Source organism: Cetorhinus maximus, chromosome 21 (genome assembly GCF_964194155.1).
Source record: "Cetorhinus maximus chromosome 21, sCetMax3.hap1.1, whole genome shotgun sequence".
In the NCBI taxonomy this organism is placed as follows: domain Eukaryota; kingdom Metazoa; phylum Chordata; class Chondrichthyes; order Lamniformes; family Cetorhinidae; genus Cetorhinus; species Cetorhinus maximus.
The window spans coordinates 93,725,274-93,982,526 of record NC_135899.1 but is presented as its reverse complement, the minus strand read 5'-3'; the positions used below and the strand labels follow the sequence as shown (position 1 = coordinate 93,982,526).

The window sequence follows — 257,253 nt, the reverse complement described above, 5'->3', positions numbered from 1 at the left end:
GAGAGAGTGGCGGGGGGGAGAGAGTGGCGGGGGGGGAGAGAGTGGGAGTGGGGAGAGAGTGGGAGTGGGGGGGGGGGAGAGTGGGGGGGGAGAGTGGGGGGGGAGAGAGTGGGAGTGGGGGGGGGAGAGGGAGAGTGGGGGTGGGGGGGGGAGAGTGGGGGGGGGGGAGAGTGGGGGTGGGGGGAGAGAGTGGGGGGGGGAGAGAGTGGGGGGGGGAGAGAGTGGGGGTGGGGGAGAGAGTGGGGGGGGGAGAGAGAGTGGGGGTGGGGGGGGAGAGTGGGGGGGGGAGAGAGAGTGGGGGAGAGGGAGAGTGGGGGGGGGAGAGTGGGGGTGGGGGGGAGAGTGGGGGGGGGGAGAGTGGGGGTGGGGGGGGAGAGTGGGGGGGGGAGAGTGGGGGGGGGGAGAGTGGGGGGGGGAGAGAAGTGGGGGGGGGGAGAGAGTGGGGGAGAGGGAGAGTGGGGGGGGGAGAGTGGGGGTGGGGGGGAGAGTGGGGGGGGAGAGTGGGGGTGGGGGGGGAGGAGGGGGGGGGAGAGTGGGGGGGGGGGAGAGTGGGGGGGGGGGAGAGAGAGTGGGGGGGGAGAGTGGGGGGGGGGGAGAGAGTGGGGGGGGGGAGAGTGGGGGGGGGGAGAGAGAGGGGGGGGGAGAGTGGGGGGGGGAGAGAGAGAGTGGGGGGAGGGGAGTGGGGGGGGGGGAGAGTGGGGGGGGGGGGGAGAGTGGGGGGGGGAGAGTGGGGGGGGGGAGAGTGGGGGGGGGGGGGGAGAGTGGGTGGGGGGGAGAGTGGGGTGGGGGGGGGGAGAGTGGGGTGGGGGGGGGGAGAGTGGGGTGGGGGGGGGAGAGTGGGGTGGGGGGGGGGGAGAGTGGGGTGGGGGGGGGAGAGTGGGGTGGGGGGGGGGGAGAGTGGGGTGGGGGGGGGGAGAGTGGGGTGGGGGGGGGAGAGTGGGGTGGGGGGGGGGAGAGTGGGTGGGGGGGGGGAGAGTGGGGTGGGGGGGGGGAGAGTGGGGTGGGGGGGGGAGAGTGGGGTGGGGGGGGGGAGAGGGGGGGGGGAGAGTGGGGTGAGGGGGGGGGGAGAGGGAGAGCGGGGCGGCGGGGGGGGGAGAGTGGGATGGGGGGGGGAGAGTGGGGTGGGGGGGGGGAGAGGAGAGTGGGGGGAGAGGGAGAGCGGGGCGGGGGGGGGGGGAGAGTGGGATGGGGGGGGGGGGGGAGAGTGGGGTGGGGGGGAGAGTGGGGGGGGGGGGGGTTACCTGGGCACCCCCAGTTCCCAGAGGGAGCCCCCGGAGCTGCTGCACTGGGTCGGGTGGATCAGACCTTCCACATTCAACCTCCATTTAACGAGGAGAGGGGGTGAACCGGGGCCCCTCACCCGGGATCCAGCTCCCCCGGGCCCAGGGCCCGGCCTCAGCCGCCCCCCCGCGGCCTCCCCTGTGCACCCCACCCCCGGGGACAATGCAGGCCCGAGCCCCGGGCATGTTGGAGGCCGGGCCTCTCAGGCAGGTGAAGCCGCCCGTGCCGCACACTCGCTGCCCCCCAGGCCCCGGCCCCGGCCTTACCGTCATAGTAATAGCAAACCTTCTTCTTGCCGCCGCCCTGGGCCAGCGCCATTTTACCCGCGGCCGCCTGCACCAGCGCAACCTAACTCGCTGCCGGGGACCGGCCGCACGTCACGGGGATTGACAGGAGGCTGGGCCAATGAAGAAGCAGGGTTCCCGGTTGACTGCGCTGAAAACTCTGTGACGTCAGCCACCATTCACCAATAGGCATTCCAGGGGGGCGGAGACCAGCGGGCCAGCAGGTTAGGTTGCGCGAGGCTTAGCTGGTGCCCCCTGGTGCCTGAGCTTTGCCATCACACCCGGAGTGGGGGAGGGGAGGGAAATGGCATGGGTTGGTGGATAATTTTACAAAGGTTTGCAACGAAACCAAAGCATTAAAATTAATTTAAGTGGTCATGGTTTGTATTCATCCAGCCCACATTTATATCTATAACTTTTCAGATTTGGTTACTTTCTAAATGAGTTGGTGCAGTCCAGAATGGGCTGCTTCCCATTGTGGGAGAATGGCTTCCCAATGCATGGCCAGGACAATAGTACAAAGGAGGAGAGAGGAATGAATGCTGGCAGTCAATACAAGGGAAATTAGCAAGAGCATAGGAAATTAAGGAAAGGCTGGGACCATCTCTTGTACTTGCAGCTGATGGGATGGGGAGCTGTTTAATAAAGCCATTTAACACATTTTTTTCATAGAATCATAGGATGGAAGGAGAGAACAGTTGACCAGTTGTATCCATGCCAGCTCTCTGTAGAAGGAACTCAACTAGTCACCTGCACCGCCCTGCAAATTCTTTCTCTTCTGTCTTTGTGCGAAGGACAGTCATATAGGACCAGAAATATCAGAGGAGGAGGTGTAAAGCTACCACTGAATATAAATGGTCAAAAGCATGTTGAATTTAAAAAGTCAATGGAACTAAATATAAAAAAGCCAAAGACTATATATAACTTAAAAGGGAGATGAATAAGTAGTTGAAAAGGAGGAATATAAAAGGATATGGGTGATGTGCAGGAAAATGGGATTAGCAGTTGGAAAATGGGAATAGCAATTGAAGCATCTGCATCAACACAGACACAATAGTCTAAATGGTGATTTTCAGTTTTTTGTTCATTCACCAGATGTGGGCGTCACTGGCTAGGCCAGCATTTATTGCCCATCCCTAATTGCCCTTGAGAAGGTGGCAGTGAGCTGCCTTCTTGAGCCGCTGCAGTCCATGTGGTGTAGGTTCTTCCTTAACCGAGGTTCCCCTCCACTGTGGTTCACAAGGCCCTCAGCCATGTCTGACCCATCTCCCGCACCTCTGCCCTCACACTTTCCCCTCCCTCTCAGAACCATGATAGGGTCCCCCTTGTCCTCACTTGTCACCCCACCAGCCTCCGCATTCAAAGGATCATCCTCTGCCATTTCTGCCAAGTCCAGCATGATGCCACCAGCAAACTTATTTTCCCCTCATTCCTCGTGTCAGCATTCCGTAGGGACCGTTCCCTCCTGGACACCCTGGTCCACTGCTCCATCACCCCCAACAACTCATCCCCTCCCTATGGCACCTTCCCATGCAATCGCAGAAGGTGCAACACCTACCCCTTTACCCCTTCCCTCCTCACTGTCCAAGGGCCCAAACACTCCTTTCAGTACTTCACATGTACCTCCTTCAATTTGGTCTACTGCATCCGCTGCTCCCAATGTGGTCTCCTCTACATCAGGGAGACCAAAGGCAGACTGGGTGACCTTCGGTCTGTCCGCAAGCATGACTCAGACTTTCCGGTTGCTTGTCATTTCCAAAGACCACCCTGCTCTCATGCCCACATGTCTGTCCTTGGCCTGCTGCAATGTTCCAGTGAAGCCCAACACAAACTGGAGAAACAGCACCTCATCTTCCGATTAGGCACTTTACAGCCTTCCGGACTGAATATTGAGTTCAACAACTTCAGACCATGAACTCTCTCCTCCATCTCCACCCCCTTTTCTTCATCCCCTTTATTCTCCATTCATTTCTATTTTTTACCCACTTGTTTTACTTTCATTTTTATTTTTATTCATTTATCTGTAGTCTTATCCCTTTTTTTATCGCATTTTCCATTCTTTTTTCCCTCCCACCACCACCCCCTCCCCCCACCCCATCCCTACAGGGCCATCTATTACTTGTTCCATGTTGTTCTTTCATACAATGCTACCCTTGTTCCACTAAAGTCACATTTTGCTTTCTTACCTTTACGCCACTATTAGCATCATTTTTAGCACAAACCACTACCATTAACACTCTCTTTGTCCTTTTGTTCATGACATCTTTGTCAATCCCTCCTTTGTCCCCACCTATCACTGGCCTTCTATCCAGCTTCACCTGCTTCACCCCCCCTTAAACAGTATAAACTTCATCATATTTCCACTTCTCTTCTGCTCTGAAGAAGGGTCATAAGGACCCGAAATGTTAACTTTGTTTTTTTCTCTCTGCACAGATGCTGTCAGGCCTGCTGAATTTTTCCAGCATTTTCTGTTTTAGTTCCCACAGTGCTGCTAGGGACAGAGTTCCAGGACTTTAATCCAGAAATAGTGAATGTACAGTGATATATTCCCAAGTCAGGTTGGTGAGTGGCTTGGAGGTGACCTTTCAGGTGGTGGTGTTCCCACATGTCAGCTGCCCTTGTCCTTCTAGATGGTAGTGGTCTTTGGTTTGGAAGGCACTGTCTAAAGAGACTTGGTGAATTCCTGCAGTGCATCTTGTAGATGGTACACACACTGCTACTGTGTGTCGGTGGTGGAGGGAGTGAATGTTTGTGGATGGGGTGCCAATCAAGTGGGCTGCTTTATCCTGAATGGTGTCAAGCTTCTTGAGTGTTGTTGGAGCTGCACTCATCCAGACAAGTGGAGGGTATTCCTTCACACTCCTGACTTTGCTTTGTAGATGGTGGATAAGCTTTGGAGAGTCAGGAGGTGAGTTATTCGCCACAGGATTCCTAGCCTCGGACCTGCTCTTGTAACCACAGTATTTATATGTTCAGTTTCTGGTCAATGGTAACCCCCAGGATGTTGATAGTGGGGGATTTCACAATGGTAATGCCATTGAATATCAAGGGGTAATGTTTAGATTCTTTCTTGTTGGAGATGGTCATTGCCTGGCATTTGTATAGTACGAATGTAATTTATATAATGAGTAATGTGGTATATGAATTTGAGTGTGAGTGTGATGCCAGGTATGTAGGCCGTATGTCCCAACAATTGGTGGATCATATGAAACGGCACATTCCTTTGGCTGTTCGCAACAGGCAAAACACAGAGTGTACCCAACCAGCCCATGTCTGCAAAACTCAAAACATAGTGTCCAGCATTAGATATGATTCCGCGATTGGACAACACCTGCTAAACAATCCTGATTGTGGCTAAGAATTACATTGAAAACCAATTTAAGGTTATCAGTCAGATTTCCAAAGTAGCTTACTTATGCAGGCTAGAAGTTACATACATTCACACATGGGGCCCTGTCCTTTGCAGACAGAAGGAGCATGTCCACGCATTTTGCCTTTTTCAGCTTGGGGCACAGCCATTCCCTGGCTCATTCCCCATGGAATTGCCTTGACCAATCGGAGTTGACCTGCCTGGTTTGAATTTCAACAAAAGGTTGGCAGTTAACTGTTTCCTGCTGCATTCTCCATGGCAACACCTCTATCAATCAGAGTCCACTTGCCAACAAATCAGTGGTCAGGGTCAGCAGGGTGTGACTGCAAGTGAGGCAGGTAGAGGGATCCTGTGTTCAGGAACAGAGGAGCCTCAGCTCTTGACCTTGTCCAACAGGTACGAGGTACTTGCTCCCTGTGTGGATGAGGAACAGGGCTGTAGGGAGGATGAGCCAGCTGACCACGGCACCGTGGCACAGGAGGCCATTCAAGAGGGGGGAGCAAAAAGACAAGTGGTAGTTGTAGGGGATTCTATAATTAGGGGAATTGATAGCATCCTTTGTAAGCAGGATCGAGAGTCCCGCATGGTATGTTGCCTGCCCAGTGCCAGGGTGAGGGACAACTCAGACCGGCTTAAAAGGATATTGGAGAGGGAGGGGGAGGATCCAGTTGTTGTGGTCCACGTCGGGACAAATAACATAGGTAAGACTAGGAAAGAGGACCTGTTTGGGGATTATCAGGAACTAGGAACTAAATTAAAGAACAGGTCCTCAAGGGTTATAATCTCCGGATTACTACCGGAGCCACGTGCAAATTGGCATAGGGACGTGAGAATAAGGGAAGTAAACACGTGGCTAAAGGAGTGGTGTGGGAAAGAGGGGTTCCATTTCATGGGTCACTGGCGTCAGTATTGGAACAGGAGGGATCTGTACCGTTGGGATGGTCTCCACCTGAACCGATCTGGGACCAATGTTCTAGCGAAAAGGGTAAATAGGGTGGTCAACAGGACTTTAAACTAGAAAATGGTGGGGTGGGGGGGGGGAAGGGTAAAACTCCAAGAAGTACGACTAATGGGAAACAAAGCAGCAGGTTAGCATGTGGGGGGGTGGATTCAACTTCATGGAAAATTATGAAAAAACTGAAAAGAAAGGAGAGCCCAGGAGAGGCTATTAAATTCTCCAGAACACAAAATAGGACAGAGTGTTTGGAAAGGGCTAGGAATCTAACTTCAAGCACATCAGATAAAGGGACGACATTGAGAAAGGGGACGGGAAATACAGGACTGAAGGTGTTGTATCTGAATGCACGCAGTATATGAAATAAGGTAAATGAGCTTGTGGCACAGATTGAAATTGGCAGGTATGATGTGGTGGGCATCACGGAGACATGGCTGCAAGGGGATCAGGACTGGGAGCTAAATATCCAAGGATATACATCCTATCGAAAAGATAGGCAGGTTGGCAGAGGGAGTGGGGTTGCTTTGTTAGTAAAAATGAAATTAAATCGATAGCAAGAAATGACATAGGGTCAGATGATGTAGAATCTGTGTGGGTAGAGTTGAGGAACCGCAAAGGTTAAAAAACCATAATGGGAGTTATGTACAGGCCTCCGAACAGTAGTCAGGATGTAGGGCACAAGATACACCAGGAGATAGAAAAGGCATGTAAGAAAGGCAAGGTTACAGTGATCATGGGGGATTTCAATATGCAGGTAGACTGGGAAAATAAGGATGGTAGTCGATCCCAAGAAAAGGAATTTGTAGAATGTCTATGAGATGGCTTTTTGGAGCAGCTTGTGGTGGAGCCCACTAAGGAACAGGCAATTCTAGATTTAGTGATGTGTAATGAGGCAAATTTGATAAGGGAGCTTAAGGTGAAGGAACCCTTAGGAGGAAGTGACCATAATATGATAGAATTTACCCTACAATTTGAGAGGAAAAAGCTGGAATCAGATGTAACGGTATTATAATTGAATAAAGGCAACTACAGAGGCATGAGGGAGGAGCTGGCCAGAATTGACTGGGAGATGAGCCTAGCAGGAAAGACAGTGGAACAGCAATGGCAGGAGTTTCTGGGAGTAATTTGGGAGACACAGCAAAAATTCATCCCTAGGAAGAAGCATACTAAAGGGAGGACGAGGCAACCATGGCTGATAAGGGAAGTCAGAGACAGCATAAAAGCTAAAGAGAAAGCGGCGAAGAGCAATGGGAAACCAGGGGATTGGGAAGCCTACAAAGACCAACAGAGGACAACTAAAAAAGAAATAAGGAGGGAGAAGTTTAAATATGAGGGTAAACTAGCCAGTAATATAAAAGAAGATTGCAAGAGTTTTTTTAGAGATATTAAGGGTAAGAGGGAAGCAAAAGTGGACATTGGGCCGCTGGAAAATGACGCTGGAGAAGTAGTAGTGGGGAACAAAGAAATGGCGGAGGAACTGAATAGGTACTTTGCGTCAGTCTTCACGTTGGAAAACATGAGTAACATCCCCAAAGTTCAAGAGAGTCGGGGGGCAGAGGTGAGTATGGTGGCCATTACCAAGGAGAAGGTGCTAGGAAAACTGAAAGGTCTGAAAGTGGATAAATCACCTGGGCCAGATGGATTACACCCCAGAGTTCTGAAGGAGATAGCTGAAGAGATAGTGGAGGCGTTAGTGGTGATCTTTCAGGAATCACTGGAGTCAGGAAGGGTCCTAGAGGACTGGAAAATCGCTAATGTAACCCCCCTGTTTAAGAAGGGAGTGAGGCAAAAGACGGGAAATTACAGGCCGATTAGCCTGACCTCGGTCGTTGGTAAGATTTCAGAGTCCATTATTAAGGATGAGATTTCAGAATACTTGGAAGTGCATGATAAAATAGGGCAAAGTCAGCATGGTTTCATCCAGGGGAGGTCATGCCTGACAAATCTGTAAGAATTCTTTGAGGAGGTAACGAGCAGGTTAGACAAAGGAGAGCCAATGAATGTTATCTACTTGGACTTCCAGAAGGCCTTTGACAAGGTGCCGCACAGGAGGCTGCTCAGTAAGATAAGAACCCATGGTGTTAGAGGGAAGGTACTAGCATGGATAGAAGATTGGCTGTCTGGCAGGAGGCAGAGAGTTGTGATAAGGGGGTCCTTCTCAGGATGGCGGCCGGTGACTAGTGGAGTTCCACAGGGGTCAGTGTTGGGACCACAACTTTTCACTTTATACATTAATGATCTAGATGAAGGAACTGAGGGCATCCTGGCTAAGTTTGCAGATGGTACAAAGATAGGTGGAGGGACAGGTAGTATTGAGGAGGCGGGGAGGCTGCAGAAGGATTTGGACAGGTTAGGAGAATGGGCAAAGAAGTGGCAGATGGAATACAACGTGGGCAAGTGTGAGGTCATGCACTTTGGTAGGAAGAATAGAGGCATAGACTATTTTCTAAATGGGGAGAGAATTCAGAAATCTGGAATGCAAAGGGACTTGGGAGTCCTAGTTCAGGATTCTCTTAAGGTTAACTTGCAGGTTGAGTCGGGAGTTAGGAAGGCAAATGCAATGTTGGCATTTATTTCAAGAGGACTAGAATATAAAAGCAGGGATGTGCCGCTGAGGTTTTATAAGGCTCTGGTCAGACCACATTTAGAATACTGTGAGCAATTTTGGGCCCTGTATCTCAGAAAGGATGTGCTGGCCCTGGAGAGGGTCCAGAGGAGGTTCACGAGAACGATCCCAGGAATGAAAGGCTTAACATATGAGGAACGTTTGAGGACTCTGGGTCTATACTCGATGGAGTTTAGAAGGATGAGGGGGGGGATCTGATTGAAACTTACAGAATACTGAAAGGCCTGGATAGAGTGGACGTGGGGAAGATGTTTCCATTAGTAGGAAAGACTAGGACCCGAGGGCACAGCCTCAGAGTAAAGGGAAGACCTTTTAGAACAGAGATGAGGAGAAACTTCTTTAGCCAGAGAGTGGTGAATCTATGGAATTCATTGCCACAGAAGGCTGTGGAGGCCAGGTCATTGAGTGTATTTAAGACCGAGATAGATAGGTTCTTGATTGGTAAGGGGATCAAAGGTTACGGGGAGAAGGCGGGAGAATGGGGTTGAGAAACTTATCAGCCATGATTGAATGGCGGAGCAGACTCGATGGCCCGAATGGCCTAATTTCTGCTCCTATGTCTTATGGTCTTATGGTCAAATCAGCACTCTCTTCTCATGCAGTATAAATTGTCATTCCCTTTACTATTGGTATTCTTGCAAATCTGTCCTGATGAATGGAAGATGGAAAGCCTCAACAACGTGTCTCTTTTTTCAGCAATACTCATGTTCAGTACTATCAAATGACTATTAATTTATATAATTTAATTAATTTCTGGAAGAATGTGCTAAGGTACAAAATACAACTGACAGGAAAAGACCATCCAGCCTTTTGCGAACAATTGTGATGCATCCTGAGATCACAATGTGTACAGCCTCCTTACCCCCACCTGAAAACCATGTAATCTTCTGGGAGATGTAAAAACCCTGGAAAGCTCTTCACTGATAGCTTGAGGTAATCAAAACTAGTCCAGGAGGCCACTCTGGTGCTGATTAATGTTATCAGGTACATATTCTTATACAAAGAGGCCTCTCCTTCAGTCAGAAATGAATTCAGCTTCCACTTGAACAAATTCAACCATCAGTGATCACACAACATGAACAACCAGTAGTTGGTTCCCCAGCTCCTCTATTCCCTAGGGAAAGAAGAATGTCCTAACATCTCACCTACTTCTGTCCTTCATTATTTAATTAACCACAATCAAATCACCTCTAACAAGAAAAGGAGGTTTATGACAAATGTCAGGAGCAAGACTCGGTTAACCAGGAAGACACAGGAATTCATCTGGAATATGGAAAATATAGAAAGAAATTGAAACAGTTAAAATGGAAAGCAAAGAGAGGCTATGAGAAAAAGTTAGCAGACAACATTAAATTGAATACTTAAACATTTTTTAAGCATATGGAGTGTAGGATTAGCTATGGGAGAAAGGAACCACAGTATTAAGGATCTAAAGGGAAGGAAGAGGCTGCGGGGCCCACAGCCGAGGGAGAGAGAGAGAGGCTGTGGGCCACGGTGGGGGAATGAGAAAAAAGCTATGGGGCCATAGGGAGGAGAGAGAGAGACTGCGGGGCCAATGGAGAGGAGAGACTGTGGGGGGCCAGCGCTGAGATGCAGGCTGCAAGGTCTGGCAGAGGGACGCCGCAGAATGTGGGGTCGGGGGTGGGGGAAAAGGCTGGTTGGTGTGTAAGTGAGAGAGTGTGTGAGAGAATGAGTGTTTAAGGGAGAGAGAGTGTGAGTGTGTGAGGGAGAGTGAGTGACTAAGTGTGAGCGAGAGAGCCAGTGGCCAGAAATTTAGGGCCCCATTGGCGTTGGGTATCATGGAGGGTGGGGGTGGGGATGATAAGGTGAGAAGGCCAAAAATCGGTTTCAGGATGATATGACAGCACACGGGATCATCCAATGGTGTCCGCCATGGCGGAACACCAATCCCACTGGAGGCCAGTGTGAACCCGCTTTGCATCCCACTCTTGGGAGGCAAAGTAAGGCCCAACCGGAATCATCCCCACACGCCAGGTTTACCGTTACATCGGCCCAGAACACGTCTGGACAAGTGTGACGTACAGAAGTTGGGACTTACTGTTCGGGCCTTGCTCAGATCGTGGACATCCGAAGAGCAGAAGATGCTGGAGCCCTACAACTACCGGACCCTGGGGGACCACGTGCATCACATGCTGGGAGGATTCTCAAGGACACGGCTCCACCACGAAGCAGCTCACAGAAGGTGAGAAGTCTCCTTTGATGCCTCAGGCCTGTTTCAGAACATCACGGTCTTGGCTATGGGCTGTTATGGATGATTGGGGTGGGGGAATGGAGGCTGTGGGGAGAGGAAGGTCTAGGTTTGACTGGGAGAGGAAGGTGTACAGGGTGGGGAGGGTGAGTTTGGGACGGGGGGACAAAGGTGTCAAGGGGCTGAGGTTGGGAGGTGGGGAGGATGGAGTATGGGGGAGGAGGATGTAACACGGGAGAATGCGGCAAGTGGGAAGGTAGGTGTAAGGAGGGAGGGAGGTGTAAGGGAAGGTGTCTGGGGGCTGGATGGAGTCTGGAGGGCGGAAGGAGTCCAGGGGGAGGAAGGGGTCTGGAGAGAGGAATATTATGATACAGCTGGTGGTAAAGGATGAGTTGTTCAAACCCCAGAGGGAAACTTGAAACAACTTTCATAATCCATTTTTGCAATTTGTAATTTTGAGATGCAGACTTTGAATTCAGTAGGAACAAGACCACCAAGTCTCGTGGTTTTTATATAAAACTAAATTAAACATTTATTAATTTAATAACAAATTAAACACATACACATGGCTACAAATTATTACTATAATAACTTTGTAACAAATCCCCAAATTAATCACCCCCGGGTAAATCTCAACAGTAACCCTTAGACTTTAAATAGACACCAGGCAAAGCACGTTTGACCTTACGAATTCCAAATGAGGTTCCATTGCAAGTTGGTTGGAGATGTATAGGCTGGTTAGGTCTTAACTGCCTCTACCTCACACACACAAACTCCTTTCTTTATATACCTAGCTTTCCCTTTGAATGTAAATTTTCCATTGTGGCACTAGGTCTATTGAGCTTCAGCGCTTCTAACAATAAAACCCCCTTTCATAGCACCAATTTTATGAGTAAACTGAAAAAATAAACACATTGTTTGGCTTCTTCTAGCTAGGTGCAAAATTTTACCAGCAGTCTTGAATGGTTTATTCAACAAATGCAAATGAACATTTTACGTTACTGTTCACCCAATTAACATCTCAAAACTACTAAACATCAAAGCACCCAGACTAGCTGGCTTTAATCCAATTAAGACACACACAGATGCACACTAGACACATTCCCCCGCTAGATTCTATTTTAAAAAATAATTTTCAATAACATTATACACATTATTATCTCTTCATGACAAGGAGGGTGTAAGGGTGGAGGAGGGAGTAAGGGGTGGAGGAGGGAGTAGGGGGTGGGGGATGTCCAGGTGAATGTGCAAGGGAGGGGTCTGTGGAGTCAATGACTGCCTCCTAGGGACCGAACTGAGGGTGGGCATGGTAGTAGGGAATGGTGAGCATGAGAGGGGGCAGAGTGAGTTGGAAGAGTGGGAGGGTGAGGGTGCGTCTGTAGCGGTAGAAGGGACAGCGAGGGTGGTTGGTGGGGACTCGGAGGCAGACACGGACCCTGGGGGTGGGAAAGAGGAGGTCGAGGAGTTCAATGTGGATGGGGGTGGGATTCTCAGGAAGGTGGGGAACATGCACATGGACATCCTGGAAAGACAAAGGTTCGAATTGGTAGGTGACGGTGGGGAGGCGGAAGGTGATGCCGGAGGGTCGAAAGTGATGAGGGAAAGGACATGGGTGACTGAGGGAGGGGAAAGGGTGGGGGAGCTTTGGAGAAATTTGTTTTTCAAACCGAAAGTGAGCGGAGCCTCGTGTTGGATGGGCACAGGTGCTACATGGGAGTGTGACCAGTGGGTGGGCAGAGATGCAGGTCAGCTCAGATGGACAACGGACAGAGAACCCCAGCAGGCAGCATTGAAAATGCTCGGGACACTGAGATGAGTGTGATGGATGAAGGCTCCATGTGTGTGGGAGAGGCTCACACGAGGCTCTGAAAGGCCCTGCCACACACACACTTCCCCCTCCAGAATCACTCATGGTCCAGCTGTGTGGAGCTGAACTGCTAGTGGGGGGAGGTGGGGTGGGGGGTGGTTGCGGGGGTACTGGGCAGGGGGAGGACTCGCAAAGCCTGTCAATGAATCTGAAAGGCAACATTACGCATTATTCAGTGCAAGTGAATATATTTTCAAATTGTAAACTGATAAAATGTGTTCACCTGTCCAACTACTTGTGATCAAAATTTCTTAACTTTTCTAGGCCTATCACATCTTCTAGGTGCTGCCCTGACATCCGCAGCAGGGGTGGAGACAGCCTGTGCAATGCTTGGCCCTGTTGCCTCTGATAACTTCAGTGTGGGTCCTCTGGAGAGCCTAGGCCTTGGGGCCCCTGGCTTGCTTTGGCTGTCCTCCTGTGGGCCAGCTGCTCCCTCTGCAGTGACAGAGGATGAGTTTGAAGGGGTCAAAGGCAAAGGGGACTTGGAGGGAGAGGACAGTCTCTGAGATTCCTGAGTGGATGACCCAGGGGTGTCCAGCTGCTGCTGGTCCTCCTTTTGGGTGCCCAAGGGTCCCGGCCTGACTCCTTGAGGGGAAGGAGCACATGGAGGGATGTCGAGGTGCCCGATTTCCCCTTTGCGTTGCCACTGCAGGAACTCACCCATGACCACTGCGAGGAGTGCAGGTCTGCACACATCTCCGCATTCTGCTGGACCAGGGTCTCCATGGCATCTGCCATCTTTCCCATGGAGACCTCCATATGCACACATGTGGGCACCACTTCATCAGAGAGCAGGCGGACGCACTCCTCCAACTCATGTGCCACTTTGTTATGGGCTTCCATAGCTCCGTGTGATGCCCCCACACCTTCTGCTGACTCTCCACGCTGAGTTGGAAGGTCAAATCGAGAGGCTGTTCATCTGACTCGGACCTCACAGATGCCTCTTCCCCAACAGTCCTCCGAGTGCCGGGGAGCTCGGCTGAACCTGCCTCCTCCTGCTGTGGACACGTGTCCGTGTGGTGACCACCAGATTGTGAACCTGAGCCTGCTCTAGATCCAGGTCCCACCGAGGTGTGTGTCTCTGCGCTGGTGCAGGGTGTGGGTAAGTGCTGTGATGGGTCTTCCAGGCTGCTTATTTCCAGCTCTTCAATGGAGGAGGTGCCTCTTGGCTGGAGGTGAGGATGTGGATGGAGCTGAGAGGCTGATTAGCTGAGGATGTTGGTTACTCAGCAGAGCTCCCTGTGAACCAAAGCAGAGATAATTAGTGCATGGCAACAGGGTCAAAAGCAGGAGAGAGAGAGAGCACGCACAGTTGCATTGAGAGAGGGATGATGTGGTGCAGGATCCTCACGTGGGTGTTCGCCACTGACCTCACCATCACCGTGGGCAGGGTCCATGTCCTCACCAGTCAGCGCGATGACACACTCCTCAAAGTGAGTGAGGGGCCTAATGTGGGCCACTCCACCCCTGGTCTGGGACCTCTCCCTGCTGTTGTGAGCCAGCTTCTCCTGCATGGAAACAGACAGACAGAGTGTGAGCAGGACACAGGGCACTGTGTGGAATGTTTGTGTGGTGAGCGGAGCCAGGGACAGGATGAGGATATAAGCTCCAGAGGGTATGAGCCTGATGGAGATGTGAGGGTGTGTGTGAGAGTTAGTGGTGTTGTCCCTTGAGGTGTGAGATCCCTGTGGATGTGTGATGGGTTTGGGAGTGTGTGAGTTGAGAGTGATGAGGTGGTTGACTTACCCTGGGGAATGGATGAGAGCATTCATCCCCTTCCTGCACTGGCTGGCTGACCTCCTCTGTGCTCCGGTGGTGCTGACCACCGCTGCCACTACCCCCCAGGCCGGATTGGTGACTCTGGTGGACCTCCTGTAGCCAGAGTGGGGGTTAGAGGACATCGCCGCAGCCTCCCACTGCACCCAGCAGGCGCCCCAGAGAGACGTCACTAAATTTGGGGGCTGTCGTCTCCTTTGCTTTCAGGGCCACCTGTCGCCTGGAGCAGCCCTGCTCTGTGGACATGAAGTCGGCTGCGCTCTGGTGCGCTTTAAATATGGTGCCTGGAGCGAGGAAGCGCTGAGGTTATGGTTGGGTGGGTAAAGCCAAGCCTGCCCACCAGTGATCCGGCGAGTTTCCCATGAATACGTTATTAATGACACGTTGTGACTGAAACGAAACGGCGCAAAAATTCACCATTGCGACTGGGGGGGAAAATGACTTAATTCCTGCCCTCCACCATAATTTGTGCAAATCTGAGACAATTCCACCCAGTGTGTGTGTGTGTGTGTGTGAGAGAGAGAGAGTGATTGTGTGTGTGAGAGAGAGTGAGCGTGTGTGAGAGTGTGAGAGAGTGTATGAGAGAGAGCGTGTGAGAGAGGGTGTGAGAGAGAGGGTATGTGTGAGAGAGAGTGTATGTGAGAGCATGAGCGTGTGAGAGAGTGTGAGAGAGAGAGTGTGTGTGATAGAGAGTGAGTGTGTGTGAGAGTGAGAGAATATGGGAGAGAGAGCGTGTGAGAGAGAGTTTGTGAGAGAGAGAGAATGTGTGTGTGTGTGAGAGAGAGTGAATGTCTGTGAGAGAGGGAGTCAGTATGTGAGAAAGTGAGAGTGAGTGTGTGAGAGAGAGTGTGTGTGTGAGAGAGAATGAGTGTGTGAGAGAGAGTGATTGTGTGAAAGAGAGAGAATGAGTGTATGTGAGAGAATGAGTATGTGTGTGAGAGAGAGAGTGAGTTAATGTGTGAGAGAGTTGGTGTGTGTGAGAGGGAGAGAGAGTCGGTGTGTGTGAGAGCGAGAGTTGGTATGTGTGAGAGAGAGTGAGTCGGTATGTGTGAGAGAGATTGAGTGTGTGTGCGAGAGAGAGTTGGTGTGTGTGAGAGGGAGAGAGAGTCGGTGTGTGTGAGAGCGAGAGTTGGTATGTGTGAGAGAGAGTGAGTGTCGGTATGTGTGAGAGAGAGTGAGTGTGTCTGAGAGAGAGTGAGTGTGTGTGCGAGAGAGAGTTGGTGTGTGTGAGAGTGCAAGAGAATGAATGCCTGTGAGAGAGGGAGAGAGTGATTGTGCGAGAGAGAGAGAGTGATTGTGTGACAGAGAGAGTGTGTGTGTGAGAGAGAGAGTGAGTGTGAGAGAGTGAGAGTGAGTGTCAGTGTGTGTGAGGAGAGAATCAGTGTGTGAGATAGAATGAGTGATTGTGCAAGAGAGAGCGATTGTGTGAGAGGGAGAGTGGCTGTGAGAGAGAGTAGTGAGTGTGTGAGAGAGAGAGGAGTGAGTGTGTATGAAAGAGAGAGTGAGTTAGTTTATGAAAGAGAGTCGGTGTGTATGAGAGAGAGAGTGAGTTGGTATGTGTGACAGAGAGAGAGCCGGTGTGTGTGAGAGAGAGTGAGTGTGTGTGAGAGCAAAAGAGTGAGTATGTGTGAGTGAGTGTGTGTGTGAGAGAGAGAGAGTGAATGTGTGAGAGGGAGAATGAGTGTGAGAGAGAGAAGTGAGTGTGTGAGAGAGGAGTGAGTGTGTGTGAAAGAGAGAGTGAGTTAGTGTATGAAAGAGAGTCGGTGTGTATGAGAGAGAGAGTTGGTTTGTGTGACAGAGAGAGAGCCGGTGTGTGTGAGAGAGAGTGAGTGTGTGTGAGAGCAAAAGAGTGAGTATGTGTGAGTGAGTGAGTGTGTGAGAGAGAGAGAGTCAGTGTGTCTGAGAATGAGTGTGTGAGAGAGAGAGAGTATGTGAGAGTGAGTGAGTGTGTGAGAGAGAGAGAGTCAGTGTGTCTGAGAATGAGTGTGTGTGAGAGAGAGTATGTGAGAGTGAGTGAGTGTGTGAGAGAGTGAGAGTGAGTGCGTGTGAGAGGGTGAGTGAGTGAGTTAGTGCATGTGAGGGAGACTGTGTGTGTGTGTGTGAGAGAGTGGGCGGTATCGTCCCAGATTTGCACAAAATGGGGTAGCGGGCGGGAAAAAGTTGGTTTTCCCGCCGGCCGCAGTGGTGGGTTTTCTCACCGTATCATCCCATTGCTGCCTCATTAATTATTCAGCCACCAGAAACACGCTGTCTCACTGGCGGTCAGCCTCTGAATTGCCCGCCATGTTGTTACCTCGCCACTTCCTCACGCAGGACGCCATATTTAAACAGCAGCCATGCGCACAGTTCTCAATACTGCAGCCCAGGACTGCTCCAGTGAAGACATGGCCCCAAAAGCCAAGAAGAGTTCAGCCCCCCGATTCAGTGATGTGCCTCTAGGACACCCTCTGGATGCCATGGAGTCCCACTGAGATGTCCTCTACCCTCACTCAGGCCCATCAGTCTCACCACTCCAGCTTGGGTGGCGGTGACAGTGGTGGTCAGTGCCAATGTTGCACACAAGAGGTTGGCCATCTAATGCATATAAAGGGTGAATGATCTCATCTGTGCAGCCAGGGTAAGGCAACCATCTCATCGCTCTAAACTCACACACTCACAAGCCCATCACACATTCACAGGCATCTCACTCACTGCCAGCTCAAGGGACATCACCACTCACTCTCTCACACACACACCCTCACATCTCCATCTGGCCTCATCTCCTCTGGAGATGCCTCTTCATTCATCACCATCTTGAGGCTACTTAAACAGATCAATGTGTGTCCCCTGGGATACCCCCCTTCCCCGATACAGCCCTCGCCTTGCAGCCCCTTCCCTGAGGCTTCTTCCCCCCCTTCCCTAAGCAAGCCCTAGCCCTGCAGCCATTGAAAAGTCGCCCCTGCCTTATGGCTGGTCTGGTAGGTAGAGACCTGCCCGTGAGCCCCCCCTAACAGTGATGTGGTGTCTGCGAAGCCTGGCGCTGAGACCGTGAGTGCTGCCCGAAGCCAGGTGGGCAAACAAACCTCGAAGTCCTGAGTGAAGTACAGGCTGCCAGGTGCCTGTTGCTTATGTACAGTTATGAAACACGTTAACGTGTAATCATGTCGATGTGCCCGGATGATCCAGAATGGAGGGGATGATTCCAGCGAGCAGGGCTCATAATGAGATGCTAAAGTATTGAAATTAGGTTCCTGACATGCGGCATTGGAAAACGTGGCCCAGCATTGATGGGTGGAGTGGGTGCTGCAAACTGGGTTCACAACAGCAAGAAACCAATTTTTGGCCTCCTCGTTATATTGTCCCCCTGCCCACCATGAGGCCCAATGCCAATGGGGCCAGAAAATTTCAGCCAGTGTCTGTGTGCGTGTGTGAGAGAGAGAGAGAGAGAGAGAGATAGAATGAGTGTGAGAGAGAGTGGGAGTCAGAAAGTGAGTGTGTGTAAAAGAGAAAGCGAGCATGTGTGAGAGAGTCTGTGTGTGAGGGAGTGTGTGAGAGAGAGAGAGAGAGAGAGAGTGAGAGAGAGAGAGAGTGTGTGTGTGTGATAGAGAGAGAGAGATAGAGTGAGTGTGTAAGAGAGTGGGAGTCAGAAAGTGAGTGTGTGTAAGAGAGAAAGTGAGTGTGTGTGAGAGAGTCTGTGTGTGAGGAAGTGTGTGAGAGAGAGAGTGTGAGTGAGAGAGTGAGTGTGTGAGAGAGTGGGAGTCAGAAAGTGAGTGTGTGTAAGAGAGAAAGTGAGTGTGTGTGAGAGAGTCTGTGTGTGAGGAAGTGTGTGAGAGAGAGAGTGAGAGAGAGAGTGAGTGTGTGAGAGAGTGGGAGTCAGAAAGTGAGTGTGTGTAAGAGAGAAAGCGAGCGTGTGTGAGAGAGTCTGTGTGTGAGGGAGTGTGTGAGAGAGAGAGAGAGAGAGAGTGTGAGAGAGAGAGAGAGAGTGTGTGTGTGTGAGAGAAAGAGAGAGATAGAGTGAGTGTGTGAGAGAGTGGGAGTCAGAAAGTGAGTGTGTGTAAGAGAGAAAGTGAGTGTGTGTGAAAGAGTCTGTGTGTGAGGAAGTGTGTGAGAGAGAGAGTGTGCATGTGCGAGAGAGTGAGTGTGAGTGAGAGAGTATGAGAGTCAGAGGGTGTGTGTGAGTGTGTGTCTGGCTCACTCCTAGTCTCAGAATTCTCACTCGCCCTCATCCCCAAACACCAACAGATATTCACACCCCTTCACACAGTGGATGAGGGTGAGTGAGCACCCTGAGACTGGGAGTGAACTGGACACACACACTCTGACCCTCTAATAGTCATCTTTATTAATTTCTCCTTTTCAATGATCAATTTATTGCTTTGAATTTGCATTACTTTTGCTTATCATGTTGTTTCTTTTCTTCATGCTCAACTTTTTTTTTTGACGTTCATGTATCTTTCTCATTTGTTCATCTGCCCCTTGAGTGAAAAAAAATGGAAACGTGCACCTCCCCCCACCCGAAAAAAAGGGTTGGATAAGCCCGATCTGGGGTGGGGGAAGATGAGGAGAATTATCTTCACTCAGCGATTGCTGGCAGCTCTTGGCAGGCGGGTCTGCCCACCCCAGGCCCTTGATTCGGGGGGAAAGCTCACAGTAAAAGGTGCCTGATTTGCACGATGTAGCCGGCCTTCCTGAAAAGAGGCAACCGGGGGTGGGGTGGGTTCTCACTAGCTCTCTAATCAGCGAGTGAGACCCCTGCTGCCTTCTATTAAATACCACCCCAACTGTTTGTAAGAAAAATATCCTGTCCACTGATTGCAACATCAGTGAAAACATTGACCAATGATTGGAGCATTTTTCAAGCTATTATAATATGAATTAATAGCCAAACACAAAACAGAATTTAAACTTTATTTCCTTAATTCATTTTAAAGAAAAATGCTCAAAACTACAACATATTTAAAGGAAGTTATTAAATCCACAAATGCCCTAAATTAACTAGCATCTATATATCTGTACAGAATGTATATATTGTGTTAAAAATCAAAAAGGAAAGTTTTGCCTTAAAAAGTTCAATGAATTTTGACTTGTATTCAGAAAGTCAATATCTTACTTCTGTTATTTTAAAAAATATCTGCACTAATACAAGAGATTAAAAAAAACAGAAAAATAGTAACCCAGTCACATCGATGAAGTTTAAAGAATCTTTTTTTTTCCATTTCTGTTAAGCTTCTGGATCCCAGGAAATATTTTTTAGTTGGAAAAAGAGGCCACTGAGGTTGCCAGTTGATGTCAATTGTACTGACATTTTGTTATCAGGTGATATAAGATACATTTTGTAGGATCAGAAGGCTGCATCAATTCCACTTCACACAACACAAGCATATACACATCAAGCAAATTGATTTTCCTGCTCCCAATGGGATTACATTTACTTATTCATTCATTTTCACTTTATTTGTAATGAAAGCAAATATACCAATATAACTATGTCACTGTCACTTCACGTTACAGCTAAAATACTTTTTGTCTTATGTGGAATAAAACATAGAAAAATTTTAATACAAAAGCAAAATACTGCAGATGCTGGCCATCTGAAATAAAAACAGAAAATGCTAGAAAAACTCAGCAGGTCTAACAGCATCTGTGGGGAGTGAAACAAAGTTAACGTTTCAAGTCCGTATGACTCTCCTTCAGAGCAACATTTTCCTGTTTTTTTAAAAAAAGATTATCAATAAAATGTTGCTGCACTATTCCTCTCAGTCCTAATATACTTTACAATGGAGGCAGCTATTATTTTTAACCATTAGTGGTGGGGTCAGTTTTTAGGAATTGTAGAGAAAGGGTTCACTTCAAGGAGCTAAAAACAAAATAATTCACTTGCCTAGATGAGTGCAGCTCCAACAACACTCAAGAAGCTCAAGCTCAAAAGCATCCAGGACAAAACAACTCAATAGGTTGGCACCTTAAACATTCACTCCCTCCACCGGCAATGCACGGTAGCAGCAGTGTGTACCACCTACAGGATGCACTGCAGGAATTCACCAAGGCTCCTTAGACAGCACCTTCCAAACCCACAACCTCTAGAACTAGAAGGACAAGAGCAGCAGACATTCTAGGAATCATCATTGACCAGGAACTGAACTGGACTAGCCAAATAATTACTGTGGCTACAAGAGTAGGTCAGAGGCTGGGAACTCTACGCAGCATAACTCACCTCCTGACTCCACAAAGCCTGTCCACCATCTACAAGGCACATGTCAGGAGTGTAAGACCATAAGACCATAAGACATAGGAGCAGAAATTAGGCCATTCGGGCCATCGAGTCTGCTCCGCCATTCAATCATGGCTGATAAGTTTCTCAACCCCATTCTCCCGCCTTCTCCCCGTAACCTTTGATCCCCTTACCAATCAAGAACCTATCTATCTCGGTCTTAAATACACTCAATGACCTGGCCTCCACAGCCTTCTGTGGCAATGAATTCCATAGATTCACCACTCTCTGGCTAAAGACGTTTCCCCTCATCTCTGTTTTAAAAGGTCTTCCCTTTACTCTGAGGCTGTGCCTTCAGGTCCTAGTCCCTCCTACTAATGGAAACATCCACTCTATCAAGGCCTTTCAGTATTCTGTAAGTTTCAATCAGATCCCCCCATATCCTTCTAAACTCCATCGATTATATACCCAGAGTCCTCAAACGTTCCTCATATGTTAAGCCTTTCATTCCTGGGATCGTTCTAATGAACCTCCTCTGGACCCTCTCCAGGGCCAGCACATCCTTCCTGAGATATGGGGCCCAAAATTGCTCACAATATTCTAAATGTGGTCTGACCAGAGCCTTATAAAGCCTCAGCAGCACATCCCTGCTTTTATATTCTAGTGTGATGGAATACTCCCCACTTGCCTGAATAAGTGCAGCTCCAACAACACTCAAAAAGCTTGATGCCATCCAGGACAAAGCAGCCTGCATGATTGGCACCCCCTCCACCACCATGCACAGTGGCATCAGTGCATACCATATACAAGATGCACTACAACAACTCACCAAGGTTTCTTCAACAGCACCTATCAAACCCACAATCTCTACCATCTAGAAGGACAAGGGCAGCAGATACATGGGAACACCACCATCTGCAAGTTCCCCTCCAAGTCACTCACCATCCTGACTTGGAAATATATCACCGTTCCTTCACTGTTGCTGGGTCAAAATCCTGTAACTCCCTCCCTAACAGCACTGTGGGTGTACCTACACCACACAAACTGCAGTGGATCAAAATGGCGGCTCACTGCCTCCTTCTCAAGGGCAATTAGGGATGGGCAATAAATGCTGGCCCAGCCAGCGAAGCCCAAATCCCATGAATGAATAAAAAAAAGAACGAATAAAAAAAAGATGGGGGTGGCATTACTTCCAATAAAGATTTTGTCCCTTCTGTCCAATCAGTTAGCTGCATCCCTGATGTGGAAGATTTTGTATGGTGTGCTATCTCATGGCCTGGTTCAGACTGTTTTAGACAGATCCCAAGTGTGGCAGACTGTTCTTGGACTCCAACATGTAACTTCTAGTTTGAAAGCCAGAGCTATAATCATTAGGCTAAAAGAGCACCAGTAAATTTCACTAATTCTAAAAGATGGACTGAATTAAAATAGAAGCTCTTTCAAAAGAAAAACATTTAAAAGAGATTAGATAATGTAGCATAAATATTTCAACTAAAGGTTGTGCATTTCTAAATTATAAATTTATGCTACGTTAAATTATAAAAATTACTCAGGGCCATCAGAAACTATTAGAATATTGTATACTTTGCTTTTTCCTTTCATTATTTACCATAATTGTATCAGATGTGCTGATTGAAAGTGAAACAATGACTCACAGCAATTGGAAAGCAAATGTAATTCTGTTGATAGAGGAATTGTTGAGCTCATAAGCTAATTGCAATAAGGCAAGTACTTTATTATGGTACATACAAGTCAGACAATTGGGTGATAATCCCCTAGAAGCACATCCTTTATCTAATCGATACTTTGCAATAGGATCTTAAATTTCACCAGGTTGTACTGTAAACCCAAGACACATTTCATGCAATTAACCAGCATCCTGATTGTGTTTGATAAGTTTGAATTTTACTCTGGTATTGTTAGATGAAAAAAAATGCAATTGAACTCTGAACAAATCTTTAAAAAGATCCAATTTGGTGCAATTCATTTCTAATAAATCCATTCAATGAGAGGATGGGCAGGGGTTTCCTCAGAGCTGCACTCTCCAGAAGTGTGACGGAAATCCCAATTACGCACATAAGCGGCATTTCCACTGCAGTTCCGTGAAGTTATCCACCTGAGTGGGAGCAGATCTGAGGAAATTTCTAACCCCTGTCTCAATGAAAAAAAATCGTTCGCACTTTTTTTTCCCTAAGTGCCTATGGTGCAGTTGGGAATAATATCGAAACCGCAGTCAATTATCATTTCCAGATAAAATGGCCACTCCAAATTCCCTTGGCCAATCAGTATTTTAGTTGGGTAACCAAGTTACAAACCGAAGTTTATCCCTCCCACTCCACCCAATTCCAGTAGCTCTCAAGAAATTATTTCAGAGTTTCTATTCCCAAACAATATTTACAGCTCCAGAGTCCATGGTACTGTTAAGGCTGTTGCTGGTATTGAGATTCAGTGGCTGTGAAGAAATCCTCCAGTATACTTTGCAGAAATTCAAATGTTGGCCGGTCTTCGGGTTTCTCTCTCCAGCAACGCATCATTACTTCATAAAGTTCTTGGGTACAATTATCAGGGGCTGGCATTCGATAACCCCGCTCCAAATTCTGAATGACTTCAGGATTGGTCATTCCTACAGATAACGGATAGAGAGAGGTGAAGATTGACCAATTCAGAGAGAAAGCAAACAAGTAATTATATGACAGGCAAATCTAGAGAAAAAGCAGTGTTTAATTTCAAATATAAGCATTGAGAGCTTATTAACTCTCCTGAGAAAGGTTCCACATTCCTAATGATCACTAAAGTACCATGGGCAGGAGACACAACAGTTATGGTTAGGTCAGAAACCCTCCACAAAAGTCAAATAACCAAAAGGTAGAAATAAACAATATTCAAATAGTTATACATTTATTCACAGATCAAGCTATATTGATAAGAATGCAGCCCACTGAACAATATACAGAAAATTCAAATCTTATGGAGTTATGAAAGTTTGTCAAGAGTATATGGAAAATTCCAAATCGATAACCTCCATCTTGATTAAATCAGTTAAATGTGTTGCATGTATTTGCTACAATGCTGTTTAAAGTTGCAGTCAAATACAGTCAATTCTCAGTGAGTCAAATCCCAGGGGAGCCCCCTTCAAATTCAGGCAAGTGGGGCTTCATGATAGGCGAGGAGGCCCAATTTGCCACATGAAAATGCTGGTGTAACCCAACATGCCTACAAATGCTTCCAACACTTACAGGGCCCCCAGCAGGCAAGTTTTTGGTGGGGGGTGTGGGTGGGCACACCACGAACTTCCAGCCCACCCTCAAGCTCACCCCCATAAAAGGAGTGGGGTGGGGCGGGGGGGGGCAGGTGCCAAAATTGGCAGCCTGCCCACTATATTTAAATAAATAACCAAGGGTCAATTGAGCTCATTAACAAGCCAAATGGCGGCTCATGCCATTATATGGTTGGCAGGGGCAGTCGGATGGGAGAGTGCAGGTGGTGTTTTTAAAAAGCTTTATAGAAGGGTGGGAAGGAAGGAGGGTGCTATCTTTGGAGGGTGCCCTTTGTTCATCAGGGGGCAGGCCCCTAAGATAGTACTCCTCCATTCTTCCTATCCACCGGCTCTATAAAGCATACCAACTCCAACCCCTGTCTCTCTGCCTAATCCTCGCCCGCCCAAGACCCGGACTTATCTTGCTCTGGTGGGGGCGGGGGGGGGGGGGAGGGGGGAGCTTCTTCTTGGGGCTGGTTGCAGTGCCCACTAATAACGTTCTTGGTGCTCCTGGGACTGTTGGAGCTGCCAGACAATCTGATTGGTCGGCAGCTTCCAAGGCGAGACTTCCTCCTCCGAGTCCCGCCAGCTGCAGGGTGGGCGAGTGTGGAGTGAGTCAGCTCCACATTGACCTTGCTCCTGGTGGGGGGTGTGGGTTGGTGAAGGGAGTGGGGGGGGTGGGTGGGGGTGGGGGTGGGGGGTGGGCACCCACTTGCCGACACGTAAGATGAGGCGGGATGACGTCAGGCGGAACTCCTGATGTCACCCCGCCTCATTTCAACTTTCAGGTCGGCGGCGGTGCAGCTGAATCAGTTGTGCAGCCGCCGACCTGTCAACGGCCAATTGAGGCCATTTATAAACTAATTGAAAACAAAAATAAAAATACCTGGAAAAACTCAGCAGGCCTGACAGCATCCGCGGAGAGCAGTTTTTTTGCTTTTATATAAACTAATCGAAGTAGTTAAGGGACCTGCCCGTCCAACCTTAGGGAGGGTGGTCAGGCCGGGAGCCCTGGCGGGCTTCAGAGAAAGCATCAAACCTCATCCACGGGCGGGATGGAGTTTCATGTAGGTTTTTAAAACTTTAATAAAAGTTTAATTAAAAGTGATGGACACGTCCAAACTCCTGTGACAGTGTCACTTGAGGGGACATGTCAGGGAAATTTTATTTTTCTATATTTCACATTTTTGAATTTGGCGCTGATCTCCCTGAGGCAACAATTATCCCCAGGGAGATGAGTGCGCTCTTTCACACGCATGCGCACACTCTCGGCTGAGGAATCCCCCTCCACCTGCACAGGGAGCGCACAGCGCTTCCGTGCGGACGTCATGCTGGGTGGGCCTTAATTGGCCCACCCACGTAAAATGGCACCCCGCCTCCAATTGGGGCACCAATCGGAGGTGCGCCTGCTCCCGAACCTCCTCCCCACTAACAGGGGGGCAAAATTCTTCCCACTGTATTACTTTCTGTCTTTCAGACTCAAATGCTGAATAAAAAGCACACAGTAAAACACAGCAAAAAGACAAAAAAATCTTTATTCCATTTGTTCATATGTAGTTTACATTGTGTTGACCTTGAGAAAGGCTGGGATTTAACACTTTAAAAACTCCATAATCTTTTCCTGCTTAGCTTGTTGTCCTTGGATGTGCGTGATACAGTCCAACATGTCGTCAGTGCATCAAACATGTTTTCGGTGTTTTTGTGCTGCAGTAATCTCTATGGCTTCTCTATGGCTTTCACGCCACTGGCTAGGGAATCGGGTGGTCGAGCGTAACAGTTCTCTCTGGGACAAAGACAATCTTCCTTTTCTTCCATTGATACTTTTTTGTCCAGCTTCTTTGCCTGGCAACTCCCCTTTCCTGCAGGATTGGGCCAGAGATGGGAACGTTCTCTGTTCGGGCTGCCTTGATCCACATTAGCAGAGCTTCTTCAACACCAGGATAGGCAGCCGATCTCATCCTCTTCCTGGCTGGAGAGAATGCCTGACTGTTGACCTGTTCCATGATGTTTTCTTTGGTTTTCAGAATGGTGGACACATTTGGATGGTGGACTGTCCCAATCTTTCACAATGCCCATTTTCTGCTTCACACCATGGCTTTCCACTTGCACTATCGACTTCACCCTCTGTCCAATCAACAACCCTTTTAGCTTTTTCACAGGTTGCACCATACTCGCATGCTTTGCAAGTTGCTTCACAGAGAAATTTGAGCGTGCTTAAGTCCAACCACTCCACTCTGATTGGTCGGCATGGTCACATGACTCCTGATTTTAGCATTATTTCTCTTGCCAACGCTGAGTCTGCACTGGAGTGCTGCTTTGGGTGCATAGAGTACAAAGTGGGTGTCCAGTGAGTGAGGGAGTTTTAAGGGTGAATTTCTATCTAAAGTTTAGTCTTTTCTTTAATTTAGCAATTAACTAAAAACTACTTAAATTAAGAGAAGTTGAGTTTTATTCCAGCCTTCAAATGGGTATACAAGCTCTCTGAGAGCAGCTGCAGCTAGTTAATTAGGTAGCTGGATTAAACTGGTTTTCAGAAGCTTAATCAGTTGTTTTTCAGGGAGCATAAAAAAGGCCTTCCTCAGTGCTGCTTTGTTTGCACTTTGCGCGCAGTTTGGGTGCATAGAGTGGGCGAGGTTTTTTTTCTACATTTTTTTCCCCCCAGCCTCCAGTAGTTGGCTCTTACTTTGGTGCAGGGGAAGGTGGCTGATTGGTGAGTAATTGGTAAACTATTCTACTTATTCTAATTATAATAAATAGCTTTTAAAGTTACGGTATGGCAGAACAGCTTGGCCGAGTGGAATGTATATCCTGCGGTATGTGGGAAGTCATGGACGTACCATGTGCCCTGGACAAACACATTTGCAGGAAGTGTCACCAGCTGCAGAAGCTTGAGCTCCTGGTTTTGGAACTCGAGCAGTGGCTGGAGTCACTATGGTGCATCCACGAGGCTGAGAGATACATGGATAACACGGTTAGAGAGGTGGTCACACTGCAGGATAGGAGAATACAGGCAGAGAGGGAATAGGTGACTGTCAGGCAGTCTGATAGAACCAGGCAGGTAGTTCAGGAGTCCTCTGAGTCGATCTTGCTTGATAATTGGTTTTCCATTTTAGATTTAGGGCGATGGTTCCTCAGGGAAGTGCAGCCAGAGCCAAGTCTGTGGCACCACGGGTGGCTCAGCTGCATAGGAGTGATGGAAGAAGAGTGGAAAAGCAATAGTGAGGGGATCAGATAAGCATTTCTGCAGCAGTAAATGTGGCTCCAGGTTATCGAGAAGCACATAGGGTAAGATAAAACAGAAAAAAAAAGCTCATGACAGTCACAAAACATTAATACGTTAGCAAGCCTAGGGGAGTATAGAAAGTACAGGGGTGAAGTTAAAAAGGAAATTAGGAAAGCAAAGAAGATATATTAAAAAAAATTGGCAGGTAAAATCAAAGAAAACCCAAAGATGTTCTACTGGTACATTAAGAGCAAGAGAATAACTAAGGAAAGGGTCGGACCTGTCAGAGATGTAGATGGTAACTTGTGCATTGATGCTGAAGATGTGGGCAGGGTTTGCAATAAGTACTTTGTCCCTGTCTTCACTAAGGAGGAGGATGATGCAGACATTCTAGTTAATGTCAAATTTATTTGAAAAAAAAATGTAATGAAACATGACAGTCACATGAGCAGGGACTTGTTATTGATGAAAAATTGAAGTTCTAAAAAATTTTTTTATTTGCTTTAGGAAACCTCATTCCACCCATGGATGAGGTTTCCAAAAAAGTGCAAAGGCCGCTTGGTGTTTTTTGCCTGCCTGCCAACTGCAAGGTTGGGCGGGCAGTGAAATATTTATTTCAATTCACTTTTTAATGGCCTTATTAGGCCTTTTAATTGTTGGCAGGTGAGCTGCCGGCTCCAGCGCATACCCGCCAAGTGAAATATTGCGCGAGTGCACGATGAGGTCGGGACACACTCCCGTCAAGTAGGTGCGCACCCTGTGGGAGGGGAATAGACACTGACAGATCATCGGTTAACATGAAGAGGCTCGAGACCCAGTTTCAAGCTGAAACCGAGCCTTCAGGTTCAGGTGCTTGTGACAGTGTCGCTAACTTTGAACCCAAAACTGATCATCGATGAATTTTTTTCCCCTGAACATATACTGTAAGAAATTAGTGAAATGAAATCACATGATGTAATTGTAAAAATACAGAGCAATTGTCATAAACAAATACACAAAAAGACCATTAAATTTATCATGGGAGAGATGCATTGAAATGGCACCAATAGTAACTGTTGTATTATACTGGAAAATGGCATCCAGCAATATACCAAAAATATCAGCCAATATTCAAACACCATACCGGGATATGGTATCCGTCCATATGTCACAATCTCTGTAAGCAGGACTCCAAAACTCCAAACATCTGATTTGATGGTGAATGTGCCATAGTTGATGGCTTCTGGCGCCGTCCATTTGATGGGGAATTTAGCTCCTAAACAACAGAGGGAGATTAAATGTTAAACATGCTTTTGGTTCCAGAAGGCAACTCACCACCACCAAGCGCAATTAGGGATGGGCAACAAAAGCCTGCATCCAATGAACAAATCAAACTAAATAAAAGAGATACTTAGGGAAGGTAGTTGATGTGGATCTGAGATAAAGGAATATCTAACTTGTAACATTGCAGGTGTAACCTGATTAAGTGGTGGTTAATTGTTGGGTCACTCTAATATGATTTGATCAATGTGAATCTTTGGTGTAATCTATAAAAAATCTTTTCTCTGAAAGTTGTTACATTTTCACATCACATTTTTCAATAGATTATTTGGACAGTGCTTGCAAGAGAATATACTGACTGTGTCATTTTTCTTGAATTTCAATGCATGTCAGCTGTGTGTTAAAATCCATGGGCTGCATCTTCCAGTCAGGGGTTGGGGCCCGCTCGCCGATGTATAAAATGACGCGGGGGTGATGCTGGACGTGTGTCCTGAGATCACCCCACGTCATTTAGATTTTAGTTCAACGCACACGCAGCCGAATCGGCAGCGTGCCCACCAAAGGCCTAATAAGGCCATTAAAAAAAGTAATTTAAATGATCAATGGATCTGCCCGTTCAACCTTAAGGTTGGCGGGCAGGCTGGGAGCCCTGGCGGGCTTCTGAAAAAACATGAAACCTCATCCACGGGCGGGATAAGGATTCATGAGGGTATTAAAATTTGTACAAAACGTTTAACTAAAAGAAATTGATACGTCCCAGCTCATATGACAGTGTCACATGAGAGGAATTTTTTTTCTGCCTTTAATGAAAGTTTGAATCTGGAGCCGATCTCCCTGAGGCAGCACTTTGCCTCGGGGAGATCTGTGTGCTCTTCCGTGTGCGTGCTCATGTACGAAAGAGTGCACTCCCGGCTCTGGGAATCCCCCCCCCGCACCCCCCCCGGCCCGCACAGGGAGCGCATGGCGCTTCCGGGCAGACGTTAAGCTGGGCGGGATCAGGAGCCTACCCGCTCCTGCTCAAAACCCCCCCGACGATGGGGAAGATGCTGGCCCATAGCTGGGAAAATACACCCGAAATATAATCAACGATGGAGCATCCACAACCCTCCAGTGTAGAGAATTTAAAAGATTCACAACCCTTAAGTGAAGAAATTTTTCCCCATCTCAGTCCTAAATGATCAGCCCCTTATCCTGAGACTGTGTCCCTGTGTTTTAGATTCCCTGACCAACAGAGAAAATCTCTCTGCCTCTGCCCTACTAAGCCCCGTTAGAATTTTTCAATGAGATCACCTCTCATTTCTCTAAACTCCTGAGAATATAGGCCCAATTTACTCAGCCTCTCATCATAGGACAGCCCCCTGATCACAGGGACCAATATAGTGAACTTTCACTTCCAATGCAAGTATATCCTTTCTTCAATGTGAAGACCAAAGCTGCACACAGTACTCCAGATGTGGTCTCACTAAAACCCTGTACAACTGTAGCAAGACTTCTTTATTCTTGTGTTCCAATACCCTTGCAATAAAGACCAACACGTCATTTGCCTTTTCTTAATTCTTTCATAGACGTGAGCGTTGCTGGCTGGGCCAGCATTTATTGCCCATCCCTAATTGCCCTTGGGAAATGGGTGATGAGCTGCCTTCTTGAATCGCTGCAGTCCATGTGGTGTAGGTACACCCACCGTGCTGTTAGGGAAGGAGATTGACAGCATTTTGGACCAGCGACAGTAAAGGAGCAGCGATATATTTCCAATTCAGGATGGTGTGTGGCTTGGAGGGGAACTTCCAGGTGGGGGTGTTCCCATGCATCTGCTGCCCTTGTCCTTCTAGATGGTAGAGGTCACAGATTTGGAAGGTGCTGTTGAAGGAACTTGTTGAGTTGCTAGTTTGTGTTCCAATTCTTGTCTTTAAGAGCAGTTATATCAAGCTTCATTTGTGGTTTGACTCTGTACCAAAGTGCCTTAGATTTTATCTTCAAAGACACAATACCCCTGACAAGCCAATAACCAGACCAGCATTCTGCACACCTAAGGGAACGGGTAGAGCCCATATCCTTAATCTCTCCGTCATATAATAATGGAACCCAATATGTGCCAGTCTTTGCATCTGGGTGTATCCATGTTGTTTTCAGTTTGTCTGCTTGCTGGAAGATTGTGTTTGGGATGGTTCAATCAAACTTGCTGCACTTAGGGAGACTGGCCGCAAAGTTTGCTCTGCCAATACCATGGTGGTCCTAGTACTCCTCTCCAGGAATCAAATGCTGGGCAGGTACAACATTGAAATAGCCACCCTAAGCAAAACAGGGCTTGCTGAAGAGTCTCAACTTGAAGAGATTGGCGTGGGGTACACATTCTACCCAATTGGCAAGTCCAAGGACCGGCCTCAACAGTCAGGCGTGGGCTTTGCCATTCAGTCTGAACTGGCACACAAGCTTGACTTCCCACAGGATCAGCGATAAACTTGTGGTCCTTCATTTAAGTCTTGCCAGTAGCCAGCATATGCCTATCCTCCAACAGTGACACATACAGACAAGGTCAAAGGAACATTCTATGATGACCTCAGCAAGAAAATTAGAGGAGTATTGCACCAGGACAAACTCATTATTCTTGGTGATTTCAATGCCTGAATGGGCACAGACTGATACCATCTAGCTTCAGGTAGAAACAACCAGTTGGACAAAAGGATCACAGGGATGCAAAACTTGTCGACTACCAAGGCACTAATTAATTTGTAATATATTATATCTTGTGATCAGATCATCACCAATGAAACAATTTGATTGGCCTGCATTTGAGTCAGCCTTGGGTCCCATTTCATGGAAATGTCTCTATGTAAACAAGCTTGGAATGGATTTGAGGTTGAGAACTCTGGAGTTCAGTTGATGAAGCTCCCCATGAGGAGGCTGACAGATTACATCAATATTTATTGACTGTACATTTAGATTCTGTAGAATCTGTTCATTCCAACAAAGCTCCCATCAATGGGAAGATTCTAAATGCTACTGTTTTAGTTGAAAGTAAGGAGTTTGGTTGGTGAGTGGAGTGTATTGTAACCAGGATTATGCTCCTTACCATAAACTATGACGTGGGGTAAAAAATTGTAAAGATGCTAGTTTTGAGATGACTTTTGACTCCTGAAGCATTACCCAGATCAGAGCATGCTATAATATAAAATATCTGTAAACTCCACCCACATTCTTTATCTTGCATTTCTACTGCTGTTAAAAAGGTTACCACACTCTGTGTTCTCTGTACCAGGATCGCATTGTGGACAAGGCAGATTTTTTAAACTGCTAAGGCACCATAAGAGCATATTGTGGGAGGATTGTTTGTAATTAGTCATGATCTCATTGAATCAGGCTCAAGGGGCTAAATGTCTGCCTCCTGTTCCTATTTTCCAAATCATCCTTTGTTTTTCTTTTAGGTTTACATTTTAAAACTTTTTTTCAAACAGTTTTTCATGAGCTACCACAAGATGGCACTCTGAACTAAATTGCTACCACATTCCTTCAATTTTCAACCTTTACCAAACAATTACTGATTTAGAAACAAATTGCACTTAATAAACTTTAACCGTTTGTTTATTTCTGATTAAACATTTCTCAAATGTATAGCCAAATAGATAAGATAAACTGTGGGGGGACCCCTCACATCAACATATCAATTGGAAAAACCCACCAGCAAACATTCAGCCCCTCGAGCCTGCTCCGCCATTTAATATCTTGGCTGATCTAATAGTAACCTGAAATCTGCATCCCACCTACCCCTGATAACCTATCACCTCCTTGTTTACCAAGAATCTAACCACCTCTGCCTTAAAAAATATTCAAAGATTCTGCTTCCACCACCTTTTCAGGAAGAAAGTTCCAAAGTCTCTCAACTCATCTGTTTAAATGTGCAACCCCTTATTTTTAAACAGTGACCCCTACTACTGGAGTCTCCCACAAGAGAAAACATCCTCTCCACATCCACTCTGTCAAAGACCCCTCAGGATGTTTTATGTTTCAATCAAGTTGCCTCTTACTCTTCTAATCTCCAGTGGATACAAGCCTAGTCCATCCAACCTTTCCTCATAAGACATCCCACCCATTCCAGGTATTAGTCTGGAAAACCTTCCAAGCTGCTTCCAACGCATTTACATCCTTCCTTAAATAAGGTGACCAATACTGTACACAGTACTCCAAATGTGGTCTCACTAGTGCCCTGTACAACTGAAGCATAACCTACCTACTTTTGTATTCAGTTCCCCTTGCAATAAATGATATTCTGTTTGCTTTCCTAATTACATGCTATACCTGCATACTCGCCTTTAGTGACTCATGCACTAGGTCACCCAAACCCCTCTGCCCTTCAGAGCTCTGCAATCCCTTGCCATTTAGATAATAAGCTTCTCTTTTATTCTTCCTGCCAAAATGGGCAATTTCACATTTTCCTACATTGTACTCCATTTCTCAGATCTTTGCCCACTCACTTAACCTATCTTTATCTTTTTGTAGCCTCCTTATGTCCTCTTCACAGCCTACTTCCTTACCGATATTTGTGTCATCAGCAAATTTGGCAACCATCCCATTCTCTCTTATTGGAGACGGTCATTGCCTGACACTTGTGTGGTGTGAATGTTACTTGCCACTTGTCAGCCCTAGCCTGGATATTGTCCAGGTCTTGCTCCATTTGGACATGGACTGCTTCAATATCCTGGAGAGTCATAAATGGTGCTGAACATTGTGCAATTATCAATGGACATCTCCACTTCTGACCTTATGATGGAAGGAAGGTCATTGATGAAGCAGCTGAAGATGGTTGGGCCTAGGACACTACGCTGAGAAACTCCTGTAGTGATGTCCTGGAGCTGAGATGACTGATTTCCAACAACCACAACCATCTTCCTTTGTACTAGATATGACTCCAATCAGTGGAGAGTTTTCTCCATGATTTCCATTGATTCCAGTTTTGCTGGGGCTCCTAGATGTCAAGGGCAGTCACTCTCACCTCACCTCAGGAGTTCAGCTCTTTCGCCCATGTTTGAACCAAGGCTGTAATGAGGTCAGACGCTGAGTGGCCCTGGCAGAGCCCAAACTGGGCATCAGTGAGCAGGTTATTGCTAAGCAAGTGCTGTTTAATAACATTGTTGATGACCCCTTCCATTATTTTACCGATGATCAAGAGTAGACTTATTGGGCGGTAATTGGCCGGGATGGATTTGTCCTGCTTTATGTATATAGGACATACCTGGGCAATTTTCCACATAGCCGGGTAGATGCCAGCGTTGTAGCTGTACTGGAACAGCTTGGCTAGAGGCACAGCGAGTTCTGGAGCACAAGTCTTCAGTATTATTGCAGGAATATTGTCAGGGCCCCATAGCCTTTGCAGTATCCAGTGTCTTCAGCCATTTCTTGACATCACGTGGAGGGAATCAAATTGGCTGAAGACTGGCATCTGTGGTGCTGGGGACCTCCGGAGCAGGTCAAAAATTGATGTCCAATTTTATAATGGCTCATTGAAATGATTTGTTATGTTTATTGTATCATTTCATCATAGAATTATACAAGACAGAAGGATATCTTGTCTGAAAGAACCTATCCAATTAGTCCCAAACCAGCTGCTCTTTCCCAATAGCCCTGCAAAGCTCTTCTTCTCCCCAATTGAGAGACAGAGAGTAATGTATCCAAGTTTGCTGTAGGTACAACGCTAGGTGGGATTGCAAGCTGTAAGGAGGACATAAAGAGGCCGCAAAGAGATGGAGACAGGTTATATGTGTGGGAAACAAGATGGGAGTGTGAGTTTATTCAGTTCAATATTTCAATTCAATACACTTTATTGTCCTTACAGAAATTTGCTGCAGTTATGCTTATAAACAGCAAAAATAAATATATAATTACGCAACAATATGTGTAGCTACAGTGCAGCACCAACATCAGAACCAAAGAGAATAAAAATAGATAAAGATGGAAAATAAGAGTCTTAGGTACATCCAATAACTATGTCTAAGTTGTTCTAACTCTGTCCTCCAAACCGTCTTCTGTACCAGGCATCAATGGTATACTGAAGGGAATGGAGATGAAGTAAATAAAGAGTTTAAGGAAGCTGTCTGATCTCAGGTAGTCACAGTCCATCGGCAGACACTTGGCCATATTTAATATCCTGCTATCTCTCAGCTACCAAAAAGCTCCAGGCCAAGTAGGCCGCCACTTTTGCTGGTCCAACCTGCTCCCATACAGAAGGATTCCAGCCCAACCCCCAGCTAAACAGCAAGGCTCCAATGCAGTGACTCTCATCTCCCAGGCCGCTCACTCTCAGATCTGGTGCTAACTGTAGAACCGACCTGGGGAAAAGTCTTCAGTATTATTGCCAGATGGCTGAGACTTTTTGCACCCGAATTGCAGTTGAGGCGGCCAAGCCAAACTGGGCCACTCCAGCATGACTGACTACTGTATCTGGGTGCCATCTCCTCGTCTCTACACAGCCTTCTTTCAAACCACTGCCAACTTGTTGATTTGAGGTAAGGATTCACTTTGGTCGTAAGAACAGAAAAGCAGAATATTTTTTAAAAGGTATGAAACTTTTAAATGTTGACATTCGAAGGGACTTGGATGTATTCATATAGAGAACACAAAAAATTAGCATGCAGATACAAGCGATTAGAAAAGCAAATGGCATGTTGGCCTTTATTGCAAGTTGATTGGAGCTTAAGAATAAAGGAATCCTGCTACAATTGTACGGGGCTTAGGTGAGACCACACCTGGAATACTGTGTGCAGTTTTGGTCTCCATATTTAAGAAAGGAGGAGGTCTTGTAGCGCAGTGGATAGAGTCCCTGCCTCTGAGTCAGAAGTTCTGTGTTCAACTCCCACTCCAGGGGCAGAATCTTCTGGCTGATGTGTGGGTGGCAGAGTTCGCACGTCAACGCTTAAAATGTCGCGTGAGCATCCCGATGTCAGCGCGCAGCATCGCGATATTTCGGTCGGCGGGCGCGCTCAGCAGTAGGACGCGCACCCGCCATTAATTAAAGGCCTCGTTAAGGCCCTTCGCTTGCCAATCGGCGATGATTTTGAGGGGCCCGTGCGAACTTCGGCTCGGCGCACGGGCCCAACGGGCAGGCGGGTAGGTGATTTTTCTTTTTAAAAACCTCATCCAGTGGCGGGATGAGGTTTGATCGCGGGTTTAAAAACGTTTAATAACGTTTTTGCTTATTTCATTAACATGTCCCATCTTGTGTGACATTTTCACATGAGGGGGACATGTTAATGAATTTTTTATTGTTCTGTTTTTTATATTTGCCAGCCTTTCAGTGATCTCCCTGAAGCAGCACTTAGCCTCAGGGAGATGTGTACCCGCCGATGAGCCAGTGGGGCCCACCCACCCACCAAGGGCAAAATTCTGCCCCAGGACTTGATGGGCAAGGAACGTTTATTCATAACGCAGCCAACCTAGTTGATTAGCAACTCATAAATCCTTCCAACACATGTCAATATCAGGCAGTAGGAGTGGGAGAGATTCATATCTTAGGAAGAAAGTCAGAGCCTCTACCATCACTATCCACAGCTCCAGGCTACAACATGCATGGAAAAGAGTATTTTCCCACAGCAACTCAGAGTCCACTGGGGCCGGTTGGCTCAGTTGGCTGGATGGCTGGTGTGGATCAGGTTGGTGCCAACAGCATGGTGTTCGATTTCCACTCCAGCTGGAGAGGATTTGGGGCCTGCCTCCTTGCCCTACCCTGGTGGAGGTCATGGCACAGTGGATCAGACCTGCTTTCAGGCAGAGAATTGAAAAGATTCCAGGCAGGATATACCTGTATTGGAGGCGGTACAGTGAAGGTTCACTAGATTGGACCCTGGGATGAGAGGGTTTTCCCATGATGAGATGCTGGGTAAATTAGGCTCTATATTCTCTGGAGCTTAGAAGAATGAGAGATGATCTCATTGCAACATTCAAGATTATGAAGAGAATTTACAGAGTAGACACAGAGGCTTGTTTCTTCTGACTAAGGAATCTAGAACACTGAGCACAGTCTCGGAATAAGGGGCCGATCATTTAGAACAGACGTGAGGGGAAATTTCTTCATCCAAAGAGTTGTGAATGTTTGGAATTCTCTATTCCAGAAGATTTAGGATGTGCCATCAAAAAATACATTTAAGGCTATGATAGACAGATGTTTGGTCTCTCAGAGAATCAGTGGATATGGGGAGCGGGTGGGAAAATGCAGTTAATGTCCAAGATCAGCCATGATCGTATTGAATGGTGGCACAGGCTGGATGGGCCACACGGTCTACTCCTGGTCCTATCTCTTGTGTAAGATATTTTGCAAGAAGCAAGACTTATATTGTTCCCTATCTAGTGCAATGCAATGGATTCTGGCAATGTATGAAGTCTGGATGATATAGGAAACTGCAGGTTATACAAGTAATGTACTGTGCTGAGCTACTGATCTGCCTATGCATATCGCATGTTTGTGCATTAGGGTAAAAAGCTGATAGTCTACACTGTATGTTCATCTTAAGACCTTTACCAGAATAATAACGTTGCAACAGACGGCAGTGTTTTGTGGCTTCCGGCATGGTGTCAGCATGCTTTCCCACACTGACTGATTTCCTGTTCATTGTCTTACACGTACATCTGTCACTGAGTACTACATTAAAACAATGAACTCTGACAATGAATCACTGAAGACTGAGGATAAAAGATGAAGTCCTCTAAGTGTTTGGGGATAAAATTCTGCAAAATACTATTTTTAGGACTCAGCCTAACATTTGTGTAAAATCTCTGCATGTTTCTGTAACAAAGTTGTCAACTTAATGTATTTTAGATGGGTTAATGACAGGTTTCAAATACTGCATGTAGTAGCGCAAGAGATAATGCAGCAGAGTTTCAATTCCTAATGGTTCGCAACTGGAAAATAGAATGGAAATTTTTTTTTGCTTATTCACGGGATGTGGGTGTCACTGGCTGGGTCAGCATTTATTGCCCATCCCTAATTGCCCTTGAGAACTGAGTGGCTCGCTAGGCCCATTTCAGAGTCAACTACATTGCTGTGGGCCTGGAGTCATGTGTAGGCCAGACCAGGTAAGGATGGCAGGTTTCCTTCCCTAAAGGGCAATAGTGAATCAGATGGGTTTTTACAGCAATGATCATCATTAGACTTTTAATTCCAGATTTTCTTTTATTGAATTCAAATTTCAGCATCTGATGTGGTGGGATTCGAACCCAGGTCCCCAAAGCATTGCCCTGGGTCTCTGGATTACTCTCCAGTGGCAATACCACTACACCACTGCCTCCCCTGACTTAGCATGGCTATGGGTTAAAAATAATAATTCAAAATTATTCAGCTATCATTTCCTTAGTTTAGTTGATATGTTGATGCTAAATTGAAAATGACAGCTGCAAACACTGGGAAAAAAAAATCACCTTTGGGATTTTCCAATTTCCCACAGTCTTACTATTAATGGAAAATGCCATGACAGTGTTTAACTGAGTTTTATAACATTCAACACTTTGTCTTTTTGATAGATGTCATTATGGAAAAACAAATGTGATGGCCATGTAAACTGCCTTAAACTCACTGGGTGGAATCTTAGCGAGGCAACAGCTAGAGAACCAGCAAGAGCACCACATCGCATCTTTTAGAGAAGACCCACTGCATCTTGTGCCAGTCAGGCACTTGGCAGGCCAGCGGCGAGCTGCCCCCCCTGGGATCAAGGACCCATGGGGGTGGAAATCCTGCTCGCCAAGATCTGCCAGCCAATCAGAAGTCTTTTACTCAGCAGTGCCACCAGTGTGGTGGTGGTTGTGTCAGTACTATACCCACCGAAGGCCCTCAGACCAAGGAGGGACCCAGACACCGATGGGTGATGGCAGGAAGGGGGTTGCGTGAGGGGTAGGGGAAAGGGGGTCGGCAGCAAGGACAGGGGGATGGCTTTCAGCAGACCCCCCCTTCCCAATGCTTGATCAGACACTAAGTGCCTTTGAATGAGAGAGACCCCTCCCCACCAAACCTCCAGAGGCCCACAAGCAAACATGCCAGGGTTTGCTCGTCATGCTCTCTGCATGGTGAGCTCCCCCACCCACTGCTAGGTCAATACCAGCAGCGGTGGTGGAATGAGGCCCCTAAGTGGGCATTAATTGGCAGCAGGTCAGAAAGGCCATCCACAGGACTTCAAGCCCCTGACTTAATCTTAAGGCAGGGAGTGGCAGGGTCATCACCTGTCACCCTCCCACCCAATAAAATGACCCCTGCCACCAAACTCATCATGGGGGAGGGCACAAGATTCCATCTACTGACTTCCAATGAGTCATTTTCTTGTGAAAAATACCCTGCTTGTTTGTCCAAAGTTCTGCTTTGTTCAACACCTTGCAATCTCTGGCACACTGCCTCTTGTAATAAAATCACTGGTTCAATGTTCTGACAGTCACAATGCTCCAGATATCACCATTATTTTTGAAATTGTAAATTGAGAAGTTATCCCGACAGTAGCTGATGGTATAGGCTAGCGTCTTGCTTGGTTTTTAAAGCATTTCTTAGGTCCCCTTATGTCTCGTGATTGCTGATCAAGGATCTGCTCCCTGATCAGCCACCAGGAGGTGCACAAGAGATACTCAGACAAATCTGCCTGAACATTTGGGTTGCTTTTACCTAAAAAAAAAGCTGATGCAAAGCAGGTGCAACTGACTGAAATGAGATGGAGGAGTGTCACATTGGTTCTTTATTTTAGGCCCAATTAATGGCACTTGTTGTTATTTATGTGTAAATGGTAGAGCAAATTCAGGCGAGGGCAGTAAATTAAGAAAATAGGAACATAATATATAGGAGCAGGAGTAGACGATTCGGCCCCTCAAGTTGACTCCTCTGTTCAACGTGTTCTGGCTGATCTCCAGCTTCAACTCCATTTTCCCTCCACTCCCTGTATCCTTTGATTCCCTGAGACACCAAAAACCTGTCTCTGTTTTAAATATATTTAACAATGGAACGTCCACAACCCTCTCGCATAGCAAATTCCAAAGATTCACAACCCTTTGAGCAAAGTAATTTCTCCACATCTCAGTCCTAAATAGCCAACCCCTTACCCTGAGACTGTACCTGTGTTCTACAGACCCCAACCAGGGGAAACAATCTCTCAATATCTACCCTATTAAGCCCCTTCAGAATCTTGTAGGTTTCAATGAGATCACCTCTCATTCTTCTAAACTCCAGAGAATATAGACCCAATTTACTCAGCCTCTCATCATAGGACAACCCTCTCATCCCAGGGACCAATATAGTGAACCATGTCCAATGGAGGTAGACTCTTCCTTAAATATGGTCAACATACGAACAAACAGATAAGGAGCAAGGATAGGCTACTTGGCTTCTCAAGCCTGCTCTGCCATTCAATAAGATCATGGCTGATCTGATTGTGACCTCCTGCCTATCCCAGAAACCTTTTCACCCCCTTATTAATCAAGAATCTATCTAGCTCTGCCTTAAACATATTATAAGACTCTGCTTCCACTGTCTTTTGAGGAAGAGAATTCCAAAGACACTTAACCCTCAGAAAAAAATTTCTCCTCATCTGTCTTAAATAAGTGACCCCTTATTTTTAAATAGTTCTAGATTCCCCCACAAGAGGAAACATCCTCTCCACATCCACCCTGTCAAGACCCCTCAGGATCTTAAAGGTTTCAATAAAGTTGCCTCTTACTCTTCTAAATTCCAGTGGATACAAATCTAGCTTGTTCAACCTTTCCTCATAAGACAACCCACCCATTCCAGGTATTAGTTTAGTAAACCTTCTCTAAGCTGCTTCCAACACATTTATATACTTCCTTAAACAAGGAGACCAATACTGTACACAGTACCCCAAATGTGGTCTCACTAGTGCCCTGTATACTGAGGCATAACCTCCCTACTTTTGTATCCAATCCCCCAGAAATAAACAATAACATTCTATTAACTTTCCTAATTACTTACTGTACCTGCATACTAGCTTTTTGTGATTCATGCACTAGGACAGCCAGATCCCTCTGAATCTCAGAACTCTGCAATATTTAAATAATGCTTTTTTCATTCTTCCTGCCAAAATGGACTATTTCACATTTGCCCACATTTTACTCCATCTGCCAGATCTTTTTCCATTCACTTAACCTATGTCCCTTTATAGCCTCCTTATGTCCCCTTCAAAACATATTTTCCTACCTGCTTTGTGTCATCAGCTAATTTAACAACCATACCTTTGGTCCCTTCACCCAAATCATTTATATAAATTGTAAAACGTTGAGGACCCAGCACTGATCCCTGTGGCACACCACTTGTTACATCCTGCAGCCAGAAAAAGACTCATTTATGCCTACTGTTTCCTGTTAGCTAGCCAATCTTCCATCCTGCCAATGTCACCCCCTACACCATGAATTTTTATTTTCCACAGTAACATTTGATGTGACACCTTATCAAATGCTGTCACCAAAATCCTGTATAATTGTAGCAAGGCTTCTTTATTCTTGTGCTCTAACCCCTTGTAATAAAGGCCAACATGTCACTTGTCTTGCCAATTGCTTGCTGTACCTGTATGCTAACTTTCTGCATTTTTTGGAGGGGAATACCCGAGTCTCTCTGAACATAAATATTTACAAGTTTCACACGCTTTAAAATGACCAAAGTAAATAACCTACACATCCCCACACTATATTCCATCTGGCACATTGTTGCCCACTTACTTAGCCTGTTTATATCTCTTTGCAACCTCCTTTGTGTACCCCTTTCTTCTTACTTTCCCAGTTAGTTTGTATCATCAGCAAACTTAGACATATTACTCTCTATCTCTTCATCTAGGTCATTAATGTAAATTCGAAGTAGCTGAAGCCCTGGCACTGATTTCTTGAGGCTCCACTTCACTGCCTGCCAACTTGAAAATGCCCCATTTATACCCACTCTTTGCCTCCTGTTCATTAACCAATCCTCTATCAATGCTAAGACATTACTAACTCCATGAGTCCTTATCTTGCTTATTAACCTGTTTGGTGGCACCTTATTGAAAGCCTTTTCAAAATTAAGGTACACCACATCTAGTGGTTCCCCTTTCCCTACTAGTTACATCCTCAAAAAAACTCCTAATGAATTTGTCATACAGGATTCCTCTTTTGTAAAATCATGTTGGCTTGTTCTAATCATACTATATATATCTAAGTGCATTGTTAAGTCTTTGTGAATAATAGATTCCAACACTTTCCCACTGGCTGATGTCTGGCTAACTGGCTTGTAGCTCCCTGTTTTCTCTCTTTCTCCTTTCTTAAATAGTGGTGTTATATTTGCTAACTTCTAATTTGAAGGGACCATTTGTGAATCTAAGGAGTTTTGGAAAAAATAGCCAGAGCAACCACTATTTCTGCAGCTATCTCTTTTAGAATCCTAGGATGTAGGCTTTCAGGTCCCAGGGAATTGTCAGGTAAGGAGCAGCTGAATGGTTAAATGTGAATATCTAGAAGTTATCCTGGTTGCCTCTCTCCTTCATTAACTTTGTGAAAACAGCCTCTCGTCCTTAGCATCCGCATTCATTTTATTTCAGAATGTGCTGTATTTTCCCATTAAACTCACCACAGAAAGTTAAGTCTTCTCATTACAGACACAAAAATCTTTAAATGATGTGATTAATTGTAAATAACTGCTAATCAAGAGAAATGAAAACACCATATTGTAATGATGACCTTCTGCAGTTTCTGTAGAGTGGCAGGAGTTTTAATCTGCAGCTATAAAAACTCCATTTAACATGAGAACGCTCAATGCAAACTCTGGCTGCCAAAATGACTGACATCCCCCAACACTGACAACCTTCACCACGATGGCCACAAAATATACCAAAGGAGCATCAGAAAATCACCCAAAGTTTTTCAGATAATGTCATCACTCTTCCTGAGTAAGAGTTCCAAATTATTATTTGTTTTCTCCATTTCTATAGGTTTACGATGAGGAGGATAGTAACAGATTTCAGGAGGCCATCGACAGGCTGGTAAAATGAGCAGACATGTGGCACATGAAAGTTAATGCAGGGTAGTGTGAAGTGATATTAAAAATGCATGAAGAATGAGGAGAGGCAGTTTAATCTAAATGATATGGTTTTAATGGGGGTGCAGGAACAGGGAGATTTGGGGCAGTACACAAATCTTTGTAGGTGGTAGAACAAGTTGAGCAGGCTTTTCAAAAAGGATATAGGGTTTGTGGCTTTATTAGAAAGGGCACAGAATACAAAAGCAAGGAAGGTAATACTAAATGGTGCTTAAATCTGGGCACCATACTTTAGGAAGGATGTCAAGGCCTTAGAGGGTACAGAGGAGATTTACTAGAATGGTACCAGGAATGAGATACTTCAGTTACATCGAGGGATTGCTCTCCTGAGAGCAGAGAAGGCCAAGGGGAAATTTGATAGAGGTGTTCAAAAGCATGGAAGCTTTTTTCTGATGGAGTAAATAAGAGAATTGTTTCCAGTGTTGGAACCAGAAGATACGGAATGAAGGGTGATTGGGAAAAGAACACAAAGCAACTTGAGGAAACATTGTTTAATGCAGCGAGTTGCTTTGATCTGGAACGCACTGCCTGAAAGTGCAGTGGAAGCAGATTCAATTGTAACTTTCAAAAGGGAATTGGATAACATGAAAGGAAAACATTTATTGGGCTATGGGGAAAGGGCAGGGAAGTGGAACTAATTAAATAGCTGTCCCAAAGAGCTGGCAAAGGCATGATGGGCAGAATGATCTCCTGTGCTGCATCATTCTATAATTCTATGATTATTTTCCTCCCTCGGAAAACACCAGGAGGCTTCTACCTAAATGAACTCACTCCTCTTATTTCCCCCTGGATCATTGCTCAGTACAGTTACTAACACAATCCCTCAGCCTCATTTTCCTGACCTCCTATGTTTCAAGCCTACTATATACAGCATGTGGCCATTCTAAGGCTTTAACCATGGCTCTGATGGTTATCAGTTGATTAGACCTTCTGTGTGTTTCCAAACAACTTAAGCATTTTGTCCTTCAAATACTTTTATAATTTGCACAAAATTAGGTAGATATTCCATTTTCAGCACCGTCTTCCTCAATTTAAATGAAGTGTCACAACTGCAAAGACACAAATTAAATGAGAAGTGTCCATGAGGTGATGTCTTACCCTCTCTTGCTGTGTATTCATTGTCTTCAATAAGACGCGCAAGGCCGAAGTCAGCGATCTTGCAGCAGAGATCATCAGAAACCAGGATATTTGCTGCACGCAGATCTCGATGGATATAGTTTTTCCTCTCGATAAAGGCCATTCCCTCGGCAATCTGTGGAAGAATGTTGTAATTCAGATGGGCACCTGATTGCTACTGTGGCACATTAAAATGACAATGCTGATTTTGTTCCTCAGTAGAAATTTAATCCTCAAGTAAAATGCGTCTAAAAGGTGGGCAGTTTTCAAATTGGCTGCAGAGGTTATGAACTTTGATGAAAGGTAAAGTAATTTTTAGGCTGGACACATTTTTTTGTTGACCATGTGTTTAAATATATCAAGATGCTTGCTCTGAGTCTTCATTTTAAGTAGCCTCTCCCTTGTTTATTCTGCGCTTGCGATGTCATGCATGCAATTTCAGCCACCTACGCTCAACCTTTGACCCCATTTTCTCCAGCTTCTGATTCCTCCTCCCATCTATATCCAACTGAACAATGGCCAACACTGACATTTCCCCCAAAACCCATCAAGAGCCAAACTAGTGCAATATTCCTCTTATTATGGATGAGATTAGGGGAGATGGTGGTGTAGTGGTAATGACACTGGTCTAGTAATCGAGAAGCCCAGGCTAATGCTCTGGGGACATGGGTTCAAATCCTACCACAACAGCTTGTGGAATTTAAATTCAATTAATGAAAGCTAAGTAATGGTGACCATGAAACTATCGGCAACTGTTGTTAAAAACCCATCTGGTTCACCAATGCCCTTTAGGGATGGAAATTTGCTATCCTTATCTGCTCTGGCCTACAGGTGACTCCAAAACCATGGTACTGTGCACTGTGGTTGACTCTTAATTGCCCTCTGAATGGCTGAGCAAGCCATTCAGTTCAAGGCTGATTTGGGATGGGCAACAAATGCTGGCCTGGCCAGCAATGCCCATATCCAATGAAAGAATAAATTTAAAAAATGTATTCAGAGCCTATTACAATCTCTGAAGATTATTGCTGGGATTTTCCAATACTGTGGGATTGAAAATTCCTGCTTGAAGTCAAATGGACCTTTGGCTGGTCCAGAAAATCCTGGCTTATGTCTTAACTATCCTCAAAAAATCTAAACAAATACCACTATTCCTGCAAATGTTTAAATTGTGTTAATAACACAACCATCAGGACTGATTTACTCTAATGTGTAAAGAGTTCATGCAGTGACCCATTTTATTGCTGTGGTTTGATGCCATCTAACATACTTGTTCATTCAGAATATATTTCATATTCTACTTATACAACATACCAGCAGAATCTAGTGGTTGATAATTGGTAATGCAGAACTTCTTCAAATGCTCTGCGACCTACTGTAATGCATTTTTCTGTTTGGCATACTGGAATTGATATTTTAAGAAAAATATTCTCAGGCTGTGGGTGTCACTAGCATTTTATTGCCCATTCCTAATTGTACTGAATCCGAGTGACTTGCTAGATCACTTCAGTGAGGAACAAAGAAATGGCTGACCAACTAAATACATACTTTGGTTCTGCCTTCACAAAGGAGGACACTAATAACATGCCAGAATTGTTGGGAAACACAGGGTTTAGTGAGAGGGAGGAACTGAAAGAAATCAGTATTAGTAGGGAAATGGTGTTGGAGAAATTGATGGGATTCAAGGCTGATAAATCTCCAGGGCCTGATAATCTACATCCCAGAGTACTTAAGGAAGTAGCCCGAGAAATAGTGGATGCATTGGTGGTCATCTTCCGAGATTCTATAGACTCTGGAACAGTTCCTACAGATTGGAGGGTAGCTAATGTAACCCTATTATTTAAAAAAGGAGGCAGAGAGAAAACAGGGAATTATAGACCAGTCAGCCTGATGTCGGTAGTGGGGAAAATTCTCGAGTCCATTATAAAAGATTTATAGCTGAGCACGTGGAAAACAGTGGCAGAATTGGACAGAGTCAGCATGGATTTATGAAAGGGAAATCATGCTTGACAAATCTACTGGAATTTTTCAAGGATGTAACTAGTAGAATTGATGAGGAGGAGCCAGTGGATGTGGTTTATTTGGACTTTCAGAAGGCTTTAGACAAAGTTCCACATAAGAGATTGGGGTGTAAAATTAAAGCACATGGGATTGGGGGTAGTGTATTGAGATGGATAGAAAATTGGTTGGCAGACAGGAAACAAAGAGTAGGAATAAACAGGTCTTTTTCCAAATGGCAGGCAGTGACTAGTGGGGTACTGCAGGGATCGGTGCTGGGACCCCAGTTATTCACAATATATATTAATTATTTAGATGAGGAAATTAAATGTAATATCTCCAAATTTGCAGATGACACAAAGCTGGGTGGGAGGGTGAGCTGTGAGGAGGATGCAGAGATGCTTCAGTGTGATTTGGACAGGCTGAGTGAGTGGGCAAATGCATGGCAGATGCAGTATAATGTGGATAAATGTGAGGTTATCCATTTTGGTAGCAAAAACAGGATTATTATCTGAATGGCTATAAATTGAGAGAGGGAAAGTGCAATGAGACCTGGGTGTTCTTGTACACCAATCGCTGAAGGTAAGCATGCAGGTGCAGCAGGTGGTAAAGAAGGCAAATGGTATGTTGGCCTTCATAGCCAGAGGATTCGAGTACAGGAACAGGATGTCTTGCTGTAATTGTACAGGGCCTTGGTGAGACCACACCTGGAATATTGTGTGCAGTTTTGGTTTCCTTATCTGAGGAAGGATGTAGTTGCTATAGAGGAAGTGCAGCGAAGGTTTACCAGACTGATTCCTGGGATGGCGGGACTGACATATGAGGAGAGATTGAGTCAATTAGGATTATATTAGCTGGAGTTCAGAAGAATGAGGGGGGATCTCATAGAAACCTATAAAATTCTAACAGGACTAGACAGGGTAGATGCAGGAAGGATGTTCCCGATGGTGGGGGAGTGCAGAACCAGGGGTCACAGTCTGAGGATATGGGGTAGACCATTTAGGACTGAGATGAGGAGAAATTTCTTCACCCAGAGAGTGGTGAGCCTGTGGAATTCGTTACCACAGAAAGTAATTGAGACCAAAACATTGTATGCTTTCAAGAAGGAGTTAGATATAGCTCTTGAGGCGAAAGGGATCAAAGGATATGGGGAGAAAGTGGGAACAGGCTATTGAGTTGGATGATCAGCCATGATCATAATGAATGGCGGAGCAGGCTTGAAGGACCGAATGGCCTACTCCTGCTTCTAGTTTCTATGTTGTCAGTATGACATGAGTCATATATGGGCTGGACAAGGTAAGCATGGCAGGTTTCTTTCCCTAAAAAAGACATCAATTATCAGTTATGCTTTTACGACAATCCAACAGCTTTACTGGTATTGGCTCTCTTTCCAGATTTTTTTAGACTGAATTCAAAATTACAAACCATGATGGGATGTTCTGACAGGGTCCATGTTCTCTAGATTATCAGAGCAGGTCTCTGGGTTCACATGGTAATAAAAGGTACCTGAATCTGTATCTGTAGTGCTGTAACCTGCTAGGCTACAGACCAGGTGCTGGAAGGTGGGATTAAAATGAACGGCCAGTTTCTTTTTACTCTTTTTGGACGGCACAGACATGTTGGGCTCTTTCTACATCGTAACTTTTCTATGGTCTGTAGTACAGTCAAGTACCACAACAACAATACTGCCACAGCCTTAACTGAGCACCAACTACTTAGAAAATAAACTTGTAGTCGAGGACTGCTTTATTGTGCTGTAAAATATTTGGAGGAGTTAAAATGCAGTTTGGATCTTACGAAGGATTGTTTATCATGCTGACAGGTGTCAATGTCATCTTGAGTTTTTAACAAAGCTAAAGTTTGTGTGTCTGCAGGAAATCTGACAAACCCACAGAGGTATTTCATGCTCCAACAGCATTTTCTGTGCTATCAGCTGGATCTAAATCTTGTTAAACATACAACTTTATTTAAGCATTGAAAATTCCAGGAACACACATCGTTACTTGATAAATTCTATGATAAATATACTTGTATATGTAAGGGAATTGCTTTATGTGCATATATGATCTTGGAAAGATTTTAACCTTTTAGTTCAATACAAGCTTTTACTGCTAAATACAGAGATTATGAGCTGAATAACTTTGATTTAGGTCATCATGTCTAATAGATCAATGTTACACACAAGCCTTTGACCAATCTTATTCTCCAACGCCCTTTCAGCTATTCTTTTGATCACAGATAACATCATCCTGATCACAACCTTGTTTTGTGCCCCTTTATACATTCCTATATGGGAATATTGATAAAACTGCTTTTTACAATGAGTACATGGTTTCAGGATTCTCTACCCTCAGCAAAACATCCTCCAAAGATTAAATAAATACAAGTGAGAAGTTTATTCATCAAAAGTTAGCTCATCATTATTTCATTTTAAATTCATTTTCACTTATCTCATATTCTTGATTCAGTTCAAAATAAACTATTTTGTAGCTTTACCGTTGCTTACTTCCCTCATCATTCAAAGATATTCTGAACAGTGCAACAGTAAAACATGTTTTAGTCAGTAATTCATGGCAGTAACAGAACATAATCATCCACTGTCAAGTTTGTTCTTTGCTTACATGAATGTGAAGTTTCTATACTGAATTTGGGGGTATGAAGCCAGCTAAATGTGAATGAATTGCCAACAGTCTTGGCTCCTGTCTCAAGACACTGATCAGAAGACATTGATCAGACATTTGTACACTAAAGTGGTTAGCTTAAAACTCTGCCCCCTTCTTTAAATGTTCCTAGGATTAGTGTCCCTATTAGAAATTAGTGTTCACTTGTCAGCAACGTAAATTATAATGCTCTATTTCAATGATTTCATATTTATCCATTGTCATACCCATCAGTCTTGAGCTATTCAAGCACCAGCAGCAGTATGTGCCTTTTTACCTACTGTCCTTTTCCTGTGCCACAGTACAAATCGAGGTGTGAGTGCACCATAACCTCAGCTGTAGCCCACACCTCTTGAATGTAAGATAAAGAGCTTTGACATCAAACATCTCGAACTCAGTTTTGAGCTCAGTCTTATGGTCTCAGATTTTTGCACTCATTTTATGCACGTGTTCTTTTGCTCATACTCTGGTAGCTCTTCGAATTCTCACATACCACAAAGATTGGATGACTTTAACATACTGTGTGCTTCTTTGCAATGTTTCTAAAAAAAATTGTGCATTATTGCGGGTGCGGTAAGTGTTGGTAAGTTTACTTAGCTTTAGTTAACAGTTAAATGTGTAACGGGATGTGGTTAAACTTCTTCGTGGTGCGCAACATGCAATTGTTTAGGTTTTCATTGGTAACATATTGTTCATTCCCAATCATTGTTAAACACAGTGACTCCTACTAGTAACAGTCAATTTAGTGTTGTGGAATCAAACCTTAGACATGCCTCGTGTTTTGTAACTTACAGCACCTGAAGTCCACTCTGCAGGAAAAAATATTGAAATATAGATGAAGTACAAACATCTCCTCTAGGTCGTTCAAAACAATTGTAAACATACATACACAGAGATAAAAGGAAAACTGAATGCTGGAAACCTGGATCCAATACTAAGTAACGTTGGAAATACAGCAGCTCAGTCAGTCAGAACCTGGAAGTGAAGAATAGGTGAATGCTTGAGCTTGGGATACCCAGCAGAACTGTTTTGGCTGTACCAGTTCTTTCCTTCTTCGGATACTGACAGAGCTGCTGTGTAGTTTCAACATTTCCCTTTTTTAATTCCATGTGTAGACACACCAAGGGTTAGCAACTCACCTGTGCTGCCATGTCAATGAGCTTAATTATGTTGAGTTTTGACCCTACAGATGTCTTCAGAAAATCCACTAAACTACCTGAAAAAGAAAATAATAGAAAGATAAATACTGTATCACAACTACCTGCAAAACATTTTGGATTTATTGAACAGTAGACTGGATGCTGTTTGAAACTGTTCCAATATTTTAATACTATTTGGTAAGGTAGAGTCTTAGAGATTCATATCCTGTCAGGAAGACATGATGCCTAACAGTCATTGACACAAGCAAAAGGAGTCCATCTTCACCATATTCGAGTGGGGACTGAGAGACCACTAGTTAAATATTTAAACTTACAGATGCTAGTAGACAGTTGTTTAGCGCTTGAGAAAATAATCCTGGTCAAACATTAATGAAATGTACATGATCCTAAATAGCTATTCCGCCCCAAAAGAAAAACCAGTTTCTTCACAGTTGAGCCCCATTTGCTCAACATTTCCATTAAAATAGCAGAGAAATTTGGTGCACGCATTAAAGAATCATTTGGTAATTGTCAACAGTAGTTTCCAGCCTTCAATGAACATCAGCAGAATTAATTTATAGAGCAAAGCACTGGCCTTTGATTGGCAGACTTCTTACTCAGCCCTGCATTAAATCTCATCATCCAGATCTTTTTTTGAAGGATCACATGCAGGGGCCAGATGAAATTTCATTCTTACGTCTTTCATCGCAGTATCACAAACAAGTTCAATTACTGCCATTTGGCTTTGCTGCCAGCATTAGTGTAAAGCATAGTTTTTCATTGTTATTCAAATGGAAATGGTAGGGTTCCCTTCTCATTCGCTATGGTATTGCTGAGAATATCACAAGGTATCTGCATAGCTCTATTGAATTAACCAATAACTATACTGTTTATGCAGCCTTATGGCACCATGCTGATACTCCAGTCATACAGTGCATGTTGACTATCTGCTTTTGTCCAACAACACTAAAACAGTGTTTCAAGAAACAGTGCATCCATCCTTCCTGTTAGCATCAATTTTCACCAATATAACCATATTTTCTTTTGCATATTGCACAAAGTTCTTCACATCTTATTCAGTTTCTGGGTGGACCCCATCTTTATGCATTCAAAATGCATTTAGGAGCTCTATTTTTTTTACTACTTATTCTGTTTTGTAACAGATGCTCTTGGTACAGGTTAGGCTACTTTTGGAGTTGGACACGTAATTTATCCACACACAAAAAAAAGATTTTGTATGTGAAAATAGAGTTAAAAATTACTCAGGACAGAGGAAAGAGGTTTCACTGAGTTTGAATGATTAATGTAGGTCGTCCATACATAGGGAGATTGCAGAGCTTAGTACATTTGATTAACATTAGGGATGGCAATATCAAGGTCGTTCCTTGATCTGGTGGGCTTGGAAAGGAGTAGAGTGAGTCGATGAGTTTACAGTCATTTGGGGAGAGCATGATTTGGGCAATGAGTAGCTCTTCAGTACTGATGTGGGCAAAGAGAAAATGATAGTCCCTAAAGTGTTTTTTTGGGTTTCCTGCCCCAGCCCCCAACCCCCAACCCCACCCCATTTCCCATATTGTCTACTTCAGTTGGGACAACCAAAAGAAAACTAGAACGTTTTCATCCAAAGGATTTTCATTTCACCACTGACCGAGGCGTTGTGTCAGTGATGTAACCGAGTGAGTGTTTCTCTTCTTCAGATACTTCAGCTTTTCCTTCCTTTTGAAGGAATCTGATCACCTTCAACTTAAATAACCACACATGGCCTGCTGGACAAGCACAATCATTGGCCCAGTGTAAGGATAAGGAAAGATGACCAGTGATTTCATAATTAACCCTTTCCTCATGGTTTTGTCTCATGTTGTCATGAAGCACATTGATATTTTTTTTCCCCTGATCATAAACTTAAAACTTTAGCAAATCAAACATTAAAAACAGCTAGAATGGAGGCTTCATCTGCAATAGAATTTGGGTCTTAAATGTCCACACAAAGATGCATAGTGCCCAATTTTTCTCTTTGTTGAACACCATTTTCTGGATTATATTTTTCAGTTTTGTAGAAGTGTTCCATCAGAAATAGAGGGTCGGGCTAATCAGAACGAGGAAATCAGGTTACTCATATCAGAACAAGTACTGGAGAAACACAAGAGATGAAAATCGGACAATTCCCCAGGACCTGATGGCCTACATACTAGGGTCCTAAAAGAGATAGCTGCAGAGATAGTGGATGCACTGGCTATGATTTTCCAAAATTCCCTAGATTCTGGAACGGTCCCACAGATTGGAAGTTAGCAAACGCAACACCACTATTCAAGAAAGAAGGGAGGGAAAGCTGGGAACCACAGACCAGTTAGCCTGACATCAATCATCAGGAAAATGATGGAATCTATTATTTAGGAAGTCTTAACAATGCACTTGGAAAAGCATTGTATGATAAGAACAAGTCAACATGGTTTTACAAAAGGGAAATCCTGTTTGACAAATTTATTAGAATTTTTTGAGGATGTAACTAGTAGGGCAGATAAAGGGGAACAAGTAGATATGGTATAATTGAATTTCCAAAAGGCATTCATAGGAACAGGAGAAGGCCATTCAGCCCATAGAGCCTGCTCCGTCATTCAATACAATCATGGCTGATCGAACACTGTAATGCCTTTTACCCACACTATCCCCATAACCCTTTGTTATTGACAGATTTCTGATTATCAATCTCTACCTTAAACATATTCAATGACTGAGCTTCCATGGCCCTCTGGGGTAGAGAGTTCCAAAGATTCACAACCTTCTGAGTAAATTCGATAAGATGTCACATCAAAGGTTAATGCACAAGATAAAAGTTGTGGTGATATATTAGCATGGATAGATGGCCTACACCTGCTCCTGCTGTGTATGTTCGTATGTTCGATTAATGGACAGGAAGCAGAGTAGGGATAAATAGAGCATTTTCAAGTTGGCAGGCAGCGACTAGTGGAGTGCTGCAAGGATCAGTGCTGGGGCCCCAGCTATTTACAATCAATATAAATGATGTAGACGAAGATACAGAGTAATGTATCTAAATTTGCTGAGGCTGAGTAAATTGGGCCTATATTCTCTGAAGTTTAGAAGAATGAGAGGTGATCTCATTGAGCCATTTAAGAATTCGGGGGGCAGAATTTTGCCCTCGGATGGTGGGGGGTAGAATTTTGCCCTCGGATGGTGCGTGGGCCCCACCGGCTCAGCGGCGGGTGGACAGCCGACACCCGCCACTGAAACGGGGCCCACCACCATTTTGAGTGGGTGGGCCAATTAAGTCCCACCCAGCGGCCTGCCCGACAGGAAGCGCCATGCACTTCCTGTGCGGGGGGGAGAGGGGGGGGAGAGAGGAATTCCCCATCTGTCAAAGTACGCTCTTTCACGCATGCGCACTGCTCTCTGAGGCAAAGTCCTGTCTCAGGGAGATTAATGACAAGTAAGAAAAGTCAAAAAATAGAGAAATATTAAAATTATTAACATGTCCCCCTCATGTGACAATGTCACATGAGATGGGACATCTTAATAAGAAACACAAAGTTTATTAAATTTTTAAAAAATGGACATGAAACTTCATCCCGCTAGTGGATGAAGTCTCATGAATAATCAAGAGCCCGCTGGGGCTCCTGGCCTGCCCGCCAGCCTTAAGCTTGGACAGGCAGGGTCTTTAACAAGGTTAATTAGCCTGTCAATGGCCTTAATTGGCTATTGACAGGTCAGCGGGCGGACAAATAATTTCACTGTCCGCCCGCCTTCCTGAAGATTTAAATGGACCGGGATGACTTTGGAGGTTCCTCCCGACATTATCCCACATCATTTTCTCCTCGGCGAGCGGGCCCCGCCCCCAAATCGCCGAGGGGAAAATCCTTCTGAAGATTATGAAGGGACTTGACAGGGTAGATACTGAGAGGTTGTTTCTCCTGACCGAGGAATCTAGGACACAGGAGCACAGTCTCAGGGTAAGGGGCTGATCAGTTAGGACTGACATGAGGAGAAATTTCTTTACCCAAAGAGTTGTGAATCCTTGGAATTCTCTACCCCAGAGGATTGTGGATGCTGCATCATTGAATATATTTAAGGCTGGGATAGACAGATTTTTGGTCTTGTGGAGAACAAGGGATATGGGGAGCACACAGGGAACATGGAGGTGAAGCCCAAAATCAGCCACAATTGTATTGAATGGCGGAGCAGGCTCGATGAGCCATGTGATCTACTCCTGCTCCTACTTCTTTTGTTTATTTTTGTACTTCATACAGGACCTGGCCTCCATCCAAACATTTCTAGGCGCTGGCCCATACCTCTAAGCACCAATTATTGGAAACGCTTCGAGATGGGAAATGGAATTTCGTAGTGAGGAAACATCAGAATGTACTACTATTGTCACAGTCCAAAATGATAAAATGAAATTTGATGAATTTAGGAAAGCACACAGGCTGTAAATACCCAAGCCAAAGCACATTACTCATCATACTTGACCTTAAAAAGGCTTTTGTCTATATCCAAAACAAATAACAGGATAAGTTTTAAAATGTTTTATGTAACCTTTGAAAACATAAAATGCCTATAGGATTGATGGTTTGTGAGATCCTGTTAACAAGAAATGGTAGAATGTTCATAATTAATCATCTACTAGTCAAATTGTGAAAATGCAAGGATTTAAAATGGTGATTTTCTGGGATTAGATTCCTAATGCTGGAGAAACACCTGCAGTGTTCCATTATTCATTATATTTCAAAAATGAGTTTATCTTTGCAAATCGAGTCAAACCATGTACAGAGTTCAAATATTTCACAGGACATGTTCAAATCATGTAAAATGAAAAAAAAAGAAAAGAACTTGCATTTATATAGTGCCCTTCATGGCCCCCAAAATACTTCACAGGCAAGAAAGTACTTTTGACATACAGTCACTATTGTGATGTAGGAAACACTGCAGCCAATTTGCAGAGAGAAAGCTCCAACAAACAGCAATGTGATAACAATCAGATCATTTTGTTTTCTTGTGATATTGACTGAGCTGGGCCAGGCCACCAGGGAGAACAGCTCTGCTCTCCTTCAAAATATTGCCATGGGATTTTTTACATCCACCTGAGAGGGCAGACAAGACCTCAGCTTAAGGTCTCATTCAAAAGACGGCAATTCCAACAACGCAGCACTTCCTCAGTACTACACCGGAGCACCAGCCAAGATTTTCATGCTCAAGTCTAGGGGCTGAATTTTCCCCCCATCATGGCGGGGAAGTTGAAGGGCGGGGGCGCTTCCCATCAGTGCCCCCGATCGGAGGCGCAGTGCCATTTTATATGGGTGAGCCAATTAAGGCCCGCCCAGCGGGATGTCCGCAGGGAAGCGCTATGCACTCCCTGTGCGGGCGTGGGAGGGAATCCCAAAATCGAGAGTGCGCTCTTTTGCACATGCGCACGGAAGAGCGCACTCATCTCCCTGAGGCTAAGTGCAGCCTCAGGGAGGTCGGCTGTAAATGTCAAAAACCTTAAAATAGAAAAATAAAATTTCCCTAACATGTCCCCTCATGTGACAATGTCACATGAGTTGAAACATGTCCATAATTTTCAAAAAAAACTTTATTAACATTTTTAAAAAACTGCATGAAACCTCATCCCGCCCTTGGATGAGGTTTCATGCTTTTTCTAGTTCGCGCCGGGGCTCTTGACCTTAAGGTTGGATGGGCAGGTCCTTGAATTACTTAATTGCCTCTGTCAATGGCCTCAATTGGCCACTGACAGGTTGGCGGGCGCGCAGCTGATTTTGCTGCGCCCCCACCTTCCTGAAAGTTTAAATGGGGCGCGATGATGTCAGGAGTTCCCCCCCCAACCCCGACGTCACCGCGCGTCATTTTACACGTTAGAGAGTGGGCCCCGACCCCACTCGCCGACACATAGAATTCTGTCCTTGGCGTGGGCTAACCTTCTACCTCAGAGGTGAGATTGCTAACCACCGAGCCACAGTTGACACCTACACATGTAACCCTAAAACAATCACAGTTTGCTCAACAGGATATTTAAATGTTTGTTCAAAATATCAATTGAGGACTCTAACAAAATTTTACTTGGAATAATCCATAGGATATTTAACACCGATTTAAAAAATACTTTGTTTCCAACTGCCTCAGGGAGCTGCAGACTTGCAAATAATGAAATGAAGCAGTAAAAAGCTGCTAAACAGTGTCATTGCATCACAATCAAGCACCTGAAAACATACCTCATAAAAATGCTGTCCCCAGATATTCCTTTTTATTTTATTTTCTAACAGAGACTTCGTTCCGCCCTTGGATGAGTTTTCATGAAAAATGTAAAGGCTGCCTGGCCGATTTGCCCATCCACCAACAATAAGGTTGGACGGGCCACGAAAAATCGCAGGCACTTGCACTGTTAGTGGACTTAATTGCCTGCTTAGTTGTCGGCAGGCGTGCTTCTGACTTTTGCGCACGTCCACCGAGCGAAATAGTGCACAATGATGTCAGGGCACTCGCCCAACATCATCTCGCGCAATTTTACAGCCAACCGGGTCAGGCGTGCACCAGCCCACGGGTGTAAAATTCTACCCGCATCCTAGTGGTGTGTTACTAAATCACACAAAGAACACTCCAGATTTCTCCTTAAAGAGACAACTTTGAGGAATAACTGCAGTTACAATTCTGCAAATATTAAATCTAAAAAAAACCAGCAAAATATAACATTGTCATAATCATTAACAGACTGAATTCAAAGAAGCAGTTTTTGTACACGAGCACACTTTCCTTGAGCTCCCCTTCTCATGAGGAGAAATATATAACTCACAGGGGGCCTTATACCGTGAACTGGACGAAGTAATCTCCTTTGCAAGATGTCTCAATGGTTAAAATACAAAAAATTACTGCATATAAAACCAGCATTGACTATTGGCTACACTACCTATGAAAAGCTGTTTAGCCCTTTTAGTAATTCAAGTTCAATAGCTTTTCATTTAACTAAATATAAATAGCTTCAAAATATCTATTCTTGACAATATAAAGGATAATAGTGGGAAATGAAACATCTTTCCAATTGAACTCCACCTTGTAACATCATCAAGCATTCTGTTGAGATAACAGAGTTCATGCAGACAGGACAATCCAAGTCCTGCCCTGCCAGTGTTTTCAAGCCTAAACCTCAGATCGACCCTTGCTTCAATAAGCATGCAATTTTCCTTAACAATGCCCTCAATTTGTCCTTTGAGAATGATGGTGCTGAATTAAAGTTGTTTAACAAATTCAAGGTCATGTTTGTGTGGAATTCGCGTCCACAGGGAACCGAATTTGCACAGCTGAAGCGCATCTAATTTTAGACCAATTTTCACCAGAGGGAGTGTAAGGCATCATGACCTCTCCCTGAACTTAGTTTGAACACTTTCCCACTATTAGATCAACATAAAGCGCCATCATTGACCAGAGGCAGATTAAAGCTAATTTGCTTCAACAACATTTCAATCAGCAATATGGCTACTTGAAGCGAGGATAGCAATTAATACAAATTAGTCTCAAAATATTGCAGTGCTGTGCTGTGGAATTGGTGCACAGTATGCACTGGCCTGAGACTGTCCAACTTAATTCCAGTTCAGATTTTTACAATTGAGAGAATACTTCTGATCTCATGTTTATCTGGAATTGGGATGCTCATATGATCGTAATTGGGATACAGTTCTAAAGGTGAAAAGGCAGCATTTAAAAGAATTGTTTCAACTAATCCTTAAGGAAGACATTTCTAACATTTAAATCACTCAGCCCCTGCCCTTTATCCAATTGACTGAAAACTGGCAAATTAATGAATTATCAGGCTGATTATATCTTTGTACACGTGTCCTATCTCGAGAACTAAATGTAAAATAATTCTGAGAAAGGGAGTGTTGAGGAGGTTGGCAAGGCAGGATTGAAATTTTGTGATATGAAATGTCAATGATTCAATCATCTTTTGAAAGCAGAGATAACATTAATCATCATATGGAATACAGTATAAGAGGTTTTACAGAGTGCAGCTGACAAACTGAGTGAAGACTTGGGATGGAATTTTACAGCAGCGGGATTTTACCCTCCCACCAAATTCGATGGACTTCTGAATTCAATGGACTCGTCACATTTTACAGCCCCGACCCCACCACGATGGGGCCTTAAAATTCCACCCCTAGAGGTTGGTGAGAGGGGAGCTTTAAGTGTTAATTTTGTTCTTAGATTTTGCTCTGTAAAATCTAATCTAGTTTGTAACTAGCAGTAACTTGGAAGTACTGTGTATGCAGGTGAAGTTCTTTCTTGCAGTTTAGACAGGGTAAACTCACACTCAGCTGTAGGAGCTGAGTAGTTAATTAGCTAACTGGTTGAATCTGGTTACTGTAGCCCCAGTTCAGTTTACTATAAATTCAGATCTTTCACCTTCAAACCAGTCAATCGGAAACTGCAGTTGTTCGGCGTTTGAGGTGTCAGCTGTGGCTCAGTTCATAGCACCCTCGCCTTTGAATCAGAAGGTTTTGGGTTCATGTCCCACTCCCGGAAAACCAAGAACTGTGAATGTACTCGAAAGAGTTACATGCGATCTGTTGATAACTCGAAAGAGTTACTATAAATTCAGGGTTCTTTAGTGCAGCCTTGGCAAACGGAGTTTGTTTCCTCTTTCTAACCCCATACAAATTGGTTTTTGCTCTATTACAGGGAAAGGAGCTGGCTGTTTGGTGAGTATCTGGTAAGTGGGTAAGTTCTATTCTAGACCTAAGGTTTAAAATAGTACACAATTTGGTGGTAAAATAAATAATAATAAGTTAATAAGTGATTAATGTAATTATTTAAAACACATTAAGGATGGCAGGACAGGTGATCTGTCAAGGCTGCAGCATGTGGGAGCTCCTGGATAACATTGTGATCCAGGGCAAACACATCTGCAGTCAGTGTTTGTAGCTCAAGGAACTTTGACTTAGAGTCATTGAGCTGGAGGCTGAGCTGCAGACACTGCAACACATCAGGGAGGGGGAAAGTTACCTTGATGCTTTATACCAGGAGGCAGTCACACCACTTAGGGTAGGGTCTTTTGATTTGGTCAGTAGCCAGGGACAGGAGGGTGTGATTGTGAGTGAGGCAGGTAAGGGGACTCAGAGGGCAGGTGTGTGAGCCTCTGCAATTGTCCAACAGGTCTGAGGTTCTCCCAGCTTGTTTGGATGAGAGTGGAGGCTGTAGAGAGGATGAAAAAACTGACCATGGCACAGGAAGGCATCCAAGTGGAGGAAGCAAAAAGGAATGTAGTGGTAGGAGGGGACAGTCTAGTAAGGGGGATTGACACTGTTCTCTGTAGCTAAGAGCAAGAGTCTAGATGGCTGTGTTGCCTGCCTGGTGCCAGGGTTCGGGACATCTGCTCAAGGCTGGAGAGGAACTTGCAGTGGGAGGAGGAGGATCCAATGGTTGTGGTCCATGTTGGTATCAACATCATAGGCAGGATGAGGAAGGAGGCTCTGCATAGTCAGGATGAGGAGCTAGGTACCAAATTAAGAAGCAGAACCTCAAAGGTAAATTCTGGGTTATTACCTGAGCCTCATGCAAATTGGCATAGGACAAATACGGTTAGAGAAATGAATATGTGGCTCAAAGACTGGTGTGGGAGAAGTGGGTTCCAGTTTGTGGGGCACTGGCACCAGTACTGGGGAAAGTGGGATCTGTACCATTGGGACAGTCTACACCTGAACCGTGCTGGGGCTGGTGTCCTCACAAGCTTCGTAGCTAGGATAGTGGAGAGAGTTTTAAACTGAATATTGGGGGCAAGGGATCAAATTTGGGAAGATGTGGTAAGCTGAAGAGTAGAGACAAGACAAGAGAGACAGGTATTAATATGGGAAATGATAAACAGACTGTGACAGAGTTCAAATCTAAGAGTAAATTAGCAGATAAGGTGAGATGCTACAAAAATAATAAAATGACAAAACTAAAGGCTCTGTATCTAAATGCACGTCGCATTTGAAACAAAACATGAACTGATAGCGTAAACAGTAATAAATAAATACGATCTGATAGCCATTACAGAGACATGGCTACAGGATGACAGATTGGGACTAGAGTATTGAAGGGTATTTGACATTTAGGAAGGACAGGAAGTTAGGAAAAGGTGGAGGGGTGGCTTTGTTAATTAATGATGGTATTAGCACATTAGAGAGGGGTGACCTAAGTTCAGGAAACCAGGATGTAGAAGCAGTTTGGGTTGAGATGAGGAATGAAAAAGGCAAGAAGTCACTTGTGGGAGTGGTGTACAGACCCCCTAACTGTGACTACACAGTAGGACAGAGTATAAAAGAAGAGATAATGGGAGTTTGCCAGAAAGGTACAGCAATAATCATGGGTACTTCAATCTACATATTGACTAGAAAAATTAGATGGGCAAAGGTAGTGTAGATGAAGAGTTCATAGAATGTTTTTGGTATAATTTCTTAGAACAGCAAGTTCTGGAGCCAGCCAGAGAGCAGGCTATACTATACCTGGTATTGAGAAACGAGATGGGGTTAATTGATAACCTCCTAGTGAAGACACCCAAAGGTAGCAGCGATCATAACATGATTGAATTTTACATTCATTTTGAGGGAGAAACCAGTGCATCCAAGACTAGTATTTTAAACTTAAACAAGGGCAATTATGAGGGCATGAAAGTGGAGCTAGCAAAAGTGAACTGGCAAGTGAGGTTAAGGAATAGGTCAATAGAAGTTCAGTGGCAGACATTTAAAGGGATATTTCAGAATACACAGAATAGATACATTCCAAATGAGAAAGAAAAAGTCCAAGGGGAGGGCCCACCATCCGTGGTTAACTGAAAAAGTTAAAGACAGTAGCAAACTTAAAGAAAAAGCATATAATTGCACAAAGACAGGTGGCAGGTTAGAGGATTGGAAAGAATGACAAAGATTAATAAGGAGGGAAAAATTATTAGAGGACGAGAGAAAGCTAGCGAGAAATATAAAGACAGATAGTAAGAGTTTCTATAGATATTTAAATGAGAAAAGAGTTAACAAAGAAAGCATTGGTCCTATAGAAAGTGCATCTGGGGAATTGATAATGAGGGCACAATTTTGCCCTTGGTGGGCGTGCGGGCCCCACCGGCTCGGCGGCAGGGTTCCCGCTGCCGAAACGGCGTCCGTCGCCATTTTGAGTGGGTGGGCCAATTAAGGCCCACCCAGCGGCCTGCCCGATGGGAAGCGCTATGCGCTATGTGCTTCCTGTGTGGGGGTGGGGGGGGTGCGGGGGGAGGGATTCCCCAGCTGTCAAAGTGCGCTCTGCTCCCTGAGACTAAGTGCTTTCTCAGGGAGATCACTGACAGCCTAAAAAACTTTAAAAATAGAAAAATTAAAAAATTATTAACATGTCCCCCTCATGTGACAATTTCACACGAGATGGGACATGTTAATAAATTTCACATGACATTTATTAAAGTTGTTAAAAACGGACATGAAACCTCATCCCGCCAGTGGATGAGGTTTGATGTATTATCAGAAGCCCCCTGGGGCTCCTGGCCTGCCCGCCAGCCTTAAGCTTGGACAGGCAGGGCCTTTAATTATCTTAATTATCCTTTCAATGGCCTCAATTGGCCATTGACAGGTTGGCGGGTGAACAGCTGATTTCGCTGTCCGCCCACCTTCCTAAAGATTTATATGGACTGGGATGACGTCGGGGGTTCCTCCCGATGCCATTTTCCCCTCGGCGAGGGGGCCCCGCCCCCAGCTCGCCAACGGGAAAATTCTGGCCGGAAAGTAGGGAAATGGCAGATGAATTAAACAGGTGTTTTGCTTTGGTCTTCACTATAGAGGACACAAGTAACATCCCAGAAATAGCTGTAAATCAGGAATTGGAAAGGAGGGAGGAGCTCGGGAAAAATTACAATGACCAGGGAAGTGGTATTAAGCAAATTGTTAGGGCTGAGGGCTGACAAATCCCCAGGACCGGATGGACTTCACCCTAACGTCTTGAAAGAAGTGGCTAGCGATGCATTGGTTTTAATTTTCCAAAATTCACCAGAATCAGGGAAGGTTCCATTAGATTGGAAAATAGCAAATGTAACTCCTTTATTCAAAAAGGGAGGGAGACAGAAAACATCTGACATAGGGAAAATGTTAAAAGCTATTATTAAAGATGTTATGGCAAGGCACTTAGAAAAGTTCAAGGCAATCAGGCAGAGTCAACATGGTTTTGCAAAAGGGAAATCATGTTTAACCAATTCACTGGAGTTCCTTGAAGGGGTCATATGTCCTGTGGATAAAGGGGAACCGGTAGATGTACTGTACTTAGATTTTCAGAAGGCATTTGATAAAGTGCCACAAAGGTTATTGCAGAAAATAAAAGCTCATGGTGTAGTGGGTAACATATTGGCATGGATAGAAGATTGGCTGGCTGGCAGGAAGCAGAGAGTTGGCATAAATGGATCTTTTTCTGGTTGGTAGGATGCGATGAGTGGTGTGCCACAGGGATCAGTGCTGGGGCCTCAGCCTTTTACAATTTATATAAATGACTTAGATGAAGGGACTGAAGGAATGGTGGCTAAATTTGCTGATGACACAAAGATAGGTAGGAAAGTAAATTGTGAAGAGGATGTAAGGAGGCTACAAAGTGAAATAGACAGGTTAAGTGAGTAGGCAAAGATCTGGCAAAGGAGTATGTGGGCAAATGTGAAACTGTTCATTTTGGCAGGAAGAATAAAAAAGAAGCTTATTACCAACCCATGAGTCTACTCTTGAGCATCAGTAAAGTGATGGAAGGGGTCATCAACAGTGCTATCAAGTGGCATTAGCTTAGCAATAACCTGCTCACTGATGCCCAGTTTGGGTTCCGCCAGGGCCAATCACCTCCTGATCTCATTACAGCCTTGGTCCAAACATGGACAAAAGAGCTGAATTCCAAAAGTGAAGTGAGAGAGTTTGTCATTGACATAAAGGCTGCATTTAACCGAGTGTGGCAAAATTGTGGAGTCAATAGGAATCGGGAGAAAACTCTCTGCTGGTTGGAGTCATACCTAGCACAAAGGAAGATGGTTGTGGTTGCTGGAGATCAATCATCTCAGTCCCAGGACATCACTGCAGGAATTTCTCAGGGTAATGTCCTCAGCCCAACCATCCTCAACTGCTTCATCAATGACCTTCCTTCCATCATAAGGTCAGAAGTGAGGATGTTCACTGATGATTGCACAATGTTCAGCACCATTTGTGTCTCCTCAGATACTGAAGCAGTCCATGTCCAAATGCAGCAAGGCCTGGATGATATCCAGCCTTGGGCTGACAAGTAGCAAATAACATTTGTGCCAGGCAATGATCAGGAGAGATTCTAACCATTGCCCTTTGACGTTCAATGGCTTTACCATCACTGAATCCCCCACTATCAATGTCCTGGGGTTACCACTGACCAGAAGCTGAACTGAACTAGCCATATGTCAGGAGAGATATTAATGTATACAATGTTATTGGGAATTATTTTTTTTTAAAAAAGAGGTTTCGTCTTTGTGTTAATTAGATTAAAGCCAGCTAGTCTGCGTGCTTTGGTGAATAGTAGTCTTGAGATGTAAACAGAGGTAGAGGGTATATTTGCATTTTGTTAATTGGAGCATTCAAGAGTGGGAGTGAAATCTTGCACCTAGCTAGGAGACACCAAGCAATGTTTATATGACTAATAAAATTGGCACTATGAAAGGGGTTCAAAGGGCCTGGTGATAAATGAGAATTTACATTCAAAGAGAAAGGCTGGGTATAACAGAAAGGAGTGTGAGTGTGCTGGTCAGAGGCATGTAAAATCTAAGCCTGTAATCCTACAACTGTCTACAAAGGAACAAAATTGAAAGGAGCCTCATTTTGAATTTATAATGTGAAAAATGCTTTTCCTGGTGTCTGGTTAAGTCTATTGGTCATTGTTGCCTCAGTGGAGATTAATTTTGGAATTCGTTAAAAGTTATGAGAGTAATAATCTGTAGACATGTGTATGTGTTTAATAACTTGTTGTAAATTAATGTGTTTCATTTAGTTTGATAAAAACCTCTGGAGGCTTGGTAGGTTCATTTCGGAATTCAGAGTTGCATCTCAAACAAACCAATTAAAAATATAGGTTGTGACAGTTGTTTAAAATTTCTCTCTGGGATTTTAAATAACTCAGCCTTTATTAACTGCTGTGTCATAACACCATATCAATACTGTGGCTACAGGAGCAGGTCAGAGGCTGGGAATCCTGCAGCATGTAACTCACCTATTGACTCTCTCCAAAGCCTGTCCACCAACTACAAGGTGCTGGTCAGGAGTGTGATGGAATACTCCCCACTTGCCTGGATGAGTGCAGGTCCAACAACACACAAGAAGCTTGACGTCATCCAGAACAAAGCAGCTGCTTGACTGGCATCCCATCCACAAACATTCACTCCCTCCACCACTGACGCACAGTAGCAGCAGTGTGTACCATCTACAAGATGCACAGCTGGAACTCACCAAGGCTCCTTAGACAGCACCTTCCAAACCCACGACCACTACCATCTAGAAGGACAAGAGCAGCAGACAGATGGGAACACCAACGACTGAAACTTCTACCCCCACCCCCAAGTCACTCACCATCCTGATTTGGAATTATGTTGCCATTCCTTCACAGTCACTAGAATGCTGGAACTCCCTAACAGCACTGTGGGTGTACCTACACCACATGGACTGCAGCGGCTCAAGGAGACAGCTCATCACCACCTTCTCAAGGGCAAGTAAGGATGGGTAATAAATGCTGGCCTAGCCAGCGACAACCACATCCCAAGAACAATTTTTTTTTTTTAAAAACGGTAGTGAGTGAAAGAGCACTGCTCTATTAGAGATATTAATAGTAATGGTATTTCAGTCAAGAAACACATTCGCAGCCCAAAGGCTAGAGTAGCAATGTAATTTGTTGCTTTTTGGGTGGGAGGTTAAATTGAAGCCCTGCCGATCCTTTCAGGTAGACGCACGGTACTATGTTGAAGAAGAGCAGGAAGTGCTCCCTGGTGCCCTGGCCAATATTTTCCCCACAACCAACATCACTCAGAAAAACAGATTATATGGTCTTGATCATATTGTTGTTTATGAGAGCTTGTTTTGTGCAAATTGGCTGCCATGTTTCCTACATTATATTAATGAGTACACTTCAAAAGTACTTCATTGATGGCCATGGAAGGCACCATATAAATGCCAGTGTTTTTATCATCATTTTTAATGCTTCAATATGAACCTCATCCTATGATGGTTGCCATTTATTAGAATAAAGAGAGGAGAAATAATAGTTGTCCCAACTTTTATATATTATTATTGGCAGGTGTTAGAACATCTCAGTTGTTTTAAATTATTTGATCCCATCTTTGTTCTTTGGCCAAAAGTGTAATACTTATGGGAAAGGCAAGTGTGGATTTGGAAGGTGACATCAGGTTCATGCATTTATAGAATCATAGAATGGTTACAGCACATAAGGAGGCCATTCAGCCCATCCTGTCAGTGATGGCTTTCTGCAAGAGCAACTCGCCGAGTACCACTTGCCCGCCTCATCTCTGTAGCCCTGGAAATGTTTTCTCTTTAGAGAAGAAATGGAGGTTGGAGATAGGGCTGTAGTTTGCAAGGACAGAGGTGGATTTTCTTTTTGGGAAGGCAGTTCCTGCTGGTTCTTTTGAAAGGGAGGGGGACAAAGTCCAAGGAAAGGGAACCATTTGCAATGTCAGCTAGCTTAAAAGCCAAGGAGTGAAGTTGGGACATCAGCAGATTAATGGGACTGGATTTGAAAGCAAGAGGTAGGTTTTAAAGGCAAGATAAGGTCAGGGAAGGCACGAAGAAAGGCAGGAGAGAAACTGAAGCAAATATTTTCTTTGAGCCAGGCAAAGCCCAGTCCATTTCTTCATTGATATCATTCTTAGACTATAGAATCAAAGATTATATTGAAGCATCGATGTAAAGTTTCTCCCTGCAGTCGTTACACTGCTAAAGAGTGGTTGTCAGAGATAATAGCAAATCTATATTTTCTTTAGTCTGGTTCAAATATTTGAAAAATGTTCCCTGCTTCAGTTCTGATTCCTATCAAATTTTAAACCCATGGATGTTTTAGATAATGACAGTGAGAAACAGGTTTAACTGAAAGTCCTTCCTACCAAACTGGCTCTAGATTATCCTCTGGCCTGTATGGGATATACACAGTACAAATCATCTAATGGCCTGTAACTTGGTTTAAATGCCACAAGCAACAAACTGAGCTGTACTGGGGACATGACACAAATTGATTGATCTGTAGAGGGTTTACATGACAGCTCACTGACCTGTACTTCGCATTCATAATACAAATAGATTGCTGACTGTACTGGGGATAAGTGATACAAATTTTACTCAAACTTGAGATTTTATAATAAGGTTGCATCAGTAAAATGAATTCAAGCTTTTTTTCAGCTAGTCAGAAAACAATGAATGGGTTTGTTTTCTTTTTCCTTTAAGTAATCTTGTATTCTGAAAATATATTTTGGATCCCAGTCAATATAGATCTTACACAATTTACATTAGTGAGGTTAATCATAAAGACATTGGATGCTGTAAGGTATTTTACAACCTTCAAATAAACTGCCTGACATTATTATTATTGTTTCTGTGGAGCTCCACCTTTGAATATTTGAAGAACTTCTGTAAATTGATTGAACCGTTAATATTTTGCACTCTCATTTTAAAATAGGTTGTAATGAGTTCAGCATTCTCGATCATTGCACAATTAATCTTAAACACAAAAGATACATCTTCTGATCTTCTCTGGCATGTCCTGTATATTCATTAAATGAAGGTTACAGCATGAGTATGAAAAACAACTGCTGAGTATAAATAACAGACTGGGTGGAACTTCCTGATATTAGGTGGCTCCTTTATTGTTCTTTTGTGCTGTTGAATACGTCTTTCATTTATTCAGAAATGAATAGGACTCAATGGTTATCTTTCCAAGGGAGTCCTACATCTTGGATGTATCATAAAACAAATAAAATCAAATTAGTTCACGGGAACAGAAGCACATTTCGGGTGTGCGTAAGAGCTGCATCATCCTAATGGATAAATGCGTTCAATATTGAACAATCATGGGAATCACACGTTAGGCAATTTACTCATGGCTACAAAAGCCTTGTCCTTCAAATCTTTAATTATATTGGCATTCGAGGCCTCACAGCACACAAGATCAGCATTCTGTCTTTTTTAAAATTGAGTTTGGATCCAGCCTAAACAAGATGATTAAAATCTCTCTCTGCTAGAGAGAAAAGAGCCAGAGCAATCTCGACCCTGTGCCACAAACTTTTGTACAGGAAATCAAATTGTCACACTGGTGCAGTTATGGGTTTTAGTTAATGCAGGTCATTAAAGGCTGTGTAATTCAGCACATGGTGTTCCTGACCTGGAAATAACTGGACTTGGAATTGCATAAACAGGAAAATCAGAATATGTTCCAATCTCAGAATTAATGTTGGTCACAAACTTTTTCCCGTTTAAAAATATCAATCTTAACATAAGTATTTGTTAATTGTTAATCTAGGTATTGGAGTACAGCAATTGGAACTAACTTTCAGAATCTTAGCTGAGCCTCTCTGTCACTCAAATTTACAAGAGTAGCTTTTCATCAAAGAAACATGACTAGCAAAGTGCTGGATGCTTTCTATATCGTATTTCTCTGTATTGTAGGTCCCCTCTTCTGAAGTGCACACAGACTATATTGTGTGCTTATTAATCATGTTTTAATGATGGTGTTTTATAAAATGAAAAGTCCCCCAGTTTGGGTTAATAAATCTAAAAGGAAAATCAAGTTTTTTTTTTTCCCCTACTGAAAATCTCTCAGCAATTGTTTATGTCCAGATGATCTAAAAAAAAAACTCTACTTTGAGCCAGGAAAATTCCAACATAAATGTTTCTCCAGGGATTTTTTATTTTTCATGGAAAAGAAATGTCAGAGCACTTTCCTGAAGAAAGTTTGAGTTCTGAGTGCTGTGTTATTATGGGGATTGTAGTATAAACATAACTTGTCCTTGATAATTTACAATCTTTCCTGCAGCACTGACTATATAGTTTTTAAATAATGAGATGACGTTCTGGAGTTTAGCAACTTGATTTGCTCATTGCTTAAAAGTTTAGTGTTAAGGTAAGGCTTCGCTCAGTGAAATAGGTTCCCAGAAATGCAGCAACTCAATAACATTTTACTGTGCCAATAAGCAACACACTCCCCAAGCCTAAGTAATGGATCATATTGCAGCTGATTTTCATTTTGCAGATATTGACCAGGGATTAGGGCACCTTTTTTCAAATGCAGCACACCTTTTGAACATGGTGGGTGGCAGGACCATGACAAACTGGCTCACTAGCCTCATCAGTATAGGACTGGCAAGTTACAGATACCAGTCACAGGTCAAAGATGAGCCTAGGGTTGGGTGGGGGGGGTGGGGGGGGGGGGGGGGAGGAGGGGGGGCGTGCAGTCAACTGCGAGAGGTTGAGCGAGTGTTGTTTGGCAGCGACCAGCAGTGGCTCCTCCTGGCTGTGCATTAAATTAAGTATTTTTAAAGAAACTTTCCTTTTAGCTGGCAGCCTCAAACCATCTAAGGATCTCTGGTAACCTCGCACGTAGACCAGGTAATCCTGAACACAGCTAGGTCAATGTCAATTGAATTTGGGACAAACCAATTTCCACTTTTGGTTGTAAAATAGCCATTGGGTCCCTAATTAGCATATTTAGATGATGTAATGCACATTTGAGGGGTTGCTAGTGATGCTTCTACAGTGCCCAAACCAAAATGGCAAGAGGTTTATGACATGTTCATGGAATATTGGCTCTCTAAATTTTAGACCTTTTTGTATCTGTTTTTCAAGTGGAAATCAGGCACAAGGAGGTCCAACCCCTCTGCCCTTAAAAAAAACAAATTAAATGATGTAAATTGAATATCTATAATGGTGGGCTCCTAAAATTACTTTTCTGACAAACATAAGAACATAATGAGAAATAGGAGCAGGAGTAGGCCATCTTGCCCATCGAGCCTGTTTAGCTGTTCAATGAGATCGCGGCTGATCTGATGTGGCCTTAACTCCTCTTTCTTGCCTGTCCCTCATAACCCTCGACTCCCCATGTAGATCAAAAGTCTGTCTAACTCGGCCTTGAACATATCCAATCTGATGGGACTATATAACCGGGTGGGAGAAGTGGGGTGGGATGGGGGGAGGTGGCTGGTTAACCTGTAGGAATGGGGGGGTGTTGGTGAGCATGCATGAAAACCAAACGTCAAAAATACGGGACAAAACGTTCCGGCAGCAAACAACATAAGTTGTGGGGCAAACACCTTTAATACGGGATGGTCCTGTACAACGGAGGCTTGTTCACCGAGTCAACAGCCTCCTCTGCTCACTGGGGGAGAGAATTCCAAACATTAACCTCAATTTTAGAATTAGTTGATGAAGCTAGAATGCTTTGTAATGATTAGCACACCCCCAAAATATCAATTACTTTGCTTATATTTTAAACCTGGTGTTAAGGCTTGTTGGTGCTTCAATATTGGCAAAGAGGAACTGGTGTTGTCAATCTTTGTAACATGAAGATTTTCTATCGATAGTGCTTCTGGCAAAATCACACATTGGCTTTGACTGTGGTTAGGATTTGTTTTTTTTAATGAATTTATGATTTTATTAGAATAATAAATTCTATTATTCAAGGGAAATGAATTTACACAGTGACCAGAATGATTCTCCCTCCACTGTGCCGGAAGGTAGTTGAAAAGAGGCTTTTTTTGTGACTTTTCATCATAGTAAGTTCCTTATCTTAACATTGGCATAAATTTTTTGCCTCTCCATCATTGCGAAAATGGCAGAAGAGGCTGAATTACGAAGTCCCACCCCTGAACAGGCCACCTACCATTTTTGCAGGGGTGCGAATGGGGTTGGATCAGGACTTGCACACGTAGAGTCTATTATAAGAGACGTAGTAACAAAACACTTGGAAAGCATTAACGGGATTAGACAAAGTCAGCATGGGTTTATGAAAGGGAAATCATGCTTAACTAATCTACTGGAGTTTTTTGAGGAAGTAACTAATAGATAAGGGAGAACCAGTGGATCTGGTGTATTTGGATTTCAAGAAGGCTTTTGATAAGGGGGTCCCACATAAGAGGCTAGTGGGCAAAATTAAAGCACATGGGATCAGGGGTAATATACTGGCATGGATTGAGAATTGGTTGAGAGACCAGAAACAGAGTGGGAATAAATGGGTCTTTTTTCGGGTGGCAGGCGGTGACTAGTGGGGTACCGCAGGGATCATATATTTCCAAGTTTGATGACGACAGAACTGACCAGGGTTGTGAGTTGTGAGGAGGATGCAAGGAGGCTTCAGGGCGATTTAGACAAGTTGTGTATATGGGCAAACACATGGCAGATGCAGTATAACGTGGATAAATGTGAAGTTATACATTTCAGTGTGAAAAACAAAGGCAGAGTATTATTTAAATGGTGATATATTGGGAAATGTGGATGTACAATGGGATCTGGATATCCTTGTACACTAGTCAATGAAAGTAAATAGGCAGGTACAGCAAGCAATTAGGAAGGCAAATGGTACCTTGGCCTTCATTGCAAGAGGATTTGAGTTCAGAAGAAGGGATGTCTTACTGCACTTATACAGGGCATTGGTGAGACCACACCTGGAGTATTGCGTGCAGTTTTGGTCTCCCTACCTAAGAAAGGATATACTTGCCGTAGAGGGAGTGCAGTGAAGGTTCATGAGGCTGATATCGGGGATGGCAGAGCTGTTGTTTGAGGAGAGATTGGTTCGATTGGGCCTATATTCACTAGAGTTTAGAAAAACGAGAGGGGGTCTGATTGAAACGTATAAAATTCTAACAGGGCTAGACAGACTAGATGCAGGGAGGATGTTTCTCCTGGTTGGGGAGTCTAGAACCAGGGGCCAGAGTCTCAGGATATGGGGCAGGCCATTTAGGACTGAGTTTCTTCACTCAAGAGGCTGGTCAACCTGTGGAATTCTCTACCACAGAAGCTGTGGAGGCCGGGTCACTGAGTATATTCAAGAAAGGAATTGATAAATTTTTTGGATATTAGGGGCATCAAGGGGTATGGAGAGAAAATAGATCAGCCATGATCATATTGAATGGTGGAGCAGGCTCGAAGGGCTGAATGGCCTACTCCTGCTTCTAGTTTCTATGTGCATTTTACAGAGGCAGCTGCCCATATAAAACAGCAGCTGTCTCCAGTCACGTCTGATTTTCATTCGACAGAAATGGGAAACACAATGGGTAGGATTTTCGGGTCATTTGTCAGGTGAGACAGGCGGGCCCAAGAGCTGGTCAGCCGCCAGCAATCGGCCCCCAACTGTGATTTCGCACTGGCTGGCCAATTAACTGGCAGCCAGCGTGAAAGGCGCACGGAAAGGCTCAGCGCTACCGGGGGGGGGTGGGGGGGGGCGGCGCGGGAGGAAGGTCGAGCGCTGAAGTCTGCGTGTGTGTTGGAGCGCGCAGTGAAAGTTCCCTGAAGGCAGGGAGCTGAACAACTTTAAAATCAAAAATAAAGATTTTTAAAATCTGAAAAATGTGTCCTGGCATGGGACTAACTCACAATAGCATAAGCAGAATAAAAATTCTTCCCAAAAATTTATATATTTTATTGTTTTTAATTGTGGAAACCTCATCCCACCCGTGGATGAGGCTTGTTAAAAAATCAAAAGGCCGCCTGACCGATTCGCCCACCCGCCAACCATAAGGCAGTGAAAAATAGATTTAAATGAATTGATTTGGGGCCTTAATAGGCCTCTTCATTGTCGGCAGGGATGCTGCCGACTCTTGTGCTAGTGCTCACCGACCGAAATATCGTGCACTATTTTGCGCTCAATTGGGTTGAGCCCACATCCACCCATGGGACAAAGTCCTGCCCAATGTGTGCAGATTAGACCCAGTAGGAGCAGGCCTAAACTTTGTGACGTCCTTTAGAGGAGGTGGGATACCCCTTTGGATATGGTCCTAGGACACATTTGGGGGAGGTAAGGTGCCCTTTGGGATTGGAAAAAGTAGATATCAATGTGCACAAAAAGTGCAAAAACTCATTGAACAAGAGAGTTGTCATAAGTGCCAAAAACAGCTTAAGAACTGTCAAGAGGAGCTGTCAAAAGCAATTGTTAAACTGCCAAGACGTTTAAAACTCCTGCCCTTTAATCTTTGAAAGGACTGCAGCAAATGTTTAAAAATGTATCATTGCTTGCAATTCATTTTGTCCGTTGACATAAGCCTGAGGATATTACTGGATTTGTGCTACATGACTGATTTCACAACCTTTCATTATCACAGCAGGATGCCTTTAACTTTAGTTTAATTGACAGCTCCAAGTGGATATAGACACTTCCAAGTGTGACTATGAATTACAATGCTTGTTTTTGTAAGGGATTAAGCATTTGAATGAAATGTTTGTTCTTATAAGGGATTATATAGCTGAAGGAATATACATGGGTCTTTATGAATGAGTTATTTTTGAAATAAAGTCTGCAATAGACACTAGGCCAGGATTTTATGGACCCTCCTGCCTGGCAGGATATTATGGTCCCGCCGAACTGAATGGAGATTTAAATAGCTCGCTGCATCCACCAGGGGGAGACATGCGCGGCAGGGCCATAAAATCCTGGGTTTAGAACTTTGTTTAATCTCAACATGGCTCCTGAGGTCTACCCATGATGGATACTGGGCTAGTTGGCATGGTGGGTGTAAGGGCAAAGGGTGGTGGGTGGGAGGCATGTGTTGGTACAGGGCTATAAAGGGCCATGGAAGGCATAGGTTGGCATGGAAAGTATGAAGGGCTATGGGGATGGGTGCAGAGGCATGAGGTGGCATGGACGGTATGAGGTGGCATGCAGGTGGGTAAGGGGCCACAGGTTGGCATTGAGGGTATGAGTGGCCATGGGGTGGGTATAGGGCATGAGGTGGCATAGATGGGGCACAGAGTTTGGTGGGGTGTGAGGGCTGGGTGGCTTTTTTTTTTGTTTTAATGCTTTTCAAAAAAACTTCAGTGCCGGTGTACCAAGACAAGCCTTCTTCCCAGCCTGCCTCCACACCTGGCAGTGTCCGCAATTGTTCCAGGGTTAGCTGGCCTGACTTCCAGAGAACCCTGCCACCCCAGAGCAAAATTCCCAACTTCCGGAGCACAATCTCCCTGGTCGGGTTTGTGGAGTTGAGAAATGTCCCAACTCCGCACTCCTGACCTGGGAGTGAAAATTTAGATAATTGTCTCTAGAGAAAAGGAACGATGGGAACAGTGCTACTCCAGGTAGGCCTCATGTTCATCTCAACTATTTTCTAAAGATTAGTGTTTTAGAAGCTTAAACTTAGTTCATACCTTCACATTTCAAAGACTCGTGTATTTTCCATTATTAGGTGATTTTGTCGATTTAGTTAGCACCAAGTTCTTCCAACAAATTCTCACATACCTTCCAAATCAATCTGAACCACTCAACTCAGCAAAATGCAGGCAATTCTCTCAAATGCCCTATGCCAAAAATATCAGCTAGTGTAATTTCCACAGGTTTTTTCCGATCTTCCACTGTAGCTCCAGTAGAAGAGTGTTAGAAACGCTAAAGAAGTGACATAAATGCCATTTATACATTTTCTCTCGGGTTTCTGCTGACCGGCTGAAGATATAGTGGAAGATCAGAAGAACACCCACCATAGTTTCGGAGTTGGACTTTACTTTGAAGAAAGGTGTAATGTAGTACGTGTTAATCTTAACTGGAGCTGAGGAAGGGATGGAAAGCCAGAGGGACAGAAAATTCACCAGTGCTCCTGTGCATCTCAAAGCTAGTTCATAACCAGTAAAGGCCAGAAAACGTCTGAGATTTTCCAACAGGGATAGGAGTATCATTTGGGGACCTTTGAATGTGGAATAGAAATAACTTGGAAGACAAGGGGCATGGAAAAGTGAAGAAAATAGTCTAAAATACTAAAGAACAAAAAGTGTGTAATTGTTTCAAATATATTATTAAACTTAAAATGCAATGTATAGGGTCTCTGAAGTCTGATGTTAAGCTGTGTTTAATGCGTGTGCTGCTACAACTCCACTAAGAGTTAATGGAATTCATTATTTGTCTGTAAGTGAAGAATTTACCGTTTGCCATATATTCTGTGATGATATAAATTGGTTCCTCAGTGACCACAGCATTGAGTTTCACCAGCTTATGATGTTGCAGAGTCTTCATTAAGTTGGCCTCTGCTAAGAAAGCCTCAGGGGACATGCTCCCAGTCTTCAAACATTTAATGGCAACTTTGGTGTAGTCATTATAGTAACCTGCCAATAAAAGGAGGAACAATAAAACATCAGTGAATATGCAGTATGCATAATCTCTTATCAAAATACCAACTCCTTATTCAGGACCAGGAATAGTATTAGAAAATCTTGTTTACCGGACAGTGCAAATTTACATCAAATTCACAGCAAAAACGGTTCAGGCATACGAAATTTTGACCTGTTTTCCTATTGTCAGAGTCAAAGGACATTTCAGTAGCCCTTGGACAGCAGCATACAATTATTTAAATCTTCAACAAATCTGGTCACTGGGGATTCTGTTTTCCTGGTAAGGAATGTGGGGAACTGTCTTCACTACTTCCAACGCATCAGTGACCAAATGCAGGGTTGTGCCTTCTACAAAAAGACGACCTGCAGCTGACATGTAGCATGGAGTTGCCATAGCAGTTAACAGTACCAGTCGATTGAGACTTTAGATCTGCCTTCACTTCATTTTAGTGTGTGGCTCTGCTGTCCAATGGATATGGAGTCCTGCTCTCCTCGCAACCAATAGGTACAACAGCACTTATACTTCAGCAGCTATTAAACAGGTGTTCAGGCATCAGACTGTTCCATTACGTGCCTGCAGACTCATGACTGCATGTTGGGTTTCCTTTCATTTTAATTTTTAGCCGTTAGTTCTTGGCCCGGTTTCCAACCCCAAGACCCACCCCCTCCAACCATTGCTTGGGTCTCTTTAAATTTCATTCATATGCAATTTGCCAATCCCACCATTTAATGTGCTCTCTGCACACATCCATATCTACACCTGGAGCTATGCTTACACATAAGTCAACCACGGAAAATTCCATGCATTGAGCAGAATGCACTTCAGGCAAGCATTGCACCCATTTCCAAACATTGTGGTAAAACTGCATCTGTATCAGACAATCCACCTTACAGAATTCACCGCAGGTGACCTTTACTGTCCGAACTATTTATCAGCACGGAAGGAAGTGAATTGGACAGAAGTCACCTCTTCAATGAAACCACCCTCTAAATTAGAATCAGATTAGAGCAATTATACTACAGGTCAAATATCAAATTGTTGTTTAAAGTGCGGTGATATTATTGGTACCAGAATGATGCCAGCACAATTGTGCAGTTTGGGGCAGTTCTGCTGCTCCAATCACATCAGGGAACTTCAAATTGTCTGGAAAGTTTCAATGATAGGGAGTGGTCCCATGAGTTCCTTTAAATTTTTGATGTAACAAAGGCAGTCCATTGAACTTTATTCAACAACACAGCATCTAACTCCGCTGGCTGAAGAGCATGATCACCGGCATATAAATGCAGTAGCCTGCTAATTCTATCCTACCTTTGAAGCTGCCATTTTAATAGGGGGCCTCGACTTCCGTTATGAATGTTAGGATATCCCATATCCAGAATTCTATCACTATTCAGCAAGGAAAGTAACAGAGAAAACTTGCAAAACCCACAGGTAGGTGGGATAGAGAGGGAAAAAGAAATATTTTGTAAATATTTAGTGTATTAGATGAAATGCCTTTGTATTCTAAACAAGCTGCAAGCATTTAAAGTAAAGATGTTATGGCCTCCATTAAAGGAATTGCGTATGCATGCCTGTTTGCAATATTCTCAGCATAATTTCAAACCTAAAGAAGCATGAACGAGAGAAAGAGGAGAGCAGAATGTATTAACACCATGTGTTTATTTCCTGAGATGGTGATGAAAGACTCTTACTGTTTTTAGCCATGTGTTTATTTTTAACACAAATGAATGCCTGAGGTACATAGCTCAAGTGAAAATCTCACCCATAATTTGCTACTGTTGGCAGCTTTGCTCGTGTGGAATCGGATTTCTGTGAGCACTTTGCTAATGTCCCTGTTATCTGTGCTGGGGTTTAGATACTTAAAGGAGCAGCTACATGTGCCAATTCTGCAATTTCATCCATAAATCGAGTGCCTCTTTTTTCCAATTTCATGAGAGGAGTGAAGAGGTTAAGCAGGATGTATATGATAAGATCAAACATCCGTTACCATGCCTATAAAGTGCATCAGTATCACAGTCGAGTGGTTTTATTTATTCGAATGCATCGTATTTCGCCACGGTAACCTGGTTTACCCATGAGCTCTGTAGGTAGAGCAGAAGCCAGCCTCCTTTTATCTGTTGTTTTATGTGGAGTCTATATTTCAATGACATCTTAGGTTTTGTTCTGTATTGAAGGCTATTTCAAATCAAAGCATAGCAATGCACTTTGATGTTGATGCAGCACCAAAGCCCCTATTCCAAAATCAGCTTGATATGTGTTAGCTTTAATCCAGTCTATACTGGGATGGTTAAATCCCCCAATATAGTTGCCCCTATTGTTCCTCTCTGCAGGTTCCCTCCACGATTTGATTTCTAATCTTTGGTAATCTATAATATAGAAAATTGAACAATTTCTCTTCCTATTCAAAATTCTATTGCTATGGACTCTGTTTTAACACAATCCACTACAGCTTATGCTGTGATGGAATTCTTTATGAATATCGCTCTCCCACTTTTCCCCTCATTATCTCTCCTGAAATCGCTATAATTAATAACATTATTCTTATCTAGACCTGAACCACTTCACCATTAGGGGTATTATATAATATCTTTATATTAATAAGGATATTATTTTGTCACATGGCGGCTATATGGAAGAGTGAAGCCCTAAATGAAAAAAAAACTGGGGAGAATGAAAACCAGCAGGAACTGTGAGACTGCTGTGGGTAACCTGGCCCATCCCTTAAAGTGAGTGACTCACAAAAAGTGTTAAATTTCCCAATGGATTTTGTACCTGTGTTGAAAAGGTAGGAAAGAAATAGGGTGCACATCAAATTGGGAGCTTATTTGTGCCCAGGATTATAATTTGGTAATTTTACTTCAGTCCATGTTATGATACATGTAGCTGTTATTATTTCCAATTTCACACAGAAACACATGGTGATTATTACAGTGAAGGCTTTCTGGCCACATCAAAAGAAAGCTGTAATTTGTATCTTCACATACCCATCCAAACTTCTCCAAACTGTCCTGAACCCAACTTCTCCACCAGTTTCAGTGACTCTCGTGAGACCTCCCATTCATCATGCCACCATGGCTTCTGTGGTTTTTGAGTCTGGCAAGGCTTCTTCAAACACTGACATAAACCATCAGTATTATCTGCAACAGAGACAATTAGCTCAGTGATTCAACAAACAACCTGTGCTTTGACAATTTCAACAATTGAATAAAATAATGGCAATGGGTCTAAATCCCTAGGTTGATTTTACTTCCATGCTGGGTGATTGCCTAAGGGAGCCTGAATGAGCAGCAGACCCGGAGGTTGTGTAGGAAGCAAGACCAGCACAATTTTACTGGCCAGGCTTCACTTATCTCCTCTGCGATGTCAGTGGGAATGAGGACATAGCCAATGGGCAGGAGTGAAAATTGAGCTGGGAGCCAGATGTCACCTGCCATCCCAAGGGAAAGGTCCCTGGGATAAGCTTTGCGCTGGGGGTGGGGGGCTTGTTGGGTTTGGGGGATGTGATCAGGGAAGGAAGAGATAAGGCCATGGCTTGGGGTGAGGTGGAACAGGGCAGAGAATTCCTGCTCCTCCCAACCCACAATGCTCCACTTAAAAGTAATTTTCCTTTGAAACTTATATGGTTCTTTTTGACCACTCCATGGACTGTCACCACGTCAGAACTGCAGGGGTTGGTTCTGTGAAGGCCTCCAATATCCCTGATGATTATAAAGCCCATCATATAATTGAGCCACAACTTTTAGATTTAAATTTGGCCCCCGCCTGACAGCAGCTGGAGCCTTAGGCTGATTCAAAGTCAGTGAAGATACAAATACTGACCGATGACAATCATAGAAACACAATAGTTACAATACAGGAGGAGGCTATTCAGCCCATTATGACTGTACTGGCTCTCTGAAGGAGCAATTCACCTAGTACCACTCCCCTGCCTTCTCCCTGTACTTTCTTCCTTTACAGATAATAATCCAATTCCCTCTTTGAAAGCCACAATTGAACCTGCCTCCACCACACACTCAGGTAGTGCATTGCAGATCCTAACAATTCAGTGTGAGAAAAAGGTTTTCCACATGCTGTCATTGCTTCTTTTGCCAATTACCTTAAATCTGTGCTCTCATTCTCGATCCTTCCACCAATGGGAACATTTTTCTCTTGTCTACTCTGTCCAGTCCCCATGTTATACTGAATGACTTTATCAGATATCCTCTCAACCTTCTCCTCTTTGGAGAAACTGGGACTGTTTTCCTTTATCTATCTATGTAACTGAAGTTCCTCATCCCAGGAACCATTTTTCATAAATCTTTTCTGCACCCAGTGCCTTCACATCTTTCCTTAAGTGTGGCACCCAGGACTGGACGCAATACTCCCATTGAGGCTGAACTAGTGTTTTATACCTGTTTAACGTAACTTCCTTGCTTTTGCACTCTATGCTCCTATTAATAAAGCTCAGGATTCTATTTGCTTTATTAACCTCAACCTACCCTGCCATCTTGAATGATTTTTGCACATATACAGCCAGGTCCCTCTGCTCCTGTACTCCCTTTAGAAATGTACCCTTTATTTTATATTGTTTTTCCATATTCTTCCTACTGAAATGAAACATTTCACATTTCTCTGCAGTAAATTTCATCTGCATTTGCCCGCCCATTCCGCTAACATGTCTATGTCCTTTTGAAGTTCTACACTATCCTCCTCACAGTTCACAATACTTCCAAATTTTATATAAGTCTGAACATTTTGAAATAGTGCCACCATCGTTCAGCCAGTGAAAGCAGACTGACCATCTCATGTACCATTTCCCACCAGACAGGGGACTGCTACGCAGTTAATTGACACATGATCTTCAATGATACTTTCACAATAGCTCGAGCTCAGTGACATAAAAACAATTGCTGGAAAACACACAGATACCTGGAAAACTTCAGATGTCATCTTTTGACCAAGCTAGTAATTTGTGGAAATTGTTCCTATGTACAGTATGTTGACAGTGTGGGTTCTCAGCCCAGCAGCAGACTTACATGAATAATGGTTCACCAGCTCATGAAGATTATTGAAGGTTATCCGGGGAGATATGTAATAGCCTCCCTTATCTAGAGAGCGAATCTTATAGTGCTTCACCACGTCTCCTTGTTGTGAATCAAAGTCCCTCACAGACAGTGAATAAGAACCTGCATTCATAAGAAATGTGTTAAAATACAATGCATGAACTTTGCTTCCTGCTGCTACATATATTCAATAAAACAGCAGAATAGGTTTGAACACTTCATTCACCTCAGAAGCTTCTTTCTGTTAGGGTCCTGTGTGAGTTTGGGTATCTTCAGTTTTTATTGGGCACAAGTCCATAACACAAAATGAAGGCAACCTTATTGAAACATAAGTCCCTGGGGAGACTTGGCAGGGTGGATGCTGAGAGGATCCCATGTGGGAGACTCTAGAGCTAGGGGACAGAGTTTAAAAATAAAGGTTTTTCCATTTAAGACAGATGAGGAGAATTTTTTTAATCTGATGTTTGTTAGTCTGTGGAATTCCCTTTCCTAGAGCGCAGTGGGGGTGGGTTCATTGAATATTTTTAAGGCTGAGTTGATAGATTCTTGATTGACGGAAGGTATAGGGGGTAGACAGGAGATGAGAAAGTAGAGTTGAGGCCACAATCAGATCAGCTGTGACCTTATCAAATGACAGACCAGGGTCAAAGGGCCGAATGGCTACTCCTGCTCCTAATTCATATGTTCATCTGTAACCTTAATTTGGCAAAAAAAAAGTTTTACTCCATCAGCTATTTTTCTCAAGAGAAAGTGAGGCTGGATACCATGGTAAGGTGAAAAGAATTCCCATCTGAGATTTGGGGCAAGACATGACTGTAGGTAGAGAAGAGCGACCTGTCCCCTGCATCTAACTTGTCCTATATCTGGTTTTAGAGGGTTTACTTTAATTCACCAAAAAGATTCTCTCTTGATTTAATTCAGATACAGGCTTCCCAACATCAAATCAACTTGTATTTATATACTGCCTTTACTGTAATAAAAGCCTCAAGACAATTCACAGGAATGTAATAAAGCAACATTAAACAGGAGCCATGAAAAGTGATATTAAAGCAGATAAGAAAAATCTTAGTCAGAAGAGTGGATTTTATGGAACATTTTAAAGGAGGAAAGAGAGCTAGAGAGGTGGAGAGATTTATAGAGGGAATTCCAGAACTTGGGGCCCAGGTAGCTGAAAGTATGGCCACCAAGCACAGCATGTTAGTTGTTACATTATTTGTTCAATTGTAATGCTATGAACATCACAATGGGGCTGATTTTCTTGGTCCCCACTTGGCACTTGACTTGCCCAGGTCTCAAGCCATACAAATCCAATCATTAGCATCTGTAGCATAGGCTCATGGATGGGAAAACTGGGTTAGAAGCTGCTGTGGACCTGAGAGGCCTGAAGGTAACTAATCTAAGGGCCTTCTGGCCCGTTCAGACCCTCTAATCTGGGAGCTTCACAGGTTCAAGGCCACCGCCGCTTCTCCAAGGTCCTTAGAAATGTGTGCCCTTTCAATAAGGTAATGGAACACCTTCTTCTGCTTCATTTATACAAAGATGTCACTGTGCCAATGCAATACAAACTCAGGTAGAAACCAGTCGCTTTGTGGGAGCCACAGAATTTCTGAGCAATGGAACAGGGCAATCATATCTTTCTAACCCTATTTCCTGTCATTACAATTTGGGAAACTTCAGGCACTAAGCACAGGAAAATTGGGTCGAATACGTTTATTCAATCCCATTTGATAAGAAATAAGCAACTCAAAGTATTGCATTAACTGTTTGGTGCAAATATAAAACCCATGTCAGCACAAGTGCCTTATTTCCATTGCTGTACTGACTGGCGCTGTGCATTTATTCATATCTAATAACATACAAAAGCAAGTTATTGAAAAACTGCATCATGATATCACTAACTATGGGACTGAAAACAGGTTAAGGTTTGGAGTCATTGAAACAAAGCAAAATGTGGTTTACGCTGCAAATCTGAGGTAAAAACAGAAAATATTCAGTAGGTCTGGCAGCATCAGTGGAGCAAACTACAGTTAACATGTTTTAGGTTGATGATCTTTTGATTTTCTATCTTTATAATAATTGATAATCCACCCTGAAGGAGTTTGGGCATGTACTGGACTCACTGTGTCTCATCTCACTGTTGCATCCTTATTGTGCACAGTAACAAAGATCGATTACAAGTTTCATTCTTTGGATATTTTAAGCATGCTCTAGAGCCTCTTTAAAAGGGATAAATGGAGCAGCAACAATGACCAATTTTAAAAGTGTATTATTTTTCAAGAAATTGAAAATTGCACAAATTGTTGATGGTGACAGGACAGGATGAGAAAGCAGGAAATAAAGCTTATCCTGGGCTTCAGAAATAGAGGCAGAGAGTTTCAAAAGCAAGACATTATGATGATAAACTTGTATAAAACAATGGTTCAGCATCAACTGAAGCAGTGTCCCCAGTTCTGAGCACCGCACTTTAGGAAGGATGTGAAGGCTTTAGAGAGGGTTCAGAAAAGATTTATGGAGAATGGTTCCTAGGGATGAGGGACTTCAGTTATGTGGATAGATCGGAGAAGCAGGGGCTGTTGCCCTTAGAGAGGAGAAGGTTGAGAGGAGATTTAATAGAGTTGTTCAAAATCATGAGGGATCTAGACAGAGCAGACAGAGGGAAGGATAGGGATAAGGTGATTGGCATAAGAAGCTATGGTGACAGGAGGAAAAACTTTTTTACACAAGTGGTTAGGATCTGGAATGCACTGCCCAAGACTTGGGTGGAGGCAGGTTCAATTGTGACTTTCATAAGAAACTTGGATCATTATCTGAAGAGGGAAAATTTGCAGGGCTACAGGGAAAAAGCGGGGGAATGGGACTAGGTGAGCTACTCTTGTGGAGAGCTGGCACAGATACAATAGGCTGAATGGCCTCTGTCTGTGCTGTAACCGTTTAATGATTCCCTGAAATTCAACTCCTATTTCTGTGTTAGTGTGACAGCTAATGGAATAAACAGCTGATTAACAATGTAGTTATCTGTAGTTGATTACAGGGATATTTTATGCCTAGTATATTATGATTAACAATAACTAAGGCTAATCCAAAACCACACTTGTAATGTTCTTCCGTCAGTACATAAAGATGTAATCCAACAATTATTACATCTCTAACAAATAAACATCACCAGAGAATGAATGACCTCAGCAGGTCATCTTTTAAAGCATACCCTTAGTGGTCTCACTCTCTCGAATTAGATAGGAGCCTTGTGTGTTGCCAGCTGTTAGCAGTTGTCGTTCAGCCTCTTTCCGGCTTAAATCTTTAAAGAACCATCTAGAAAAGGTGAAACCATTGACTGTTAGTCAAAAGCTGAAATACATCAATAATCTTGAGCTGAACTAGTATTCTTGTAGGGAGAAGTGTGCCAATGATGGGTCAACATAGTTCCAGCAAATATATTTCTGAACTCATTAGTATGATAAAGGTAGGGAATAAACTTGCAGATTATAAAGAAGGGGATAAAATATAAGCTAAAAAAAAGGTCAAAAATGTCAAGGGACTAAGGCAGGCACCACACATGCTTTAATAATTCTGTAGGTTTGGATGCAATTCTGTTATATTCTCATTGAACCCCTTGTGATCACCCTTGTGAAAGCAGGAAAAAGTAGAATCAAAATAAAGACAAAATGCTGTAAAACTCAGCAGGTCTGGCAGTATCTGTGGAGAGAGAAACAGGGTTAACGTTTGGGGTCCAATATGACTCTCCTTTGGAAGTCTGGAATATTGGAACTCCGATGAATTATTGGACTCAAAATGTTGGGTGTTTCTCTCTCCATAGATACTGCCAGACCTGCTGAGAATTTTGGGCCCTTCGTGTTTTTATTTCAGATTTCCAGCATCTGCAGTATTTTGCTTTGATAAAAGTAGAGTGACAAATCTGGACAATTTGGATCCCGATTAATGTGTTACTGGATCAATTTACATGGATTCTTTACGTTTCATTATTTGACTCAATGTGGATGGGCTGCTGGCTGAATGCTAGTTAGTAGAGTCCACAAATATGACAGAACACCAAGGAGATCGATGCATTCTCTGGGTAGTGACTGAAGTATCATTGCCACAGCTCGTCCTGGGGGTGGGAGGAAATAGAGAAGGTGGATTCTCCTTGCAGAGGGCAGAACGGGGCTGGGGTGGGTAGTGTGCTGGGCACGGAGAAGGACAATACAGCCAAACATAGGGAAATATTGCAATGCTTGTTTCAGTAAAATATTTTCCTAGAGAATCCCTTTAATATTTACTATTGAACAAGAACAGAGTCTTAGTAGGGCTCAGTGCTCAAAATGTCCAATGACCAATGCAAAGCAGCATCAAGAAAGGGAACAGAATGTTGAACTGCAAAGCGAAAACAGTAGAATGTGTGTCAGAAAGCCATGATCAAACTGAATAGTATTCTGGTCAAACCACACCTTCAGCACCATGTCCAACTCTGGTCAGATCCACCTTCAGCACTGGTCATTGAGACACGGAGATATTCAAGCACTGACCACAGGTGAGCCAGAAAACGGATCCCTCATCCTAAAGTTATGCAGAAAAACTAAAGAATTTTAGCCTTGGAATCATTGGGAATTAATTGAACGCTGCAGTGAGGGGGCTTCAGGTCTCTCAGGACAATTAAGCCAAGGTGGGTCAAATGGCTTCCTTCATCCACTATTACCCTGTGATCAAATGTTTTAAGAAGTTTAAATTTTCAGGTGTTCTATTACGACCTCTTATGTTTCATTGTCCCAGTAACAGTTTAATTGTTAAATTACATCAAAAACAGGTCTAAAATTGAGGGGATTAATTCATTTCAAGCTAAGTCCTAATGTCTTTAACAAACTATCCTTTCCATTCTAAACGATGTGTTCAAGCCTTTCCTAAGTATAACTGAATAAAGTTTCTCTTGCTCAAATTACTGTTTTGTGGTCTCAGTAAAATGAACCTGGACTGTCTAATCTCAACTCAGATGTGAGTTCACATGAAAATCTGGCACCACAGCAAAACACCTGGAAGTTTGTTTATAAATTTCATGAAGGCAGAAGATGTTGGGAAACGGGAATGTCACACTGGAGGTGCTGAGGGATTGCGCATTGGGTCCATTGAGCAGGGGAGAGGAAATCCCTCCATATCATGTGACAGGCCTATCCAGGAAATGTGTGGAAGGGTTCCAACAGTATGAGCTCATGCCCAAACACAACCAGAAAAGTATATTTGGAATATACAAGAACAAACAGAGAAAGGATCCTTACGGTTCAATCTCGAGTGTGTGTGCTCGTGCCACAAAATTGAATGGAATGTATCCTTCTTGTCCTGTCACCAGAGACTGCGCTTTCCACCAGTCCCCCTCCCTGTCAAAGAGGACAAATCACATATTATTTTGCCTTGGGCCACAATGATGAAGTTAGAACAAAGAAAGACATAACAAAAAACAGCCACTCAGCCCATCAACCTGCTCTCAATCTGCATCAATATTTTCTGACCTCCATTTAGCTCCAATCCCCACACAATCCCACCACTGGACCAGACAGCATATAGTCTCACCAGATGTATCTGGACAGACCATACATTTTTGTCCCAGCAGAAGAGAGTGAGCCGTGAGAACTCCAATCTTTGGAATCACCCCCAACCCTTTGCCCCCTAATGTCAATGGCCTTGCAGGGAGCAAGTGGAGCCTCACCCTCAGAAGGCAACCCTGGTATGAGCCCCAAAACAGTCATAACAGGATTAGTACTCATCTACAGTAAGGAACTTAGAAAAGCTCTGAATTTGGATAAAGTTTTATTTCAATTAAATAGAACAGCAATTTGGCCTATAGCAGGTAAGTATTTTGCCCTAAACTTACTGTAAAATTGTATTTTTAATGTATAATTCAGCTCAGTGTTTTCCCATAAAAAACCCAAAAGATATATCAGGTTATAAAAAATTGTCAAACAAATAACCAGTATAAATACATTCCTGGCACACCATGGATATCATTGCAACAGCAGAAAACAGAGGCCATACCTTGTACTCGTTTGCCTTCAATGTTCTGAAAATGTTTATTTTTGATCAGAAATGATTGGACTGTACAATCTATTGCAAAATTCATCTTTTAGAATAATGAAATAAATGATTGAGGTGCACGCATTTCAGGTTGTGATTATATTTTAATACTAATCTTAAATCTTGCTAGGGGCCACTTTGTGGAATAATCTCCAACATCGCATCACAATGTGACATCCAAAAATATTCTGACAAAACCAGGAAATTATTTTTTGTGTACAACTTACATTTAAAGTGAATATGATCATACAGTTTGCAATAAACTCTATTCATGATCTGACAATGAGTTAACCTGTTTATATTGGTGGGTGGATGCTGTTGCCTCACTGGACAGAGGTGAGATGTGCTGACAAAACAGAAGCAAGGTATTTGTTTGCAGGGGGCAAACAGTTTGTTAACGTTAAGGACTTCTTTCTCTTGTGTTCCAGACATTGTTGAATAGAAACAATGGCCTGATTTTTACTGCGGGCTTCAGGAACCTGACATTGGGGTGAAAAGTGGGTCCTGAGCCTGCACTGGCTGATGCCAGGACTGGCTTGGTAATTTTACTGCAGGTGGCCTCATAATAGGCTATCTATGGGCTTGCTTGCTGTCCAATAAAAGGACAGTGGGCAGCTCTTGATGGTGCTGGCAGAGGGGAAGCAGCCCTGAGACATCAACAACCCCACTGGGAGAGGTGAGTGTTGCTGTGGCAGGGAGGAGACCATGGGTCACCTCCAGGTATGTAAATTAAAAATAAAAATTCAGGGGGCTAAGGATCGAAGCAGAAACCCCTTTTGTGGGGGTCTGGGAAATCGTTAGTGCCTTCCCTGTCCATGGCCCCCCCTCTTTGGGCCAGAGAGACTCTGGCTCCGATGCCTCCCCGGGCTGCTGCAGGGAGGCCACTTCCATGAAACTGGTAGCCCTCCCAATGTGGCGGGGGCTACACTGCCATCGACAAACCATTGGCGGCCCTGAAAAAAATGACCTTAATTGGGCCCTTAGGTATGCAAATCGGCTGCTCACCTCCCTGGAACAGGCAGCCAATCCACCTCGCAGCCTGCCACCGGGAAAATCAACCAGTGGTGGAACTGTGTTGAGGGGCCATCCAACATGGCTCCCCATTATCATACTGACCCCCCCTCTCCACAGCTCCAATCCCACCACCTGGGGCCAGTAAAATTCTGCCAAATATATATCTCCGTTGCAGAGGTTGATAGAGTTTTTATGGATTCACTTCCTTCAATTTGCCAACGTGGATTTTTCCTAATTTTTCTCCGGCACCGCATGAAGCCAACCTCCCAGGTGACTTACCGCTTGAGAACTTTCATCTGGTCTCCTTCTTTGAAATCTAGGTCATCCTGATGGGTTCGTTCATAGTTGTACAAGGCGACAAATATATCATCAGCTGTAAAACAATCAGTTCAGTTGTTTTCACTCCAGTAATAAAAATTAGTTTGGATTCCAAATAAAGTTTCTTTTTCTGTGATGCACACCAGCCAAACATGGCATCTCGCTCCCATTCAGTGCAGCCTCCTCTCGAGGATTCAGAATCATGTTCTGCACTAAAAATTCTGAAAGTAAGACACTGGAGTAACAAAGCAAAGTGGGATTTGAATGCTTAAAAAATTGATTGACAGGATACCTGGGGTAAAATTGCCCCATTCTTAATTTCCATGGTCCTTCCTGGAGAACATTCTTTAACAATGTGCTTTAGGAGAACATGGGTGTAACATTGTAACAATGCAGTCAGACATTATTTACTGAAGACCACCATTCATTCAGCTCAGAGGTCAGCTTCGTATCGCAACTTACCTATAAAGGGGGAAGCTGGTGGAGAGTGAAGTTCATAGGACACCAGGGGATCACGTATTTCGGGATAGTTCTGCAATACAAGCAGATAACAGTGATACACTGTTGTACGGTGAAGAGGAACTTCAACATCAAAATAACAAGATAGAAAATCAAAACTATTATTACATCCTTGGATTGCTATCCTGCAGCCTTCAGAACATAAAGTAAATATCAATACATTTAAACAGGCTTACACGGAGATGAACTTACTTCATTTTATTCATTCATGGGATGTGGGTGTTGCTAGTTAGGCCCGTATTTATTGCCCCTTTCTAATTGCCCTTGAGAAGGTGGTGGTGAGCAATCTTCTTGAAGGAGTTCCAGGATTTTGACCCAGCTACAATAAAGGGAATGGAGGTACAGTTCCTAGTCATTTTGGTCTGTGATTTAAAAGGAACTTGCAGGTAGTGGTGTTCCCCTGCACCCCCAGCTCGGCTTTGCAAGGTGCTATCGAAGGAGCCTTGATCAGTTGCTGCAGTGCATCTTGTAGATGTGTTTTAATGCTAGGCCAGACCCCCAAGTTTTTGGTAAGACCCCATTGTGAATGGCGGCTGAGTTGGTATTATTGATAGAGTTGATCAGCAGACACTTCTTTAGGTGGAAACTTTATTTACAAAAGGTACTCAGCAGCAACTACACGTGTGCTTTCAACTCAAACTCTATCTCTGCGCTACTAACGACAGAGGGAGCCTGTGCTACTCTCCTATTGGGTACTAAAGATCATGTGATCTTCCTAAACAAGCATTATTCTTAAAGGTATATTACACATTAAAGAAAACCATAATTATCACATCCCTCACCCTTTACTTAGATAGACATTTTATATTTACAAGTACAAATTTCTCAAGACAACAAAATATTTATACTGGGCAAGTAATTTACAAGTTCAGTCTTTCAGGTGGTTTCCTGATGAGTGTAGAATGTCTCAGCTCTACAACTACAGATTCTTTGTCAGGAACACCCTTTTCCAGAGTTGCCTGAACATCAGGTGCTTCATGGGCACTTGCAGTCCTGTGTCCTCAAATCTTACAGGAACATCAGACATGTCTATACTGGGTTGAGTGTCCTCAAAAGGAAATGTAGACCCGGTCATGGTCACTGGTGGAATCAATTCTTGGTGATTTGCTTCTCCCTCCCTTAAATGATCCACATGTCCCCGTATTACCCAGCCTTCCATCTCCACGTGGTAAGATAGTGGTACAGTCCCTGCACTTATTTCACCTGGTAGCCACTTTGGTCCTTCTCTGAAGTTCTTCACGTATATCGGCTCTCCTACGGTAAATTTCCTCTCGCGACTATGCCAGTCATATCTGATTTTCCGGCTTCCCTGACTCCTTTCCACCTTCTCCTCTAAATTCGGCATTATTAAGCTCAATCTCATCCTGAGACGGTGTTTCAACAATAACTCCGCAGGTGTGACACCTGTTGTTGCACGAGGGGTGGTCCTATAATGGAAAAGAAAGTGTGCTAGCTTGGTTGCTAAGGAACCTCCAGTTAGCTTTTTCATGGCTGCCTTGAACGTTTGAACCGAACTTTTGGCCAGTCCATTTGAGGAGGGGTGGTGCGGTGAAGTTTTTTTTTTAAACGAGTGATACAGTTGAGGCTGATAAACCATTGAAACTCAGCACCTGTAAATGCCGTGCCATTATCAGGAACAACTACTTCTGGTAGCCCATGAATGGTAAAACTTTGACGTAGCTTCTCAATTGTAGCAGAAGACGTTGGTGACTTCACCTCATATGTCCATCCATTTTGAGTGGGCATCAATAATGAGCAGAAACATTGTTTCCATGAAACGTCCATAGTCAGTCAATGTGTAACCACACCCATGGTCTTCCTGGCCATTCCCAAGGGTGTAATGAAGCTGTTGAAGGCAACTTTTGCAGTTGCTGACATTGCACGCAATTCTTCACCAAACTCTATTTCGCCATCCAGCCCAAGCCATAGATAGCTGCGTGCTATGGTCTTCATTTGGGAAATTCCTGGATGAGCACTGTGTAGTTCAATTAAAAGAGGCTCCCTTCCCTTTGGGGGAACTATCACTCGTGCTCCCCACAATAAGATGCCATCCTGGCTGGTTATTTCTAGTCTTCTGTTAAAGTACAGTTTCATTTAATCAGATGCGGCCTCTTGTGACCAACCATGTAGCACTTGTTCTCGCACTTGAGATAGGACTGGGTCCCGACTCATCCAGTCTTTGATCTGTTGAGCACACACTGACGAGGAATCTAAGAAACTTAATAAGTTCCAATGGAACTGGGACGTCTTCATTATTTTCTAGTAAAGACAAACGACTAAGTGCATCGGCGTTTTGAGATTTGATTGCCAGGCCTGTGTATGAAAGTGTGTTCGTTTGGTGCCAGGATTAAAGCCTATTGTTGTATTCTTGCTGAGGGTATGGGTGGCATAGCCTTGTCCTCACTGAACAATCTCAGCAATGGTTTATGGTCTGAAACGATTGTAAAATGCGACCATGTATGTATTGGTGAAATTTCTTGACACCAAAAGGTGATGGACAGGCCTTTTTTCTCTATCTGCGAGTACCCCTTTTCCGCTGTGGTGAGTGTTCTTGAGACATAACCAATAGGCTATTCCGTGCCATCATCCATCCAATGAGAGAGCACTGCGCACACTCCATAGGAAGATGCGTCATGTGTCAGCACCAATTCTTTCGTCTAGTCATAATGCACTCATAGATTGGACGAGTGTAACAATTGCTGCACTTTTATGAAAGTTTCTTTCTGGGGTGCCTCCCAAGACCAATGTTAGTTCTTTGAGTAGAGCAGGGGGGCCAGCACTGTAGACAAATTGGATAAGAACCACCCATAATAGTTGATCGTTCCTAGGAATGATTTGAGCTCGGAGACGTTCTTTGGCGCAGGTGCCTCTCTTATAGCTCTCACTTTCTCCTCAACTGGGTGGAGGCTCTGTGAATCTACCCGGTGACCCAAATAGATTACCTCCCTCGCTTGGAATGTGCACTTTTCTTTTTTTAGACGCATTCCAGATTTCAAGAAACATTAAGATTGAGGTTTGCCAAATGCTCTTTTGTCAGTGAACCCCATCACCAAAATATCATCTAAATAGACTACAACCTGAGGCAGTGCCTGCAGTAAGCTTTCCATTGTTCTTTGGTAGATGGTGCAAGCTGAGGAGACGCTGAAAGGCAATCGAGTATATTGGTACAACACTTTGTGGGTATTAATTGTGACAAGTTCCTGGGAGGCATTATCCAACTCTAGTTGTTGATAAGCATGACTCATATCAAGTTGTGTAGGTGGTTCCACCTACCAGCTTGGCATACAGGTCTTCAATTTTTGGAATGGGATGCCTGTCTAGCTTAGCTGCTTTATTAGCAGTCAATTTGTAGTCTCCACAAATTCGGATGCTTTGGTAGGATTTAAGGACAGGGTCTCTTGGTGCTGCCCATTCTGAGAACTGCACAGGTTGTATAATGCCCAGTTTTTCTAGTCTGTCCAGTTCGGTGTTGACTTTTTCTTGCAGACTGTAAGGCACTGGTCTCGCCTTCATGAATTGGGGGTGGGGGGGCGGGGGCGGTTGCCTGTGGCTCCACATGAATTTTTGCCTGCAGCCCCGGGATCTTCTCAAGTTCATCCTTGAAGACTGTGGCGTACTTTCACAGTAACTCTGGTAACCCACTTTCTCTCAACTGGAAAATTTCAGCCCATTCTAACTTAATCCCCTTTAGCCAGTTTCGCCCCAGGAGGCTTGGCCCCTCACCTGCTACCCCATCAAGGGTAGCTTTGCTGATTGTCTTCCATAATGGGCAGTTACTCTATTTATACCTGAATGTCTTCACCTGTGTTCGTTTCTAACTGAGCAGCTGTTTCTTCTAAATTTAACTGATGTTCCCCTTTATTCAGATATCTGAAGGTATGTTCCCCAATTACCTTAGCGGAAACTCTCATGTCCACTTCCATTTTAACAGGTTTGCCATTTACTTCCACTGTTACAAGTATTGGTTCTGTCTTTCTAACTTTCAGTTTAAACAACAAGTAACTATATGAATTTGTTGATTCAGGCTCTTCTACACTGTAGATCTCACTGGGTTTTTTTCTTTTGTTTAAAAGCCTGCTTGACCCTTTCCTTGCACTGCCTCATTATATGTCAATTTCTGTGACAAAAATAACATTCGATTTTTTTTTTAAACTGCCAATGGTTAAAAGGCAGCTTGTTTCCACTTCTATTGAAATTATTCTTCGTTTTTGCTGCTAAGTCATTTTTTCTCATTTCCTGCTTCTCGTCAGAATCTTGCATTTTTGCACCCTTTTTGCCTGAGGCTTCCCGGCCGAAGTGGAGGACGGCGCCATTTTGCACACCCTGTATTGCTTTTGAATCTCTTACTGCGCTTTCCATGGCCAGCGATCTCTCTAGCACCTTCTTGAAATCCAAATTCGTTTCAGACAATAATCTCTTCTGAATCGTGTGCTCATTCATACCACACACTAAACCATCTCTGAGCATGTCGTTCAGAGTTGTACCGAACTCAAATGTTCTGTTAACAATTTCAAACTTGCCACAATGCATGCCACTGTCTCCCCGAGGGCTCTATTTCTCGAGTTAAACTTGAACATTTGCATCGTTACTGAGGGCTTCGGTTGATAATGACCATTCACGAGGTTCACCAATTCATCAAAATTTTTCAAATCTGGGGCACTGGGTGCTGTCAAACTTCAAATCAAGCTGTAGGCTTTATTCCCACATGTACCAGAGGATTGCTCGCCTCTTCTCTTCCCCCGTAATCTTGTTTGCTTGGAAAAAGAAAGTGAGGCAATTAATGTAATGAGGCCAATCATCCGTGGCTGGATCGAAAGGATCAATTCTTTGGAATTGCCGCATTGAGGGGGGATTACTTTGTTGATTCAAATGGAACCCCTACTTACAATTATTGGGCGAGGTACAGTGCGGATTTCATTTCACTTGATTTCTTTTGTTAAACCTGTTGCAAAGAATTTTCCCGGTGAGCGGGGGCGGGGCCCACTTGCCGACACTCCCGATGTCATCCCGCGTCATTTGCATTTTCAGTTCGGAGGGGGCGCCGCTGAGTCAGCTGTGCACCTGCCGATCTGTCAACGGCCTATTGAGGCCATTCAAAAAACAATTAAACCAATCAGTGGACCTGCCCATCCAAGCTTAAGGTCAGCGGGCAGGCCGAGAGTGCTGGCGGCCACCTGAAAAAGCGTGAAACCTCATCCATCGGCGGGATGAAGTTTCATGACTGAATTAAAAAATTAAGATTCACTTTTATTTAAAGTTATGTCCATGTCCCAACTCATGTGACATTGTCACATGAGGGGACGTGGATGGCAAATGAAGTTTGACAGAATAACTCTTTCACTTTGGGAACCGATCTCCCTGAGGCAGCACTTAGACTCAGGAAGATCGGAGCGTGTGCGCGTGAAGGAGCGCACATCCACAGTCGGAATTCCCCCACCGCGGCTGCACAGGGAGCGCTCAGCGCTTCCACGCGGACATCACGCTGGGTAGGTCTTAATTGGCCCGCCCACGAAAAATGGCGGCGCGTCCCCAATCGGAGGTGATCGGAGGGCTGTCCGCCCGCGCCCGCTCTCGCACTCCCCCCCCCCCCCCGCCCCACAATGGGGGGAAAATGTTACCCGTTATATCCTCATTGCCAGTTTGTTGTGAGTGGTGGCCGAGTTGGTATTATTGATAGAGTTGATCAGCAGACACTTCTTAGGTGGAAACTTTATTTACAAAAGGTACTCAGCAGTAACTACACGTGTGCTTTCAACTCAAACTCTATCTCCGCACTACTAACTACTGAGGTAGCCCATGCTACTCTCCTGTTGGGTACTAAAGATCATTGGATATTTCTTAACAAGCATTATTCTTAGGTATATTACACACTAAAAACCATAATTACCACAGACCCGGTTAAGGACAAAAAATGTTTTGATTAAAGTAGACAGTTTGAGATTCAAGACACTTGTTAAGTGAATAAAGCCACAGGCTTTTGAAAAACAAAAATAAACTTTACCACACAAGGTCAGAAAGATAAAGCAATTTACAATATCTATCTTATATTCTAACATTCAGGGTTAATAGGAGGTACATATGAATTAACAGGTAAACTGTGGTCAAACACACCACACAATAAATGACAGATGCGACTAAGGCAGAGTCCATGAATTTCTCAGCAACCCACCCAGACATCAGTAAACCAGTCAACCAATCTCACTGAAACCCTCTCTCTCTCTCTCATGAGGGATTCCAATTTTCACCTTCAAAGATCTAATGTGGAAATTCTCCCCAAAGGTTGCTCCAACTCAGACAACATCCTCAACAGCCCACCTCAGGAGGATTTCAATCTGGTCTCCAGAGATTCTGTTCCCCTGGATTCCCAAGTGCGCACTCAAGCACAACCTACAAGCGCAACTTCAGCTCCTCAGCCGAGCCAAGCAGAACACTACTGTTCCAAGGGGTTACCTTCACACCAGTAGCCCGCAGGATGGAGTCACCAACCTTCAACTGCCTTCTTGGATCTTTAGGACTTCTCCTGAGTCCTCTTCAATTACCAGGACTTCCCTTTAGCCATCTTCACTTAGAGTCTGCTACCCGTAGCCCTTTCCCCGTTTGGAGCCTGTTTCCCGGCTCCTCTATTTTTTACCTTAACTTAAAAAGGGACCTGTCTCTGTCCCTACCTGGGACTTCCTTTTAGGATCCCTCCCTATCCTGCGCCTGATAACAGGTAATGTGGAGCAATAATCTTCCATGGCACTCTGTTCCCAGTCACCTGACCCAGGTTTTCATGCCATTTTTCTTCCTACACAGGCGCCACAGAACATAGAAGTTGCAGAACTGCACATGACCAGCCTGCTCCTGCAAAAGCTCCGAGGTCAGTCAGGCGTTGACGTTCCTGACCTCCACTCTCAACGTTAAAGTGAGTTGACTTCCACAACAGGTGTTATAAGTGAATGTTTAAGGTGGTGAATGGGGTGCCAATCAAACAGTCAGACCTTATGATTTTATATCACAGATTAAAATGATAACATTTTACAGGTAATGTGGAGCAATAGGCCTTTTCACTTCTTGGGATGTTGTGGTATGCAGTTTGAAATTGTGAGAGCCAAGGTTTCCTGGGGCTATCAGCAAGTAGGGGTTCAGTATTTCTCTAAAGGGATTAAGTAAACAGCCTATTAACTGGTGAATTTTGTTCATGCTTCAAAAGAGAGCCTTTTCCTTTAAAAACATGGATGGAATTTAATGCCTCCGCCATGGTGAGTTTAATGGCAGGGAGGGCATTTAAATCAGGCAGGAGTGTGGTGGGTGGGACCCAGCTGCCTCCCCACCTTCACCCCGATTAAGCCTGTGGACAGCATTCCTGCCACGGTGCCAATTGAGGCCCTTAAGTGGGCAATCAACTAATGCCCATTGAAGGGTCTCATGCCACCGTCATTTGTATTAAACCAGGGGCAGGGGCTCATCATGAGGGGAACACAGCAAGCAAACCGTGTGGGCTTCCAGGGGATGCCTGATCGAGGGATCCAACATTGGGAATTGTGCGAGGGTGGGGGCAGGCAAGCTGAAAGATAGAATTTACACCTTTATAGCACATTATCACACCTCTTAACAAGATACCATAGTACTTCACATGCAACAATTCTACTATTTTAAATCTCAGTAGAGCTAAATTGACTTTAACTGTGTTCTACTGAAATAAATTATCAGAAGGTTGTCACATCTTCTACATGGTGTGAATACAATCCTCAATAACCATGGAAGTCAACTGCAGAACATTAGATTCCCCCCTGCAAACTACTTGGCCAAGCTCCATCACCCCTTTACGCTCTGTTATTTTTGCAGACAAAGGAAGGCCATCACCTGGCAATAATTTGAATGTTTAATCTGGGAAATGGCAACATTAATGCCAAATGATCATGTGGCATGTTGGTGGATTTATTGGCAGTAGAAATGCAAATATTCCGATTTCAGTCATGGCTGCAGTAAGGGCTAGAGTGATATTGAAGGAATATGGTATTGCAGCTAACTACACTGAAGTAAATATTTCTCCTTGGTTTTATTCTTGCCAATTTCCTCTCCTCCTCTCATAGAAACTTGGATTCCTTGCTGAGGTGTGGTTACCCTCTAGCAGTCAACCCTTTAGGTATTCTTTATAAATGATCCTTGAAATGAAATGTCAATGTCTTCTTGACTAATGTATCAAATTCAGTCCTGACCTAATGCCCACACAGATGCACTCCAGCGAGACTGACTGCACAGCAATCAAGAATGCTCCCCTCCCTGATCAGGAACACGGAGACCCACTGTAACAAGCACAGAGCTGTACCAAGATCAACTAATTCAGCAGAGAACACGGGCTTTACTTGCCTCACAATCAGGCAAAACTCGATAAACTTGCTGAAACATTTAAAGAGCTTGTCCTGATGAATGTATATTACAAATCAAATAAAGACCAATTTTCCACCTGTACAGAATTTATTCAATTTATAAAATGTAAATACTTCCGTTGTAAATTCCTCTTATGTGAATGCTTTATACAAGAACAATGTTTACAGTTGTTTTCAGTATCATCTACATGACTTCAGTTATTGCCAATAGCTGCAGAATTGAGCAAATTGTAAGTAGTATTAATAATTAACGTTTCAGAAAAAAATGCCCTAATTGAAAGCATATCATAGAGATACACTGTTATTTCCTAATATTTCCATCCTAGTCAAATTCCTTTCAGGTTGAAGTGATGTCATAAACATCCTGCAAATAATCCAAATGACATTACCACACACAGCATGTACCTGTTGAGGTGCCAGAGGGAATGCAATGGAAAGGATTTGATCCTGGGATTCACATAGCAATAACCTGAGTAGGATATCACTTTTATAGAGTCTTACAGCACAGAAAAAGGTCCTTCAGCCCATCGAGACTGTGCCGGTCAAACAAGTACCTAACTATTCTAATCCTATTTCCCAGCACTAGGCCCATAGCCTTGTATGCCATGGCATCATAAGTGCACATCCAAATACTTTTTAAATGTTATGAGTGTATCTGCCTCTCCTACCCTTTCAGGCAGAGTTCCAGATTCCCATCACCCTCTGGGTGAAAAAATTCTTCCTCAAATCCCCTCCAAACCTCCTGCCCCTTACCTTAAATCTATGCCCCCTGGTTATCGATCCCTCCACCAAGGGGAAAAGTTCCTTCCTGTCTACCCTATCTATGCCCCTCATAATTTTATACACCTCAATCATGTCCCCCTCAATCTCCTCTGCTCCAGGGAAAATAAACCCAGTCTATCCAATCTCTCTTCATAACTAAAACTCTCCAGCCCAGGCAACATCCTGGTAAATCTCCTCTGCACTCTCTCTAGTGCAATCACATCCTTCCTATAATGCGGATTCCAGAACTGCACGCAGTACTCTAGCTATGGCCTAACTAGCGTTTTATACAGTTCCAGCATAACCTCCCTCCTCTTATATTCTAAGCCTCGGCTAATAAAGGCAAGTATCCCATATGCCTTCTTAACCACCTTATCTACCTGTCCCGCTACCTTAAGGGAAGGTGGACATGCACACCAAAGTCCCTCTGATCCTCAGTACTTCCCAGGGTCCTACCATTCATCGTGTATTCCCGTGCCTTGTTTGTCCTGTCCAAGTGTATCACCTCACACTTATCTGGATTAAATTCCGTTTGCCACTGATCAGCCCATCTGACCAGCCCGTCTATATCCTCCTGTAATCTAAGACTATCCTCCTCGCTATTTACCATCGCACCAATTTCCATGTCACCCGTGAACTTACTAATCAACCCTGCTACATTCAAGTCTAAAACTCTTCAATGGCTCATTTTCTTGTAATTGCTCCTGAGATCAGCTATCCTAGTGCAGGCATGTGATCCAGCTAGATCGTTAACAATTTGTGGAACTAAATCCCTCATGTGTGCACTGAACCATCAGGGGAATCAGGCTCAAATTTGTAAGAAGCCAGACTTCACAATTTATCAAGAAACCGGAGCTTTAAACAATGGAAAATCCATCACTGAGTCAAGTACTCACATGAGCTACTGACTTCAGCTCATTCATTTCACTGGATTGGTTCTTGGCGTGAGTTCAACGGATTTAAAGAATGAGAAATACTTGCTCTCATGTGGCCCCTTACTACATCTCCAGACACTTAGGTCTGATCAGTGGTGTTATTCAGCAGCTGTTTTGCGCAAAGCAAAATCCTATAAGCATCAATATCATTACAGACTAGTTAATATATTTCTTTCTGGTGATATTGGCTGAAAGAAGAGCAGTAAACAGGAAATCAGAAAACTCTTTGAATCGTGGAACTGTATCTTTAATAAACAACCTGTGACAGCAGAGGAGGCCAACAAGGCCTTAGCTTACCATCTGAGTCAAAGGATGAAACCTTTGACAAGCGATAGCCCCTCAATACTGTAATGGTGCTTTACCTTAGGCCATAAGTCAAGTCTTCTTGTAGGGAGTTCAAACCCACAACCTCCTGGCCCAGAGGTGAGAGGCTCATTGACTCAAATGGGATGGGCAATAAAGGCTGGCCCAGCCAGCAATGCCCACATCCTGTGAACGAATAAAACAAAATTGAGCTAGGCTACAACTTGTTGCTGCCAATAGATCAAAATCGAGCAAACAAGTCACGACTATTCAGCTTTGCTGTAGACAATATTGTGTAGTCTTTATCACACCTCGATGTTTTTTAAGGACCCTTTCACTAAACTAACATGCAGGGCACACAGAAAGCGATTGTGATTGGCTGGCAGCTCTCTAAGGCGAGACTTGCACCAGGCTGAGAAGTGGATGTCCTGTCTCCAGCCAATTAAAGCTCCTCAGACAGTTAAATAGCCATCGGGCTGTTGTGATTGGCCGGGGTCTGTTCCTCCTCAACCCTTCAGGTGGTGGGGGCAGGAAACCTCACCATCTGAAAAATCCTGCCTTTAATTTTCCAGGAGTATGTGGCCTCTTTTTCCTACCAAAGTGCACCATCTGACTCTATATTGAAATTTATTTGTCAATTTCACAGCCATTCCGGTCTTCCAGGGTGTCTCGGAGTTATTCTGTTTCACAGGCTTTGTCTGGTGAATTGTCTCACACCGTCAGCAACAACAGCGCAATAATTGTCTCGTTGTTAGCTGGTGATCTCTCGTATCAGGTTTTCAATGTAGTGAACAATTTCTGAATAAATTTTGACAATCCCCTTCATAATATTGAAATCTCCAGTGAGGTGTTACAATCCAGTTAGGGACCAGTAATTTTGTCAAAGTAGACAAAGTTTGAAATCCCGGTTACCCACAAGGAGAATAAAACCACAAGATTCCATGGTTTTAAACAAACAAAATCAACTTTACTACAGTAAGTCAGAAAAGTCAAACAATTTACAATATCTATACTCTAACATTTAGAATTAACATGAGGTTTGTTTTTAAATTCTTTCTTGGAATATGGACATTGCTGGTAAGGCCAGCATTTGTTGTCCATCCCTAATTGCCCCTTGAACTGATGGCTTACCCGGACCGGCCATTTCAGAGGGGCAGTTAAGCATCAACCACATTGCTGTGGGTCTGGAGTCACATGTAGGCCAGACCAGGGTAAGAATGCCAGATTTCCTTCCCTAAAGGACATTAGTGAACCAGATGGGCTTTTACAACAATCAATGATAGTTTCATGATCACCATTACTGAGGCTAGCTTTCAATTCCAGATTTATTAACTGAATTTAAATTCCACCAACTGCAATGGTGGGATTTGAACCCATGTCCCCAGAGCATTAGGCTAGGCCTCTGCCTTACTAGTGCAGTGACATTACCACTACACCACCATATTCACCTAATATGAATTAGATATGAAGTAAGTATGAATTAACAGGAAAACCGTAGTCAAATACATCACACTGCACATTAAATGGCAGATGTGGCCAAGACAGTTCCCACAGATTTCTCAGCAATCCACCCAGACATCAGTAACCACTGAGAGTCATACTATCTCATTAAAACTCTCCCTCATGGACAATTTCAACTCTTCACTTCTGAAGATCTAGTCTCAGAATTCCCTCAAAAGTCACTCCGCCTCAGACTGCCTCGCCAACTACTCTCCTCCTGAGATTGTGTTCCACAGGATTCACAAAGCTGTGCTCTTGCATCTAAATACAGACACATTTCCAACTCTTTCACTGACTGCTAGCTTCATTACGCTAGGACTGCCCCTGGTTTCTCTGAACTCCAGTCTCCTGGCTTCATTGAGCAATAACCAACTCCCAGGGCTTCTTCTGAACCTTAACCCTCTCCAGCATGAAACCAGCAATCTTCCACCATTTTCCCAGCTTCCCGGGCATTGTTGAGCCCCAACTGCCTGGAACCTACTATCAGTAACACCTTTTCAGCAAAGAGCCTCTTCCCCTGTAGGAGAACACTCTGATCAATTGAAACCAGCGAACTTTCTTAAGCTCCACCCATCTCCATGACGATGTAGTCTTTCAGGATTCACTGAATGCTTTTAAACTAATTTAGCTCTAACTCCCAAAACATCTCTCTGGACTGCACTTCTTTGCAAGCAGTGCAGACATCATGTCTCCAGCTCTCCAGCTAAGCAAGCCCACCTGCTGTTTTATGATCTTACTCTCTTAGCTGTTAACCCCTTAAGTCAACACAGCACCACCCTTTTCTGTGTGATAGTCTCCGAGCTGCTTTAGTTGCATTTACCCCATTTTCTACATTTAAACTTTAATCCTCCCAGAACTAAAAGTTACTTCTAAAATATTAACATGAACCATGAACGAGATCAGGTTTGTCCAACCTTTTTACGTGAGGGGCCACATTTCAATATTTTTCTCACTCAAGGGGCCGAAGAGCAAATTTTGGAAAGACAAGGTTTGACACAACATTAAACGTGAATTTCAAAAAACAAGTTGAGGTATAAAGAAAAGAAACAACTTGCTGAGCAAAAAAAAGTCAAAGCAGTAAATTGATAATTTTTTAAAAATTAGTAATTAATAAAGATGGGCAGCAGAGTGTGAGTGGGGTGTATGTGTAGGTATGTGGGGATGAGGGTAAGTGAGAACCCGGAGACTGGGAGTGAGCCAGGCTCACACTCACAGACACTTATACCGGACAGGCCCAGTTGGCTTGGAGATTAAAACTGTGAAGAGAGGTTTGGGTTGGACCTCTTTCTCCCCACCCTGTCTATCAATCATGTTGTCCCAGGTCCTGCTGTTGCTGCAATAGCTGCTCTGCCATCAGATGTAGGGGCAGAAATCAGCCATTCAGCCCATCAAGTCTGCTCTGCCATTCAATGAGATCATGGCTGATCTGATGATCCTCAGCTCCACTTTTCTGCCTTTTCCCCATAACCTTTGATTCCCTTACTGATTAAAAATCTGTCTATCTCAGCCTTGAACATACTTAACAACCCAACCTCCACAGCACTCCACAGAATTCCACAGATTCACTACCCTCAGAAGAAATACCTCCTTATCTGTTTTAAATGGGCACCTCCTTACTCTGAGATTAAGCCCTCTGGTCCTAGACTTTCCCACAAGAGGAAACAACCTCTCAGCATCTACCCTGTCAAGCCCCCAAAGAATCTTATATATTCAATACGGTCGCCTCTCATTCTTCTAAACTCCAATACACTATAGGCCCAACTGACTCAACCTCTCCTCATAAGAAAATCCTTCCATTCCCGGGATCAACCTAGTGAACTTTCTCTGAACTGCCTCCAATGCCACTATGTCTTTCCTTATACTTCATTCCCTTTGAAGTAAAGACCAACATTCCATTTGCCTTCCCTATTACCTGATGAACTTGTATGCTGGCTTTTTGGGATTCATGCACGAGGACCCTCAAATCCCTCTGTGCTGCAGCTTTCTGCAGTCTTTATCTGTTTAAATAATATTCAGCTCCTCTATTCCACCTGCCAAAGTGCATAACCTCACACTTTCCCACATTATATTCCATCTGCCACATTTTTGCCCACTCACTTAACCTGTCTATATCCCTCTGTAGACTCCTTGTGTCATCCTCATCACTTGCCTCCCCACCTATTTTAGGTGGTGGATGGTGTGCTGACCTAGTGGGATTTTTTGTGCTGGCTAATGTTGAATGGGCACGGTAGGTTGGTGGCTATGTTACTGGTCTCATAATCCAGAAGCCTGGATTAATAATCCAGAGATGAGATTAAATCCCACCATTGCATCTGGGGGAATTTAAATTCAGTTAATCAATGCAACTGGAATAAAAAGTTAGTCTTAATAACGATAATCATGAAACTACCACTTTGTTGTAAAAGCCTATCTGGTTCACTAATGTCCAGGGAAGAAAACCTGCCAACCAGACCCAGTCTGGCTGAAATGTGACTCCAGACCCACAGCGATGTAGTTGAAACTACCCCTGGAAATAGCTGAGAAAGCCATTACTTTGCATCAAATCACTGCAGAAAAGTTGAAGCAGAATGTTTTAATTATTGCAGATAAGACATTAGGAATACTTTGTTAATAATGTTGAGGAATGGGCTGAACCAGTACTGATGAACACCACCTTTAGGTATGGCTAAAAGGTTAAAGGTTAACTATAGACTTCACAAAATCAGCAACTACGTACTTCCTATCAAGTCAGCCAATCATCAGCCGCTTCAAGGCAAGTTCCACTTGCTTCATGTATAAAACTTCACCCACTTTTAATCAATGTTTTGACTTCCTGATAACTTGTCAATATCCACATTGGACTTTTATTTCCTGTATCTGCAATTTTTCAGAGTTAATAAGCAATCGGATCAATTATCAATATTGATTAAACTCATTGACATAAGGAACAGAATTTGAATAGTGAGCTATTTCGGATCTGCCTTGAGTAGTAGCTAGTTGGCTCCCTGATGGCTGTTATTCAATTTGTTAAAAGCTATGACCCACCTCCCCTCTCATACTGCCAGGCTACGTGTGATGGGGTAAAGACAAGCGAATCAGCCAGAGTCCCCAGGTCGGGGTGCTGGGGATGGGTTGTCAGGCTGTATTATGAGGGCTCTTTTGTTCCATTGTTAATGGTGCTGTGACAATTGGAATCTAGGTTGTTAGGCACCTAAATTCTCACCTGTCCCAATAACTACTGAACTGATCATTATTTTATGGATTCAGTTTTCTTCCACTTGCCACCTCTCTCCCAACTTTCAAGAAGTCTTAGAACTTTCTTCAACTGTACTTTTACATCCACATTTTGACACCTTTTCTCTCCTTTCCCTGTGTTCAAAATCCTCGTATCCTTTCCCCCTCATTCTACAGTGCTCCGAAATCTCTCCCTTCCTTTGAGGAACACATCGTATTTAAATGCAAGATTTGCTGCTGCAATTCCTACTCCTAGCTCCAATTGTTCATATTTAACAGTCTGATCTTGTGACTTGTGAGGAGACACCGTTTTGTGTCAAGAAAACTGGGTAAACATGGCTCAACTCCAATCCTGTGAATGGACAATGTTCTTTGAAGATGAGATCTGAAGAATTATTTTGAAATAAAAGGACCACCTGGCTCACTTTGACTGACCTCAGATGAGCTCAGATTTCAGTTTTAGATTCTGTTTATTTCTCAATGTAAATATCTGGCGAGTATCCAGAGTGTGGAAGATACCAATCATAGATTTGTCTAATGATGGGGAGGCTCTTTTGAGGCTATAGTTCAACATCAAATGCCAAAGCAAAAAAAGGAATAGAATCCCTCACAGATCTGTTAACCCATAATGTATTGCTGAACTGAATAATCAGGTTGTTTGAAGCTTCTCATTTGGATAAATTTTTCCTTGATCCTGTAAAACAGGACTAAATAGAAGCTGACATCTCCCTGCCATGCACCCCTGATGAGAATTACTTTGGCTAATTACAGTTTTAAAAAGAAGTTTGATTCAAAGAAAAGCTTCAATTCTCTGGAACCAATTCAATCACAGTAAACATAAAAATGACTTACTTGTTGCTGATATTGCTTCTGCTCTCGTTCATATTCCAGTTTGCATTGCTCACACATGTCCTCAATCCAGTTATCATCATCATAGTCTGTGCTGCAGTTACAGCCCATTGTCACTGAAACAAAACATATAACAGTCACCTCAAACCTCAGAGTCTAACGTCTACTTTGGGGTTATGCATTTGGATGAGACCACTCAAGCAGGTGTACAACGAGTGTATTTTTCACCTCGCACTTGGCGCATTTAAAAACTAAAATTTACATTCTCCTTTCAATTGTGTTGCTCACTAGTGAACATCCATTTGGTATCTTCCTTTTTCTAGCCTAGGAATCCTGCTCTATCAGTAACCAAGGGCATCAAACAACATTCCAGCTGTTCCTTGGACCTGTTGTCATTCAGCAAATGCACCTACCATTCAGGGTATTAAATAATCTTTATCTTGTATTCTCCAGTAAAGATTTTTTACAACTAGACATTCACCTGGAAATCTGATAATGGAAATGTGCACATTCTAAAATGTCCAAATGTCTTGAGTATAAAAACAAATTCATAGGCCAAGTTAATTTAACAAGTTACTAAACTGATTTGAAATTATAGCTTTGGCTGATCACACAATTAAAACTAATTCCCTGTATTGTAATAATTCACTTCCAGTTCACACTCATTCAAAATTCCTAATCCAGCTGTAATATTTAACCCTTTCATTAGCTAGTTAATTTTGAACAATCTGCACTCTAGGCAACATTAACCTAAATTCAGCCTGTGAGGTTGACTTTGCTTTTTTTTTGTTTCAACATACTGCAACCTACTTTCCGTTTTATGAGTTGCCTGTATGGACACAAATGAATTTCGGTAAAATAAACAAATGACCGGTAATTAATGGAGTAAAAGAACATTCAAAAACACTGACAAAAATAAGAACTTAGCATATTCTGTTATATCACAGAATTATTATGGTGCAGAAGGAGGCCATTCGGCCCATCATGTTTGCACCAGCTCTCCGAATGAGCATTATGACTCAGTGCCAATCTCCTGCCATTTCCCTGTACCCCTGCACATTGCTTCTATTCAAATAATCATCTAAAGCCCTCTTGAATGCTCGATTGAACTTGCCTCCACCCCCAGGCAGTGCATTCCAAACCCAAACCGCTCACTGCATGAAAAAGCTTTTTCTCACATTGCATTTGCTTCTTTTGAAAATCACTTTAAACCTGTGCCCTCTTGTTCTCGATCCTTTTATAAGTGGGAAAAGCTACTCCCTGGGCAAAATATTGCCGTCAGCGTGCGGGGGCGGGCCTAACACGCCGACATGTAAAATGATGCGTGATGACGTTGGGTGTGCGTCCCGACATCATTGCGTGTCATTTTGATATTTCGTTCGGCAGGCATGCACCAGAGTCGGCAGCCTATTAAGGCCATTAAAAAAGTAATTAATGTGGTTAACAACGCTGCCTGTCCAACCTTAAGGTTGGCCGGCAGGTGAAGAGCCAAAGTGGCCTTCGCGATTTTCAGGAAACTTCATCCATGGGTCGGATGAGGTTTCCTGAAGGCTTTATGAAATAATTAAATAAATTTTGCAAACTGCACAAACATGTGCCAGTTTACATGTAACAATAGGGGACATGTTTAAATAATTTTTTACTTTATTAAAAAGTTCTATCATCAACTTAATCTCCCTGAGGCAGCTCCATGGAGATTGCTGCGCTCTTTCACGTGCATGCACGAAGGAGCGCAAGCTCCGACTCTCCCTCCTCCCCCCGCCCACACAGGTAGTGCCGAGTGCTACAGGCCACGTGTTATGCTGGGCGTGTCTTAAATGGCCCGCCTGTGTAAAATGGCGGCGCACAGCCGATCCTGGGTGGCAATTGGCTTTGCTCCCTCCCAGCCTGCCCACCATAAGAAAACATTTCCCCCTTATCTACTCTATCCAGCTCCCTCATGATTTTGAACACCTCTATCAAATCTCCTCTTAGCCTTCTCCTCTCCAAGGAAAACAGTCCCAACCTCTCCAATCTATCTTCATAATTGAAGTTTCTCATCCCTGGGACCATTTTTGCAAACCTCTTCTGCACTCTCTCTCCAATGCATTCACATCCTTCCAAGAGTGTGACACCCAGAGCTGTACACAATATTCCAACTGAGGTCCTACTAGTGTCCCATACAAATTCAGCATAACCTCCTTACTCTTGTACTCTACACCCCTATTAATAAAGCCCAGGATACTGTATACTTTATTAACTGCTCCCAGGTCTGTCTGCTCCTGCACACCCTTTTAGAGTTATAGCCCTTATTTGTTATTGTCTCTCCATGTTCTTCCTACCAAAATGAAGCACTTCACACTTCTCTGCATTGAACTTCATCTGTCACCCAACTGCCCACTCCACCAACTTGTCTATGTCCTTTTGAAGTTCTACACTGCCCTCCTCAGTTTACAATGCTTCCAAGTTTTGTATCATCCGCAAACTTTGAAATTGTCCCCTGCACAACAAGATCTCGATCATTTATATATGTCAGGAAAAGCAAGGGTCCCAGTACTGACCCCTGGGGAGCTCCACTACAAACCTTCTTCCAGCCCGAAAAACATCCATTAACCCTTACTCGCTGTTTCCTATTTTTCAGCCAATTTTATATCCACATTATTACTATCCTTTTATTCCATGACCTATAACTTTTCTCAAGTCTGTTGTGTGGCACTGTATCGAATGCCTTTTGGAAAACCACATCAACATCATTACCCTCAACAACTCTGTTACCACTTCAAAAAAACTTTAGCAAGTTAAACAATATTTACTTGAAAGTACAACTCCAATTCAACTTTATGTTTTTTTAGGTGATAACTGCTTGATACATTTTTTGAAAATATCTGTTGAAATACCATTAGATAAACTAAGATGAACATGTACAAGATTGAACAATAGTAAGTATTTTTTCAAAAATTAAACTTAAAGTGAAAAAAAACTGAACAACTTATTAGGCTTACGGACACATTTCTAGGGTAGCATGTTTAATATTTAAAATACTTTGGGCTGTCCTGGTTAAACATATCTAAGGTAGAAAGAGTTAATGTAATTCCCAGTAAATTAACAAAATACCGATGACTATTGGTGAGGAGGTAGAAGGGACTTACTTACAATCCTGTAGTTATTTTGTCAGCAGCAGTAATGGAGAGATCTTAACTACTGAGTGTATTGAAATTCCAGTATCCACCAGCATTATAAACATTACCTTTACAATTGAATAGATAAATACTTAAAACATAAACCTGTGGTTTTGGAGGTATTTGAAGGTTGGGGGGTGGTGGGATTTGTGATCATGCAGGAATGAAGACTTATCAACCGAAACAGGCCAAATTTGGATTCAGGAACTGTGCAAAAGTTGCTGTTACTTTCAAAATTGCTAATATTTCATGCTGGTTTTCAGTTTCCCAGTCTTATGTCAGTTTTTGACTCTGTCCAAAAGCACTATTTATTACTGTGCAGTTTACAAGCCCATTCCATGTCACATTTTCCATACAGTGCGCTTTGCGATTTAAGTTCTCTGAATTAATTTTATGCTTTAAATTTTGTACCAGACACAAGGCACCTGTTCAAAGTATTTTTATAAAATGTCACTTGCGTTTTACACTTCGTTGCCAGAACAATTGCAAGGTGATGAACTGACACACACACACAAACACCTCTTCTTAAAGGTTGGCGTAATGAATATTTTCAAAAAACTGTCATTGTTAAGCTTCCAAGTTCATGTTTTAGGTAAAAATAGAACAGAAAAAAATATGCAACCATTCCTACAGAGTGCAAGGTGTTCTGACCCTCATACTTTGATCAGATTCAAAAAACTGTATTTTGGCGTAAAGATACCCACTATTTGTTTAAAATACTATAACTGGGACAAATCCCATCTTATGTTCTTGCAGATTCAATTTCAATTGTAAATTACTCTCAATGACAGTCAGCAAGTCTTGGTGAGCTGCACCCACCACTTCACAATTCAAGTTGTATTCAGCCATAATCTAGTGAAAAGATCCTGACTTCCTGTGCATGCTTCAAAAACAGGTCACTAGACTTAGAATCTGACAGGACGGCAGGCCATTGAACCCATCCTGCCTGTACCAAATCTTTGAAAAGCTAGTAGCATTCTTCTTCTCTTTCCCCATTGCTCTGCAGAGTTTCCCCTTTGAGTATTTATCCAATTCCCTTTTGAAAGTTACTTTTGAATCCACATCCACCAGTTCAGACAATCCAGATCACGACAATTGGCTGCATAAAAATGTTTTTCCTCACGTTGCCTTTGAGGTGTAAATGTTTGTTAAAGGTTCATGAGTCACATTACATTCCCATCATTAGTGTATGACTTGTGAATAGGCTGTTAAAGAGAGAGCACAGCCACCCTGCCATGCATATGACACACAGTCAGTCTTCCAGTCCCGAATTGGTGCTGGCCTTGACACAGAGACACAACGAGGAATCTTTCCTCTGTGCACTAAGTGTAATGAAAGTTAAATGTTTATTACAGTAGGGAAATCTTCAGTATTAAAGTTTTAATTTTCTTAAACGTTTCACGGCTGTGGAGCTTACAGTAATTTTGAAAAGTCCCCAATTTCTCCTAACAGTCTAGAGGGAAATGAAACCCTTTACATAATGCAAGGTATTCTCCTTCCTCCTAAAATCCTGAGACACTGACTAATATCCACTCGATATGGTTAGAAACTTTATCGCATTCTCTCAGTGTGAAACAGCATTTCTCACTGTCAAATAAAAATAACAGGCCAGGATTTTACACCCCCCCCTCCCCTGCCCCGACGTGGTGTGTCTCCCCCCCAGCGAATGCGGCAAGCCCATGTAAATCTCCATTCAGTTCAGTGAGACCATAATATCCCATTGGGTGGGAGGGGTCATAAAATCCTGGCCCCAATTACAGGAAGGAAGATGCAAATGGAAAGAAACTCATCCTGAACAATAATGTTATACACTCCAGTATTCAGATCTATTTCAGTCCTTATGTAACATGTGGTAGAGCTGGATATCAAACCTACAGAGGAGTAGTTTAGCAAAGCTGTTGACTCACTCGTCATGGGGGATGCTCCAGTTGCTAATGTTATACCGCCTGAAGGCATCAAACACTGGAAAGCACACCCCTGCAGCATCTGCCCAAACTTCTGTGTCTCTGCTGGAGGGAGTGGGCAGTGCTATGAATCATGGAAAGAGTATTTGCCCATGTTGTCCTTGTCAGATTGCGGCTGAATGCATCTACCCTGAATCCCCCGGTCTGGTTTCAGAACTGGGAGATCTACAATTGACATGATCTTCTCAGTCCAGCAGCTGCAGGAGAAATGCCGTGAACAAAGGAGACCACTATGTATCGCCTTCATTGATCTCACCAAGGCATTCGACCATGTGAGCAGAGGAGGTTTATTTAAGCTGCTGGAGAAAGTTGGCCGCCCACTGAAGCTGCTCTTTCCATGACAACATGATGGGGAAGGTCAGCTATGATGGGGCAACATCGAACCCTTTTACATCCGTATTGAGGTCAAACAGGGTTGTGTTCTGGCACAGACTGTCTTTGGCATATTCTTCTCTTTGCTGCTGTCATATGCCTTCAGGTTGCCTACAGAGGATGTCCACTGACAGAAAGCTGTTCAGCTTTGCCAGTCTGACATCCTAGGCAAAGGTGCACCAAGTCCTCATCAGAGAGTTGCTCTACACTGACAATGCTGCACTAACATTCCATACTGAGGAGCACCTTCAGAGACAAATGGACAGATTCTCTCACTCCTGTAAAGAGTTTGGTTTAACCATCAGCATCAGGAAGACAAATGTCATGGTCCAGGTTGTTGCCAAACCTCCATCTATCAGCAGTGACAATGTGATGCTGGATGTTGTTGACAGCTTCACATATCTAGGCTCCTCAATCACCAGCAATCTGTCACTTCACCAGTCAAGTCACACATTCTAAAAGCTGCAGCTGTTCTGTCCAAGCTGAGTAAGAGTGTGGAACAACAGCAACCTGAATGAGAACACCGAACGGTGAGCCCACCAAGCCTGTGTCCTCAGCACACTCCTCTACAGTGGGGAGACCAGGACAACATGTGCCAAGCAGGAGAAAAGGCTGAACAGTGTCCACCTTCACTGTCTCAGGCATGTCCTCAGCATCTCTTGGCAGAGCAAGGTCACCAACTCAGAGGTTCTGGAGTGTGCTAATTCCATCAGCATACACTCATTGCTGAGCCAATGACATCTGCACTGGCTCAGTCACATACATCACATGGATAATGGCTTTATACCCAAAGACCTTCTGTATGGTGAATTAGCCACTGGGTCACAAGCACTTGGGTGTCCATGCCTCCGATACAAGAACACCTGCAAGAGAGATATGGGGCAGAATTTTTCATCCTGTGGGCAGGGGCGCATCCAAATAGTGCGCGATGATGCTGGGTGAGTGTCCCAACGTCATCGTGCACTCACGCCATCTTTCAATCATGCGAGAGAGTTGGCAGCGCGCCTGCCAACAATGAGGAGGCCTATTAAGGCCCTTATACAAATTAATTAATTTGTATTTCTCGTTGCCCACTCAACCGTTTGGTTGGCAGGCAGGCAAATAGGCCAGGCAGCCTTTGCACTGCTTACAAAACCTCATCCATGGGCGGGAAGAGGTTTCCGACAGTGACTGAAGAAACAATAACAATTTTTTAAACATCATTTTTTAACCTGTCCCTCTTCATGTGACTGAGGTTGATTTCATTTGTGAAATGTTTATTTTTGTATTTAAAATTCTTCAGCTCTGAGGCAGCTCTGTGCCTTCAGGGAGCTTTCAGTGTGCGCTCCCACCCACATGTGCAGACTCTAGCGCTCGTGCTCCTCCTCCCCCCCCCACCCCAGAAACGCCGAGGCTCTTAGCGTATCTTTCACACTGGCTTAGCTGTTAATTGGCCAGCCAGCATGAAGTTGCGGTTGGAGCCTGATTGTGGGTGGTGGTCCATCTCGTGGCGTTCCCAGCCCCATTCACCGTGCCCAACGGGAAAATCCTGCCCACGAAGATGACGACATTGACACTGATAACTGGGACACACAGTCCCTGACATGGGTGAGCTCCGGAGGCTGACTGTTTGGAAGGTCATTGGGAGAGGCGAGGAGAAACAAAAAGTTCAGCTGGCGGAGGAGAGAATCCAGAGAAAACAGAGGCCAGTGAATTATGCACCTTCTCAGCCACCGTCTTCCTCTGCAGCAACTGTGGCAGAGACGGCCATGTCAGAGTGGGGTCCCTGAGTCACACCAGGTGATGTTTAACACAGAGTTGGCCACCAGACGGCAAACCATTGTCTTACGAGACAGAGGCTGCCAACAAGTGTGCATCCACCCGAGAGGGCAGAAGGTGCCTTGGCTTAATGGCACCTTCGCCAGTGCAGCATTCCCACACTACTCCATTTAAGCACAAGTCTAGATTATATGCTGATGTCTCTGGATATGCAGCTCGAACCAACCACCTCCTGACTCAGAGGCGAGGTTGTTACCCATTGAGCCATGACCACTGTCACAGATACCAGAAACCCTTTAGTATTGACCAAAAATGGCCAGTCTGGATATGTGACTGTAGACACCATAGCAAAAAAAAGTTAACCACCAGAGACATTACAGCTGGAGAGAGAAACAGTTAATGCTTCAGGTCAATGGTCTTTTGTCAGAAGATTCCAACAAAAGCTTATCAGCCTGAAACATTAACTCTATCTCTCTCCACAAATGCTGCTTGACCAGCATTTTCTGTTTTCATTTCAGATTTCTAGCATCTTCAGTATTTTGCTTTTATTAAACATCCTTTCCTTGACTCTTTTTAAAGCTTGGATCATTAAGCAGCAGTTGAGAGCGGGGCCGCTAGTCAATTCTTTGATCCTTCCTTCTATAGAGACAGGGGACAATTACCAAGGGACACCTGGTAGGGGCAGCTGGATCTACCCCAGGTGGGAGAACGATTTTAATATATGTGGATGAGGAAGGGAGGGAAGGCAATGGCGTAGTGGTATTGTTGCTGGATTAGTAAGCCTGAGACCCAGGGTAATGCCAATGGTGGAATTTGAATTTAATAAAAATCTGGAAATAAAAAGTCTGATGATGACCATGAAACCATTGTTGATTATTGTTAAAACACACCTGGTTCACTAATGAAGGGAACATGAAGGAAATCTGGTCTGGCCTACATGTGACTCCAGACCCACAGCAATGTGCCCTCTTAAGGGCAATTGGGAATGGGTAAGAAATGCTGGCCTAGCCAGCGACGCCCACATCCCATGAATGAATACTAATAAAAGGATCCCACAACATGCATATGATCGATTGCAGTTGAAGTACAAATCCTTGCAAAATCCCAATTGCTTATTAACTGTTGTCCATCTCTTTTATTCAAGTCTTGTTACACATAAGATTTATACCCACCTCAATCTATTACGTTTAAAATTGATACTTCCAGATCTCCTAGAATTCCTTAGATTCTAGAACAGTTCCTAAGGATTGAAAAGTAGAAAAACAAAACCTGCTACTGAAGAAAGGAAGAAGAGGGAAAAAAAATCAGGATCGACAGGTCAGTTACCCTAACATCAGTATTTGGAAAAATGCTAGAACCTATTTTTGGGTACATGTTAACAAGACACTTAGAAAATCATATCATTGAGCAGAGTTAACACGGATTTATGAAGGGAAAATTGTGTTTTACAAATCTATTAGAGTTTTCTAAGGATGTAACTAGTAAAATGGATTAAGGGAACCTGTAGATGTGGTGTATCTGGATTTTCGAAAAGCATTCATTAAGGTGCTAAAATTAGGACTGATAGGGTTGGGGTAATATATTATTAACAGAATATAAATAACCAGGACATTTTCAAATTGGCAGGCTGTAATTAGTAGGGTACTACACTGATCAGTACTTCAGCTAATTACAGTCTATGTTAATGGCTCAGATGAGTGGACTGAGTGCAAGTTTGCTGACAATACAAAATTGTGTGGGAAAGTAGCCATTGAGGAAGACATAAACAGGCTGCAAACGGATATAGATAAGTTGGGCGAGTGGGCAAGTACATGGCAGATGGAATATCTTATGGTGTCATGTGAAGTCACGCACTTTAGTAGGAAAAAATGAAAGCAGAATACTTTGAATGGTGAGAGACTGAGAAATGTTTGCATTTTGAGGGACCTGGGTGTCCTTGTACATGATTGACAGACAGTTAACATGCAGGTACACCAAGCAATTAGAAAGGCAAATTTTATATTGGCTTTTGTTACAAAGCGATTGGAGTATAAGACTAAATGAGTTGTACAAGTATTAAGGAATATGGGGATAGTGTGGGAAGCTGAAGTTGAGATAGAAGATCAGCCATGAAGGGCTCAAAGGGCTTATTTCTTATGTTCTTCTGATCACTGTCCACTGTGCCAGAGTTTAGTTTTATTAATAAAGAAATGCAGCATGATAGCGAACCTGGAGGACGCTATTATTGTCAATCTACCTAAATCAGTAGTCGATAGTTAATTCTGTTCTGTGGTTGGAATCCAGGTCTTTCCTGTTTTTACACCTTAGCGCTTTAAGCTGTAAAATGTTATTTGAACACTTTTAATACCTGATAAAAAGGAATGACACTTTGAAGGCTCAAATTTACACATCACATGGTCATTTTTTGTTGCAGATTTTTCCAGGAAAGAGAGCTTATTTTGTTAAGTGAAAATATAGGAAGTGGCAATTAGCAGAAATGAGTCATTATATTTATGTGAAAAGCATTTTAAATGCATAAAAAGGTTTCCTCGGGTAATAGGCTCTTCTTGATTGTTGAATAACTTTTTGTGGTAAGATGGGCTTCTCCCAAATGAATCAACCATTATTTCTGATATTAGAATACATTGTAATGAAAGCATATAGTTCTGTTTTACTGGATGCGTCACCAACTATGTCAATGCTTGTCTATTTTTCAACAACTTGCATTTATATAGCGCCTTTATTGTAGTAAAACATCGAGGCACTTCATAAGAGGATGGAAAAACAGAATTTGACTGATCCACATTAGGAGTATTGGACTGATGACAGAAAGCTTGGCTAACAAAGCAGATTTTAAGGAGATTCTTAAAGATAAGAGGGACAAAGGCAGAGAAATTTAGGGGGAGAATTCCAAAGTTTAGGGTCCAGATAGCAGAAAACATGCCTGCCAATGGTGGAGCACAGATACCTGAGAGTTGTAAGGCTGGAGAAGATGTAGGGCTGGAGATGATTACGGAGATTTGGAGGTGTCGAACCATGGAAACAAGAATTGGAATTTTAAAATTGAGGAGGTGGTAATGTAGGTAAGCGAGCACAGGGGTAATGGGTGAACGGAATGAGTTAGGACTTGGGCAACAGAGTTTTAGATGAACTCAAGTTTGTAGAGTAGGACATGGGAGGCTGGCCAGGAGAGACATGTTGGAATAGACATGGCTAGAGGTAACAAAGACATGAATGAGGATTTCAGCAGCAGATGAGCTGAGACAGGAGAAAAGTCAGGCAATGTTACAGGGGTGAAAATAGGTGGTCATGTGATGGTACGAACATGTGGTCATAAGCTCATCTCTGGGTCAAAAATGACACCAAGCTTGTGAACAGTCTGGTTCAGCTTCAGACAATGGAAGGGAGAGGAATGGAGTCCGTGGCGAGGGGGCAGAGTTTGTGGCAGAGACCAAAGACAATGGGCGGGATTTTCCATTCTGGGGGTAAGTCTCCTGGCAAGGGAGGGAATGGGGAGCGTTTCCTGCCACAGAGGCCACTGGGAATTCACACCATAGTAATGTGACCCCCACCCTCAGTAATTATTTAGTTGGGGGTTTCCCAGCGTATCACATGGCAGGAGGGGCTGGATAGCTTGCGCCCTGCCATCATATCCAGGCATCATTTTGAAAGGTTCCCAGATGTAACTGATCCACTTTTGAAGTAGAAGATGGATCTCCTGGACTCTGCAGCTGGCAGATGCTCACTACCCACTGCTGTGTGTTCCAGGGTACACAGTCACTGGGCACCTCCATCCTGATCTCTGCAAACTACCCCAGGCCTTCTCCAGGTAAGTGCCAACATACACACACCACGTTGGTCCAGACATGTTCAGGACTGGCATGGTATCCCGCTGGCAGTACAGACGATCAGGCGGGGTGAGGAGGGGGTGGTGAGGGGGATGGGGGGTGGTGATTCTGGCCGGGCCTCCATCTGTATCCCATTACTGGGATGGGAATCAGTTTCATGCTGCCCTCTGGCAGGAACTGTCACCCTCCATGGTGGGAGGGAGCACAAGACTCTATCGTCATTTTATGCCAACAGGAAACCAATTTTTCAGCTCCTGCCACATTGTCCCCCCACTGCCCGCCATTAAACCCACCGCAGGGGCAAACTGGAGAATTCTGCCCAATGGCTTTGGTCGTCCCAATATTTCATTGGAGGAAATTGTTGCTTATCCAATAATGGATGTTGGACAAGCAGTCTGATCATTTAGAGGCAGTGGAGGGGCTGAGAGGAGGTAGTGAGGTAGAGCTGGCTGCCTTCAGCATACATGTGGTGCTATGTTTTCAGATGATGCCATAAAGGCACAACATGTAGATGAGAAATACGAGGGGGCCAAGGATAGATCCTTGGGGGACACCTGAGGTAACGGTGCACGAGCAGGAAGAGAAGCCATTGCAAGTGATTCTCTGGCTACGATTAGATAGATAAGAATGGAATCAGGCAAGTACAGTCCCACCCAGCTGCCCCATTAAACTTCAAGTAGCTTGAAAAAGAAAGTGTTTAACTATAATAGACTTTAAAACAATACATCCTTTCTCCTATATAATTGATTGTGAGGCATGACTCTATGAGAAACATATCAGTTTCCGTTCAATAAAATAAAAACTCCTTTCTATAGAGAGGCTTTCATTTGTTCATAAATAGACAGTGATAAATTAATTGATGTCAAAAATCGTTATTGCATTACTTTCAGGAAACATGGACCTTTGAAATGAAGTAACCTCTGATATACCACACCTCATGACATAGAAAGATAGGAATTGTAGGATTAGCCCATCAAGCCTATTCATTTGATCATCTGTACCTAACTCCATTGACCTGCCATGGTTCAGTAACCCTCAAATACCTGATCCAACAAACCGATCCATCGCCATTTTGAAATTTTCAATTAACTCCCAACATCAAAAACTCTTTGGGGGAGAGCGTTCTAATTTCCCAGTCCACTTCCTGATATCACCCATGGGCAGCCCAGCTCTAATTTAAGGTTACGTCCTCTTGTTCTGGACTCCCCCACCACAGGAAATGGTTTCTACCTATCTACCAGCTCCTTTAACCCTTGTAAAGTCCTCAATTAGATCATCCATTAATCTTCTATACTCAAGAGAATACAAGCATGCTTCTGGTCTTCATAATTTAACCCTTTATCATTCTAGTGAATCTATACAGCACCTCCTCCACAATCACTCAATGTATTGATAGGAATGCAAAAACAGCTTCTACAGTTAGACATGGTCAGTCAATTGTATGAACGCATCTGACCCTTCTTCGAGAGTCCATGTTATTTATTTGTCCATCATGGAATGTTAGACTTATAAACTGACTGGAGTAAGACCTTCTCAATTTTGATTAATATTTAACATCATGGGGTTGCATTCAGTTCAGCCACCCTACCATGGCCGGTGACCTTACACTAAAGGAAGCATTTTGTTGTAACCTGACCACTTCATTCGCACATTGGTTTAGCATGTGGTCAGCTCATGATGAAATATTTTCCATTCAATGCAGTTGTCCACCCTATATTTTATTTATAGTTCCGGAAAGTGTTGCGCAAAATTGTCCTGTTTTAGCACAAAGTTGACATAATTAAAGTTAGCTTTGTACTGCAAGTGTTGGTTTATCATTGGTACTGACAGTATGCACTCTTTATACCTGGAGATAAAGTAAAGCTTTGCACCAGTATTTAAACATATTTTAGAAGATACCCAAAGGCTGGTAAATGCTTTGATGTAATTGAAAATGCCAACCTGAGAATATTGTAAATTTAATTTGTTTCTTTATAGTTATAATTACAGTTGGCGTGGCGCAAAACTGAAGTGGTGGGAGGTGATCTCCCTGGAAGTGGTCTATCACTTAACAGCGAAACCTGAGTTAACTCTACTCCGATATAATTCACAGCATGTGTTGTACAAGTTGGAACTGTGGCAACAGCAAAAACACAAGCAGTAAAATTGACGCATTCGAGTGTTCAAATTCTTTGCCACAGACTTTTGTTTCAAGTTGTGACAATATCTCTGTGGGTCTTTTAACCTCATCACAACATCTGGGTGGGCCTGGATTGCTGAAGACTGAATTGATTGTTGTAACAAATGCTAGGACTGTGGCAGTTTGTAAATCATCTTTCAGCAGCAATTTAATATATGATTTGTATCCTGATAAGTACACCTGTAAAGAAAAATGATTGCATAAATCTGAAAGTCGGCCAGCTTTGCTCTGTAGTTACAAAATCTACACACCCCTCTTCCCAAAGGTTCATGAACCAATGTGGACAGCCTACATTAACACTGACCAGGCTGTAGAATTTCCATTGGGGTTTCTCCCACAGATTCAGCATAAACAGCTGTCTCCATCATCGCCAGGGGTTTCACTGAAGTTACAGTGGAAGGTTGGGGGAACTCCTGCACAAGTTACTGGGGTAGATATCCTGCTTAGACCAAGGCGCAAGTTTAAAAATGCTTTAAAAGCACGCAGAACGCAAAGTTAAGAAAAAAAAATCAATATTCACAATTTATAGCCTCTTCGTATTTCTTTAAAAAGTATACTCAGACATGAAAGTAACAATTGTGTAGTATCATTTATTTCTGATTTCATTTAAGTTTTTTTTGGCCTTTATTGTTGTTGGATAATTATCTATTTTACAATTATTTTTGTACCAGTAACCAGTTTTGTTTCTGGCTGTGGGTAGATATAACTTATAAAAATACTTTTTGCCCAATTACATTTCCACCACAATGATTTTGCAGATGCTGTTTTTTTTTTAATTCATTCAAAGGATGTGGACATACCTAAGTGTCCTGGAGAAGGGGATGGTGAGCTACCTTCTTGAATACAACGGAGTGTCTCGCTTGGCCATTTCAGAGGGCATTTAAGAGTCAACCACATTGCTGTGGGTCTGGAGTCACATGTAGGCCAGACCAGGAAAGGATGGCAGATTTCCTTCCCTAAAGGACATTAGTGAACCAGATGGGTTTTTACTACCATCTGGTAGTCTCATGTTCATCATCATTGATATAGCTTTTTATTTCAAGTTTTATTTAATTAAATTTAAACTCCTCAGCTGCCATGGTGGAGATTTGAACACATGCCCGCAGGTCATTACTCCAGGTCCAACAACATAGTCACCATATCCTGACTCAGCAGCACTTTTTAAATACTAAATTGCTTAATTCAGATTATTTGCTTCTTCATTTTTTGGGAAATAAATTCCCACATTGCTGTTTTATTTACATTGTTTAATTTAAAGTTTCAGCTAGTTGCATTTTTTCCCTCATAAGAAAAAAATCTCTGAGTTTTTTTATTCTTTCATGTGATGTGGGTATTTCTGACAAGGCTAGCATTTGTTGTCCATCCCTAACTTCCCTGTCGTGGCTTACTAAACCTTTTCAGAGGGGCAGTTAAGAGTCAACCATATTGCTGAGGGCCTGGAGCCACATGTAGGCCAGACCAGGTAAGGATGGTAGATTTTCTTTCCTGAAAAGGACATTTGAGACTAGCTTTATATTCTAGATCTATTAATTGAATTTAAATTCCACCAGCTGCCAGGGTGGGATTTGAACCCTTGCCCCAAGAGCATTCGTCTGGGCCTCAGGATTACAAGTCCAGTGACATTACTACGAAGCCGCCATCTCCCCTGTATAATCATGGTAATGACATGGCTTTAGAAAGGGTACAATCTGGGATGGTTCATGTTCAGTGCTGTGTCGCCAACATGTGCCCGAAGATAGGCCATTGACATGAGTGGGCAGGGCAAGTTAAAGTTTTATATCAGAGCCTTCATCACTTGAAACGTTAACTTGTCTGTTCTTGCCACTGTTACTGCCTGACCCGCTCAGTGTTTCCAGCTCACACACACACACACACACACATACAATTATTGCATCAAAACATGTCTTGAGTTGGCACTAACGCTAAAACAATATCAGAGCATCATCAGTACATTGTCAATAATCTTGCACTGCTATAGAAGTTAATGTATAGAAAATGGTACTGGATTGGATAACTTAATGGATCAGCTGCAAGCTGAATTGGTTTTTACTGAGTGCCTCCTACGATGAATTCATGTAACACAATTGGTGTTAAAGGGGTTTCCCAAGAGGTTGGCAGCAGGAGGAATCTCTACGCCCACTCATTAAATCAGTGGTTACCCTATGACCAATCTCAGCACATTTTCGGCCCAAGCTCCAAAATCCAGGATATTTATGCAATCTCCATCTTGCACTGCTGGAATTTTGCTCCTGTAATTTAATTTTTTGTCCACTATTTCCTGACAATTATTGACTTAGATGAGTGGGCTTCACTATACCAGAGGATTTTGAGGCAGCTTTAGCTCCTGGATCAGCTAAAGTGAGCAGATTTGAGAACTGAGCAGCACCAACACACTGGGCTGGCACACAGCTCGTACCTGTTGTGGTATTATTCCATCCTCCTTCATCACCAAACGCAAGACAATGTCATAAGGTCGCAATCCCTGGTGTGAACAAACTCTTCTAAATGTGCAATATCATTTTTCTGCCACTCTTTATTATTTGGTGATCTCAATCTTGTACAAGACTTCCCAAACAATTTTTAAATGATGTCATGGAATGCGAGTGTCACCTGCTGGGCCAGCATTTGTTGCCCATCCTAGTTGCCCTTTGGAAGGTGGTGGTGAGGTGCTTTCTAGGACCGTCGCAGCCCATGTGGTATTGGTACACCTACAGCATTGTTAGGGATGGAGGTCCGGTGTTTTGACCCAGCGACAGTGAAAGAACAACAATCTGATTACAAATTTCCTTCTGTTGTACTTGTGCACGTGAGGCCAACATCACATTATCTCCCATTCATGAAGTCTACCATGAACACTTACAGAAAGGAACAAGTCGACATGAGTAGAGAGAAAATGGGAAAGTACAATGCCTTCCTCTTGTTGGCCAACTTTTGCTGACGATGATGTCTAACTCAATGCAATTGTCGTAAGCCCGTGTTGAGCAGGGCTGTCTATTCAAGCAGAAAATTGGCTTCAATTCAAGAAATAAGCAAATTCCTATTTAGTTACTTTAAACCCCTTCCTCCAAGCAGAAAACAAAAACTTTTCTTTCTCCGAAAGCTCAGTAACAAGGCCTTAAAAAGTGGACTTAAAAAGAAAAAGCTACGAAAATTTCAAATCTAGTCTTACTCTGAGGTGGTGCATTTTAAACATTAGAAACCTAATTAAATACCCATCATTCCAACGACATTCGTTTGTTGGAGTGAGTGTTCCCATCACCACATAACTTCATTGGATGATATGCCTTGCAGGAGAGATTTTAAACAAATACCTTGGGCAAGATCTTCCGGTTGGTGAGTGGGTGGGCGGGGTCCGCTCGCCGACATGTAAAATGACGTCAGGTGGAACTCCCGACATCACCCCACGTCATTTCCATTGACAGGTCGGTGGGGGTGCAGCTGAGTCAGCTGTGCACCCGCCGACCTGTCAACAGCCTATTGAGGCCATTGAAAAAGTAATTAAGTTCATTAATGGACCTGCCCGTCCAACCTTATGGTTGGCGGTCAGGCCGGGAGCCCTGGCGGGCTTCAGAAAAAAGCATGAAGCCTCATCCACGGGCGTGATGGAGTTTCGTGAGGATATTTAAATTTTTTTATCAAATCTTTCAATAAAAGTTATGGACATGTCCGAACTCATGTGACAGTGTCACATGGGGCGACATGTCAGGGAAATTTTTTTATCATTTCTATTAATAATATTAATTCCGAAGTGATCTCCCTGAGGCAGCACTTAGCCTCAGGGAGATCTGTGTGCTCTATCATGTGCATGCGCAAAGCAGGACACTCCTGGCTGAGGGATTCCACCCCACCGCCCCCCCCCCCCCCCCCCACCCTGCCTGCACAGGGAGCGCATAGGACTTCCTGGCGGATGTCACGTTGGGTGGGCCTTAACTGGCCAGCCCATGTAAAATGGCAATGCGCCCCCAATTGGGGGTGCCAATTGGAGGTGTGCCCGCTCCCACACTTCCACCCTGACGGGGGCAAAGTTTTTCCCCTTGTTACTATCACTTAGCTGCATTAAATGTAAGAGGTACCTCAAGTGCCTAGTAACCAAAATAGGTTTCGCCAGCGTTGCAAATCGTATGACAACAATATCTTTGGTGAGTCAGACATTGTACACAATAATCAGAGGAAGAGTACAGTGGAATATTTCTTGTGTGTGGGAGGTATTAATATGGGTCAACAGACAATATATTACAAACAGGAATGGCAGACTCCCTAAATGTAAATAAAATCATGGGAGCTTAATCTTAGAACACAACAGCTGCTATTTGTGTCATGTGCATGTAACAAGGGTGCTACAGTAATCATGGGTGACTTTAATTTGCATATAGACTGGCCAAACCAAATTAGCAATAATATTGTGGCAGATGAATTCCTGGAGTGCATACAAGATGGATTTTAGACCAGTAGACCAGTCGAGGACCCAACTAGGCTATCCTGGATTTGGTATTGTGCAATGAAAAGAGGTTAATTAATAATCTTGTTGTGTGGGGTCCTTTAGGAAGAGTGATCATAATATGTTAGAACTTTTCACTAGGATGGAAAGTCAAGTAGTCCAGTCTGAAATGAGGGTCCCAAATCTAAACAAAGGGAATGCTGAAGGTATGAGGGGTGAGTTGGCAATGATAGATTGGGGAATTTCATTAAAAAGGCATGATGGTGGATAGGCAACGGCTAATATTTAAGGAACAAATGTATGCATTGCAAAAGTTATACATTCCTTTCTGGTGCAAAAACACAACAGGAAAAGCGGCCCAACCACAGCTAAAAAAGAAATCAAGGATAGTATAAGATCCAAAGAGTCATATAAAGTTGCAAGAAAAAGTAGCAAGCCCGAAGATTGGGAGCTGTTTAGAATTCAACAAATACCAAGAGATTGATTAAGAGGGGAAAAGTAGGGGAAAAAAGAGGGGAATAATAGGGAAAAATAGAATATGAGAGTAAACTTGCAAGGAACATAAAAGTGGACTGTAAAAGTTTCTATAAGTATGTAAAAAGAAAAAAAAGATTAGTGAAGACAAATGTAAGTCCCTTACTGTCCAAAATGGGAGAATTTATAATGGAGAACAAGGAAGTGGCAGAGCAATTAAACAATTAGTTTAGTTCTGTCTTCACAGAGGAAGACACAAATAACTTCTCAGGAATACTAGGGAACCAAGTGTCTAGTGAAGGAGGAGGAATTGAAGGAAATTAGTATTACTAAAACAATAATACTGAGGAAATTAATGGGGCTGAAAGCTAATAAATCCCCTGGACCTGATAATTTACATCCCTGGGTACTGAAGGAGGTAGTCATGGAAACAGTGGATGCGATGGTGGTCATCTTCCAAAATTCTGTAGATTCTGGAACAGTCCTGGCAGATTGGAGGGTGGTAAATGTTACCCCGCTATTTAAAAAAGAAAGGAGAGAGATAAAACAACGAATTACAAACCGTTTAGCCTAACATCAGTCATCGGGAAAATGCTAGAGTATTATAAAGGATGTGATCACAGGACACTTGGAAAATATCAATGGGATTAGATGAAGTCAACATGGATTTATGAAAGGGAAATCATTTTTGAAAAACCTACTGGAGCTTTTTTTGTTATTTATTCAGGTGAGCTTTGATGACTGGACCAGCATTTATTGCCCATCCCTAGTTGCCTTTAAGAAGTGGTGGTGAGCTGCCTTCTTGAACAGTGCAGTCCATGTGGTGTAGATACACCCACAGTGTTTAGGAAAGGAGTTCCAGGATTTTAACACAGCGGCAGTGAAGGAACGGTGATATATTTCCAAGTCAGGATGGTGAGTGGCTTGGAGGGGAGCTTCCAGGTGGTGGTGTTCCCATCTATCTGCTGCCCTTGTCCTTCTAGATGGTGGTGGTCATGGGTACTGTCTAAGGAGCATTGGTGAATTCTTGCAGTGCATCTCGTAGATGGTACACACACTGCTGCTACTGTGCGTCGTGGTGGAAGAAGTGAATTAATTTTTGTGGATGTGGTGCCAATCAAGCGGATTGCTTTGTTCTGGATGGTGTCAAGCTTCTTGAATGTTGTGGGAGCTGCACTCATCCAGGCAAGTGGGGAGTATTCCATCACACTCCTGACTTATGCTTTGTAGATGCTGGACAGGCTTTGGGGAGTCAGGAGGTGAGTTACTCACCACAGGAGTCCTAGCCTCTGACCTGCTCTTGTAGCCATAGTATTTATATGGCTAGTCCAGTTCAGTTTCTGGTCAATGGTAACCCCCAGGAGGTTAATAGTGGGGGATTCAGTGATGGATATGCCATTAAATGTCAAAGGGCGATGGTTGGATTCTCTCTTGTTGGAGATGGTCATTGCCTGGCACTTGTTTGGTGCGAATGTTACTTGCCACTTGTCAGCCCAAGCCTGGATATTGTCCAGTTTTGCTGCATTTGGACATGGACAGTTTCAGTATCTGAGGAGTCGCGAATAGTGCTGAACATTGTGCAATCATCAGCGAACATCCCCACTCCTGACCTTATGATGGAAGGGAGGTCATTGATGAAGCTGGTTGGGCCGAGGACACTACACTGAGGAACTCCTGCAGTGATGTCCTGGAGCTGAGATGACTGACCTCCAGCAACCACAACCATCTTCCTTTGTGCTTGGTTTGACTCCAACCAGCAGAGAGTTTTTCCCCTGATTTCCATTGAATCGAGTTTTACTAGGTCTCCTTGATGCCACACTCGGTCAAATGCAGCCTTGATGTCAAGGGCAATCACTCTCGCCTTCCCTCGGGAGTTCAGCTCTTTTGTCCATGTTTTAACCAAAGCTGTAATGAGATCAGGAGCTGAGCGGCCCTGGCGGAACCAAACTGGGCATCAGTGAGCAGGTTATTGCTAAGCAAGTGCTGCTTGATAGCACTGTTGATTACTCCTTCCATTGATGGAAAATAGATTGATGGGGCAGTAATTGGCCAGGTTGGACTTGTCTTGCTTTTTGTGTACAGGACATACTTGGGCAATTTTCCACATAGCCGGGTAAATGCCAGTGTTGTAGCTGTACTGGAACAGCTTGGGTGTGGCAAGTTCTGGAGCACAAGTCTTCAGTATTATTGCCGGAATATAGTCAGGGCACACAGCCTTTGCAGTATCCAGTGCCTTCAGCCATTTCTTGGTATCATGTGGAGTGAATCGAATTGGCTGAAGACTGGCATCTGTGATGCTGGAGTCCTCTGGAGGAGGCCGAGGTAGATCATCCACTTGGCACTTCTAGCTGAAGATTGTAGCAAATGCTTCAGCTTTATCTTTTGCACTGGTGTGCTAGGTTCCCCTATCATTGAGGATGGGGGTATTTGTGCAGCCTCCTCCTCCAGTGAGTTGTTTAATTGTCCACCACCATTTACGACTGGATGTGGCAGGACTGCAGAGCTTAGATCTGATCCATTGGTTATGGGATTGCTTCGTCCTGTCTATCACTTGCTGCTTATGCTGTTTGCACACAAGTAGTTGTGTGTTATAGCTTCACCAGGTTGAAACCTCATTTTTAGGGATGCCTGGTGCTGCTTCTACCATGCCCTCCTGCACTCTTCATTTGAGGACGTAGTAGAATAGATAAGGGAGAACCAGTGGATGTGGTTTATTTGAATTTTCAAAAAGCTTTTGATAAAGTCCCACATAAGAGGTTAGTGTACATAATTAAAGCACATGGGACTGAGGGTACTATATTGTTATGGATTGAGAATTGCTGGACAGACAGCAGACAGAGAGTAGGAATAAGTGAGCATTTCCTCAGAGTGCCAGGCGGTGACTAGTGGGGTACCACAGGGATCAGTGGTTGGGCCCCAGACATTCACAATAGATATCAATGATTTGGAGGAGGGAACCAAATGTAATATTACCAAGTTTGCTGACGACACAAATTTAGGTGGGAATGATAGTGGTGAGGAGGATGTTAAGAGGCTTCAAGGAGAGTTGAGTGAGTGGGCAAATACATGGCAGATGCAGAATAACGTGGATAAGTGTGAAGTTATCCACTTTGGTAGGAAAAACAGAATGGCAGAGTATTATTCAAATAGTGATAGATTGGGAAATGTTGATGTACAAATGGACCTGGGTGCCCTTTTACACCAGTCACTGAAAGTAACCATGCAGGTGCAGCAAGCAGTTAGGAAGGCAAATGGTTTGTTGGCCGTCCTTGCGAGAGGATTTGAGTGCAGAAGAAAGAATGTCTTACTGCAGCTGTACAGGGCCTTGGTGAGACCACACCTGGAGTATTGTGTGTAGTTTTGGTCTCCTCACTTCTGAAAGGATATACTTGCCATAGAGGGTGTGCAGCGAAGGTTCACCAGACTGATTTCTGGGATGGCAGGATTGTTGTATGGGGAGAGATTGGGTCAACTAGGCCTCTATTCACTGGAATTAAATGAGGGAGAATCTCATTAAAATTAATAAATTTCTGACAGGGCTGGACAGACTGGATGCAGGGAGGATGTTTCCCCTGGCTGGAGGGGGGGTCCTAGAACAAGGGGTCACACTGAGGCTATGGGGTAGACTATTCAGGACTGAGATGAGGGGAAATTTCTTCACTCAGAGGGTGGTGAACCTATGGAATTCTCTACCACTGAAGGCTGTGCAGGCCAAGTCACTGAATATACTTAAGGAGGGAATAGATGGATTTCTAGATACTAAAGGTTTTAAGGAGCATGGGGAGAGAGTGGGGGTATGGTGTTGAGATAGAGGATCAGCCATGATCATATTGAATGGTGGATCATGTTCAAAGGGCCGAATGGCCTACTCCTGCTCCTAGTTTCTATGTTTCTATTTTTTTCTATGTTTGCACTTTCTGTTTTGGAATGCAAAAGGGATAAAATTTGGGTAACAGATCAGGAAATATCAAACATGAATCTAATCTCATTAAATTTTGGAATAAATATTCTAAAATTAAGGCATATTCTCTCTAAAGTTTCACTGTTTCTTTGCCAATTTTTGAATCTAAAATTACTCCTGATTTTACATTGAAGATATTCAGCCAAAAATATCCAATCTCTGTGCAATTTGAAACAAAAAGACAAGTATTTTTAAGCTGTGTGCATTGCCAGTTCCTCACATTGTTTTTGTGTGTATGAAGTCCTGATGTACTCAAGAAACACTCAGTTAAGATGTTTAAGTTTCTTTTAAAAACTTGAGTTGCCGCCTCCTAGTAATTTTAACAAAACTTGACAAAAGCTTCAAATGAACTTATTCTAGTGTTCTACACAGATCAGCTTAAAGTAATTTGTTAGTTCAGTTACTTTGTCAAATTAGGCTAAAAACATAGTATATATATTTAAATGGAATGAGTTATAAATTTGCTGCTTATCCACATATAACTTTTTGTTGCAGTATGAAATAGTTAAACTTCTGGTATCCTTCAATTATGTATTGAAAATGGAGAGGAACATTTAATGTGATCATCTGAAATTCCTTTGCTCTCTTAGCAAACCCACTTATAAACCAGCTCCTCAGCTAAAATAGTAGCAAGGTAAGAATTCAGGCTAACATGTTAAGCAGTTATCTGCTGGTATCCCATGGTGTAATTTCACAGCCTAGACAATACTTCTGGTTAATGAAACTACTAAGATTAAATCTATGTAAAATGCTGAACTTTGTAGAAACTTTTTCTATATAAATACAATATTGAAGTTCATAAGTTTAACTTTTTATCACTTCACTCAGATTTAGTTGTTTGGATGAAATTGCCTGGAAATATTTAATCTTAAACAGACTTTTGGGGAAAAGGTTGCTCAGGTTGAAGCAAGCCCCTACTAGTCACGTTTTTGCCTATGGTTAGAAAGAAGAGAACTCTGCGTATTTACACGTTAACTCACAACATTATAGAAGGCCTTGTTTGCTCACTTTCCCATTTTAGGTAGTGGTATTGTACAGCTCACATACAGCATGTTTAGACATAGGGTGAAGCATTCTCTACTCTTCCTTAATAATGCTCCTCAACCCCAGAATAGTCTACTTCTAAATTTATTTCACAAGGAAGGAAAGACTTGCGCTCATGCAGCATTTTTCATGACTACCAGACATCTCAAGTGCTTTATATCCAATTAAATACTTTCAAAGTGTAGTCAAAGTTGTAATACAGTTAAAAGGAAACATTATGGTGTGTAAAGCAGTCTTTTGATTCATTAGCATTCATTTTGTGTTAATCCATCACACTGAAGACAATATCTTACCTCCCATTGTGACCGGTGTCAGCTGGGGCTCAGTAGTAGCATTTTCTCCTTTTTGGTTGAAGCCTACTCTACCAGTTAAACACATAACCAAGGAAATGCTGAATCAAATTGAGACTCACTGAGCTTTGGTGTTATGGCTCAGACAACCAGGGAGTGAAGGATAGACCTGGAGCTGACTCTTCATACACTTGCAAGCTTTTACTTACAGAGATATACATCAAATATTGTACACCACCAACCCCTCTTTCAACCTGCTCCTTTAGGTAATAACACAGGTAAATCCCCAATTAATGCTCACCATCTGAAGACAATTAAACACCCAATTAATTACAATTAACATTAATAACAAATTAATTTTAAATAGCACAGACCCAGGTCATTTGTTCCAACCGTTCCACGTCAGTGTTTATTCTCCACATGAGCTCCCACTCCTCTGCTTGAAGCTATATCAGGATAACATGTTTATTTCCCCCTCACGTGTTTATTTAGCTTCCTCTTGAACGTATCAATGATAATTTGCCTCATCCACTCTATGCGGTAGAGAGCTCCACATTCTAACCACTCTCTGGATCAAGAGGTTTTTTCTGAATCCCCTATCAGATTTATTAGTGGCTATATTCATGGTCCCCAGCTTTGGTCTCCCCCACAAGTGGAAACATCTTTATGCCTTTACCAGCAGTTTTACTTGAAATGAAACCTTCTCCCACACAACAGCCCCAAATGCCTGTCAGCCAACTCTCCAAAGAAACCGCAATGAGTTTCAACCATACAGATAATCTTTAGAATCAGTTGTACGCTACTCAACATCGCCAAGAGCAACTTAGTTACCAACTAATAAAGGGATTCTAATCAGTCAGCAACATCCACACAGGAATTTATATATCATCACTTACCTGTACTTCTTTTTGATCAGTTGAATTCTCAGTAATTTGCATTCTCATACTCTATACTTGAGAGCATAATTATGCAGTGTGATTACCCATTGATTACAGTAACATCAAAGAAACATAGAATGAGTTACAGCACTGAACAAGGCCATTCAGCCCATTGTACCCATGCCAGCCAGAAATGAGATATCCAATCTAATCACAGCTTCCAGCTCTTGGTACATAGCCCTGTGGGTTACAGCATCTCACATGCATATTCAAGAGCAAAATTCTCCCCCCCATTGTGGGGGGAAGAGCGGGAGCGGATGTGAGTGGGCGGGTTCCCGATCAGCGCACCCGGTCAGGGGCGCGCCGCCATTTTACCTGGGCGGGCCATTTAAGGCCCTCCCAGCGTAACGTCCACCAGGAAGCGCTATGCGCTCCTTATGCAGGCTGGGGGGAGGGGGATTCCCTCAGCCGGAAGTACGCTCTTTCACGCACGCGCACAAAATAGCGCACAGATCTCCCTGAGGCTAAGTGCTGCCTCAGGGAGATCGGCTCAGATTTTCAACTTTTGATAAAGAAGTTATAAAAAATTTCCCTGCCATGTCCCCTCATGTATCACTGTCGCATGAGTTGGGACATGTCCATAACTTTTATTTAAACCTTTCATTAAAATTTAAAAACCCTCATGAAACCTCATCCTGCCCGTGGATGAGGTTTCATGTTTTTTCACAAGCCCGCCAGGCTCCTGGTCTGCCCGCCAACCTTAAGGCTGGACGGGCAGGTCCATTAATGAGCTGAATTGGTTTCCTAATGGCCTTACTACATCCGACTCGGCTGCGCCCCCGCCGACCTGAAAACGGAAATGACGCAGAGTGATGTCGGGAGTTCCACTCAACGTCACCCCACGTCATTTTATGCATCGGTGAGCAGGCCCCGCCCCCCCGCTCGCCGACCGGAAGATCCTGCCCCAAGTACTTCTTAAATGCAATGAGGGTTTCTACCCCACCACCCTCTGGGTGAAAAAATTCCATCTGGGAGACGAGTTAATTGATACATCCAGGTTTCTAGGCAAAGTTGTGTGTGTTCTAGAAGCAACAGTGGACAGGAGGTTGAGACAACTTCTTGGGTCACAGTTTTCAGGGTTAGTTAAACTTGAGAATAGGAAGCAAATGATGTCCTGAAAACCAGTGCTCATTAGTTGGGCTCGTTGCCTGTCATGTTCAAAGGGTGGGTTATTGCCTTCTGAGCAGGTCACACTGATTGAGTCTTTAACAATGGGCTCAAAGCTGCTCGGAGTTTCTCCAGTTCCAAGCAGAGGCTGAAGATCACCCATTCTGATTGGCGTGTTTCCCAGAAACACTTCCTCCACATGTTTGTTACTGGGGGTCCCTCAATGGATGTGGAATAAACCTTGTGCCGTTAATAGTAAGAGTTATGCCAGTTTGATCGTTGCGGGAGGATGACACTCTCCAGTGAGTAGGCCCAGGTGGCTCTTCTGTAACTTCAGGACATATCACGATCCTTGTGTCTGCTCCACCCTCCAAAATTTTCTCTACTCCCAAAATCACTGATCAGTTTACTACAATGTAATTTCACAGGAATTGACAGAACTACCTGGTATCATGTCCGTGTGGTCAGTTATAATATGTGAGCTGAACCAGTGAGTAGCCCATATCACACCACGTCATCTGATACATTTGCTCATGAAATTAACAGGGAAGCTGGCTGGTATGTAGAAACATAGGGATATAGGACTTAGGAGCAGGAGTAGACCATTCGGCCCTTCAAGCCTGCTCCTGCATTTGATAAGATGGCCGATCTGATTGTAGCCTTAACTCCACTTTCCTGCCTGCCCCCCCCCATAACCCTTGACCCCCTTGTCAATCAAAAATCTGTCCAACTCTGCCTTGAATAAATCCAATGCCCCAACCTCCACTGCTTTCTGGGAAAGAGAATTCCAACCCTCTGAGAGAAAAAAAATTCTCCTCAGCTCCATCTTACATGAGAGACCTCTTATTTTCAGACTATGTCTCCTAGCTCTGGTCAGTGACAGCATTGCGCTGTCTATTCACTGAACAATCAAGAGTATGGAATCAAAAGCTGCAAAAAGTTCCCAATAAAAGGGATACTTTGAAATGGAATCGGTGTAGGTGTACTGCAGCACAAGCCTTTCAACAACACTGAGTACTGACTAGTTTTTGCCTTGCTGTTGGCTATTAATGGTTGATACTGTAATGCGCATGGGCCAGGATATTGAGGTCAGCGAGCAGGGGGCGGGGCCCACTTGCCGATACTTAAAATGATGCGGGATGATGTCGATTGGAACTCCCGATGTCACCCGCCTCATTTCAATTTTCAGGTCGGCGGGGGTGCAGCCTAATCAGCTGTGCACCCACTGACCTGTCAATGGCCAATTGAGGCCGTTTATAAACTAATTGAAGTAGTTAAAGGACCTACCTGCCCAACCTTAAGGTTGGCGGTCAGGCCAGGAGCCCTGGCGGACTTCAGAGAAAGCATCAAACCTCATCCATGGGCGGGTTGGAGTTTCATGAAGGTTTTTAAAAATTTAATAAAAGTTGAATAAAAGTGATGGACACATCCCAACTCATGTGACAGTGTCACTTGAGGGAACCTGTCAGGGAAATTTTATATTTGTGCATTGACCATTTTTGAATTTAGTGCCGATCTCCCTGAGGCTGCACTTAGCCTCAGGGAGATGAGTGCGCTCTTTTGTGCACATGCGCGAAACAGCGCGCTCCCGGATTAGGGAATCGCCCCCCCGCCCCCCTCCCTGCCGGCACAGGGAAAGCATAGTGCTTCCTGGCGGACTTCACGCTGGGCGGGCCTTAATTGGCCCATCCACGTAAAATGGCGGCGCGCCCCCAATCGGGGGCACCAATTGGAGGCACGCCGGCATGCGCCCGCTCCTGAACTTCCCCTTGACAGGGGGGGGGGGGGGGGAAATTCTTCCCCATGGTATCCCTCTTTCTGGTGTTTTAGCAGAGGCATTACCCCATTTAAAACTGTTTAAAAAGTCACTGGCACTAAAATAAAAGTAACAAGTCCATATAGATCCCAGAAAACTGAAGAAAGGTGGGAAAGGACTAGCAGAGGCAAAATCTTTGGAAATGGGAATTGTCCAAAGGAACTGGAATATTAACCACCCGGTCAAGAAAGGGGAAAGAGATCGGCTAACAGTTTGATCTCAGCTGTAGATACTCATCCAGCGTCAACCACACAAGAGGCTTTCAAAATGGTGAAAGGTTTTGTGGGGGACAGTGAAAGGTTGTTTCTGCTGGCTGGTGAACTGATAATAGGACAGCATCAACTCATGGCTATCACTGGGAGAGTGAAGTGAGATATTGGAGAAAGAAATCACACAACATGGGGCAGAACTTTGCCCTTGGCATGCAGGCTCTCCAGGGGTGGGCAGGGGCAGTTGGGAAGCCGACCACCACCCGGAAGGCAATTTCACGCTGGTGGGCCAATTAGGGCTTGCCCAGCGTGCAGTGCGAGAGGCAGCGCTGAGTGCTGCCTGTGCGGGCGAGGTGGGGAGTGCGAGCTGGGCGCATGCGTGTGAGTGAGCATTTCATAATCCCCCCGGGGCACAGCCTCAGCGAGATGAACTGATTTTCTAAAAAATGATAGATTTTACAAATATTATGAAACATGTCCCCTCGTGTGACTCTGTCACATGAACAGGGACATGTCACTAATGAAAAATTAAAGTTCTTATTTGATTTTTATTTGTTTTAGGAAACCTCATCCCGCCTGTGGGTGAGGTTTCCAAAAATGTTCAAAGACCACTTGGCCTTTTCCCCTACCTGCAGGGGGCCATGAATATAGTCACTAATAAATCCGATAGTGGATTCAGGAAAAACCCCTTGACCCAGAGAGTGGTTAGAATGTGGAGCTTTCTACCACGTGGAGTGTATGAGGCAAATTATCATTGATTCATTCAAGAGGAAGCTAAATAAGCATGTGAGTGGGAAATATACATGTTATCCTGATATAACTTCAAGGCCAGGATTTTCCCGTTGGCGAGCAGGGGGCGGGGCCCGCTCACCGACATGTTAAATGACGCACGGTGACGTTGGGCGGAACTCCCGATGTCACCGCGCTCCATTTCAATTTTCAGGAAGGTGGGGTCTGAGCAGAATCAGCTGCGGGCCCACCGACCTGTCAGTGGCCAATTGAGGCCATTGACAGGATCATTAAAACAATTAAAGGACCTGCCCGTCCAACCTTAAGAAAAAGCGTGAAACCTCATCCACGGGCGATATGAGGTTTCATGTAGGTTTTAAAAAATTTAATTAAGGTGTTTTTAAAAGTTATGGGCATGTCGCAACTCGTGTGACAGTGTCAGGGACATGTCAGGGAAATTTCATTTATTTTTAATATTTTTTAATGTACAGCCGATCTCCCTGGGGCTGCACTTAGCCTCAGGGAGATGAGTGCGCTCTGTCGTGCGCATGTGTGAAAGAGCGCACTCTCGGCTTAGGGAATCCCCTCTCGCCCGCACAGAGAGCTTCCATGCTGACATCATGCTGGGGGGGGGCGCCGATCGGAGGAGTGTCTCCACACACCCGCTCTTCAACTTTCCCCTCAACAGGGGGAAAATTCTGTCCCAAGCAGAGGATTGGGAGCTCATGTGGAGAATAAACACTGATGTGGAACTAAAACAAAAATAGCTGGAAAAATTCAGCAGGTCTGATAGCATCTGTTGTTGGAACAAATGACCTGGGTCTGTGCTATTTAAAAATAATTTGTTATTAATGTTGATTGTACACTAATTGGGTGTTTAATTGTCTTCGGATGATGAACATTAATTGGGGATTCACCTGTGTTCTTAAATATAGGAGCAGGCTGAAAGAGGGGTTGGTGGTTGGAGGTGCACAATATTTAATGTGCATCTCTGTAACTCTCTGTAAGGCATGCCAGATGATGGAAATATTGCGTGTCATTTTATGCTCAGTTGGGTCAGGCGCACGCCTGCTTGCCGAGCTAAAAACTTTACCCTCGGAATACGTTATCATAAATTAATTGCTGAAGCACAGTGAAAAAACATGGATTAGTATTTGAAAAGGCAGATATATAAAAGGATACGGGGGGAAAACAGGGCATTGAGATCAGAGTAGACAGACCACTGGTGCAGGTATGATTGACTGGGAAGATCCCTTCTGTGGCTATACCACAAAATGAACAGGTAAACACCCACCGAAAAATAGCAGGGTGATGTCATGATGTATTTAGCCAAAAATGAAACCAGAAGTAATCGATAGGCTCAAGTATTTTGAGAATGGAAAGTCAAATTTAAGATTAATATGGTGAGAATCAGCATGATTTCCAATAACAAACTTTTATTTATAGAATGCTTTTACCATCGGAAAACATCCCAAAATTCTTCACAGGCATGGTATCAAGCAAAGTTTGACACTGAGCCACGTAAGAAGATATTGGGGAAGGCAACCAAATGCTTGACAACATAGGCAGGATATATGGAGAGTCTTAAAGGCAACAGAGAGTGTTGAGTGTAGCAAGGTTTAGGGATGAATCACTGGATCTTAGGGCCCAGGCAGCTGAAGTCATGACCACCAATGGTGTAGCGATGAAAATCGGCAATTTGCAAGAGGCCAGATATCTTGGGAGGGTTGTGAGCTGGAGGAGGTTACAGGGATAGGGAGGAGTGAGAACATTGGAGGGGTATGAAAACAGGGATGAAAATTTTAAAATTGATGCATTACTGGACTGGGAGCCAATACGGGTCAGCGAGCTGAGGTGAATGTTAGGATATGGGTAGAGTTATGGATGAGCTCATGTTTAAACAGGGTTCAGGGTCCATGTTGTGTATTATTGTTCTTCAACCTCTTTGAACAAGAGAACTGGGTCCTTTTAGTGCAATATAAAGGCGTCCTTGAATTTTCCTGATTGAAATGTTGGACTGTAACCTCCGATCAGCCTGGGAAAGTGCAGGCCCACAGGAGTTAGAAGAAATAAATGCACATTTACCTGGTCTTGAAAATTGCGAGGCCACTTCCGTTCACCGGAGTTGCTGGGGGTCCTGCATCGAAAGGATCTTCGCAGGCCCTCCCCCTTCTTCACAGCACTTGCTGCCATAAAGCAGGTACATTTAAAAGGCCCAGGGGAATTGACAGGCCAGGGGTGGGAGGTAACTGTCCAAGGTAAGTAGATAGGATTTGGGAGTTTGGAGAGTCCAGAAGTTGGGGAATCCGTGGCCTGGGGAAGGGTCCGAGGTCTGGGAGGGTCTGAGGTCCAGGAGGGGCTCTGAGGTTGTGGGGGCATTCCAAGGTCGAGGAGGTGTCCGAGGTTGGGAGGGATGGGGGCGTTCCAAGGTCAGGGGGGGTTCGAGGTCCCGATAGCGGGGTGGGAGCATTCTGGTGTTGGGGCAGGGGTTGGGGGCATTCCAAGATCAGGGAGGGGATGGGGCCTGGGGTCATTCCGAGGTTGGAGGAATGGGGACATTCCCAGGTCGGGAGGGGGGAGTGGGGATGGGGTAGGGGCATTCAGATGTCTGTGGGGGGGGGGATGGGGGCGTTCCGATGTCGGGAGTGGGGGGGCAGCCGAGGGGTGAGGGGGGGGTCTGATGTCAGGGTGGGGGGAGGTGGGGTTGTCGGAGGTCAGGGAGGATGGGGGGAGTCCCGTGAGGGTGAGGGGGTGGGAGTCTGGGGAGTCCAGCAGGGTTGGTCTGGGTCTTTACAATAGTTACCCAGAAGATAGGGGAGGTTTTAATTCTTCTAACTTTTTCTGGATATCTATTGGTGTAACCCTGGCGGAACCATCGAAGTTTGTGATTTAAACCGCATTTTCGGATGGTTCCCAGCACAGCACAATTGTCCAGAGGAAGTTAACGCTTCTGAGAAATTGCCGTGCAAATCCTTACCTGGGAACTTGCCAGAGGGATCTTTGGGGTACCCCCCAAATCCAACACTGGGGAACGTGGAAATTATGGGCCATTGCTTTGTACCAAAGGCAACTATTTCTTACGTTTTCAATATTTCCTTTTGTTTCTATACTGAAGCATCACAGCATTTACTCATGGGTAGGAAATTCTTCAGAAGCTACTTGGCTGACTCCACACTCTCCACCACCACTTCTGGAACATCTCACCAGAAGTTGATAACATACAACATGTTTACCCATATAAGGGCTGGTATACAGTAGGTTATGTTGATGGTGGAAACGTACCAACTGATAGACATTCAATCATTTGTGCCACAGTAGTGCTCAGTTCAGGGTCACCTGTTTAACCCCTATGTTCAATGTTACGATGGGAAACAGAGAGAGAATTCAAATTTTAAAGGGCCAAAGAGCCAACGTATTGAGTGCAAATTGCATTTGCTTAACATGTATTTATGAAATGTTGAGCTTGAACATGTAAGGCCACAATAATGGAATCTGTCCAAAAAATGGAAATTACCCTGGGGTTAGAAAGTTTCCTAGGATTAGGAGTGAATCCTTGGCATGGCTCAGAGTCCAGCCCTGCTGAAGGGTGCCAACATTCTGCAAAAGTGGAAGGTCTTGAGCCTGATCTCTGCTGATGGCAGTCTGCAGGCTGAGGGTCCAATAGTGACCCTATCTCCGATTTTGTCTCATTCTATGAAAAAGCATTTTTGCCTTGGCGTCAGTAAACTGTATGTGATCGGGAATTCTCCATGTCGGAAACTCACAGAGTGTCATCAACTACTTTTGCACTTCGATTAATTTAATTATATTTTAGTAAATGAATAACCACATAGAACTTAAAATCAGATGCTCTCCCCTAAGGTTTTAACATGTTAAGGGCCAGATTCTAAACTTTGTTAGTGAAGAATTTTCTGGCATTATTTCTTTTTCTTTATAATTACTGAATCTGGCTAATAATGGAAACTATTTTCGTAAAACTGTTCTAAAAATGTTGTTTGTTATTGTTCAACCTTTTGAATAGTAAGTAATAGTAATATTTGAGTAATAATAGTAATATTTCAGAACAGTGATGAAAAGCAATGACTATTTACAGGAGATCTGAGATCTAACTTTAATCTATTTGTTGTCCATCATTATTTCAGACAAAGGATAGAACAGGTTTGTTTGAATGTGTATATATGCAACCTCATCCACTGACTTTGCAGGATAATCATCAAGACAGGCTATGAACGTCGGACCACAGTGTTAAAATTGGTAATAAGTGTAACTTTCCTTATTAATGAAACTTACTAAAAAATAAATTGGTGGGAAGATGTAACTGGACAGAAATACTTTATAGCATCTATGGGAAAGATTACCATGAATGAACTGATTCGCATGGCAAAGATTCTAAAAATGTTCATTTTGGTTTTAGCGGACAGGCCAAGAATGAATCTACTATTTCATTGGTCTTCATCGAAAGGTCTGTCTAACTTATTATTCAGCTGTAAACAATAATTGGTTTAATGCAATTTGAGGACCTGTTCACAATGCCTTGTTTTGATCTGGATACTAAGGTGGACATTTAAAGGAGTTATATCTGGGTAGTGTTCTTGCTTCTGAGTTAGAAGGTGCTGGATTCAAGTCCCATTCCAAGGCTAAAGTGCAAAAATTAAAGCTGACACTAAATGTTGTACAGATGACACAGTGCTTTGCTGTCTTTTGTATGAAATGATAAACCAAGGCTTTATATGTCCTCTTAGGTGGATGTAAAAACATTCAATGTCACTATTTTGAAAATGAGCATGTGTCCTGGGACCAATATTTATTTCTCAGTCAACATGATAAAAACAGATGATCCAGTCATTATTACATTGCTATTTCTGGGAGCTTGCTGTGTGCAACTTGGCTGCCACATTTCCTACATTACAACAGTGATAATATTTCAAAAGTACTGTAAAGCGTTTTGACCTGTGGCAATGAAAGGCGATATATGGATTTGAGTTTTTCTCTCTTTTTACATAAAAATCTGTTGTGTCTTTGGTCAAATTGATTTCCCTATTTAATTTAGTTGGTCACATTGCTCTTTTAAGGAATTGATTTCTTCCCATGTGAAAGCTTACATGATTATCCCAGGCAAGAGAATTGCTCATTTATCTCACAAGACAGTACGAATGACAATTGTTTTCCAAATTCTGTTAGCTTTTATTAAATAGAAACATCTGTTAAGGAAACATCCACTGCAAAATATAAACTGGGATCTTGGTATTCACATATCAGGATTAAAAGTAGGTAGTTTGGAACAAGATTTTTGAATCAAATGAGACCTCAGAAAAACAAATCTTACCTGAGGGAGATTTGAGCAACAGTTAAGTAAAGAGGTCAGATTTGCTGCACTTGAACAATACAATTGTTAATTTAAGAAAGATCTTGAATTCAATTAATTCAAAGATGATTAACCCATTATGGACTTTCCCTACATTTAAGTTTATATGTAGTCAGATTCACTTGGAATGCTTGTGGCCATGGGAATGGAGAGATGAAATTTGGTTTGCCTCAGAAGCGTACCAGCGACCTCAGCCACTGTCCCACCAATTTCAGCTAAGCTCAGTACATTGTGGCATGTTTTTCATGCAGCGTGTACACATTTTACAGGCCTACTTCTTCATGCATTTCATTACACGTTTCTGTTTGGATGGATTGAGGCGGTAATGCATGGAATGCAGAGGAGACCCATGCCCCAAGGAGTCTTAACTTCACCCAGTTTGCCAAAATCCATTTAGGTTAAACCTGCTTGCTTTTCACGTTCAAACTACCGGTACGTTATGACAAAGATCCATCACATTTAAAATAAAGACCAGAGTGAGAATGCTAGGACTTACTGTGAATTGAATGCCTTTAATTTAAAATCAAATTTAACAGAATCCTTTCCTCAGGGCTGTTCAGCTGTGACTTCAGATTGCTATGGTAAAGCGATCATTTGAAGGATTATCTAATTTAAATTGTAACCTGATTCTATTTAGTATTTGCCAATTATTGCATGTTATACGACTATTTATTTGCGACTAAATATTACTCAGCTGGTCTGTGAAGCAGTCTTCGCCAATTCAAAGAGAATTTGGTAAATCACAGGGAAGCTGTTGAATCTAATAAACAAATGACTGTAATTGAAATAATTGGTAATACCTCAGGTATGTACCTCTGAGGGGGCGCTTTTTAGAAAGATGGAGCTTGTATATTGTTGGGGGCCTTGGACACTTATTAAAACCGCTGTTAGATTATTGCTCATGGACGAGATTTTTTAAAAAATCATTTTAAAGCGGGTGGGTTTTTATGACAATCAACAATAGCTTCATTGTCACCATTACTGATGTGAGCTTTCAATTACAGATTTTTATTAATTGAACTGAAATCCCACCAGCTGCTATGGTGGAATTGGAACCCGCAGCCCCAGGCCGTTAGCCTGGACCTCGGGATTACTTGTCCGGTGACATTACCACTACACCACCACCCTCGCTGAGGTGCAACAACCTGGTTCACCCTTTAGGGAAGGAAATCTGCCATTGTTACCTGGGAGGGCCGACATGTGACTCCAGACCCACAGCAATCTGGTTGACTCTTAACTGCCCTCAGTTCAAGAGAAATCGGGGATGGGTAACAAACGCCGGCCTTGCCAGCGACGCCCACATCCCGTGAAAGAAAGAAAAAGATACACGTTCTGGACTCATCTCAAATCGCGAAGTTCAGCAACGTTGAAACAACTCGTAACCCTGCACAATGCGAATCAGATCAGATTTTATATTTTTCTAACTATAGAATGCAAGATTGGATCTAAGATTTTTTTTGTTTAACCCAGGTTCTGTGGAACAATCTACAGATTTAGTGACTGACTTTAGCTGGGCGTGTCTTAGTTTTAACTGGAGATAACTCACAAGCTTCGGTTATCGTTGTGCCTCTCATCAAAACAATCCCTTGCTGCCAACTTGGATTAAACAAGTTGAGACAAAAGTTGAAGACTGAAATTCTACCCACAAACTATCAAACTGCTGCCGTGTTAAATCTGGCTCATTTGTAAAGAATTATTTAAAGGTAGGTTATAACACCCCAAAATAATAAACAGTACAGAAGAAAAAGTAGATGGTGCTTCAAGACAAGAAAAGTGATTTATTCTGCTTTAATTGCAGACTCCAAAGAATTTAGACAATTTAAAAGTATCCTGAGCAAAATATCACGTGTTAGGGAGCCTGGATTTGATACATTTGAGGTCACCTTGGGAAATCTTTACTCATTTTTTGAAGCTGGGGAGGGGACATTTTGAAAATTTCAAGTTGAAACAGTCACTGGGGAAATCCTTTCAATTTAAATAACCATTTTAAAACGCATGTGTTACACCAAACTGCAACCATATTTGAGTTGCTGGGAGTGTTTGTTAACTTGAAGACCAGTGTTATGCAGTAAAGTTCACGCCATTTTTCAGATTAGGTATGTGCATGCCCAGATCTGATAGACTATCTAGTGCATAGGGCTAGACTATGCTTTCAAAACATACCGAGCTGTTGTACAAGTACAAGCAAAATATTTTTTCCAAACAAATTAATTTTTGTAATGTGGAAATCATTAGAAAAGTCCTCATAAACGTTTTGAAAAATCCTGAAATATTAAGTGTGCAGCTTCAGCAGTAGCAGCACAACGTGTAAAAAGATTACCGTTCATTTTGGTTCATCTCAAAAGCACTGTGAGTTCAGAACATTTTTCTAATTAACACCAGGACTACACTGATAGAAAGTTTCCTCATTCATGATAATGGGGAAAATCCACCCCTTTTTGTTCACTGGAAAATGCTGCAGCTGCATTAGAAAAAGGTATCCACATTTTAAAATTGGCATTCAAATGTTGACTTCCCTTGGTGCCACATTTCTTCCTCGCTGTTAACAGTTGGCTGATTGATACATGTTAATAATAAGCTCCGATCAAATACTGAATATGATGAAACAACCAAAATATTCAACTTTAAAATAAAAATAATTGACATGGCCTACGCCACTCTGCATGTCCTCTCAGTCTGTCCATTGCACTGTAACAACCAGAACGGATGTACACCAATATACTATATGCCAACACTGAATTTATTGGTGCACTGAGGATTAAATGGGTTTATTATTCCTTATTCCTGTCAATGTGGTTGGAAATGCTGTAAAGCTGTTTTCATTCTCATGTTCAGGTATTAAATGGAACATTTTAATATTCACACAACTGAAGTTAGAAATTTTGTAATCTTATTTAACACATGAATGAGTGGAAAAAGTGTTGTCAGTTTTAAAAAACCCTCTGCATAGCATTTTTTATTTTAACAACTTAATTCATAATCTTGACTAGAATTCATTCATTCTGTTGTGAAAATGTTGGAGTTTTTAAGATACTTTCTAAAATTAAACTGATAAACAGGTCAAAATTATAGTGTGTCTTTTCTAAGTTTAGTGTCCTTTTGCATGGGTCTTTCTGCAGCCATATATCAGAATCCATTCATTTTTTCTCTGCTAGACACATGTTACAAATCAACCTCAGCATGGCCTCAATTGGTTTCAACCCACCAAACCCAAAGTCCAAATCAAAGCATTTGAAATGCCAGTGCCTGCAGAGCACATACTGCGATTTTTGTCATTGTGATAATCTGCAATAAGTAATAGTTTTACCATAGAGCAAGAGTTTCAGTTTACCAAGAAATCCAATCAATGTTAAGAAACTATCAACTAACGTCCGGCATTCACTAATGTGCTAACCTCAAGCCTGGTGGCTAGGACTCAGTACTAAACTGTACACTAGCCGAAGGAGCAGTCAAAATGAATGCTTTTGTGGTTAAAACGCTTCACTTTTCAATTCCTGTAATGATTGATTGCATACACTTTGCTATTCGAAATTAACATTTTATTGCAATTATTACAATGTTGATGTGTAATGAGTGATAAACAAATTTAAGTTTAAAAAATGGACTGAATAGTGAGAACATGTTAGCTATTTAAATGATGTGGAACATTAATGTCTGAAATACATATTCATCTTAATTTATCATTAAGTGTTATTTTATATTTTGCCAGATAAACAGCAAGGTTCCATTGTAAAATGTTTTCTGTAATTCCGTGCTGAAAATATCAAATCACAAATTAGAGCCACCATGAAATTTCACTAAAATATAATTTGTGTTAAAAATCTTGAGGTCTGCATTAAAATTAAAACCAAATATCAGTTACTGCAATAGTTTGATAAAGAGCTGAATGTATATGTTTATTTTATGATTCAGTTTTCTGATTTTATTTTATAATATTCAACAGAATTTTGTAGAAATAACTTTGCTGTCTCCAACCCTGCCTCCTGTCTTCTGCTGTTGAATCCCTCCTCACTCAACTATTCCAATGCTTTCCTGGCTAATCTCCCAACTTCCACCATCCACATTCTTGAGCTTATCTAAAACACCTGCTGTCTGTATTCTTACCCATGCCAAATCCTTCTCATCCATTATCCCTGTGCTCACACATACTGATCTACATTGGCTTCCCATCCACCAACGCCTCAATTTTAAAATTCTCAATCTTTCCATGGTCTCAATCCTCCCTATCTCAAGGAAGTTACAGAGATGCAAACATGATAAAGTAGTTATAATGGGGGGATTTTAAATACCCAAATATAGACTGGGATGGTGGTAGTGTAATGGGCAGAGAGGGACAAGAGTTCCTAGAGTGTGTTCAGGAGAATTTTCTACATCAGCACGTATCCAGTTCAAGGAGAAAGGAGGCACTGCTAGACCTGGTTCTTGGAAATGAGGTGGGCCAAGTGGATCAAGTGTTAGTGGAGGAACATTTAGGGAACAGTGATCATTGTCTCATAAATTTTAGGCTGACAATGGAAAAGGTCAACGAACAATCCAGAGTGAACGTAATTAACTTGGAGAAAGCCAACTTCAATGGGGTAAGAATGGATCCGGGCCAAATAAATCAGATTCAAAGGTTGCTAGGAAAACTGGTAGCTGAATAATGGATTACCTTGAAAGAAGAGATAGTTCAGGCACAGTCAAAGTATATTCCCTAGAAAGGGAAAGGTAGGGCCAAAAAATCCAGAGCTCCCTGGATGACAGCAGAGATAGAAATTAAGATTAGGAAGAACAAGTGTGCTTGTGACAGATGTCAAGTAGAAAATACAATTGTGAACCAGGTTGAATATAGAAGATTCAGGAGGGAGGTGAAAAAGCAAATAAGAGAAGTGACGAGGGAGTATGAAGAGAGACTGGCATCAAACATAAAAGGGAATCCCAAAGTCTTCTATAGGCAAATAAATAGTGAAATGGTGGTAAAAGAAGGAGTAGAGCCAATTAGACATCAAAAAGGGGATTTACAAAGGGGCAGAATTTTGCCCTTGGTGGGGATGCTTGGCGGGGGCAGGCAGGGGCAGTTGGGAAGCTGCCCACCACCCGCAATCAGCACCGCACCGCGATTTTACACTGGGTGGGCCAATTAAGGCCTGCCCAGCTTGCAATACGAGTGGCAGCTCTCAGCGCTACCTGTGCGGGCAGGGGGAGGAGGCCAAGTGGGCCTAGCGCGAACTTTGCGCATGCAGGGTGAGTGAGCACTGTATAATCTCCTGAGGCACAGAGCTACTTCAGGGAGATGAAGCGCTGTTTAAAAAAAATAAAGAAAATAAAAATGTCATAAAACATGTCCCCTCATGTGACTCTGTCACATGAGCAGGGACATGTTTTTAATTCAAGTGTTAAATTTTTATCATGTTTTTATTTGCTTTAGGAAACTTCATCCCGCCCATGGATGAGGTTTCCTAAAAAATGCAAGGGCCAATTGGCCTTTTCACCTGCCCACCAACCGTTAGGTTGAATGGGCAGTGAAAAATTCAGGATAATTGTTTACTTAATGGCTTTAATACGAAATTGGTTGAGTGACAGGGAACAGTGTGTGGTGGTTAATGGATGTTTTTTGGGCTGTAGGAAAGTTTGCAATGGAGTTCCGCAGGGGTCAGCGTTGGGACCCTTGTTCTTCCTGATATAAGTTAATGACCTAGGCCTTGGTGTCCAGGGCACAATTTCAAAACTTATGGATGATACAAACTTTCAAGCATTGTGAACTGTGAGGAGGATAATGTAGAACTTCAAAGGGATGTAAACAAATTGGTGGAATGGCCAGACAAGTGGCAGATGAAGTTCAAAGTGGAGAAATGTGAAGTGATTCATTTTGGTAGGAAGAACATGGAGACAATATAAAATAAAGGATACAACTCTAAAGGAGGTGCAGGAGCAAAGGGATCTGGGTGTATTTGTGCATAAGTCATTGAAAGTGGCAGACAGATTGAGTGAGTGGTTCATAATGCATTAAGAATCCTAGGCCTTATTAATAAGGCCATAGAGTACAAGAGTAGGGAGGTTATGTTGAACTTGTATAAGTCACTGGTTCGGCCTCAGCTGGAGTTTGCGTCCAGTTCTGGGCGCCAAACTTTAGGAAGGATGAGAAGGCACTGGAGAGTGCAGAAAAGATTCATGAGAATGGTTCCAAGGATGAGGAACTTCAATTATGAAGGCAGATTGGAGAAGATAGGACTCTTTTCTTTGGAGAAGAGAAGGCTGAGAGGAGGTTTGATAGAGGTGTTCAAAATCAGGGGCCTGGACAGAGTAGATAGGGAAAAACTGTTCCCATTGGTGACAGGATTGAGAATGAGAGGACACAGATTTAAAATAATTTGCAAAAGAAGCAAAAGCGGCGTGAGGAAACATTTTTTCATGCAGTGAGTGGTTAAGGTCTGGAATGAACTGCACGAGAGTGTTCAATCAAGGCATTCAAAAGGGAATTAGACTGTTATCTGAAGAGGAAGAATGTGCAGGGTTATGGGGAGAAGGCAGGAGAATGGCACTGAGTAAACTGCTCTTTCGGAGAGCCGGTACAGATATAATGGGCCAAATGGCCTCCTCCTGCACTGTAACAATTCTGTGCTTCTGTGATTCTCTTTAACCTCCTCCAGGCCCAAAGCCCTCCAAATACTCCATGTTTCATCTACTATGGGCTCTTATGCATCCCTCATTCTCTCCGTTCCCCCATTGCCAACTGTACCTTCAGCTGTCTAGGTTCCAACCTCTGGTATTCTCACCTTACGTGTCTCTGCCTCTACCTCTCTCTCCTCCTTTAAGATATTCCTTAAAACTTATCACTTTGACCAAGCTTTTTAGCCACTTATCCTAACCTTTCCTTATTTGATTTGCAGTCAATTTCTGTTTTACTTGCCTTGGGATATTTTCCTATGTAAAAAGGTTTTATATAAATACATGTTATTGGGATAATAAGCAGTAAAACACTTTCCTATTAAAATTCCTCTTAACAGTGGGATTTACATGTCCCAAAGTACTCCCTGTTTGGGATTCTAATTCCAATGCTCCAATAATTCCAACGTCTGTTCTAAATGGATTTCACTCTAATGGAAGGCACACATGAATTTTCAAATTTTCAATGCAACAAAAGAAGTCCGCTTTACAATCTTTACTGAATGAAGATAAATATGATGGAAAGGAAGTCAAAATGAATATAAATTAACCTCAGTTTTAGAATTGAACTGGGCTGGCTCAGTGACCCTATCTAACTAGGTACAGACCCGATCCAGGTGAGGTTGCTGAATCCAGACTATGGTATGTTCAATGAAGTCTGCAACAGATACAGTGTTTAAACCTTTGCAAACACAAAGATTTTAATTGAAGTAATGGATACATTTACCAGAATTGTTACATCCTCAGCTTTAAGGAGAAAAAGTTGCCATCATTCATTTTTTGGATCAGGGCTACACATTTTTGTTTTGTTCATTGGCCAGGTGACTCAATGTATTCACGCCTATGCTTTACATAACTTTCCTGGGATAGTGTGGATTTTACACTGAGGCACAGGAAGCTAGCATCAACCTACACCTTCCAACAAAAAAAGTGCTCCCAAATACTCATGAGCAACCCCAAAAGTTACATCGTTCATTTTCTACGTTCTTTAAATTTCATGCCATTTTACAACTATTCATGTCCCTGATGATAAAATCTACATTGTGAATGTATTAATTACATAGTTACAGCACCACTATTGATATCATTAATATTTTGAAGGACTAGAAGTCCTTTCATTTCATATTTTTCCCTAACTTATATTAAAGAGAATGCAATGTTGAAAGGGGGCCAGTTAGTACTGTTGGATAGATGGCTAATGCATAGTTCAAAATAACACCAACAAAACAGGTTCAATTCCTTTTCTGGCTGAGGTAGACTTGGGACCTGCCTTCTTGCCCTGCTCTTGTAAGTAGAAGGCAATGGCAAACCACCACTGACAAAAACAGCCAAGGAAACAGCTCAGGATGAAGCATCGGCCAAGGACCTGCCTTCATGCTGAGCACACATGAATGAATAAATATTGAATATCAGTGTGGACATATCAATGGTCATAAAATGGTCTGTTGATGTGTCACAGCCCACCCCGGCTGTGCATTCATGTTTTTAAAATTGCATTATATGTATTCAGAAAAAAAGTTAATGTATATTACAACTCAAAGCGTTTAAAATGGTATTTGCAATGCCTAAACTTTAGCAGAAAGAGAATTTATATCTGAAGGGTGAAAATGACTGAATAAGACAGTAACAATGGGCCCTGAACAGAATACTGGCTGTTGTTATAAATAAACTTCTCAATCCCTTGGAGGGATGGAACTTTTCTCAACACTTTCTACATGAGTAGAATCAGTAGGTTTTTCTGCCCCGAGTCTTCCACACAGCTACTTTTTAATAGTTACTCATCTCAATTAAAAACAGGACAGTTGAGGACTATAGTAATAACCTTAACGGAGCAAGATTCCTTTCATAAAGGACATTTGGGCTTTTAAAACCCTCTCCATGTATCTTAAGTGCGCAGTTAGCGTCTATAGTTTGCGGGACCACTTGATAATATAGCGTGGAGAAATGCTACAATTTAGAGTTGTAAATATATTCAGCTGGTGGATTATATGAGTTAGACTCATGCTGTGTATCACCTTCCAATACACTGGACACTGAGCAATATTACAGTTCCATAGTGAGACATAGTTAATTCCATCCAAAGATACATCAGTTTCTTCCTGTGAAAGGTTACAAACGGCTCAATTGTTCTCAAGCCTGGGGAGAATCAGATACAAGTTTACTTCTAAGTACAAATCCCATCTGTATGTAATAATTCACAAAGAGAAAAGTACACTTTCAAATAGTATTGACGATGGTTTTGATTGTGACATTTTTCAGAGCTGTAGAGAATGAGCTATGTATAAAATACTGCAGAAGTTCCCCAAAAACTTTCAACTTACCCCTTTATTTGCTTGTGAACGCTATCTCTGCTGCATGATATTACTGGCACAAAATGGTGGAAATGTTGGTAATCCTTTGGTCCAAAATGGTTTAACGTGGATTTTAAGGCAATATGAAATGATACAAGCACAATTTCAATGAAGTAAACCCATTGAATTCATTCGTCTATTCTCCACACTTTGTTTTGTTTCATCGCTCAACACCTTTTGATCAAACATAGCATTTACCTCAGAGATGCTTTGTGTTCTGTGACAAATCGGCTCATCTGTACTGCTGGCAAGTGACAACCAACCACTTCCTTTCGAAATGAGCAAATACCAGAAAAACCAAGAAGACTGTTGAGCCTAATCTCTGGGGTTCCTCACTGCAGGTGCATTTGTTTCAATAGCAGGATAAAGTGCAGTGGAAACCTTTTTCAGTTTATAGCACAATAGCTTGAGATACACCAAAAGCAGCTTGCGTTAAAGAGGAACAGCTCTACCATTGTACAAGAGAAATGACCAGGCAAATTGAAGTGGAGAAATCTCAATTCCCCCTCCCCCTTCAGAATGTCCTGTAGCCGCTCTGAGACATCCTTGACCGTAGCACCAGGGAGGCAACATACCATCCTGGAGTCTCATTTGCGGCCACAGGAACGCCTATCTATTCCCGTTACTATTGAATCCCCCATAACTATTTGCATTCCCACACTTTTTACTCCTCTCCTGTGCGGCAGAGCCAACCGTGGTGCAACGAATTTGGCTGTTGCTGCTTTCCCCTGCGAGGCCATTCCCCTCCAACAGTACCCAAAGTGGTAGTTTTGTTTTGCAGAGGGATAGCCACAGGAGATGGCTTCAGCAAGGGCAATGTTCTTAAGGGGCACTGACGCACAGCACAAACATTTGGGAATCCTACTGGAATAGGCCACAGAATGGTGGGGAGGTGGTAGCTTAGTGGTATTGTCACTGGATAATAATGCTCTGCAGGCCTGGGTTCAAATCCCACCACACCAGATGGTGAAATTTGAATTCAATAAAAATCTGGAATTGAAAGTTTAATGATTGTCATAAAAACCCATCTGGTTCACTAATGCCCTTTAGGGAAGGCAATCTGCAGTTCATATCTGGCTCCAGACCACAGCATTGTGGTTGACTCTGAATGCAGTTAGGGATGGGCAATAAATGCTGGCCAAGCCAGTGATGCCCACATCCAATGAATGAAAAAAATTTCTGTAAGGCTGAGATTGTAGTGCCTGGTTTCAGCAATCCTTTTCAGCCTGAGTCTGATGTCCACCCAGGTGTTTGAAATGGAAAATGTTCCCTTTCCACATGTTTACACCCTCATGTGGAAGAGTACCAAATAATCTTCTATTGTTAAAACTTGATAACAATTCCTTTGTTGTAAATGTATGGCCCGATTTCTCCTGCCCATAAACCCTATCTTCATATAACTCTGGCTTCTCTATACCCCAGTCAAATCAATGCCTATCATTTAACTCAATTTGCAAAAGTCTTGGAAAAGCCAAGTGCTCACATTGCCCTTGTCGCTGAAGCCATCTCCTGTGGCTATCCCCCTGCAAAACAAAATTACCACTTTGGATACTGTTGGGGGAATGGCCTCGCAGGGGAAAGCAGCAACAGCCAAATTCGTTGCACCACGGTTGGCTCTGCTGCACAGGAGAGGAGTAAGAAGTGTGGGAATGCAATAGTTATAGGGGATTCAATTGTAAGGGGAATAGATAGGCGTTCCTGTGGCCGCAAATGAGACTCCAGGATGGTATGTTGCCTCCCTGGTGCTAGGGTCAAGGATGTCTCAGAGCGTCTAGAGGACATTCAGAAGGGGGAGGGTGAACAGCCAGTGGTTGTGGTACACATTGGTACAAACGGCATAGGTTAAAAAAAGGGATGAGGTACTAAAAGCAGAATATAGGGAGTTAGGAAGTAATTTGAAAAGTAGGACCTCAAAGGTAGTGATCTCAGGATTACTACCAGTGCTACGTGCCAGTCAGAGTAGAAATAGCAGGATATATCGGATGAATACATGGCTGAAGAGATGGTGTGAGGGGGAGGGTTTCAGATTCCTGGGACATTGGGACCAGTTCTGGGGGAGGTGGGACCTGTACAAACTGGACGGGTTACACCTGGGCAGGACTGGGACTGATGTCCTAGGGGGAATATTTGCTCGAGTGGATGGGGAGGGTTTAAATTAAAATGGCAGGGGGATGGGAACCTATGCAAGGAGTCAGAAGAAGGGGAATCAAAGACAAGAACAAAAGACAGAAAGTGGAATAAGAAAAGTGATAGGCAGAGAAATCAAGGGCAAGAATCAAACAGGGCCTCAGTGAAAAATAGTGGGAACGGCACAAGTAAAGTTAAAAAGACAAACCTTAAGGCTTTGTGCCTTAACACGAGGAGCATTCGCAATAAAGTGAATGAATTAACTGTGCAAATAGATGTAAACAGGTATGATATAGTCGGGATTACGGAGACATGGCTGCAGGGTGACCAGGGATGGGAACAGAACATCCAGGGGTATTCAGTATTTAGGAAGGACAGACAAAAAGGAAAAGGCGGTGGAGTTGCATTGCTGGTTAAAGAGGAAATTAACGCAATAGTGAGGAAAGATATTAGCTCCGATGATGTGGAATCTGTACGGGTAGAGCTGAGAAACACTAAGGGGCAAAAAACATTAGTGGGGCTTGTATATAGACCCCCAAATTGTAGTGGCGATGTTGGGAATGGCATTAAACAGGAAATTAGAGACGCATGTAATAAAGGAACATCTGTAATTATGGGTGACTTTAATCTGCATGTAGATTGGGCAAATCAAATTAGTAACAATACCGTAGAGGAGGAATTCCTGGAGTGTATACGGGATGGTTTTCTGGACCAATACATTGAGGAACCAACTAAAGAACAGGCCATCCTAGACTGGGTATTGTGTAATGAGAAAGTAATAATTGTCAATCTAGTTGTGCGAGGCCCCTTGGGGATGAGCGACCATAATATGATGGAATTCTTCATCAAGATGGAGAGTGACGTAGTTGATTCTGAGACTAGCGTCCTGAATCTTCATAAAGAAAACTACAATAGCATGAGGTGCGAGTTGGCCATGATGGATTGGGAAACATTACTTAAAGGGATGACGGCGGGTAGGGAATGGCAAACATTCAAAGAGTGCATGGGTGAACTGCAACAATTGTTTATTCCTGTCTGGCGCAAAAGTAAAACAGGATAAGTGGCCAAACCATGGCTTACAAGGGGAATTAGAGATAATATTAGATGCAAGGAAGAGGCATACAAATTGGCCAGAAAAAAACAATAGACCTGAGGATTGGGAGCAGTTTAGTATTCAGCAAAGGGGGACTAAGGGATTGATTAAGAAGGGGAAAATAGAATACAAGGGTAAGCTTGCGGGGAACAGAAAAACTGACCGTGGAAGTTTCTATAGGTATGTGAAAAGAAAAAGATTGGTGAAGACAAATGTAGGTCCCTTGCAGACAGAAACAGGGGAATTTATAATGGGGAACAAAGAAATGGCTGACCAACTAAATACATACTTTGGTTCTGTCTTCACAAAGGAGGACATTAATAACATACCAGAAGTGTTGGGGAACACAGGGTTTAGTGAGAGGGAGGAACTGAAGGAAATCAGTATTAGTATGGAAATGGTGTTGGGGAAATTGATGGAATTGAAGGCCGATAAATCCCCAGGGCATTATAATCTACATCCCAGAGTACTTAAGGAAGTGGCCCTAGAAATAGTGGATGCATTGGTGGTCATCTTCTGAGATTCTATAGACTCTGGAACAGTTCCTACAGATTGGAGGGTAGCTAATGTAACCCCATTATTTAAAAAGGGAGGTAGAGTGAAAACAGGGAATTATAGACCAGTCAGCCTAACGTCGGTAGTGGGGAAAATTCTAGAGTCCATTATAAAAGATTGAATAGCTGAGCACGTGGAAAACAGTGGCAGAATCGGACAGAGTCAGCATGAATTTATGAGAGGAAAATCATGCTTGACAAATCTACTGGAATTTTTCGGAATATAACTAGTAGCGTTGATGAGGGGGAGCCAGTGGATGTGGTTTATCTGGACTTTCAGAAGGCTTTCGACAAAGTCCCACATAAGAGATTAGCGTGTAAAATTAAAGCGCATGGGATTGGGGGTAGTATGTTGAGACGGATAGAAAACTGGTTGGCAGACAGGAAACAAAGATTAGGAATAAACGGGTTTTTTCCAAATGTACCCTAATGGGGTACCACAGGAATTGGAGCTGGAACCCCAGTTATTCACAATATATATTAATGATTTAGATGAGGGAATTAAATGTAATATCTCCAAGTTTGCAGATGACACAAAGCTGAGTGGGAGGGTGAGCTGTGAGGAGGATGCAGAGATGCTTCAATGTGATTTGGACAAGCTGAGTGAGTGGGCAAATACATGGCAGATGCAGTATAATGTGGATAAATGTGAGGTTATCCATTTTGGTAGCAAAAACGGGAAGGCAGATTATTATCTGAATGGCTATAAAGTGAGAGAGGGGAATGTGCAAAGAGACCTGGGTGTCCTCATACACCAATCGCTGAAGGTAAGCGTGAAGGTGCAGCAGGCGGTAAAGAAGGCAAATGGTATGTTGGCCTTCATAGCCAGAGGATTTGAGTACAGGAGCAGGGATGTCTTGCTGCAATTATACAGGGCCTTGATGAGACCACACCTGGAATATTGTGTGCAGTTTTGGTCTCCTTATCTGAGGGAGGATGTTCTAGCTATAGAGGGAGTGCAGTGAAGGTTTACCCGACTGATTCCTGGGAAGGCGGGACTGACATATGAGGAGAAATTGAGTCGGTTTGGATTATATTTGCTGGAGTTCAGAAGAATGAGGGGGGATCTCATCGAAACCTATAAAATTCTAACAGGACTAGACAGGATAGATGCAGGAAGGATTTTCCCGATGGTGGGGGAGTCCAGAACCAGGGGTCACAGTCTGAGGATATGGGGTAGACCATTTAGGATTGAGATGAGGAGAAATTACTTCATCCAGAGAGTGATGAGCCTGTGGAACTCGTTACCACAGAAAGTAATTGAGGCCAAAACATTGTATGTTTTGAAGAAGAAGTTAGATATAGCTCTTGGGGTGAAAGGGGTCAAAGGATATGGGGAGAAAGCGGATGCAGGCTATTGAGTTGGATGATCAGCCATGATCATATTCAATGGCGGAGCAGGCTTGAGTGGCCTACTCCTGCTCCTAGTTTCTATGTTTCTATGATTCTATATCTGAAGGCTGCACAGGGCACAGAGAAGAGGCCCTGGACTGAGACACTTGCCTTTATTTTGTGCAAAAAGGTTTCACATCCAAGTGACAAGAACATGCTCATCAGAACAAGGAGCCATAGGCAGGGAGACATTCTTGGGAGTTTATTGACAATAGTGAACACTATGTACAAGTGATTAACACCTGTGCCCAGGCTGTCAACTAATTCTCCTTAACTTTCTTAACCCTGCTGCTAAGTCTTATTGCTCCCTGAACATCCACAGCGGAGGTGGAAGCAGCCTGCTGACTGTGACGCCCTGTCTGTGATCACCTTGGAGGCCCTCCTCTGGAGGGCCACACCTGGAGGGCCCCGGCCTGCTTTCAGGGTGCTGCTGTGTGGTAGTGGCACCCTCCTCAGCCTGTGGAGCTGGAACTGCTGAGGTCACAGGAAGAGGGAACTCGGATTGGCCGGACACACTCAGAATCACCTGGGTGGATGGCCCCGGAGTGTACACCTGCTGATCCTCCTTCCTATGGATGCCTGAGGGCCCCAGGCTGACTCCTTGAGGGGCAGGGGTAGCTGCAGTGAGATTGAGCTGCCCCGCACTCCTCTCATGTACACACTGTTGGAGGCCAACTATGGCATCAGCGATGGAGTTCAGTCCATGCAGCAGTGCAGGAGCGATGTCCTGGACCGAGGTCTCCATGGCAGCCGCCATCCTGTCAGTGTTGACCTCGGTGCGTTGCAATGCTGGCGCTATCACCTCAGCCTGAAGGCAGACAGACTCCTCCATCGTGCCTTGCAATCTGAGGAGTGCAGTGGACATCCCTTCCTGATGTTCCCGAGCTTGTCTTTGCAGCTCCAGCAACTGTGACATGACCGAGTCCAGAGGCTCCTCATCTGACTCGGACTCAGCAACGTTCTGGCCTCCAGCAGCTCCTCCGAGTGCCGGGCACTTGGGAAGTCCCTGCCTCCGCCTGCTGTGGATCAGACAGTGCGATGTGCTCACCAGATTGTGATCCTGAGGCTACTCTAAAGCCAGGTCCCACCAAGTTGTGCGCTGGTGGAGAGTGTGAGTGAGTGCTGTGATAGAACTTCAGGGAGAGTACCTCCATATTCCTCACCAGAGGTTTCTTCGGGGCTTGATTGGAGGCCCTGAGTCATGAACTCAGTCGGCTGTTTCCCAGCAGAAGCAAGGGGAGATAATTAGTGCATGGCTGTGGCCTGTGAAAGAGGACACATCACTCACAGCATGGTTATCTGATGGATGTTGCACTGCTGGATCCTCATTTGGTAGAGCAGCGCCAACCTCACCGTCAGCACAGGACCGGTCCCGGACATCGCCGGCCAGCTGGATGGCTCTGTTTTCAAAGTCCATGAGCAACTTGATTTTGGGCATCCCTCCACCGGTCTGCGACCTCTCTCTCTTGTAGTGTGCCAGCTTGTCTTGCGTGGATAGATGTGGAGAAAGTGTAAGCAAGATGCCTGCCAGGCCAGATGATATTTTTGAATGGCCTGTGTGGGTGGTGAATGGTCCCATGGGCAGGATGAGGATAATGATGGTGAGTGTGAGAGAGTGAATGGTGATGTCCCTTGCACTGGCAGTGAGTGAGGGCCCTGTGGATGTGTGATGGGTTAGTCAGTGTTTGATTTGAGAGTGATGAGCAGAGTAACTTACCCTGGTGGAACAGAGGAGATCATTCATCCTTTTGAGGCACTGGGTGACAGTTCTCTTCTGAAGGACGTTGGCACTGACCACCACTGCCACCGCCTCCCAAGCTGGATTGGTCACGTTCCTGCCCATCCTGCAGCCAGAGCGAAGCTACAGGACATCCCATTGGGCTTCCACAGCACCCAGCACTCACTTGAGGGACCCTGGTTGAAGTGGGGGGGCTGTGTCTTTTTTCCCTTGCTGGCCATGTCTTCCATGCAGCAATGGTGAGCTGGAAGCAATGAGTGCTGTGTTTGCAGCTGGCGCGCGCTGTGATGCAGCAGCGAGGGTGATGGCTGGTGGGGGAATTTGCGCCCACCCGCCATGCAAACGGCGTGTTTCCTGGGGGTGCATAAATAATGAGGCGAGCTTGGGACGATATGGCCTGAAAACCCGCCATTGCGGCTGACAGGTAAAACGTCGTTTCACTCGCCCATTACCATACTTAGTGCGAACCTGGGAAAATTCCACCTGTATCTCTTCTGTTTAACATTTTAAACCAGCGGATTTGGACATACAAGTAGAGTTATGGCTTCATTAACATTGACCAGGATATTACTGGTCCAGCATTTGTAAGAAAATGATATTTTGACTGTATGTAATGGTCTTATTATACGTTGCAGAAAAATAAAATTCAATATTTAGAACTAAAATAAGCAGCAAGGGTCGGCCACATAATCTTGTCCCTTCTAATCAAATTTATATCCTGCTCAAAATGTAACCCCATATTATTCCACTTTATTTCATATAACACATCTGAATCAGTCTTTGTTGATGCCAAATAAGATGTTAGCAGCATTGACTGTTTCTTTCCTTCCCTCCCTTCTCAGTTTTTTAATGTTAGCTGTAACTCAGTTGGTAGCACTCTCACCTCTGAGTCGCAATGTTCCAGGTTCAACTCCAGGACTTCAACACAAAATTCCAGGCTGACACGCCAGTGAAGTACCATTGGACCGCAGCACTAATAGGGGTGTCATCTTTCAGATATAATGTTAACCTGTGGCCCTCTTGCCCTCCTCAGCTGGGTGTAAAAGACTCCAGGCCATTATTTTGAAGAAGAGCAGGGGAGTTATCCCAATTTTTATTCCTCGATCAACATCACCAGTGAGTCTCACGTCAGTGGTAGGGAAACTATTGGAGAAAACTCTGAAGGAGAGAATCCATCTCCACTTGGAGAGGCAAGGTTTGATCAGGGATAGTCAGCATGGCTTTGTCAGAGGGAGGTCATGCCTAACAAATTTGATTGAATTTTTTGAGGTGGTGACCAGGTGTGTAGATGAGGGTAGTGCAGTTGATGTAGTTTATATGGATTTCAGCAAAGCCTTTGACAAGGTCTCACATGGGAGACTTATAAAGAAGGCAAATGCACATGGGATACAGGGTAATTTGATAAGGTGGACTCAAAATTGGCTTAGTTGTAGGAGACAGAGGGTGATGACAGAAGGATGCTTTAGTGACTGGAAGCCAGTGTCCAGTGGCGTACCACAGGGATCTGTGCTGGGTCCTCTATTATTCATCAGTTATATAAATGATATAGATGACTATGTGGGGGGTAGGATTAGTAAGCTTGCGGATGACACAAAGATTGGCCGGGTGGTTAACAGTGAGGTTGAGTGTCTTGGGCTACAGGAAGATATAGACGGGATGGTCAAATGGGCAGATAAGTGGCAGATGGAATTTAACCCTGAAAAGTGTGAGGTGATACACTTTGGAAGGAGTAATTTGACAAGGAAGTATTCAATGAACAGCATGACACTAGGAAGTTCTGAGGAACAAAGGAACCTTGGCGTGTGTATCCATAGATCTCTAAAGGCGGAGGGGCATGTTAGTGGGGTAGTGAAAAAGGCATATGGGACACTTGCCTTTATCAATCAAGGCATAGATTACAAACGTAGGGAGGTCATGTTGGAGTTGTATAGAATCTTGGTGAGGCCACAGCTGGAGTACTGTGCGCAGTTCTGGTCGCCACATTATAGGAAGGATGTGATTGCACTGGAGGGGGTGAAGAGGAGATTCACCAGGATGTTGCCTGGGATGAAACATTTAAGTTATGAAAAGAGGTTGGATAGACTTGGGTTGTTTTCATTGGAGCAAAGAAGACTGAGGGGCGACTTTATCGAGGTGTACAAGATTATGAGGGGCGTGGACAGGGTGGATAGGGAGCAGCTGTTCCCCTTAATTGAAGGGTCAGTCACGAGGGGACATAAGTTCAAGGTGAGGGGCAGGAGGTTTAGGGGGGATGTGAGGAAAAACTTTTTACCCAGAGGGTGATGACGGTCAGGAATGCGCTGCCTGGGAGGGATGGTGGAGGCGGGTTGCCTCACATCCTTTAAAAAGTACCTGGATGAGCACTTGGCACGTCATAACATTCAAGGCTATGGGCAAAGTGCTGGTAAATGGGATTAGGTAGGTAGGTCAGGTGTTTCTCATGTGTCGGAGCAGACTCGATGGGCTGAAGGGCCTCTTCTGCACTGTGTGATTCTGAGACTCTCTGATCACATCGTTGTCACATTGCTGTATGTGGGAGCTTGCTGCACACACATTGGCTGCCGTATTTCTAATATTACAACAATGACTACATTTCAAGAGTATTTCATTGACCATAAAGCACTTTGAGATATCCAGTGTTACTTTCATCTTACATTTCACATAAGCATAAACAGTCTAATTTTCTATTTTTGCCAATCAATGTCAAAGTCTAACTTTTTGGGTCTACTATGCGCCCAAGCTTTGGCTTTATCGAGTCGAATCTTTGAAACACAATCAAAATACAACAGACCAGGTTTATCTGAATCATACAGGGGATGAGGGAGTTCAGTTATATGGAGGAACTGAAGAAGCTAGGATTGTTTTCCCTGGAACAGGAAAGGCTAGGGGAAGATTTAATGACAGTGTATAATAATAATACGAGGTGTTTCAGGGAGAAACTATTTCTACTGACTGGAAGATCAGTAACCAGAGGACACTGAGGTATGGTAATGTAAGGTGTAAGAAAAAGAACTCAAGAGGAGGTGAGCTTTTTCTTTATGCAGTGAGCTGTTCTAATCTGGAATGTGTTGCCTGAAAAGATTGAATAGTAACTTTCAAAGCTGCATCAGACATTTACTTGACAGTAAAAAAACATTGCATTGCTTTGGGGAAAGACTGGGGGAGTTGGGCTAATTGAATAGCTTTTTCAAAGAATCAGTACTGGCACAATGGGCTGAATGGCCTCCCTCTGTGTTGTAATATTTTGTGTTTCTAGCCAAACACTTTTATGCGAAGCTAATCCGCCATTAAGTTGCAATGTTACTATGAGCATCATGTACTAACACATGTACTAAAATGTACATGTCTGAAAGAGATGCCTTCTAATCAGACTAGCACATAGTGACTTGTAAAAGGTGAAGCTGTACCTTTTCCTTTTTAATCATTGACACTCAGCCAGTCGACAGTGAGCTCGATCCGATTTCACCTGCGTGGAAAACTTTACCTCATGTTTTCTTTGATAATTGCTAAACATCTGTCAAAACATTAGTCATCCCCCGCCAAGCTTGCACAAATTCCACTTGATTAAGCCAGAGGTCAACCTTTATTCTGAAGCAACACTTCAGCCAAACAAAAAACAGCTACAAATCCAAGATGGAAAAGAATTTTCCCAGAGACATTCTCTCTGCATCGCAATCCTGTTGGTGGATCTTTTCGCACTTTTTCATTCATGAGATGTTGGCGCTTCTGGCAAGGCCAGCGCTTATTGTCCGTCCCTAATTTGCCTGGAGAAGGTGGTGGTGAGCTTCCTTCTGGACAATTGCACAGTTTGCTGGGCCATTTCTGAGGGCAGTTAAGAGTCAACCACATTGTTATGGGTTTGGAGCCGCATGTAGGCCAGACCAGATAAGGACGGCAGATTTCCTTCCCTAAAGGATATTAGTGAGCCAGATGGGTTTTTACAACACTGCAATAAAGTAGTCGCTGAAATGATTTATTCAGGTCTCAGAGTGAGACTGAAGCTCCAACCTTTAACTCAAACACAATGCTCTCTGAGACACCCACTCTTGTTCCTGTTGTTATGTCATGTTGTTATGCACAGGGAATATTTTATCTGATCAGTGATCTCCCTCTCACTTCCAGCCTCTTTGTTCTTGTTTCTATGTTTCCAAAGATTTGTTTCATCTTTTCCTTTTAATTTTCCTTGTTGCTCCTCCAAAATGACATATATGCCATTCAACCTCTCCCCCCATCCTGATGAGCATTACATAGAATCTACACCATGGAAACAGGCTATTTGAGCCAACTGGTCAAAGCCGTGCTTATACAGCATTCATCAAATTACACTCATATCTCTCAATTCCCTCCTCCCTTATGTAGGCATCAAGTCTTCCCTTAAACCCATCGCTACTTCAACCACTCCATGTAGCAACAAGTTCCACATTTACACCACCCTATAAGGAAGTTCTTCCTAAATGATTTACTTGTTCAATCAGTGGGTATCTTATATTTATGTCCTATTGTTTAGGGCTCACACAACAACAACAACTTATATTTATATAGCATCTTTAGCATAATGAAACATCCCAAGGCGCTTCACAGGAGCATTATAGAATACAATATGATACTGAGATGTATAGGAATATGTTAGGTCAGATGACCAAAAGCTTGGTCAAAGAAGTAGGTTCTAAGGTGTCTGTTGAAGGAGGAAAGCGAGATGGAGAAGTGGAGAGGTGTAGGGAGGGAATTCCAGAGCTTGGGGCCTGGGCAACCAAATGCACGGCTGCCAGTGGTGGAGTGATTAGAATTGGGAATGCACAAGAGGACAGGATTGGAGGAGCGCGGACATCTCGGAGGGTTGTGGGTGGAGAAGATTACAGAGATAGGGCAAGGCCATTGAGGCCACTTGTGGAATTTGTTGCTACATGGAGTGGTTGAAGTAGCGATGGGTTTAAGGGAAGACTTGATGCCTACATAAGGGAGAAGGGAATTGAGAGATATGAGTGTAATTTGATTATTGCTGTATAAGCACGGCTTTGACCAATTGGCTCAAATAGCCTGTTTCCATGGTGTAGATTCTATGTAATGCTCATCAGGATGGGGGAGAGGTTGAATGGCATATATGTCATTCAGAATGAGAATTTTAAAATCAAGATATTGCTTGACCCAGAGCCAAAAGAGGAAACAACTTCTTTATATCTACCCGATCAAATCCTTTCATAAATTGAAAGATGTCTGTCTGGCCTCCTCTTATAATCTTCCCTTTTAATAGAGAAGGTGCTGCAGCCTGTTTCCTGCCTCTCATTTCTAGTAACATGCATGTAAATATTTTCTGCACTTCTTCCAGTGTTTTAATATCCTGAGGGTGGGAGATTAGATGGCTGGGTGTGATGCTGATCCAGGAAATGAAGGGTTACTTACCTTCTTTACTGCAGGCTGATTTCACAGAGCACAGTCCTTGATGGCACTGACTGTCTCTGGGCAAGTGAACATTTGAGTGGGGACCTCAAGCAGTGCTTAGGCCCCTTATCTAATTTGCAAAGTGCCAGCTACTTCAGGCATGGGGAATGGATTTCTCGTGTTTGTCCTTGTCAATTAGGCACGCAGCTTATTGCTGGCTGGAAATGTGCACGTGTTTCCAATGCCATTTTGGGGCTTTGTGCTCCCATTATGCAGCTCAATTTCTAAGCCCATATTCCTAATTTCTGGAGGCTCGCTCGAGTTTTGAAACTGATTGTCGGCTGTTGGTTATTTTCTAGGTTTGCAAGATTGTTAAACATGGGTATATGTTAATACAGCAAGCAACAGGCCCTCTACCGACAGGTTCAAAAATGCTTTTACGAGAAACTTAAAAAGGCAGTGTGCCTAACACTGGAAACAACCCCTCCCTGTGGTAATGGTCTCATTTCAAGATTCATGTTGGAAATTAAAACAAATGATGTGTGGAGTTGTGTGCAAAAAATACACACACACATTCCCAGTAACTAGTGGTGGAAAATATTTACTATCTAGCCTCTGGCAAGTATGTTTTTTTATATATATATATATATAAAAACCTAATTTAACTTTTTTGTCTTCAAATCTGCAGCCTGCAACTTGAGAACTGAAAGCTTGGTGCTGACGGAGAGTGAGCTGGTGGCAAGTATGAGCTGTAATAAGATAGGAAAGATAAGCGGAGAGATGAAAGGTTGAAAATAATAATGACGACAGTTTAGAATGGGAGTAAGATGCACACTCCTGATAACTGGCATGTTGTTTAGCTTCTCCCCTCAGCAACATTGGCAGAATCGGCGGGTCATTTCCAACAGTCCCAGTAATATGGCAGGGCCCTTTATGCCACTTAACCCAACTATTTCCCTCAAGGTTTCTGAGCTGCAGCAAAAGATGCCTTTAATGTGTCAGTAGGCCCTCCCCCTCTTTACATCCTGTACAAGCTAAACCTCAACACTGCAAATGCACATGTTTAACTGCACAATTAATAAGACAGAAGCCACAACAATTATGCTGTGGTCAAACACATGCTCCGAACAATAGGAGGGAGATAGAATCTTGACAGAAGACTAACGTGGGCACACTCAGCCAAGTGCAGAAATGCATCAACTTCAGGTTTTTAACTAGGAAAATCAATAAGGACAAGGAATATATTTACATGTGCCACTACTCAAGTAAATGCTTATTCCAGGATTACTGAAATTGTATCTGTGATCTGCCAAAATGTATTGGATTTTACCTGTGGATCGTTTTACAGTCGTGCTGTGTCCTGAATACTAACTGCCTTTTTAAGATAAACGTTCCAAATAACTATAAAAACAAAAAGCTAAAAGCTACTGCGGATGCTGGAAATCCAAAACAAAAACAGAATTACCTGGAAAAACTCAGCAAGTCTGGCAGCATCGGCGGAGAAGAAATCAGTTAACGTTTCGAGCCTTCATGGCCCTTCGGCAGAACTGCAGCATAGTTGATACTATGCTGCAGTTCTGCCGAAGGGCCATGAAGGCTCGAAACGTTAACTGATTTCTTCTCCGCCGATGCTGCCAGACTTGCTGAGTTTTTCCAGGTAATTCTGTTTTTGTTCCAAATAACTGTCTGGAGTAAGATCAGTAACACTGCAGAATGTAAATTGAGTGATGGGTTTGTTATTTAATATTTTCCAAAGTGATGCATTGGTAATTTAATCATATTTGTCAAAGTACCTTCTGAGTTCATTTAAAACAGGAAGTCAGTTTCTGCATCAGTACAAAACATTTATAGTTAACCCTTTGAAAACTGGAATCTTTATTTTCCAAAAATCAAGAGCACATTAGAACCATTTACTTGTAACATCAGCTGAAGCACGAAATAGCATCAAGCATGAGACACTGGAGAGGTCCTTTGCCCCTCTAAACTGGGCTCCAAATAACAAAGGACATGTGTAGAGCCATTTGGTCTCTCCTTCCCCATGGGCGCTGCAGCCTCTCCCTCCCCCGCAGCCCCGCAGTCTCTCCTTCCCCCGCAGCCCTGGCAGCCTCTCCCTCCCCATATCCCCGCAGCCTCTCCCTCCCCCGCAGCCTCTCCCTCCCCATAGCCCCGCAGTGTCTCCTTCCCCCGCAGCCTCTCCCTCCCCATATCCCCGCAGCCTCTCCCTCCCCCGCAGCCTCTCCCTCCCCATAGCCCCGCAGTGTCTCCTTCCCCCGCAGCCCCTCCCTCCCCATAGCCCCGCAGCCTCTCCCTCCCCATAGCCCCGCAGTCTCTCCTTCCTCCGCGGCCCTGGCAGCCTCTCCCTCCCCGTAACCCCGCAGTCTCTCCTTCCCCCGCAGCCCCGCAGTCTCTCCTTCCCCATGGGCGCCGAAGCCTCTCCTTCCCCCGCTGCCCCGCAGTCTCTCCTTCCCCATGGGCGCCAAAGCCTCTCCTTCCCCCGCTGCCCCGCAGTCTCTCCTTCCCCATGGGCGCCTCAGGCACTCCTTTCCCATTCCCTGAAAGCCTGTTGTTCCCCAGCATACTCACCGCTGCTGGTGTTTGCTGCTCTTCCAATCACAGCCTGTTTCTGTCCCACATTTGCTGCTGATAGGCTCACTAGTAAATCTATCAGCACCAAATGCAGGAGAAGAATGGGCCTGTGATTGGAGGAGCAGCCCCTTGCAGAATCTTCGACTTCACTTACCTGTCTGACCGGCATTTTGAACAGTGGCTTCGGGGACCACAATCTGGCCTGGGGACCACGTGTTGATCAAACTTGGTATACAACTTGCATTTATTAAAAATGATAATTGTTCTACTATTGCTTCATAGAAACATAGAAACTAGAAGCAGGAGTAGGCCATTCGGCCCTTCGAGCCTGCTCCGCCATTCATTGTGATCATGGCTGGTCATCCAACTCAACAGCCTGCTTCCGCTTTCTCCCCAAATCCTTTGATCCCTTTCTCTACAAGAGCTGTACCTAACTCCTTCTTGAAAACATACAATGTTTTGGCCTCAACTACTTTCTGTGGTAGCAAATTCCACAGGCTCACCACTCTCTAGGTGAAGAAATTTCTCCTCATCTCAGTCCTAAATGGTCTACTCCATATCCTCAGACTGTGACCCCTGGTTCTGGACTCCCCCACCATTGGGAACTTCCTTCCTGCATCTACCCTGTCTAGTCCTGTTAGAATTTTATAGGTTTCGATGAGATCCTCCCTCATTCTTCTGAACTCCAGCAAATATAATCCTAACCGACTCAATCTCTCCTCATATGTCAGTCCCGCCATCCCAGGAATCAGTCGGGTAAACCTTCGCTGCACTCCCTCTATAGCAAGAACATCCTTCCTCAGATAAGGAGACCAAAACTGCACACAATATTCCAGGTGTAGTCTCACCAAGGCCCTGCATAATTGCAGCAAGACATCCCTGTTCCTGTACTTGAATCCTCTCGCTATGAAGGCCAACACACCATTTGCCTTCTTTACCGCCTGCTGCACCTGCATGCTTACCTTCAGCGACTGGTGTACGAAACACCCAGGTCTCGTTGCACATTCCCCTCTCTCAATTTATAGCCATTCAGATAATAATCTGCCTTCCTGTTTTTGCTACCAAAATGGATAACCTCACATTTATCCACATTATACTGCATCTGCCATGCATTTGCCCACTCACTCAGCTTGTCCAAATCACATTGAAGCATCTCTGCATCCTCCTCACAGCTCACCCTCCCACCCAGCTTTGTGTCATCTGCAAATTTGGAGATATTACATTTAGTTCCCTCATCTAAATCATTAATATATATTGTGAATAACTGGGGTCCCAGCACCGATCCCTGCGGTACCCCACTAGTCACTGCCTGCCATTCGGTAAAAAACCCGTTTATTCCTAATCTTTGTTTCCTGCCAACCAGTTTTCTATCCATCTCAATACACTACCCCCAATCCCATGCGCTTTAATTTTACACGCTAATCTCTTATGTGGGACTTTGTCGAAAGCCTTCTGAAAGTCCAAATAATCCACATTCACTGGCTCCCCCTCATCAACTCTACTAGTTACATCCTCGAAAAATTCCAGTAGATTTGTCAAGCATGATTTCCCTTTCATAAACCCATGCTGACTCTGTCTGATTCTGCCACTGTTTTCCACATGCTCAGCTATTCAATCTTTTATAATGGACTCTAGAATTTTCCCCAACTACTGATGTCAAGCTGACTGGTCTATAATTCCCTGTTTTCTCTCTACCTCCCTTTTTAAATAGTGAGGTTACATTAGCTACCCTCCAATCTGTAGGAACTGTTCCAGAGACTATAGAATCTTGGAAGATGACCACCAATGCATCCACTATTTCTAGGGCCACTTCCTAAGTACTCTGGGATGTAGATTATCAGGCCCTGGGGATTTATCAGCCTTCAATTCCATCAATTTCCCCAACACCATTTCTCTACTAATATTGATTTCTTTCAGTTCCTCCCTCTCACTAAACCCTGTGTTCCCCAACATTTCTGGTATGTTATTTGTGTCCTCCTTTGTGAAGACAGAACCAAAGTATGTATTTAGTTGGTCAGCCATTTCTTTCTTCCCCATTATAAATTCCCCTGTTTCTGACTGCAAGGGACCTACATTTGTCTTCACCAACCTTTTTCTCTTCACATACCTCTAGAAACTTTCACGGTCAGTTTTTATGTTCCCTGCAAGCTTACTCTCGTACTCTATTTTCCCCTTCTTAATCAATCCCTTGATCCTCCTTTGCTGAATTCTAAACTGCTCCCAATCCTCAGGTCTGTTGTTTTTTTCTGGCCAATTTGTATGCCTCTTCCTTGGATTGTGAAATCCCACAGAGGTCACCTGTAGAGCCCTGAAAGGCATAGAAATTGAGCGCCACAGTCACTTTCACAGCCATTGGCAGTGGATGCCCTCCATGCCCCCTTGGTGCCAAGTCCTGTGGCAGATGTGAGCCACCAGGTCCCTAGACATGCGCAGTCGTCGGTGACACTGTTTCTCGGTCATCTGCAGGAATGAAAGGCGGCGTCTATAGACCCTGGGTGTCGTTTGGCGCTGACCAGCCACGGCTCACTGTCGCTCCTGGGCAGCGTGTGTGGGAGCTCCTGCTGCCCCTTCTTCATGAGGTTGCTGCTCCTGCCTTTGCGCAGCCAGGAGCCTCAGTCGTTCTCTCCTCCGCCTTCTCCGTCCTCTGTTGGCCATCAGGCACACAGCTAGGTCACCAGGATCCATGCTCCTGTGGCATGAAAGAGAGGAAGACGTGGTTAGCATGGGTGTACTTAGCACCTCTCCTAGCCCTGTGTGACCACCTCTTAATGCTTCCCGGAGAGTGCTGGCCACCCTTGGATGGCCAGAGATGAGTGCGCTGCATGGCTGCCCTGTCAGCCTGCGACATGGGGGACACTGCTCCTAACTGGGATGCTGAGATTGCAAAGGGGCTGTGAGCACCTCCACCAGTGACTGCTACATGGCCAGCATTGGCAAGGAGATTGTACAACACGTGCAGTCCAACTGCTCCATGGTCCAGTAAAGTGGTCGTGGACTCACAGTCTGTGTCAAGGGCGGGGTGGGTGAGTGCAACGGTCTGGAGCGCTTGGTGACACTTTGGTGCCTCAGTGTTGCTTGCTTGGGTGGGCAGCCTAGGAGCCCGACCCCAGTCATATCACTGTGGCTGTGCCTGATCTGTCTCAGTTCAGAGGAATGGTCAGTTTATACAGGTGTCCCTAATGTGTGGCCACTACCCTAACCCACCCTGCCCCCCATCTCGATTTCTTGTGCGTGGGATCCAATGCCAGGGCAGCAGTTGCCCCCAGACAACCAGGCTGCCAAGTGCTGTTGTGAACCACTTTGATGTACTTTCCCGCCGACGCGGGCGGACGATCTGGCGGAGGTCCAAGAGTCTGGTGGGTTGGCCTTTCAATGATATGCTGACATATTACAATTAGCTCCCTGCTGACCGATGGCAGGAAATGCAGCTCGCCATAGATGGGCTGAGCGGACGATCACCCTGTGGTGAAACCGATTGCATCATATTGCCTGTGCACGCCACCTATCACGCCCACCACCAGCGGGCATGAATAATTCCGCCCTGCCCTAGCGAGTGTTGAAATACACCCAGGTAAATCTCATGGACTGAAGGAGAGGCAATGCAACAAAGCACTCATGGCCCCTTCAGCAAGCAGCAGTACAGCATTTTCCCAATCTGATGTTTCTTTCAGGAAGGTTCTTGTTGATGGAAATGGCCAAAATATCAACATAATCTCCACAGAAAACTGCAACCATCTGTTGTAGAATTTTCATTGTATTATCATTGTTTTCCCAAAAAGAGGTTTCTGGCTTACAGATCAGCAATTCTGAACAGCACAGTTAAAATCCTACCTGAGCCAACTGCCCTATCCCTAAAATGATTGTTCACAAAAATTGTGCGTAACAATATAGATATTTAAGTCATTAGATTTCAGGTTAATCTGCATTCCTACAAATGTTATGCAATAAAAACTATACAGCACCTGAACCAACATATAATACACTATTGAAATGATCGGATACTGAGGGAAAAAGCTGCAGTCCCATAAATCCTGCTAACCTTTTTGCAGAATTGCAACTGATTTAACATAAAGCTGTAGAAAAGAGAATAATTTACTGAATCAACATGTCAAACTAGCTAGTGCTTCTGTTCAGAAGCATGGACTATGCTGCCTTTGTCTGTGATAAAGCTTTGATAGAAATAGTTAGAAAAATCTTTCCTCAGTTGTGCTGAGAAAAGATTCTAAAAATGACAGAAAATATAACGGCCAGAATTTTGTAGCCAGCAGCAAAGGGACAACATTTTTGTCTATCTTACAAACAGGTTCCCACAATGTTTTTGCTTTAGAGTGACATCTGTGTGTAGACACACCTTCTACAGGGCATCTGTGAGCAGGACAAGAAACAGCGAGGTTCTTCAACCAATCAGATTGAGGATTCCTCACTGAAATGCACAGGGTGGTCGTGAATGGAGGTGATGGGGGGGCGGGGTCTTGTCCACCAACTGGACAGCAGGTGAGAACCCCATCACGCCTCTGTAGTATTTGGGTTTTTGGGACTGCAAGGGTTAATGTGGGACTGGGGAGACATTACTGCCCACTTTATGATGTAGAGAGTCACATGGGAGTAGTAGAGCGTAATGGTCAATCTACAGAATTCAGCATGAAGATAGCACCTAGATAGGACTATATCCCATGTATATGTATTTATATATATGCCCATCCCTAATTGCCCTTGTGAAGGTGGTGATGGGCCTCTTTCCTCAACTGCTGCAGTGCATGTGGTGTTGGTACATCACAGTGCTGTTAGGGAGGGAGTTGCAGAATTTTGCCCAGCGACAGTGAAGGAACAGTGATAAATTTCCAAGTCAGGTTGGTGTGTGGCTTGGAAGGGAACTTCCAGGTGGTGGTGTTCCCATGTGTCTGCTGCCCTTGTCCCCCTAGATGGTAGTGGTCGTGGGTTTGGAAGGTGCTGTTGAAGAAGTCTTGGTGAGTTGCTGCCGTGCATCCTATAGCTGTGCATTGGTCAGCAGTGCCACCAGGAGGTGGTGGCTGCTGCTAGTAATGCATCCACCAAAGACCCAGGATTTCCAAGAGACCCAGGCCTCAGATGAGTGATAGCAGGAGGGTAATTGCAGGGGGTGGAGCATTCACAGTAAGGCCAGGAAGGTGATTCTCAGTGGCCTCCCTTCCCAACATCAAGTCCCTTGATCAGGCACTGTGCATTTGAATGAGGGAGCCCCCTGGAAGCCTAAAGAACCATGACAGAGTTTGCTTTTTGGGCTTCCCAGATGGTGAGTCCTCTGCCTGCCCTTGGGTGAAACCCAACAGCGGCAGGATGAGGCCCTTAAGTGGAAATTAATTGGCTGTCTACCAGTTCTCCTACCCCAGACTTAATCGGAGCAGAGGAGGGAAGGCGTAGAGTCACCACCCAACACCCTCCACCTGAATAAATGTCCCTCCGCCACCAAACTTGCCTCAGGAAAGGACATTAAATTCCACCCACAGAGTCTAAACAGGAAAGTATAAAGCAGGAAATATAAATTAGATTTAAGTCATGTACAGAAAGTGAAATAAAGATTAGGAAATACAGTTAGGATGAAAGGAGAGAAATAAAAGAGACAAATAAAAGAAAAAAAATTAATTAAAAAAAAAATCTCCAACATTGCATATATTCTGAGGGGATGGGACTCCACATTTGTAAAATATTTTCTTCAGAGACAGATAGTTTGTTCAGCAGTAATTATAATTTCTCACATTGTTAAAAACTCACTTACTTGTGAAGGCGCCAGCACTACATTTTTCAGCTGTCTTTAATGGGGAACTATGGGCAATTATGCCAAGTTCACACCATTGCATCAATTTAAGTGTCATGTGTATTGGCAAGGATTGCAACAGCACATCCTGTGGAGGAGCAAGGCATCTCTGACAGGAAATTTTTCATATTTAACTGCACTTGTACATGCTCCAGAAATTGCTGTTGAATTTAACCTGTTACAACAGTGAGAGCTGTTAGACTCAGCAATATTCATTTTTCAAAATCAGGCACAATATGAAATTAAGCACTGCTCATGAGGAGAATTTTGAAACTGTTAGTAAATTTTTGATGCAATACTAGAGCTGGGTTAGGAAAAGCACAGAGAGCAACCTAGCATAGGCAGATTGTTTTTAAAATCCTTTTTTTATTAACACAACCGAGAAAACATTTTTCTAATCATTTCAGTCAAAGCTGATATTCCCAGATAAAGTTGAGTCAGTCAATCACCTTCTTTTCTATAACCTTAATCTAAAACAATTGCAATTCTTACAAAAAAAGGCAAAATTTCTGGGACTGCAGCTTTTCCCCTCAGTATCCTATCATTTCGGGGACAGGCACACATCAGTCAATTTAGCAGAATTTATTCGTTCATGAGATGTTGCCCATCCCTAATTGCCCTTGAACAGAGTGGCTTTCTAGGCCACTGAAGATAGCAGTTAAGAGTCAGCCACATTGCTGTGGGTCTGGAGTCACAAGTGGGTCAGACCAGGTAAGGATGGCAGAGTTCCTTCCCTAAAGGGCATTGGTGAACCAGATGGGTCTTGACAGTAATTGGTGATAGTTTCATTGTCACCATTAATGAGACTAGCTTTCAATTCCACATTTATTAATTGAATTCAAACTCCACCAGCAGCCATGGTGGGATTTGAACCCATTTCTCCAGAACAGGGCCTCGGGAGTACTAGTCCAGTAACATTACAACTATGCCACATTCTCCCCCTGCGTATTGTAACCCATGTGTCATACACCCATGAATGTATGAAGATGGTGGACATTTTTACTTATTTAAAAAGCAGCATGGAATATGGACAATTTACCTTTATCCAAAATGGAGTCCAGGAGGACAAGTAACTTTCTGTGATTCCTGTGCAGACAGGGACTAAGTCATATCTCTGAAAGTCATTCAAATGTAAATGTCCATGTGGAGGATGCTCCCTTGAAAAGACATTCACTTTGCAAAATTGCTTGTGGGATTTATTGCTCCTATTGTCTGCATTTTTACAGAACCTCAAATACAATGGTCTGGTCAGACTCAATATCTACAAACTCAAAAACTAGCAAGCTGGTGCCAACAGCAGCCATTCTTTCCCCATTATGTGGCAATGATATCAAATCATTTGTGTGAGTCATGGAAGTATTGATTCTATGGTCACATGATCAAAACTGTCTTGAGATAACAAATCTTATTATTCCAAGGACAGACCAGCACAAGTCACTCTGGGACCACTCAGGATAGAGGGGTCATCATTTCTCCAGCAAAAAGTCAACTTGTACAGTGAGCAGAGGGGTAATTTGTTTTCACCTTCTAGTTTATATTTCTTCTCTAAGAACATAAGAAAATAGGAACAGGAATAGACCATTTGGCCCCTCGAGACTGCTCCGCCATTCAATAAAATCATGACTGATTTTCTTGTGTTTTGATTTCCACTTTCCCATCTACCCCCTGATAACCTTTGATTCCCTTGCCTAACAAGAATCAATCTACCTCTGCCTTAAAGGTATTCAATGACCCCACCTCCACCACCTTCTGAGGCAGAGAATTCCAAAGTCGCACAACCCTCAGAGAAAAAAATTCTCATCTCTGTCCTAAAAGGGCGATCCCTAATTTTAAAACAGTGCCCCCTAGTTCTGGACTCACCCACAAGAGGAAACATCTTTTCCACGTCCACCTTGTCAAGGCCGTTCAGGATCTTATATACTTCAATCAAATCACTCCTCACTCTTCTAAACTCCAGTGGACCCAAGCCCAGTCCGTCCAACCTTTCCTCATAAGACAACCCACTCATTCCAGGTATCAATCTAGTAAACCTCCTTTGAACCGCCTCCAATGCATTTACATCCTTCCTTAAATAAGGAGACCAAAACTGCACACAGTATTCGAGGTGCGGTTTCACCAATGCCCTGTATAACTGAATCATTATATCCTTATTTTTATGTTCAACCCCTCTTGTAATAAAGGATAGCATACCATTAATCTTCTTAATTACTTGCTGTACCTGCATATTAACTTTTTGTGACTCATGTACTAGAACACCTAGATCCCTCTGCACCTCAGAATTATGCAGCTGTTTTCCACTTAAGTGATACTTTTTTTTGTTCTCCCTGCCAAAGAACTTCACATTTTCCCACATTAAACTCCATTTGCCAGATCTTGGCCCACTTACTCAACCTGTAGATATCCATCTGCAACCTCCTCATGTTCTCTTCACAAAATACTTTCCTACCTATCTTTGTGTCATCTGTAAATTTAGCTACCAAGTCTTCACTCCCCTCATCTAAGTCACTGATATAAATCATAAAAAGGTGAGGCCCCAGTACAGACCCCTGTGGAATCCCACTTTTCACATCCTGCCAATCAGAAAAAGACCCATTTAAGCGTACTCTTTGCTTTCTGCCAGCCAGCCAATCTTCTATCCATGTTACCCCCGACATGATGCACTTTTATTTTCTGTAGTAATCTTTGATGTGGCACCTTATCAGATGCCTTCTGAAAATCCAAGTACAGTACGTCTACAGGTTTCCCTTTATCCACTGCGCATATTAGTCCTTTAAAAAACGCCAATAAATTGGTTAGACATGATTTTCCTTTCACAAAACCACGCTGACTCTTCCCTATAGCCTTGAGCTCTTCTAAGTGCCCAGTTATAACCTCCTCAATGATTGATTCTAAGAACTTCCCCATGACAGACATCAAGGTAACTGGCCTATAGTTTCCTGTTTCCTGTCTCCCTCTCTTCTTGAATAGAGGGGTTATTTTTGCTACTCTCCAATCTGATGGAACCTTTCCAGAATCTAGCGAATTTTGGAAAATTTACACCAACACATCGACTTCCTCATTAGCCACCTCTTTTAAGACCCTAGGATGTAGTCCATCGGGACCCGGAGACTTGCCAGCCTGCAGCTTCATTAATTTGCTCAGTATTTTTTCCCTAGTGATTTCAATTTCACCAAGTTCCTTCCCCCCATTCACCTCCTGATTTGCAGCTATTTTTTATGCCATTCTTTATATTTTGTCCAATCACCTGTCCTGCCATTCACCTTTGCAGAGTTGCATGCTTTTTCCTTAAGTTTGATGCTTTCCTTAACATCTTTAGTTAACCACGGATATTGGGTCCTCCCCTTAGAATTTTTCTTTATAGTAGCGTTGTACTTATTATGAATACTCTGAAATAATCTTCTTAAATGTCTGCCCTCCTTCTCTATTGCTCTATCCTCTAGCCTAGTTTCCCAGTTTGCTTCAGCCTTCTCTAGAAGCTCGGCCACAACTTGGTATGAAAACCAAGAAATTTCCAACCTGTGGGGATCTTCAAAGAGTCAGGAGAAAGAAACCCCATAGGCCTGCAATGTTTTTATCTTAAAGGACTGATTATGGACACGTGATTTGTTTCTTGTTATTATGTTAGTAATCTAAGTGCATGCATCATCTCTAGAACTCATCCTTTCTTGTGCATATGTTTTATGTGTGTTTGAGGGAGGGAGTATTTTTGTTGCATTTATATCTCAATTGTTTTGTAAATAAATGTTTACCCTTTCTTTTGATTTAACCTCACCAGAAAGCCTTCTTTGTGTCTATTATTTAAAGCTGCAACACTCAATATGTTTAAAACACTCCTGCTAAAACATGTATATCTTGTTGTGAACAACTGAGAGGTGAGGAAAAAGGGGAATAGCTATCCCAGCACCTCTCACCATCCATAACAGTATTTTAAAATGGGTGGAACTCTAATATAACTGACCCACTCCATAAATTTCAGCACCCTACATTTTAACTGCACTTAATTCTGTCCCTTCACAAATCTCAGAATTTTGGGTGCCATGTATTTTTTGCTGAGGATAAAATGGGAATTTGTGCAGAAATCTGGGTTTTGACAATTTTTTCCCCCAGTTTCTGCCACAAACAACATTTGGACACATGAGAATTTGCGCATATTAAAAGCTCATCAAAGTAGGCATAATGATACGCAGCTTAGAAGATCCCTTTAATGATAATACTTTATTGGCAGGTTTCAAAAAACTTATTATCATCTAAGGGGAATGTTACCTTCTGAGAATTTGATAAGGTTTTTATTTGAAGTCAATTCATCTTCATGTGCAGACTCAATAAAAAAAACGTCAAAATGCTATCAATATAGTTCTATTGAAGCTGACAAGATACAAGAATGGCCAACAAGAAATATTTGAAATGCAATCTTTTCTAGATTTAATCCAGCTATTAGAAGCAATTGTTTTTTAAGGTAAGACTGAGGCCCTTGCTAAGGTCATTAAATGATTACTGAATCTTAACTGAGTTCCATTGGTAATTTGTAGTTAACTGCAGACTACAAGGGTCATTGTTTCCACTCTGTATCTAACTAGTATGGAACGTGTTACATACCAGGCAGCTGCCAGTCCCACTTAACATTGTTGATATATGTTAATCCACAAAACACAGTGTAGCTATTAGAGCTACTTTAAACTTGATATTTTATTTGTTCATGGGGCGTTAGCATTGCTGGTATGGCCAGTATTTATTGTCCGTCTCTAAATGCCTTTGAGTAGGTGGCTATGAGCCACTATCACATGACCTCCAGCCTCTTTCTGCGCACCCCCTCCCCCAGCCTTTAAACCCATCTCTGATATTTTTATAAATAATAAACAAAGATTTTCAAAGGAAACAGATAAAACAAACAACCGTTTTCAATGCCCCGAGGACTTTTCTCCTGTGTTGTTAGCAGCAAAGTTTAGTGTTCAATTCCTGGAGTGTCCAGTACAATCCTGGAGCTTCGGTGACTGTATAACTGTAAAGAAGGATGGTTCTTACTCGAGACGGCATTTGGAAAGCATAAGATAAGTTAGGGCCTACTTGTCACCAGTAAATATACCCCATTTGGTTTCTGTTGCACCAGCCCAACTTTACAGGCCAAACAATTTAATAATGACCTTTACAGTATTCAACATGCTTATCTCCTGTGGCATCACAGCATCACATGGCTATCAATTGGAAGATGAATATACCAATATACCATAGTTTTCTTCAGGATCTTTATGACACTTGTTAGATCACTACCAGGCCAGTCGGTGAAGTATGAACTAGACACTAATATTTATATTGATAATAGGTTTATTCACACAATGCAACATTATACATAAAAACAAAAAGCTAAAAGCTACTGCGGATGCTGGAAATCCAAAACAAAAACAGAATTACCTGGAAAACCTCAGCAGGTCTGGCAGCATCGGCGGAGAAGAAATCAGTTAACGTTTCGAGCCTTCATGGCCCTTCGGCAGAACTGAAGCATAGTTAGGAGAAGGGAGAAATATAAACTGGTTTAAGGTGGGGGGGGGAGGGGGGGGGGTGGGGGCGGGAGAGAGACGTTGGGGGTGTGGTGATTGTGGAGATGAGCAGATAATCAAAAGATGTCACAGACAAAAGGGTCAAAGAGGTGTTGAAGGTGGTGATATTTGTCTAAGAAAAGTGCTAATTAAGAATGGAAGACAGGATATTCAAAGTACAGCTCTAGTGGGGGTGGGGTGGAAAGACTAACAAGGTTTTAGTTTTAGATTTAAAAATAATGGAAATAGGTGGGGAAAGAAGAATCTATATAAATTATTGAAAAAAAAGAGGGGGGGGGTGGGGTGCAGAAACGGGGTGGGGATGGGGGGAGGGGGAGTTTAAGATCTAAAGTTGTTGAATTCAATATTCAGCCCGGAAGGCTGTAAAGTGCCTAGTCGGAAGATGAGGTGCTGTTCCTCCAGTTTGCGTTGGGCTTCACTGGAACAATGCAGCAAGCCAAGGACAGACATGTGGGCAAGAGAACAGGGTGGAGTGTTAAAATGGCAAGCGACAGGGAGGTTTGGGTCTTTCTTGCGGACAGACCACAGGTGTTCCGCAAAACGGTCGCCCAGTTTGCGTTTGGTCTCTCCAATGTAGAGGAGACCGCATTGGGAGCAACAAATACAGTAGACTAAGTTAGGGGAAATGCAAGTGAAATGCTGCTTCACTTGAAAGGAGTGTTTGGGCCCTTGGACGGTGAGGAGAGAGGAAGTGAAGGGGCAGGTGTTGCATCTTCTGCATGGGCATGGGGAGGTGCCATAAGTGGGGGTTGAGGAGTAGGGTGTGATGGAGGAGTGGACCAGGGTGTCCCGGAGGGAACGATCCCTATGGAATGCCGTCAGGGGGGGTGAAGGGAAGATGTGTTTGGTGGTGGCATCATGCTGGAGTTGGCGGAAATGGCAGAGGATGATCCTTTGAATGCGGAGGCTGGTGGGGTGATAAGTGAGGATAAGGGGGACCCTATCATGTTTCTGGGCAGGAGGAGAAGGTGTGAGGGAGGATGCGCGGGATATGGGCCGGACACGGTTGAGGGCCCTGTCAACGACCGTGGATGGAAAACCTCAGTTAAGGGAGAAGGAGGACATGTCAGAGGAGCTGTTTTTGAAGGTAGCGTCATCAGAACAGATGCGACGGAGGCGAAGGAACTGAGAGAATGGGATGGAGTCTTTACAAGAAGCGGGGTGTGAGGAGCTGTAGTCGAGGTAGCTGTGGGAGTCGGTAGGCTTGTAATGGATATTGGTGGACAGTCTATCATCAGAAATTGAGACAGAGAGGTCAAGGAAGGGAAGAGAAGTGTCAGAGATGGACCATGTGAAGATGATGGAGGGGTGGAGATTGGAAGCAAAATTAATAAATTATATTATATTATATTACATTATATATGTCTGATTCCTACCCACTATGCCTGTGTCCCAGCAGTTTCTATAACTTAGGAGCAGTCTGTGCTTGAACCTGATGTAGCATTTCCACCACAAGGTTGACCAGGAATCTCCTCCACTCGCACCACCATATTAGAAGGGTTTACAGGCTGATAATCAACTTGTTTGGCTATGATATTGAATGCATCAGGTCCTGGAGTAGGACTTGCATCTGGGGCTTCTGGCACAGAGGCAAGGATGCTACCCACTACACCACAAGACCCGCAGCAGTTTCTACCTTTTTCACACCCTTAGCTATATTATATCTCTCTATATCCTGAGCATTGTTCCTCAGACACCTCCTTTCCAATGCTGAATTTTTCCAGTGTTTCTTTATAACCAGATCCCTAAATCTGCCTTGTAGATTTTTGCACTGTTTCTTGTACTATGGTATCTCAGAACTGGCTGTAGTCCCCAAAAGCATTGTGCAGTCTGATCACTACTCCCTCTGATCTATATTCGATTGTTTTGATTGTGTACCTCAACATCATATTGGCTTTGTTGATTATTGTCCTGAATGATTGGCATACTTATTGTCAAACCTACTAACACTCCTCTAAGACCCCTAGCAGTTTCTACTTGTTCTTGTGTTCTCTGTCCAAAGCCAGGTCTAACCCACAGCACCACAACAGGTAGGGCGAGGAGGCGGGTCCCAGATCCACTCCAGATGGAATGGGGATCAAACTCCTAAGCTGTTGGCATCAATCTGATCCAGACCGCCATCCAGCCAAATAAGCCCAACCCCCCCAAGGAGTTTGAGTTGTTGTGGTAACATGCACTTTTACATGCATGTTGTAGTCTGGAGCTATGGATAGTGATGGTAGAGGCTCCAATTTCTTTCCATCACATGTCTCCCAGCAGTTTCTAAGTACCCTATGCATTTAATTAAACAAAGCCCTTCACCTGTGTTATTTTAACAACATAATTAACACGTCATTAACAACATTGACCTAGCTAATGAACTTGTCCCAAATTTAGATTGTGATGGAGCTAAACATTGCTGTTTGTACACTTGGTCAGTCAGATTCACCCTTGTGTTAGTCACGTTTTTGGTTGATTTTTCATCATGGCTCTAAGGTTTCTGATCAGTTGTGACATGTCCTTTTCCTTCTGGAATTATGACCCGCATTTCCTGCTTGTTCAGGCGTTTCTTTACTGGGTTTTGGTTCAATAGACTGATAAACAGTGGGCAGCAGGGTGGGTGCTGAGATGAAACATTACATTCTGTTTATTCATAAAATCTTCATGTTTGGTTATAGATGGGTCTGTTTGAGGTTAACATGGAGTCTGAGTGAGAATCTCAAGGCCCAGGAGTCTTTTTCTATTCAACTTGAGTCATTAAGTCTGTTTCTCTCTCAGATGCTGCCAGATCTGCTGAGTATTTCCAGAATTTTCTGTTTTTTATTTCTCTCCATGTGTTCTTTTGCTAATTACCTTAAATCTGTGAGCCCTGGTTATCAAACCTCCTGTCCATGGAAACAGTTTCTCCTTATTCATTCTCTCCAAACCCCTCATAGTTTTGAACATCCCTGTAAAAAAAGTCCCATTAACCTTCCCTGCTGTAATGGGAAAGGTCTCAGCTTCATGAAGATCTTCACGTAGCTGAAGTCCCTCAGCCCTGGTATCATTCCTGTAAATCACCACTGCACCCTCTCTATGGCCTTGATATCCTTCCTGAAGTATGGTGCCCAGAATTGAATGCAATGTTTCAGTTGAGGCTTAACCAGTGATTTGTAAAGGTTTAACACAATCTCTTTCTTAATGCACTCTATTCCTGTACTGATAAAGCCAAGGATCTCATATGTTTTCTAACAGTTTTATTAACTTGATCTGTCTCCTTCAAGTATTTCTGAAACAATACTTTGAGATTTCTTTGAGCGTTCTGATGTAAGGTTGTCAACCTGAAATATTAACTCTCTCTCTCCGTAGCTGCAGTCTGATCTGCCGAGTATTTATAGCATTTTCTGTTTTTACCTTTGAGGTTTGTCACCATTTTGTCACATAGACGAACATTGAACTGTGACAGATACTGTATCTGTTGCAGTTTTGCTTTTTCACTGTTTTGAATTTATCGCATTGAATTCAGGATTAAAGTGTAAAACCGCCTCGGTAAAAGGGATGATTAATCCTGAGATGATCTCAGTATAAATGCTATCTTTTAGCCATTCATGCAGACATAAGGTTGGCTGTCTGGTTGGAGAGTTTATCTTCACTATCCCAGCCTTTCAGAATATAAAACCTCCCATTCAGTAACACGGTACAAATATCACCCACCTCGATCTTCATCACAAACTAAAGTACAGCTCAGTAATGTGTTTATAAGACATTTCCTTTGTGCACTGTGTATGATTTTATTTAACCAGAGAATGAATGAGAATTTTCTGATTAATATTCTGATATTAACCCTTTAAGACCTGCTTGCTCCGAAAATATTCAAAATTATGAAGAGGCGTCCAACAGAGTGGGGCTACCTTAGAGGAGGAAAAAGCCTGGATCCAGATCTTGCGGATCATTCATATAAACAGACAATTTAATTTACATTTTTGATCTTAAAGTTAAAGGATGAAAATTCAAAGTCTAGAATGTCTCAGTGAGACTAGAGATCAGAGGCATCTATTCCCCACCTCGCACACTCACTCATCGAGCTGCACACATGTAGATATAACCCCAAAATCAGCAGCAAATCGTGAGATCCTTGAAAAGGAATAAATGTCACCTGACTCTGATGGCACTAAGATGAAAGATATTTGTAGGATTAGATGATGATATAGTCTATGGACCATGATTGTGCTGAAGCTGATAAACTCATGGAAATATCAACAACAAAGTTGAAAAGCAGCCAGTGAATTTATATTTAGCTTCTGGAGATTTCATTGATTGCTTTTGGAAAGCAGAGACAAACTGTACCTTTCCCTTGGGTAAAAGAGGTTGAATCAGAGCACATGACTGATGAGCCAAATTGAATCTTCTCATTCCGTTTTTTATAGTGAGGTGGCAGTTTACTTCATTCAAATAACTCTGTAAATGTAGAAATGTTCTCTAGATCAGCACGTACCTCAATGTTGTGATATTTAACTTTAGAAACTAAAACAAAAATCAGTTGAGTGTTCCAAAGGCACCAACCACACTTTATTTGATGTGATTTAGTTTGTTTTCTATGTTGTATGATATTGCATGGAGAGCTGATGGATGCCAACATGCATGACATTTGGTAAGGTAGTTCTAATAGTGGAATGAAAGGTTTACAGATTACCATACTGGCATTGATCGGCATGCATTCCAACTGCTGACTTTAAATTCTGCATAATTCCATGGGCAGAATTTTGCCCTGGTTGGATGGGCTTGGCGGGTGACCCGGGAACGGTCGTGAAGCCAAGCGCTGCCCGAGATCGGGCCCCAACATGGATTTCACGCTGGCCAGCCAATTAACAGCCAGCCAGTGCGAAACGCACGCTGCAGTGCTCAGCGCTGCTGGGGTTGGGGGGCGGGAGGGGGATGAGCGCTGAAGTTCGCGCATGCACGCGGGTGGGTGCAGTGAAAGTTCCCTGAGACACAGAGCTGCCTCAGGGAGCTGAAGATTTTTATTAACATAAATAAAGAATTTTAAAATACTGAAAACAAGTCCCCTCATGTGACTCTGAACTGAACCAACTGAAGGGTTGGACTGGTGGTGAAAAATTCAAATCAATTAGTTCCTTAAGGGCCTTACGCGGCTTCTTAATTGTTGGCGGGCAGACAGCCAACTCTCACACTAGCCCACTGACCGAAATATTGCACGGGTGCTCAATGGCATCGGGACGCTCGCCCGAAGTCATCACACGTCATTTTATGTTTGTTCGGGTCGGGCGTGCATCAGCCCGATGAGCGCAATCTTCTGCTCCGTGTTTTTGTTTTAGTCAGAAACATCGTCCTATTGGTCATTAAATGACAATTTATTCAACTTTTGTATGAAGGCTCAGTTATAACATTATTTTTCTTGTATGCTAACTGGGCCTTCCAACTTTATAAAGTCATAACTCATGGAGTAATATGGGTCTTAAGTTGTGGAGATATTATTTTATAGAAAATAACTGGTTGAAGTTGCAGACGGCTCAGGGTAAATGTTTCGAAGCCGTGCCAATTCTGAGCTAATTGTACACGGGGGTAAAATTCATCTTCAGTGGAGTATAGAACAAACAGTTAATGTATTGACCTTCCCCTACACAGGAAGCCAAGGCAAGAGTGATATGCTACTGTCTGGTTTGGTCTCCTACCTGAGCTAAATTTTACCAGCATAATATTTTAAGGCTGTGGTGCAGCTATTTCAAGCATCATTCTCTATCCAGTTTCTAACATGATTGAGATAAAATAGGTTGTGGGATGTTTGAATCTCAACAGCCTTGTAGTAATAGTGGAGCGGTAGATTTTATTACCATCTCATGTTAAAATGGATAATATTTGTACATACACCTAAGGCAAAAAATGTAAGCTTTATTCTCATTCATGCCTGAGAAGCAGGCATTGAAGCATTTAATGTTACCCTTTGAATATTATCAAAATGACATAACACCTGTTTCACTCAGATGGACTAACAATGGTTTATTGTATGGAATAAAAAGATGAGATTGCTGAAAATAAACCCAGATTTGTCAAGAGGCTAGGCCCTCTCTTTTTCCCACAATTAGGTTACTAAATCAAAGAATAACCTTAAAAACAAGTTTCTCAGTTTCCTTTAGATAAACCACAGAGTAGGGTAGAAATACTTCTCTAAGATCAGGAGCCACTGTGGAACATACAAATGCAACTGCCAATCAATATTCCCAATCTTTATTCCAGTTCCAAACGCTAAAGCTTCTCGTGTCACCAGGAAGATTTCTCCGATTATAGGAAACACTGGCTCATAATCCTGCTGCAATGAAAGTAGCAATATTTTGATAACAGGGTAAGGTCAGGAAACTCAGTCAAGAGGAAGGTGAATGGCCATGCTGTCGCAGTGCAAAAACATTGAACCATGAGTTTACCTGAGGTACAGGTTCCAGATTACCAGTGCTGCGAGAAAAAGAAAAATAGTGAATGCTGGAAATCCAAAATAAATGAGAAAATGCTGAATATCTACAGCAGGTCAGCCTGTATTTTAAAAAGAAAGATAAGTCAGTGTTTCGGAAGACATTACTATGTTTCAAAATAGGTTAGCTTTGAGAGTCATTTCCTGCCCTCGATCTACATGCAACATGATAGTGCTATGATGGTGCGCCCTCTCCAGTGTCCTTGTGTTGTTTTAGCACAGCTCATTAGAAGATCTCCGAGATACTGATGACAGATACAGCGTTAAAAGATGTTTCAGCTGTTTATCTATATCAGTAGGTGGGAATTTTGGAAGTTGCCAGTGTTGCTGTGGACTTCATTCTTGGGACTGTGCGGAAAAGAGACACAGGACACTTTAGCCTTTATTCAGTCAAAGTCCCAATGTAGATTTAGCTTGTGGCACAAAGGAAAGCATCCAAAGAGTCCATCATGATGATAATTCCAAAATGAGAACAACGTGCAGTGAAACTTCTGTCTGACTTCAGACTTCTTTGGCCTCTCTCGTGCTGCCTTTGCTTACAACCAGAATATCTTTCTCGTAATCTTTGCCATGAGTATGTAACCTGAATTACCTCTCTGGCCATTTGTCTGCCTATTTTGGTTGTTACTCCACATGCATTGGTCAGGATGATGCGGGACCTGCCACGGGTGGGAACGGATAATTTGGAGAGGTAGCCAAAAGTCCAGTGGCTTTCTGCAGCACTGGAAAATCCCGGCCATTATTTCAATCTCTTCTTTCTACTTGGGCTCTTCTGTTCACCCCTTCCTGTCACTAAGTCATGCCACCTTTTATTTCTTCCCTCTCAGGCACTTTGCTCTCCTAATCCCTAACCTCCACCCATCATTACTCAACCTTACACTCCTTGGTAAACTCAGAACTAACTTCTGTACCTTTCTCAACATTCCCTAAAAGAAGAAACAAAGCACATTTCCCTATTTCCTTAGGAGCAACCCCAGATGCCTCGATATGAACAAACAAGTTAGGAGCAGGAGTAGGCCACTTTGGCCCCTCAAGACTGCACCGCCATTCAATAAGATCATGGCTGACCCAATTGTAACTTCAACCCCATATTCTTGCCTGCCCCTTGCTTACCAAGAATCTATCCACCTCTGCCTTAAAAATTTTCAAAGACTCTGCTTCCACCGCCTTTTGAGAAAGAGAGTTCCAAAGACTTGACCCTCTGAGAGAAAAAATTTCGCCTCATCTCCATTTTAAATGGGTGACCCCTTATTTTTAAACAGTCACCCCTAGTTCTAGATTCTCCCACAAGAGGAAACATCCTTTCCACATCCACCCTGTCAAGGCCCCTCAGGGTCTTATATGTTTCAATCAAGTCACCTCTTATTCTTCTGAATTCCAGTGGACACAAACCTAACCTGTCAAAACTTTCCTCATAAGGCCATCCACCCATTTCAGATATTAGTCTAGTAAACCTTCTCTGAACTGCTTCTAATGCATTTACATCTTTCCTTAAATAAAGTGACCAATACTGTACACAGTACTCCAGATGTAGTCTCACCTGTACAATTGAAGCATAGCCTCCCTACTTTTGTATTCAATTCCCCTCACAATAAATGATAACATTCTATTAGCTTTCCTAATTGCTTGCTGTACCTGCATACTAGCTTTTTGTGTTTCAGGCACTAGGACACCCAGGTCCCTCTGTATCTCAGAGCTCTGCAATCTCTCACCATTTAGATAATAAGCTTCTTTTTTATTCTTCCTTCCAAAATGGACAATTTCACATTTTCCCACATTATACTCCATTTGCCAGATCTTTGCCCACTCACTTAACCTATCTATGTCACTTTGTAGCTTCCTTATGTCCTCCTCACAATTTACTTTCCTGCCTATCTTTGTGTCATCAGCAAATTTAGCAACCATACCTTTGGTCCCCACATCCAAGTCATTTATATAAATTGTAAAAAGTTGAGGCCCCGGCACTGATCCCTGTGGCACACCACTCGTCACATCCTGCCAACCAGAAAAGAGTCATTTATGCCAACTCTCTCTTTCCTGTTAGCTAGCCAATCTTCTATCCATGCCAATATGTTACCCCTACACCATGAGCTTTTATTTTCCGCAATAACCTTTGATGTGCCACTTTATCAAATGCCTTCTGGAAATCTAGGTACAGTACATCCACCGGTTCCCCTTTATCCACAGTACGTCTGACTCCTTAAAAGAACTCCTAAAAATTGGTTAAACATAATCTCCTTTTCACAAAACCATGTTGACACTGTCTGATTGCCTTGAATTTTTGTAAATGCCCTTCTATAACATCTTTAATAATACCTTTTAGCATTTTCCCTATGACTAACTGGCCTGTAGTTTCCTACTTTCTGTCTCCCTCCCTCTTTGAATAAAGGAGTTATATTTGCTATTTTCCAATCTAATGGAACCTTCCCCAAAGCTAAGGAATTTTAGAAAATTAAAACCAATGCATCAACTATCTCACTAGCCACTTTCAAGACCTTAGGGTGAAGTCCATCTGGACCTGGGGATTTGTCAGCCCACAGCCCCAATAATTTGCTTAATACCACTTCCCTAGTGATTGGAATTTTCCCGAGTTCCTCCCAATTCCTGATTTACAGCCATTTCCGGGATGTTACTTGTATCCTCTATAGTGAAGATCGAAGAAAAATATCTGTTTAATTCATCTGCCATCTCCTTACTTTTCATTGTCAGTTCCCCAGATGTACTTTCTACAGGACCAATGCTCACTTTGTTAACTCTTTTCTTATTTAAATATCTGTAGGAGCTCTTACTATCCATCTTTATATTACTAGCTAGCTTTCTCTTGTACTCAAATTTTTCCCTCCTTATTAATCTTTTGGTCATTCTTTGCTGTTCTTTATATTCTTTCTAATCTTCTGACCTGCCACCCTCCTTTGCGTAATTACATGTTTCCTCTTTAAGTTTGATATTGTCTTTAACTTTTTTAGTTAACCACAGATGGTGGGCCGTCCCCTTGGAATTTCTCTTCCTCATTGGAATGTATCTATTCTGTGTACGCTGAAATATCCCTTTAAATGTCTGCCATTGGACCTCTATTGACCTATCCCTTAACCTCATTTGCCAGTTGACTTTTGCTAGCTCCACTTTCATGCCCACATAATTGCCCTTTCTTAAGTTTAAAATACTAGTCTTGGATGCATTGGTTTCTCCCTCAAAATAATGTAAAATTCAGTCATATTATGATCGCTGCTACCTAGGATTGCCTTCACTATGGGGTTATCAATTAATCCTATTTCATTGTTCAATACCAGGTCTAGTATGGCCTGCTCTCTGGTTGGCTCCAGAACGTGCTGTTAGACCATAAGACCATAAGACATTAGAGCAGAAGTAGGCCATTCAGCCCATCGAGTCTGCTCCACCATTCAATGAGATCATGGCAGATAATTGATAATCCTCAACTCCACTTTCCTGCCTTTTCCCCATAACCCTTGATTCCCTTACTGAGTAAAAATCTGTCTATCTCAGCCTTGAATATACTTAACAACCCAGCCTCTACAACCCTCTGTGGTAAAGAATCCCATAGGTTCACTACCCTCTGAGAGAAGAAATTCCTCTTCATCTCTGTCTTAAATGGGCGACCCCTTACTCTGAGATTATGCCCTCTGGTCCTAGACTCTCCCACAAGGGGAAACAACCTCAGCATCAACCCTGTTACGCACCCTAAAAGTCTTATATGTTTCAATAAGGTCACCTCTCATTCTTCTAAACTCCAATGAGTACAGGCCCAGCCTACTCAACCTCTCCTCATAACAAAATTCCTCCATACCTGGGATCAACCTAGTGAACTGCCTCCAGTGCCAGTAAATCTTTCCTTAGATAAGGGGACCAAGTTGTTCACAATATTCTAGGTGTGGTTTAACTACTGCCTTGCATAGTTTTAGCAAGACTTCCCTATTTTTGTACTCTATTTCCTTTGAAATAAAGGCCAACATTCCATTTGCCTTCCCTATTACCTGATGAAATATGCTAGTTTTTTGGGATTCATGCACGAGGATCCCAAAATCCCTCTGTGCTGCAGCTTTCTGCAGTCTTTCTCCGTTTAAATAATATTCAGCTCCTCTATTCTTCCTGCCAAAGTGCATAATCTCACATTTTCCCATATTATATTTCATCTGCCAAGTTTTTGCCCATTCACTTAACCTGTCTATATCTGTCAGCAGACTCTTTATGTCATCGTCACCACTTGCCTTCCCACCTTTTTTTTTATCATCCACAAACTTGGCTCCAGTACATTCACTTCCCTCATCCAAGTCATAAATATACATTGTAAATAATTGTGGCCCCAGCACCTGATTATGCAGACCCTCCTTTCTCACTCTGTCTAAGTTGTTGGTACCAACATGGATCACTGGATCCTCCCCCACCCATTGCAAGCTCCTTTCCAGTCCTGAACAAATGCCCCGAACTCTGGTATTGGGGCAGGCAACATAACCGTCTGGATCCTTGCTCCTTGCTACAGAGAACAGTGTCAATCCCCCTCAGCAAACTGTGACCTACTGCCACTACATTCCTTTGTGCTCCCCCTACTTGAATGGCTTCCTGCACCACAGTGCCCTAGTCAGTCAGCTCATCCACTCTGCAGCCCCCAATCTCATCCAAACAAGCTGAAAGAACCTCAAACCTGTTGGACAATTGCAGTAGCTGACACTCCTGCACTACTGCCCTCAGGGTCCCCTTACCTGCCTCAGCTACAGTCACACCTTCCTGTCCCTGACCAATCAGAATGAAATCAGAAGACCCTATCCTCATGGGTGTGACCGCCTCCTGGCACAAAGCGTCCAGGTAACTTTTCCCCCACCCCAGTGTATCATCTGCATGTGCAATCTTCCAAAGGACCATGGAAAGTCTATTGCAAGGAGTTCCCCGAGTGGTAGTGTACCTGGAGGATGACGTCCTGATCACAGGATCAATGGAAGCCAAACATTTGGCCAACCTAGAAGAGGTTTTAAGAAGATTTTTGGAAGCTGGTGTATGATTAAAGAAAGAGAAATGTACTTTCCAAGTGACTGTAGTCACTTACTTGGGTCACTGGGTGGATGCCATGGGGTTGCATCCAGTAGAGGAGAAAGTCAGGGCAATCAAGGAGGCGCCCTCTCCTACCAGTGTCACTGAACTAAAATCTTTTTAGGGAATGATAAATTATTATGACCATCTCTTGCCAAACTTGTCAACAGTGTTCACCCCTTTACACTTATTGAAAAAGAACCATCATTGGTCATGGAAGGAACAAGAAGAAGCCTTTGTAAAAGTCAAGAAGCTATTACACTCACCATATCTACTAGTACGTTATGACCCATCAAAATAATTAATATTAACCTGTGTCGCATCACCCTACAGGGTATGAACAGTATATTCACACAGGATGAAAGATGGTTCTGAAAGGACAATAGGATATTTCTCCAGAACCTTCTCTGCATCTGAGAAGGGTTACTCACAACTTGAAAAGAAAGGTTTATCTGTAATATTTGGAGTTGAGAAATTCCATCAATATCTGCATGGTCGACATTTCACCATAGCCTCGGATCATAAGCCACTAATGGGTTTATTTATTGAAGATAAAGCAATTCCACTGATAGTCTCAGCCAGAATTCAATGTTGGGCTTTGATTTTACCAGCTTATGAGTACACCTTTATGCACTGTGCAGGTATGAATATTAGAAATGCAGACGCACTCAGTCGTCTTCAGTTACCAGATAGCATTGTACATGCTCCAGTGCCACAAGAAGTTGTACTTGTGCTGGTTTTCTTGGACTCTTCACCAGCCTGTGTGAATTAAATAAGGAATTAGACAAACAGGGATCCATTTTTCTCAAAAGTCCGAGACCAGGTACTGCAAGGATGGTTGAATGCACCAGTCTCTGAAGAGATCAGACCATTCCATGCCCATAAAACTGAGTTAAGTTGTCAAGATGGAATCTTGTTGTGGGATCAAGAGTTGTCGTCCCTTCGCAAGGTAGAGAACCACTCTTGACAGAGTTTCACTGTGCACATCCAGGCATATTGAAGATGAAGATGCTTGTGCGAAGCTATGTCTGGTGGCCAGGTATAGACAGTGATATAGAAAAAATGGTCAAGCACTGTCTCCAATGTCAGCAACAATGGGAGATGCCTGTTTCAGTTCCATTGCATCCGTGGGAGTGGCCTGGTAGACCCTGAGTTAGACTACATATGGACCATGTAGGTTTATTTTTAGGTACCATGTTTCTATTGATCATTGATGCACATTCTAAGTGGATGGATGTGTATGAAGTTAGATCACTGACATCGAGTGCAACTATTGAAAATCTGCGACAATGTTTTAGTTTACATGGCCGACTGGAAGCCATTGGATCACGGCACTGCTTTCACTAGGATGGAATTTCAGAGATTTAAATGTAATTTAAATGTAATTAATCATATTAAAACAGCACCATAACACCCCTCATCCAATGGCTTAGCAGAAAGAGCTGTGCAAACTTTCAAATCAGGAATGGAGAAGTTATCCGAAGGAACGTTAGAAACTCAAATTTCATGTTTTCTTCTCAATTATTGTATGACTCCTCATGCAACTACAGTTCAACATCATCTTAATTACTGATGAAACATCACCTTCATACAAGATTAGGTCTGGTGTTTCCAAACTTAAAGGGGAAGGTAAAGAAGAACCAGAGTAGTCAGAAAGTGAATTATGCCATTCATAGCAAAGCTTAAAAATTTACTTTGGGAGATACAGATTTCATGCAAAATTTTGGAAATGGGCCTAATTGGTTTCCTGGTGTAACTGTCTCTGAAACTGAACCTTTGTCATATCACGTGAAAGTAGAAGACTGGACTGATCGAAAACATGTGGATCATCTAAGGAGTAGAGAGACATTCCAACAACCAGTAATTCTATCTGTAATTGATGTCGAACCTTTAATCCCTGAGGTGCCAGATCAACCTAGAATAGACATACCTGATGTCTCTGTTGAATTAACTAATGCTGAATGGCCATTGTCTAAGGATGTCCCTGATGCTGCAGTTCCTGATCATGTCGATCCAGTGGGAGAATCGCAAGTCGTAGAGCTACATCGCTCTAACCGAATTAGAAAACCACCTCAGAAACTTAATCTATAATCACATGACCTGTGTATATATGTATATGTTGTGGACTAAGATATTCTTGTAAATAAGAAATATAAAAAAAAGCTAAAGGGGGAGGAATGTAGTGATTGCGGGCAAATCCTTTTTTCCTGCTTTTAGAGATCACATGATTATACTGACAAATCAGCCATAAATGCGGGTTGTCTTAGGGGTGGAGTTTTCTAGTCATGGGCCTGGTTCAAGCATGTAGCTTCTACAAGGGCTCTGTAAATAAAGTTATCTGTTTCAAGTCAGAAACCTGCCCAATACATCAAGTTTATTACAGGGTATATCTCAGTTAGCTTGGTTTGACCACTCTTAAGCCTGGTGAAAGATTTCCCTGAGTGTCAGACATGTGACTGACAAAAAAGCAAATGATTTTGCTCCACCAGTGTCCCTGTTCTTGTATTTTGATTCAAAATGGTATCAGATTTGCCTTTATGGTGCACATGGACATCATGTTGTAAATGATATATTCTCAAAGCCAACACTCTCCACACGCATATTATGTGCCCACATTCCCACAACCCTCCCACACATTTGCAGTGTCACTCTTGTTTTCAAAGAATGAGATAGCAGGACAAACCAGGGCTGTGAGTCAAGTTGTATAGATGTTAGAATATGAATGGGAAAATTGATTCCTAGATCCCTAAACGTTATGTACTGAACATGGATAGAAAAGTACTGAGGTGGCTAATATAATTAAGTATGAATATCAAATCGCCTGCCAGCTGGTTTATTGAGTATCGTAAACCATGTTGTTCTGTTTTTCCCGGTCATGAGCCTATACTTACGCACATCTTACACATTTGCCAGTTAGTGGTTTAATATTGTGGGCGTAGTGATGTCTGTCATATGAGATTTTTAAAACATTTTTATCTTGTGAAGAACTTACGCAGCTCATATTTTCCTCCTTATAATGTTGTTTAAAAAATCTTGTAATATATATTAGAAAAAGAGGACAGGCTTCTCTGGATTGACAGTTTACAATTATAGGGGTAGAAACAGGTTCCTGTGTTTTCTGAGTGAAAAACAAGGTTAAAAAGGACTAATTTTACTGTGCAACATCCCACATCTGATTAACACCCACATTATGAGCGCTACTATTAGTATATGCAATGTCACAGGCATATGCTTTGCTGTCTGTTATAGGACCCATCAACAAAATTTGATCAATATGAGCAGAGCAGATGCTGGGCCAGTCCCTGTGCCTGTCCTGTTCAGGAATCTTCTTCAGCCCCTGTGACCGGTAACGAATGGTACATTTTAAACATTTAAATGTAATTTAATAATAACATTCCTGTGGAAACAGAAAGAGCAAGAGTGCATCCCCTCAACTTCACAATCATAATTTTAAAAGATTTGTTCTTTCACAGGATGTGGGTGTTGCCGGTTAGACCAACATCTGTTGCCAGTCCCATTGACTCCAGTTTTGCTGGGGCTCCTTGATGCCACACTCGGTCAAATGATGCCTTGAAATCAAGGGCCATTACTCTCACCTCACCTCACCTCATAATCTGATCTTCCAAACCCCCTGTTCTGACCCTCCTCCAGCAACCTTCCTTCAGGCTGCTGCCAGCCATGCAAGCAGGTCAACATTTAGCAGGTGCGGCGAGACAGGTAGTGACAGCTCATGGGAAATTGTTAGTGAAACCTAAGGCCCAATTTCAACTGGACTCCCTGGATGAAGTGTGCACTGCCTCTACAAATTTCTATCCCAGATCATCATTGGACACACTCTCATCTGAGAGATTCAGTGTCCTTGATTCCAGGAACTCACAGTGAAACACCACTGTCACCTGTGCCACCAATATGGAGATGTTAATGTAACACCAATGTCTACAGTTCAGTAATAGATAACATACAGAAATTTATGCTTCAGATATGACTATATATATTTTGAATTTCATTGCAATTAACTTGGTTAGAACTTGGAAGGGATTGTGTGAACAAAGTTTTATTGTATTTAAAATGATGGAATTACAAGAAATAGCATTACAAGATGTTATCGTGACAATTAATCAAGTAGATTGCATAAAATACAGGCATGAAGGGGTGGATTTCCATTCAGGTTTTTCCTGCTTATCTGGTGCGGCATTGACAAAAGAAGCGTGAAAATCCTGGAAAAATAGCAGATGTGCTGGATAAACATCAACAACTTCCATCGTTAATTTAACAGTGAGCTGAAAAAACTTGACATTGAACCAAGGGAGATCAGGAGAGGCTGGTTGGTCAAACTTGGTCAAAGAGAAAGGTGTTAGGGTGGGTCTTAAAAGCAGGAAAGAGAAATGAAGAGGGGAGAAGTTTAGGAAGGGAAATGTTTTACGAGATGCAAATTACAATAACAGAAGAGGTCTAAGTTTGTAGATTCACTGTGATGAAAGAATGATTCCTTAAACTAACACTCACTATTGAATAAATGGAGAACATAATCATTGCAAACACAAAAACCGTTCAATAAAGTGGAAAGATTATTTTTTGGAAAATATTGTATCAAAATTGTAGAATCAATATAAGATGGTGAGCCAGAGTCAAAATTCCTCCATTCTGAGGTCACCGAGGCACCATTATCTGGGAGGGTGGGAGTGGAGTTAGAATTTGGGCAAGAACTATTTGTACTTTTGTTGCCTGATCAAACATTCTGCAGGTTTTGGGGATAGGCTCATACCGATTTGTGACAGGTGTATTATGATTCCATGCAAATGAGGAGAATATAACATGATTTCTTCATTTATACTCTGAGCAACATTAGGTAACGTGGATTATGCACATCCTTGAACACAGCGTTGCTAGGAAAACAGAGATATTTCAATGTTAAAAGGCCTCAGTTTCCCAGTAGTTAGTTGACCACAATCAATTCCTAAACAGGAATGCAGCCTCTCAAAAATGGGCCAAATTTTACTTCCAATTTCTTACAGCCAACATTGTAATACTGAGGCTTCACTCTAGCAACAACCTTCCTGAGGTGGGCACTCAGGTGTGCCGTTAATGATTCAGGTTTTCTATCTGATGCAGAATGAAAAATTGCAAAGCATTTTTTGAAATCATTTTATTAGTTTTGAGGAATTTTTTTGAAGTTTACTCAGCACTCCAAAATAATTCCTCCGATGGCAGTTTGTTTATTAGCACTTGGCCTTGCGTTCTAACCAAAAGGTGAAGAAAGATGCAGATACATTTAATTATCTCTGCTAATGGCAGTGGGTGGATTTGGATCATTGCAGATGTATTGAATATTCTGCAAGATTTAGGAGATTTTTTTGTGCAGGTGATGATGGACTGTGAGAATTGAATTACTCCATAGCCCCACCACCATCCTCATCACTAATACCATCAAAATGTTCCCCAGTGAGGCGTAGCACAAAACAAATACAATGCAAAACTCCATCAACATTACCCTGATAATATGTCACATCTGAGGCTTTGATCAAACAGTACAACCACCAGTTCCACACTGCATGTGACCCATGAGACTATCCAAATTCATGTACCAGGACTTTTCTCAACTGAGTGGAAACCTGACTCCAACAATGATATTGAGGCAACGTTGTATAGATCAGGAGAGAGAGAACCTTCTGGAATTAATGTTCATTTTTGTCACTCCTATGTGTTTGAGTGGTGTGGAAAGACTGAATGCTGCTTTGAGGGGAATATCCAAGAACAAGTCTGACTCCTCTTCACATTCCTCCAGTCCGTATGTCACATCATCCAACATCTCCTTGTGCTGATGGCAGATCTGCTCCACCTTTAGTCTGTGAATCTCTCTCCTCAGGCAAATGAGCTTTCGGGCTATCTGATGATCTAATGATTGCATCTCTCTCTGAAAGAATAAAGCAGGTCAATCAATAATTACCAATAAAAATGTAACTACCTTTAAGAGGCAAAGTCAAACCAAATAAATAGAAGGTTAAGATTATTTAATTTGGAAGATGGTTCCATGAACTGCTAATTTGTCAGTATCATAACTTTAGTCAAAGCCAGGTGAAATATGATTTAATCTTTTGGAAATCAGAAGTACAGATCATTATATCTGTGACCTGCAGTTAGAATCCCTGGACTTTAAAGAATAGGAGACCATTTGGTTCAATTTCACCTGTCCTGCCTCTCTGAAAGTACCAACCATTTCGTCCCATACTCTGCTCTTTCCCCAAATCCTTTCAAATTTTGATGCTTTTAATATTTATCAACTTTCCTTCTAAAAGTTGTTAGAGTTTCCGTAACCAGCAGTGTTTCAGCTGGGGAAATCCATGTCCAAACAAATCTGCATGGAGAAAAATTCTCCTAGAACAGCAACAATGCCAACTTGCATTTATATAGTGCCTTTAACATAAAGAAATTCCCAAATGTGTTTCATAAGAACATCACAAATAGGAACAGGAGTAGGCCATACAGCCCCTCGAGCTCCATCAACAATAGGATAATGGCTGATCTGATCTTAGCCTCATCTCCACTTTCCAGCCTGTTTCCCATAACCCAAGACTCGCCTATAGTTCAGAAACCTGTCTTTCTCAGCCTTGAATATAGTCACAGGAGCATAATCAGGCAACCATTGAGAGTGGGCAAAATAACGAGGCATTAGAATACAGTCACCAAAGCTGGGTCAAAGGGGTAGGTTTTAAGGAGCGTCTTAAAGGAGGTGGGAGAGGAGGAGAGGCCTGGATGGCTGAAGGCATTCGGCCACCCATGGTGGGATAGGGAAAGCCGGGATGCACAAGAGGTTGGAATTGGAGGAGCACCGATATCTCAACAAGTTATAAGGCAGAAGGTAGGGAGGAGCGAGGCTATGGAACAACTTCTCCCATTGTTCTTTTAGTGATGATCTTAACTTTCTACTTTCCAGTTACCAGTATCACAGAACAGTAAAATTGTTTTTTCCGTATCTATGTTATTATACTTTTGAGCACCTTAATCAGATCATCTCTTAACCTCTGTTCTAGATAAGAGAGCTCCAGTTTATCTAGTGCCTCCTATAACTAGAACCTCTCATCCTTGACTTATCAAAGTAAATTTCCTCTGCACTCTCCAAGACCTTGACATCTTTCTTAAGCAGGATGCACAAAACAGAGCACAATATAATAACTGCAGCCTACTAACAGATTTAGCATTATAGTTTTACTCTTGTACTTTATTCCCCTTTTTAAAATAAAGGGCCTCAGTTTTTTAAGAACAGTTTTATCGACTTCCCCAACTATAAAGTTTTGTCCGCTTGGGTAGACACAGAGAAATCATTTCTGCTGCTGGGGAATCAAGAAAAAGGAGATAGAATCTTAAAATTAAAGTCAGGCCATCCAGGAGTGAAATCAGGAAGCACTTCTTCACACAAAGGGTAGTAGAAACCTATAATGTTATTCCCCAAAGGCTATGGAAAACTAGGACAATTGGACTTTTCAAGACAAGACTTTTGTTAGTTAAAGGTATCAAAGAGTATGAACAAAAGGTGGGAAAATGGAGTTGAGGGGCAGAATGGCCTCCTCCCCTTCTTAACGTTAGTGCGTGTATAAATCTCATAGTCAATCTGCAATTCTATTCATTTTGAAGTGTAACCATTTGGAGTTTATTTCCCCTTCATATTGTTCCTCTGAAAATATATCACCTCCAATGCCTCTGCAATAAGCTTTATCCAGCATCTATCGACACCAGCTGCCAAACAATGACCTCCATAAAGCATTTTTAGCTCTCTGCGCAGTTAACCATGCTCTCTATTTAAGTGATATCTTCAAATTTTGATACTGTAACCCCACAACATTCATGTCCAGATCATTTTTTATATATTGAGAAGATCAATGATCTTAACAATGATCCGTGAGCATATCACTGTTTATAAAGCTGCAGTCCGGAAGGCATCTTTTAACCATTCTGTCAGCCGCTGGTAGCTCTCTTGCCTCTGAGCTTGTGGGTTCATGTTCCATTCCAGTGACCCGAGAACAAAATCAAGACTAACACTCTAGTGCTGTGCTGAGGGAGTGCTGCGCTGTTGGAGGTGTTATTTTTTTCACATGAGACATTAAACTGAGGCCCTGCCTGCCCTGTCAGGTGGATGTACAAGATCCCACGGCACTATTTCAAAGAAGAGTAGGAGAGTTCTCTTTGGTGCTCTGGAGCCAATATATTTATCCCTTAAGCGACATCACTGAAATAGGTTATCTGGCCATTAACCCATTACTTCTCGTTGCATCTTGGTTTGTGCAAATTGGCTGCTGTATTTCCTACATTACAACAGTGACTACAATTCAAAAGTTCAAAAGTACTTTATTGGCTGAAAGGTACAATAGGCATACAAGTCTTTATTTTTTTATTTGTTTACTTCATTTAGTCAAAGTTCTGGCCATGCCGAATCACTCTTTAATGGTTTTTTTTATTGATAACCTAATGGAATAATCTAAGAAAAATCAGCAATATTTAACAATGGCAATGATTTCTATTTCGTAGTCAGAAAGTTCAGCTATGGAACGGGGAAGGGAGAGAGAAATTGAATCTTAGGAAATAAATTCTACATTAACCACCCCTCTCCCTGAAAGAGATTACTCTATTTCTCCGGGTTCCATATTTACACTGATCTTAACTTTATTTGCATTCAGGTTGTTAAATTTGAACAAATATTCATAGCCAATGCAATAAAAAGCTGCATCTGTTCATACAGATAGTATATCTCACCTTGTGCAGACCGGCACCTGATCAATGCAAAGTGCTATTTAATGTTCACTATGTGTAAAATAGCCTCCTAAGATATATGTGCAAATGCACAAATGTTAATAATAAAAACAATATTAATTAGATAGTTTTGAAAACCTCACATGAGCCTCAACTGACTCAAGATGCCGCCTGACCTGCTGAGTGTCTTCAGCGTGTCCTTGAAGAGACCATGTTTGTTTTAGCTTAGGATGGATTGGGGTGCTCCCATTCATGCACTAGCACACACGCCAACCTTCAGCATTTGATACTGACAATTGGCATTTTTGGTGCTTGGTCCAGTTAAATTCAGGCCCCTCTCCTCTCAGTGCCACTCCTAAAAAACATAAGGTCAAGGAGCAAGAGTAGACCATTTGGCTCCTCGAGCTTCCTCTGCCATTTGATAAGATCATGGCTGATCTTCCACATCAACTCCACATTGCTGTCCACTTATCCCCATATTCCGTGATGCGCTTACAGTCCAAAAACTATTGACGACAGCCTTGAATATACTCATTGACTGAGCGTCCAAAACACTCTGGATAGACAATTCCAAGGATTCACAACCCTCTGAGTGGTGTGATCTGTAGCTGGGCCAGCTAACCTGGGAAGGAGTGCAGAGGCAGCCACAGGGACTGTCGGTTGCAGAGGCCGGTTGTTTAAAAGACCTGCCCACTTGGGTGCTGTTAGACTTCATCCCAGTTAAAATAAAAACAGAAAGGCCCTCCCACCCTCACCCCTCACAGCCCCTCACCATCTACCAACTGCCCATGCCCCATCCATGAAACCTCATGCCCCTTACCCATCCTCTATGGCCCCTCATGCCCACATGCCAAGGTATGGCCCCGTGCACCCCCTATGGCCCCTCAAGCCTCCCATGCCAAGGTATGCCCCTTAAACAACCCCTAAGGCCACTCATACACCCCATTCCAAGCTATGGCACTTCCATTCCCCTTTGCACACTATACACTGAATTAAAGCAATGAACCCTATAGTGACAGTAGGGTATGTTAAAAAAAAGCTCTAAACAAAGCTGTCATTCATTGATAACTTTCTGCTCTCTTACAAAAAAACTCATTTTTATTACAACCCAATAAAAGTGTCGATCATTCAGACCCTTTAAAGTTTCAATGGTAGAAACTGCTAGCATTTGAAACCTCTTAGCCTTGTGTAAATAAACTGTGCAATTGTCAGCATAGATCAGAGAGCTAGAGCTCTAAAACAAAGAATGGTTTCCCTGGGGCTCAGGTGTTTCAGCAGGCTAATGGGCTTCTGGGCTCTCAGCCAAGCCTCATTATGTATTTTTGGCTGAGCCACGGAGCACTGAAAACCTGGTCTGACTCCATGAGGGTTGCGGAGGACTAGGGCATGCCTGTCTCCAAATGGAGCCAGCTAGGTCGAGAGTGCAGGATGGAGGGTCATGGCCCACACCAGCACACACCCTTAAAAGGCACTACTAAAAATCAGAAACCCTGGAAATGGGGGTCAGCAATCCTGGAATTTGGGTTCTGGCTGCCATTTTAAAGGGCTCCTGAGTCATCCTGATTTGGTGAAATTCCAGGCCTGTAGGTCTAATTTTAACTCTGTTGAAATGAATGGGTTTTGAGTGAGTTCAAATCTCATCCAATTATGAATGCGAGAGGAGGACTCCGAGGCAGGCAGTCAGCAGCACCTAGAGGAGAGTGCGAGAGGAGGGCTCTGGGACAGGCAGTCAGCAGCACCTAGAGGAGTCGGGAGTTGAAAAGGAGTGTGAGAGGAGCCGGGAGTTGAAGAGAAGCGCAAGAGGAGTCAGGAGTTGAAGAGGAGCGCGAGAGGAGCCAGGAGTTGAAAAGAAGCATGAGAAGAGTCAGGAGTTGAAGAGGAGCGTGAGAGGAGCCAGGAATTGAAAAGGAGCATGAGAGGAGTCGAGAATTGAAAAGGAGCACGAGAGGGGCTGGGAGTTGAAGAGAAGCGCAAGAGGAGTCGGGAGTTGAAGGGAAGCTGGGAGAGCAGGGGTGACTGAGGGAGTTCGGTGAGGAGGGAATGAGGTGATCCTTTGAGTACCATGAGTACGGCCGGGTAAGCATTTACTACTTTTATTGCTTATAGTTTTTAAGGACTTATTTTGTGAGTCATCGTTTGTAGGGGCTATATTCTGTAACAACGAGGAGCAGGGAAGAAGGGCCTGAGAGTAATTGATATTAAGTATCTTCCAAAAGGTTTAATTTAATTTAAAGGGGTAAGTCATGGCAGGAGAGCTCAAAGCTATGGCGTGCTCCTCCTGTTCTATGTGGGAAGCCGGGCACATTTTCAGTGCCCGGGGCCAGCATGTGTGCAGGAAGTGTCTCCAGCTGCAGCTCTTGGAAGCCTGGGTTTTGGAGCTGGATTGGCGGCTGGGTACACTGTGGAGCATCCACGAGGTGGAGAGTATCGTGGATAGCACGTATAGAGAGGTGGTCACACCACAGGCAGGAAGGGAATGGGTGACCACCAGGCAAAGCAAGAGGACTAGGCAGGCAATGCAGAAATCTCCTGTGGCTATTCCTCTGCAAAACAGATATACCACTGTTGGGGGGAATGGCCTCTCAGGAGAAAGCAGCAACAGCCAAATTCGTTGCACCACGGTTGGCTCTGCTGCACAGGAGAGGAGTAAAAAGTGTGGGAATGCAATAGTTATAGGGGATTCAATTGTAAGGGGAATAGATAGGCGTTTCTGTGGCCGCAAACGAGACTCCAGGATGGTATGTTGCCTCCCTGGTGCTAGGCTCAAGGATGTCTCAGAGCGTCTAGAGGACATTCTGAAGGGGGAGGGTGAACAGCCAGTGGTTGTGATACACATTGGTACAAACGACATAGGGAAAAAAAGGGATGAGGTACTAAAAGCAGAATATAGGGAGTTAGGAAATAAGTTGAAAAGTAGGACATCAAAGGTGGTGATCTCAGGATTACTACCAGTGCCACGTGCTAGTCAGAGTAGAAATAGCAGGATATATCGGATGAATACATGGCTGAAGCGATGGTGTGAGGGGGAGGGTTTCAGATTCCTGGGACATTGGGACCAGTTCTGGGGGAGGTGGGACCTGTACAAACTGGACGGGTTACACCTGGGCAGGACTGGGACTGATGTCCTAGGGGGAATATTTGCTCGAGTGGATGGGGAGGGTTTAAATTAAAATGGCAGGGGGATGGGAACCTATGCAAGGAGTCAGAGAAAGGGGAATCAAGGACAGAAAGGGGAATAAGAAAAGTGATAGGCGGAGAAATCAAGGGCAAGAATCAAACAGGGCCTCAGTGAAAAATAGTGGGAACAGGACAAGTAATGTTAAAAAAACAAGCCTTAAGGCTTTGTGCCTTAACGCGAGGAGCATTCGCAATAAAGTGGACGAATTAACCACGCAAATAGATGTAAACAGGTATAATATAGTCGGGAAGACAGAGACATGGCTGCAGGATGACCAGGGATGGGAACTGAACATCCAGGGGTATTTAATATTTAGGAAGGACAGACAAAAAGGAAATGGCGGTGGAGTTGCATTTTGGTTAAAGAGGGAATTAACGCAATAGTGAGGAAAGATATTAGCTCTGACGATGTGGAATCTGTATGGGTAGAGCTGAGAAACATTATGGGCAAAAAACATTAGTGGGGGTTGTATATAGACCCCGAAACTGTAGTGGTGATGTTGGGAATGGCATTAAACAGGAAATTAGAGACGCAGGCAATAAAGGAACATCTGTGATTATAGGTGACTTTAATCTGCATATAGATTGGGCAAATCAAATTAGTAATAATACAGTAGAGGAGGAATTCCTGGAGTGTATACAGGATGTTTTTCTGGACCAATGCATTGAGGAACCAAAGAGAGAACAGGCCATCTCGACTGGGTATTGTGTAATGAGAAAGGAATAATTGGCAATCTAGTTGTGCGAGGCCCCTTGGGGATGAACGACCACAATATAATAGAATTCTTTTGAGTGACGTATTTGATTCTGAGATTTGGGTCCTGAATCTTAATAAAGGAAACTACGATGATATGAGGCGCGAGTTGGCTCTGATGGATTGGGTAACGTTACTTAAAGGGATGACGGTGGATAGGCAATGACAAACATTCAAAGAGCACATGGGTGAACAGCAAACAATTGTTTATTCCTGTCTGGCACAAAAGTAAAATAGGAAAGGTGGCCAAATCATGGCTTACAAGGGGAATTAGCGATGGTATTAGATGCAAGGAAGAGGCATACAGATTGGCCAGAAAAAAACAACAGACCTGAGGATTGGGAGCAGTTTAGTATTCAGCAAAGGAGGACCAAGGGATTGATTAAGAAGGGGAAAATAGAGTACAAGAGTAAGCTTGCAGGGAACATAAAAACCGACTGTAAAAGTTTCTATAGGTATGTGAAGGGAAAAAGATTGGTGAAGACAAACGTAGGTCCCTTACAGTCAGAAAAAGGGGAATTTATAATGGGGAACAAAGAAATGGCTGACAAACTAAATACATACTTTGGTTCTGTCTTCACAAAGGAGGACACTAATAACATACCAGAAATGTTGGGGAACACAGGGTTTAGTGAGAGGGAGGAACTGAAAGAAATCAGTATTAGTAGAGAAATGGTGTTGGGGAAATTGATGGAATTGAAGGCCGATAAATCCCCAGGGCATTATAATCTACATCCCAGAGTACTTAGGAAGTGGCCCTAGAAATAGTGGATGCATTGGTGGTCATCTTCCAAGATTCTATGGACTCTGCAACAGTTCCTACAGATTGGAGGGTAGCTAATGTAAACCCACTATTAAAAAAGGGAGGTAGAGAGAAAACAGGGAATTATAGACCAGTCAGCCTGACGTCCATAGTGGGGAAAATTTTAGAGTCCATTATAAAACATTTGATAGCTAAGCACATGGAAAACAGTGGCAGAATCGGACAGAGTCAGCATGGGTTTATTAAAGGGAAATCATGCTTGACAAATCTACTGGAATTCTTCGAGGATGTAACTAGTAGAGTTGATGAGGGGGAGCCAGTGGATGTGGTTTATTTGGACTTTCAGAAGGCTTTCGACAAAGTCCCACATAAGAGATTAGTGTGTAAAATTAAAGCGCATGGGATTGGGGGTAGTGTATTGAAATGGATAGAAAACTGGTTGACAGACAGGAAACAAAGAGTAGGAATAAATGGGTCTTTCTCCGAATAGCAGGCAGTGACTAGTGGGGTACTGCAGGGATCGGTGCTGGGACCCCAGTTATTCACAATATATATTAATTATTTAGATGAGGAAATAAAATGTAATATCTCCAAAGTTGCAGATGACACAAAGTTGGGTGGGAGGGTGAGCTGTGAGGAGGATGCAGAGATGCTTCAGTGCGATTTGGACAAGCTGAGTGAGTGGGCAAATGCATGACAGATGCAGTATAATGTGGATAAATGTGAGGTTATCCATTTTGGTAGCAAAAACAGGATTATTATCTGAATGGCTATAAATTGAGAGAGGGGAATGTGCAATAAGACCTGGGTGTCCTTGTACACCAGTCACTGAAGGTAAGCATGCAGGTGCAGCAGGCGGTAAAGAAGGCAAATGGTATGTTAGCCTTCATAGCCAGAGGATTCGAGTACAGCAACAGGGATGTCTTGCTGCAATTATACAGGGCCTTGGTGAGACCACACCTGGAATATTGTGTGCAGTTTTGGTCTCCTTATCTGAGGAATGATGTAGTTGCTATCGAGGGAGTGCAGCGAAGGTTTACCAGACTGATTCCTGGGATGGCGGGACTGACATATGAGGAGAGATTGAGTAGATTAGGATTATATTCGCTGGAGTTCAGAAGACTGAGGGGCGATCTCATAGAAACCTATAAAATTCTAACAGGACTAGACAGGGTAGTTGCAGGAGATGTTCCCGATGCTGGGGGAGTCTAGAACCAGGGGTATGTCTGAGGATATGGGGTAGACCATTTAGAACTGAGATGAGTAGAAATTTCTTCACCCAGAGAGTGGTGAGCCTGTGGAATTCGTTACCACAGAAAGTAGTTGAGACCAAAACATTGTATGTTTTCAAGAAGGAGTTAGATATAACTCTTGGGGTGAAAGGGATCAAAGGATATGGGGAGAAAGCGGGAGCAGGCTATTGAGTTGGATGATCAGCCATGATCATAATGAATGGCAGAGCAGGCTCGAAGGGCCGAATGGCCTACTCCTGCTTCTAGTTTCTATGATTCTATGTGTCTTGACTACCCAGTCAGCATCTACCATGTCAAGCCCTCTCACATTTCATTCTCAGAAACACAGGAGAGTATAGGCCATTCTACTCAGTTAATGGAAGTGGTCCCAGCTTCTACATATCGTGGGTAGGAATTCTCGCAAGGCAAATTCCTGCTTATATTCTGTAGCAAGTATAATCACTTTGAGTGAAGTTTGTTGAGGAGCAGTCTAAGTGGAGCGGGATGGAGAAGGAATGAATGGATAGCAAAAAGCAGCAAGACAGAAACTGAGAGTTGTGTTTTGGGGTGGGCAAGGAAGGAGAGTGCAGGTAGGGAGAAGGAAAGTGCCAACACAGTGAAGTTGGAGGAGCAGCTGAGTGATCAGAACAGGAACTGGAAGCCAGCTTGGACTGAGAGCTTTGAAGCGGGAAACGAGTGTAGACTTGAGCCAGGTGGATAAGGGGCAGGTTGCCAACATCAAGCTGAGCAAAGGCAGAAGATTGTCAGTTTGCCTCCTGTTATATAGCCCAATACCCAGCTTGGTGTAAAGTGTCCATTATCTACCCCCAATACCCAAACTCATTTAGCCTTCTATTAAGGACATTGGACTAGAGAATCGGGCGGCCGATCTGCTACCGCCTGTTTACACAACACCAAAGTTGAATTTTACCTAAATGCTCTCTTGTATTGGAAGAAGAGAGATAGGATTCAATGGTAATCTCTCTTTTACCTATTGAGATGTTAAAATGATTGAATGCACCCAGTCAGAATTGGATAGGGCGTCTCTCCAACCTCAGTCTGGGACCAAATGTGGCTTTAGTAACTATCCAAATGGAAAATCAAACTTCACTCGATCCCAATCCCTCTGAACCTAAATAAACACAGTTATCAAACTTCCCTCCCTTCCTCTCGTAACTACATCTTATCTCCACAAATTTTAATTTTCTTGTTAAATGAGCTGCGATTCTGTTTGGTTATCTATTGGCTCCTGCTGGAGTGTGCAAGTGTGAGGACTGGAAAGATCAAACAATAATCAAAACAGCCCAGAATAGCGGCCAGAAAGGAATAGAGGACCCAAAAAAAAAATGTAAAAGTTGATGCTTAGGTGCGAACAGTTTGCGAATGTCCAGAAGTGACAGACAAACAAAAACCCAACTCACAAGTGACAGTGTAACTTGGGTTTAAACGTTCTGACTGCCGGACACTTTGTCAAAACATAGCTTTTTTTTATTAAGTGTGTTGATTCCGAAAGTTCCTGAGCGCGGATCTCAAACACTTTGAAAGCCCAGTGAGTGGGAGCAGGGCTGTGGGATTGTGTGTGGGAGCGAGTCTCCTCTCAGGCGGCCAGCAAGTAACAGCCTGCCTGCCACAATGGCACTGGCACTGGGATCAGAGCAGACAGTGAATCAGTGAGCAAAACAGCTCAAAGGCTTACAAATCAGGAGGGTTTGTCTGGGCGGGGAACGACAATGAGATGATTCATTTCTGATTGATGTTAGGACAGGCAGATCATGGAAAGGTGCTGGAAAAGGTAAAACAACTGGAAAGATTTAGTTCCCAAAGTTAGAAAAACACTCAGACGCCTTCAGATAAAGATGATTAGACTCCACGTGAGTGCATCACATTGCCATTTTTTTAATAAAATTAATGCTTTGAAGATATTTGCCAAAGGCAGAAACGGTGATCAGTTATTGCATTACTTACAAGTTCTTTTCTGAGCCAGTCTAGAGCCTCGCCAATGTTTGCAAAGCCGCAGATGTTGGTGCGAGAGATGTCGCCCTTGTTGCTCTGTCCCGGTGACAGGTTGGTGTTTCGGTCACTTTCCCCTCCCGGCTGAGAGTCGCTCCGCTCTCCGGTTTTCCAGGGCTGACTCTCCAGCTTTTCCTTCCATTCCGCGAACGATGGTCTCCTGGTCTGGAGTTTTAGTTTCGCTGTCAGCGCTTTGACTCGGCTGAGGTGATCATCCGGCTCCAGCTCGCTCCCCGCGGGTTCAGGATTCAGTGAGAGAGACATCTGTCCCCCCAATCCAGGCTGCACAGTGGGATGGTAAAAGCTGAGAGCGGGCTACACTTTATAGCTGCCTGTTATTATTTAACAGAGCCGCCCAGTCATCTTAAAGGGACCACACCGAGCCCTTTGGAACATCTAACCAGCACCAAATAAAGATTCAAAATAACTCACATAATTTTACCTTTAAATTTCTACATTAACCCTATCGCTTTTTTTGGGGATGTTTGTTCCAAAAACTCGGTCTTTACTTCCCCTCCTTTCTCTCTCAACTTTTCCGTTTGTTTTTTTCACCAAAGTTTTTCACCATTTGCATTTCACATTCAAATCATTTATTCACTAACTGTCTCTGATATATTCCCCCTCCCCTCGGCGAAACATGTTGCTGCACTTTTAGTAAGATATTGAATATTTTAGTCTAATTTTATGTAATTTCCTTCTGCAATATGTCGTAATCAAATAATGTAGGAAAAGTTCAAATGTGTCGTTTCATTCATTATCCAATTGATGTTTTATCAGATTTTGGAAGTTGCCAAATTGAGGGATACTCTCTTCATATCACTGAAAGGTCAGGATTTTTTATTCATTCACAGGATCTGGGTATCACTGGCTGGGCCAGCATTTATTGCCCATCCCTAATTGCCCTTGAGAAGGTGGTGGTGAGCTGCCTTCTTGAACCGCTGCAGTCCATGTGGTGTAGGTACACCCACAGTGCTGTTAGGAAGGGAGTTCCAGGATTTTGACCCAGTGGCAGTGAAGGAACAGTGATATATTTCCAAGTCAGGATGATGTGTGGCTTGGAGGGGAACTTCCATGTGGTGGTGTTCCCATGCATCTTCTGCCCTTGTCCTTCTAGGTGGCAGTGATCGTGGGTCTGGGAGGTACGGTCTAAGGAGCCTTTGTGAGTTGCTGCAGTGCATCTTGTAGATGGTACACACTGCTGCTACTGTGCGTCGGTGGTGGAGGGAGTGAATGTTTAAGTTGGTGGATGGGATGCCAATCAAGTGGGCTGTTTTGTCTTAGGTGGTGTTGAGTTCCTTGAGTGTTGTTAGAGCTGTGGAAGTGCAAAGGGAAAATAAAAGAAAAATGACTGCATATGAACCAGTCAGGAATTGGGACCTGAACAAACTATTTTGGGCTTATTAAAGAATAACGAAATCCAGTATAATACCTTTGACAAGATTATGTTAGATGCATCTTGTACAAGAAACACACACCAGGCAGCGCATTTGCTCACTGAGCCATTAAAAGAGCATAAGATCATAAGAAATAGGAGGAGTAGGCCATTCAGCCCATCAAGCCTGCTTCACCATTCAACAGGATCATGGCTTAACTGACATGTGGCCTTAACTTCACTTCCCCTCCTGCCAATAGCAAGAAAAATGATTTTCCTAAGCGAACATTAACTTTTCTGAAGCCCCTGGCAAACTGCCACTGTTGCCTGATACTGAACAATGGCTTTAAGTGCATATTTTTTACAGTGTTAAAGTGGACCGTGTTTCCACTTGAACAGCCTTCACTCACTGTCAACTTCACAGCTAATTCTGTGGAAGAGTAGGTAGCGATTAAAATTGATTAAAATGAGCCAGTGATCCAAACTGATCTCAGCCAAGGTGATTATTGGGATATTGGCATTAGACTCAGTGTCCAGGACTAACGAGGAGAAAAAAACTTCCTGAGCTCTCCTGGTTCTGACTGCCAAGGTTTTCTAACTTCAAATGACAATTTCAATGAGCAGCGAATTCCCTGGAATGTTTGTTTGTGACTAGAGAACGTTCTGTTTTTATGACAACCCTCCTTTAATCCTGGGATTATGAAAATGTTACAATGGTTGTCTGAAGCACTTATATTCACTTTGATAGTGCTTACTTAAAATTATAACAGAACATTGAAATAATGGAATAATGGAAAACATTTGCGAATTCCATCAGAATTTTAAGTCAGCTTAAAGAGCTCTATGTACAAAAACATTCAGGCAGTATCTGTGATTATATATTTATTACAAATCACTTGTTGCAAAAATATACTTTTAGCAAAATGTCAGGTAGCAAAGGAGTTGAAACCTTAACCAGACGGATCCCTGACTGTGCAAACTTTATAATCGTATACAGAAGATACTTATCGGTAACAATCCAAAATGGAGAGAAATGGCTCCACTTTCAACAGTTGAGCAAAAGTATATGTTCTATGGAATGTGAAGAAATGCATAAGAAAAGTGCTCTTTTAAACCAGGGCTCCTATTAGTATTCATAACAAAGTAAATGAATTGATGGCCCACATTGAAGTAAATAAATATTATCTGATAGCAATTACAGAGATGCGGCTGCAGGACGACGAAGATTGAGTTCTTAATATTGAAGGGTACATGACATTGAAGAAGAATAGGAAGCCAGGTAAAGGCGGAGGGGTAGCACTGTTAATCAAAGAGGGCACTGGTGCAATAGTTAGAGATGACCTTGGTTCAGGAGATCAGGATGTAGAATCGGTTTGGGTGGAGATGAGAAATGGTAGGGGAAAAAAGTCATTAATGGGAGTGGTCTACAGGCCCCCTAACAGTAACCACAGTGTAGGACAAAGTATTCAAGAGAAAGTACTGTGTGCTTTTGATAAAGGGACGTCAATAATCATGGGTGATTTTAATCTACACATAAACTGGAAAAATCAGATTGGTAGTAATAGCCTGGATGAAGAGTTCTTAGAATGCTTTCGAGATAGTTTCTTAGAACAGCATGTTCTGGAACCAACCAGAGAGTAGGTTATATTAGACTTGGCATTGTGTAATGTGACAGGATGAATTAATGACCTCAGAGTAAAGGCAGCCCTAGGTAGCAGCGACTACAATATGATTGAATTTTACATCCAATATGAAAGGGAGAAGGGTGAGTCTAAGACTAGTATCTTAAACTTAAATAAGGGCAACTATGTGGGCATGAAAGCTGAGCTAGCTGAAGGGAACTGGGAACTAGGCTAGAGGATAGATCAATAGAGAAGCAGTGGCAGATATTTAAGGGGGTATTTCAGAATATTCAGAATAAGTACATTCCTACTATAAAGAAAAATTCTAAGGGGAGGGCCCACCATCCGTGGTTAACTAAAGATGTTACGAAAAGCATCAAACTTATGGAAAAAGCATACAACTCCGCAAAGATGAGTGGCAGGACAGACGATTTGGCAGAATATAAAGAATAGCAGAGAATGACTAAAAAGTTAATCAGGAGAAAGAAATTAGAGTATGAGAGGAAGCTAACTAGAAATGTAAAAACGGATAGCAAGAGTTCCTACAGGTATTTAAGAAGGAAAAGAGTCAGTAAAGTGAGTGTTGGTCCTCTAGAGTGTGACAGTGGGGAGTTAATAGTAGATAATAAGGAAATGGCAGAAGAAATGAACAAGTGTTTTGCTTCTGTGTTCACTATAAAGGATACAAAAAATGTTCCAGTAATAGCTGCAAATCAGGAGGTAAATGTGAGAAAGGAACTTGGTGAAATTTAAATCACTAGGGAAAGGGTACTGAGCACATTGACGGAGCTGCAGGCTGACAAGTCCTTGGGGCCCTGGTGATTTTAATCTACACACAAACTGGAAAAATCAGATTGGCAGTAGTAGCCTGGATGACATCCTAGGGTCTTAAAAGAGGTGGCTAACGAGGTAGTCGATGCGCTAGTGTTAATTTTCCAAAATTCGCTAGATTCTGGAAACGTTCCATCAGATTGGAAAGTAGCAAATATAACCCCCCTATTCAGGAAGGGAGTGAGGCAGAAAAAAGGAATCTATAGTCCAGTTAGCTTGACGTCTGTCATGGGGAAGTTATTGGAATCGATCATTAAGGAGATTATAACTGGGCACTTAGAAGAGTTCAAGGCAATAGGGAAGAGTCAGCATGGTTTTGTGAAAGGAAAATCATGTTTAACCAATTTATTGGAGTTTTTTGAAAGAGTAACATGCGCAGTGGATAAAGGGGAGCCTGTAGATATACTGTACTTGGATTTCCAGAAGGCATTTGATAAGGTGCCATATCAAAGATTATTATGGAAAATAAAAGCATATGGTGTAGTGGGTAACATATTAGCATGGATAGAAGATTGGCTGGCTGGCAGAAAGCAGAGAGTATACATAAATGGGTCTTTTTCTGATTGGCAGGAAATGACTAGTGGAGTCCCATCGTGATCTGTACTGGGGCCCCAACTTTCTACGATTAACATCAATGATTTAGATGAGGGGGGTGAAGACTTGGTAGCTAAATTTGCAGATGCCACAAAGATAGGTAGGAAAGTATGTTCTGGAGAGGACATGAGGAGGTTGCAGATGGATATAGATAGATTGAGTGAGTGGGCAAAGATCTGGCAAATGGAGTTTAATGTGGGAAAATGTGAATTTGTTCACTTTGGCAGGAAGAACGATAAAGCAGAGTATTACTTAAATGGAGAATGGCTGCATAATTCTGAGGTGCAGAGGGATCTAGGTGTTCTAGTACATGAATCACAAAAAGTTAGTATGCAGGTACAGCAAGTAATTAAGAAGGCCAAAGGAATACTATCCATTATTACGAGAGGAATTGGACATAAAAGTAATGATGTTATGCTTGAGTTATACAGGGCATTGGTGAGACCGCACCTCGAATACTGTGAGCAGTTTTGGTCTCCTTATTTAAGGAAGGGTGTAAATGCATTGGAGGCGGTTCAGAGGAGGTTTACTAGATTGCTACCTGAAATGAGTGGGTTGTCTTATGAAGAAAGGTTGGACAGACTGGGCTTGTTTCCACTGGGGTTTAGAAGAGTGAGGGGTGATTTGATTGAAGTATACAAGATCCTGAATGGCCTTGACAAGGTGGACGTGGAAAGGATGTTTCCTCTTGTGGGTAAATCCAGAATTAGGGGGCACTGTTTTAAAATTAGGGGTCACCCTTTTAAGGCAGAGATGAGGAAAAAAGTTTTCTCTCAGAGGCTTGTGTGACTTTGGAATTCTCTGCCAGAGAAGGTGGTGGAGGCGGAGTCATTGAATATTTTTAAGGCAGAGGTAGATAGATTCTTGTCAGGCGAGGGAATCAAAGGTTATCGGGGTTAGATGGGAATGTGGAAGCAATAACCTTATTGAATGGTGGAGCAGGTCGAGGGACCAAATGGTTTACTCCTGCTCCTATTTCTTATGTTCATATGTTCTTATGTTCTAAAGCATCATCATCAGCATCATCAGCAACAGCAATAACTTATATTTATATAGGGCCTTTAATGTCATGGAATGTCCCAAGGTGCTTCACATGCAGCATTAGAAAATAATGTATGAATCTGAGCTGCATAAGGAGATATTAGGTCAGATGCCCAAAAGTTTGGTCAAAGGTGTGCCTAAAAGGAGGAAAGTGAAGTAGTGCGGCAAAGAGGTGTAAGGAGGGGATTCCAGAGCAAAAGGCTCGGAAACTCAAAATTGGGAATGCACAAGAGGACTGAATTGGAGGAACACAGATAACACAGAGGGTTGTGGGACTGGAGAAGATTACAGAGCTAGGTAGGTGCAAGGCCATGGAGAGATTTGAAAGCAAGGATTAAAATTTTATAATCAAGACCGGGAGCCAATGTGGGTCAGTGGACTCAGGGGCAATAGGCAAACAGGACTTGCTGTTAGTTAATACACAAACAGCAGAGTTTTGGGTGGTGTCAAGGTGATGGAGGGTAGAATGTGGGCAGCCAATCAGGAATGTGTTGGAGTAGTTGAGTTTAAAGGTAACAAAGTCATAGATGAGAATTTCAGCAGCAGATGAGCTGAGACAGGGGAAATGCCAGGCAATGTTATGGAGGTGGGAAAAGGCAGTCTTTGTGATGTCCCTTACAGTATAAGAAGCAGGTTAAGATTTTGTGGAATGAAAAGAATTCGAACAATATACTCACTGGATATGAAGCAGACTCCCTCCCTGTCTCTCATACACATCTGCACTCAGGATCAGAATGGGAAGAACAATGCGGTACATAGCACTGCATTTGTAAAACTCACTAAAACCATACTGCCAGTTCAAGAGGAAGAAAGGTAACCACTCCAAACCCACAGATATTCATCACGCACATTGACCAAACCATGGACACTGACTGCAGAGGTTGACCATGGAGACTGACCATGGAAACTACAACCGCATTTTTCTCTACCACATTGTAAGTGCCCAAACCAAAGTACCATTTCCCAGCCCGCAACATTGCAATAACATGCACAGCCACACAAAGACAACAAATCACCATGAAAACACATCAACATCACAGGATCCAGATGTCACCCAGCTAAGGTTAAATAATAAATGATGTTTGATCTACATTTACACTATTCTTCTTCAGGTGCCATGTTTTACACCACTGACCATAGCTCTCCAACTTCCATGGTCCATTATAGCAGCCAACATCTTGATGTTGTTCTCAAATCTTGTATCTGTTCTGCTCTTTAAACTGTCAGTGTATTTCCTCCTTTGTCTCCCTCTTGCTGTGCTGTCCTCAATTTTCCCACTCACTACCAGATGTTCCAGTTTGTCTCTCTGAAGGGCATGTCCAAAGAATTGTAGTTGTCTCTTGGTGATCACCTGCAAAAATTCTTCTTGCCTTTCTACTTTCCTCAAAACGTCCTCATTTGTTGTGTGCATCATCCAACTAATCCCCGTCATATGTCTCAGAAACTATGGGCAGAATCATCCATGCCAGCTGGCGTCGGGTGTGTTTGGTGATGTGAGCGGACAACATGTCGAGAAGACCTAATATTGGTTTCATGACTTTGTGAAACCAGTTTGTGATTGTCCACTCAGCCCGTCGATGGTCGGTCATGTTTCCCACCACCTGGTAGTGAGTGGGAAAATTGAGGACAGCACAACAAGAGGGAGACAAAGGAGGAAATACACTGACAGTTTAAAGAGCAGAACAATATAAGATTTGAGAACAACATCAAGATGTTGGCTGCTATTATGGACCATGGAAGTTGGAGAGCTATGGTCACTGGTGTTGTAAAAGATGGCACCTCAAGAAGAAGAATAGTGTAAATGTAGATCAAACATCATTTATTATTTAACCTTAGCTGGGTGACATCTGGATCCTGTGATGTTGATGTGTTTTCATGGTGCTTTGTTGTCTTTGTGTACCTGTGCATGTTATTCCATTGTTGGGAGATGGTACTTTGGTTTGGGCACTGACAATGTGGTAGAGAAAAATGGGTCATGTTTCCCACCATTGGACGTCAGGAACCTCATTGTAATATGTCACTGTATCATTATAAGGCTAGCCCGCCGGACTCATTCCCCCCACCCTGCAAGATCACCCACCCATGTCGGCGTGACAGCATGCCAACATGTTTCACGAGAGCACATATATGGCGTGCACTTGACGTGCTGCACTTTGAAGGGAGCTCGGAGGTGAGTGCACAGTAACATTGCGAAGTGCTCACCAGGGCCACCTGTTGGACTTCAAGGTTGAGGCGCAATGGGTGGGGGGAAAAGGCTGCTCTGTGGTTGAAGGTAGCGAACAAGCACATGCGGGGATGGGCAAGGGAAGCAGCCACGCATTAGGGAAACCTTGTATAAAGTGACCATTCCCCTGCAGCTGAGACAGTTCAGACACAGCCACATTGACATGGTTAGAGTCGGGCCTCTAGCTTGTCTGTCCACTCAAGCAACACAGAGGCATGACAATGTCACCAAGTGCTGCAGAGCTTTTCACCCTCAGGTACAGACTGCAAATTAATGGGCGTTTTATTGGACTGCAGAACAATTGGATGACTGGGCACATTGTACAATCTCCTTGCTAAAGCTGTCCGTGGAGCAGTCACTGGTGGAGGTGCTCACAGCCCCTTGAAATATCATCATCACAGTTTGGACCAGTCTCCCCCATGGTTCAAGCTAACAGTGCAGCCTTGCAGTGTGGGTTAGGAGAATGCCTGTGCCTGAGCTGAGAGCACAGCCGGCAGTCCAATGGGCAAAGCTGCCGCCAATCGGTCAGGAGGAGTGGGGCGGAGGAAGGTGGGGTTTTGGGCAGCCATGCAGCACATTAAACTCTGGCCAACCAAGTGGTGGCCAACACTCTCTGGGATGCATTAAGGGGCCTTTAGACGTAACCAAGAGAGGTTCTTAGTACACCCAAGCTAACCCATGCGTCTCTCTCTTTCATCCTGCAGGAGGAGTATATCAGGATCATGGAGTCTAGTGACCTAGCTGTATGCCTTGTGGCATACAGAGAACAGAGACAATGGAGAAGAGAGTGACTGGCTGCGCAGAGGGAGGAGTAGCATCCTCTGGAAGAATGGGTGGCTGGGGCTCTGCACAGGTCGCCTAAGAGCCACAGTGAGCCATCGCTGGTTGGCACTTAGCTAGACCTGGGGTCTATAGAATGAATGCCTTTCATTCCTGCAGATGACCAAGGGTCAGTATTGCCGAAGACTGCGCATGTCTAGGGAACTGGTCGATCACATCTGCCAGCTACTGCAGGATTTGGTGCCACACGGGCATGGATGGCATACACTGCCAGTGGTCATGAAAGTGACCACAGTGCTCAATTTCTATGCCAGTGGCTCATTTCAGGGCTCCACAGGTGACCTCTGTGGGATATCACAAGCCTCCACCCACAAATGCATCCATGAGGTCACGGATGCCATCTTTACGCGGGCACACAACTTTGTGCATTTTGCCCAGGACCAGGACAGCCAGGATGCAGGAGCGATTGGATTTGTCCAGATCTCAGGTTTCCCACAGGTGCAGGGTGCCATCGACTGCACTCACATGGCACCCAGATCTCCATCGCAACATGTGGGTCTTCCATTCGCTGCATGTGCAGCTGGTGTGTGACCACCACAAACGCATCCTGCAGGTCTGCGCACAGTTTCCAGGGACTGTCCACGACTCCCACATTCTCAGTCAGTCACAGATCCCAGCAGTCTTCCAGGGTCCACAGAAGCTGCAGGGTTGGCTTCTCGGGGACAAGGGCTACCCACAGAGGCCGTGGCTGATGACACCCGTGCGGCGGCCTCAGACTGCAGCAGAGTGACGCTATAATGAGGCTCATGCTGAAACTCGCTACTTGGTGGAGCAGACCATCGGGATGCTGAAGATGAGGTTCCAGTGCCTGGACCGGTCTGGTGGGGCCCTGCAATACAGTCCACAGAGGGTGTCACACAGCGTCGTCTGCTGCACCCTTTACAACCTGGCACTGCAACGGGGAGAGGAGCTGGCTGAGGAGGAGATATAGGAGCTGGAAGTCTCCTCCAATGAGGAGGATGTCAATGAGGATGAGGGTGAGCGGGTTCTCGGCGGTGACGATGATGGCAATGAGGCTTTCGCACTGGCCAGATGAGTCAGGCACACTCAGGAGGCCCTCATAGCTGCTAGATTTGTGGAGGATGATGACGATATGCAGTGAGGTGACACCATAGATCCTCACATTGCATCAATGAATGTTTGACTCCAGTCTGGCTAATGGCAGCGTGAATACCCTCTGTGAGAATGAGGATGATGACAACATGCAGTGAGGACACTCCATAGATCTTCACATAGCCTCTGAGAATGTCTGACTCCTGTCTGGCAGACGGCAGCTCACTTGAGCTCTGTGATCAGGCTATCAAACTTTAAAAGCATCTGATCCTTTGTCCGCCTTCAGCGCCTGACCCCTTCAGGAGCACTGGTCACAGATGCTGAAGAGATGGGGGGCCAGCCCCACCTTAAAGATGCTGAGAACATACAGAGAGAATGAGGGAACTCTGTGACACCTGCCCACGACATTCTGGCAGCAATGACCAGCACCGTCGAGGTGTAGGCATCAGTAATGTGTCCAGTGAGTGTGGGGCTGGACCATCACTGTGGTCTGAGGCTGCACAGAGCACAGGGAAGAGGCCCTGGACTGAGACACCTGCCTTTATCTTGTGCAGAAAGGTTTCACATCTGAGTGACAAGAACACTGCTCATCAGAACAAGGAGCCACAGACAGGGAGACATTCTTGGGAGTTTATTAACAATAGTGAACATTATGTACAAGTGATTAACACCCGTGCCCAGGCTGTGCAACTATATCTTCTTAACCTTCCTAACCCTGTCTTGGTGCTCCCCGGACATCCACAGCAGAGGTGGAGGCAAACTGCTGACTGTGACGCCCTGTCTGTGGATCAGACAGTGCGATGTTCTCACCAGATTGTGATCCCGAGGCTACTCTAAAGCTAGGTCCCACCAAAGTGTGTGTCTCTGCGCTGGTGGAGGGTGTGGGTGACGCTGTGATGGGACTTCAGGGAGGGTGTCTTCAGATTCCTCTTCAGAGGTTTCCTCGGGGCTTGATTGGAGGCTCTGGGTCATGGACTCTGTCGGCTGTTTCCCAGATGTGCCTGTGAAAGCAAGGGGGGATAATTAGTGCCTGGCAGTGGCCTGTGAAAGAGGACACATCACTCACAGCATGGTTATCTGATGGATGTTGCACTGCTGGATCCTCACTTGGTAGAGCAGCGCCGACCTCACCGTCAGCACAGGACCGGTCCAGATCATCGCCAGCCAGCTGGATGGCTCTGTTTTCAAAGTCTGTGAGGACCTTGATTTTAGTCATTCCTCCACTGCTAAGTGACCTCTTGCTCTTGTGAGCCAGTTTGTCCTGCATAAATAGAGATGAGTGAGTGTATCAGGACTCCTGCCAGGCCAGATGATTAGTATGCCTGGCCTGTGTGGGTGGTGAGTGGTCCCATCGACGGGATGAGGACAATGAAGGTGTGTATGAGAGAGTGAATAGTGATGTCCCTTGCACTGACAGTGAGTGAGGGCCCTGTGGATGTGTGATGGGTTTGTGAGTTGAGAGTGATGAACGGAATGGTTTACCTTGGCTGAACAGAGGAGATCATTCATCTTCTTGAGGCACTGGGTGACTGTCCTCTTTGGCAGAGTGTTGGCACTGACCACCGATACCACCGCCTCCCAAGCTGGTTCACACTGCGTAACATGCAAACTCATGAATGGGCCTAAGGCCGTCACTTTCAGCCCTGCAATGTTCCCAGTCTACCTCAGATTACCCTGGAAGGACAAGGTATCTAAAAAATGTGAGCAACAGGTGAAGCTAGCTGTTTCACACTGCTACTATGCAGTAGCAACACGAGTGGGTATTCGCCACTAACAGGATGCTGCTGTCAAGCCAAAAAAGATGTTCTGCCCATCACACAAATGAGTGATGTGGTCAGTGCCAGTGTGATGCGAGGTATGTAGGCTGTACATCCCAAAGGCTGGTGGATCATATCAAACAGCATCTCCCAGCTGCTGTTCGCAATGGGCAACGTACAGACTGTACCCAACCAGCCCGTACTTACTAAACTCAAATCACAGTGTCCAACATTAGATGTGATTTCACAATTGGACAACATTTGCTAAATAATCCTCAATGTGCTAAGAATTATGCTGAAAAATAATTTAAGATTGTCAGTCAGGCTCACAGTGTGGTACATTTACATGTACTGGAAGCTGCATATATTAATACACGGGACCCTGTTCTTTGCAGACAGAAAGAACATGTACACACATTGCGCCTGTTTCAGCTAAACAAAATAAGTGACAGCCTTTCACTGACTCATTCCTCAGGGACCTTGACCAATCAGAGTCAAGCTGCCTGGTTTAAATTTCAAACAATGCTTGACAGTTAACCGTCAGTCACCATCAGTCGCCACCAATTGCCAACCAATCAGCTCTCTCTTCACATAGAGTATAAATTGTTGTTTCCCTCTTTATATTGATATTCTTGCGAGTGTCATAATGAATGCAAGACAAAAAACTCAGACATGTCTCTTTTCTCAGCAACAGAAAAATTTCATTCTTGCTATTTAAAATGAATTGATAAAAATTCTCAATGATCACCTTGAAAAGTGAACATTCAAATACATTACCCAAAGACTCAGGTTTTTGTTTTATCAAGGACACGCATTAAATATCAAATAAAAAATATCATGGGCTGAATTTTCCCCCCGTTGGGGGGGTGGGGGGCGGTTGTGCAGGGGCGGGAGCGAGCGCAAACCAGATCGGCGCCCCCAATCGGGGCCGCACCACCATTTTATGTAGGCGGGGCCAATTAAGGCTCGCCCAGCGTGACGCCCGCCCAGAAGCGCTGAGCACTCCCTGTGCGGACGGTGGGGGGGGATTCCCTGGTCCGCGTATGTGCGCGAAAGAGCACAGAAATCTCCCTGAGGCACCTCTGAGCCTCAGGAAGATTAGTTTAAGTTTTAAACATCTGAATAAAGTAAATAGAAACTTTTAAAACATGTCAATGAATTTTTAAAATTTTTTTAATTGAATTTTAAAGCACTTCATGAAACCTCATCCCGCCCGGATATTTTGCTTATATAAAATCAGAAAATGGTTACAACACAGGAGGCCATTTGGCCTGTTCTGTCTGTGCCAGCCCTCTGTGAGAGCAACTCACTGAGTCCCACTTCCCTATCTTTTCATCATAGCCCTGCAAATTTTCTCTTCAGGTAATTACCCAATTCCCTTTTGAAACCCATGGTTGATTCTACCTCCAAAGATTGGCTGAGTAGTGGATAGTGTAGAGGATAGTCATAATCTCCAAAACGATGTAGGTGGGTTGGTGGAGTGGGTGGTAAAGAGGCAGATGGATTTTAACATAGAGAAGTGTGAGGTCATACATTTAGGGAGGTCAAATAGTTACAGGGATTACAAAATAAATGGGAATATACTAAGAGGGGTAGATGAAGTGAGAGATCTTGGCGTACAAGTACACAGGTCCCTGAAGGCAGCAGTTCAAGTAGACAAGGTTGTAAAGAAGGCATATGGAATGCTCTCCTTCATTGGCAGAGGTATAGAATATAAAAATAAGGATATAATGTTGGAATTGTATAAAACACTGGTGAGGCCACAACTGGAGTATTGTGTGCACTTCTGGTCACCACATTACAGGAAGGATGTAATAGCTCTGGAGAGAGTGCAGAGGAGGTTTACAAGAATGTTGCCAGGGTTAGAAAAGTGTAGCTATGAGGAGAGATTGGATTGGTTGGGGTTATTTTCCTTAGAACAATGAAGGCTGAGAGGTGACTTGATTGAGGAGTACAAAATTATGAGGGGAATAGATAGAGTGGACAGGATAAAATTGTTTCCCTTGATGGAGAATTCTAGAACCAGGGGTCATAGATTCAAGATAAGTGGCAGAATGTGTAGGGGGGACATGAGGAAGAACTTTTTTACGCAGAGGGTAGTGGCTGTCTGGAATTCGCTGCCCAAGTTGGTGGTAGAGGCAGAAATTTTAAACTCTTTTAAAAAGTACCTGGATCTGCACCTTAAGTGCTGGAAGCTGCAGGGCTATGGGCCGGGTGCAGGAAGGTGGGATTAGAAAGGGCACCTGGGTGTCCTTTGGCTGGCATGGACAAGATGGGCCAAATGGCCTTCTTCTGTGCTGTAACTTTTCTATGGTTCTATGGTTCCACCACAGGCAGTGCAATGCGAATCCTACCCACTCACTGCCTAAAAACAATTTTCCTCATGTCACCTCTGGTTCTTTTGCCAATCACTTTAAACTAGTGTCTGCTGGTTCTTGACCCTTCTGCCAATGAGAACAGTTTCTCCTTATCTACCTTGTCCAGATCCCTCATGATTTTGAACATCTCTATCAAATCTTCTCTCAACCTTCTCTTCTCCAAGGAGAACAATCCCAGCTTCTCCAATCTATCCAAGTAACTGAAGTCCCTCATCCCTGGAAACCATCTCATAAATCTTTTTTGCAAACTCTCTCAAGCCTTCACATCCACCCTAAAGTGTGGTGCCCAGAATTGGGCACAGTACTCTAGATGAGGCTGAACCAGTGTTTCATAAAGGTTCGTCCTAACTTCCTTGCTTTTGTATTCTATGCCTCTATTTATAAAATCCAGGATTCCATATGCCTTTTAACCACTTTCTAACAACCCTGCCACTTTCAATGGTTTGCCCGCATATAAGCTCGGAACCTCTGCTCCTGAACCCCTTTGAATCGTACGCTTTATTTTATATTGTCTTTCTGTGTTCTACCTACCAAAATGAATCATTTCACGCTTTTCTGCATTTAATTTCATCTGCAGTGTTTCCGCCCATTCCACCAGCCTCTCTGCACCCCCTTGAAGTACACATGGACTGTAGAAGCTGAAGAAGGTTTCTCATTACTACCTGTTCAAGGGCAATTAGGACTGGGCAATAAATGCTGGCCTTGCCAGAGATGCTCACATCTCGAAAACAAACTTAAAAAAAAGCTATCACTTTCCTCCTCACAAACTTTGTGTCATCTGCATATTTTGAAATTGTACCCTGTACACCCAAGTCTTGGCTATTAATATATATCAGAAAAGCAGTGGTCCTAGTACCGACCCCTGGGGAACCCCACTATAAACCTTCCTGCAGCTTAAAAATCAACTGTTCACCGCTACTCCCAGTTTCCTGTCACTCAGGAAACTTTGTAATCAGGCTGCCACTGTCCCTTTTATTCCATGGGCTTCAATTTTGCTGACCAACCTCACTGTGAATTAGTTGCTAAAAGTTAAGTTTTGCTGTTGCATCACAACACCATAACTGCACACAAGGATTCATTTGGTATTCTGACAATTAGGATCAGGGCATCATTGTGTATGGATACTTCAGTCACTTTGGTATTTGGTTTGAATTCATTTTAACACTTGAAGGAGAAAGGAATAGGAGGTCCTACTGATAAGATGAAATGTAGTGGAGTGGGTGGGTGATCACATAAACACCAGCAGAGACCAGTTGGGCTGAATGGCCTGTTTCTGAGGTGTATATTCCATATAATTCTGAGTGTGAGATTGGATGTTAACTTTTTAAATATTTTTGGGAATATGGTGGTATTCTGTAAAGGTGTGTGTGTGTGTCCATGGGTAATTAAACTGGGGGAAGGTTCATAGAGACAACTTGTCTATGGGAACTGAGAGATGGAAGGTATAGGTACTAGATCATGCATTTGTAATGAGAGGCTATGGTGAAGTTGAATGTACGATAAATAAATATAATATAAATAAACAAATGCCAGCATTTATTGCCCAATCCTAATTGCCCTTGAACAGGTGGTAATGAGAAACCTTCTTGAGCTGCTACAGTTCATGTGTCTTTCAACGGGGTGTTGAATGTATGAGTAAATAGGTTGGGTCTTAAAATTTGCTTTGGTGATAGCTAAGGACTTGACTTTTCAGCTGTTAAATTTTGAAGGGTAGTTTAGAGATGACAAGGGAGTTTTACAATTTACAAAGGTTTCATAGGTAAATAAGGGAAGGTTATTAAATTTTATTCGACCCAAAAGTGGAGGCAATAGGAAGAAATGAAAGATTTTTATATTTTGGAAACATTGAGTTCAAAGAGGTGCTTAGGACAATGGAGTCCAAGATGAAAGGGAAAATAGCTATTTAAAGCAAGATGTTGAGTTGAGTTGGGTTAGCTGTGTGCTGAGAAAATTTATGAATATGAAGCAAACGTCCAGTTTCAAGCTAGAAAAGTCTTTGTTTTCCGAGAGCAGTCTGTTTCTGAACCTTCCATTTGGATTTCCACAGCAGAGTGGAAGAGAATGAGAAGTTGTGTGGTTACTTTACTTGGGTAATATTATTGGATTTTTATGATGAAAAATCTATAAGGGAGCTGTTGCCAAGTGGCTTACTTGTGTGTTCTGACCAAGTGGGTTTTTTTGGGGGAATGTTTTGTAACACTGTTTTAACTGTGTACTTATAATCTTGTGTGCTTGGGTTTTCTTTTTCTTGTGAATAAATCTTTTAATTTTAAAATCCTAAAAGTGTTCTGGGAATTTATGCTTCTGGGATCAGTAGTTTTCCCCTCATTTTCAAAATAGAAAAAAAAAGGTTATGATCAGTAAGACAAGTTCTCAGAGTTCTAGACTCTCTAGCCAGAGGAAAACACCTCTCAGCATCTACCTTGTCAATACCTTTTAATAATCTTACATATTTCAACGTGATCAGCTCTCGTTCTTTCCAACTCCAGAGAATATTAATATCCTGAGGGTTACTATTGACCAGAAACTGAACTGGACCAGCAATATAAATACTGTGGCTACAAGAGCAGGTCAGAGACTAGGAATCCTGCGGCGAGTAACTCACTTCCTAATTCCCCAAAGCCTGTGTACCTTCTACTAGACACAGGTCAGGAGTGTGATGGAATACTTTCCATTTGCCTGGATGAGTGCAGCTCCAATAACATTCAAGAAGCTCGACACTATTGAGGACAAAGGAGCCTGCTTGATTGGCACTCCATCCACAAACATTCACTCCCTCCCTTACCGGCACACAGTGTCAGCAATGTGTACCATATACAAGATGCACTGATTCCTCAGACAGCATCTTCCAAACCCATGACTGCTACCATTTGGAAGGACAAGAGCAGCAGACACATGGGAACACCAACATGGGCCAACCCCCTCATCCCAGGAACTGTGTTGGCCATGGCTGTGAGGTATCATCTTTATCTCTGAGCCAGAAGGCTGTGGGTTTAATCCTCATTCCAAAGAATAATCTAAGCTGAGTAGCTAGGGCTTCAGTGCAGTACTGAGGGAGAGATGCATTGTTGGAAAATTCTGTTGTTTGGATGAAACGTTACACTGAGGACTTGACAAGGAGTACTTTGGGGACATCCTGTGGTTGTTAAAACTGTTTTATAAATGCATACTTCATTTTTGTTTCTTTCTTAAACAGTTCTGGGTTGTTTGTGCTTTGCATTTTAAATACTGTCTATCTCCCATTTTTAAATGTAAGGTTATTCTAGAGCAGAATATTCATATTCTATATGTCAATGTCTTATCAATTACATTGTTAAGGTTTGTGAATATCAATTACATTGTTAAGGGAGACAGGCGATGGGTATTTGAACACATATAAATAGGGGAGAATGACATTTTAATTTAATTAAATAAATTTGCTTTTGAAAGTTTTATTTTTGTTACAGTGTCCCTTTAAGGGGCTACCACTTTGTTAGTTTATTTATTAGTTTATTGTTTATTTAAAAGAGCATTTGAATACGGGATAGCTGGGACACTAGGCGAGGAGTGTTGACACTGAATAAAGTCAATAAACTCTCTCAGCAAGGAAAGGCCCTGTGTCTTAGTTTTGACTTCACCAACTGACTTGGATCCAGTTAACACAGTGTGGGAGCAGCCATGTGAAACTTAGGCACATGGTGTGGTTTGCTACTTTTGAAAGTGTTGTTAGAAAACGGTATCACACTCCCCAAGATACAGCACACATGTTGTGAAAATGGGTGACAAAATAATTTGCATAGACACCCAGCTGTATGCATCTCCATGATGTATGATGGTAGCTTACGATTACCATAAGTAATTCATACATATGAACATACATTTGAAGTAGGAGCAGGAGTAGGCCATTCGGCCTCTGGAGCCTGCTCCGCCATTCAATAAGATCATGGCTGATCTAATTGCGGCCTCAAGTCCACATTCCCGCCTACCCCTGATAACCTTTGACTTCCTAGTTAGTCAAGAATCTATCTACCTCTGCCTTAAAACTATGCAATGACCCTGCCTCCATCACGCTCTGGGGAAGAGGGTTCCAAAGACTCACAACCTTCTGAGAGAAAAGAATTCTCCTCATCTCCGATGGAGTACCCTTATTTTTAAACTGTGCCCCCTAGTTCTAGTCTCTCCCACAAAGGAAAACAAATTTTCGGAATGCACCCTGTCAAGTCCCCTCAGGATCTTATACGTTTCAATAAGATCAGCTCTCATTCTTCTAAACTCCAATGGATACAGGCCCAGCCTGTCCAACCTTTCCTTATAAGGTAGCTGTCCACCCCTCATCCCAGGAATCGGTTGAGTGAACCTTCTCTGAACTGCTTCTAATGCATTTATATTCTTTCTTAAATAAAGAGACCAAAACTGTACAGAGTACTCCAGATATGGTCTCACCAACACCCTGTACAACTGCAGCAAAACATCCCTAATTTTATATTCCATTCCCCTTGCAATACATGGCAACATTCCATTTGCCTCCCCAATCACTTGCTGTAACTGCATACCAACTTTTGCTGATTCATGTACCAGGACACCCAGACCCCTCTGCACCTCAGAGTTCTGCAATCTCTCTCCATTTAAATAATATGCTACTTTTCTATTCTTCCTGCCAAAGTGAACAATTTCAAATGTTCCCACATTACACTCCAGCTGCTAATTTTTTTGCCCACTCACATAACCTGTCCATATCCTTTCTCAGATTCCTTATGTTCTCTTCACAACTTACTTTCCTGCCTATCTTTTTATCATCAAATTTAGCAACCATACATTTGTCCCTTCATCCAAGTCATTGATATAAATTGTAAATAGTTGAGACCCCAACACTAATCCCTGTGGCACAACATTTGTTATATCTTGCCAACCTGAAAGTGACCCATTTATGCCTACTTTCTGTTTCCAATAGCTAACCAATCTTCTATCCTTGCTAATACATTACCCCCCACACATGAGCTCTTAATACATAGGACTACGTAGGCTTAAAGTGTAACAGAGATTAATATCCAACTATATATGATTTCAAAATGCCCCACTTGACTCGTGGTGTATATAGTGAAGCTATCTCTGCTCAACTCAATCTGCTTGGCTAGCTGTGTTTGATTCCCTGGAGCAGAGTTTGTTTTATGTTAACTATTCAGCCTGGTTTGACCATTACATGCTGCGGCATTCTTTTCAGTTTCTATGTTCTCTGAAAGTAAGGTTTTTGGGAAAGTAAAATGGTGATTTTGTAATCTTTGTGAAATTGCTTTGAAACAATGAATGGCATCAATAATTTGTGCTGAGGTGCTGAAGCTGACCAGCTTACAAATGGGGAAGTCTAGAACCTGTGAATTTGTAAAGGAAATGAATGGGAGAGGGCAAAGTTTCTGCAAAATCTATTTGGAATAATTTCTCGTTGAACACATGTACCCATCCTCCCCACCCTCACCTCCAACAAGAAGCTCAAGGACTTCTTTGTCATCAAGACTAGTTGGCAACTTTCGGTTGCCTCAGCTGCGTGCTCCCTTCCCAGGGCTGGCACCAGGGTATTTGCCACTCCAAGCAAACCTTCAGCCTGGCATCGCACCCCATAATTAACTTTTGAAAATGAATACAGTAAGATGATCCCACTTTCACTCAACCACTAAAACTTGTCAAACTCAGGGAAATTGTTATCTGGGACCTACCTTCAGCCTTTGCTCTGGTCTCAGCCTCCCAAGTCCCATCCCACTGCTCGGCTTCTGCAGTACCATGTTCCCTCAGCCAGACTTAGATTCCCACGCTCCCCTCCCACACCTCTCACGAGACCTCAGCCCACATCACGAGATCATCACCCAGATGGGGCAAGGAAGGGGAAGCAATTGGATGGTCAGCGAGCACATGCACATGGAGGGAAACAATCGGGAGACTATGGGTACGTGCAGGGGTGGGCAAGGCTGGGAAAGAGCTGCTCGCTGCTGTTGCCTGTTAGAAAATTCCAGAGGGACAGGGAGGAACGGAGGAGGGACTGAACTGAAACGGAATAGTGCCCTGCTCCCGAGCACTCAGTTAAGTTGCTCAAGCTCATAATAAAGTCATATTGATAGCATTTTTAAAGTTTGAAAATTCAGGGTTTTGTCACCTAGATTGTCTAGTGGCTGGGCCAGCCCTGTCACTTCCCCTTAGCCACCAATCCGCCTTCCCCCAAGGTTTTACCCTGCACAGGCCCCAAATACGGATCTTTCTCTAGTTTCTTTCCTGGCTTCTCTTGTGCCCCTCTGAGCTCATCTTGTCCCTGATACCCACCTCCTGCTGTCTTGACCCTATTGCCATTCAACAACTTCCCTTCCTGGTCCCCATGCTATCTCCCACTGTAAATGATGCTTCTCCTCAGGTGTTATCCCCTCCCTTTTAAAAACCACCACTTGCACTCCTCAGCTCATCCCTTCCTGATATTTCTGTCCTTGCACATTACCGTATTGTAAAGAAAAGAAAGTGTAAGGGAAAAGGGGCTGCTACTTATAGATATAAAACACAATCTTTCCAATTGAAGCAAGTCACATTAATGCTTATCAATGAGGGATATATTTTGCAAACAAGTATGTGCCTAACAGAAATGGGCTGTACCCTTTGAAATCAACCTGCTAGTGACTTCCAGTTAATCAGCGCCTCAATTTTAAAATTCTCAACCTGGTTTTCAAATCCCTCCATGGCCTCGTCCCTCCCAATCTCTATAACATCCTCCAGCCCCCCAACCCTCGGAGATCTCCTAACATCTTCCAATTCAGCCTCTTAAGCACCTTGATTTTAACCACTCTACAATTGGCAGCCGGGCCTTGAGCTGCCTGGACCCTAAGCTCTAGAATTCCCTCCTTAAACCTCCCGCCTCTCTACCTCACCTCCCTCATATCAGACACTTCTTAAAAACCTACCTTTTTGACCAAACTTTTGGTCATCTAAACTAAAATCACCTCGCATGCCTCAGTATAAGTTTTGCTCTCTAATGCTGCCATGGGTCCTTTACTACATTAAAGCAAGTTGTTGTTGACTCTGTATCATAGAATCCTGGTAAAAATGGGTCAGATTTTCCACACGTGATCTACACCATAATCTGTTGTTCTACAATCACCTACATCTGACATGTCAGTAAACACGATGGATTTCACACACAGGAATCCAGCGCCTCTCTCTGCTGAGATAGGAGTACTGCTGCATTTAGCTTCAATCCCCCTTGCACAACACACATAAATAAACACTGAGCCTATGAACAAAAAAAAACACACGAATATTTCAAGCAAGATGCCAGAAGCAAATGGCATTTGAGTACTTCCACGTTATGAAATCTGCAAAGGCTGATAGTGTTTTAGCAATGTTGCCATTTATAGAGAAGCCCAGAAGTTTGAGGTTTCGAATGAAAAAAATGCTGAAACCTGCATCCGCCTTGCAGTGCAGTACAGATGCTCTGCTCCCTCATGCCTGACCTGACCTGAGCAGCAATGTTAGGACTGATTCCACTCTGGGCGCTGGTTTATGTTAAGGAGATGGGGCCAGGAGTGGGGCTCTCTCTTTTATGGGTTTACAGGGATTTGTCTTCAGGAAATCTCAATTTGGAAAGGGAGGCGGAAAACGATGGCGTGTGGGAGCCTTATTATTATATCACTTCAAGCATGAGCTGCGATAGTTCCTTTTTAGAACCTATCAGTTTCGGACATTTTAAAGTTGAGTTTGAACTCTGCTCCGAGTGGACAGAGATCAGCCGAGTTTCTTCCAAACTTTCCTTTCAACTCCACTCAGGTTGAATTAAAATATGCAAATTTCAGCGGTGAAAATATGGTTTTTGTTCTGACCAGGAGAGAGAGAGGGAGAGACATGATACTGTTAACACACCAAAAATAAGTTCATCTGTTTGCTCTTGGGGTTTTGTCTGTCTCAATCCTGGCCCTACAATCCCCGCCTCTGTAAAGTCTTCATTGGTTAGCAGGATTCGTGAGCTGACCTGTCCATGGTCAGAGGAACTGTCGATCCTGGGACCCTAAAACAATCCCAATTCCCATTTCCCAGCTGCCGCACATTTAAAAAAAAAAGTTGATCCAACACTTTTTTTGGGGGGCGGAAAATATTCTACGTGTCTGGTCTTGAAACTTGTGCAACTGCAGCTTTGAAAGTGTGAAACAAGAAGACAGAGGATGAAAAGGATCAAAGAATGCACCTTTCCTTCTCAGCCTCATGCTGTGGCCGAGCATCGCAGAGATCACCTGGGATCAACTAGAACAGTCACTGGGATGAACCCGAGAGTTTGAGGAGGGGCGCGCTGGATGAGTAACTCTGCAATTTGATTGATGAGACCGACAAATCACTTTCAATATCACATCCTCTCTGGACCCGCCCATTCTTTATGGAGAGGGAGAGGTTTCTGTAAACCGTTAATTATAATCAGCGAAAGGCAGTAAAGTTAACAAAAAAAAAAGACCCACAGCTACCAAACCACTTCCGTGCCATTAATGTACAGGTTTCAATTTTCTCTACATGTTATTTACAGATCACAACAAATGAATCTAAGATGCCAAATTAGGTCATTTTGAATAGCTCTTTGTTACGTTGCATTCAAATGAGCTGTGGTGTACAGTCCATTCCTCTCCCGACCCCTGAGACGCTGCTGCTACTGACTGGGATGGGGTCTGCTCGGTAGTTGTGGATCTGCTCGGGTCCTGTGGAATGGAGTTCTCGGAACTGATCGAAACTTCCAAAGTTGACCATGTCCTGCTCTCTCGCCCATTCCTGCAGCCGGTGAAAGGTACCCTGTGCATTACGAGCCACCATCTGCTGTTCGCCTCCAGAGCTGCAGACAAAGAGGAGCTCTGGCTATTGATCAGGAATATAGATGCCATCGAGAAGAGGTCAGTTTATTAGAACTGCTGTCTCGCTGATGTCAAACGGAGTTGTACCAATAGTCACTGAAATACCACATCTAAAATAATGTCCGGGATTTAAAAAATCCTCCCGCATGTTACTTCATCTCATTTCTAAAATAGGAGGAAACTCAACGTAAAGTTTAAACTGTTCACGATACTAATAGGAAGCTGTCAGAAAACATGCCTCGTGCTATTCAACAAGTTTATTTTAACTGAATAGGAAATGCATCACTCAGGCTTCCTGGAGTGCACAGTGTGTTACTTTGAAGATATTTCTGTTGCTTGTTTTTATAGGATTTGCAAATATCTCAAGGGATTTTTGTATTTTAGAAATTTGCATGTGGAGTTTGGTAGAACTGGAACATGGCCAGAAGCTACAAACTATCTCCAAAAGTCCAGATGTTAACATAAACCACTGGGAGAGTTTATAAATGTGATCTGAACCACAACAGTGATATAACCTGGAACATGCTGTCAGATCTTTTGATGGAATTGTGTACACTCTGTCTATTTGTTCCCATAGGCTACTTTCCTCCAGTTTGATGCTTTCCCCATTAGAATGCTTATTTTTATTTAGTTATTTCCTATTTTTGCTCTGGTCCCCATCCAGTAGGGAGGCGGTGGCATAATTGTTGCTGGACTAGTAATCCAGAGATCTAGGGTAATGCTCTGGGGACCAGGGTTCGAATCCTGCCACGGCAGATGGTGGAATTTGGATTCAATAAAAATCTGGAATTTAGAAGTCTAATATGACTCGACCCATGGACTTTGAAACTCAGCTTTAGTTGTATCAAACCACTACAAAGCCCCAAAAAGGAATGAAACCAATCTAGCACCAACCAAGGCACCGGAAATGACAATGGCAAGCTCAGCCCTGGTGACCTGACCTGGCAAAGTCCTCCTTGCATGGGAGACCTGGTCAAACTGGCATCAGGGCAAACATGGGCAAGGAAACCTCCTGCTGATTACCCTCCCTCAGCTGATGAATCAGTGCCCCCTCTGTGTTGAACACCACTGAGGGTGACAAGGGGGGACTTTAATGTCCATCACCAAGAGTGACTTGGTAGGACCATGGCTGGCTGGGTCCTAAAGGAAATAGCTGCTAGACTGAGTGAGAGAACCAACAAGAAGGAAAAACATACTTGACCTCATCGTCACCAACCTGCCTGCCGCAGATGCATCTGTCCATGACAGTATCGGTAGGAGTGACCACCGCACAGTTGTTCTGGAGATGACGTCCTGCCTTCATAGTGAGGATACCCTCCATCCTGTTGAGTGGCACTACCACCATGCTAAATGGGATAGATTTTGAACAGATTTGGCAACTCAAGGCTGGGCATCCATGAGGCGCTGTGGTACTCAAACATAATCTGTAACCTCATGGCTTGGCATATCCCCCACTCTACCATTACTATCAAGCCAAGGGATCAACCCTGGTTCAATCAAGAGGGCATGCCAGCAGCAGCACCAGGCATATCTAAAAATGAGGTGTCAACCTGGTGAGGCTACAATACAGGACTACTTGCGTGCCAAACAGCATAAGCAGCAAGTGACATACAGAGCTAATGGATCAGATCTAAACTCTACAGTCCTGCCACATCCAGTCGTGAATGGTGGTTGCCAATTAAACAACTCACTGGAGGAGGAGGCTCCACAAATGTCTCCATCCTCAATAATGGGAGAGCCAGCACATCAGTGCAAAAGATAAGGCTGAAGCATTTGCAACAATCTTCAGCCAGAAGTGCCGATTGGATGATCCATCTAGGCTTCCTCCGGAGGTCCTCAGCATCACAGATGCCAGACTTCAGCCAATTCGATTCATTCCACGTGATATCAAATAATGGCTGAAGGTACTGGAGAGTGCAAAGGCTATGGGCTCTGACAATATTCCAGCAATAGTACTGAAGACGTGTGCTCCAGAACTTGTCGTGCCCCTAGACAAGCTGTTCCAGTACAACTACAACACTGGCATCTACCCGGCAATGTGGAAAATTGCCCAGGTATGTCCTGTCCACAAAAAGCAGGACAAATCCAACCCGGCCAATTGCCGTCCCATCAGTCTACTCTCCATCATCAGTAAAGTAATGGAAGGGGTTATCAACAGTGCTATCAAGTGGCACTTGCTTAGCAATAACCTGCTCACTGATGCTCAGTTTGGGTTCTGCCAGGGCCACTCAGCTTCTGGTCTCATTACAGCCTTGGTTCAAATATGGACAAAGGAGCTGAACTCCAAAGGCGAGGTGAGAGTGACTAGTCTTGACATCAAAGCTGCATTTTACCAAGGGCAGAATTTTGCGCTTGGTGGGCGAGCGGGCCCCACCGGCTTGGCGACGGGCTGCCGAAATGGGGCCCGCCGCCATTTTGAGTGGGCGGGCCAATTAAGGCCCGCCCAGCGGCCTGCCCGATGGGAAGTGCTATGCGCATCCTGTGCAGGGGGTGGGGAGGGAATCCCCAGCTGTCAAAGTGCGCTCTTTCACGCATGCACGTGAAAGAGCGCACTTCTCCCTGAGGCAGTCCTGCCTCAGGGAGAATACTGGCAGTGTCAAAAACATTAAAAATAGAAACATTAAAAAACTATTAACATGTCCCCCTCATGTGACAATGTCACACAAGATGGGACATGTTAATAAGAAACACATAAAGATTATTAAATTTTTCAAAAACGGACATGAAACTTCATCCCGCCAGTGGATGAAGTTTCATCAATAAGCTGGAGCCCGCTGGGGCTCCTGGCCTGCCCACCAGCCTTAAGCTTGGACGGGCAGGGTCTTTAACAAGGGTAATTAGCCTGTCAATGGCCTTAATTGGCCATTGACAGGTTGGCGGGTGGACAGCTGATTTTGCTGTCCGCCCGCCTTCCTGAAGATCTAAATGGACCGGGATGATGTCGGGGGATCCTCCTGATGTCATCCTGCGTCACTTTCCCCTCGGCGAGCGGGCCCCGCCCCCAAATCGCCGAGGGGAAAATTGAGTTCCAAGTGTGGCATTGAGGATCCCTAGCAAAATTGAAGTCAATGGGAATCAAGGAGAAAACTCTCCACTGGTTGGAATCATACCTAACACAAATGAAGATGGTTGTAGTTGTTGGAGGTCTGTCATCTTAGCTCCAGGACATCACTGCAGGAATTTCCCAGGGTAATGTCCTTAACCCAACCATCCTCAACTGCTTCATCAATGACCTTCCTTCCATCATAAGGTCAGAAGTGGGGATGTTCGCTGATGATTGCACAATGTTCAGCACCATTCGCGACTCCTCAGATACTGAAGCAGTCCATGTCCAAATGCAGCAAGACCTGGGAAATATCCATGCTTGGGCTGACAAGTGGCAAGTAACATTTGTGCCTCACAAGTGCCAGGCAATGACCATCTTCAACAAGAGAGAATCTAACCATCTCCCCTTGACTTTAAATGGCATTACCATCACTGAATCCCCCACTATCAACATCCTGGGGGTTACCATTGTCCAGAAACTGAACTGGACTAGCCATGTAAATACTTTGGCTACAAGAGCAGATCAGAGGCTAGGAATCCTGCAACAAGTAACTCACCTCCTGACTCCCCAGATCCTGTCCACCATCTACAAAGCACAAATCAGGAGTGTGATGGAATACTCCCCACTTGTCTGGATGAGTGCAGATCCCAAAACACTCAAGAAGCTTGACACCATCCAGGACAAAGTAGCCGCTTGATTGGCACCACATCACAAACATTCAGTCCCTCCACCACTGACGCAGAATGGCAGAAGTGTGTACCATCTACAAGATGCACTGTGGGAATTTGCCAAGGCTCCTTAGATAGCATCTTCCAAACCCATGACCACTACGATCTAGAAGGACAAGGGCAGCAGATACATGGGAACACCACCACCTGGAAGTTCACCTCCAAGGCACATACCATTCTGACTTGGAAATATATCACCGTTCCTTCACTGTCACTGGGCCAAAATCCTGGAACTATTCCTGTGTCTACACCACATGGACTGCAGCGGTTCAAGAAGGCAGCTCACCGCCGCCTTCTTAAGGGCAACTAGGAATGGGCAATAAATGCTGGCCCAGCATGAATGAATTAAAAAAAGCAACATCACCGTGCAGTCAGCCACTGCAGACACATTTCATTTGGAAGGCCAGCTTCGTTGTATAACTTCACATAATCTTATCGGAAGAAGTAGTTTGCAATGAGTTTATACCAAAAAAAAAATACCAAAATAAAAACCAAATGGATGTCCTTCTCACATGAGAGTAAAGCTTTCTACAGAAAAATAATATGCTTTATTTAACTTGGTTGATGTGCATAGATGAAGGTATTACATAACATTTCGAATAAATGTATAAGTTGTAGAAAGTAAAATTGCAGGGAACTACTGAAAATGTTCAAAACTAATAACAGTTAAAAAAATCAGTAAAGTGTGCGAAGATTGAAATCTAAAAACTTGCTTGATTCACAGAAACTAGTGTGGAGTTTCTGATATTTAATTTACAATCTGGTATCACCCCTGGTGTTGTTGTGCAATAACTGATTTCATTTCTTGCTGTTTAGAAAGTGATGTGAAGCCTGAGCACCAGTGCTTTGTTATGCTCAGCACTAGTGCAGATAAGTCCAGAGCAGACCAGCTTGGCAAGACCCAGGCCCCATACGTTTCATACACCCCCTTGGACAGGCATAGTTTTGCCAGTCAGTAAATTGGTGCTTTGTAACATAAACATCATTTAAACATGGCCTGATTATGCAACCCACTTCCCCAAATCAGGGGAAACAGTGTCAGAGCACAGTCTGTCTGTGTTAATTGTTGTATATCTGACAGTAGTGGTACCAAAATTAGAAAAGAAAATATCAAGGCCAAACTATATAGATTCTATATTTTTAACTGCATCAGTCCTCTCTAGATATCTGTATAATATTTTACAATAATTCATTAGATCGCAGTTCTATGAATTTTTGGAGTTAATCGCTTCTTATCTGCATCGGGATCCTCAATCGTTTTGCTTCTGAACCTTGTTATAGAAATTCCATAGATGCCTGTAACACAACACAACACAAATACCTTACCAAATGTTCTTATACAATTAAACATATTTATTATTGTTGTTCAACTTAATGTGAAATTTGTGAGTGTACAATGTTCACTATTGGTGGGGCTTTGTCTGCAATCTCACACCAACACCCACAGCTATTTTCCATTTGGCACGGGCTGGAGATTGTCTGTCTACTCCTCTCCGAGGAGGATTACCTTTGCAAACAACCCAGGGTCAGACCCGGGTACATCTCTGACATTAACTGGCTGTAAGTTAACAGTATTTTTGCCCAGAGTTTAGTTTGCACAAGCCTGAGGATTCCAACAATCATTTGTATTTTCATATGTGCTGTACAGAGGGCGTGCAGAGGCTCAGAGCCTGATGCCTTTGGCCGCTCCTGTCACTGCTACCCCCCCCCACCCCCCCCAAGGCTCCAAACACCATGGCATGGTTTATTTTATTTTGATATTCTCTCTCTCTCTCTCTCTCTCTTTCTCTGTCTGTCTGTCTGTCTCTCTCTTTGTCTCTGTCTCTCTCCCTCTCTCAATCTGTCTCTCTTTCTCTCTCTCTCTGTCTGTATGCCTGTTTCTCTCTGTCTCTCTCTCACACTCTCTCTCTCTGTCTCTCTCTCTTACACGCTCTCTCTCTGTCTCTCTCACATTCTCTCTCTGTCTCTATCTCTCACACTCTCTCTCTCTCTGTCTCTCTCTCTCACACTCTCTCTGTCTCCCTCTCTCACACACACTCTGCCTGTCTCTCTCCCTCTAACTCTGCCTCTCTCTCTGTCTGTCTCACTCTATCCCTGTCTCTCTCTCACACACACTCTCTCTCCCTCTAATTCTGTCTCTATCTCTGTCTCTCTCACACACTCTGTGTGTGTCTCTCTCTCTCTCTGCCTGTCTCTCTCTCACACACTCTGTTTCTCTCTCTCTCTCTCTCACTCTCTGTTGCTTTGTTTGCTGCAGTTTAGATTAAACTGGAGTTAGGCCATCCTGACCCAGATGCTGGAAACACCCACGGTTGCTTTTGGAGGACCCCTTGAAACCTTTTCATGGACATCCAGGAGGCCATTGACCCCTGATTGCTGTGATAGACCCCTCCCCTTTCCATCATTGCACTCTACTACAATCCAATTAAGATGCTATTTGCACAAATTTAACTGATTTATTCCCCTATGTGTCTTACTTTATCTTTTTGTCGTAAATTCATTTCTGTTGCATGTTGGGTTTGTCAGTTCCCAGCACTTCACATCTTGCCGGATCATGTTTCATATGAAAACAAATCATCTGTATTTAAACACTCAGTGAGTTCAGTGTGATGAGGAATTGTGTTGCCTGAAATGAAATAAAAAAAAAACAAAATCACAAGTAAGTTAAGTTCAATCTTTTGTAGTGTAAATTAGAAGGTATATAAAAGGACTGGTGCAAAAAATTCTATTTATGGTTATAATATTGTCCTGATCTAAAACAAATCCTGGTTTGTAATGGTTTTGTTTAATGTGAGTTGTGTAAACTATCCGCTAATGTATTTCAATGTGACAGTGTAGGTACAGAAGAGCATGATTTTAATTTCTGTAGTTATGGGTCAGTCCAACATTCTAACAAGGGGAAAACAGCTTTCAACTGGGACCTGACAAACTTTTCAGTGTGTGTGTTCTTTATTCATTGTTTTTGTCTGAATTTGGCTTAGCTGTTGCTTTCCCAGGGAATGTGTTGCAGACACAAACATGGTCAGCACCAAACAATCTAACTGATGGTGGAAGAATAAATGATTCTTCTTGACTCAAAATGGCTGGCCTGCTATCTTCCACCTTCCATAAACTTTAGCATATCCAAAACCCTGCTCCTCATTCCTAACCCATATGAGGGCCCACTCGCCCCCAAATACTTTTCTGGTCTCCCAAAAGATAAAACTTTCATCTTCATGTCTAATTTCCTTCGTGGCTTCATTGCCTACCTTTGTAATTTTATCTGGATCAACACCTCCCTCAGAACTCTGCTTTCCTCCATCTCTTGCCTCTGGTGAAAGGGTGGACAGAATGTCCGGTTTTGTACCAGACAGTCTCATTTTTAGCCAGTCTGGCCACTGTCCGATATTGGATGGCTTCACATCCATCATTTTGACCCTTTGTCCATTTGCTTTAGTAAGGCATCGACAGGGGTCTGTGCTTGATCCATGACCCATCTGCAGCAACCTCAAATTAACAGGGATGCAAAAAACAGGTTTATTTTCACAATTATTTCTCATCTCCCTGCCTGGTTGTCTCTCCAACAGTGCAGAATATCCTAATGCAATGATGTCACTGTTTATATGTTGACATCGCCCTCATGCATGATGACATCATCCCATGCATTGTGGCAGTGCCCAATTTAGGTGGTCTCCATTGCTGAGCACCATTCTCTGGTGCCTCCCCTCCTTCCACTGCCCCTCCATTGGCTGTGCCTTCAGCCATCTACACCCTAAGTTTCTGGCTCTGAAGTTATGAAGAACAGTCATCGGACTCGAACCATTAACTCTGTTTCTCCCTCCACAGAAGCTGTCAGTCCTGCTGAGCTTTTCCAGCATTTTCTGTTTTTATTTCAGATTTCCAGCATCTGCAGTATTTTGCTTTCACCCTAAGTTCTGGAATTCTTTCCCAGCCCCATTCTGCCTCTCCACCTTTATCTTCACCTTTAAGACTTTCCTTGAAATCCATCTCTTTGGCCAAAACTTTCTGGCCGCCTCTCCTGATGTCTCCTTCTTTAGCTTGTTGTCTATTTTTGCCATATCATGCTTCTGTGGGGTTCCATGGGACTTCTTTTTACATTAAAGGTGCTATATAAATGCATGTTGCTGTTATTGTTGATGTTGTTGACTGAAACTGGATTCCTCAGTTTGTGGAAAAAGCATCTCACTTCAGCCCTTGCACCCAGAGGAACCCGCTGTGCAATCAGATCTTCAGTTTAACAAGAAAATAAGCTGTGTTTACAAAGCACTTTTAATGATCTCAAGACACTGTGAAACACTTTACAGGCAATGAAGTGCTTCTGAAGTTTAGTCATTGTAGTAACATGGGAAAGGCAAGAGTCAATCTGCGCACAGTAAGGTCCCCAAAAGATCAAGGTGATAATGACAAGATAATGACTCCATGTTGTGTTTGGTGGTGAACAAACAGTGATAGCCAGACATTGCACTTATTCTTGTTCAGAGACTGTGGTCTTTCACATCGTGATTTGCACTAATTAGAGAGCTGAAACAGCACAGCCTCCTCGACATCAGATCTGGGACCTGGGTAAACAGGGTAAGCAACTGTGTGTCTCTTCAACCAGTCCGATTGGAGAACCCTCACTGAGACATGGGGCAGAGTTTTGCCCCTGTCGGACGGGCTGGGAGGGGGTGGTCGGGAAGTCGACCGCTGCCCGTGATCGGGGCCGGGCTGCGATTTCATGCTGGCCAATTCAGGCCTGCCCAGTGGTGAAACGTGTGCTGCAGCGCTCAGCTTGTTAACAGTGGGTGTATTGTAATGTAAACTATTGCCTTTCAGAAGTGATTTTGAATCTTTAATGCCTAAAGCTGAAAATGTGCTCCCCATCAATTCTCTAACTTGAGCATAATTCACGTTCCAGTAACAGTCTTTGCCTGAAGTTAATACTTATATAAAGTACACCTCAAGAATAGCTACATACAGGCTGTGATTCACAGCCAATGTTAACACTTAAAACTTGCCCTAGGAGATACCATTATATTGTCAGGTGTGCCCAGTACTGGAATAGTTGTCCAACTAGATAGTTTCAATTGACCTGCAGCAAATTGAGGACAGTTCCAGGGAGAGAAAGTTTAAAAATAGCTAAGAGAAAAAGCAAGAAAATAGACAAAAGTAATTGGTATTGACAATAGAAAATTATTAAGGTTTACATGATAAAGATATATAGTAGTTAAAAATACATTTTAAGTTCGGTTTTTATCCAATCATTTATCTCACTTGTTAAAGTTTATGTTTCACATTTTCCTTAATCACAGCTGCTTTAATAACAATTGACTCGATTCCCAAGGCCCATAAAATCTGAAGTAAGGTAAGATTTAGCAAGTGCCTTAGAAACACAAGATCAAATTTCTGCTCCATTTCCGCTCCAAGCAGATGTCCTTGAACAGGAAACCCTCTTATGTTCTGTCCAAGTTGAATTTACTGCTAACCAACCAGAAAAGCTGTTGGCCTCATTGACAATGAACTGGAAGGAGATGAGAGAAAGTGACTGTTACCTTCAAGGGCCAGGTCAGGAATTTATTGTGAGATGGTCAGTGTATGGAAACAAGGGGCAGTCAAAAAAAACAGAAATAAAAACAAAAAGGTCATTTTAAAACAATCCTGGCCTTTCTTAGTCTTGCAGGATTGGAAAGCCACATGGCACCTGCTCTGTGGGATCTGTTGTTTTGAAATCATTCCACAATTTGCTGAATTGTTGTCCTGTGAGAGTATGGCATTCTCGATGGCTGTACTTTCTGGTTTGCAGCTGCAAATGCAACCCCGGCAATGCATTCTAACAATAATTTATGATAATAGCTAAAAGCGTTGGGAAGGAGAGAGCTAAACCAGGCCAGAATTCAGCTATATGTACTTGAGAGAGTACTGAGTAAATTGGGCTTATGTTCTCTGGAGGTGATCTCATTGAAGTCTACAAAATTCTGAAGAGGCTTGATTGGGTGGATGCTGAGGGATGTTTCCACTGGTAGGGGAATCTAAAACACTGGGTCACAGTCTCAAGATTAGGGGCCGATCATTTAGGACTGAGATGTGGAGAAATTTCTTTACCCAAAGGGTTGTGAACCTTTGTAATTCTCTAACCCAGAGGGTTGTGGATGCTCCATCATTTAATACATTTAAGGCTGGGATAGACAGACTTTTGGTCTCCCAGGAAATTAAGAGATATGGGGAGCAGACAGGAAAAGGAAGTTGAAGGCCAAGGTCAGCCATGATTGTATTGAATGGCAGAGCAAGCTCAATGGGCCATGGTCTACTCCTGCTCCCATTCCGTGTGCTCTTGTGTTCTTGAAAAGGAAAATCAGAATTATATCCAAAAGCAGGCCATTCAGATATCAATGTCTCATCCTTTAAGAAAACGGTGCCACAAATGCAGAGAACATAGGAAATAGGAGCAGGAGTAGGCCATTCAGCCCCTCAAGCCTGCTCCACCATTCAACAAGATTACAGATGATATCCCATCTCAACTCCCGCTTTCTGCACTATCCTCATAATCCTTACTTCATTTAGTAGCCAGAAATCTATCAATCTCATGTTTTGAATATTTTCAATGACTGAACATCCACAGCTCTCTGGGATAGAGAATTCCAAAGCTCCACAACCCTCTGAGTGAAGAAACAATCTGCCTGTTTGTGTCCCTATCCTGAACATTTTGGCCTGGATTTTCACACAGTCATGGAGATGCCACGAAGCTTCCAAAATGATGGGTGGGACCTGAATATGGAAGTCTGACAAATCCAATTGTTCCCAGTAAGGGAAAGGGGGTGGGGCATATTCACCCATGAGGAAAAACTGCAAAATGCAGACTCCACTTTGGCTGTTGCAAGGGGTGTAACCCACAGTGTGGGAGTCATGAATTTATTGAGTAACTGCCCTTGAAGGGCAAATAAGGATTGTATAACTGACACGATGTGAGGTTATTTAAAGTCTCAGCCCAGTAAAAATTTAAAAAAAAGAAAACAGGCTGCATGTGTCAGTGAGGGTGAAAAAAAACTCTTCTGACAATTGCAATAGCTGTTTGTTGACATTTGCTTAAGGGCTTGGCTGATTTCCAAAGTTACAATTATCTCAGCAAGGAGATTTTGAGTTCATAGTTTGATTATCAGCTTAAAGAGGCTGTTAAAGGAGAATCTGTCTTTGATATGGGTGTGAATAGAAGGTTTTTTTTTATAAGAGTTTAAACACTGGAGATTCAAAAAAAAACTTTGAATAGGCTTTCATGACTGAGAATTTATTTTGCTATCAAGTCTGCACAGCGAAATTTGTATTAGATTTTAGAACTTTATTTTATTTAATCTCCACATGACCCCTGAATGTTTGCTCAGGGTGGATACAGGGTGAATTGGCATGAGTTGGCATGGGGGTATAAGGGACCATGGGGACTGGGTGGTTGGGGGGGGGGGGGGGGGGGGGGGGCATAAGTTAACATGGGGGTGGGAGTGGGGGGGGGTGGGGGCGGGTGTGAGGAGCAATGGCTGGGGGCCTAAAATCTTATAGAACTGAGGTGGACCTCCCAACCAGCCACCTCAGCACTTGGTCACCTCTGTGGCCACCTATGCTCTGTTCCTGGGGTCGGCAGACCCGACTCCATCCAACACCACTGCTTGCCCCCGCCACCCCCCCCCTCCCCCCACCTACCACCCCCACCCCCACCCCCACCCCCACCGCTGGAGCAAAGATCACAATATCTGGGGCCCTTTATCCTGAGGCGGGTGCTGCAATCCGGGAAATTTCCCGACTTGAGCTATGCGCCTTGGTAGCAAACACCTGGGCCTTTGTGTTTTATGGCCTGAATGTGGCTGCCAGTGAGTGACTGAAAAGCTATCTGTGTATCCTGGAATTTTTTTTAAAATTTTCTTTTCTTCCAGTAGATGTGCAGCGACCCATTCAACCTCTTTGCTGTCAGGTTGGTGGGAAGTGAATCCTGTAGTTGGAGTGAGAGGTGGCTGCTGATTTCTTTGATGGTAGGAAATGCATCTGCCATTGTTACAGGAGATGAGAGAAAGTGCTTGAGTTCCTTTAGAGGTGATTTGAGGAGATGATTCAAAGTCCCCTAGACATTCTCTCCCCCATGACAAAATCACCCAGTTGTTTTCATAATTTTAGACTGTTCAAGTGTCAAGAAACCTCTGATCACAAAACTCTCAACAAGTTATGAAAAGCAGAAAAGCTGAAGTGTTATATGGCTCTTTATCCAAATGACATTATTTTTAGCCAGGAAAGCAAGTGAAATCACACCAAAGTGAAATATGACATGGGTTCGTACAGGAGACAGATAAGAGACAATAATTCTCTGATTGTTAATGTTAGCATTAATATTAATTCCCCGAAGAGATTTATTTTTAATTTCTTTAGTCGCAGCAACACAGGAAAACCCAGAACAAGAGTAGATTCTGCAATCCATCCGGTGTGTCCCAAAAACTAATATTCCTCCATCACCTACTCCATTAAGTGTCAATTTAGCTCTCCCTATCTGCTGTCTTGCTTCCCTGGCAACTGGTTCCATGTATTCAGCTCTCTCTGCATACAGTCACATCTGAAGTGTCTGTGTGTCTCCTCCCTTCAAGGCCTGACCAACAGGGACTTATGCATCAGTGCAGTTGCTGCCTTTGAGTGTCCCAGGCCCATGGCCTGTTTCTGTGCTGTACGCTCAATGTAATTCTATGTAAATCATTTCACTCCAGATGACTTGTTGACAATTTACTAATCTATGGAACAGCCATCTCACTCTCAGAGGTATAGTTTGGTTCAGCAATGACTCAGGGATGGTATCAATCCTCAGCCGTGACGCACTATGTGCACAGAGAGGCTCTTTAACAGGGAAGCTCCAATGTATAGCAGAGAGAAAAACTCTGCTAAAAGCACAGAAATGTAATTATAGATAGTTTAGTGCTTTAAGGGTTTTTTGTCTGTTTTTTGCAAAGGGTTGACCATATATACAAACAAGATGGTTGCTGAGCATTGTAGGTAAAAAAACGGCCGAGGTATTTACTATAGTTTCCGAAAGTATTTTGTTTGCCTTTTTGGCTCCTTTTTGTCACATGCCATCTGCAGAAGCTAATTTTTTGCCAGATCTCTTGTCAATGCGGCATTGCACCAAAGTACAAGAAGAGTGGGACCAGAGTGAATCTTGCCCTCAGGGTTTATGGAAATATGGCAAAGTTTAGTAAATTACCAAATGGAGAAATGCAGATTCAAAGCCACATTGTGCCAATGCTTCATATCATGGTACACTTAACTGAGACATCAGTATAAAATGATCCAAATGTGTTCATATTATTACAATCTCAGCTGATGTTAATACTGGACAAGTCAGATCCTAGAGTGAAACCTGGCTTGATAAGTCCTAACCTTTTTTTTAGAAACCTATGGAGGAAAGTTACTGAACAAATTCACAAGAGTCTGCAGATGAACTTTTAACACAAAAAATAAAATATTTATTAAAACAAGAAAAATGAACTACATTACACCAGACAAAAAGATGGGAAAGATCTAAACACAAACATAAGAAGACAGTTCAAAATCCCACTATTCCTTTACCCCAGACACATAGGGCAGAATTTTTCCCTTGTTGGGGGGGGAAGTTGAAGAGCGGGTGCGCAGAGGTGTGCCTCCGATCGGCGTCCCCGATCAGGGGTGCACCGCCATTTTACATGGGTGGGCCAATTAAGGCGCTATGCACTCCCTGTGCGGGAGGGGGGAATCCTGAGACTGCGCATGAAAGAGGGCACTCATCTCCCTGAGGCTAAGTGCTGCCTCAGGGAGATCGACTGAACATTGAGAAATAGAGAAAAAAAATTCCCTGACATGTCCCCTCATGTGACACCTCAAGCGAGTGTGAAGTGTCCTCACCAATGTGCACCGATAGACTACATGGCAATGTTATTCCCGCTGAGGTGCTGGTATCTGTGCTGGTGCCTGCTTCACAGAGAGGGTGTGACGCTGGTGAGTGCTCAGCATGTTGGTCCTCAGGGTCAGGGGTGGGCCTTAAAGGGAGAAGAAAGTCCTGTCATTAGTTTAAGTGATGACACTGTTACTGTGCATGCCTGGTACCTGGATCAGGCTGCCCTCATCTTTCAATTGTCAATGGGGATTCCAGGTTCGAGGCTCATAACAATATAGAGACTACACTGCAATGGTTGCAATAAGCGACATTCTCACTTCAGTGCACTGCACTCTTACCTCCATGTGGCACCCCAACCTCACCACGGCTGCTTGACCAAGGTGCATGGTGCCTCTCCTGCTCCAGGGCCTCCTGCTCATAGCGTGTGAGGATGAGGAGGTGTGGGGGTCCCCAACCAGTCTACAACCTCTCAGCATTGTTATGGGATGTCTCCTCCTGAAAGGACAGAGGAGCATTGATGAGTCCACTCTCTACCTGCAGCATCATTGCAGCCTGGCCAACCCCACCTGAGGAACACCTCACAGGGCTCAGCCCATTCGTGACCCTGGAGCTGTAAGACACTCACTCAGTCCAAGCAGCCAGGGCTCAGCCCCTTGGCCAGCTCCTGCCTCATTGACAGTTGCCACTTACACTCTAACACCTCTGAGGTCCAAGGGGGGGATGGGCAGCTCTTAACTGCTGCGCAAAGTGACCCATGTCAACACGGTTCTCACCCTCCCCGATCGCAGCAGATTGTTGAAGCGCTTCCGGCACTGGACCCATGTGCACCTCACCACATCGTGGCTGCTGATCCTGGATGCCACCTCCTCCCAGGCCCTTTTGGTGAGGTGGGGGGACTCGCCCTCCCTTCCCTGGGATCAAGGGTTTCTCTCTTTGCTGCCACCTCCTCCAGGAGGGCTGTGAGGCACTCGTCCGAGAAACATGGGGCCGGCTGCCCCATTGGCCTGCCCTCCCGCTTGCCGTGTCCACCCGCTACGGTCTCCATTGGCAACACTCCCGTGCCCTTCGCTGGCACCTCCTCCAGCAGCCTTCCAGGGGCTGTCGAGGTCCCATTTCAATCGGCCACCGGGTCGCCATTGGACCCACAGACATCCCACCCCCCCCGCCCCAGCCCACCCCTCCGCGTACATTCCAGGCCACATATCCCGCTGGGTGGGCCTTAATTGGCCCGTCCGCGTACAATGGCGGAGTGCTGCCGATCGCGGGCAGCGGTCAGATTCCCGCCCACCCCCACCAATCCTGCACGCCACGGGTAAAATTCTGCTCATTGGTTCATACATGATTCCAGTTACCAAAGTTTTTTTTTATATTGGGCTTCAGAAATCTGTAGGTTGTGGAAGGTTATGAAGATTGAGAGGGTAGAGAGCTCTCTGTCTTTAGGAGAGAAAAATGCATAAAAGACTAAGGTGGTGGGTTGTGTCTGGGTCTCCCAACAGTGAAGAAAGTTGTGCAGGACGGTGAAATTGAAATTTCGGAGACATGATTTGAACTCTGTGTAAGGGAATGAGTTTTGAATGGGTTAAAATCGGGCCCAAAATATAAAGAGAGGAAATAGCCCAGCTCTTCTTCAGTAACAATATCCTTGACTAATATCTAGCAAACACCCCCGAGATCTCCAGCAAGGAAGGTCAGAGCTGCACTTCACAATAACGTGGGTCAAACTGAAATTTGTAATTGGTTATAAAAAAGTGAAACTAAAATCCTCAATCTCTCGGCTGAGGGGAATACCTGACCTCACTACAGTGACCAGCTCAGGCAGATCCCCTGAAAGGGATGTTTTTGAGTTCTGCAGGAGAGCTTGTAAATGAAAAGGAACATAAAACTAAATCACTCCAGCCTGGATGAATTAGATGTTTCACCAGAGTTATCATCTCTATTCGTGCATCATTAGGGAGGATAATTAAAGAAATGTTTGATTGTACCTTCATGACTCAGGGAATCTCCCTTCAGCTTCGGCTAGACATGTTCATTCAGCAGACTGACAATTATTGCTATCTGTATAAAATCAAAGATGTCCAAAAAAATCAACAGAAATGCACCAAAATCAGAAAGAGTTTTATATGCGGCCCAGGATTCTTTGTAACTATTTGATTTTGGAAGTGGAACTGCTTGTTGTTGCTTTTAGTTTCCCTTCTGCTTCCACTAAAATGTCCCCCTCCGTGTCAACGAAAATGAAACGGAACCATCCATTTCAGGAAATCTGTCCGCTCACTGGGGTGATGTCAATCATGTTCTCAATGATGAGAATCCTTCTTGAAAGGTTATAGGTGATTATTTTTTTTTCATTTTATTGACTTTCCAAGGGACCAATGCCTGACCCACAAAACGCTCCACAAATTGAGCACAAGAATGGAAAGAAAATTGCAAGAAATAGAAATACACTTGAAATGCTCTTCTGGGATTTGTGATTGAAATATATTTTCAGTGTCTAAAAGACAGCGTGGGAAAGGAATAGCCAGGAATAGGCAGTCAGCATCAGAGAGAAGACCTGTCCAGTCTATGTTCCTCACCACCCACCCCTGCCCCCCTGAACCCCAAGCCGATAGCAGCCACCTTCTGATCGAAGTCAAAGTGTGACATCAGAGGAAAACAGATACGTGGTTGGTGGAAATTTTGCTCGTTTATCAAAAAAAGGAAAGAATAAAGAAAAGTACAGCACAGGAACAGGCCCTTCGGCCCTCCAAGCCTGCGCCGATCATATTGCCCGTCAACAAAAACATTTTGCATTTCCGGGGTCCATATCCCTCTATTCCCATCCTATTCATGTATTTGTCAAGCTGCCTCTTAAACACCACTATCGTACCTGCTTCCACCACCTCCTCTGGCAGCGAATTCCAGACACTCCCTACCCTCTGCGTAAAAAACTTGCCCCGCACATCACCTTTATAGTTTTCTCCTCTCACCTTAAATCTATGTCCCCTAGTAATTGACTCTTCCACCCTGGGAAAAAGCTTCTGACTATCTACTCTGTCTATGCCACTCATAATTTTGTAAACTTCTATCAAGTCGCCCCTCAATCTCCGTCGCTCTAGTGAGAACAATCCGAGTTTCTCCAACCTCTCCTCATAGCTAATAACCTCCAGACCAGGCAGCATCCTGGTAAACCTCCTCTGCACCCCCTCCAATGCCTCCATATCCTTCTGGTAATGTGGCGACCAGAATTTCACGCAATATTCCAAGTATCGTTAAAACTCATCCTTCGGGGAGCAGAAAGAATCGGACCGGCAGGTAATACCTCTACTCAGGAGCAGGTAAAAGTCAGGGCGAGGTTCGGGGCCTTCTCTTACCTTCAGGGGTGCAGAGAGAGCCAGACCAGACCTACTCGGGAGCTGGCTGAGTTTTTTTAAAAAATCAGAATAACATCACAGGAAAACCTTAAGTTCATTGATTGGTGAGAAATTGCTGTTAGGGATTGTCTTTAAATAGCTGAAAATTAGAATTGGATATTATTTTTATAGAAAGCAGTTACTTAGATTTAAGTAAGAAACAAAAGCAAGAGGGAAGTAAAGTTAAGTCAAGACCAAGTAAAATAAAGTAATATAAACAAACCAAAGTAAAATAAAGTTAATGTAAGTGAAGTAAAGTTTAGGCATGGCAGGGCAGCTCGGTCATGTGGAATGTGCATCCTGTAATATGTGGGAAGATGTAATGCTACCAGTGACCTAGACACCCACATGTGCAGGAAGTGTCACCAGCTACAGAAACGAGCTCCTGGTGGAGTCACTGTGGCACATCCACGAGGCTGAGGGCTATTTGGATAGCACGTTCAGAGAGGTGGTCATACCACAGCTTAGGAACATGGAGCCAGAAAGGGAAATGGGTGACCATCAGGCAGACAAAGAGAACAGTCAAGTAGTGCAGGAGTCCTCTGGGGTCCCACTCGCTAATCGGTTTTCTATTTTGGACACTGATGAGGGTGTTGGTTTCTTGGAGGAGTGCAGTGAAAGCCATGTTTGTGGCACCACATGCGGCTCAGCTGTATAGGAGGGGAGGAAGAAGAAAGGAAGTGCAATAGTGATAGGGGAGTCGTTAGATAGGGGAACAGACCAGCGTTTCTGTAGGTGTGACTCCAGGATGGTATGTTGCCTCCCTAGTGCCAGGTTCAAGGATGTCACGGAGCAGCTGCAGGACATTCTCCTGGGGGAGGGCGAACAGCCAGAGGTCATGGTCCACATTGACTTAGGTAGGAAAGGATATGAGGTCCTCAAAGCAGATTTCATGGAGTTAGGAAGGAGATTGAAAAGCAGGACTTCTGAAGCAATAGCCTCAGGATAACCCCCAGTGCTACATGCTAGAAATAGAAGAATTGAGTGATTGAACGCATGGCTGATGTAGGAGGGAGGGCATCAGATTTCTGAGGCATTGGGACTGGTTCTGGGAAAGGTGGGATGTGTACAAGCCAGACAGTGTACACCAGAACAAGCCTGGGATGAATATCCTCACAGGGAGATTTGCTAGTTATGTTGGGGATGGTTTAAACTAGATTGGCAGAGGGATGGGAACCTGAGGGTAGATTCAGATAGGACAAATACAGAACAGGGAATGGGAGACAGAAAATTAGCGAGTGACTCTGAAAGACAGAAGAAGCACAGGTTAAAAAGTGTGCAGCACAGGAATCTGGCAATGCTAAGAGTTGTATATAATGCAAGGAGTATAGCAAATAAAGCCGATAAGCCAAGGGCACCGATAGATACAGGGCAGCATGATATAATCGCTTTAATGGAAACTTGGCTAAAGAGGGGCAAAAATGGCAGCTCAACATCCCTGGATATAGAGTTTTCAGGCAGGATAGAGAGGGGGCAAAAAAAGTGGGGTGTAGTATTATTGGTTAAAGAATTAATTACAGCTGTGAGGAGGGATGATATACTAAATGAAGCATCAAATGAGGCCAAATGGGTTGAACTCAGAAATAAAAAAGGGGCAGCCACACTGCTAGGAGTGTCCTACAGACCTCCTAATAGTGAGAGGGAGATAGAAGGGTGAATATGTAGGCAAATTTCTGAATTCAAAAACAATAGGGTAGTGATAGTTGGGGACTTCAACTACCCAAACATCAACTGGGATATGAACAGTGTTATAGACACAGAGGGCACAAAATTCCTGAACTGCATTCAAGAGAACTTTTTTAGCCAGCATGTAACAAGCCCAACGAGACGGGGCGCAATTCTAGATTTAGTCTTAGGAAATGAAGCTGGGCAAGTGGATGAAGTAGCAGTGGGGGAACCATTTTGGAGACAGTGACCTTAATAACGTTAGATTTAAATAATTATGGAAAAGGATAAAGATAGAACAGGAGTAAAAGTTCTGAATTAGGGGATGACAAATTTTACAAAGCTGAGAGGTGAGCTGGTGAAAGTGGACTGGATAAAGCTACTAGGAGGGAAAACAATGTCAAGTTGGTGGGAGGCATTCAAAGCTGAGATTCTACAAGCACAGTGTAGACATGTCCCCACAAAGAAAAAGGGTATTACTGCCAAACCTAGAGCCCCCTGGTTATCCAGAAGCATACAGGGCAAGATAAAGCAGAAAAAGAGAACTTCTGACAGTCACAAAAAACTTAATATTGTAGAAAACCTAGAGGTGTATAGAAAGTACAGGTGTGAAGTGAAAATGGAAATTAGGAAAGCGAAAAGAGAATATGAAAAAATATTGGCAGGTAAAATCAAGGAAAACCCAAAGATGTTTTACCGGTACATTAAGAGCCGAAAAATAACTAAGGAAAGGGTCGGGCCTGTCAGAGATGTACATGGTAACTCGTGGGTTGATGCTGAAGATGTGGGCAGGGTTTCTCAATGAGTACTTTGTCCCTGTCTTCACTAAGGAGGAGGATAATGCAGACATTCTAGTTAAAAGACGAGGAATGTGAAATGTTAGATACAACAAGCATAATGAGAGAGGATGCACTGGAGGGACTGGCATCCTTGAAGATGGGTAAATCACCAGGGTCAGATGGATTGTATCCCAGGATGTTAAAGGAAGCCAGGGAGGAAATAGCGGATGCTCTGAGGATCATTTTCCAATCCTTACTAGATACAGGCAAGGTACCAGAGGATTGGAAGTCTGCAAATGTTGTACCACTATTTAAAAAGGGTGTGAGGAATAGGCCAGAATGTTATAGGCCGGTCAGTCTGACTTCAGGGGTGGGCAAATTATTGGAAACAATTTTGAGAGACAGGATAAACTGTCAGTTAGAAAGGCACAGGTTGATCAGGGACAGTCAGCGTGGTTTTGTTAGGGGAAGATCATGTCTCACTAACTTAATAGAACTTTTTGAGGAAGTAACCAGGAGGATTGACGAGGGTAGTGCAGTGGATGTTGTCTACATGGATTTCAGTCAGGCATTTGACAAGGTCCCACATGGCAGACTGGTCAAAAAAGTGCAATCGAATGGGATACAGGGGACTGTAGAGTGTTGGATCTAAAATTGGCTCAGTGACAGGAAACAAAGGTTAATGGTCGATGGATTTTTTTGTGAATGGAAAGTGGTTTCCAGTGGTGTTCCACAGGGCCCAGTGTTGGGCACTTGCTGTTTGTTGTATATATTAATGATTTGGACTTAAATATGGGAGGCATGGTTGGGAAATTTGCGGATGACACAAAAATTGGCCATGTAGTTGATAGTGAAGAGGATAGCTGTCGACTCAAGAATGATATCAATGGTTTGGTTGAGTGGGCAGAAAAGTGGCAAATGGAATTCAATCTGGAGAGTTGTGAGGTAATGTATTTGGGGAGGGCAAACAAAGTAAGGAAATATACAATAAACAGGAGGATATTGAGAGCGTTGAGAAAGTGAGAGACCTTGGAGTGCATGTCCACAGGTCCCTCAGGTAGCAGGACAGGTGGATAAGGTGGTAAAGAAAGCACATGGAATGCTTTCCTTTATTGACGAGGTATAGAATACAAAAGCAGGAATGTAATGTTGGAACTGTATAAAACGCTGATTAGGCCACAGCTGGAATTTTGTGTACAGTTCTAGTCACCACATTACAGGAAGGACATACCTGCTCTGGAGAGAGTGCAGAGGAGATTTACAAGAATGTTGCCAGGGCTTGAAAATTGCAGCTATGAGGAGAGATTGGACAGGTTGGGGTTGTTTTCCTTGGAACAGAGGAGGCTGAGGGGTGACCTAATTGAGGTGTACAAAATTATGAGGGGCCTAGACAGGGTAGACCATAAAGACCTGTTTCCCCTGGCTGAGGGGTCAATTACCAGGGGGCACAGATTGAAGGTGATTGGTAGAAGGATTAGAGGGGACATGAGGAAAAACCTCCTCACCCAGAGGGTGCCGGGTGTTTGGAATTCGCTGCCTGGTTTGGTGGCGGAGGCAGAAACCTGGATCTGCATCTGCAGGGCTGTAACCTGCGAGGCTACGGACCGGGTGCTGGAAGGTGGGATTAGAATGGGTGGCTAGTTTTTTACTTTTTAGCTGGTGCAGGCTCAATGAGCTGAATGGACTCTTTCTGTGCCATAACTTTCTTCAGCCTCTATGATTGTAAATCATTGTGTCATCCCAGCTTTCCAATCCTGAAAGAGGACCTCTCTCCCTCTGAGTCTCAGAGTTAACCATTGCATGTGCAGCAGAACTCCCGACGAGGAACAAAACCATGTGCACACTGATCTCTGAAGTTAAAGATTACATACACACTCATATAAATACATAACTGTGACATTGACACTGAGATGTTTGGTCACATAGAATGGTTTCAAGGTAGAACATTGTTTAAATAACGATTCGCTCCTTTCAATAATTAACTAATGATTAAACATTGTGAAAAATTAGGACAGGATTGTGAGCTTTTTAAAGTTTATGTTAAATAAATGAATCCTCACTGTCAAATGCTATTATAATGCAGGGATCACTTTATTTCTTCATCTCTAGTATATCACCAATCAACAATACACAGTAACTAAAGATGAGCACTTCATGGTCAAGTATTTGCTGTTCGTCAGGAATTATTTTCGGATCAGTGCTGGCCAATTAAAAATTTAATTTCCTTCATTTTTAAGATGCAGGAAAATCTTGAATTTTTTTTTTATTCATTCATGGGATGTGGGTTTCGCTGGCTGGGCCAGCATTTATTGCCCATCCCTAATTGCCCTTGAAAAGGTGGTGGTGAGCTGCCTTCTTGAACTGCTGCAGTCCATGTGGTGTAGGTACACCCACAGTGCTGTTAGGGAGGGAGTTCCAGGATTTTGACCCAATGACAGTGAAGGAACGGCGATATATTTCCAAATCAGGATGGTGAGTGTCTTGGAGGGGAACTTCCAGGCGCTGGTGTTCCCATCTACCTGCTGCCCTTGGCTTTCTAGATAATAGTGGTCATGAGTTTGGAAGGTGCTGCCTAAGGAGCCTTTGTGAATTCCTGCAGTGCATCTTGTAGATGGTACACACTGCTGCTACTGTGCGACTATGGTGGAGGGAGTGAATGTTTGTGGAAGGGGTGCCAATCAAGTGGGCTGCTTTGTCCTGGACAGTGCCCAGCTTCTTGAATGTTATTGGAGCTGCACTCATCCAGGCAAGTGGGGAGTATTCCATCAAACTCCTGATTTGTGCCTTGTAGATGGTGGACAGGCTTTGGGGAGTTAGGAGGTGGGTTACTCATCGCACGATTCCTAGCTTCTGACCTGCTCTTGTAGCCACAGTTTTTATATTTATAGCTATTTGCAATATTCCAACAGGAAGCTAAAATGTCAAGAGGTTGGAATATCAGGAAGTTAGAATGTACTCTTAAGGCCTAGTTAAAAGGCCAAAAGTCAGCAGCCCTCTCAGTGCATTTACTGCTGTAACTCCAGCAGAAGCGAGTGTGATGGGAGGATCACAAGTTCCAATCAGGACTTAGTTCCACCAGGACTGGATACAAGTTTCAGTTGGAGTTTCCTCTTGGCCTTGGCACAGTCTCAGCTCAACCCAAATAAAGACCATTGGTGTAGGGGGTTCTGGGGACTCCCAGTTTCTGCCGCTATGATCAGCGCAGTATTGCCCACTCGACATTCCAGACCTAGGTCACCACCCTGGCTTCTACAGAGGAGACCATTTTAAAAACAAGGTTTGCAGCCACATTTAGGCATGCAGTGTCCCATGCCAGGACTGGAGGTGGGAGGGAATCCAGGTACAAACCTTCCCCACTCTGGAACCAACACTGCTCCATGGCTAGGCTAGGATGAGGTCCAAAATGCTACAGGTGCCCACCAACCAAGAGCTGTTGCCACTAACCCTGTGAACCGACACTTATGGCTGGGTCCACAAAACTCTGAGCCCAAGGTTATTTTAAACTATTCTTAAAAATGGCATGACAACATTAACAATGATCTAAACCTCAGTTCTGATGATTGAATCTTCTCTTTCAGAAGTTTATTTATTTGCTGTGTGTTTCCATTGTGCCTTTAATTTAAGTTTAAATTCCCATCATTTGTTAACTTTAACAATGGTCTGTATTTAACCCGCAGGAGCTATTCTGACTTTCTGTTGTAACATGATTGGAAGAAGCAGGATTTGTTAAATCAGAATTCAATATTTAACAAATGCCTCTTTCTGACACTAATATCTCCTGTGTTTGTCTTTTTTCTCCCTCTCTGTTTTTTTTTCCAATCAGTGTGCAGAACCTAAGTGGATACCAAAGCACCAGATTTGTAAATCAGGAGAGCGGGGACAGGTCTGGTATTTAATTGCTGCCAGCTGCTTCTTTCATGTTAGGCTTAAAAGCGTTTGTGCTTTTGCAGATTGAGTTTGTCCAAAGTGACTTCTAAAGAACTTTTTTATTTTTCTCCCTCAATGCAACCGAAACTTTTAATGGTGTAACGGGCCTTATTTTCTGTAAGGTTTTTTTTTAAAGAAATGCCTCAGTTATTGCTAATGCTATGTTGCAAAGCTATTGTTTGTGCATTTTCTGTATCTGTTATATTCAATGGACTCTTATCTGATTTAATGTGACTGTAAAGAACATAGGAACATTAGAAAAGGAGGAGGCCATTCAGCCCTTGAAGCCTGTAATGTTATTCAGTCAGGTTATGGCTGATCTGTACGTTAGCTCCATCTGTCTGCCTTTGTTCCGAAATTCTCAATAGCTTTTTGGAGGAAAGGGTTTCAGATTTTCACTACCTGTTGTGTGAGGAAGTGCTCCCTGACCTTTCAATAGCCTTTACAGTTTCTTGAGCTATTAAGTAAAGAAATATTTTTCCATCACTGAACCAAAAAAGAAATGAAAACCTAAATGTGAATGTAATAGTATCGACTGTACTCTTGGACTATCACTTCAGCCATTTAACTGAGGTAATGAGAGTCTGCCCATGTTTTTGTACATGGTGACAGCCATTGTATGGACAATATTGCTGCCAACACAGAAACTGACACAAAGCTTTTGACAGCATGGTACACATACAACTTTACTGACCCGGACCTTTCACATGAGCACTTCCATTTTTTGAGTTCACATGGAGATCATATTTTTTCTCCTTGTCTGCCAGTTAATGCCACAGTGAGCCTCACTTTGAAACAGCTTATAATGCACTTCTTGCTAGTTGTAGATCTTGAAGCAGTAGACATCCAACATTCATTGTATTGTTACCACTTTGACTGCATTACCTTAAGTGCTGGAGAGTAATCACCTTGCTCCGATTCCTGTGAGCTCAAAGTCATGTGTACTTAGCACTCAGAACCTGTGAGCTCAGAATGCCTGGTATCTTGGATTGGGAAAGGGGCTGTGTATGTGTGTGTGCACAGCAGACTTCCCACGTTTCTGTGCTTTGTGGAAGCGAACGTTTAGTTGCTGTACACATTTATTCTTGTGCAAGCAGAAAATCCTGAAGTTAATTGGTACAGGCTGCAACCTGAATCAATGGCAGTCCACATCACTTTGGAACTTTTTGCTATGAATTTGTGATCAGCAAAATAAGTACTGGGGAATATAACATTATCATGTCAGGCATGGTTAGATGCAGAGTAAAAGCTCCCTATCAATAATGCTTAATGTCTCATTTCAATGCAACATTGGCATCTCAGCCTTGTTGTTAAGCAATGTCTCCCAGGGATACAAAACTTCAACTGATTCACTTATAAATCCAAATAATCACTGTTCATATTCTGTTATATTCTGACTAAGAAAGTGTATACATTTTGTACAAGTCACTTATTAAATCAAATAGCAGTTACTGAAGTCAGTCACAGTTATCATCTTCCACCACTAGAAATCACTATTAAATCCTACAACTAGATGAGGTCTCAATGGTTCTACTTTTACACTCCCTTTAGAGGGGTAGTGTAAACTTCACACCCTTATATGTACAGCCTACTACCGCAACAATACCTGTGTTCCTCCAATCTTCTATTCAATTCAGTAGGGTGTGAACAACCTAGAATGAATATTGCAATATATTGCCAATGTTAAAGAAGTTGTCAACACTTTCAGAATAGACAGGATCTTTTCAATACAATTGGAGGCCTACCAGAATTCTAGCATTGTTACTTACAGAAGGTGAGACTAGAACATGGAACTAAAAAACCCACCCGTGATAGTCCGATTCCTGGAAATCGGGAAAAATATCTTCAATTGTTTCTGTTTGAATCCCATAACTGCATTCCAGAAAGTGTTTAAACAGCACAAAACATTCTCTTTCTTTTCCAGATTTGCAGGGTCTTCAGGGATAATAACTATTAAATGTAAAGACTTGAGTGTTATGTACCTGGAGATACCAGGAATGGAAGAATGCTTGAACGTTGCAAAGTCCATTGAGGTAATGCATTGACTGCTAAACGTATCTGTAGAAATCCCTATTCCACTTGTCAAAGAATTAAGAAAATGAAAGATTAGGATCGGAATTCTGCTGCTGCACAATTTTCTCTAATAAATTGACTGGGCAGAATCTTGTGGGTGGTGGACAACAGAAGCAGAATTTCTACGGTCAGATTTAAGATAGAAACTGCTCTATTCACATGGGAAATGTGGGAGAATAAGTTGGAATATTGTGGGTGATTTCCTGATGTGCTTCCAGCTGGATTTGATGCCCCCAAGTAAAGCTCATTGAGACATGGGCCATCATTTTACGTCAATTAATTTTAGTTCCAGAGAAACACTCATTTCAAGAGCCTCAATCTGCTGGAAACCATGGGATTGTGAAACCATCCCTGTTATTTTTTTCACCTCTGGGATCTGAATGTGAATTCAGTCTAATCCAAAGGAATAGAAATGCCCTTTTGCTGATGGTTACCATGACAACCAGTGGCTACAGCAGCTTGGCAACCGGCACCAACACTGGAAACAACAACCCACAACGTCACGCTTCATGTGCAGCGCTTGTGACAGAACCTGCCTCTCAAGGGTTGGCCTTCTGTAAAGGTTCACCAAACAAAGGACCTCCACCTAAATGGATTGTTTGCTGCCTGTCCATCATCTCTCGTAGGTGGGAGGACGCTAACATGCGCTGGTTAAGTGCAATAAATTTGAATAATAAGCCCCAGTTCAGATCACAAAACCACCAACTAATGCTGGAACCAAAAGGACAGGTGGACAGTGTATCATTGCATTAAATATCTCAAAGTCCTTCACAGAATGAACTTTTTTAAAGCATTGTGACTACAGTTATGTGTTCAGGCACCGAGTAGCCAGGAAAAGACTCGGTTTACAGAGTAGCAAATGTTATGTTTTGAGCTTAGGTGCTCGCTGAGAGTAATGTCAGAGTGTTTCCTTCACATACGTAATAGCAGATCAGAGAGGGCCCACAAGTGAAAAATATTCATTCTCCGCACTAATATCCTTCACTTTGATGCACAAGAAACATTAAGAGAACAGTCATTAAGAAACAAAGTCAGGTTTCATAATAGGTGTTAATTCTGATCCTTGCAACTAAACGATAACTCACAAATCATTCCAAATAAATTCCAAACTTTCGGTGCAGTAAAATGCAATATGGAGGGTCCATCATAATCAGTATGGCCACTGGAAAGTAATGATATTTGATCATTTCCCAAGGGGGACATTAATACAATCTAAGACTTCAATAAACCGGGCAGAGATCCCATCATACAGAAGGTAAGTTAATTAATACTCAATATACACATGGTCAATATGATCTTCAGGCTGCATTTTGATTGCCTGAGCGGGTGGGAGATCAATTGTCTAGATTTCTTTCTCCCCTTATTGGTCATGTTTCTTTTCGCCATGTTTTTTGCCTCTCCCAGAATGGGTGTGGGTTTGATGAGGTCACAATGTTTCACTACCCTGAATGTAGAGCTGGCTCAATGGACTGGATAACCTTTTCCTCCCCATTGATTATTTATGTTAGTTAGTGGTGGGAGGGGCAGGGTAGCTTCATCTGTTTTTGATATTACTTCAAAAAATAGTTACACATTTGTAATTGTGAGTCAAATCCGACACTTTTTTGTATCACAAATTTTTTCATATCCTAATTTTATTCCAACCTCAAAAGGCAAACACGTTGTATCATTCTGATCCAATAATAAAATCTTGAGACATTTTCACTGATGTTTCTGCTACATTTCTTTGATCCAATTTCCTATTGCTCCGATTTTGTTTTTTTAGGCTCTGTCATCTCTGGAATCTACAAGTCACATGTACCCCTTCTTCTATCGACCAAAACAACTGAACCTTCAGGAAGGCTGGGACTCGTTCACTCCTGAAGAACAGTTTACTAAGCTGTCTATACATGTTAGTTTATTCTGGTACCTTCAACCTATGAAAAAGTTTAAAGAGAAAAAGTGTAAAAATTGTTCATATTTGAATGTGTTTAATTGATATTGTCCTATTTTTATTCTCTTGAACCTCTCTCCCCTTTGCTATGGGAGTGAAGGGGAGAGATGAACCTGATTAATGCACGACAAAAATTGTTACGTTCCACTCTTGCACAGCAAGACACCGTGTGTGTCCAGCTCATTAAAATGACAAACACCAAACGGTAATCAAACCTGCAGCCATTGAATTATGAAAAGAATGATTTAAATACTATGTTGCTTTCAAATCTGGAGATAATTCTTTCAATCGTGATTGTTCTTTGGCAGCTCGGACAGAGGGCGGGATTTGCTCCTCACTACAGTAAGTGCTGCAGGGGGCGTGAGAAACGCCATTTCACCCGCTGGCTGCAATGGCGGGGTTTTGTGCTCTGGCGTCCGCTTCCCGCTGCATTAATTATGCATGCACAGGAAACACGTTGGATTGTGGGCGGGCAACCTCTGATTCGCTCACCCCACTGTGAGCTCACCACTTCCTCATTCTGGGCGCCATATTTAAAGGACACCCGTGTACAGCTATTCTAGTGTCTGCAGCCCGGGACTGCTCTATGGAAGACATGGTTCTCAAAGGGAAGAAGCATACTGCTCCGAAATTCAGTGACACCTCACTGAAAAACCTGCTGGACACATTCGAGGCCCACAGTGATGTCCTCTATCCACGTGATGGCCGGAAGAGGTTCATGAACCTCACCACTCCGGCTTGGCAGGTGGTGGCAGTGGTGGTCAGTGCGAGCGCAGCACAGAAGAGGTCAGCCACCCAGTGCAGAAAGAGGATGAATGATCTCATCTGTGTCACCAGGATAAGTCAACCATCTCATCACTCTAAGCTCACACACACTCAAACCCATCACACATTCACTGGCATCTCACTCACTGCCAGCTCAAGGGACATCACCACTCACTCTCTCACACACACCCTCACATCCCCATCTGGCCTCATCTCCTCTGCAGTTCGTATCCTTATCCCACCCATGGCTCCACTCACCACCACCCATGTCAGGCATTCTTATCATTTGCCCTGGCCTGCATCCTGCTCACACTCTCCATCTGTCTTTATGCAAGACAAGCTCACTCACAATCGTGGGGAGAGGGCTCAGACTGGGGGCGGAATGCCAGAACTCAAGGTCCTCACTGGCTTCGAGAACAGAGTCATCGAGGTGGCCGGAGAGGACGTGGACTGTGCCTGTGACGACGGTGAGATTGGTGGTGCACACCCACGTGAGGATCTTGCACCTGCTCATCCCTCAGAGAACCACCCTGAGTGTATTATCCTGTTTTAGAGATGCCTGCCATGCACTAATTATTGCTACTTTCTTTCATAGGCACCTCTGCAAGCGCCAGAGGCCCCCAACCAGCCAGGCCCTTAGCCTGAGCCCCGATGAGACCTCGGATGAGGAACCTGAGGAGAGCACCATTGAACACCCATCATAGCGCTCACCCTCACCCCCCAGCATCACGGAGACCCATACCTCGGTGGGACTTCGTCCTAGATCAGCCTCAGGGTCACAGTCTGATGAGCACAGCACACAGTCTGGTCCACAGCGGGCAGAGGCAGGGACATCCGATGTTGGAGGACGTTTGGAGGCCTGGAATTTGCTGAGTCCGCGACAGATGACCAGCCTCCGGACTTGGTCCTAAATCAGTTGGTGGAGCTGCAGCAACAATGACAGGAACATCAGGAAAGGATGTCAGCTGCATTCCTCAGATCGCAGTGGACGATGGAAGAGTCCGTTTGCCTCCAGTTTTAAGTGATAGCACCGGCATGTCAATGCACCGAGGCCAACACTGATAGGGTGGTGGTCGCCATGGAGACCTTGGTCCAGGACATCAGTCCTGCACTGCTGCACGGGCTGAACTCCATTGCTGTAGCCATTGATGGCATCCACCATAAGTGTTAGCATTAGTCTCCAAGGGTCCTCTTTCTGTTAATAACTCGTCAGTGAGTGTGGGTTCAATGGCTTTGTTCCCGTGTTGGAGACTGTTTGCCCCTGAAATGCTGGCCATTGCAGGGTGCATTTCAACGTGCTCATTCCCTCCTCCCCTCCCGCTTTACATGACTGGCTGCTATGAGATTGCTTTGGCCAGGCGCTTGGATTTGCTGCTTTTAGCCCACGTGCTGAGATCCTCACTATTGAAGATTCCACACTCTTTGGAATAAACATGAGGGTCAATGTTCATTCAGGGTTTGAGATTATTTGAGGGAGGGTCTGAGGCTTCTCTTCTGTGAACCATCCTGCACCAACTTTCGAACAGGCTTCTGGAGCTTGTCCGGTCGCCCAATCGCTCTGGAGTTTGTTATTACTCTGGGGAATTTCCACCCTGTGGACAAGAGGTTATTACAAGGAGATTGATTAGTGTCACTTTGCGGAATTATTCCCACATGAATGGGCATCTTTGTTTCACTTTCCTGATTCCCTGCAATGTCATTGAAAGGCTCCTAACATGTCTCAGCTGAGCCTCTCTCCTCATTTGGGAATGCACAGTTCAGTTGGATGCCCCTTTAATCAGCACCCCCCCTGCCCCCAGTGCATGTAGCTTTCCTCCAATTGGCCCTCAGACCCCTCGCCAGCAGAGTTTCTCCTCATTTTAATTTTGGACTGTGCCATTGCTGCAGGTTGGAAGATGATGGGTCTGAGCTCTCACTGTCAGACCAGCCTGGACCCTCCCTGTGTGAGTATGGAAACCCCTCCCATCGTCCCAGAGGAGCTTCATGTTCAGGTTTCCCTCCCTCACAGACCTCCCCATCCTCCCCCTGTATTCCTTGGTCCCATCGGGATTGTGGTGGATATCTGTTTGTTAGTCTCTGGACATTTTGAGGTGGATGTGTCTATGCCCCGTGTGGATCTCAACCCTCCCCATCTTGAAGCCATCTACACAGTTACACAGATATCACCCCCTCACCCACACACCCTCAGATACCCCCACAATGCCTTTTCCCCATCTGTAGGCTGCAGATTCCACCCCAGACTGAGTGTGCCATCTGTGGCCCAGTGTGATGCCAGAAGTCCCATGGACCGAGGCGGGTGATGTTACGATGATGCCCTGCACACAACATGCTGGGCACGACTGAGACTGGACTGACATGTCCTCCCCCTCCCGGGACTGGGACAAGGAGAGTCTTTACAAGCTCAACAATGTAAACTGAAGCACTTCTTCACTCAGCGCTTCTCCCATCCTGGCCCCAAGTGGCTTATGTCATTCTGCAACATACTCTCTCCCCATCCTGGGGTTGAGGACAATAACCCCCTCCCCTGCACCCCCCCCCGGTCATGTGTCTGAGTGCAGCCTCCCCACTCGTCCCCCTCAGTACAGCCTTAACCCTAAAGCTCCTTCCCAATGCCCCCAGCCAGTTACCCCCCCTTCCCCAGTGCAGCTCTAAACCTGCAGCCCATTAAAAGCCACCCCAGCCTTACCGCTGCTCTGGTAGGTAGAGACTTGTCCATGACACCCCCCCCGAGAGCGATGTGGTGTTGCTTACAAAGCCTGGCGCTGATTACCACGAGCGCTGGGCGATGCAAGGTAGGCAAAAGAACCTCAAAGTCACGAGCAGATTGCAGGTTGCCAGGTGCCCATTGTTTATACAGCGTTGTGAAACGCACCATTCTGACCACACACCGCTGTGCCCCAGTGATCCAGTGTTGGGGGGGGGGGGATGATTCCAGCGAGATATAATGAGATACAAATTTATTGAAATGACGATCCCAACATGCCATGATGGGAGATGCGGCCTGCTGTAGAAGGCTGCAGTGCACAGGCGCGAACTGGTTTTACAATGGCGGGACTTTCTGGTGATATTTCCTGGTCGCGCCCACCATGACACCCGCCACAGGCAGGAGTGGGAAAATCCCAGCCTAAATGTTTCTGATGCCCACGCCATCATTTTGTTTGTTTTTTAAAAATTCTGATGGCCCGAAAAATTCAGAAGCCACAAAAGCAAAAAAAGCCAAATCTGGTTTATTTGGGGAACCTTTGGCAGACTGTGGAAATCCATTGTGATTTGCAGAAATCTGACATTGATGGAAAATTACTAAATTGGAGCATTAATGTCCATTCTAACCTGGTTTCCAGGGTGGGTAAGTGTCCAATTCCCCATTTCATAGACCAGCCATTTATTGACTCAGCTCCACTGTACCTGCCTTAAAATGTTGCTCTCAAGTTGGTTGCTAGGAGGCGCAAGCTGCATCTTACAGTCGTTCGTTGCTGCAATGGTGGAACTTTTCCCAAGATATCCCACCTATGATGGGAGACTCTTCCCATGTCAGCAGGAACTTGCAACCCATCCCTTCATCTGTCAGTATTCTGGCCCCTCCCTGTGTTGCACTCCCGATATATCCATTCATTTTCAATGGAACTAATCCTTCACTGTTCAATAATTACTAAAAGTTGTCTGTTATCTGTGTTTTCCTCACGTAGACCGATAATTGGAGGCTTAGTTACGTGAATAAAGACTTTGCCGTGTGCACAACCTACCCTGACGCTGTAATTGTTCACAAGTCTATCAATGATGCAGCACTAAAGACTGTGGCCAGTTTTCGACAAGGTGGACGCTTTCCAGTGTTCAGTTACTACCACAAAAAGACTGGAATGGTAAGAAACCTCATTCTGTTGCCATCTACAATGTCACGTTTCAAGACCCATCAAATTGTAATAATTGCAGTTGGAGTGCCACTCAGTCTGTTTTAATATCTTTTTCACTTCACCACCTGTTTCCTGCCGTATCTTTACTGCTGCACTCAGCATTACCACCAGGAGAAAGAAATCAACCTCTTTTTTAAAAAAAAATCCTGAACACTGTACATCTTTAAAGCACCAAATAAGGAGAAGGAATTTATTGAATTAAGTCTGAGATTCAAATGATATTCACGAATATGTCTCACTCTGCTGTCATAGTTCAACTCTTTCACACACTTCAATTGTACAATATTATACTCTTACCCACCAAATCTCAGCTGCTAAGAGTGCACATCGGAAAGCCCAGCATTTACTTGCTGCTATAAAAATAAACTGATGGAGTGGATGCGAGAGGGTAAATATCTGCTGCTAGTGGGCAGGCTCTCCGCCTGGGAGCGTGATTTAGTGAAAACACCTCCGGTACCAAAAAACTCAAATGGAAACTGACAAAGAAAGTTTTTAAAAAGACGTTTGTGCAGTTTAATGCAAAGATCCCGAAATTTACGAGGAGATGAGAAGGGAGTGGAGTGGGCTAGGGAGGGACTGTAACAATCTGGACATGCAGATAATATGGAAGTCCTGCCGGATTTAATGTCCTGGTGATTGGGGCATCTGGGGGCCTAAGATCGTGGCATGGGGGTGGGAGGACGAGGGGAGATAATGGGTAGAGGCTGTCAATTCATAGCGGAGAGTGAGACTGATTGTGACTGACAAACTTGGTGTGCCAGGGGATACTCCCTGCCCCCCCTTGGTCCACAAGCAGTGCTGGAAAAGCATTTACCAGCTGGTTCTGTCCTTTCTTACTTCCCTTCAGCTACCCCATTTCTCAAACGATCAGTAACCTAGCTTGCAGCTATTGACTGTAAAACTCTGTTAAAATCTGCGGCGTGCATCTTCACTCACAGATCTATATTGCTGACCCAGCTCTGAAGAGTCAGTAACTCGCCTGACCCTCAAGCCGCCCGAGTTAAACCACTAGTCAAAGCATTTAGGGCAATTTGCTGTCAGGTTTCAGATTTTTCAGGATTTAACCCTGCCTCACGCATCAATCTTGTGGGTTTAAAATCCAACACCAACCCCCCACCTACCCTGGGCTGTGGATCGGTACAAGATGCCTCAACTGCCAACCTGCCCTTGGTTCAGCTGTCACCCAGCACACAACAATCGCCCAGAATTCCCCGCCACGCCCGGTGGGAGCTGGATCAGGAACAGCTTTAGCACAAACTGGAATCAGGTCACTGATTGTCCCATCTCATCGGGAAACAAAAGATTTCAATTGCATAATACCAGGAAAACCTTACAGATCTGTGTAATGATGAACAAATACTTAATATCTTTCATGGACACTTAGTTGACTCCATGAGTAAGGAGGACCTTCTAACGCACCACCAGGAAACATGTTTAGTTGTGCTTGGAAGTGGAAATACAGGTTTCATTTCTCCGTACGGTTGGCACACAGTCAATCGGACTCTGATTTGGATGGTGCTGTTTTTGCAGCTTTAGACTGATCTGAAGATTTTGATACCTGTAGGTAATAATGCGGAGCAGCCAACCACTGACGGGGGCCAATGGAAAGAGATGTAAAGAGGATGAACATTTCCTGGCTGCCGTTCTTCAGCCTGATAAGCAGGGTTACATCATTGATACAAGGTCCATACAAGCCGCACATCAGGCGAAGGTGAAGGGTGGCGGCTTTGAATCTAAAACTAACTACCACAAGTGGAAACGACTGCACAGATCCATAGAGAGGTATGGACACTAACAGCACAGCCAAACAAGCACTCCTTAAGGTAAGGTAAGAGCACAACATTTCTGCTGATGGAGTGCGAGGCAGAAGACTAGTTGGTTTACGATGCCATTTCTGAGTGAATTCATGTCCATTAGGAGCAAGATTAAGATGGTGAAAGTTGATTTTTTTTTCAGTGCAGCCATTAGCAATCAGGAGAGAATCGATACTCTCACTCTGTCCGTCTTGGAATTCGATCAGTGATCTCGTCCCCTCCCTCACCTCCACTCTGCCACTCGGTGAGATTACTGGGAGGTGACATCATCACCTTTTATATGTTTACTAATGACAGCCAGCTCCACCCCCTCCCCCACCCACAGCCAGCTCCGCCTCCTCACCCCTCCCCCACCCACACCCAGCTCCACCCCCTCCCCCACCCACACCCAGCTCCGCCTCCTCACCCCCTCCCCCACCCACACCCAGCTCCACCCCCTCCCCCACCCACAGCCAGCTCCACCCCCTCCCCCACCCACACCCAGCTCCACCCCCTCCCCCCACCCACACCCAGCTCCACCCCTCCCCCACCCACACCCAGCTCCCACCCCCTCCCCCCACCCACACCCAGCTCCACCCCCTCCCCCACCCACAGCCAGCTCCACCCCCTCCCCCACCCACACCCAGCTCCACCCCCTCCCCCACCCACAGCCAGCCCTCCCGCTCCCCCCCTCCCCCACCCACACCCACTCCACCCCCTCCCCCACCCACACCAGCCTCCACCCCCTCCCACCACCCACGCCACTCCGCCTCCTCACCCCCTCCCCCACCCACACCCAGCTCCACCCCCCCCTCCCCCACCCACACCCAGCTCCACCCCCCTCCCCCACCCACAGCCAGCTCCACCCCCTCCCCCACCCACACCAGCTCCACCCCCTCCCCCACCCACACCCAGCTCCACCCCTCCCCCACCCACAGCCAGCTCCACCCCCTCCCCCCACCCACACCGCCCCGCCTCCTCACCCCCTCCCCCACCCACACCCAGCTCCACCACCCTCCCCCACCCACACCCAGCCCACCCCCCTCCCCCACCCACACCCAGCTCCGCCTCCTCACCCCTCCCCCACCCACACCCAGCTCCACCCCCTCCCCCACCCACACCCAGCTCCACCCCCTCCCCCACCCACACCCACACCCAGCTCCACCCCCTCCCCCACCCACACCCAGCTCCACCCCCTCCCCCACCCACAGCCAGCTCCACCCCCCCCACCCACACGCCAGCTCCAGCCCCACCCACCCCCTCCCCCACCCACACCCAGCTCCACCCCCTCCCCCACCCACAGCCAGCTCCACCCCCTCCCCCACCCACAGCCACACCACCTCCCCGCTCCTCACCCCTCCCCCACCCACACCCAGCTCCACCCCC

General features: G+C 43.8%; 3 protein-coding genes across 5 annotated transcripts in view; 1 reads left to right on the top strand and 2 right to left on the bottom strand.

Moving 5' to 3' along the window:
* Positions 1–22,269: 22,269 nt before the first annotated feature.
* Positions 22,270–145,233, bottom strand: lck (LCK proto-oncogene, Src family tyrosine kinase). The gene is made up of 13 exons (XM_078567498.1): positions 145,022–145,233; positions 102,430–102,542; positions 86,436–86,505; positions 85,935–86,028; positions 83,849–83,947; positions 81,790–81,893; positions 78,558–78,707; positions 76,527–76,679; positions 73,356–73,535; positions 49,237–49,313; positions 43,425–43,578; positions 28,161–28,292; positions 22,270–23,181 (listed from the first exon to the last, which is right to left on the bottom strand). The coding sequence occupies exons 2-13, from the start codon at positions 102,535–102,537 to the stop codon at positions 22,979–22,981; spliced, it is 1,524 nt and encodes a 507-aa protein (XP_078423624.1). The 5' UTR covers positions 102,538–102,542; positions 145,022–145,233; the 3' UTR covers positions 22,270–22,978.
* Positions 145,234–186,792: 41,559 nt separating this feature from the next.
* On the bottom strand, positions 186,793–213,443 carry fam167b (family with sequence similarity 167 member B). 2 transcript variants are annotated; one of them, XM_078567495.1, is made up of 3 exons: positions 213,438–213,443; positions 199,391–199,724; positions 186,793–188,668 (listed from the first exon to the last, which is right to left on the bottom strand). In XM_078567495.1, the coding sequence occupies exons 2-3, from the start codon at positions 199,697–199,699 to the stop codon at positions 188,405–188,407; spliced, it is 573 nt and encodes a 190-aa protein (XP_078423621.1). In that variant the 5' UTR covers positions 199,700–199,724; positions 213,438–213,443; the 3' UTR covers positions 186,793–188,404. The 2 variants fall into 2 exon arrangements, with proteins under 2 accessions (XP_078423621.1, XP_078423622.1); XM_078567496.1 differs by lacking the exon at positions 213,438–213,443 and having other exon boundaries at positions 199,391–200,024.
* Positions 213,444–221,580: 8,137 nt separating this feature from the next.
* Positions 221,581–257,253, top strand: part of LOC144696146 (myotubularin-related protein 9-like) — a 51,000-nt gene continuing 15,327 nt past the window's right edge. Inside the window, exons 1-6 of one of the 2 annotated variants that reach the window (XM_078567492.1) lie at positions 221,581–222,026; positions 245,289–245,348; positions 247,317–247,425; positions 249,231–249,356; positions 253,850–254,023; positions 255,639–255,856. In XM_078567492.1, coding sequence (XP_078423618.1) covers positions 221,845–222,026; positions 245,289–245,348; positions 247,317–247,425; positions 249,231–249,356; positions 253,850–254,023; positions 255,639–255,856 — 869 coding nt within the window. In that variant the 5' untranslated portion in view covers positions 221,581–221,844. The remainder of the gene's footprint in view (positions 222,027–245,288; positions 245,349–247,316; positions 247,426–249,230; positions 249,357–253,849; positions 254,024–255,638; positions 255,857–257,253) is intronic. The other variant, XM_078567493.1, reaches the window with a different exon arrangement.

Coding starts and splice junctions, on each gene's coding strand:
- fam167b (XM_078567495.1), bottom strand. CDS start 199,699: ATGTCTCTCTCACTGAATCCTGAACCCGCGGGGAGCGAGCTGGAGCCG. Junction 188,669..199,390: donor ACTGGCTCAGAAAAGAACTT/GTAAGTAATGCA, acceptor TTATTCTTTCAG/AGAGAGATGCAATCATTAGA.
- lck (XM_078567498.1), bottom strand. CDS start 102,537: ATGGGCTGTAACTGCAGCACAGACTATGATGATGATAACTGGATTGAG. Junction 83,948..85,934: donor CAGATGAAAGTTCTCAAGCG/GTAAGTCACCTG, acceptor CCTCTTTGACAG/GGAGGGGGACTGGTGGAAAG. Junction 49,314..73,355: donor CACAGAATATATGGCAAACG/GTAAATTCTTCA, acceptor TTTCTTTTTCAG/GTAGTTTAGTGGATTTTCTG.